At 29.2% G+C, this 232972-nt stretch overlaps 2 protein-coding genes and 1 long non-coding RNA gene across 4 annotated transcripts; 1 reads left to right on the top strand and 2 right to left on the bottom strand.

Moving 5' to 3' along the window:
- The first annotated feature begins 8987 nt into the window (after window positions 1-8987).
- LOC142220946 (uncharacterized) lies at window positions 8988-100266 on the top strand. The gene is made up of 2 exons (XR_012717932.1): window positions 8988-9159; window positions 99808-100266. It is a non-coding gene; the product is annotated as an uncharacterized LOC142220946 (long non-coding RNA).
- On the bottom strand, window positions 28605-170133 carry REPTOR (repressed by TOR). Of its 2 annotated transcripts, none has more exons than XM_075290375.1 (7): window positions 169969-170133; window positions 111288-111343; window positions 34375-36193; window positions 33480-34310; window positions 33138-33393; window positions 32945-33070; window positions 28605-29993 (listed from the first exon to the last, which is right to left on the bottom strand). In XM_075290375.1, exons 3-7 carry the CDS (start codon window positions 36028-36030, stop codon window positions 29887-29889), a joined length of 2976 nt encoding a protein of 991 aa, XP_075146490.1. In that variant the 5' UTR covers window positions 36031-36193; window positions 111288-111343; window positions 169969-170133; the 3' UTR covers window positions 28605-29886. The 2 variants fall into 2 exon arrangements, with proteins under 2 accessions (XP_075146490.1, XP_075146489.1); XM_075290374.1 differs by lacking the exons at window positions 111288-111343; window positions 169969-170133 and adding exons at window positions 92550-92804; window positions 96123-96485.
- Window positions 170134-175497: 5364 nt separating this feature from the next.
- LOC142220944 (uncharacterized) lies at window positions 175498-177808 on the bottom strand. Its single transcript, XM_075290373.1, has one exon. The coding sequence runs from the start codon at window positions 177742-177744 to the stop codon at window positions 175582-175584; it is 2163 nt and encodes a 720-aa protein (XP_075146488.1). The 5' UTR covers window positions 177745-177808; the 3' UTR covers window positions 175498-175581.
- Between the last annotated feature and the right edge of the window lie 55164 nt (window positions 177809-232972).

Here is a 232972-nt window from a genome sequence, read left to right as displayed (position 1 = left end):
AAAATTTCTATAGAAATAAAATTTTGACAAAATTTTCCATAGAAATAAAATTTTGGCAAAATCTTGTATAGAAATAAAAATGTGACAAAATTTAACTAAACCTAACATGTGGAAGAATTTACCCTGGTCTAATTAGAAATTTGACTTTTTTCCTTAGTTTTTCAGTCCAAAATAAACAAAGGGTATTCCTTCGCTTTTTTTGTATTATGGTGGCAGACAGCATTTTGTATTTCACTATAAAAAGTATGCAAACACTTTTCATTTCTTTTATAAAATCTCAGATAAAAATATTTATACTTACTATACTTAAATCCACATTAAATAAATAAATTGTAAAAAATCTTCGTATACCAGTTGTTAGCCTTTTTTCACAAATTTTTATTTCATATAAATTTCTATGGACTTTCTTACATATGAAATGGGCACTACTCTGCCATGCCATTGATTTGAACTTTTTTTATTATTGACATTTTTATAAACTTTTTGTGTGTTTGTGTGTGTTTTTTTTTTAATTTTAGTTTATAAAATTATTGAAGTGAATAATATTTATATGTATGTATGTACGTATGTATGGATGTGTGTATATATGAATAATGTTTTATATATATATAGTAAATTTCATATTTCATATATATATTTCTTAAAATTATTTAAATTTAAAATTTTGCAACACAGTTAATTATTTGTTTAGTTTTTTTTTTCATTATATATATTTTGTTCAATTCTATTGTATGAATTGTTTGTTAATTATTGGATTTTATTATTATAAAAAATAAATTTAATTATGTATGAAAAAATAAATTTTGTATAGCGCGCGATTTTCAATGGTATTTCTTGTTTTGATTTCAATTTACTCATTTGTATACCAAATTTGAATTTTTGTATTATTGATTTTGGTTTATTGTTATAAACAAAAAATCAACACAATTATCACATTTAGATTTTATTTAATAAAAAATAAGCATTTCTATTTAATTTCTTTTATTGTTTTTTTTTTGTTATTTTGTATATGCCCTTGTTTGGATGCATGCTCTATTATTTTTGTTGTTGTTTCTAAACTGTGTTGTTTTTGCTCTATATGTTGTCCTTGTTTTGAGGTAGTTTTATTTCCAAATTGTTTGTTATTCTTTGTATTAACTTCGATTTCTTGATTTTTTTTCTGAGTGAAAAAAAAATATTTTTTTATGAAATTAAAGAAATAAATTAAAATCTCTTGAGTGTATGGGTTAATATAGAGCTATAAAATCTGGAGGGGACCTCTAGAAAAATGTTAATTTTGTATGTCGGTATAACAGTTTGCTATGCGTTGCTTATGGAGCGAAAATATAATATAAATATAAAAAATATATAAAAAAAATATATTTTGGTAGTTGCTTGAATTTTAAATATAATCTTGATAGGTTATAATATTATTAGCTTCTTCTACTAATACTAATGAACAAAACCTCTTGTATAAAAATAGCACTTTAGTTCGTTTGAAATTAGAGGGTCCAAATAACCGGTTTTTTAACGGTTCTCGGTTTATCTGAAAAACATAATTAAAAAAATGGTTTCCGGTTTTTTAACGGCTCTCGGTTTATCTGAAAAACAAAATTTAAAAATTGGTTTCCGGGGGTTTCCCCAAAATACATGGTAAAATGCTAATAATTCATTGGAATAAACTAAAACTAAATTATGAGGTGATCAATATGTGGGTTTTGTTTCACAAAGTTGGATAGCAACATCATTGCACGTCACGAGGAATACCGATTTTTGTCGATAACCATGGCAAATTATATCCACCGAAGACAATATATAAAAGAAGACCACATATCGACGACAGATAGAAAAATAAAGACAAGGGCAACTCGAGAAATACGGGTAATTATATAAGTATCAATACTAGAGTGATCAATAGACCAGGTTTTTCGAAACTCGGATTTTGTCGAATTAAAAAAAAAATTAAAATTCCAATTTATTAAAATATCCAGATGTATTTGCTTATAATCTGCATTAAATTTTCCATTTTACATTGAAAATACAAAAATCGAAATCCGGTTGTTGAGGTCTTGAAAACACCAAAAAAATGGGACCACAAAAGGTGCAAACAATTTTTTTTCAATTGTGAAGAAATGCAATGAAGGAAATTCAATTATTTACTATTTCTATCCATAAAAACACACGGCAAACTGGTTTAAGGGAAAACTATTCATGCGTTATAGATACTTTAAGGAAAGGATGTTTAAAATTCCATTGACAATTGCTGTAAGTTACATTTCACGCTTATATGTCGATAATGCAGTTCGCCAATTTTTTTTAATTTAAACAATAGATAAAAACTTCTATTGGAATTTTTCATATATACGATTTCTTTTGGGTAGCAAAGATGTCACTGTAAATCCATACCTAGATTTAAAGAAAACCTACACTGAAAGAAATAATTTCTTATATGAGGAACAAAATTCTAGACAAAGCAAAGATTTTGTTGATGCAAAATGTTCTTTAAAAGCAAATTGTTGAATCGCTTATCTTATTTACGAGATTGATTATTTGCTCTTAAAGCAAATATTTTACAAGAAGGCAACATTTCGTTTGTCTAAAATTTCTTTGCGAAAGAAAGTATTTTTTCTTTGGGTGTACAGGTCTTATCGGCGATTTTTGTTATACTTTTCCTAAGACCTTTATATGAAAAAAGCAGTCCTTAAGACTATCAAGCACATTTAGTAGAAATTAAGTTTAAATGTCGTTAATGCCGTATTCTTATGGATTTCCTTTTTAACACATATAGAAATTTAGAAAATTTCCATTAGACATAATCGGTGATTTTTTGCATACTTTTCTTATGGAATTTATATAAAAAATAAGGCTAAAAAAAGGCTAATATATCAAACTGAAATTTACTTTAAGTGTCGTCAATGGAGCAAAATGGAAACAGTCGATAATACCGAATCGAAATTTTCATAAACAAAAACGAAATACATTTCAATGGGTACGAAATTTTTGATAGAGGGGCCCAACGTGCTTTTCAGATATATTTGATATATAATCTAAAAAAAAAAACAAACAAAAAAAAATAAGTAAAAAATATATTCCGGTTCTATTGCACACAATATATGATATGAAAATCAAGGGATACAAAATGGTTTAGGAGGTTATTTCCTTTTTTTGGATACATTTTTTTTAGTTGCTTGTTTTTATTATATGTTATTTTCTTTTCTGAAGCACATTTTTATAAAGCACATTGAAACACATTTATAAAAAAATATGATTTTTTTCATAATTGTTTGTTTTTTGTTGTTATTGTTTTCTTGTTTGTCATTTCTATTTTTTTTTTTTGTAATATATTTCAATAAAAATTGTAATTGTGTCCTCATTCAGCTTTTGTTTTCTTAGTTTGTATTTTTTTTAAATTGTAATCTTATAATTCTTGGTCAATATAATATAATATATTATGTAAATTGTACATGTAATGTTTTTTGTTTTTTTTTTTTTTTTTGTTTTTAATCAACACCAATGAAAACATGGTTCAAATATGCAACAAACATGCAGTTCTATTATTTATTTTTATTTTTGTTTCATATGATCCCACACCAATGACATTTACTGAAAAAAATCAATATACATGGAGGATAACTCTCTTACTTATTTCTATTATTTCTCTTATGTTTATATGTTAAATGGACATTCCTTATTAATATTTTAATTTAATTTTAAAATTGTATTTCCATCACACAAAAATTTTCTTAGTTTTTTTTTTAAACTTCATCATTCCTAAATTGATTTCTAAAATTTCATTGTACAATAATTTTCATCCAGGAACTTACGTGCTTTTTTTTTAAATTTATGCATATATATTTGAAAAATTAAAAATTCCAATTTATCATAACTTAAAGAAAAATGTTTTGCGAACTTTAGCTTTAAAGTCATGTATAAAAATAAAAATGTCTGGTAATAAAATGATATCATCGAATTTTAAATATTTTTCTTTACAGCCTCTAAATTATCTATAAATCAAATTAAAAAACAATAATAATTGAATTTAAATTAATTTAAATTTAATGAAACTGAATTGAATTGAAATAAATGCAGACGTACGTAAATTTAAATATTTTTTTAAATTAAATTAAGCAAAATTAAATTAAATTAAAGTAAAAATTAATTTAAATTTAATTAAACTGAATTGAATTGAGCGTATAAATATAATTTCTTTAAATTATATTACATAGAATCAAACTAAATTTAAAAAAAATAATAATTTATATAATAATTTTGGAAAAACAATTCTGGGAATTTAAAAATAATATATTTAACTTTAACATTTAAAATATTTAAACTCTAAAAAAATTTATATATATATAGGTTTAAAGTTTAAAATAATAATTAAATTTGAGGTTTAGTAAATTAAATAAAAAATTAAATTGAGAATGAAATAAATATAAACAAAATAATAATATACATGAATTAAGAATATATTGAATGGAAAAACGAATTGAAATAAATTAAAAACAGAAATTTTTAAGTTTAACATTTAAAATATTTAAACTTTAAAAAAAGTTTAATATATTTAGGTTTAAAGTTTAAAATAATAATTAAATTTGAGTTTTAGCAAATTAAATAAAAAATTAAATTGAGTATGAAATAAATATAAAAACATAATAATATACATGACTTAAAAATATATTTAATGGAAAAACGAATTGAAATAAATTAAAAACAGACAATTTTTTCATATTCAGTTGATTGATTAGAGAAAATGACAAAGAGATAATGACAATTAAATGTATGCGTTGATTTTCAAAAATGAGAATTTTTAAATTTTTGGCCAGAGTATACATTAAATTTTTAAAATTGTATTTCTTTGTTGCTTGAAAAAATTAACAGCAAAATATTTTAATATGTTTACTTTTAGCAATAAAATATCCAAAATTAATTTTATTTCCTTGAAAATAGGAATGGAAGCTTCCATACGAGGTTGTTACCCCATAGTATTTTATGTATCGAAAGGTGTTCGTATTAAATTCTCAATTTTAATTAAAATAAAATAAAATAGTTTAAATTTATTTGAAAAATAATTAAATAGTAAATTAAATTAAATTAAATTTGAGTAATTTAAATAAAATCAAGCTTATTTAAATGAAATTAGATTAAAGAGAGCAAAATTAATTAAATTAATTAACTTACGATAAATTAATTAAATTATATTACATTAAAGGTCAATACATGAAATTTATATATGAAAATAAATTAGATTGAGTTTATCGGATGAATAATTAAATATTAAATAAAATTGAATAAATTAATATGAAATAATTTAAATTATATAAAGTATAAATTTATTTTTACTTTAATATAATTTAAATTAAATTACATTAAAAGTCAATAAATGAAACTTATACATACACAGGAGTCCGTATTAAACTATTGACATCAATTAAAATAAACTAATTTTGAAATAAAATAAAATAAAATAAAATAAAATAAAATAAAATAAAATAAAATAAAATAAATTAAATTAATTAAAGTAAAGTAAACATTTAATTTAATTAAATTATTATAAATTACATAAAATTAAATGTTTATTTATTTCATTTTATTTTATTTTATAAAATAATTAAATACTTATTAAATTTAATTGAAAAAATAAATGGCTTTTAAATAAAATAATTTAAGTTAATTAAAGTAAAATTGAATAAATTAATATGCAATAATTTAAATTATATAAAGTAAAAATTTACTTTTACTTTACTATAATTTAAATTAAATTACATTAAAAGTCAATAAATGAAACTTATACATACACAAGAGTCCGTATTAAACTACTGACATCAATTAAAATAAACTAATTTTGAAATAAAATAAAATAAATTAAAATAATTAAAGTAAAGTAAACATTTAATTTAATTAAATTATTATAAATTACATAAAATTAAATTTTTATTTATTTCATTTTATTTTATTTTATAAAATAATTAAATACTTATTAAATTTAATTGAAAAAATATATGGCTTTTAAATAAAATAATTTAAGTTAATTAAAGTAAAATTGAATAAATTAATATGAAATAATTAGTTTAAATTATATAAAGTAAAAAATTATTTTTACTTTAATATAATTTAAATTAAATTACATTAAAAGTCAATAAATGAAACTTATACATACACAAGAGTCCGTATTAAACTATTGACATCAATTAAAATAAACTAATTTTGAAATAAAATAAAATAAATTAAAATAATTAAAGTAAAGTAAACATTGAATTTAATTAAATTATTATAAATTACATAAAATTAAATTTTTATTTATTTCATTTTATTTTATTTTATAAAATAATTAAATACTTATTAAATTTAATTGAAAAAATAAATGGCTTTTAAATAAAATAATTTAAGTTAATTAAAGTAAAATTGAATAAATTAATATGAAATAATTTAAATTATATAAAGTAAAAATTTATGTTTACTTTAATATAATTTCAATTAAATTACATTAAAAGTCAATAAATGAAACGTATACATACACAGGAGTCCGTATTAAACTATTGACATCAATTAAAATAAACTAATTTTGAAATAAAATATAATAAATTAAATTAATTAAAGTAAAGTAAACATTTAATTTAATTAAATTATTATAAATTACAAAAAATTAAATTTTTATTTATTTCATTTTATTTTATTTTATTTTATAAAATAATTAAATACTTATTAAATTTAATTGAAAATATAAATGGTTTTTAAATCAAATAATTTAAGTTAATTAAAGTAAAATTGAATAAATTAATATGCAATAATTTAAATTATATAAAGTAAAAATTTATTTTTACTTTAATATAATTTAAATAAAATTACATTAAAAGTCAATAAATGAAACTTATACATACACAGGAGTCCGTATTAAACTATTGACATCAATTAAAATAAAGTAATTTTGAAATAAAATAAATTAAATTAATTAAAGTAAAGTAAACATATAATTTAATTAAATTATTATAAATTACATAAAATTAAATTTTTATTTATTTCATTTTATTTTATTATATAAAATAATTAAATACTTATTAAATTTAATTGAAAAAATAAGTGGCTTTTAAATAAAATAATTTAAGTTAATTAAAGTAAAAATTAATTAAAATAAATATTGAAAATTAAATTAAACTTATTTTAATTAAATTAGATAAATGTGAACAAAATTAATTAAGCTACGGTAAATTAAATTAATTTAAAAGTCAATTAATAAAATGTATACATGGAAAGAAGTTCGAAGTCAATTCTTGATTTCAATTAAAATTAATTTATTTAAATTTATTGGATAAAATTATTATTATATATTAAATTGAATGGAATATCTAGTTTCAAAAAAAAAAGTTAAAGAACTAAATTACGGAAAATAAAAAATATATATAAAAGTTAATAAATAAAAATAAGATAATAATTACAAATCAAACCAAAGCCATAAATTTAATAAGTAGTTTTGATTTGATTTGCATTTTATCAAAGTGATATAAATTTAATTAACGAAATTGATTTAAAGTTAGTGATATGACAAATATTTAAAAATGATATGAGACCTTAATTTAGACTAATTAAAGAACTTATGTTAAGCTAAGCCTCAATAAAACAATAAATACATATTAATTTAAATTTAATAAATGCATTTATTGATTTAAAAAATTAAATAAAAAGGCAAATTAAATTAAATACCATAAAAAGTCAATAAATGAAAAAAAAAAATAATAGGCACAAATAAAATCAAGCAATATATATAATCTGTTGTTTTGAGTTAAATAAATTTATATAATATTAATTAAATGGAACTGATTTATAATAAGATTTATAAATTACTTAGGTTAGGTTAGGTTGTAATTGAATTGAAACAGAAGCTATAATGTAATTAATTCCATATTTTTATAAATTTAATTAAATATTAAATTAAATGAAATAAAACATTTTGCGAATTTAAATTAAAATTAATTACTTTATGGAAATTAAATTAAACTAAAATAATTTTAATCATACTAAATTACATTAAATTAAAATATTAATGCCCATATTCAAAACAATTTATTGGCAGTCTATCGAATGAATTTGTATGGCAAAAGTAGGCTTGAAGTTTTCTTTAACTTTTTTTCATATGGAGGTAAATATGAATTCGTGTAAAGTTCGTTTTTAAACAAACTTGTATTTCGTAAATTAAACTCCATAAAATAAAATTCCAATTAAATGAAGTATGAAATATGAAATATGAAATAAGCCTGGGGATGCGTTCCTATTACATTTTTTGGTTATGTTTTGTTTTTTAATTAATTTCAGTAAAATAAAATTGCTTAAACAAAAGTAATTGGAACAAATTTGTATATAATAAATAAAATAACAATAACATAAAATAAATAAAATTACAATAACATTAAGTATCGTTCCTTTATTAGGGCAACTAACGCAGCTGATTCCATTGCAGGAGTAGGTGTGTAAGTGCTAGGTGTTGCTGGAGATTTATGAATAATTCGAATTTTTGAAGATTGCTCACGAGAATTTTCAGATGAAGATCTGGGCATAAGGTACTCTTCGTGCAGGCGACCCTATTTTTGTTGTATTTGTTCAAATCAACAAATTCAATTAGCCTTGTAGCTTTGTAACTAAATATAAATAAAATAAGGAAATTTGAGCTCATTGAGATCTTCAATCGATCAATGACTGTAATTGCGGTGAAACTTCCAATAAAGAAGAATATTCAATATTTTCTAAAAGGTCATACTGGTTGTACCAAAAGCTCTACCATTTGTTGCAAGTCTGAAATTTTCATTCCATGTAAGGTACTCTTCGTGCAGGCGACCCTATTTTTGTTGTATTTGTTCAAATCAACAAATTCAATTAGCCTCCCTGTTGTTGAGCTACAATTTATTTTTTCCTTCTTGTGTCAACCTGTTGTTGTATTTCAATTTCCACTTATATGTATCACCCTGTTGTTATATTGCCAATCGTTCGATTTGTTCGATTTTTAAGTAATCGTGATCAGTGTCATCACGAGTCAAGCAAAATATATTTTGAATTTGTTTGTGTTGTACAAAATTAATTTACCTTTCCAGTGCTTTTTCTTTTGTGTTATTTGATGTGTAATTTTTTGATTGAGTTTTGTGCAAAAAAAGAAATTCGCTCACCTACCAACAATGATGATGTCTCCAAGTAAGTTGATCAAATTATTCTTTATCTGGCCGGCAATTTTTTGGAGCCCTAAGTGGGGGTTTATTTTTCCCGGACTTTTTCGATAGCCGGGAAATCGGGAATTTTTTTCGAATTTCCCGGGATCCCTATTATACTAAATTATACTAAAATACGAAATATTTTGTAATGCAAAAAAAAATTTACAACGGCTAAGACAGTCTCTTCCGGTAAGTTTTCGGAAGAACGCTATTGATATTGAGGGATTTTTTTTTTGCAAAATTAAAAAACCGTTTGGAAATGAAAGAAACTTATTTCGATTTAACCATCGTAAAACGAGGTCACTATATTTACATGTTCGGTCTATCCCCAAAAGGGAAGCACTATCATCTAATACCTCTTTCACATTGTACTTTAATTAGATTTCAAGTGTCATTTGCCTTATAAATAAGGGATTTAAAATCCACTTTTAACAGATTTCGAGCCTAATGTGTATGGTGTATAAATTTGAAATTAAAGTAAACACCTCAATAAAGGTTAGAATTCTCATATTTCTTAAAATCATCCTTGCAATAATTATGAAATTTTGAAATTATGCAATTGCAAATGTGGGCCAGTTTACCAGTCTATCGGAATGTCGGTTTACAGAAATATGTCAATCATAAATTAAGAAGTGCAATCTTCGTTTTAACAATTAGGAGCCCGTTAGAATCTGGGCTAGAACGGCTATATATATACCACAAGGCAATTACTACTACTTGGTACCAAATCAGGGCTGTGGAGTCGGAGTCTTAAGATTTTTCTGGAGTCGGAGTTGTAAAAATTTTGCTCGACTCCGACCAAACCCAAATTTTAAAACACTTAATTTTTTTTTTGTAACTAAATATATATTTAAGAAAATTTAAACTCATTGAGATCTTCAATCGATCAATGACTGTAATTGCGGTGAAACTTCCAATAAAGAAGAATATTCAATATTTTCTAAAAGGTTATACTGGTTGTACCAAAAGCTCTACCATTTGTTGCCAGTCTGAAATTTTCATTCCATTTACCAGAATTTGGGATCCCTTTTGACTAAAATGTGGATCGTAGGCTTACTTTGGGCCCAAAATCAAATTAGTACGTTAGACATGAGCTTTGTAAGGAGAAAGTCCATAACTTTGTAAAATATAATATCTCGCTGAAGATGATCACCGATGGTGTATCGAAATATCCGAGAACAGCAAAATTTCAATAAAAAAGTAATAAAAAAGAACAACACCAGCATTTTTCATTAGTCCATGACCTCAAGCCAAACGAATAATCCCAAAATTAGTACGTTTTTATAAATATCGGCTGTTTATACTCTGTGCCACAGGGTATTATAAGTTAGTGCATATGTTTTCAACATCCAGAAGGAGACAAGATCGTTATATGGTGTCTTTGGCAATAATGCTCAGGACCGGCATTTGAGCACGGTTGCCACTCGTGCCAAAAATCTACTAAATTAAAACAAAAGATATTATTTTGAAGATTTTTGATTTTTTCGTCGATTTTTTCTACGAAGTTTGATTCAGTACTTGCAATATTATATATTAATATCTCCTATTAGCGAAAATTTTTGGGTGTAACAGGTTGGCTGATAAGTCCCCGGTCTGACACATAGATGGCGTCGCTAGTATTAAATACATATTATTTTTTTTTTTTTTGTAACACCAACCTTCAAATGATTCGTGTCAAAATTTGAGTCGTTTAGTTTGTGAGATAGAGCGTCTTTTGTGAAGCAACTTTTGTTATTGTGAAAAAAATGGAAAAAAAAGGAATTTCGTATTTTGATAAAATACTGTTTTCTGAAGGGGAAAAATACGGTGGAAGCAAAAACTTGGCTTGATAATGAGTTTCCGGACTCTGTCCCAGGGAAATCAACAATAATTGATTGGTATGCAAAATTCAAGCGTGGTGAAATGAGCACGGAGGACGGTGAACGCAGTGGACGAAAGTGGTGGTTACCGACGAAAACATCAAAAAAATCCACAAAATGATTTTGAATGACCGTAAAATGAAGTTGATGGAGATAGCAGAGGCCTTGAAGATATCAAAGGAACGTGTTGGTCATATCATTCATCAATATTTAGATATGCGGAAGCTCTGTGCAAAATGGGTGCCGCGCGAGCTCACATTTTTCCAAAAACAACAACGTGTTGATGATTCTGAGCGGTGTTTGCAGCTGTTAACTCGTAATACACCCGAGTTTTTTCGTCGATATGAGACAATGGATGAAACATGGCTCCATCACTATACTCCACTGAGTCCAATCGACAGTCGGGTGGACTGCGACCGGTGAACCGTCTCCGAAGCGTGGAAAGACTCAAAAGTAATGGCCTCTGTTTTTTGGGATGCGCATGGAATAATTTTTATCGATTATCTTGAGAAGGGAAAACCCATCAACAGTGACTATTATATGGCGTTATTGGCGCGTTTGAAGGTCGAAATTGCGGCAAAACGGCCCCATATGAAGAAGAAAAAAGTGTTGTTCCACCAAGACAACGTACCGTGCCACACAAGTCATTGAGAACGATGGCAAAAATTCATGAATTGGGCTTCGAATTGCTTCCCCACCCACCGTATTCTCCAGATCTGGCCCCCAGCGACTTTTTCTTGTTCTCAGACCTCAAAAGGATGCTCGCAGGGAAAAAATTTGGCTGCAATGAAGATGTGATCGCCGAAACTGAGGCCTATTTTGAGGCAAAACCGAAGGAGTACTACCAAAATGGTATCAAAAAATTGGAAGGTCGTCATAATCGTTGTATCGCTCTTGAAGGGAACTATGTTGAATAATAAAAACGAATTTTGACAAAAAAATGTGTTTTTCTTTGTTAGACCGGGGACTTATCAGCCAACCTGTTATAGAGACCACATAAAAATATTTGTAGATAACAACAATCTCCAGCATATGAATTTATAAAAACACAAAATTTGAAAAAATAATTAGGCTTCCAGAATTTTAAGAAGCAAAATCGTGATATTGGTCTATATAGGCATTTTATAAAAATTAAATCTATATCTATATAAATCCATATCTATATAAAAAAGAAAAATACACAAAAATCAAAATGTCGGGCTAATCAGATAGAAAGTTTGGATGTTAAAAAATCTAAACTGTGTCGGATATATAAAACAAACATAAACTGCCATAAATTACTACGGGCGGAATTTTACATAACCACTACCATACAACAGATGACAGGAATAGCTGGAGAGTTACGAATATTGTTTCTATAGAAGTAAAATGATGGTCTACCAGTTATGGACATCAGAGGCCATTAATTTAATGTAAAGAATTTCGAGTGGCTTTGATGAAACAAACTTTCTCCCGAAAGACCGCCTCAGTTGGTACGTTGGCAGAAGTTTAATTTAAAATTCAAGGATATCGGGTGTATATGGAGATTTCTCAAGTAATTATCTCCATATACAAAATCTGGACCGACGAGAAATTTCCGCATTCATTTATGGATCTCAAATAACTCAAAATTTCTGACAAATCTTATGAAAATTTTAGACTGGGAAAAATTTCTCAAAACAAATCGGAGATGGGTTTATATGTAGGTGCTATATCACAAAATTGTCCGGCATGACCCATTTTCGTACTCGACATGCCTGCCAAAAATTCAGAACGTTAGAACTATATTGCCATAAAAATGTACATTTATCAAGAGTATATATAGGGTTAAAAATCTATAGTTTAATATGTTTAAAATGGACTATATAAGTGATCAATTCAGCCCATATTCTAGTAAAACCTACTTTTTATATCACCGTGAAATTTCACCCATATAAATACACTTTGAATGGCCTGAAATCCAGTAGTTCGTTTTTCGTTGTTCGATTAAAAACCCCAATCGAATCTAATTTGTTGAAATATTTCTTTAGTTACAAAGATATGAAATGTTTTTCAAATTTTGTTTCGCCGGAGTCGGAGTCGAGCAAAATTTATACGACTCCGACTCCAGCAAAATCTTCAGACTCCGACTCCACAGCCCTGACCCAGAGTCGACTCTGGAGTCGGAATCGAGACTGATGAAAAATGCTGGAGTCGGAGTCGAGCAAAATTGGCTCGACTCCACAACCCTGACCATAATCATTCACATTACTCTTCCAAAATCCACTTTAACTAGATTTCAACTGTCATTTGCCATATAAAACCCTCTATTATATATAAAATATTGTAAAGAAAAATTTCCGGGAATTTCCGCACTACATTCCCGGAAAAGCGGAAGCGAAAAAATAACAAATTCCCGAGAAAAAAACGTAGCGCTACGCAAACAAAATTAACACACAACAACTTCTATATACAGTTGAAGCTCGGTTTAACGAACGATATATTGTCAGGCTCTTTTGTTACTTAGAAAAATTCGTTAAATCGAACGGGAATATTAAATGTTAACTTTTATTCAAAATTGTAGTTTTTTTTTACCAGATAAGAAGAAAATCATAAGCATTTGGAAAATTAAACTATATATTTATTAAAATAAACTTGGTAAACTTGATAATAATATTTTTTCAGCGGTAGTTTATCCCTCTCAATAATGATACTGATATTACTGTGTATGACATAGTTTCTCTTCGGCTATAAGAAGGAGGTTCCTTGTCATGGAGCTAAATATAGAATCGGGTAGCAATCATTAAGAGAAAAATCCACCACCTGTGGTATCACAATAGATTGAATAGCTCCTTATACTATTTAGTCGAAATAGCGATCCTACGGAAAATTGCTGCATATTGCCACTAACGGATCTAGCACAGGACTAGTACCAGTGCTCCAGTTTGTCGCAGTTTTTAAATTGTCATTCATTGATTTCTATACTCTCTTGATTTTAGAATCTTATTAGATCCAGACATTTACCTTTGGGTCAACATATTCCAAAAGTTTTTCCTTTCTGGTGTGTTACCGACAAATTACAACACTGCAACTCAAATGTACTAAAATCTGGAAAGTAGACATATGATGTAAATGTCAAACTAAACATATGATTTGAATATGATCTTTTTTGAATTTTCTTTATACCTCTGTCTTGAAGATTTGATCACTCTAGTTTTGTTAACCTTATAGGATAGTCATTCGTTTTTATAATAAACTATTGAATTTAAACAACGTGTTCTTACTTGTCTTTGGTCCACGCTAATTCACATGCGTATTGAGGTTAACCCCCAACAAAAGGTTATGGGCCCAGAGAACCAAAGTACAAGTCTGGTTTAAATAAAGTTTAAATTCAATTGGAATTGATTCGGTTTTTGAAATTGTTTTACCCGGAGTTAAAAAACAAGGAAGAATGGCTAGCTCAATTGCAAGTATAGACAAGTTGAGCGGTGATAACTACATGACGTGGTGTATCCAAGTTAAGAGTCTGCTGGTCACGTTGGATCTTCGGAGCACTGTTGTTGATAAATGCCCAGAAACCGATCCAGAAAAAGCAGTTTGGTTAAACAACGATAAGAAAGCCTTGGCTACCATAACTTTAAGTGTGAAGCCCTGTCAATTAATCCATATTAAAAATTCACTTACCGCGAAGGGTGCATGGGATGCACTAAGCATGGTTTATAATGCAGCTTCAGCCTCAAGGAAAGTACAATTGTTCAAAAAATTGGTGAGATTTAAAATAAATTTCCACGAAAAGTTTGTCCCACAATTAAATGATTTTTCTTCGACCGTTGATGAGCTTAAAGAAATTGGAATTCACTTAAATAAAGATTTGCTCACTGTTTTGCTTTTATGTTGTCTTCCTGATGAATTAGAAAATTTTGTTGTAGCAATAGAATGTCGTGATAATTTGCCACCATATGACATACTGGTATCCAAAATTCTAGAAGAAGAAATGCGACGAGGAGACAAAAACAATGCACATGGTACAGAAACTGAATTTGCGGCGAATTCAAGGAATGACCATAAAGCCCGCAAAAAGTATACCAACAACTTTGACAGAAATAAATCACGCAAGTATCCACATAATGAAGCTACAGGTGGAGATGGTAATGTATGCTACAACAAAAACAATGTAAAATGTTTTCGCTGTGGGAGATGGGGGCATATACGATCTCAATACAAAGTCAATGGTAAACGGGATCATGATTTTGCCTCTTGTTTATTTGAAGGTGACACTAACATAAGAGAGTCGTGGGTGCTGGACAGCGGTGCTACATCACACATGTGTAGTCGTAAAGAGTGTTTCGAGAATTTAAGAGAGTCAAAGTAGAACATCGTATTAGCAGCTGGTGAGACTATTATTGCTCAAGGTATTGGAGACATTAAGCTGAGATTTAAAGAGTCGACACTTACTCTTCATAATGTTTGGTATGTACCCCAACTACATTCAAATTTTTTATCGATAACAAAAGTTGTAAAGGCTGGTCATCGAGTTATATTTGACAAAAATAAGGCGAAGATAATGAGTAAAAATAATCAAAAGATTTTGACAGCTGACTTAATGGGAGATATGTTTATAGTAAAGAATATAATAAAAACAAAAGGGACTGAAAAATTAAATGCTGTAAGAGACGAAATTGAAGGAAAAAAGTGGCATCAAAGGTTTGGTCATATTAACATGAAAGATTTGGAGAAATTGTCATCGCAACAAATGGTGAGAGGTTTGCCTTCAAAAATACCAAAAACTATTGATTGTATGACGTGTGCGATATGTAAAATTTCGGCAGCTCCATATAAAAGCTATGCCAGTGTACAAACCCATAATATTTTGGAATTGGTGCATACTGATTTATGCGGACCAATGGGTGTTTCGTCAGTGGGTGGATCTTATTATTTCATCACATTTATTGATGATTACACACGATACGTGAGCACATATTTTTTAAAAAGAAAGTCAGATGCATTTGAAGCATTCTGCAATTTTGCTGCGACTGCGGAGAAGCAGACAGGCCGCCAGATTAAGATAGTTAGGAGTGATAATGGAAAGGAATTTATTAATTCCAAATTTAAAGAATATTTCTCAAGGCGTGGTATTGTTCACCAGACCACAGTTGGTTATTCGCCACAACAAAACGATGTGTCTGAAAGGGCAAATAGGACCCTATGTGAAATGGCGAGATGTTTATTGGAATATTCTGGTCTGCCTCAAAGTCTTTGGGCAGAGGCGATAAATACATCGACATATTTGAGGATTAGGACTCCAACTAAGGTATTGGGAAATGTAACCCCATTTGAAAAATGGTTTGGACGGAAACCATCAGTTCATTATTTTAGAACGTTTGGCTGTGATGCCGTAATTTTGAAAAAAGGTCCAAACCCTAAAGGTGGAAAATTTTTACCCAAGGGTATGAAATTGAAATTCGTTGGTTACATGAATAACACCAAGGGATATAAACTATATAATCCGATTACCCGACAAATTATTATAGCTCGTGATGTTATCTTTTTTGAAGAATCTTTCGAAAAAGTGGTAGATTCTGCAGAGGGCGAATCTGATACATTTTATACGGATATTTTGAAGCCAATATTAAATGAACATCACAATGAAGGCGAAATGATGGAAATTTCTTGTGAAGAAAATCCGGAAAATTTTTCTGAAATTGAAGAAAATGTAGAAGGCGAGGTAGATGAAAATTTAGAAGGCGAAATCGAAGAAAACGTAGAAGGCAAATTTGAACTGGAAAATATCGACAATGAAACCGAAAGGGAAGATACAATTATTGTGGAAAATAAAAGAAAGCGTGGAAGGCCTAAAAAAGTAAAAAGTGGAGGTGTTGGTTGACCACGAAAAGTTTATTGTACCGAAGCAGGTCCTGAAATGTTAAATTCAATTATCGAAAATCCTACAACTGTGGCTCAAGCTCTAAAATCTGAAAATGCTGAAATGTGGAAAAAGGCTATGTCAGAAGAATATAAAAGTTTAATGAAAAACGGGACATGGGATTTAGTGGAAAGACCTAGTGGCAAAAATGTTATTGGCTGTAAATGGGTTTTTGCAATTAAACAAAAGCCGGATGGTTCAATCGAAAAATATAAGGCGCGTTTAGTGGCCCATGGATGTTCACAAAAATATAATATCGATTACCAAGAGACGTTTGCACCTGTCGTAAGACATTCGGTAATACGATTACTGTTGGCTTTAGCAGCGAAGTACAAACTATACGTGAACCACATAGATGTTGCTGCGGCGTATTTAAATGGTGTGATTGAGGACGAAGTCTACATGGTTCAGCCACCTATGTTTGAGGATGAAAAAAATCCAAATTTTGTATGTAAACTAAAAAAGGCTTTATATGGCTTAAAGCAAGCCGGACGTGAATGGAATAAACGCATTAATGATATTCTAATTGAAATGGGATTCCAGAGATGTAAATCTGATACATGCGTTTACACTCGAAGAAAAAACAATTGTTTGAGTTTTATTGCAATTTATGTGGACGATATGTTGCTTGCATCATCGAGTCAGGTGGAAATGAAAAATATTGTGAAATATCTCAACAATTATGTGGAAGCTGTTGATCGTGGACCCGTCTCATTTTATTTGGGAATGGAAATTGAAAGAAGTGGATTAACTGGTGACATAACCATTCATCAAAATAAGTATGCTAAGAAGATTTTGGAACGATGGGGAATGCAGAATTGCAAGCCGGCAGCTACTCCCTGGTTGAATGGAACAGTTTTGTCGAAGTGCGAGAAAAATTGTGAAGATTTGGATACAAGTGGATACCAAAGTCTTATTGGCGCACTGATGTACTTGGCAGTTGTAACGAGGCCGGACATAATGCATGTTGTATCTAAACTGTCACAGTACAACACACATCCACACAAGGAACATTTCCTGGCTGCAAAGCATGTTTTGAGATACCTCAAAAATAATTCGGAGGGTAAAATCATTTATTCTGCTAAATATGAAAGTTTTGATTGCTTTACAGATGCAGACTGGGGAAATGATCCGAGCGACCGTAAGTCCGTTTCAGGACATGTCGTGTTTTTGGCTGGTGGACCCATTGCCTGGGAATCCAGAAAGCAGTCCGTAGTGGCATTGAGTACAATGGAAGCCGAATATATTGCTCTATGTCAAGGCGCAAAAGATGTCGTATTTCATCGAGGCTTATTGAAGGAGATGGGTTTTGGAGACTATATTGATCATCCTACTCGTATACATTGTGATAACCAAGGAGCTCAATTTATGGTTAAAAACCCAACAGTGCAGAAGAAAAGTAAACATATAGATATACGTTTCCATTACATACGGGACAAGTATGAAAATAAGGACATCGATGTTATATATGTTGGCACCGATGATAACGCGGCAGATATTTTAACAAAGTCATTGAATAAGCAGAAGCATTTAAATGGATGCAAATTATTAAAGATTGAAATGTAATGTTTTGAGATTTGAATTTGAATTAAGTACATTTGACTTGAGAGGGCGATTGTTACCGACAAATTACAACACTGCAACTCAAATGTACTAAAATCTGGAAAGTAGACATATGATGTAAATGTCAAACTAAACATATGATTTGAATATGATCTTTTTTGAATTTTCTTTATACCTCTGTCTTGAAGATTTGATCACTCTAGTTTTGTTAACCTTATAGGATAGTCATTCGTTTTTATAATAAACTATTGAATTTAAACAACGTGTTCTTACTTGTCTTTGGTCCACGCTAATTCACATGCGTATTGAGGTTAACCCCCAACATGGTGCAATTGGGGATGCCCAAAATAATACCGGTTCCTAAGGAGTTGTCCCAGACTGGTTCATGAGGACCAGTCTAGTCCTATTAAGTTCTCCCAGGTCATGTAATTTGGAATGATTCCATGACGTGTCCTGAAGTGTAAATTTACCCCGTCAATGACAAACCCGTGTTAAAGTGGCCGGTCCCTTCCATACGCATCGACCAGAATTGGGACTGGTCCATTCACATCAGGGAGTAGTCCTGTACCGATTTTGGGAAAGTTCCATTTCCCGTAGCGGAGCTGCCACTCTATCTAACCTAACTTTGAGAATGCTGTGCTTTGTGGACGTTTCCGAAGGACTTAAACCATTCTCACAATCGTCAAATGTTGCTGATTTTTTGTTGTTTATTTTCTTAAGACTAAAAGCTTTTTCGTTAAGTCGAACATAAATTTTGCTCAACCATTCGTTATATAGAACGAATGGTTGATTTGCGCTAAACGGGCTATTCGTTAAACAGAGATTCGACTGTATTATACATTCGGCACCAAATAAGATTACAATAAACTAAAATTTATTAATTTAAATCAAATTGAAATAATAAACTTTGCGATGAATTCGTATTAAATCCGTGGTTTTGTTTTGTTTTGTTTTTTTTTTTTTTTATATGAATTAATCTATGTTAAGTGAAATAAAATGGTTAAAAATATTTGAAGCTAATGATAGGTCTGTATCTCATTCTCTAGGAGATATCATTGACGCCAATCTTTCTGCTTTTTCTGACTGGTTAGACAATAACGATCTTGTAGGTAATCCCAACAAGACCAAGGCGATCATGTTTCGTACGGGCCATAGATCGGTTTTGCATCCAGCGATTTATATGCGCGGTGTGGCCATTGATCATGTAGATACACCCAAAGAAATTTGTTAGTAGGGACAGCAGAAAAGTCTGCGAAAACAGCAGAAAGTCTGCTGAAAAAGGGACAGCAGTCACTGTTTGCTGAAATAGCAAACATTTCCTGCTATTTTTGAAGCTCGATTACTCTAAAACATGTTTTATTTTGGCTAAAACAAATAAAAATGTCAACATAGGAGCTATCCTAACATAAGTAAAACAATATTTTATGAATATCTATAGTATGTGACCAAAAATCTGAATATTTATCGAATTGAGGCATAGCAGCAAACAAAATGTTTGCTAGTCGTATTTAGGAGCTTGCAAGTATATTACAGTGCAAAATATATACCAAAAACTACTCTTGGTTCTTAAATATCCTTTGGGGAAAATTTATAACCAACAAATTTTATAAATTGTTGTTCATTTGGCCCTGAAGTACAAAAATATAACAGCAGACATCGACTGCTGTTTTTAGCAGACTTTTTTCTATGAGTGTAGTATTAAATGTCTGGGTGTGATTATTGATCCGTGCTTAGATTTTGGGTATCACATTGATTCTATCTCGAATAGGATTACACTTGGACTTAGGAAATTGTATAACTGTGGGTTATATTGGTCACTTCAGGCCAGGCGCATTATTGCTTTTGCACTTCTTATGATACAGGTGAACTACTGTTTGGAATTGGTATCGTGCACTCAGAATCTTAATAAATATAAAATTAGGCTCATTGTGAATAGGATAGTTCCGTATGTATTTGGGGTCAGATGGTACGAACATGTGAGTGGAAAGGTAAATCAGGTTGCAGTGTTGATGGTTATATTTCAATTCGGAAATTGCTGTTTTTTTACAGGGCAATAAAAAGGTCGATGCCTTTGTGGTATCCATAGCCAGGATATGGAATGCCTTGCCGATAGTGCTCAGGAATGAATTGTTGCTTAGTAATTGATAATGTTTATAGTAGCCAAGGGTCCCATTAATAGTTTAGTTTAAATTATATTAAAATTAACTGAATTAAATTAAATTACATAAAAACGTTATTTTAAACTGAAATTGTTTTAGTAAATTAATCTGCATTAAATAAAATTACAAGCAAAATAAAATATTATTAATTTAAATCAAATTAAAATAATCAGAATGGAGATAAGTTCGTAATAAATTCGTGGTTATGTTTTTCTTAATTAATTTGAGTGAAATAAAAATGTTTAAACAATATTAATTTAAAATTTATGAATCGAATTAAATTTAATTGTATTAAATTGAAATAAATTAAAGTTAATTTATATTTGATTAATTGAATAAAATTAAAATAAAATCAAATAATTTGAGGCAATTAATTTATTGACGTTCTTAGTTATGATGTCGTTCTTGAAGTATGTGGGCAATTAAATTATAAGAACATTATTATCTACCGTTATTTTAAACTGAAATTATTTTAGTAAATTAATCTGCATTAAATAAAATTACAAGCAAAATAAAATATTATTAATTTAAATCAAATTAAAATAATCAGAATGGAGATAAGTTCGTAATAAATTCGTGGTTATGTTGTTCTTAATTAAGTGAAATAAAAATGTTTAAACAAAATTAATTTGAAATTTATGAATCGAATTAAATTTAATTGTATTAGATTGAAATAAATTAAAGTTAATTTAAATTTATATAATTGAATAAAATTAAAATAATATAATTTGAGGCAATTAATTTATTGGCGTTCTTAGTTATGATATCGTTCTTGTAGTATGTGGGCAATATAATTATACGAAAATTATTATCTACCAGACACTGTTTGCAATACAAAAAAAAAATATATATATTAAAAATATATTAGCACTTAAAATTTTGTATATTTTTCTCTTAATGTGTATTCTTTGTTCCATTTTCAAAGCTCGTTTTCGTTTTCATTTCTCCAAAAAAGAAAATCCTAAATACCTACATATGTACGTATGATGATACAATTTATTATGAATGTCTAACCTACTAAACTTAAATTATTTCGTTATTAAGAAATGTCATTTATTGCACATTTCTTTACTTATTGAATTGAATTGATTTGAAAAATCAAAATGTTTTTCAAACACATGCCATCACATTAAGTTTACATATCAATGGGTATTTTTTTTCTCGTTTTCTTACATTCTTTACAAGTTTTTAACTTAGGCAAACATCACACTAAATGGTTATTTTTTTGTTTGTTTTGTATATCATAAATAAGGTTTTAAAGTTTGTACTTAAGACTATTTTGCGATAATTGAAATTATACCAAGTTCTTAACTTCATTGAAATATTTTAATCTTATTGTAAATTCTTGAACTAAAATCACATAGAGAAAAAAAGCCAAAAATTTATATATGTTCGACAAACAATATTAGCATTTTGGATTAAAATAAATGGTTTTTTAGTAAAAATAAATTTTCATATAATACAAAAAATGAACACAGTCAGTTGCATGCTAATTTTAAGTTGATATTAAAAGCAAATTATTTTGGATATTAATTAATTTTATAATTTGAAAAATTTGTGTTATTCATATATTTTTATTTATTATTATTTTTCATTTTTCTTGATAATCTTTCCCAATGGTCCATTATTTTTTTTTTTATTTTCTCAATGAGTTTTATACATATTTCAGTTGTGTATATATTTTAATTTTTAGAATTATTTTTGTAATTATTATAGAATTTTATTTTTAATTTAATCGAGTAATTCTAGGATATTTTGTATTTTTTTTTTGTTTTGAAACCTTGGCCTTCTCATATTTCTTTCATATAAAGAGCATGTAAAGTAAATCCTCAATGTATACAAAAAATAAAAATACACCAAACTATAAAAAAAAAAATCTAATATATAACAAGTATATACGGCCGTAAGTTCGGCCAGGCCGAATCTTATGTACCCTCCACCATGGATTGCGTAGAAACTTCTACTAAAGACTGTCATCCACAATCGAATTATTTGGGTTGCGGTAACACTTGCCGATGGCAAGGTATCTTAAAAAATCCTTAACACCGTCTTCTAAATTGAATGTTACTCCATACGGGGGATATATTAAACAACAAAAAGGCCTATTAAAGACGTATATAATTCAGTTCGACAAAATTTTCTATAGAAATAAAATATTGACATAATTTTCTATAGAAATAAAATGTTGACATAATTTTCTATAGAAATAAAATTTTGACAAAATTTTCTATTGAAATAAAATTTTAACAAATTTTTGTATAGAAATAAAATTTTGGCAAAATTTTCTATAGAAATAAAATTTTGACAAAATTATCTGTAGAAATAAAATTTTGATAAAATTTTCTATAGAAATAAAATTTTGATAAAATTTTACATAGAAATAAAATTTTGATACAATTTTCCATAGAAATAAAATTTTGACAAAATTTTCTACAGAAATAAAATTTTGACAAAACTTTCTATAGTAATAAAATTTTGACAAAATTTTATATAGAAATAAAATTTTGGTAGATTATTTTTGGCGATATGGACCAATTTTTCTGTGATTGGCCATTGGCTATATATAATTACAGACCGATATGGACCACTTTTTGCATGGCTGTTAGCGATCATATACTAGCGAAATTTACCAAATTTCAACCGAATCGGATGAATTTTCCTCCTCCAAGAGGTTCCGGAGTTCAAATCTGGGGATCGATTTATATGGGGGCTATATATATTTATGGACCAATTTTTGCATGGTTGTTAGAGACCATATACTAACACCACGTACAAAATTTCAACCGGATCGGATGAATTTTGCTCCTCCCAGAGCCTTCGGAGGTCAAATCTAGGGGTCGATGTATATGGGGGCTATATAATTATGGGCCTATATGGACCAATTTTTGCTTGGTTGTTAGAGACCATTTACTGACACGACGTACCAAATTTCAACTGGATCGGATCAATTTTGCTCCTCTAAGAGGCTCTGGAGGTCAAATCTGGGGATCGGTTTATATGGGGGCTATATATAATTATGGACCGATATAGACCAATTTTTGCATGGTTGTTACAGACCATATACTAACACCACATACCAAATTTCAACCGGATCGGATGAATTTTGCTCCTCCAAGAAGCTCCGTAGGTCAAATCTGGAGATCGGTTTATATGGGGGCTATATATATATATTTATGGACCAATTTTTGCATAGTTGTTATAGACCATATACTAACACCACATACCAAATTTCAAGCAGATCGGATGAGTTTTGCTCCTCCAAGAGGCTCTGCAAGCCAAATCTGGGGGGTCGGTTTATATGGGGGCTATACGTAAAAGTGGTCCGATATGGCCCATTTGCAATACCATCCGACCTACATCAATAACAACTACTTATGCCAAGTTTCAAGTCGATAGCTTGTTTCGTTCGGAAGTTGGCGTGATTTCAACAGACGGACGGACGGACATGCTCAAATCGACTCAGAATTTCACCACGACCAAGAATATATATACGTTATGGGGTCTTAGAGCAATATTTCGATGTGTTACAAACGGAATGACAAAGTTAAAATACCCCCATCCTATGGTGGAGGGCATAAAAATAAGTCGGGTCTTCCTTCCTGACGATTTAACTCCAGAACGCACGAACCGATTTCAACGGCTTTGCATTCGTTGGAAAGGTCTCTGTGAGGTTTATAGCAAAGAAAATTCGGGAAAATCTTTTTTTAAGCATACAGCGCACATTACAAAAATTTATAATTTGAATTCATCGCAGTTGCTTTTGTTCTAAAATAATTTTATTTTATCACATGAAAAATATTTGGTGAACGTACAGGGTAATCATGTGGTGAAAATAGGGTACCTCATTTTTTGATATCTGGTGGGGGAGGGGGCATCCTCCTTGCCCGACTTTTTCAAAATTGGGCCAAAGTTATCCGATTTGGGTGAAATTTCCAAGGAAGGTTAGGGTGATGTCTAGACAAAGACCCGCTACTTTTTTTTCGATATTTGGTCGCAGAGGTGGACCACCCCTTTATACGATTTTTATTTAAAGTACATTAAAAAAAAACAAAAATTCTCTGATTTACTTGAGATTTACAGAGAACATGCCGTGAGGTTATGAATTTATTATGGGGTACCTGATTTTTTAATATTTGGACGGGAAGGGTGACCTCCCCCTTGCCCGATTTTTTGAAAATTGGAACAAAATTATCCGATTTGCTTTAAATTTTCAGAGAAGGTTGAAGGAGGCGTCTTGGCAAAGAACAGCTACTTTATTTTTCGATATTTGGTCGAGGAGGGGGCCCTCCCCTTTGTCTGACTTTTTTTTTTTTAAGTCGACTTACTGAAATTTTACGGAGAACTTGGGGGAGATTATGAAATTTAGGTGAGGTATATGATTTTTTAATATTTGGTCGGGGAAAAATAAAAGGGCACAGGGAGACATCATTTCTCCTCAAGTACATACCGTGAAACTTTTAAACTTTTCCAATTTACTTGAAATTTACAGAGGATGTGGGGTAGGTTATATTATTATAATGGATATCCAGTTTTGTGATATTCGGAAGGGAAGAGGGGCCTTCCCCGCCGTTTAAAAATTGGACTTATAATTTGCTTGAGATTTTCTGGGACGTCTACACAATATAGTGTACACAATATATCATTTTTCGATATTGGGGCGGGGAGGGAGACCTCCTCTGAAACTGAACAAAAAAAAAACTAGAATTCTCAAGTTTACTTGAAATTTACAAAGGCCGTAGGGGAAGATTATGAAATCAATATGGTGTACTTGATTTTCGGGTATTTGGACGGGTACCATCTCCTTCCCCCACACTATGAAACTTGAAGGAAAGTTTATAGATTTCTTGAAATTTGCAGAGAAAGTGACGTCCCTTTACAAAAAAAAATAGAGCAAAATCTAACCATCTCCGATTTACTTTAAATTAGGAGAAGTTGATTAAATTTATACAGGGTACATGGTTCCCGTCCAAATTTTTGGGTATTTGGACGGGAACCATCTCCTTCCCCCACACTATGAAACTTGAAGGAAAGTGGAGGATTGTATGGACCGATATGGACCAATTTTTGCATGGTTTTTAGAGGCCATATACTAACACCACGTACTAAGTTTCAACCGGATCGGATGAATTTTGCTCCTTCAAGAGGCTCCGAAGGTCAAATCTGGGGATCGGTATGGACCGATATGGACCAATTTTTGCATGGTTGTTAGAGACCATATACTAACACAACGTAATAAGTTTCAACCGGATCGGATGAATTTTGCTCTTTTAAGAGGCTCCGGAGGTCAACTCTGGGGATCGGTTTATATAAGGGCTATATATAATTATGGACCGATATGGACCAATTCTGGCATGGTTGTTAGAGACCATGTACTAACACTACGCACTAAGTTTCAGCCGGATCGGATGAATTTTTCTCCTTCAAGAAACACCGGAGGTCAAATCTTGGGATCGGTTTATATAAGGGCTATATATAATTAGGGACCGATGTGGACCAATTATCGACCGATATGGACCAATTATCGACCGATATGGACCAATTCTGGCATGATTGTTAGAGACCATATACTAACACTATATACCAAATTTCACCCGGTTCGGATGAAATTTGCTTCTCTTTGAGGCACCGCAAGCCAAATCTGGGGATCGGTTTATATGGGGGCTATATATAATTATGAACCGATGTGGACCAATTTTTGCATGGTTTGGTACCACCACGTACCAAATTTCAACCGGATCGGATGAAATTTGGTTCTCTTAGAACAGAGTTTCCCAAATGGGGGGCGACCCCCTACGGGGGGCACCGCGAGGTTCCAGGGTGGGGGCGCAGCGTCATTTTTTGTTGAGCAATTGATCCAAGTAAAAAATTAATTGATATTATTAATTTTTGTGATTGATTTTTGTTTCAATTAAATGTTGAATCAATTAAATTATTAATTGAATATTTTTTAAAACTCAATTAAGACTTAATTGGAAAAATTTCCGTGAATTTTTTTTTCTGTGATTGCAATTTGATAAGTGAGATCTGTAACACAATTTTAATTTTATAGAGCCTAGAATTAAACCCAGATAGCTTTCTAATCAATATAATGGAAATTCGCTAAATGGAATTTATATCTCACAATTTGAATTTTATAGGGCCCAAATTTGATGTGAGATACCTTTCTAATAAATATATTTCTTACCCCCATTTTCATGAAGCTCCGTTAGTGTTCCGTTAACTAACGAACTTTTAAATCGTATTATGGACATAGCTGTCATCTTGTCTATATATTCCATAAGCCAGTTAGGAACTTAACTGCCAAAAATTTTTCAGTTAACGTTAACCGGAGAGATGATATTTGCAATTTACTTTCCGTTAACTGGAAGTTAAAGCTAAACGGAGCTACATGAAAATGGCCGTTATACTATATATTTCTCTACTCTTTGGCTCGAAATCAATATCAAAATCCTTAAAGCAAGGTACAAATCTTTGGATCCAATTAAACTTTTTTCTTCTGATAGCAATGAACATGAAAAAACGAATTTCCGATATTTCAAAAAAAATAAATAAATAAATAAAGTCGAAACTGTCGATTTTCCACGTTTTCAAATTTTTAAAGATAGACCTTTCGACTGGACTTTTTTATAAAAGTCGACTTTTTCAAATTTAGATATACAGTGAAACCTCTGAAAGGTGGATACCCACGGTCGCCTAAATTTTGTCCACATTTGGGAGCTGTCCACTTATGAGAGGTTAATTTTAATGAGGTGATATAGCAAACGTCCCCAGACAATTGTCCACATTTGAGAGGTGTCCGGTTTTCCGAGTGTGCAAGTTTGAGAGGTTTCACTGTACATGTATCAAATTTTCGGAATTTTTCAAAATTTGTTTTATGACTTTTACATGTCAAAATCGAATAATTTTACACTTTAATACTAATCGTGTATGTTTGTATCCTTTTAAAATTACTTTTACGCCCATTTTCATGAAGCTCCATTAGTGCTCCGTTAACTAACGATCTTTTAAACCGTATTATGGGCATAGCTGCCATCTTGCGTATATATTCCATATGACAGTTAGGAACTTAACTGCCGAAAATTCAGTTAAAGTTAACCGGAGAGAAGATATTTGGAATTTACTTTCTGTTAACTGGCAGTTAAAGCCTAATAGTGCTACATGAAAATGGCCGTTAAAATAAATTATATCATCTACAGCCTCTCTCATAATTACCATAAAAATATTTGCAGCAAATTCCACTATTATTACAATGTCGAATTTTTGATATTTTCGCTAAAAGTCGATTACTCGATTTTGGTTGACATCAAAAGTCTTTCAAACGATTTAAGTCGATTTTCAAAATTATCAACAGTCGCTTTGAGTCAATTTTCAAAATTATCAAAAGTCTATTTGAGTCAATTTTCAAAATTATCAAACGTTGGATTAATTGAATTTGAAAAATACAAAAAGTCGGCATCGAGTTTTTTTTTTTGGACAAAAACTCGATTAGTCGATTTTCAATCCCTATCATAGTGATGGAACTGGATATATGTAATTAGAGTGTAAAATCGCAAAACAGAATTTGTTAGATAAAATTTTAATTTAGAAAAGACACTAGGAAATTGTAGGTAAGAAATTTAAAAAAAAATATATATATATATCTATATATGTAAATAAATTAAAAAGAAAAATACATACATTCCAAATAAACTCAACTCAAAATAAGAAATAAAAAACAACTCAGATTATTTTATGGGGTTTTTTTCTTTTGTTTCTTTTGATTTTATTTAGAAAAAATAAATGGTTGTGTATGGTGTATCTTCCAAACAAAAAAATATTGTTTTTTTTTTACATAAGAATTGCTATAGACACAAAACTAATTTCCTTAGTTATTCTAAAGAAAATATCAAAGAAGTAAACTAATGTTTTACAAAGAATTAAATCAATAATAAAAATAAACTTAATGGAAAGAGAGAAAAAACGGGAAATTTTCGTTTAATAAAACATTGCCATAGAACTTAAGACAATAATTAATAAACATAATAATATTAAAAAAAATAAAATAAAATAAAATAAGAATTAAAAATATATCACCTTGTAAAAAATGTATTTATGTATGTTTTTTTTTTATATATATGTATATATTGTGGTTTACTTTTACACTCTCTTTTTGTTTTTGTATGAATCCTAATATTTTTTTTTATTAAATCATATAGACCCTAGGGTATATAACAAGAAGTATTGTATTTTGTTTTAGATATATAAATAAAATTATATATATAGAAATTCATATATGTATATATATATTTATAGGTATAAGTATTTTTCTCGTTTTTATGTATGTATGTATATATGCATTCGTATGTTTAATTTCTTTGATTTTTTGTTTTATAAATATGTATTTATGTTTTTCTTAATGTTTATGTTTATGTGTAAATATATGTATATGTATATATAAAGATTAGATATATGTATAAGGTATATAACATTTAGTGCGTAATTTTTTAGCATTTTTCTCATGTTTTTTTTTTTGTTGAAAATTTTCCCTTTTCATTGGGGAATTTTTCTTAGACAAAAATTTTAATTTTTTCGGCTCATTATTTTCTTAAAATAACTTACTGCTTATTTCATTAAAAAAAAAAGACGTTTTTAAAGTTTTAACTTTTTCTCACATTTCTGTTTTGTTTAGGGTTTTTGTTTTGTTTTTCAACTTTTAAAAGTAGTATTTTCATAAAAATAAAAATCAACTCGAATTATAAAACAAAACATAAAAGTAGAAAAACTTTAACAGAACATATTAGATCTCTTTTTATAACAGCATTTATATAAAAAAAATAAAAAATATATATTACAATTATTTAGGTTCTATTTTTTTTTTCAATTAAAATATATATATGACATCATTAAACTTAACTTTTTGTTTTCTTAAAAAAATTAACACAAGACAAACTTAAAAAACAAATGCACTTAAATTAAAAACAAACAAAAAACTATTATAATTAATATAGAGCAAAAAAAAACAGGTAAAACTGGTAGCATTTTACAAAATAAAATGTGTGGATTTTTCTTTTATGTTCTTACTTGTAGAGTAACCAAATTTATTTTTATTGTATGCCTCTTATCATGTTGCAATGGAGTAGTAGTTTCCTCATTCATCTGTATTATTTTTGATTTGAATTGGAGTAGAGATGGGGAAGGGAGGGGGCGTGTTTATCATCACCCATTACCGTTTAAAGTCTATGGCGAGATGACTTTTATGCTGCGAGTTCTTAGGTATTTCTAAGCTCTTCCAAACCACCGCTTGGTTGGCCATTTTTAACATTTACCAAAACTTTATTAACAAAGTCTGTGGTACTGCCAGCTATAGCTAAACCACCTGGAAGAGAACAAAATAAAGAAAAATTTATTAGTAATAAAATTATTTATAAGGAAAATGTGGGTATTTTGACCATTTTTGGCCAAATAGGAAAAAACATATATATGGAAGCTATATCTAAATCTGAACCGATTTCAATAAAATTTAGCACACTTAACTACACTACTAATTGTATTTCTAGTGCAGAATTTTAATCTAATTGGGGTAAAACTCTGGCTTCTGTGGCCATATAAATGTATATCGGGCGAAAGATATATATGTGGGATCTATATCTAAATCTGAATCGATTTCATACTTGACTATAGTACTAATTTTTCTCCTTGTGCAAAATTTCAACCAATTTGGGGTAAAACACTGGCTTCTGGGGCCATATAAGTCCATATCGGGCGAAAGATATATATGGGAGCTATATCTAAATCTGAACCGATTTCAATCAAATTTTGCACACTTGACTATACGACTAAGTGTTATGTTTGTACAAAATTTCAAGCAAATCGGTATAAAACTCTGGCTGCTGGGGCATATTAGTACATATCGGGCGAAAGATATATATAGGAGCTATATCTAAATCTGAACCGATTTCTTCCAAAATCAATAGGGTTCTATTCTGACCCAAATTAGGAACATGCGCCAAATTTGAAGGCGATTGGACTTAAATTGCGACCTAGACTTTGATCACAAAAATGTGTTCACAGACGGACATGGTTATATCGACTCAGGGACCCACCCTGAGCATTATTGCCAAAGACACCATGTGTCTATCTCGTCTCCTTCTAGGTGTTGCAAACATATGCACTAACTTATAATACCCTGTTCCACAGTGTGGCGCAGGGTATACAAATTGAAAAGCATAGCGATCCATTTTCGTCATCTTTACGTGGGAGTTTCTTAGATTCTAAAATGAACTGGATGGAAAATACCGCATACCACCTATGCGGCATAACACTCTTGCCAAAAAATTAGTCGGAGAACGATGGGAAATGGCTTTATACTGTTATAAGACCCGTGGCTACATATGCCAGAATTTTTGCAAAATTTTATTTCTATAGAAAATTTTGTCAAAATTTTATTTGTATAGAAAATTTTGTCAAAATTTTATTTCTCTACAACATTTGAAGAACATTTTATTTCTATAGAAAATTTTTGCAAAATTTTATTTCTATGGAAAGTTTTTTTTCGAAATTTTATTTCTATAGATTTTTTTCAATCTTTTATTTCTATAGACAATTTTGTTCAAATTTTATTTCCATAGAAAATTGTGTCAAAATTTCATTTCTGTAAAAAATTTTGTCGAAATTTTTATTTTATTTTATTTCTATAGAAAATTTTATTTCTATAGAAAATTTTTGCAAAATTTTATTTTTATAGAAAATTTTGTCAAAATTTTAGTTCTATAGAAAATTTTGTCAAAATTTTAGTTCTATAGAAAATTTTGTCAAAATTGTAAAATTTTGTGAAAATTTTATTTCTATAAAAATTTTTGCAAAATTTTATTTCTATAGAAAATTTTTGCAAAATTTTATTTTTTTAGAAAATTTTGTCAAAATTTTATTTTTATAGAAAATTTTTGCAAAATTTTATTTTTATAGAAAATTTTTGCAAAATTGTAAAATTTTGTGAAAATTTTATTTCTATAGAAAATTTTGTCAAAATTTTAGTTCTATAGAAAATTTTGTCACAATTGTAAAATTTTGCGAAAATTTTATTTCTATAGAAAATTTTGTCAAAATTTTAGTTCTATAGCAATTTTTGTGAAAATTTTATTTCTATGGAAAATTTTGTAAAAATTTTATTTTTTTTTTATTTTTGCAAAATTTTATTTCTATAGAAAATTTTGTGAAAATTTTAGTTCTATAGAAAATTTTGTCACAATTGTAAAATTTTGTGAAAATTTTATTTCTATAGAAAATTTTTGCAAATTTTTTTTTTTATAGAAAATTTTGTCAACATTTTATTTCCATAGAAAATTGTGTCAAAATTTCATTTCTATAGAAATTTCTTTCACAAAATTTTATTTCTATGGAAAATTTTGTCACAAAATTTTATTCAAATAGAAAATTTTGTCAAAATTTTATTTCTCTAAAACATTTGGAGAAAATTTTATTTCTATGGAAAATTTTGTAAAAATTTTATTTTTATAGAAAATTTTTGCAAAATTTTATTTCTATAAAAAATTTTTGCAAAATTTTATTTCTATAGAAAATTTTGTCAAAATTTTAGTTCTATAGAAAATTTTGTCACAATTGTAAAATTTTGTAAAAATTTTATTTCTATAGAAAATTTTTGCTAATTTTTTTTTTTTTTTTATAGAAAATTTTGTCAACATTTTATTTCCATAGAAAATTGTGTCAAAATTTCATTTCTATAGAAAATTCTTTCACAAAATTTTATTTCTATGGAAATTTTTGTCACAAAATTTTATTCAAATAGAAAATTTTGTCAAAATTTTATTTCTCTAAAACATTTGGAGAACATTTTATTTCTATAGAAAATTTTTGCATAATGTTATTTCTATAGAAAATTTTCGCAACATTTTATTTCCATAGAAAATTATGTATATTACTATAGAAAAATTTTGTCGACATTTTATTTCTAAAGACAATTTTTTCAAAATTTTATTTCCATAGAAAATTGTGTCAAAATTTTTTTCTATAGAAAATTTTGTCAAAATTTTATTTTTATAGAAAATTGTGTCTAAATTTAATTTCTAACAAAATTTTGTCAAAATTTTATTTCCATAGAAAATTTTTGCAAAATTTTATTTCTATTGAAAATTGTTTCAAAATTTTATTTCTATAGAAAATTGTTGCAAAATTTTATTTCTACAGAAAATTTTGTCAAAATTTTATTTCTACAGAAAATTTTGTCAAAATTTTATTTCTACAGAAAATTTTGTCAAAATTTTATTTCTATAGAAAATTCTGTAAAAACTCTGTATTTTGATTACTTACCTATGGCATGTTTATAGATTCTTTCGATTTGAAGATCTGTTTCTTCACAATTTTCACCCACATTTTGTTTGCTATATTTTATAGCTAAATTCTGTTTTATATCCGAAATTGCATTCAATAGACGTTCTGAAAAAATAAATAAAGTAAAATATTAATAAGCGATCAACGACCATAATCATACACATTAACTTACTGTGTTCAATTTCCAAGCCATATAATTTAATCTTATTAGCCTCATGCTGAGCCTTCTTTTTTAGACGACAGGCACGTGAAGCTAATTTATTTTTCTCTTTACGTGACTTGGGTCGTACATTAAATGGCAGTTCCGAAACAGGAGTCATATCATTGATGGTACGACTCAGACGATCCAATTCCTTGCCAATGTTATTTAATTTACGAGGATTTGGAGTAAGATCATTACCATCACCTTTACGGGCTTTGCCACTATGCTGTTGTAGGAAACAAAAACGAAAAAAATTTAAAAATGAGTAAATTTCGTGTTTTTCTTTTTTCGATGGTAATGAACGATAATCACCTTATATACCTTTATGCCTCTTACAGAACAATTTGGACTAAATACCGGATCTGTGACTTCATTTAATATATGGGGATCTTCCAATTTCGATTGAAATACCAAACGTTTGCCTTTGGGTCCCTTAGCCTGTACATTATATTGCCAAAAGAAACGCTCCTTGCCCTTGGACGATGAAAACTGGGTACTACTATTCGAATTCGAACGAGCCCGTATCGTTGTGGTGTCATCTTCATTGTCCGAACCATTATCACTAGATAGATCATCGTAATTATCACTGTTATAGTCGGTAGAATTATCATCATCATCGTCCTCTTGCGAGTAATCATGACCATCGGGTGACAACACACTGGCCGTACTCAATGACGAAAATGATTCAGCCTCAGCCAAAGAGCCCGTCGAAAGTAAATGCTGTCTGGGCTCACGTCTAGTCCATATATGTTCCATGCCCAAGTGGGTGGGAGCCGACGAGGAAAGCCTCGATATCGTTGAGCCATTGATATCATTGGCTTGCATTGCCTGATAGAATTGTTTGCGAGCACTATTCATACTTATCACAGCTGCACCAGATGACGAACCATTACCGCCACCGCCACCACTACCATAACCACTACTACCAGGACTCACAGCATTTTGGGTCATCAATAGGCCATGGGTAGCTGGCACTGAGTGGCCCAAGATACCGATTGAAGAATTATTACGATCGGGTGATATGGAGAAATCTTTTTTCATCATTTCATTCATTTTACGGGATTTGGCTTGTTGATACTGTGACCGATTGGCATGGGGTGGGGGTGGTGTTATGGAATTCATTTGCAAGGGTGAGTGAGAGGACTGTAAAATGAAGAAGAAAGATGATTAGTTTTTGACAAGAAATCTTAAATAGACCAAAACTTACTTGACTTCCTGGCGAAAAGGTATTCGCATTGTGCATTTGATGTTTATTTGGTGTACTGTGGTAAATTTCATATGGACTAGAGGAGGAACTTTGTAGATTTTGTTGTTGTTGTTGTTGTTGAGAAGACAGCTGCTGCTGTTGCTGCAACATGGAACTACCATTGGAGCCAGAGGATCCTGATCCATTGCCACTATCGATAGATGATGATGCCTGCATCGTATGCAAATGGGTAAATTGATGCATATTTTGTTGTTGTTGTTGCTGCTGTTGTTGTTGGCCTTGTTGCTGTTGTTGTTGTTGTTGCATTAATTCCATTGGTGGCCCCATACCCGGTGATGGTGTATGTGTTTGGGTCAATGTGGGCGATAATAAAAATCCATTTGTACCATCATGAGCACCAGACGGTAAAAATTCATCCAAATTTGTTATATCCTCCAAAAAATGACCTTCCAAATCCCCGAAACCAGCGGAGTTCACATCAACCTTATCAATGGAGAATATACAATCATCATCAAAATTGAATGGTTCATTTTTCGTTGGTGCTATGGCATTTCCAATATCACTCCACATGGTGTTGCCATTGGCCGCAACATTGACATCATACATCAGAGAGGAGCTAATATCTTCAGCTGTGGCCGAAGATGATAGAAATGTAACCACACCATTTATATCGGTATTGAGAGAGGATATATTAAGGGATCCACTACCGCCTGTACCAATACTACCGGCTAAACCATTAACACTACCATTACCCTGGCTTATATTCATAGGTGATGAAGGATCATGATTATAGAATGGTGAATTGATCGAAGCTCCGGAATTATGGCCTGGTGTTAGACTCTGAGTTGCTGCACTTAAACTAACATCCTGTAAAAGTGTGGGTGAGAGTGAAGCTGAGTCCAAAGCATCTAAGCCATAATCGGAATAATCATTCATGGAGACAGTGAGTAGACCACCACCGCCTCCAGATAATTGACCATTTTGTGCTGACTGCTGTTGTTGCAGATGATGTTGCTGCTGCTGCTGTTGTTGTTGTTGCTGCGAAGACATCATGGTGCTGGTGATGGTTATTGTTGTGCCGTTTATAAGGTTTCCTTGTTGTTGGCTATGGAGGTTTAGATTGTTCTGTTGTTGCTGTTGCTGTTGAGGTGATGAAGTCTGTTCTTGACTTAGTCCTAATTGTTGATGTTGCAAGAGATGACTTAAAAAAGGACTGGACGACGGATGATGCAATATATCGTCCGTATAGGGATTATGCAATTGATTGGGATTATTACTCCTTGGTATCGATATGGCATTTGTCAGCATAACATTACTACTACCTCCACCAGTGCCTCCACTCCGATTGATGCTGCTGCTGCTGTTATTCCTTTGGCTTCCAGCGCCAATTGTGGAGAATAATGGCAATGTTATTGTAGAGGAGGACGATGATGATGATGGTTGTGTGGTAAAACCAAATCCGGAATTATTGAGATTTAAATTGCTATTATTATTATTGTTGTTACTGTTGATGGGTGTTGTTGTATTACTGTTGTTCGATGCAAAAGTGGCAAACAATGCGCTTGGACCCAAAGAATATAAATTCAATGGATTGCTGCTATTGGAAGAGGAGTCGAATAATTCAGTCGACATGGAAAATATTTGATTTTCTGTCATTGTATGTGTTCAAACAAACAAAATTATTTTTGTGGTGGTGTATTCCCCTGGGACAGTAGGGAATGAAAGGGAAAAAAGTCTTAGCCCTAAGACCAGGGCAGGACCTCAATGGAGGTCTTTATAATTAAAAGAGTCCTCTTGTTGGCTGTTGATTTTTGAAAATCTGTAAAGAAAGAAAAAAAAAACAAAATGTTTAATAACGATTTCTAAAAAGCTAAAGGGAGAAAAATACTAAGCCTAAAAATATGCTTTAATTTTTAAAACATTTTAATACTAAACCGCATACCGGGCTTTAGCATGGAAAAATGAAACAAAAATCTATAAATCTTTATCCTAATTTTAAAAATAAAATTTTGACAACATTTTTTAAAGAAGCATAATTTTGACAAAATTTTCTATAGAAATAACATTCTTGAGAAAATTTTCTATAGAAATAAAATTTTGACAAAATTTTCTATAGAAATAAAATTTTTGAGAAAATTTTCCATAGAAATAAAATTTGGGCAAAATTTTGTATGGAAATAAAATTTTCCATAGAAATAAAATTTTCTTAAAACATTATAAATTCGACACATTTACAACTCCAGGGATATTCAAGCACCCAAAAAATTGTCGCCAATAGGAAAAATCATAATATATAATATTGAAAAATGTTCTTCAAATTTTCGTAGATTATTTTTGACACGATTGGCAACCGTAATTGACACACCAAAATTCGAAAAATCTTTATCCTAATTTTAATTTTAGAGACCCTAGTTTTAAACTATATACAGTGACAAACCTAAATATTGGCATCACGGTTGCCACAGTTGGTAGAATTCTACCAAGAGTGGTACTTTTTTTAATTTTTGGTAAATTAGTAGAATTATTGACGATTTGGTAGAAAAATTTCAATAGAAATAAAATATTTACAAAATTAGAAATAATATTTTGAGAAAATTATCTAAAGAAATAAACTAACAAAACGAATGAAGATAGAGGAAGCACGCTCAAAAACAAACCCAGCCAAATACATTCAAAATCGATGATTTGAGTTTGGCAAAGGAAAAGAGATATGCTGGCAAATTTGTTTAGGCAGTAGCCGACTATGAAACCCTTTTTCGGGAGGTTCAAGTGTAGTTCACTTTGGGTTGAGTGAATTACCCGAATTTATTCTGATAATTGGTTGATAGTTTTGCTGCAAATAGAGGATGCTGATGAGGAATGTGGTAATTCCGAAACAGCTGTACATCCAACCATCTTGCAGTCTATAGGGCTTTGCCCAAATAAATGTGACAAGCATACTTTTCCTCTGTTGGTTAAGCTACACTTGTAGTTTAGTCAATGCATGGCTTTAAGCTGAGATCAAAAACAACAATAACGATTGAAGAGAAGCCAACAATAACAAACAAAACGAATGAAGAAATAAAATTTTTAGAAAATTTTCCATAAAAATAAAATTTTGAAAAAATTTCTATAAAAATAAAATTTTGAAAAATTGTCTATAGAAAAATAATTCTTGCAAATTTTCTATAGAAATAAAAATTTGACAAAATTTTTTATAGAAATAAAATTTTGACAAAATTTTCTATAGAAATAAAATTTTTACAAAATATTCTATAGAAATAAAATTTTGAGAAAATTTTCTATAGAAATAAAATTTTGACAAAATTCTCTATAGAAATAAAATTTTGGGAAAATTTTCTATAGAAATGAAATTTTGACAAAATTTTCTAAAAAATAAAATTTTGATCAAATTTTCTAAAGAAATAAAATTTTGATAAAATTTATAAATTTTCTATAAAACTAAATGTTGACAAATTTTCTATAAATTTTCTATAGAAATAAAATTTTGATAAAATTTTCTATAGAAATAAAATTTTGATAAATTTTTCTGTAGAAATAAAATTTTGACAAAATTTTCTAAAGAAATAAAATTTTGACAAAATTTTCTATATAAATAAAACTTTGACAAAATTATCTATAGAAATAGAATTTTGACAAAATTTTCTATAGAAATAAAATGTGGACAATTTTTTTTAGAAATACAATTTTGACAAAATGTTCTTAAGAAATAAAATTTTGAGAATATTTTCTTTAAATTTTCTATATAAATATAATTCTGACAAATTTTCTATAGAAATAAAATTTTGACACAATTTTCTATAGAAATAAAATTTTAACAAAATCTTCTATTGAAATACAATTTTGACACAATTTTCTATAGAAATAAAATTTTGACAAAATTTTCTATAGAAATAAAACTTTGACAAAATTTTCTATAAAATTTTGACAAATTTTCTATAAATTGTGACAAATTTTCTATAAATTTTCTATAGAAATATAATTTTAACAAATTTTCTATAGAAATAAAATGTTGACAAAATTTTCTATAGAAGTAAAATGTTGACAAAAATTTCTATAGAAATAAAACTTTGACAAAATTTTCTATAAAATTTTGACAAATTTTCTATAAAATTTTGACAAATTTTCTATAAATTTTCTATAGAAATATAATTTTAACAAATTTTCTATAGAAATAAAATTTTGACAAAATTTTCTATAGAAGTAAAATGTTGACAAAATTTTCTATAGAAATAAAATTTTGATAAATTTTTCTATAGAAATAAAATTTTGACGAAATTTTCTATAGAAGTAAAATTTGGACAAAATTTTCTATAGAAATAAAATTTTGACAAAATTTTCTATAAAAATAAAATTTTGAAAAATTTTCTATAAATTTTCTCTAGAAATATAATTCTGACAAATTTTCTATAGAAATAAAGTTTGGACAAATTTTTGTATGGAAATAAAATTTTTAGTAAACTTTTGATTTTGAGAAAATTTTCGATAGAAATAAAATTTTGATAAATTTTTCTGTACAAATAAAATTTTGACAAAATTTTCTATAAAAATAAAATTTTGACAAAATTTTCTATAGAAATAAAATTTTGAAAAAAAATTTACAGAAATAAAATTTTAACAAAATTTTCTAAAGAAATAAAATTTTGACAAAATTTTCTATAGAAATAAAATGTGGACAAAATCTTCTACAGAAATAAAATTTTGACAAAATGTTCTATAGAAATAAAATGTGGACAAAATTTTCTACAGAAATAAAATGTGGACAACATTTTCTACAGAAATAACATTTTGACAAACTTTTTTATAAAAATAAAATGTTGGCAAATAGTAGGAACATTTTTTGCAGATATTATGTGGTTTAGGGTATAAGTCCTGTGCCAATATATTATTTCAAAGAAACAAGATCTTTGGCTCGGAATCAATACCAATTCCTTTAGGGTTTGTCAAAGTCAATATGTTTGGATCCAAGTACATATTTTGTTTAGATCTCCATTGATGTGGAATTATTTCACATCAACTTTCCACAGCAAAATTTTGTAAAATATATCGAAAGACAGAAAAACAAACAAATATTTGCAAATAAGACTCATAATAGTAGAGTAAACAAATGCCAATGAATGTAATTCTAAATTGCACAATAATCATTAAATGCAACTTTGTTTAAATGAGTATGTAGAAATAAAATTTTAACAACTAAATACTTGAATACAAAAACTAGAGAAAAGCTTTCTATCGATGTTATAACATATGATATAATGATAATTTTATTAAACTATACAATAAAAAAAATCATTATATCACAAAAATAAATTAAGTTCATGGGCATAGTTTTCCATTTTGTGGTAAGTTCATAAACCTTAATACACAGAGAAAAATTACTTTTGACTGAATATCGATATTAATTGATCCAATTAGTTTTGGAAATGAAATTGCTTCCGTCACAAAAATGATAGTGTCAACCATGGATTTATTTAGAATTCATATTCATACATAAACTATAGTTGATATTATTGAATTTTTTTTTCCCCACACTTAGTACAAGCTTAAAAAGAAGAAAAAATAAAATTTTTAACATAGGGAAAATTATTAAAATAATTCCAAATAATCCCAATTAATATTTGATCTTTAAAATATTTCCAAGATTTAATTTTCAGTGTAGCAGTCACTACACGCTTGTGGTTTTTCACAAAAAAAAGAAAACTACACACGTTGCAGACCCTTATGCCTTGTATAATAAGTTCCACTCACCACATTATAGAAAAAATAATGACTAGCAATTTCTTATTGTAAGTGAAATACATTTTAGCATTATTTGCGTACAATTAAAATACGCAAAAAAACCAAAGAATATCTAATGTAAGTGTCTCTTGATGTAAATTTCATTAGAATAGAATTTTTATTACAAAACAAAACCATTAAACTTTGAACTAATTGCAATTTCTGTAAATGGTTGCGGAAAATTAGTTTATGGCTACGTTTTAAGTTATTACATTATCATTTATTTGATTTAATTTAGAATTTTAAATGATAAAAAGTGCTATGAGGATAATGGATAATTGTAAGACCTGAAAAGTACTATGAAACTATTTTAAATTGTTAAATTTTTATTAAAATAAAAAATTTTCTTCAGAAATAAAATTTTCACAAAATTTTCTATAGAAATAAAAATGTTGACGAAATTTTCTATAAAAACCAAAACTTTGACAAAACTTTCTATAGAAACAAAAATTTTTACAACATATTCTATAGAAATAAATTTTTGACAAAATTTTCTATAGAAATAAAATATTGACAAAATTTTCTATAGAAATTAAATTTTGTAAAAATTATCTATAAAGAAAAAATTTAGACAAAATTTTATATGGAAATAAAATTTTGAGAAAATTGTGTATAGAAATAAAATTTTGACAAAATTTTCTATAGAAACAAAATTTTCTATAGAAATAAAATTTTGAAAAAAATTTCTGTAGAAATAATATTTTAACAAAATTTTCTATAAAAATAAAATTTTGACAAAATTTTCTATAGAAACAAAAATTTGTACAAAATTTTCTATTGACATTAAATTTTGTAAAAATTATCTATAGAAAAAAAAATTGATAAAATTTTCTATAGAAATAAAATTTTGTAAAAATTATCTATAGAAATAAAATGTTGACAAAATTTCCTAAAGAAACAAACATTTTGACAAAATTTTCTATAGAAATAAAATTTTGACAAAATTTTCTGTAGAAATAATATTTTAACAAAATTTTCTGTAAAAATAAAATTTTGACAAAATTTTCTATAGAAAAAATAATTTGTATGAATTTTTCTATAGACATTAAATTTTGTAAAAATTATCTATAGAAAAAAAATTTTTAATAAAATTTTCTATAGAAATAAAATTTTGTAAAAATTATCTATAGAAATAAAATGTTGACAAAATTTCCTAAAGAAACAAACATTTTGACAAAATTTTCTATAGAAATAAAATTTTGACAAAATTTTCTATAGAAATACGATTTTTACAAAATCTTCTATAGAATTATAATTTTGACAAAATTCTAAAAAAATAATATTTGGACAAAATTTTCTATATAAACAAAAATTTTAACAAAATTTTCTATAGAAACAAAAAATTTTACAAAATTTTCTTTAGAAATAAATTTTTGACAAAATTTTCTATAGAAACAAAAATTTTGCCAAATTTTCTATAGATATAAATTTCTGACAAAATTTTCTATAGAAATAAAATATTGACAAAATTTTCTATAGAATTATAATTTTGACAAAATTTCTTTAGAAATAATATTTGGACAACATTTTCTATAGAAATAAATTTTTGATAAAATTTTCTATAGAAATAAAATTTTGACAAAATTTTCTATAGAAATAAAATTTTGACAAAATTTTCTATAGAAACAAAAATTTTGACAAAATTTTCTATAGAAATAAAATCTTGACAAAACTTTCTATAAAAATAAAATTTTTACAAAATCTTCTATAGAATTATAATTTTGACAAAATTTCTATAGAAATAATATTTGGACAAAATTTTCTATAGAAACTAAAATTTTGACAAAATTTTCTATATAAATAAAATTTTGACAAAATTTTCTATATAAATAAAATGTTGACAACATTTTCTGTAGAAATAATATTTTAACAAAATTTTCTGTAAAAATAAAATTTTGACAAAATTTTCTATAGAAATTAAATTTTGACAAAAAATTCTATACATATTAAATTTTGAGATAATTTTCTATAGAAATAAAATTTTGACAAAATTTTCTATAGAAACAAAAATTTTGACAAAATTTTCTATAGAAATAAAATTTTGACAAAATTTTCTATATAAATAAAATGTTGACAACATTTTCTGTAGAAATAATATTTTAACAAAATTTTCTGTAAAAATAAAATTTTGACAAAATTTTCTATAGAAATTAAATTTTTACAAAAAATTCTATACATATTAAATTTTGAGATAATTTTCTATAGAAATAAAATTTTGACAAATATTTTTTTTGACAATATTTTCTATACAAATAAAATTTTGCCAAAATTTCTATAGAAATAAAATTTTGACAAAATTTTCTATAGAAATAAAATTTAGAGAACATTTTCTATAGAAATAAATTTTTTTGTACAAATAAAATTTTCGTTTTGTTTTGTTATTGTTGGTTTGTGCTTCAATCATATTTGATGTTGTGATCTCAGCGTTGACTAAACTACAAGAGTAGCTTAACCAACAGAGGAAAAGAATGTTTGTCAAATTTGTTCTGATGATTGGTTGATAGTTTTGCTGCAAGTAGAGGATGCTGATGAGGAATGTGGTAATTTCGAAACGTGCGTCTATCCGACCATCTTGCAGTCTATAGAGCTTTGCCCAAATAAATTTGACAAACATTCTTTGTTGGTTTAGTCAACGCACTGGTTTTGAAGCTGACATCAAACCAACAAATATGAAACAATATTTGGACAACATTTTCTATAAAAACAAATATTTTGACAAAATTTTCTATACACATCAAATTTTGACAAAATTTTCTATAGAAATACAATTTGGACAATATTTTCTATAGAAATAAATTTTTTCTAAAATTTCTACAGAAATAAAATTTTTATAAAATTTTCTATAGAAATAAAATTTTTACAAAATTTTCTATAGAAATAAAATTCTAACAAAATTTTCTATAGAAACCAAAATTTTAACGAAATATTCTATAGAAATAAAATTTTGACAAAATTGTCTATAGAAATAAAATTTTGACAAACTTTTCTATAGAAATAAAATTTTGACAAGATTTTCTATAGAAACCAAAATTTGGACAAAATTTTCTATAGAAATAAAATTTTGACAAAATATTCTATTGAAATAAAATTTTGACAAAATTTTCTATAGAAATAAAATTTTGACGAAATTTTCTATAGAAATAAAAATTTGACAAAATTTTCCATAAAAACAAAAATTTTGACAAAATTTTCTATAGAAATAAAATTTGGACAACATTTTCTGTAGAAATAAAATGTTGACAAAATTTTCTGTAGAAATAAAATTTTGCAAAATAAAATTGTTTTTTTTTTGTAAAATTTTGATATATTATTTTTGGCTAGAGTGACAACCGTGATTGAATATTATTAATGCGCCCAAACATATGCTTTTTTTTTTGCTAAAGATTTTATTTATATATTTATTAAAATAAATTCTTCTTAATTTTTCTTCATACATTTTTTAAGTTTTTGTTTTAACCAACAACGCATAAAAATATCCGGCTACAAACACCCAACTGGAGCTAGACTAAAATGACGTTTTAATATAAACTATAAAAATAATTACGATAATGAAAATTTTTGAAAAAAATGGAAAACTTATCATAACATAGAATATATAAGTGGAGTAGGTTGACGAGTCTGCAAATGAAACTAGTTTATTGTCCCATATTTTACTATATTCCATCGAGGGCATTTGTACTTAGGAAATATATTTGTTTTTCCACATCTTTTTTAGGTTAGATTATTTAATATGCAATTTATAAGATTGACATAAACAACAAAACTATTTTGTTTTGAATTTCATCATTATTATTGTTTACCACATTTTTTCGCAAACAAACCAATATAGCGAACAACAATAAAAATAATAATAATAGCAATTAATAATAATTAAACTGTGACTGTCTGATAAATTATACTCCTGAGTATGGACATAAATAAAAAAAAACAGAATCACACCCGGTAAGAATACGTAGATAGATCTACGTAAAAAGTATGCCACTTGTTGTTATTTTAAAACAAACAAACAAACACTTGAAATGGTATTAAAATAATAAAACTAACTGCAAATGTTAAACAAAAATAATGCAAAACAACTAAAAGGCAAGGAAAAAGGGCAAAACAAATAATAACAACTAATTATTTAAATTAAAGAAAAAAATAACAACATGAAGTTAGTTTAAAAAATATATATTTTATCACTTTTTCATATATTATCGTTTTATTTTTTCATTAATTGTATTTTGGCATAGTTAAGGTAGAGTAGGAGAACGATTTTTCTATAGAGGATAAAAATGTCATTAACATTACCAACACTGAAAAAAAAATTACGTGGTATTAAAGATTACGCAACATAAATTTTAGGATGCGCGATTTACAAAATATTATGACAAATTTATTTAAAATACTGACATTGTAATAAAAAGAAAGTTTAAAGATTACAACAAACTTAAAAAAATTAATAAATTTAAGACACAAATTTTTGAAATTTGCATCCCTCCGTTGAAGTCGCATGTCTTTGAACTAAGGCAAATATTTTTTTTTTTCAAAAAGAAATCGTCCTTAATTTAATTGAAATATTGCATATTTGGATTTAAGATAAAGACGCATCAATTATATGTTAGGCTAAGACTTTTATAAACTTTGGTTTATATATATATATATATATATATATATATATATATATATATATATATATATATATATATATATATATATATATATATATATATATATATATATATATATATATATATATAATATATATATATATATATATATATATATATATATATATATATATATATATATATATATATATATATATATATATATATATATATATATATATATATATATATATATATATATATATATATATATATATATATATATATATATATATATATATATATATATATATATATATATATATATATATATATATATATATATATATATATATATATATATATATATATATATATATATATATATATATATATATATTTTTTTTTTTTTTTTTTTTTTTTGGATTAACAAAACATTTTTTACTTCTAGTATCTGTTGCAAAAATGATTGCATTTGTCTATACATGATTAGCTTTATTAATATATCGCAAAAGGAAAATGAAAATTCCATAAATGAGATCTGTGTCCTAATATTAATATTTTGGATCCTAGATGCAAAGCTACATATGTCCCTAAAAAAAAACTTTTTATTTTAAAACCGCATCTTTGGCTTGGAATCAATAGCAAAATCCTAAAGGGAACGCCAAAAACTTTGTATCCAAATAAATGATTTTCTGAGTGTAAATTGCATGAACTAGTGGGTTTTTCTTGAAAGCTCTCACAATTGAGGTGTTTTAGGCATTGAAGGCAAATTCAATAACGTAAACTTCAATTCTATATTGAGGAAATTGTCAACTTAAAAATCTGATCATGAGACACCGGAACTAATAGGTGATCTTCTAACGAAGAGACGTATTCCAGCAACTCTAGCATAAATTATCAGTCGAAGCTGGAAAAATAAGGAGCCAATGAAAAAATTCGTTAATTTAAAAAAAATTTTTCGTTATTAACAGGTTGGCTGATAAGTCCCCGGTCTGACACATAGATGGCGTCGCTAGTATTAAATGCATATTATTTTTATATAAATAGTACCAACCTTCAAATGATTCGTGTCAAAATTTGACGTCTGTAAGTCAATTAGTTTGTGAGATAGAGCGTCTTTTGTGAAACAACTTTTGTTATTGTGAAAAAAATGGTAAAAAAGGAATTTCGTGTTTTGATAAAATACTGTTTTCTGAAGGGGAAAAATACGGTGGAAGCAAAAACTTGGCTTGATAATAAGTTTCTGGACTCTGTCCCAGGGAAATCAACAATAATTGATTGGTATGCAAAATTCAAGCGTGGTGAAATGAGCACGGAGGACGGTGAACGCAGTGGACGCCCGAAAGAGGTGGTTACCGACGAAAACATCAAAAAATCGACAAAATGATTTTGAATGACCGTAAAATGAAGTTGATCGAAATAGCAGAGGCCTTAAAGATATTAAAGGAACGTGTTGGTCATATCATTCCTCAATATTTGGATATGCGGAAACTCTGTACAAAATGGGTGCGCGCGAGCTCACATTTGACCAAAAACAACAACGTGTTGATGATTCTGAGCGGTGTTTGCAGCTGTTAACTCGTAATACACCCGAGTTTTTTCGTCGATATGAGACAATGGATGAAACATGGCTCCATCACTATACTCCACTGAGTCCAATCGACAGTCGGGTGGACTGCGACCGGTGAACCGTCTTCGAAGCGTGGAAAGACTCAAAAGTCCGCTGGCAAAGTAATGGCCTCTGTTTTTTGGGATGCGCATGGAATAATTTTTATCGATTATCTTGAGAAGGGAAAAACCATCAACAGTGACTATTATATGGCGTTATTGGACCGTTTGAAGGTCGAAATCGCGGCAAAACGGCTCCATATGAAGAAGAAAAAAGTATTGCTCCACCAAGACAACGCACCGTGCCACATGTCATTGAGAACGATGGCAAAAATTCATGAATTGGGCTTCGAATTGCTTACCCACCCACCGTATTCTCTAGATCTGGTCCCCAGCGACTTTTTCTTGTTCTCAGACCTCAAAAGGATGCTCGCAGGGAAAAAATTTGGCTGCAATGAAGAGGTGATCGCCGAAACTGAGGCCTATTTTGAGGCAAAACCGAAGGAGTACTACCAAACGGGTATCAACAAATTGGAAGGTCGTTATAATCGTTGTATCGCTCTTGAAGGGAACTATGTTGAATAATAAAAACGAATTTTGACAAAAAAAATGTGTTTTTCTTTGTTAGACCGGGGACTTATCAGCCAACCTGTTATAACAAATATGTTCATTGTCTAAAAGAAATTTTTCCTTATATCAATGAAACATTTTCGCTGCCTCAATTTTTTTGAATTTTTCTTTGTATGTAGTATAGCGGTAATTTCACAATAGAAACTGTACGAAAACTGTTATATTTATAGAGAGTTTGTTGCAACAAATATGGGAAATTAATTTGACTTATGTTTAGAAAGAAATTTACCACTAGATGTCATCCGCTCAAGATAATTTTATGTACAATGCATATATTATAGAAAATATAACCGATAACCAAATATTGAGCCAAAGAAATGTCTTTCTAAAGTTATAACAGTTTAATATTTTAAGAAAATGGTGATATTTATAATGTAAGGTGTGAGCCGTATATTCTATTAGACTAAGACAAGACTAATTTTTGGTTAAAAATATAACTTTTATTACATATTAAGTGACTCTGAGTTGGCATCCATTCGTCGAACTTATTGGATAGTTTGAATTATAACTCTTGAAGAAATGTATCTCTTTAAGGTACATTTCTGCAATTAGTTCGACGGACGGACACACATAATCCATCCAACTATGAGCCATGAAACGCATTCCATATAGAGATAATAAGAAAACAAAAGTGTAACAAAAAATACTGATAACAATAAAAAGAGAAATTGAATAAAAAAAAATTTTTTGTTTCTTCATTCAAATGAACTTCCAAGGCACAACTTCTAAAGCAATGCAAAGGATCCAAAAATGGAGTACTTCCGTCGTATGACAAGCCCATGTAAAATTCATTGGAGATGATCCAAGTTTGCACTACTTCCGGATCACAAATTGGGGATTCAAATTACTTTTTTGGAAGCTTTTTTTTTTTTTTGCTGGGTAATTGAGGTAGGTCCTCGAAATTTTCTTCTATAAGCTGTTAGTACAATTAAAAAAGAAGAACAATTATAGGTTTCAACATTAGGTTTATTCCGCTAGTGAAAGGTTTATTCCGCTTAACTGTACAATTTTTTTTTTATACTATACAAAGCATATTTTAGTCATATTTCCCATGGCATCACATTTTATCGATCTCGTAATATAAAAAAAATTAACCTCCAACAACAAAAACAATAAATTAAAGACGTGCCCAATACTGTTATACAAGCTCACTATTTTGTTATACAATTCTAACACATTCATATCTAACAATATCTATCAGACATCGGCTACACGTGTTCATAAATAAATAAAGGGTGATTCTTTTGAGGTTAGGATTTTCATGCATTAGTATTTGACAGATCACGTGGGATTTCAGACATGGTGTCAAAGAGAAAGATGCTCAGTATGCTTTGACATTTCATCATGAATAGACTTACGATCTGCCACAACGTCGAATTTTCAGTGAATGGGCCCTAGAAAAGTTGGCAGAAAATCCGCTTTTTTATCGACAAATTTTGTTCAGCGATGAGGCTCATTTCTGGTTGAATGGCTACGTAAATAAGCAAAATTGCCGCATTTGGAGTGAAGAGCAACCAGAAGCCGTTCAAGAACTGCCCATGCATCCCGAAAAATGCACTGTTTGGTGTGGTTTGTACGCTGGTGGAATCATTGGACCGTATTTTTTCAAAGATGCTGTTGGACGCAACGTTACGGTGAATGGCGATCGCTATCGTTCGATGCTAACAAACTTTTTGTTGCCAAAAATGGAAGAACTGAACTTGGTTGACATGTGGTTTCAACAAGATGGCGCTACATGCCACACAGCTCGCGATTCTATGGCCATTTTGAGGGAAAACTTCGGAGAACAATTCATCTCAAGAAATGGACCGGTAAGTTGGCCACCAAGATCATGCGATTTGACGCCTTTAGACTATTTTTTGTGGGGCTACGTCAAGTCTAAAGTCTACAGAAATAAGCCAGCAACTATTCCAGCTTTGGAAGACAACATTTCCGAAGAAATTCGGGCTATTCCGGCCGAAATGCTCGAAAAAGTTGCCCAAAATTGGACTTTCCGAATGGACCACCTAAGACGCAGCCGCGGTCAACATTTAAATGAAATTATCTTCAAAAAGTAAATGTCATGGACCAATCTAACGTTTCAAATAAAGAACCGATGAGATTTTGCAAATTTTATGCGTTTTTTAAAAAAAAAAAGTTATCAAGCTCTTAACAAATCACCCTTTAGAATGGTTAAAACGCGCGAAAAATTTTTACTTAATATCGTTACTCATACATACACATATATGTGTAGAATAGTAAATATAAACAACAATTGTTTCTACTTATTTATATTCATACTTTACAATCAAAAAAGCCAGCGAGGAGAATTTCTATGAAGTAAACACTTTGAGAACACGGACAATGATACAGACGAATGTAACTGACAAAACAAAAAATTATGGTTAGTCCAAAGCTTACTCGTATGCAATCTATAGACATTGTCTACCACTTAAATGTTTAGATACTTAAGTGTTTTCCATGTGTTTGACTTAAAGAGAAAAACAACAATAGAAAACAAACAAAAAAAATATATAGACTTCGCTAACAATAATTTTAGGTTTATAAATTTTTACTAAATGAACACACGTTTTCCGGAAGTTCCATTAGAGGTAAGGATAGGTAATGAATTTTTCAACCGTATCAAGAATAAAAGTGCCAGACAGCAATGACACATTGATTTGTTAGCTAGGTATTTAACCTCTAGAAAATTCGTAAATATATTGGCAATTATTTTCCTTTCACAAATATTTAAATATTAAAGGACGTGATATATTACAATTAGGATATATTGCTATATTTTATGTCGCCTTAAAGGTAGATAAAATATTTAATATATAAGCGCCTAATTATAGGCAAAAAAATAAATTGTAAGGCCCTATCTCGCAAATATTAGATATATTCGCACACATACACAATCTTTTTATGATACTTTATAAGTTCTATCCAGCAAAGCAAAAATCATGAAAATCGGTGCATAATTGCGCGTTTGCCAAGTAACACTAAATTTCATACATCCGAGGTGTCCAACTTCCAACGTCTATAGACCAGCCCGAGAATCCACTAGGTACCTACAAACCTCTAAATATAGAGAAAAACATTTCAGCTTTGACACAAAGAAAAAATTATGATGATATCTTAATCCATTAAAAAGTTACAGACTTATTTCCAAAAAAAGCGATTTGGAACTACTTTAGTTTCGAAAATTTGAAAACAAATAATTATTTTTGTCATGACATATCTACTACCTTTACTCGAAAAAAATTGTCGAGTAACTTGTAGTAAAAAAAATTTAAAAGAGACATGCATTTTGACATTGTTCTCTTAAAATTGTTTACTACTTTTACTATTTTTTGGGGTTGAGGAACGGTCTCTAGTAAAAACTAGTAAAAGTAGTAACTAGTAGTACGTAAAGGAACACAACTATTAAGTTATTAACAGCCAATTGCATAAAAATTTGAGAATAACAATTCGAAAGTTACCGAGAAGTATTTATTTTTGTCATTACAAGTTAGTCATTATAACTCACCGCAATGTAATGCAACATGTAATGACTGCTGTACACCTGGTAATGTCAATAGTAATGAGATGTGGTTACCTAGTTTTTGCTGGGTAGAAATAAAATTTTGACAAAATTTTCTATAGAAGTAAAATTTTGACAAAATTTTCTATAGAAATAAAATTTTGACAAAATTTTCTATAGAAATAAAATTTTGACAAAATTTTCTACAGAAATAAAATTTTCACAAAAGTTTCTAAAGAAATACAATTTTGACAAAATTTTCTATAGAAATTAAATTTTGACAAAATTTTCCATAGAAATATAGTTTTGACAAAATTTTCTATAGAAATAAAATTTTGACAAAATTTTATATATTTTTGTCATTACAAGTTAGTCATTATAACTCACCGCAATGTAATGCAACGTGTAATGACTGCTGTACTCCTGGTAATGCCAATTGTAATGAGATGTGGTTACCTAGTTTTTGCTGGGCGATGATTAATATTTGTTATTGTCCCTTAACACTCCTATTTATAAAGGGAAGTTAACTCACCATATATTTTCGTATTAAAAACGTGAGGGATTCAGAAAATAGGGTAATTAGGCGTGAAGGCTATTTAACCATCGGAGTAAATAAGCGTAGAATAAATATATATAGAAATATAATTGGATCAGCTTACAACAAACTGCGCGCACTTTGGAATACACAATATTATACACCACAAAAAACTCGAACCTTGATTGTGAAGTCTTATATAATGCCTACCATACTGTATGGATGCGAGCTTTTTTCAAACACTGACGCAAACAGCAAGCAAAAACTCAATCTTCTATTTAATAACATAACAAGGTATGTCTATGGCTTGAGGAAATATGATCACATATCTACTTTCAAAACTAAAATATATGGTGTATCCTTTGAAACTCTCTTAAAAAGTAAAGCCTTGTGTTGCTTGCACAAGATTATACATCACAATGAACCAGATTACCTATACGAAAGATTGATTTTCTGTAGGTCAAACAGAGGGAAGAAGCTGGTACCTTTTCGACACCAAAGTTTAACATCAGAGTGGAAGTTCTTTATTCACGCTGTGCGTCTCTGGAATGCTCTACCATAAACACTACAAACCATCAGCAACACCTATCAATTCAAAACAAAAATATATAACTACTTTTTAAATACTTAGAATTTTACTGTTACGTTTAATTTGTTTGTGATTATATAAATTGTATTAGTTTTACATATTATATACCTAATTTTGCTGAACCATATAACTTAATCAATATATATTCCTATGCTATAATTATAAGATTTATATCTTGTTGTATAGGAAGTTCGCATAAATAAAAATAAAATAAATAAATAAATAAATAAATTTAACCCCTAGAAAAGTTGTAAATATATTGGCAATTATTTTGCTTTCACAAATATTTAAATATTAAAGGACGTGATATATTACAATTAGGATATATTGCTATATTTTATGTCGCCTTAAAGGTAGATAAAATATTTAATATATAAGCGCCTAATTATAGGCAACATAATTTGTAAAAATATGGAGCCTCTTCTTAATCATCCCAGCAAAAAAAAAACTGGAAGTTGTTCCACAAACATTTCTTTTAAAGAGCATCCCGGTATCCCCCATCAAGTTTTTTTTCCACTTCAGATGCAGTCTTTTTGGACAAGTTCACAAACATTTCTTTGAAAGGGCATTCCGAGATCCCCTATCAATTTTTCCACTTCCGATGCAGTCCTTTTGGACAAGTCCACAATCACTTCGTTTAAAGCGCATCCCTATCGATTTTTTCCCTTCCGATGCAATTCCTTTAGACAAGTCTTAGAATGTACGGAATTAGGCCGTTTTAAGTGAAATTTTAAGTTTTGGACAATTAAATTTTGCAAAAAAAAAATATAGAAAATCAATAAAAAATTACAAAATAATAAAAAAATTCATCCTCGCTGGGATGTGAACCTGTGCCATTTCACTTTTTTACTTCCATGGAAGTCCTTTTGAGATGGTTTTGCAAATTAGGATAATTTTTAATTTTTTGTTGATTTTTAATAAAAAACAATATATATATACACAACAAAATATGCCGAAAAAATAAAACGATGTATAACAAAAAAAATATATTTTTTTTAGAAAAATATTTAATAAGAAAAATTTCCGCTGATGAGATTTGAACCAGCGTTCTTTATTTTTTCTTTCATAATAATAAAGAACATATCTGGAAGTAGTTAGAATGTCATGAAGTGGTAACATATTAGGTTCATGTCACAAACATTTGAATAGACATTTTGATGCATCGTGTTCAATTTTGACAAAATTTTCTATAGAAATAAAATTTTGACAAAATTTTCTATAGAAATAAAATGTTGACAAAATTTTCTATAGAAATAAAATTTTGACAAAATTTTCTATAGAAATAAAATTTTGACAAAATTTTCTATAGAAATAAAATTTTGACAAAATTTTCTATAGAAATAAAATTTTGACAAAATTTTCTATAGAAATAAAATTTTGACCAAAATTTTCTATAGAAATAAAATTTTGACAAAATTGTCTATAGAAATAAAATTTTGAAAAAATTTTCTATAGAAATAAACTTTTGACAAAATTTTCTATAGAAATAAAATTTTGAAAAAAAAAATTCTATAGAAATAAAATTTTGAAAAAATTTTCTATAGAAATAAAATTGTTAAAAATTTTTCTATAGAAAAAAAATCCAAAAATTTTTTATAGGAATAAAATGTTGACAAAATTTTCTATAGAAATAAAATTTTGACAAATTTTTTTATAGGATTAAAATTTTGAAAAAAAAATTCTATAGAAATAAAATGTTGACAAAATTTTCTATAGAAATAAAAATTTTGACAAAATTTTCTATAGAAATAAAATTTGACAAAATTTTCTATAGAAATAAAATTTTGAAAAAATTGTTTATAGAAAGAAATTTTTTTATAAAAATAAAGTTTTGACAAAATTTTCTATAGAAATAAAATTTTGACAAAATTTTCTATAAAAAAAATCCAAAAATTGTTTATAGGAATAAAATGTTGACAAAATTTTCTATAGAAATAAAATTTTGACAAAATTTTTTATAGAAATAAAATTTTTGACAAAATTTTCTATAGAAATAAAATTTTGACAAAATTTTCTATAGAAATACAATTTTGACAAAATTTTCTATAGAAATAAAAATTTTGACAAAATTTTCTATAGAAATAAAATTTGACAAAATTTTCTATAGGAATAAAATGTTGACATCATTTTCCCTAGGAATAAAATTTTTGTTTGAATTTTTGTACCACCTTTGTTTTGGGTGTGGGATTCAATTTAAATTAATTTAATTTAATTTAATTTAATTTAATTTAATTTAATTTAATTTAATTTAATTTAATTTAATTTAATTTAATTTAATTTAATTTAATTTAATTTAATTTAATTTAATTTAATTTAATTTAATTTAATTTAATTTAATTTAATTTAATTTAATTTAATTTAATTTAATTTAATTTAATTTAATTAAATTTAATTTAATTTAATTTAATTTAATTTAATTTAATTTAATTTAATTTAATTTAATTTAATTTAATATAATTTAATATAACTTAATTTAATTTAATTTACATTAATTTTATTTAATTTTAAATTAAAAAAAAGTAAAATTTAATGCAATTTAATTCACTTGGTTCATAATGGAGATTTTCTTACTATTCTATACCTTGAATATGCTAATATGCATTCCACCCTTACCGGTATTTCATTTTACACCTCCATACCATATCATTGAAGCAAATATTCCATAATATTATTTACAATTGCCATAACTGTTGAAAACAACAATCTTGTTATTTCAACATTTTATGCTAATTTTGTTTTTCTATTTAAAAGACAATGGACTGTTATTGAGTCTGGAAGCTTAAGAATAAATACTTAAAGAGTTCATACCGTTATTGCATATAGACAAACTATCAATAATGATTATTTTTTTTATTGATTCAAAACAAATGTGACCGAAAGTAGTTTTCCTTGATATTCTAAATAAAATAAAATGCAAAGGTAGTCTGCAGTGTGTTTTCTCCAATGTAGCGTTGTAATTGTCTGTCTGCAAGACTGTTTGCCCTTCATTCTATCGCTCTAAATGTCGTGGTCCATCTCAATAATCTGCAGCTGCAATATGTAATGCTGTTAGCTTGAGGTGATTCAGAGGTGTGGTGTATTTCATGGCCAAAGGAAATTGCCATATAAAGGCAATTATCTATGGAAAGCTTTTACCTGTTTCTTAGATTCATTAATTAAAGTAATAAATATTGCTTTGTAATAACAAAAAATAACGAATGAGGAAGAGCAGTTGAGGCAATTATATGAGGCGCTACTATAATTCCCCACAAGCAACATTAAAGTATCATAAAACATTTTGTTGCGATGAGATAAAATTGAGTAAAATTTTAAGATTTATTGCAATAGGTTTGTAAATTAGAGGACATGTCGATAAGACCTTATTTAAATCAATTTGCCCCCATTGGCATTTGTCTCCTTCTCAAACAAAAATCTAGTTTTATAGCTCACTTATAAATTCATACACTACAATACCATATCCAATCCACATTATTTCCACCCACAATCGCCGCCTTTCTCAATATTAAAATATCAGCAAAAAATCCAAAATAGTTGTTTTCGTTTTTATTTTGTTTTAAATAATTTTTGCTAACATATTATTTAGGTCATCTAAAACGAAATCAGAATATTTTAGGTCTTTGTTCATTTGTTGTGTTTCCACTGCTTATTCTAGAAAGTAGTGGTTGAAGATATAGGAATTGATAAGTTTATTTTTTTTTTTTTTAAGATTTTTTTTTCAGTTCTTTCTTGATACTCTATTCTGCAATATGTGACGAAGAAGTCATAAATTTCTCAAAAGCATTGCTATCAGTATGGGAAACCCATGCGATAGAGAAATTCGCGAAAAAGACAAGAATTTTATTATTCTTTTTGAAGGTGGCCAAATATTTCAAATTATTTATGTAGTCGCTCAAGGTAAAAGTTTTAAAGAATCTCTATTCAAAGTTTAAGTGGAGAGAAAAAGTGAAGGGTATTGATCTGGTTTTTGGAAATTTGAAATGTTTTTCTATTGTTGTGTTTTCTGTCAATTTATTTTTCGTTAAAATTATTTTAAAAAAATCTTTTGTCCAACACTACGAAATGTTTTTATTGGAAGACGGCTTGGGATCACGATGACCACAATAGGTAGAATTCTACCAAAATTGCTAGATTTTTTACTGCTTTGTACACTGAAAAAAGAGCATACTCGGTTCCAAAGATTTTGTCTTTACTTTAAAAAATTTGGTATTGATTCCGAGCCAAAGAAGCGGAGAATACAAGTAAAGATACTTTTAAGACACAATTCTCTTTTAAATTTAGGTTTTATGTACTTGCTTCTAGGAAGCAAATTTTAATTTTTCGCTTTCTCAGCTTTTTTTCTTCATATGCTATCAAAGTCCTTTAAAAACGAGTTAACGGCAACTTTATTTTCCAAATTAGGACTCGACTTCCAGTAGAAATTATGCTATGTTTGAAGTAAAAAACTTCTTTAAAATAAAGTTTTGAAAAACATGTTTTGAACATTTGAACAATTTTTTGCTTTGTAGTCAAGATGCAAAAAGACAACAAATTTAAAGACAATTTCATTAAATTTAAAGAATTTTTCTGAATTATTAAAGTCAAGTTGACCTTAGCCTATAAATTTTTTCTTTCATGTTAAGATACCCATTTTTAAGTCAAATCACTTAATTATAAGGACAATACGACTTCATTGAAAAGTTTATCGACTTGTGGACAAGGAAAATAACTTTATTTTAGAGAAATGCGTCTTCTATGCTAAGCAAAATTTGTATTCGTATTTTAAAGACATGAAATCTTTGACCTCACGACAATATTTTTTCAGTGTAGATTGGTAGAGTTCTTGATGTTTTGGTAGATTTTGCAAAATATTCCTCTCCACCTAAGAGGTGCATCACAAATTTTCAATAGGAATAAAATTTTGACAAAATTTTCTAGAAAAAAAATTCAAAAAATTTTCTATAGGAATAAAATTTTAACAAAATTTTCTATAGGAATAAAATTTTAACAAAATTTTTTTATAGAAATAAAATTTTGACAAAATTTTCTATTATTGTTGTTTTCGATCTCAGCTTAAAATCATGCATTGACTAAACTACAAGTGTAGCTTAACCAACAGAGGAAAAGTATGTTTGTCAAATTATTTTGGGCAAAGCCCTATAGACTGCAAGATGGTTGGATGTACAGCTGTTTCGGAATTACCACATTCCTGTAGGAATAAAATGTTGACAAAATTTTCTATAGAAATAAAATTTTGACAAAATTTTCTATAGAAATAAAATTTTGACAAAATTTTCTATAGAAATAAAATTTTGACAATATTTTCCATAGAACTAAAATTTTGATAAAATTTCCTCAAGGAAAATGTTGACAAACGTTTCTCTAGGAATGAAATAAAAAAAAAATCTCTAGGAAAAACGTGTTAACAAAATTTTCTTTAGAAGAAAATTTTTAAAAAAATTCTATAGAAGAAATTTTTGACAAAATTTTCTACAAAATCAAGTATTGACAAAATTTTGTATTGAAATAAAATTTTGGCAAAATTTTCTATAGAAATCAAATTTTGACAAAATTTTCTATAGAACTAAAATTTTGATAAAATCATCTATAGGAATAAAATTGTGACAAAATTTTCTAGATAAAAAAATTCAAAAAAATTTCTATAGAAATAAAATTTTGACAAAATTTTCTATAGAAATAAAATTTTCTATAGAAATAAAATTTTGACAAAATTTTCTATAGAAATAAAATTTTGATAAAATTTTCTATAGGAATAAAATTTTGACAAACGTTTCTAGATAAACAAAATCAAAAAAATTTCTATAGGAATAAAATTTTGACAATATTTTCTCTAGAAATAAAATTTTGACAATATTTTCTATAGAAAAAAAATTTGAAAAAATTTTCTATAGAAATAAAATTTTTACAAAATTTTCTATAGAAATAAAATTTTGAAAAAAAATTTCTATAGAAATAAAATTTTGACAAAATTTTCTATACAAATAAAATTTTGAAAAAAAAATCTATAGGAATAAAATTTTGACAAACTTTTCTATAGGAATAAAATTTTGATGAAATGTTGACAAATGTTTCTCTAGGAATGAAATTAAAAAGAAAAAATCTCTAGTAAAAACGTGTTAACAAAATTTTCTATAGAAGAAAATTTTTAAAAAAATTTCTGTAGAAGAAATTTTTGACAAAATTTTGTACAAAAATAGAATATTGACAAAATTTTCTATAGGAATAAAATTATGACAATATTTTTCTAAGAATAAAATTTATGTCTGCCTAAAATTAAAAAGAAAATAAAATTTTGACAATATTTTCTATAGAAATAAAATTTTGATAAAATTTTCTATAGAAATAAAATTTGTACAAAATTTTGTATAGAAATAAAATTTTGAAAAAAAAAATCTATAGAAATAACATTTTGACAAAATTTTCTATACAAATAAAATTTTGAAAAAATTTTCTATAGGAATAAAATTTTGACAAACTTTTCTATAGAAATCAAATTTTGACAAAATTTTCTATAGAAATAAAATTTTGAAAAAATTTTCTATAGAAATAAAATTTTGAGAAAATTTTCTATAGAAATAAAATTTTGACAAAATTTTCTATACAAAAAAAAATATACAAAAAAAAAATTGAAAAAAAATTCTGTAGGAATAAAATTTTGACAAACTTTTCTATAGGAATAAAATTTTGACGAAATTTCATCAAGGAAAATGTTGACAAATGTTTCTCTAGGAATGAAATTAAAAAAAAATCTCTAGGAAAAACGTGTTAACAAGATTTTGTATAGAAGAACATTTTTAAAAAATTTCTATAGAAGAAATTTTTGACAAAATTTTCTATAAAAATAAAATATTGACAAAATTTTCTATAGGAATAACATTTTGACAACATTTTTCTAGGAATAAAATTTATGTCTGCCTAAAATTACAATAGTGAAACTTCTCTAAAGCGACCACCCACGGTCGCTTACATGTTGTCTAAAAATGGTGTCCATGTGTCCACTTACGAGAGGTTAATTAGAATGTGCTAAGATATATCAAACATCTCACGAAAATTGTACAGTTTTGAGAGTTAAAAGTGTCAAATTTTACGAGGTTTCATTGTATGGTATTGTATCATAAGTAAACACATCTTAATAAAAAATATATAAAAATTATGGAAATATTTTTTATAATCTTTCGTTAAATATATGTTCAAAGTTCATGCATTAACTTTATTTACTACAAGACATACAGCATAATTTTAGGAGCTTATAAAAAAGTCATATTATTCCATATTTTTGGGAGCCTAAACATATTAATTCATTCCGTCAATAATAATACACTATACAATCAAAGTATCAATAAATTATATTATGCCCCACTCTATAGAAAACAGAAGCCAGACAGTTGTTTGCAAAAAAAGAAAACAACAAAGCCGTATACACACATATAAAAGGAAACAGACGCCGACGGCGGTGGCTTTAACCATAATAATAACAATAAGAATTTTATATTGTTATTTACATAGCAATGGGTATGCTCATATAAATTTAGTTCTTACTTGGATGTAGACAGTTATATAAATGAAAAAAAAAAAACAACAATCGTTCATAAATAGGTAGATAGACAAGTACTACTGTGGGTAATAAGGTGAATTTAAAAATTTAAAACAAAATCTTCAAGATTTTAGTTCTATAACAAAATGTTCTCAAAATTTTATTTCTATAAAAGATTCTTGCTAAATTTTATTTCTACAGAAAATGTTGTCAAAATTTCATTTCTAAAGAATTTTTTATCAAAATTCAATTTCTATAGAAAATTCACTCACAATTTTATTTCTATAGAAAATTTTGTCAAAATTTTATTTCTATAGAAAATTTTGTCAAAATTTTATTTCTATAGAAAATTTTGTCAAAATTTTATTTCTATAGAAAATTTTGTCAAAATTTTATTTCTATAGAAAATTTTGTCAAAATTTTATTTCTATAGAAAATATTATCAAAATTTTATTTCTATAGAAAATTTTGTCAAAATTTTATTTCTATAGAAAATTTTGTCAAAATTTTATTTCTATAGAAAATTTTGTCAAAATTTTATTTCTATAGAAAATGTGTCAAAATTTATTTCCATAGAATATTTTCCCAAAATTTTATTTCTATAGAAAATTTTGTCAAAATTTTATTTCTATAAAAAATTTTGCCAATATTTTATTTCCATAGAATATTTTCCCAAAATTTTATTTCTATAGAAAATATTGTCAAAATTTTATTTCTATAGAAAAATTTGTCAATATTTTATTTCTATAGAAAATTTTGTCAAAATGTTATTTCTATAGAAAATGTTGTTAAAATTTTATTTCTATAGAAAATGTTATCAAAATTTTATTTCTATAGAAAATTTTGTCAAAATTTTATTTCTATAGAAAATCTTGTCAAAATTCTATTTCTATAGAAATTTTTGTCAAAATTTTATTTCTATAGAAAATTTTGTCAAAATTCAATTTCTATAGAAAATTTGGTCAAAATTTTATTTCTTAGAAAATTTTGTCAAAATTTTATTTCTATAGAAAATGTTGTCAAAATTTATTTCCATAGAATATTTTCCCAAAATTTTATTTCTATAGAAAATTTTGTCAAAATTTTATTTCTATAGAAAATTTTGTCAAAATTTTATTTCTATAGAAAATGTCAAAATTTTATTTCCATAGAATATTTTTGTCAAAATTTTATTTCTATAGAAAATTTTGTCAAAATTTTATTTCTATAGAAAATGTTGTCAAAATTTTATTTCCATAGAATATTTTCCCAAAATTTCATTTCTATAAAAAATTTTGTCAAAATTTTATATCTATAGAAAATTTTGTCAAAATTTTATTTCTATAGAAAATTTTGTCAAAATTTTATTTCTATAGAAAATGTTGTCAAAATTTTATTTCCATAGAATATTTTCCCAAAATTTTATTTTTATAGAAAATTTTGTCAAAATTTTATTTCTACACCCAGAGAAGGAATGTGATCACCTCAAACATGTTTCAAGAGCACCATGTTACTTTTCACAGCGACCATGTAGCATTTTTGTCGCAAGAATATTCTTTTCTCGTCAAACATAACATGCTTTCCGAAATCAGGTACATAATTTCCGAGAAAAGAACATGGTTTCGACAAACATGCTACATGTTTTCCGTGAAAAAGTAACATTTTGCTCTTGGAACAATTTTTCAAAATTCGTTTTGTTTTGTTATTGTTTGTCAAATTTATTTCCTCTGTTGGTTAATGCATGGTTTTAAACTGAAATCAAAAACAACATTAATTATGTCAAGATTTTATTTCTATAGAATTTTATTTCTATTGTTATAATTTTATTTCTATAGAACATTTTCCAAAATTTTATTTCTATAGAACATTTTTCAAAATTTTTTTTGTATAGAAAAATTTTGCAGAATTTTATTTCTATAGAAAATTTTCACAAAGTTTTATTTCTGTCGAACATTTTCACAAAATTTTATTTCTATAGAAAATGTTCACAAAATTTTATTTCTGTAGAAAATATTGTCAAAATTTTATTTCTATAGAAAGTTTTGTCATAATCTTATTTCTATATAAAATTTTGCCAAAATCTTATTTCTATATACTATGTTTTTAAAATTTACTATAAAATTTTGTTTCAAATTTTATTACTATAAAAATTTTTTGAAATAAAAATTTCATAGAAATTTTTTGCAAAATTTTATTTCTATAAAATAGTTTTGCAAAATTTTAATTCTATAAAAATTTTTGTAAAATTTTATTTCTATAGAAAATTGTGAAAATTTTGAGTTCTATGGAAAATTTTTGTAAAATTTTATTTCTATAGAAAATGTTTGCAAATTTTTTTTCCTTTAGAAAATTTATGCAAAATTTTATTTCTACGTTTTTTTTTTGTAAATTTTAGTTTAGTGTATTTTTGCCACTGTTCTAGGTGTATATATTTATGCTAAGCATATAATACAAAGTAGAAAACTAATATAAACTCGAATACTCATATAAATACATTTTTATAATAATTATTTTACATTAAATCAAAACAAAGGCAATAAAAATTAATAGACTCCTCTCGAACCTCTCTGCGAAAAATCACGTTTTGATGCCGGTGCTTTCAAGTGGAATGGAAAGAAAAACAAAACAACAAGTACCTCCTATACATATACTATAACAAATACGTCAGAATGTAGGGAAATAGAAGGAGCAGTAGAAGAAGAAGAAAATTCCCGAATCAACGCCAATACCAATACTCACAACAATCATCAGACATTTTGAAGAGGATGATGGTGGTAGAGTAGTTTGGTGATAGAAACTCACATGTATTCAAACTCTCTCGCATTCTCTGTCTCTCTAGGCCCCCTCCCTACTCCTTCTCTAGCAATGTGATTAACTTTTGTTATTCGCGTTCGAGTGCAAACACAACAAATGGACAAGAAAAACAAAACAATTGTGTCGAAGTCTAAGAAAGATGTGGAATAAGAGCAGAAACAACAAAAACAAATAATAGGTATATACGAAAAAAATGAAAACAAATCGTCCAATTCATATATAATACACAGTTATTAACCATAGTCAAGGTCAAAACTGTTTATATTTTTTTTTTGTCGTTTTTGAGAGTTTGTTTTGAAATTGAATTTCATCATAGCCTTGCCTAAGTGCTCTTTGTGCTGGAAGGTGGAGGTGCTTGCATGTATGTGAGTGAATGACGGCAGTATATTGGGATTTTGAGTTCGTTTGTTTGGAATTTGAGGAGAGAGCAATTTATGATGCACAGTGGTAGATTTGATATTAAGACCCAGAATAGTTGTTTAAATACCTTATGAATCATCAAAATTTGTAAACAATGGTACAATTCCATAATCACAATCTCTAATCGCAAAAATTGGGTTTTCTTATAGCGTATAAATTATGATAATGTCGGATTTCAATTTAATTTTTATATAAGTTTCAAATTATTGAAAAAAAGCTATTAAACGTAATTAATAGCACTAATACAACTGGATGTACTATTGTAACTGAATTACTAATACCATCTAACGTACCTTCATAAATATTATAACGTTGCTAACACAAGCAGTACTAATCCTGCAATCGTTCAAACTACAAGTCCTTCAACAAAAGTCTAAAGCTTTCGTTATTACTATGAAAGCAAAAGTTCAGTTTTTTTAAGAAAATTATTTTTCACATATTTTAAGGGATTTTGTGTAACTCTGGAATGAAGACAATTGCACTTTCTGCCTTACAAGTAATCGTGGTGCATATAAACCGATCCCCAGATTTGACCTCCGGATCCTCTTAGAAGAGAAAAACTCATCCGATCCGGTTGAAATTTGGTACGTGGTGTTATTATATGGTCTCTAACAACCACGTCAAAATTGCTCAATATCGGTCCATAATTATATATAGCCCCCATATAAACCGATCCCTAGATTTGACCTCCGGAACTTCTTGGAGGAGCAAAATTCATCCGATCCGGTTGAAATTTGGTACGTGGTGTTAGTATATGGTTTCTAAGAACCATACAAAAATTGGTCAATATCGATCCATAATTATATATAGCCCTCACATAAACCGATCCCCAGATTTGACCTCCGTAACCTCTTGGAGGAGGAAAATACATCCCATTCAGTTGAAATTTGGTACGTGGTGTTAGTATATGGTCTCTAATAACCATGAAAAAATTGGTCCATATCGGTCCATAATTATATTGCCCTCATATGAATCGATCCCCAGATTTGATCTCCGGAGCCTCTTGGAGGAGCAAAATTCATCCGATCCGGTTGAAATTTGGTACGTGGTGTTAGTATATGGTCTTTAACAACCATGCAAAAATTTGTCTATATCGGTCCATAATTATATATATCCCCCATATAAACCGATCCCCAGATTTGACCTCCGTAACCTCTTGGAGGAGGAATATACATACCTTTCGGTTGAAATTTGGTACGTGGTGTTAGTATATGGTCTCTAACAACCATGTTAAAATTGGTCCATATCTGTCCATAATTATATATAGCCCCCATATAAACCGATCCCTAGATTTGACCTCCGGAGCATCTTGGATGAACAAAATTCATCCGATTCGGTTGAAATTTGGTACGTGGTGTTAGTATATGGTCTCTAAGAACCATGCAAAAATTGGTCCATATCGGTCCATAATTATATATAGCCCCCATATAAACCAATCCCTAGAATTGTTAGTATATGGTCTCTAACAACCATGCAAAAATTGGCCCATAATTATACTCGTATATAGCCCTCATATAAATCGATCCCCAGATTTGACCTTCGTAACCTCTTGGAGGAGGAAAATTCATCCCATTCGGTTGAAATTGCGCTAGTATATGGCCGCTAACAGCCATGCAAAAATTAGTCCATATCGGTATATAGTTATATATAGCCAATCACACAAGAATTGGTCCACATCGCCAAAAATAATCTACCAAAATTTTATATCTATAGAACATTTTTTAAAAATTTTATTACTATAGAAAATTTTGTCAAAATTTTATTACTATAGAAAATTTTGTCAACATTTTATATCTATAGAAAATTTTATTTCTATAGAAAATTTTGTCAAACTGAATTATATTCGTATTTAATCGGCCTTTTTTGTTTAATATATACCCCGTATGGACTAACTTACAATTTAGCAGACGGTGTTAAGAAGTTTTAAGATACCTTGCCATCGGCAAGTGTTACCGCAACCCAAGTAATTCGATTGTGGATGGCAGTCTTTAGTAGAAGTTCCTACGCAATCCATGGTGGAGGGTACATAAGATTCGGCCTGGCCGAACTTACGGCCGTATATATTTGTTTTAATTTCAATAGCAAAGCGTATAACGACCAATAATAATTGTAGTTTGTCTTTAAGTGCAAATAAGTGCTTCAAGATTTTTTTCTTTTAGAGGTATCAATACTATGGAATTATAGTCAACCTAATTTCAGTTGAAACTTTTTGGGTAATGCTAGTAAAATTAGCCTATTTCAATTGCACACATTGAAAAATTTGTGTTAGAAACAATGATTAAGTTAATTCAAATTGATTTCGGCTTCCCATTTCATTCAAAGAATTCATTTGATCAATATAAAACAGAACATTTGCAATACGTAGCAAAATTAATAACACTCATACCACCAGTGGTACCAATATGAATACATGTGCATTAGTCATACACTGAAAAAACAGTGAACCCACCAGGAAGAAAACATTTTGTGATTTTTAGAATTTTTTTTAATATTTTTAGAAAATTTTAACTAAACAGTATTACAAACGCTGACATCGCGCCGATATCACAAAAATAAGTAAATATTTTTCGACAAATTCAAGAAAATTTATTAGACATAATTCATTTTTTTACTTGTTAAAGAAAATTTTGTAGTTTGTAAGAAAAACTTGGAGTTCAAAATTGCAAGAATGTGTTTAGTGACATACGTGACATACATTTGTAATAAAATTTACAAATTTAAAGGAATAATAAACTATTTTGTGAGAAGTACGAATTTAGTAAAACTTTTTACTTCATTTGTGTATAATTTTTTCCCATTTTTTAGTCCATTTAACTAACGTACGCAAAAAATTATTAGAGTAAAGAATACTTTCTCCATATATAATAATTCCATGAACTAAAATAAAGTTAAATTGGCTTTAGTGAAATAGAGAGTTCACTTTTTTGTGAGTGTACCACACGGAGACTTAATACATATATAAACGTATACTACTTTTACATTTTTAATTTAATCAATTAAATTAAAGAATTTACAATTGATAAACCACTGTGCCTTGGCCAAATTGGCTGTTTTCGTTACGAGTTCATTCTAGACTATAGCTGAGAGAGTAATTTTGTCTAGTCTTGTATATGTATGTATACCATGTCTGTATCATCATGAATTGTTTTCCGCTTTGCAGAATATTTTAAATGATTTAATAAAAATGGAGAAAACAATGGAAATATACAAACAAAATAAGAGATAGATAAATAAACAACAAAACAGTATCAAACAAAGATAAGATATTTATTTATTTGAGGATGTTAGTCTTTTTCCCATAAATAATTTATAAGAAAAAATAAATGCCGCAACAAATACAAAAACATATGATGTGTGAATCCACAAAAACAAGAGATTCTCACAAATACCGAAAACAATCTTAATTGAGTATGATCACCACAAACTCATGTCTGTTATTGTTTTGTTTATCTCGTTTGTTTGTTTTTGTTGTTGTTGTTGTGAAAAAAGCTTTATACCCTACAAAACGGGGAGAAGTGGTGCAAGGTCGGGGTTCAATTTCAAATGTTTTTCTTGTCAAAGAAAGAGGAAAAGAAGTATGAGAATTAAGAAAAAGCTTTTGTTTGCAAAACAACAAAAAAAACGAACTAGAGCTTTAACACTTCAACACATTTTTCTTCAAATCACTTTTGATGGCGAGTCGTAACTGTCTTCACTAACCACTTGCCTCTCACTCTCCCACTCTCTGTCTCGTTGCGCACAATATAAAATAAGTGGTGTGAGATGTTATTGTTTTCGTAATTTTGTTTACATTTTTTCCAATCTCGCATGTACGTAGGTTCTTTTGGGGATTGTTTTCGTGAATTGAGTTGTTTTGTTTAATCAAGCTGTAGTAGTTTTACAGAGCAAAAGATACATTTGTATGTACATATATATAGTTTTTATTTTTGTTTACCAAAGGGTGATGCCTATTACTTCTGAGGTTTAATAAAAATTTATTAAAGAACAAGTAAAAACTAGCGAAGTGTTCGGTTGTTGTCCACTTGATAACATGCAATCAGGTGTTTTTCCATTGCACACATATGAAAACTTTTTGTATAACAGAAGAAGGATACAATTTGAAAAGTTTTCAGTATCTTTCTCTACAGGATCAACTCATGGCATCAAGTTACGAACAAACATTTGAATGATATAGAATAATTGTTAACACTTATACTCTTCTTTCTTTAATTTAAAAATGAAAGTAAATTTTAACATAGACTAGCCAATTTAATTGGGAATAAGGAGAATCGATTGAAATGTAGTACCAAATAATGCAGTAATATATGTTGATAATTAATTAGACACAACAAATAGTCTCTTCTGAAATGTTATGTTTTTAGTGTACCTTAGTTTACACACAGAATTTTTATTTTCTGATTAAATCGCAAAATTAATTGATCATAATTAATTTTTTAATTAAAATTTTTTAATTCACACAAAAATTATAGTATCAATCACAGTTTTAATAGGACATAAAAAAACAAGTATATACGGCCGTAAGTTCGGCCAGGCTGAATCTTATGTACCCTCCACCATGGATTGCGTAGAAACTTCTACTAAAGCCTGTCCCGATGACAAGGTATGTTAAAACTTCTTAACATCGTCTTCTAAATTGTAAGCTAGTCCATGCGGGGTATATATTAAACAAAAAAAGCCGATAAAATACGTATATAATTCAGTTTGAAAAAAATTTCTATAGAAATAAAATTTTGACAAAATTTTCTATAGAAATAACATTTTGACAAAATTTTCTATAGAAATAAAATTTTGACAAAATTTTCTATAGAAATAAAATTTTGACAAAATTTTCTATAGAAATAAAATTTTGACAAAATTTTCTATAGAAATAAAATTTTGACAAAATTTTCTATAGAAATAAAATTTTGACAAAATTTTCTATAGAAATAAAATTTTGACAAAATTTTCTATAGAAATAAAATTTTGACAAAATTTTGTATAGAAATAAAATGTTGACAACATTTTTTATAGAAATAAAATTTTGACAAAATTTTCTTTAGAAATAAAATTTTGATAAAATTTTCTATAGAAATAAAATTTTGATAAAATTTTCTATAGAAATAAAATTTTGACAAAATATTCTATAGAAATAAAATTTTCACAAAATTTTCTATAGAAATAAAATTTGGTAGATTATTTTTGGCGATTTGGACCAATTTTTGTATGATTGGCCATCGGCTATATGTAACTATAGATATGGACCAATTTTTGCATGGCTGTTAGCGGCCCTATACTAGCGCAATGTACCAAATTTCAACCGAATCGGATGAAATTTGCTTCTCGTTGAAGCTGCGCAGGCGAAATCTGGGGATCGGTTTATATGGGGCTATATATAATTATGAACCGATGTGGACCATTTTTTTCACGGATTTTAGAGATCATATACTAACACCATGTACCAAATTCCAGCCGGATCGGATGAATTTTGCTCCTCCAAGAGGCTCCGCAAGCCAAATCTGGGGTCCGGTTTATATTGGGGGCTATACGTAAAATTGGTCCGATATGGCCCATTTGCAATACCATCCGACCTACATCAATAACAACTACTTATGCCAAGTTTCAAGTCGATAGCTTGTTTTGTTCGGAGGTTAGCGTGATTTAAACAGACGGACAGCCGGATATGCTTAGATCGACTCAGAATTTTACCACGACCCAGAATATATATACTTTATGGGGGTTTTAGAGCAATATTGCGATGTGTTACAAACAGAATGACAAAGTTAATATACTCCCATCCTATGGTGGAGGGTATAAAAATATATGATTAAAAAATGTATTCCCCCAAGTTCCGATATTCGGAATCGAAAGAATTTATTTTTCTTGTAACGAAAAACTAGTAATACTCTTGGACTCCAATATGATTTTAGTTTTAAGTTCTTATTAAAGAGAGCTTTAATACCAAGATTTAAGTTTCTAGCTTTCAGGGTTAAGAAATTATCGATTCCGATTTTCGGAACAAATGTCAATTAATCTCTCTTTTTAATCACTATATTATATTTCAATCACTTCTTAGTTTCATTAAATTAAAATAATATTGTTTCAAATAAATTTTTAATTAAAAAACAAAAAATCCATACTATTTTAACTGGCTCCATTTTCATGTAGCTCCGTTAGACTTTAACTGCCAGTTAACAGAAAGTAAATTACAAATATATTCTCTCCGGTTAACTTTAACTGAAAAATGTTCGCCAATTAAGTGCCTAACTGTCATATGGAATATATAGGCAAAATGCCAGATATGTCCATAATACTGGTTAAAAGTTCGGTAGTTAACGGTACACTAATGCGGAGCTTGAAAATGGGGGTTAGTCTTCCGAGTTTTTAGTTTACACACAGAATTTTTTTCTGATGCTATCGTAAAATCAATTGATCCAATTATTTTTTCTTTTTAATTAAATTTTAATTAAAATGTCTTCAATCACAAAAATGACAATAGAAATCACAGTTTTAATTGGACATAAAAAATACTTAATTGAAATTGTATCATTTAATTTTTTATTGGAAAAAGTTTTCAACTTCTATCAACTTTTTAATTGGAAATATTTTTGTGTAGGAGATGCACACCCCAGAAGGATGTTCCTACCACAGAAAAAATATTCCATTGAAGTTGCTGCAAGTTTTCAATTCTTTGTATCAATTGATTAAATAAAAATACAAAATAAAATTAGAAAAATTTACTAAAATTTTTATTACTCATACAACCAGGTGTACCCAGATAAAATAATTCTTATAGATCTTACTAAATTTTAAATTTCAACAAAGAATTGCGGCATTCTGGACACTCTAGTTAAGAATCTATATGGAATTAATATTTTGTGGAGGTAACGAGATTTCTATATTTTTTTGATATTAAAGAAAATTTATTAAATCGATGCTACTAATATAACCAAATATTTAATTCAGTAAAAGCAAATCCTCCTCCTGGATAGCTCTCCTTTCTAGAAAGGAAATTCTAACAAAACAGAATCATTAAATTCAATCATATTTTTAAATTGTTTTCCAGCTAACCATTATGCTTTTTATCGAATCATTATCTGGGTATCTTTAGGCTCCTTATTTTTAATGTTAATATTAATTGGAAGCAAAATACATACCGGCAAATTGGCCTTGGAAAATATACATATTTTTCTTGATTTTTTTATTTTTGTTTACACTTTATTTTTGTACACCTCGCATTATTAAAATAAAATTCAAAGAATTTTCGCATTTCTCACATTTTGTGTAGAAATCATCATTATTATTAATTTGTTTGTTTTTTTTTTTTTTTTTTTTAATAATAAACCATATTGATATGATATTATGGTAGAACAAAGGCACACCTGTACTAGAAATATCTTTGCAAATAAAGCAACAATAACAAAATATAGTGATAGACATTTTTTTCAAAATAACACGTTTATAAGTTTTGCAGTTGGCATATTTATTAGAATAGCGTGGGGTGGTGGTCATAATGGAAATGTGCCAAAAATAAACTATTTTCAAATACTATTTAAAAAAACAGCAGTTGATAGTGGTCGCGCTAATCAGACTTCTCATACCTCATGGAAGAAAGATTATTATTGTATATTTTTTTGTTTTTGCCGTTGCTTTAAAACCACATAATATGTCGAAATTCCTTTTTCCATGGATTTGAAACTGACCTTAGAAAACAAAACAAAATAACCTTGGGAATTGCACAAAAATATATAAACGAGCAAAAATCTACATTTTTCAGTAATTTTATAATTACTAAATTTAAATACACTATAATATTACCCTAATACATTTGTGTACGACATGGAATTTTTTTGTACAAAAAAGAAAACAAATTTAAATATTGAAATGAAATGTAGAAATTATAGAAACTGTGGTTTTAATATCGAAATATTAGCTTATTATTGTGTATCGTTCAAGTATATATCTTTAATATAAAGATTTCCAAATTATTTTAAGATTTTCTCAATATTTTCCAATTCACACATAACAAATTTCTTCTTTTTAAAATAAATGAATACATTTTGAATTATCTTCGCCTTTATTTGGAATTAGATCAATTGTGTTGACTATAATAAATGAAATAGACTCTACAAAGTGATAAAAATTATTATCACTTATACGACTAGGAGCACCACTATAAAATAATTTTTATTACTCATACGATCCAAAGTACTAGAATAAATTCGAATACTAAATTTTGACCAAGTCGGATTGAATATGTGACTTCTATACTATCAGAAATTGAAGAGTATATCAAACGAAATATTGCTCTAAGAGCAATATTGGTCGTGCTGAAATTCTGAGTCGATCTGAGCATGTCCGTCCGTCTGTTTAAATCACGCTAACTTCCGAACGAAACAAGCTATCGACTTGAAACTTGGCACAAGTAGTTGTTATTGATGTAGGTCGGATGGTATTGCAAATGGGCCATATCGGTCCACTTTTACGTATAGCCCCCATATAAACGGACCCCAAATTTGGCTTGCGAGGCCTCTAAGAGAAGCAAATTTCATCCGATCCGGCTGAAATTTGGTACATGGTGTTAGTATATGGTCTCTAACATCCATGCAAAAATTGGTCCACATCGGTCCATAATTATATATAGCCCCCATATAAACCGATCCTCCGACTTGGCTTGCGAGGCCTCTATGAAAAGCAAATTTCATCCGATCCGGCTGAAATTTGGTACATGGTGTTGGTATATGTTCTCTAATGACCATGAAAAAATTGGTCCACATCGACCCATAATTATATATAGCCCCCATATAATCCGATCCCCAGATTTGACCTTCGGAGCCTCTTAGAGGAGCAAAATTCATCCGATCCGGTTTAAATTTGAAACGTGGTGTTAGAATGTGGTCTCTAACCAACACGCAAGAATTGCTCTATATCGGTCCATAATTACATATAGCCCCCATATAAACCGTTCCCCAGATTTGACCTCCGGAGCACCTTGGAAGAGCAAAATTCTTCCAATTCGGTTGAAATTTGGTACGTGGTGGTAGCATATGATATTTAACAACCATGTGAGTTGAAATTTGTGGATGACAGTCTTTCGTAGAAGTTTCTACGCAATCCATGGTGGAGGGTACATAAGATTCGGCCTGGCCGAACTTACGGCCGTATATACTTGTTTTTAAATTAACGTTTTTCTGCGAAATGCATTTTTACAAATTATAAGTCAAGTCTATACTGACTGCTAACATTTCAAAGTTTGATTTTATCCCTATCACTACCATAGACTCTTTAGTGACACTATAACAATCCCCAACTCTGATGCGAAATATACCCAAACCATGTCCATGGCGATATCAAAATTACCAGTATCGAAAGGCACTACAGCGATTGTCATCTCACAGCTTAAGTTTGTTTGCCAGAACTGAAAGTAATATGCAAGTAAAAATAAGTTTAGGTTTCCACTTTTAAAAAACAAATTTTCCCAAAAAAATTTTACTGTTTTCGTTGTCCCGATAAATACCGGAATGTACGGCGCAATGTCCCAGATTTCGGCAACCATCATCTGGCAACCCTAATGGTAAGAAGCTACACAGAAAAATATTCTGCTCATTCTATAAATTTGATTTATGATAATTGGGAAAAAATGCACGCATAAAAAATCTGATTAATTATAGAAAAATTATTCAATTCAAACTAAATGCAGCAATTTATAACAAAGCATCAATTAATTTGTCTAAACACCTAGAATATGATCTATAAATATAGCGAAATTTAATTACACATTACACAAGTTTAATATCATCTTATTAACAAAAATATAAATTTCTATACCAATTCATTGCCAAAAATAAATTAATAATACTCATACGCCCTGGACTACCATTAATTTATAATACTCATACGCTATGGAGTACCATTATAGGTAAAATCATCACTTTAGCATATAAAGTTGACAATGATGAAAATATCGATAACTTAGGAAAATTTCCCTGGTCAAAAGTTGACATATGAGCATGAGCAAATGTTGGTGTACCTATCATTAGAAGCTACACATAAAAATAGTCAGCTTATATTTTAAATTGTATCCCCCCAAAAAAATGCACACATTACATTATTTTATTTACTGTGGAAAAAGGATCCGATTCAAATGAAATGCAGTATTCCATAAAGAGAATCAATTAATTCGACCAAATAACAATATAGCGAAATTGAATTACATACTATCTCATTTTATTCAAGTAATAAAAAATAATCGTATAATTATTGTGTTGTAATTCGATCTCTAATTCGATTGTATAGTCACAAATAAATTTATAATACTCATACGCTATGGAGTACCGGTAATACCAACGCTGTAAGCATTGTGCGTCATCTATACGGTTGAAATTTGTTGTTTTTGTAGAAGAGACATTTTCGTCCTCTTGTGTTTTTATTCTCTCTGCAATATATAACCCTAGGCTATTATGAATCTAGTGACACCTTAGGTTCTTATCAATTTCTCTATACGTTATCATTTTGAAAATATGTGCTTTGTGAGTATACTATATCACAATTACTGACGCAATTATGGCTTGGAAATTTTACGTTTATTTTTTGCATGTCCCAAAACGAAAATGTAATTTCACAATATTTTTATAAACGTTTCTAGGAAAAAATACAAACCTACCTCTTAAATGCTCAGAATATAGATACTCTCGTTTTTATCTCTCTCTCACTCTCGCTCTATACAAATCAACACAATGGTCTAGAAAAATTATAAGAGTGTCATTTATTCTGCCAATGTCTATCGCCAGTCTTTATGTCACCCCTCCCCATACATTTACATACAAAGTCTAGTCGGCCATTTTTGGCCACTTATTTGACATTTCTTTGTTAACATCTCAAAAACCCTTGCCCCTCGAACCACAATTAAATAGGATTTTTATAAAATAGGCAAATTTTCTTTGTTTGTAATGTATGGGTGGATGGATAGTGGGTGTAATGATGATGATGATGATGATAATGTTATTACTCTGCCATTGTCTGCCACATTATTCTTGACATTCTGTAGATGTGAAAGATGTGGGTTTTTTCTCTTGTCCAAAGCTATTTGTTTTTGTGTTTTTTCCTTTTCGAAAATTCTGAAAATAGTTTTGTAATGCAAGCATTCATGTTTTGATTTATTGCACTACTTATATGTGCCTTAAGCCTAGTTAGTGTCGTCGTAACGTAATGTTATAACAATTGCAATTGCTTAGTCAGTGGGTCATTCTGACAACCGGTAATCGGGATGATGAATTGAGTTTAAAAAAAAAATAAATTTATTTATAAATTTATTTATATATATATATAGTTTACTATCTCAGTGTTTTGTTATTCCTCCTATAGTGTTTATATAATGTCTACAAAAGCGCCAGGGGGTTATTTTTATGTGCATTCGCCAGAGTTTTGCACTTGATTTTTATTCTTGTTATTGTGTTAATTATAAATAATTGAATGCAATAGCATCGTTGTGAAAAAGAGATTGGCGCCATTCGTCATCATGCCATCACCATCATCATCACCATAGCCACTACACCTCAAAATGCCGCAATGTATTATCGCTACTTTATTTTTGTTTTGTTTCCTATTAAATCGTGGGGTTTCTAGCTATTTGTATGCCAATGGATCGACCGAATATTTCTCATTTTCTAAATGCGAAAAGAGTATGTTTATATATAACATAGAGAAATACTATCCAATAATAGTCATCGCTTGCCGCCATCCGATAAGAGCTACATGTGCATAATACGATAATAATATGTGAGAAAATTTCTTAACCATATGGATTTATTTGTTTTTTGCAAGTCATTTGTGTTTTGATTGAGGTGGTTGTCAAGATATTAGAAAGGAATGTCAAGAATTTGAGATTCGTTTTTTTTTTATTAATATTTTTTTTATTGATCTATCATAGGAAATATTGGAAAATAATAATAATTAATATCATATTTTTTTGGAAGTACACACAAGCAAGCTAGGAAAATTGTAGAACCAAGGGCTACTGGAATAATGTGAAACATTCCGTTTTTTACAAAGTCAATTCTCTAAAATAAATAAATAAGCAATATTGTCTTAACTTTAACAAAATTTTATTTCTTTGCCAAAATTCTATTTCTATAGAAAATTTTATCAAAATTTTATTTCTATAGAAAATTTTGACAAAATTGTATGCCTATAGAAAATATTGACAAAATTTAATGTCTATAGAAAATTTTGTCAATTTTTTTTTCTATAGAAAATTTTATCAAAATTTTATTTCTATAGAAAATTTTGTCAAAATTTTTTTTCTATAGAAAATTTTGTCAAAGTTTTATTTCTTTAGAAAATTTTATCAACATTTTATTTCTATACAAAATTTTGTCAAAATTTTATTTCTATAGAATATTTTTACAAAATTTTATTACTATAGAAAATTTTTGCAAACTTTTATTTCCAAATAAAATTTTGTCAAAATTTTATTTCCAAAGAAAATTTTGTCAAAATTTTATTTCCAAAGAAAATTTTGTCAAAATTTTATTTCTTTTTATTTTGTTATTGTTGGTGTTGTTCTTTAATCATTGTTGTTGTTTTTTTGATTTCAGCTTAAGTTTTAAGCTGAAATCAAAAAAACAACAAAATTTTATTTCTATAAAAAATTTGGTCAAAAATTTACTTCTATAGAAAATTTTTGCGAATTTTCATTTCTATAGAAATTTTTGTCAAACTTTTATTTCTATAGAAAATTTTGTCAGAACTTTTATTTCTTCTGATTATTAATTTTTTTCGGCTTGAGGTCATAGAAACAATCGATTATTGATTTGTTTTAATATTTAAAGGGTGATTTGTTAAGAGCTTGATAACTTTTAAAAAAAAAAAAAAAACGCATAAAATTTGCAAAATCTCATCGGTTCTTTATTTGAAACGTTAGATTGGTCCATGACATTTACTTTTTGAAGATAATTTCATTTAAATGTTGACCGCGGCTGCGTCTTAGGTGGTCCAATCGGAAAGTCCAATTTTGGGCAACTTTTTCGAGCATTTCGGCCGGAATAGCCCGAATTTCTTCGGAAATGTTGTCTTCCAAAGCTGGAATAGTTGCTGGCTTATTTCTGTAGACTTTAGACTTGACGTAGCCCCACAAAAAATAGTCTAAAGGCGTCAAATCGCATGATCTTGGTGGCCAACTTACCGGTCCATTTCTTGAGATGAATTGTTCTCCGAAGTTTTCCCTCAAAATGGCCATAGAATCGCGAGCTGTGTGGCATGTAGCGCCATCTTGTTGAAACCACATGTCAACCAAGTTCAGTTCTTCCATTTTTGGCAACAAAAAGTTTGTTAGCATCGAACGATAGCGATCGCCATTCACCGTAACGTTGCGTCCAACAGCATCTTTGAAAAAATACGGTCCAATGATTCCACCAGCGTACAAACCACACCAAACAGTGCATTTTTCGGGATGCATGGGCAGTTCTTGAACGGCTTCTGGTTGCTCTTCACTCCAAATGCGGCAATTTTGCTTATTTACGTAGCCATTCAACCAGAAATGAGCCTCATCGCTGAACAAAATTTGTCGATAAAAAAGCGGATTTTCTGCCACTGATTTTGGTAATAAAATTCAATGATTTGCAAGCGTTGCTCGTTAGTAAGTCTATTCATGATGAAATGTCAAAGCATACTGAGCATCTTTCTCTTTGACACCATGTCTGAAATCCCACGTGATCTGTCAAATACTAATGCATGAAAATCCTAACCTCAAAAGAATCACCCTTTATTTCCAATATTTCGGTTAGTGCCACTAACTATCTTCTGGGATTTTGTATCTAACTTGAGTTTTAGAAATTTTTGTCAAACTTTTTGTTTCTATAGAAAATTTTGTCAAACTTTTTGTTTCTATAGAAAATTTTTATTTCTATAGAAAATTTTATAAAGAATTTCGTTTCTATAGAAAATTTAAAAAATATATATTTCTATAGAAAATTTTGTCAAAATTTGATATCTATAGACAATTTTGTCAAAATTTTAATTCTACACTGAAAAAAAGTGAACTGTTTTATACGAAGCATGAACTACCTCGCACGAAAATTGAACTAAATTTTGCTCCACATTTTGAGATTTCCACAAAGCGTTGTTAAAACCAGGAAATTCTAATGGCCTGTTGTACTTTTTAACTGTTGTTCTCGAAATTACTCCCTCTCATTGAAGAAAAAATTAACTAAAAGTAAATAAGGAAATCATTGGCGCCAAATCATGACCATTTTAACCATACAGTTCATAGTTCATTCTTACTATTTTTGGGAATCATTTAATCATTCATTTGCTTTAGTTCATATTGAACTTATGTGTACGATCATCGAACTTTTTTGAGCCATACTTAAAAAAGTAAGATTTCATTAAGCTGTGGAAAATTTCGATAAAAATAAATAAAATTTAACTACTAGCAAATAATTTTTTTCCAAAAAAATAAGTTAAATTTAGAGTTAGTTTAACTACGGAAATTTTTTTCTGTGTATAGAAAATTTTATTTTTATAGAAAATTTTATTTCTATAGAACATTTTGTCAAAATTTTATTTCTATGGAAAATTTTGTCAAAATTGTATTTCCATAGAAAATTTTATTTCTCTGGTAAATGTTGTCCCATAAAATTCTAATTCTCTATAAAATTTTTTGTCAAAATTTTATTTTTATAGAATATGTTGTCAAAATTTGTATTTCTATGGAAAATTTTGTTAAAATTTTATTTCTATAGAAAATTTTATAAAAATTTTATTTCTATAGAAAATTTTGGTTAATAAAAATGATAAAGTTGTCGGTGTGTGCATATGATAGTGATTTTTGAGGACTCTCTGAAAAACGTATTTTTAAGATATTTGCGCATAATCTTAGAAATACGTTTTTCAAAGGGGCCTCAAAAATCACTAACATATGCACACACCGACAAGTTTTGCATTTTTATAAACCATATTCGTATCTCATACTAATATGAGGTAGTTAGTTCCTCAATCAATTCCGCTAACCTCTCAGGAATTCCTTCTTGATAATCCGATTGATGTCTAAGGTTTAACCACAATTTTTAATAGTTCACTATTGAAAAAATCTCAAATAACCATAAGGAGCCACCGTGGTGCAATGGTTAGCATGCCCGCCTTGCATACACAAGGTCGTGGGTTCGATTTCTGCTACGACCGAACACCAAAAATTTTTTCAGCGGTGGATTATCCCACCTCAGTAATGCTGGTGACATTTCTGAGGGTTTCAAAGCTTCTCTAAGTGGTTTCACTGGAATGTGGAACGCCGTTCGGACTCGGCTATAAAAAGGAGGTCCCTTGTCATTGAGCTTAACATGGAATCGGGCAGCACTCAGTGATAAGAGAGAAGTTCACCACTGTGGTATCACAATGGACTGAATAGTCTAAGTGAGCCTCATACATCGGGCTGCCACATAACTAACCTAACCATAGAATTCTGTTTCCCTTCATCTTTTCGAAATATTTACATTTCTTGTAATCCTTCTTTATTTCTCTAAGAACTTGGCTTATCTATTCACTGATAATTTCTAGTTTAATTGATGTTTTGGGTGGCGTGGTGAATGAACATCTATTATATTGACCCATAAATATAATGATGCAATAGCATTTCCATTGATGATCATCTTTCTTTGCATAGCTCATGTAGAATAAAAATCAACAATAGAATTGTGACAAGTGCAAAATTGCCTTAAAACACAACAACAACAAACTAAAGGCACAACGGACAGACAGATAGATGGAAGGCAAAAAAAAAAAACAAATTGAATACAAAATAGAAAACAAATGAATAATATAATCAATTTTAATTTGTAGTCACATTTTGCATATTTTTTTTTTATAAACTATAAAGGCAAAGAAGAGAAGGACTGCCACTTGCAAATCAAGTAACACTGGTGTATATGAGAAAACGTCATATTTTAACATTTGCGTCAACACTATTCCAGATTATTTGTTGCTTTTTTTCTGTTTTGATTTCATTCGGTATTTTGCGTTTGAGTGCAAAGGGAAACAATAACAATGGACTTATCTCATTTGGTATTTATGAATGGACAGTCTCAAAGATCACATAATTGAGAAACGACAAATGTTTTTTTGTCGTTGAACTTTTTCTAGTTGTATTACATATAATGATAAAATATTGCGAAATGAAATTTACAATCGTAGTAAATGTTAGTTTGCTTAAAATGTAAAAAATTTTTAGATTTTGAAAAGAATAAAAAGATGATTCAGATTTACATGGAATTAAGCTTGACAAGAGGATAGGAACAATTTATTTAAAAAACAAACATTAGTCACACCTGAAAACAATTTATCAGTTTCTTAATACTAATAAAAAACTATTATTATTTTTTTTTTGTTTATCTATACTTATTATTATATTTAAAAATTAAGTATTTCATATATATTCCTTAAATATTATTTAGGCCACTCTAAATAATGAGTATGATTTATTTTAATTAGTATCACTCATACCTATGGGTACACCTGTCAATTGAAAATACTTATACGGCACCATGGATTTGAAAAATCAGAATATTATCGGATTGATTCAAAAATAAAGGATTTTGTTGAGGTTTTAGCTTTTCATTGATATAAACAAATTATAGATATTATCATTACTGATAAGATTTTGACGGTTTTGTGTGCAACTGCCATAGTAACACATATGCAGAATACCATACAAAACTCCAATCTAAAAAAGATTTTCCAAAAAAGGGTGTTAAATCAGTAACTTTATTTTGATTGTACTTCATACTTTTGCTTTTTTAAGTAACGAATGATTACACATAACATATTAGGTTTTACAATTTTCTATATCCCACTTTGTTTTATTTATTTATATTTGCTCCCACTAATATTATAATCTCTTGTAGATTCATCTTCATATCAATTATACCATGAAGTAGTCGAGTGCTCTCGATTTTAAACACCCGCTTATTTATTTATTTTATTTTTAATTTTTGATAAGCCTCCTCTACAAAAATGAACACGTGACTATGATTATGAGCAGATCTACTGGAATATAATTTACTCAGTGTGCAAAACTTAATTCGAAACTTTATAATGTTAATAATCATAATTGCTTGATACAAGAATTATCAATAAGTAATTGTGTGAATGGGTACATAAATTTGAATCTTTGAAAACACTCACAAACAAAACTACTAAGAATAATGTAGGAATTATTATTAAATTATTTTTGTGACGATTTTTAATAATAATATTTGAAGAAACCAATTAAATACACAAATTTTCAATGAAGATAATTATATCGCAAAATGTACTATGTCATATATTTAACATATTTTTTTTTTTTGCAAAAAAAAAAGTATTAAAGAATTTTTTTTATGAAATGTAATTTAAAAATTTTACGAAAATTTTTTACAATTTTTAAACATAAGATATTAATAAATCTAATATGTTAGTTTTGTTAAAAAACATAAACTTTTCATTTTGCATAAAAAGAACCATAAAAAGAAATTTATGAAAAATTCTACGTTATTTATTACAAAATTTACGATCATAATAAATTATGAAAAAAATATTTAAAAAACAAAAATTAGGTGCCAAAGGTTTCTGACATAAAAAAATCTACCTATATTTATATAAGGAAATACTTTATGAAATACATATAAGGAAAGATTGTAATTCTTAGTCATTTTTAAATTAATTTTAAAATTAAAAAAATCCCATGGAAACGAAGTCACAAAGTTAATTGTTCCGATTATTTTTTTAATTGAAATATCATCAATCACAAAATTAATTAAAATTAAAAAAAATATACTTGATTAAAAAATTACTTGATTAATTTCAAATAATTTTTAAATTGTACTTTAAAATAATTCTTATATTGGTTCAATTAAAAATGTAATTGATTTTAATCAAAAATTCAATTATTTTTTTAATTTATTTATTGTGTTATTGTTTATTTATTTATTTCATTTTTCCTTTAGGTTAAATGATTTTGTTTTTTGTAATTTTACCAATTGGTTCAATTAAAAATGTAAATGATTTTGATCGAAAAATTCAAAAATTTTTTTTAATTTATTTACTGCGTTAATGTTTATTTTATTTTTCCTTTAGAATAAATATATTTTTTTTTTGGTAATTTTACAAGAGTTTATATTTTCTTATGAGTTTACTGATTATAATTATAATTGGGGTTTTCTTTAGATTTGAGTGAAAATTTAATAAACCAATAAATAGAATGAAACTAATTGCTTCCGAAACAAATTTTCATTTATTTCTTATTTGGAAATAATTTTTTTAATTACAAATTTTTGGAATATAACTCAAATAAAAAAATATTAAAATTTTTTTACACAAATATTTAATTTTATTTTAAAATCCATTTTTCATAACCTATATTTGACCGCCACTGGTAGTACAGCGATACTCTGATAGTGCTTACATAAACATGAGGAAATGAAATGCCAACCACTATAGTTTTATTAATAGAAACATTTTTTCCAATCAACATTCTTATACCCACTTAAATAACAAAAAATTAATAAATAAAAATTACCACTAATTGAATGGCATAATATAAATCTATGCATAACGTTTCACCATCTTGATGAAATCTTAGATACTAATTAATAAATGGATATGTAATATGAAAAAAAAAAAACTCTAAACAGCATGAGTATATTTTCTCATAATGGTTGAACTTTAAATTTTCTAAATGTTTCGAGTTTTCGAAATGCTAATTAGAAAACTGTAACTGATAAAAAATAAATTCGAAATTTCTGCTTTTGAATAATAAATGAATTGTGCACACATGGATATATTATACAACGTCTGATAGTGGAAGAACTATAACATGATATGTACTAAAAATTATGACCATATCAATTATTATGTTGTGTAAAAATGTAAATTAAATTATTTGGTACAAATTTATATGAATCATACGACATATGGTACAGGAAGTTGAAAAATATTAAGAAATAATATCTATATCATATCGTTTTAAAATTAAATAGACTTTTATAGGATGTCATACGAATGAAATGGACACAAATAACATCAAATGTCAGATTTGTATTATGAAAATATTACAATTTTAATAATCTATATGAAATGTCCCCAAGCAATCGATTGATTTTCTTTTTTTCTAAGGCAAAAAAAATTTATATCAATACTTAAGAAATTTTGTCTAAAAGTGCGTAACTCAAAATTATGAATTGTGATTAATCTTTAATTATTTATAGAAATTTCTGCTTCTGAATAATAAAATTTTGTGCACACATGGATATATTATACATCTTCTGATAGTGGAAGAACTATTACATTATATGTTCTAAAAATTAATACCATATCAATTATTATGTTGTGTGTGAATGTAAATTAAATTATGTTTTCAAAAATTTATATGAATCATACGACACGGGGTACACGTTAACAATATTTTTTACTGGAAGTTTGAAAATGTTAAAAAATAATATGTATATCATATCGATTTAGAATTGAATGGATTTTTATAGGATGTTTTACGAGTGGAATGGACACAAATAACATCAAATGTCATATCTGCATCATGGAAAAATTAAAATTTATATGATGTCAATAAAACAGCCAATAGATTTCCTTTCTTTTCTAAGGCAAACAAATTATTTTCAATATCTGAATAGTAATTAACATTTTGTTTTGTTTTATAAAAATCTCGTATTCTTTATAATATAAATTTTGGTGCACACATGCATATTTTGTATAACGTCTGATAATGGGAGAAATTTTACATTTTATGTACTAAAAATTATAACCACATCAATTCTTTTGATGTGTGTGAATGAAAATTTAATTCTGTTTTAAAAATTTATATGAATCATACGACACGGGGTACACCTTAGCAACATTTTTTACAGGAAATGTACACGCGTGAAGGATTACAAGAATATCATATCACATCGTTTTAAAAATAAAATGGATTTTTTTGTAGGATAATGGATAGAAGTGAAGAGGACACAAAAACGTAAAATTTAATTTTTTTATCATAACTGTTTTAAAATGAAATGGAATTCCAATAATTTATATGATATAATTGATATGGTATGGCACCAAGCAACCGATTGAATTTCTTTCTTTATTTCTAAGCCGAGAGCAAATTTATATTAAAATAATGTATTTTTGACGAAATTAAAATTACCCTTATAAGGAGAAACCCATGTTAGTTTTCTCTACCACTACTATATACTCGGAGAGTACAGTTTTTATTATCCTTCACATCATGTTTTCTTTTTTTTTAAATATATATATTTTTTTATCATATCCTCTACTCTACTCTATTTTAAATCAATAATTGGAAATCAATTTATATTAATTTTAATCGGCCATTGTCTACTACAATTGGCCTTGAAAGAATTTTAAATTATGGTGAACATGTGAGTGTAAAAATTTTTTTTTTTTTTTTTTTGATGGACATTGAGTGTGTGTTTATATATAGAAATATTAAATTCAATTTGTTGACCAAAAATCATTGGTATAAAATGTATATAGCTATGGAACAATTGAAAGAAATGTTGATATAGAAAACCAGATGGTTTTATTTGGTGGCGCTTTGTGTTTTGCTCAATTTGCCAATGAGAATAGCAAATTGTTTCTTTTTCGAAAAAAAAAAAATCAGAACAATGGAAAAAAATATTTTTTGGGGGCTTTGTTCAATGAAAGCAATGAAAATCAATTTTAAGGAAATAAAAATAATAAATACAATACTTTTAAATTTACAGATTTCCTTCTACTATTTTTCCAAGTGTTATTGATTGGCTAAAATATTGAATAGACTTAAGAAATTTAGACTTGAACTTATTTAGTTTGTGAATACCTGCTTGCACTTCACATGTTTTATTATGGGCTTATAATATTTTATTTAAAATGCACTCAAAATAAATTCGTATACTCTCTTATCAATTGACCGATCATAAATTCATTTTACGTAAAATTTAATTTATATCAATTATTTTTTTTTACAAATTAATGTAGATTTTATAAAATATAACAAATAATTAATGTGAATCATACGCATTGTTGTACCAAAATTGATTTTAAACGTCTCATTAGTAACCTAGGTTAATTAGTTTTATTATGAGCTTATAATATTTTATTCAAAATGCACACTTAATAAATTCGTATACTCTCTTATCAAATGACCGATCATAATTTCATTTTACCTAAAATTAAATTTATATCAATTATTTTTTAAAAATTCATGTAGATTTTTTAAAATATACCAAATAATTAATGTGAATCATACGCATTGTTGTACCGAAATTGATTTTAAATGTTTCATGAAAACGTTTTATGAAATATACGATAATTTAGCTAGGCTACTAGCTAAATTATCGTATATTTCATACTTCTTTTAGAATTTTTAGTAATTATTCTTTCACACCAAAAAAACATTTCCAAATTTTGGATTAAAATTAATTGAATTCTAAAAAAAAATTAATTAAAAATTTAATTAGCAAATTTTTAAATTGAAACAAAAACCAATCTAAGAAATTGATAGCATCAATTGAAATTTTAATTGAATCAATTAATTATTTAATTGATGTTGGTGATTGATACTATAATTTTTGTCATTGAAGAAGTTCCAATCAAAAATGAATTGGATCAATTAATTTCGTGATTGAAGAAAAAAAAAATATTATCTTCTGTGTTTCCTATAACATAACAATGTATGGATTTTTTTTTATAATTTATTATAGTGGTTAGGAATTTGAAAATCGAACAAACATTTTTTTCTTTTTGAGAATCCTCGAACTAGAACATACGGAAGAATTACTTGTCTGGATACATTGGGTATATAATAATAAATAAGTTCACCGAGATGTAAAATACATGTAAAATTCACTTCAATTTTTAAAGTTTTGGTCTTAATAAGTTTTGATTTAATCACTAGAGTACATATTGCATCATTTGCTTATTTTTATGTTGTGTATTTTTCTTTGAAAATAAATTTAAATTGGGATATTGGGACTTTTTTTTTTGGAAGTTAAATTTGCTGCATCCAAATCTTAATATTTATTTATTTTAATATTTATTTATTTTATTATTTTTATTATTTTATTTTGGGCCTTAATTGTATATTTTATGTGCACACTTGATAGAGCATTTTATTTTCTAGATACGTTGGTGATTACAAATCTACTTCTAGTAGCAGTTAATCTACATTCCTATTTTTGTTTTAGAATAGATTTTTAAGGTTTTAAATACTATTAATATTACTTATACGTACAGCTGTACCAAATAGACATACAAGATGGAATGTTTTGGAAGTTAAAATTGCTTCTCCGGAATCTTCATAAATTTCTTATTTTGGGCCTTTAATTATATATTTTACGTGCACACTTGAAGGAGCATTTTATTTTCTAAATACATGAGTGATAACAAATCTACTTCTAGTAGCAGGCAGTTAATTCACATCAATTTTTATTTTTGTTTTAGAATAGTTTTTAAGGCTTTAAAGATTATTAATATTACTTATACGTACAGCTGTACCAAATAGACAAACAAAATGTAATTTAAACTTTTTTTAACAATTTTTTTTTTAATTTATTATTGAATAAAAAATACTCGACTCAGTTCACTATGAAGTAAACAAATAAATACATTTTACTCTCTCCAATATTTTTGATTGTATCTATCATTGGTGATTTATCAAAACAACAAACATGGCAGTGTTAGTATTTTAAATAGAGCATATCAATTACTTATATATCGATTATATACTTTTCTATTAACAGGAAAAATAATATTTTTCCAAAATGGCATATCCATAAGATAAAATCTTGTGACCATCTCAGCTGTAGAACTGTGGGCTATTTAATTTTATTTAATTATTATTATTTTTGTTTGTTTTTTGTTTTGAGTCCATCAAAATAATCATTAAAATAAATTCAGTACAAAATGCCAATGTCTTTTTAACTTAAATTTATCATTGTCTACTTAATGAAGGGGTTAATGACATCACACTGGCTATCGCTACCCCAGAGTTAATGTCCTAAAATGTTATGATACCAAATATGCCAATGGTATGGGTTGCCATACAATTTTTTTATAAATATAGCTTTGTTATTTGATCCAATTTTTCTGTGTGGAATTTAATTGCATTCGTTGACAAATATTTGAGGGAAAAACAGAAGTACACACCACAATAAAGAACTCCCGTTCTTTATTGTGGTGTGTAAATATCCCCCCCACACAAGTAAATATCCCCCCACACTACTGGTGCAACAATAATAAAAAAGGGGGAACCATAAAATTAACTGCAAAGCAAAAATTTTCCAAAACTGCTGATTCTTCTGCAATGAGGAAATACAATTTTCTTTTTTTTTATTCCAGATTAAAAGTGTGATAAGATTATCGTAATTTGATTGTGGCATTTTTCAGTGTCATTATCAGTGGGTCTTTTTGGTTTAGAGAGAATTGAATGACTTGCCAAGAGACCTAATGTAAGATGGTACTCATAGATATAGTTTGGGTGTAAATTACAAATAACATGCAATAATTTGTGTGAGCAAATCAAAAAGATTTGCTGACAACACAAATATCCATACATATATAAAAATTAAAGTATTTCCTGTTCGTGTATTTTTTTTTTTTTGTTTTGTCTTTGTCTAGACAGTTGAAAAAATTTTAATTGAAAAATTTTATAATATAGAACAAAAATAGTAGGGGATAATATTGCTAATTTTTATGTCTATAGAAAATTTTGTCAAAATTTTTACGTCTATAGAAAATTTTGTCAAAATTTTATTTCTATAGACAATTTTGTCGAAATTTTTGTTTAGAAAATTTTGTCAAAATTTAATTTCTATCGAAAATTTTATCAAACTTTTATTTCTATAGAAAATTTTGTCAAAATTTTATTTCTATAGAAAATTTTGTCAAAATTTTATTTCTATAGAAAATTTTGTCAAAATTTTCTTTCTATAGAAAATTTTGTCAAAATTTTATTTCTATAGAAAATTTTGTCAAAATTTTATTTCTATAGACAATTTTGTCAAAATTTTATTTCTATAGAAAATTTTGTCAAAATTTTATTTCTATAGAAAATTTTGTCAAAATTTTATTTCTATAGAAAATTTTGTCAAAATTTTATTTATATAAAAAAAATATTATCACCATTTTATTTCTTTAGAAAATTTTGTCAAAATTTTATTTATATGGAAAAAATTTTGTCAAAATTTTATTTCTATAGAATATTTTGTCAAAATTTTATTTCTATAGAAAGTTTTGTTAAACTTTTATTTCTATAGAAAATTTTGTCAAAATTTTATTTCTATACACAATTTTGTCAAAATTTTTGTTTCCATAGAAAATTTTGTCAACATTTTTATTTCCATAGAAAATTTTGCCAAAATTTTATTTCTATAGAAAAGTTTGTGCAAATTGTATTTCTATAGAAAATTTTTTGAAAATTTTATTTCTATAGATTTTTTTTTTTTGAAAATTTCATTTATATAGAAAATTTTGCCAAAATTTTATTTCTATAGAAAATTTTGCCAAAATTTTATTTCTATAGAAAATTTTGTCAATTTTTGATTTCTATAGCAAATTTTGTCAAAATTTTATTTCCATAGAAATTTTTTTCAAAATTTTATTTCTATAGAAAATGTTCACAAAATTTTATTTCTATTGAAAATGTTCACAAAATTTTCAGAAAATTATGTCAAAACTTTATTTCTATAGAAAATTTTGTCAAAATTTTATTGCTATAGAAAATTTGTTCAATATTTTATTTCTATAGAAAATTTGGTCAAAATTTTATTTCCATAGAAAATTTTGTCAAAATTTTTGTTTGTATAGAAAATTTTATCAAAATTTTTATTTCCATAGAAAATTTTGTCAAAATTGTATTTCCATAGAAAATTTTGTCAAAATTTTATTTCTATAAAAAAGTTTGTGAAAATTTTATTTCTATAAAAAAGTTTGTGAAAATTTTGTTTCTATAGAAAATTTTATGAAAATTTTATTTCTATAGAAAATTTTGTCAACATTTTATTTCTATAGAAAATTTTGTCATAATTTTATTTATACAAAATTTTGTAAAAAATTTTATTTCTTTAGAAAATTTTGTCAAAATTTTATTTCTATAGAAAATTTTGTCAACATTTTATTTCTATAGAAAATTTAGTCTAAATTTTATTACTATAGAAGATTTTGTCAAATTTTTATTTCTAAAGAAAATTTTGTCAAAATTTTATTTTCATAGGAAATTTTTGTCAAATTTTTTGTTTCATTAGAAAATTTTGTAAAAATCTTTATTTCTTTAGAAAATTTTATCAAAATTTTATTTCTATAGAAAATTTTGTCAAAATTTTATTTCTATAGAAAATTTTATCAAATTTTTATTTCTATAGAAAATTTTGTCACAATTTTATTTCTATAGAAAATTTTGTCAAAATTTTATTTCTATAGAAATTATTGTCATAATTTTATTTCCATGGAAATAAAATTATTTCTTTAGAAAATTTTGTCACAATTTTATTTCTATAGAAATTTTTATCAAAATGTTATTTCTATACAAATTATTGTCATAATTTTTTTTTCCGTAGAAAATGTTGTCAAAATTTTATTTCTATGGAAAAATTTTGTCAAAATTTTATTTTTATAGAAAATTTTGTCAAAATTTTATTTCCATGGAAATAAAATTATTTCTTAGAAAATTTTGTCAATATTTTATTTCTAAGAAAATTTGGTCAAAATTTTATTTCTATAGAAAATTTTGTCACAATGTTATTTCTATAGAAAATTTTGTCAAAATTTTATTTCTATAGAAAGTTTTGTAAAAATTTGATTTGTATAGAAAATTTTGTCAATATTTTATTTCTATAGAAAATTTTCTGAAAATTTTATTTCTATAGAAAATTTTGTCAAAATTGTATTTCTCTAGAAAATTTTGTCAAAATTTTATTTCTATAGAAAATTTAGTCAACATTTTATTTCTATAGAAAATTTTGTCAAAATTTTATTTCTATAGAAAATTTTGTCAAAATTTTATTTCCATAGAAAATTTTTGAAAAATTTTTGTTTCTATAGACAATTTTGTCAAAATTTTATTTCTATAGGAAATTTTGTCAAAATTTTATTTCCATGGAAATAAAATTATTTCTTAGAAAATTTTGTCAATATTTTATTTCTAAGAAAATTTGGTCAAAATTTTATTTCTATAGAAAATTTTGTCACAATGTTATTTCTATAGAAAATTTTGTCAAAATTTTATTTCTATAGAAAGTTTTGTAAAAATTTGATTTGTATAGAAAATTTTGTCAATATTTTATTTCTATAGAAAATTTTCTGAAAATTTTATTTCTATAGAAAATTTTGTCAAAATTGTATTTCTCTAGAAAATTTTGTCAAAATTTTATTTCTATAGAAAATTTAGTCAACATTTTATTTCTATAGAAAATTTTGTCAAAATTTTATTTCTATAGAAAATTTTGTCAAAATTTTATTTTCATAGAAAATTTTTGTCAAATTTTTTCATTAGAAAATTTGGTAAAAATTTTTATTTCTTTAGAAAATTTTATCCAAATTTTATTTCTATAGAAAATTTTGCCATAATTTTGTTTCTATAGAAAATTTTGTAAAAATTTTTATTTCTATAGAAAATTTTGTAAAAATTTTTATTTCTTTAGAAAATTTTATCAAAATTTTATTTCTATAGAAAATTTTGTCAAAATTTTCATTTCTTTAGAAAATTTTTTCAAAATTTTCATTTCTTTAGAAAATTTTGTCACCATCAAATTTTTCACACAAATCCAAATCTGTTCCAACTAAAATAATATTTCCAAAAAGTCGGATAAGAGATATCTTCACAGAGAAGAAATTATTGTATTTGTTACTTATTTAATATTAAACTGAATTATTTTCCACTTCTAAAAATAATTCCCATTTCCTGTGCAATCAAAGACCGCACGATGTAAACGTTTTTTTTTTATTGCTTATTTACTTTTCTTGATTATTTAAAAGATGATAACATCAAGTATAATCACCTTTAGTGCAGTATAATTTTCACAAGTCATTCATAGTTGACAAATAACATGTAATTCTATGTAATTTAGATTCGACGTTATCATACCAATATAAGATTATATAATAAATCAATTTCATAAAAAAAAATATATGTGTATATACACATCTATTATGCACACAAGAAAAAATTCTTCAATTTTTCAGAAACAAAAAAAATTGAAAGGAAAGAGTGTAAATTTTGTTTTAATCTTAAATTAGTAAACCTTATACTAATTTCCATGGGTAAAGAGGGACATGTGACTTTGTAATTTAATGATAGAATAAGACCTAAAGCGGATGCCTATGGCTATTATCCATTTGTTACGATTGAATTTTAGTATCCCCTATTGTCATTGACCTAGACTTTTAAACGATTTAAGGGAACCAAGTATATATTTCCAAGAAATGTATGTGCTTCTTTCGAAAATTTCAAATTGCCATCATAAAGCAAATACAAAACAAGTTTTTTTGCCAATAAATCGTGTGTGGTTTTTGAAATTTTGTTTACTTCAAAAACAAGCTACGTAAAACATGTTTTCTTTTCTTGTTTTGATTCTACACCCTCAAAAAAAAATCGCTTCTTTAACATATGTTCCAAACATATTTTGCAGGAAGCACATATATTATTGGATACTGCCGAAATATTAATATGTTTGTTTTATGTGAACATATTATATGTTTGGAAGCATTTTGAGCCCAAAAATATTATATGCTTGGAAGAATTTTCCCCAAAGAAGATTGTGATCATTCCCTCACATAATTTTCACTTCCACGAAATTTTTAGTTCTTGGCACCTTTTTCTGTAATACAAATAATGTTGAAGAAATTATTCAATTTTATAATTTTTTTTTTTAATTTTACCTTTCGCCTGGGCGGAGAATCGAACCGAGGCCCATACAGTTTGAAAGCCAACACACTAGCCACTGGGCTACGTAGTAGTTATAGTCACCAGTAGACAATTATCGTTACAAGTTACATTTATATAGCATACTTTGCAGCGCCCACGAGCCCATGCAAACATAACATTATTTAAAAGAAACATACATTTGTTGGCCACGTGGAGCAGTGGTTAGCATGTCTGCCTTGCATGCAAAGGGTCGTGGGTTCAATTCTTGCTCCGACCGAACCAATTTTTTTTTGCAATTTAGACATTTATACTATATTAAATTTTTATAATGAAACTTCGAAATGTGGGTTATTAAAAATTTACAGTCCCCACATACATAAAATTCTCCTCTCAAGGCGAAAACACATGCTGTTTTTTTTCAAATCTCTATGCTCTTGGTTCCGAATGTCTATTCTCTTTACTCCGAATACTCATTCTAATATTCAAATTAAATAATATTTAGACTTAAGCATATAAAATTGTTGGCCTTATCATAAAGCAGTTTTCCGAAACAACATACAACCGTTTCACAGAAATTGTAAACATATATATGTTTGCTCGAAATTTGTAAATTTATATATGTTTACATTCACACATATTATTTTTATGAAACATTCATACCCCAAACATAATATATTTTAACATATTAACATATGTGTCCCAAACATTTAGTGTTAGTTTAGGAACATTACATGTTGGCACTTAAATATATTGTGTTTAAAAATTGTGCCCGAAACACATTTTGTTTATATCGGAACATATGAAAAACATATTTTTCTAACAGTGTATGGATGGTAGAAGTAAACAAAAGTTACTTAATATTGATATGCTTAATTGCTTTAGGTCGAAAACAAAAAAGGCAAAAATAACACTGGGTTATAAAAATTAGTAATATAATTAAAGTAAATTATATTAATTAAAATTAAAATTTAATTTTAATTAAATTTAAAATTTTAAATAATTTAAATTATATTAATTAAAATTTAATTCAATTCAATTTAATTTAGCTTAGTTTATTAAATTAAATTAAATTAAATTAAATTAAATTAAATTAAATTGAATTAAATTAAATTAAATTAAATTAAATTAAATTAAATTAAATTAAAATAAATTAAATTAAATTAAATTAAATTAAATTAAATTAAATTAAATTAAATTAAATTAAATTAAATTAAATTAAATTAAATTAAATTAAACTAAATTAAATTAAATTAAATTAAATTAAATTAAATTAAATTAAATTAAATTAATTTAAATTAAATTAAATTAAATTAAATTAAATTAAATTAAATTAAATTAAATTAAATTAAATTAAATTAAATTAAATTAAATTAAATTAAATTAAATTAAATTAAATTAAATTAAATTAAATTAAATTAAATTAAATTAAATTAAATTAAATTAAATTAAATTAAATTAAATTAAATTAAATTAAATTAAATTAAATTAAATTAAATTAAATTAAATTAAATTAAATTAAATTAAATTAAATTAAATTAAATTAAATTAAATTAAATTAAATTAAATTAAATTAAATTAAATTAAATTAAATTAAATTAAATTAAATTAAATTAAATTAAATTAAATTAAATTAAATTAAATTAAATTAAATTAAATTAAATTAAATTAAATTAAATTAAATTAAATTAAATTAAATTAAATTAAATTAAATTAAATTAAATTAAATTAAATTAAATTAAATTAAATTAAATTAAATTAAATTAAATTAAATTAAATTAAATTAAATTAAATTAAATTAAATTAAATTAAATTAAATTAAATTAAATTAAATTAAATTAAATTAATTAATTAATTTAGTTTAAATTGAATTTTATTAATTGAATCTGTTAATTTCGTGTTTGTTTCTTATATTTTTTCATAAAACTAAATATAACTAATTTAATTAATTACCTCCTCTTGTCTATAGGATTAGCCAATTGATACGAGCTTACTCGTTTTTTAAAATATTTCTTATAAAGTCATATTTCAACTATTGGCTATGGTACAGTACTTTTGTCATTTTAGAAATGTTTCGATGGACAAAAAAAACTAACAAAATAGACAGATGGTTTTTAATGGTTGTTTTTTTTTTTTTTGCTTTTTTTATAAACGAATGAAAAAAAATTATCTTTCTGGGATATAGAATGATAATTTATCAAAACCATGAAAAAAAATGTGGTTAAAACTTTAGCATTGATAAAGCACATAAATAACTCAAAAACGTTTTTTGTGTATAAAACTTATAATAATAGAAAATGTAATTAAATAAACATTAAAAAATATAGAAATAACTAACCTGTGGGTCCAAAATTCAAAAAAATAGGAAAAGTAATCCCAAGATATAATGGTGTGAGGGCTGGAACAAAACTTTGTTCTATCAATGTTTCACTTTTGTCAATAATTTTTATTGAACAATTATTTTAAAAATATATAAATTTTTGTTAAAGTTTTAAGTTTATTTTCTTTAAAAGCACTTTTGATATTTAGGTTTTTTCATTGCCACAAATTATTTTGTTATATGATTATTAAAATGTTTTACTTTAAGGTAGAGCTATAAAACAAAATAAAATAATAAATACAATTTATTAAGTTAATTATTTAAAGTACGTTATTTCAATTACTATGTTTTTTAAGATAACACTTCATTTTAATTTTAATATTAATTTAATTTATTTATTTTGTTATGATTTGCTTCCATTTTTTCTTTATTCAAACACATTACTTTTTTTTGTAGATTTTAATTAACATTTTTAATTAATTTTTAATTATATAAACTATAGGAATTTAATATTCCTTGAGTTTTGCATATTAAATTCATGCAAAAACAAAATAACAAAAACTATTAAAGTTAAAAAGAAACGAAGAGTCTATTTGATTTAAATATGAAGAGAGAGAGAGAGAGCGAAAAAGGGAGAAGGAGCTAGTGAAAAAGGGGCATACTAGACTAGACATAAAAATACTAGTTGAAATGTATCTGCGGATGTATTTTTAATTTATTTCTTTGGTATTCAATCACCACACCACAATACAACAATTCAGGTATCACGAATTTCTTGCGTGTCAAAACGATTTATAATGATACAACAACTATCATAATAAGTCTCACATTCATTCTAACCTATACTCTTGATATAAATGAAACTCATCTCGCGCACGCACACACAAACATACATAGGTATATATACACACATCTAGTTGGGGGCAAAAACAGAACTCAGACGCCTGTTGTATTTTTTTGTTTTGTTAACAGACGAGCAAAAGAATTTGTCGAAATATACTAAAATGACAGACGCAGCAATGACACTTAAGCGCCCAACCATTAAACCACAAATATGAATAGCAGAGAAGCAACAACAACATCAACTAGTGGTGATGTGTTTTTGTAGGAGAACTAAACACATATATTTATAGTCGTAGACTCATATGTATATGTATGTATGCAAATATTTCAAGTGAGCTCAACAAAATCTACCGCCAACACCACCACCAACAACTAAAGTTTTGTTTGCTTTCATCTCCTCTCTCTCTCTTAGGCCCAACTAAATCTTTCTATACCGATATCAATATTAAACGACGAGATATTTTTAATAGTTTAAGCTTATTTGTTATTGTTTTATGAAGCTTGTTTAAATTTTACTAAGCTTATATTAATTAAATATGTAAATGCTGCGAAGTTTAAAACTCAGTCTTTAGCAAGAATGTATTTGTTTTGTTTTTTCGCATTTGGAAAGGTACTGTTAATGCTTATTAAAGAGATTAGTCAAACGTAACATTTTGCTATTCAAATAGTGAGCCAGCCATTAATGAGTGTAAACACTAAACTGAGATTGAAATATGAAGGTAATTAAATTAGAGATTTACTGTATATGTAATGTATATGTATATGTATGTTATATAGAAGACAATAGGAAAGAATTTTCGTAAATGCAGTAAAGTATAGTTTTATAACAACGTTATTGTTGTTTTTATAACAACCATAAAAACAATTGCCTTCTTGGAGTTTTATTGTATAAAGGTAAAAATCTTTAGAGAAATAAGGGACTTATATTGATTCAAAATTTCATTGGGGTGAAAAAAAAACTTTATTTGAGTGTAATATTCATATAATGACAGGGAAAACGCTCAAATTTTGAGAGATGTTTTAATATTATCAAATTAAAATTAATTTTTCATAAATAGACTCCTCCCAAAGAATTTGGAGGCCTGACCATTTTTTCAAATATTTTGGCTCAAATAATAAACATTTCCGTTAACAAACGAAATTTTATCTTTGAAATAGCATACACTTTCGCTTTTGAATAAAATCCCTACTAAACATAATAAATGTATCACCATAATAGTCTCTCTAACTTAGTAATTAATAATTTTTTTTTTAAATTACCTAGATATAAATTTAATTGTAGTTTTCCAGTTTATAAAAAATATGATTTACGTAATATTTAAATTCTTTTTAATTTTTTATTAATGTTAATTTAGTTTTTTTTTTAATTATCTCCACTTAAAGATTTCCATTAAGTGTCGTATAAAGTAAACAAAACGTCAAAGCTAAATACCAAAAAACAAAAATTCCATAATCTTCCATAATCGCATGTAAAATATCTCATCGTTGTTTTTATTACAAAAACGAAAACGAAAAAAATACCAATAACAAAATATCTTTACGTCAAACTCGTGTATATTATTTTCGAGCTTTATAATAATATATGGTGACACTATAATACGACGATGTAAACAATAACAGAGAATGCAGGCAGTAAACATATTCACATGTATGCATACACACGCACACACCTACACGCACATGGAGTAAATGCATTGGAATATTAGGGGGCACAGCTGTAAATTGTAAAAGCAACCGTTAAGTTGTTTAGTAGGCGAGAGATCAAGAGCAAAAGAGAGTAAGCAAATGAGGTATTTGCTGTTAGGTATGTAAATTTCTCAGAATAGGTTGGGAAAATTATACAGCATTTGTGCGGTTGGCAAGAGGTGGTGGTGAAAGGGAACCTATGATGACTGCGCTGCACTCACACTCTTGACACTTATTCACGGCTAAATATTATTGTGGTTTTTGTTTTTGTTGCTATTGTAGATTGTTAATTTGAATTCTCGATATATGTAAATTAATTATGTAAATTTATTTTTGTTGTTGTTGAAGACATTGTTATTGTTTTCATTTGTTGTGTTGTGTTTTTTATGGCAATAGTCTGTGGTGGGGGAAATGATGAGGGTATCCACATAAATGAATGAGTGAGAGTAGGAGTTGCGTTGGTGTGTGTGTGTATGTGAGTAAATCTTCTGCTAAATCCCCTTTTCTCCCAGGTTTATTTCATTTAAATTATACCATCGTATAGATGATAATTGCTATAGTTGTTGATTTAATATAGGTTTGAGTTATGTATTCGTTTCGTCTTTAACTTTTCTTTTTTGATTTTTTTATTATAGGTTTTTGTTTTGTTTTTGTTATTTTGTTACTTAACTATACACTAGTAGTATAAGTGAAATACATGTGTCTGTTTTTCTGACCGAACGTCTCTGCGTTCGTTTCTTTGAATGTCTGTCTGTCTGGCTTGTTTGCCTATCTACTATTTTAGGTATTTTTTTATTTTTCTTTCTATTTTTTATTTTATTATTATTATTATGAATATGTGTGAACTAAACTGGTTCATTTATTAACACAAAACTTGCTTGTTTAGAATATAGAAAAAAACCTGAATTTTTTTTATAACAATTTTTATTGAATGTTTTTTATTCGCTTTTGAACATATTTATAAAAAAAAAATTAATTTAAAGCACTTTTCCAGAAAACATATGTTTCGATATTTATTTTTCAATTTTTGTAGGTGGAATTTTAACCAATTTGTTTCCTTACATTTTTTTTTATTTTGTTTTAATTTTATTTGTTTTTGTTTGTAAACTTTTTATATTTAACGGTCGTTTAATTTAACTTTTCTATATGAAACTTTTTGTATATTACTTCTTTTGTCTTTTTGTCAAAAATATTCCGAATAATTTTTCCATTTAATTAAATTATTCTTCTTTTTTCCGTTTGTGGTATTTTTTGTTTTTTTTTTTTTTTTTAATTTTTAATATTCAAGTATGATGGGTAAGCTGTTTTATATTTTTTCTATAGTATATTCTTATATTTTTTTCTTGTGCTTCTTATTCGTTAAAGCTCTTTCCGTGTGTATGGTTTAGACGTTCTTGACCGTTTGATAAAAACTTTTACAATAATCATACGTACCATTAGGCTAAGGCTATAGAGTAATACTTGGGAAGAATACTTTGAAAGAAGCTTTCATTTTTACTCACTCTCTCTCTCTCTCTCCTCAATATTCTCTATTTAAAAAAAAAGCTTTTTTCTTCAATGTGAGGGTTCTTTGTTCGTCCAAAACAATTTATGATTGATGTATGGTGGTGTGTTCTCTCTGTTTATTTTCATTCTTCGAGTTTATTCAATTCTTCCATTCTCCTCTCCCATTCGTTTAAAGCTGAAATGTTTTTGTTTATTTATCTTCAAAAGCAAAGCAATGAAACTGCAAAGCTCAGCTGTTTTCAGACATGCGCACTGCTGGCATTTGAATAGTAAACAAAGTCCTCTCAATACATCTCTGAAATCCACCCTCTCAATTTTTTTTTTTATTAACCATGGCACAGTGGTATGGGATATAAAAATTCTATAAAAAAAACGTATTCACCCTTTTATAACACTGAATATAAGAAATGGTCACTTAAAAATATATTAACAAGAAATGTGATGTGAATCTGTTATTCTTCGTTATTTAAAAAAAAAAAAAAAAATTCAAATACATTTTTTGCATGACGACATGAGTAAACCATGTTGACACAATTTAAATTGCAGTCAAATAAACATAATGTGACATTACTTGACAAACTTTGTATTGAATTAATTAAATTAAATGTAATGTAAAAAAAACTTAATGGTAAGAGATTCAATTTGATTTAATTATGTTAATTGATTTTACTTTTACTTTATTTTTATTGTTTTGATTTCAGCTTTATTTCTAATGAAATGTAATTTAATCATATGTTTTTGAGCTTTAGATCTTTGTATTTTTATTGTTTTTTTATAATATTTTTACGATTCTCATGGAAACATTAAATTTCCAACACTGTGCAGCAACGCCACTCATTACTAAATTTTACATAGAATTTTACTATTTTGTTTTGTTAGCCAAATTCGTTGTAAATACTAATAAAGCACCCACCGTCATACAATATTCAACACATGTTCTGTTTATTGCTATTGTTTTTGGCTGCTGCTGTGTTTTGATTTTCTTCCTAGTTTTCCATGTCGTCATCATCAGCACCCACCACTAAGTGAATGAGAGAGAGAGAGAGAAAAAAAAAACACATCAGCATAGACACCCAAACAAAAACAAATTGACAACATTCTTTGTTGAATTATCTTTTTTGGCATATACATATGGTTGACGTTGACAGTATCCCCTCTCGCTCTCACTGCCTCTCTCTATCACTCAAACAAATCTCATGGAAAGAGGGCCCACTATAAAGTGTTGAGTACAAAGGAAAATAGCATTAGGTTTTTGCGAGAGTGTGTTCTCTTTATGTGTGTGAGTATGTACGTAGCATCTGTGTTAACTTTGGTGGGCGTCAAAAACTCCCCAAAAAAAGTAAGTCTATGGTGAAATGTAAACAAAATAAACAAGCCTAGCTATAGCAACCGTTGATTTTCCTTTTTTGTAGGCATAGCTGTTGTTGTTTTTTCTGCCCTTGTGCGCCCCTTATAAAAATCTGTCAGCGGTCGTTGAGGGTGGAAATTTCAACAAAAAAGGAAAATCGAAAACATAATAAAAACAATCTTTAAGTCGGCTTGTCGGTCTCGACATCATTATTATTTGTTGTTGTCGTAAATGCTATGAGAAAAAAATTCCTTTTTTCGGGTGATGCCGGAGGGTATAGAGTGGGTGCAGTACAGTTGAGTTGATAATGTTTTCATTTTGATACAAAACCAATTTTTGGCAGAGTACAAAGAACAAACACACCCATACCAAAGAAAATCAATGAAGCGCTTTTAGAAAGAAAGAATAAAAGCCTCAGTGGCAAGACATTGCGACAAGAGTTGAAGGCCTCTTCGAATTGATTTTTAAATCAATATTGAAAATATTGAGGTCATCTCTATAATATTCTTGAGTCCATGATAATTTATTCGGTTTCTATTGGACACCATTATTAGTATATTTACTTTGATTAGGGGTTGGGTGAGTATAATCTCTAAAAATAAAATTTTCCGTGATGTTGGAATTGTCATAAGTTCATTAGCAGACTCTTGCGAGTTTCGAAAACATTTTCAATGGGAACTACATTCCCTCTGAAGGCATTTCCAAGTTCTTTGTTTATAAATTAAAATAATATACTTATTTATTTATTTATTACAAAATTTACAATCATAATAAATTATGATAATAAATATAAAAAAAAAATTAGGTGCTAACAACAAAGATTTTTGACCAAAATAATATACTTATAAAACACAGAAGGCAGTTAAAAACTTAGATTTTAGAAATTTATCACCTATGGTATCACAAGTATTTCCAATACCCTAAAAGATGACTATACTGATAGTCAGTAAGAAACTATCACAAACTCTGCTGGAATGCAATATAATTATCAACCACTTTTTTTTTTAATATTAGCGTTAACAATTAAAATGCTTCAACTTTTTATCAGAAATTCATTTTTTTCTATGAAGATGCTATACAATGTAATTCTAATGTTTATCTGTTCATGAATGGATTTTTTAATGTGTCAAAAAGTTAATTGAAAATCCATATTATCCACCTTTGCAATACCGTCGTCTCTCCGTCCTCATCCATTTGGAAACTTCAAAATTATTTATTTTTTTCCCCATACAGAAGCAGACATAAAGATATTACATTTTTATTGATAATCTTGTCATTATTATAGGAAATTATTATTAGAACAACAAATGGCAAAACACTGCCTCAGAGATAGTCTAAGGCAAAATGCATTAAATTGTATATTAATTTTATGACATTTTCAATGACTGCATCTATCGCATCGTGAAGGCGGCAATGAAAAATTTGTTGAGCTGTCTCAGTCAGTTAGTCAGGAGGCAACAAGTCGACCATCCATCCAATTTGCCAGCAGTAACTGTAATACAATGCAAGTGTTTTTTTTTTATAGCTTACTCATGTAATGTTGTTGAAAAATAATAGACTGACAATAAACAAAAGTAGAAAAAATAGCTACATAACAATTTATTGGTTTTTCATTACCACTAGAAGAATTATGAAAACATATTAACGCCACAGCCACACAACCAGCCGCCATTCAAGGCGAAGAGGGTTTGTCACATACAAAAAATGAATGAAACAATGTAAACATGATCAATAAATCAAATGATTTATTTTAAAAAGGAAAATATGTAATTTAATAAAATAAATAAAATTTAGTAAAATTGAAATTAAATTCTAATAATATAAATAATAACTTAATTATTAATACTTAATTTATTTTAAATTAATTTAATTCCATTTCATTTCATTTTACAGAAACCTACACGATAATAACCACAACAAAATTTATAAATTTCTTCAAATATTAGATTATTGATGGAATATATAACTCTACCATAATAAACTAGTTCTACAACGATACCTCACTATTGAAGCCTATTAGTCATATGGTAAATACACGAAGTAGAGCTCATGGTCAATTTAGGTCAAAGTATGGAAAATGCAGCCTGGAAGTTTCGCTACCAACAATATTGAACAAGATGTCAAATACATTGATCTCAATAACAAATGAAAGAAGAAGGAAGAAGAAGATAAGCAAATATTTTCACACAAAAAGCTTTAAATGATAATGATATTGTTAAATTTGTTATGTGCAATTAAACTTAAAATCTAATTAACCAGCAGACAAGTCGTAAGGCTTCGTGGGATTATATAATTAAGGATGAATTATTAATGATTTATTTTGATCAATAAAGAAATTGAATTAAAAACAAATCATTTCTTTTCCATTCCATTTCATTTCATTTCATTTCATTTCATTTCATTTCATTTCATTTCATTTCATTTCATTTCATTTCATTTCATTTCATTTCATTTCATTTCATTTCATTTCATTTCATTTCATTTCATTTCATTTCATTTCATTTCATTTCATTTCATTTCATTTCATTTCATTTCATTTCATTTCATTTCATTTCATTTCATTTCATTTCATTTCATTTCATTTCATTTCATTTCATTTCATTTCATTTCATTTCATTTCATTTCATTTCATTTCATTTCATTTCATTTCATTTAATTTAATTTAATTTAATTTAATTTAATTTAATTTAATTTAATTTAATTTAATTTAATTTAATTTAATTTAATTTAATTTAATTTAATTTAATTTAATTTAATTTAATTTAATTTAATTTAATTTAATTTAATTTAATTTAATTTAATTTAATTTAATTTAATTTAATTTAATTTAATTTAATTTAATTTAATTTAATTTAATTTAATTTAATTTAATTTAATTTAATTTAATTTAATTTAATTTAATTTAATTTAATTTAATTTAATTTAATTTAATTTAATTTAATTTAATTTAATTTAATTTAATTTAATTTAATTTAATTTAATTTAATTTAATTTAATTTAATTTAATTTAATTTAATTTAATTTAATTTAATTTAATTTAATTTAATTTAATTTAATTTAATTTAATTTAATTTAATTTAATTTAATTTAATTTAATTTAATTTAATTTAATTTAATTTAATTTAATTTAATTTAATTTAATTTAATTTAATTTAATTTAATTTAATTTAATTTAATTTAATTTAATTTAATTTAATTTAATTTAATTTAATTTAATTTAATTTAATTTAATTTAATTTAATTTAATTTAATTTAATTTAATTTAATTTAATTTAATTTAATTTAATTTAATTTAATTTAATTTAATTTAATTTAATTTAATTTAATTTAATTTAATTTAATTTAATTTAATTTAATTTAATTTAATTTAATTTAATTTAATTTAATTTAATTTAATTTAATTTAATTTAATTTAATTTAATTTAATTTAATTTAATTTAATTTAATTTAATTTAATTTAATTTAATTTAATTTAATTTAATTTAATTTAATTTAATTTAATTTAATTTAATTTAATTTAATTTAATTTAATTTAATTTAATTTAATTTAATTTAATTTAATTTAATTTAATTTAATTTAATTTAATTTAATTTAATTTAATTTAATTTAATTTAATTTAATTTAATTTAATTTAATTTAATTTAATTTAATTTAATTTAATTTAATTTAATTTAATTTAATTTAATTTAATTTAATTTAATTTAATTTAATTTAATTTAATTTAATTTAATTTAATTTAATTTAATTTAATTTAATTTAATTTAATTTAATTTAATTTAATTTAATTTAATTTAATTTAATTTAATTTAATTTAATTTAATTTAATTTAATTTAATTTAATTTAATTTAATTTAATTTAATTTAGTTTAATTTAATTTAATTTAATTTAATTTAATTTAATTTAATTTAATTTAATTTAATTTAATTTAATTTAATTTAATTTAATATATTTTAGTTGTAAAACAAAAACATAACTAATAACACTTACAAAAAGGTGTCATAGAACATTTCACATTATACCAAAAATATCTTGGACTCTTCTTCAAAACATCGATGTTATGTAGAGATCCTGTTTCCCACGCAAAAAAAAATTGCGACGCAAAATAATTACCATCCGTTGTAAAGAAAAAGGCATCTTTCATCTGGAGGGCTTTCTAGGATACGCTTGTTCGGTTTGTTTGATTTTCTCATAATCCCCCATAACACCCACATTGGTATTTTCTACCAACAACGCAACCATTTTGTTTGGATCCCAATTGTGAGTATGTATGGGTGGGTGCAAGTAGATTTTATGTTTTTTTTTTGCAATTTCAATGCCGCTGAGTGGGAGACGGAGGTGTTGATATGGTATTTAAATGTTACCTAACCTCCTATACAATTTTACTCGTAGTATTTTCCAGTGATTTTCCTGTAATTACTCCTACAGGACTTTAAAGGTTTTTGAAATACGTCGCTCTTTTTTCACACTTTGTTTTTATAAGGATTTTGTTTATGTTCTATAATTTCACAACAAATGCCAAAGTAAATTCAAGGAATAAATGGTGAGCGTGAGTGTGAGAGAGAGGAAACTCCAAGAGAATTAGAAGGACGCCACCTACTGTGGTGTGTTATAGTATTTTCAAGTGTGCGGCCTTGGCGCCATATTAACTTACTGTTGAACATCCACCTCAGTGAAATCTTCCCCTACCTCTCTTTTTTTTGTGATTTTTCTCTCACTCTCGCTATTTCTCTCCACATCACCACAATCACCAGAGTATCCTCCATTGTTTGGTTGTTATTCATTGTACACATTGTTGTTTGTGAAATTTACCGGCTTTTCTGTCTGGCCATTTTGGTGAGTGTGTATGTGTGGGTGTCTATGTTGATGTTTTTACATGTGTATACTAAATAGTATTGGGGAAAATAGTAGTGAAAGTTTTTGTAATGCGAGAATAATACAAATAGGTTGGTATGTATATCTAAAATTATGATTTTAATAAAAATAAAAATATATATTTTTTGTTTACTTTATAAACTTTATTATTTCTTTATTTGAATATTTTATCAAATTTAACAAAATATTAATTGCAAAATTTATGGCAATGTTTTTTTTTTTTTTTGTCGGTGTAAAGTTATCACTGTGTTATACAGACTGTTTCCCCCACATTTATTATTATTTTGATTTTTGCCATGGTTATAAAATGTCACTGTTGGCATTCTTTCGGTGAACCATATAGATTTCATTGACGCACATTGGCATTTTTCTTCATGTGGGTGTGTGTGTTTAGGTTACACCCTAGTTCGTGTCCAATGAATGGAGGGAATTTGTTTACATTTCATTTCCGGTTCGGTAACGAAAAAAGATTCTTTTTTTCTCACACAATAGGTTACACTAACACAGATTCACAAAAAGACCATGCGACTTGCGATTAAGCTGTTGATTTAACATTTTTTTCAACTGCCAAGTAAAACAAAACAAAAAGAAATTCAAGGACTTTCATTGTTTTGATTATTTGTTATGAAATCCTTCAGTTGATGCACAGGAGAAAAAAAAACGTAAACTATGTTATGGGAAAAAATGAACTATCTCGTGCGAAAATTTAACAAAATTATATTCCAAATTTTGAGCTTAATTATTATTAAAGATAATTGTTTGACATTTTTGGATTTTTAATTACCATGCAAATGCATCCTTCTCGAAAAGTAAAAATTTACAAAAAAACAAGTTTATACGGACGTAAGTTCGGCCAGGCCGAAGCTTATGTACCCTCCATCATGGATTGCGTAGAAACTTCTTCTAAACACTGCCATCCACAATCGAAGTACTTAAGTTGCGGTAACGCTTGCCGATGGCAAGGTATCTTAAAACCTTCTAACACCATTTTCTAAATTGTATGTAAGTCCATACGTGGTATATATTAAATCAAAAAAGATCGATCCAATACGTATATAATTCAGTTTGACAAAGTAGACATAAAATTTTGACAAAATTTTCTACAGAAATAAAATTTTAACAAAATTTTCTATGGAAATAAAATTTTCACAAAATTTTCTATAGAAAAAACATTTTGACAAAATTTTCTATAGAAATAAAATCTTGGTAGATTATTTTTGGCTCGAGTGACAACCATGATTATGAACCGAAAAAAATTTGAACAAAATTTTCTATAGAAATAAAATTTTGACAATGATGAAAATTTTATTATGAACCGAATAAAATTTTAACAAAATTTTCTCTAGAAATAAAATTTTGCCACTAGAGCCAAAAATAGTCTACCAAAATTTTATGGTAGACTATTTTTGGCTCTAGTGGCAACCATGATTATGAACCGATATGGACCAATTTTTGTGTGTTTGGACCAATTTTGGTATGGTTGTTAGCGACCATATACTAACACCACGTTCCTAATTTGAACCGGATCGGATGAATTTTATTCCTCCAAGAGGCTCCGGAGGTCAAATCTGGAGAACGTTTTATATGGGGGCTATATATAATTATGGACCGATATGGACCAATTCTGGCACGCTTGTTAAAGATCATATACTAACACCATGTTCCAAATTACAACCGGATTGGATGAAATTTGCTTCTCTTGGAGACTTCGCAAGCCAAATCTGGGGATCGGTTTATATGGGGGCTATATATAATTATGAACCGACGTGGACCAATTTTTGCATGGTTGTTAGATACCATATACCAATATCATGTACCAAATTTCAGCCGGATCGGATGCAATTTGCTTCTCTTTGAGGCTTCGCAAGCCAAATCTGGAGATCGGTTTATATGGGGTCCATATATAATTATGGACCGATGTGGACCAATTTTTGCATGGTTGTTAGGGACCATATATCAACATCATGTACCGAATTTCAGCCGGATCAGATGAAATTTGCTTCTCTTTGAGGCTCCGCAAGCCAAATCTGGGGATCGGTTTATATGGGGGCTATATATAATTATGGACCGATGTGGACCAATTCTTGCATGATTGTTAGAGACCATATACCAACACCATGTACCAAATTTCAGCCGGATCGGATGAAATATGCTTCTCTTAGAGGCTCCACAAGCCATATCTGGGGATCGGTTTATATGGGGGTTATATATAATTAAGGACCGATATGGACCAATTTTTGCATGGTTGTTAGAGACCATATACCAACATCATGTACCAAATTTCAGCCGGATCGGTTGAAATTTTCTTCTCTTTGAGGCTCCGCAAGCCAAATCTGGGGATCGGTTTATATGGGGGCTATATATAATTATGGACCGATGTGGACCAATTTTTGCATGGTTGTTAGAGACTATATACCAACACCATGTACCAAATTTCAGCCGGATCGGATGAAATATGCTTCTGTTAGAGGCTCCACAAGCCAAATCTGAGGGTCCCTTTATATGGGGGGCTATACGTAAAAGTGGACCGATACGGCCTATTTTCAATACCATCCGACCTACATCGATAACAACTACTTGTGCCAAGTTTCAAGTCGATAGCTTGTTTCGTTCGGAAGTTAGCGTGATTTCAACAGACGGACGGACGGACATGCTTAGATCGACTCAGAATTTCACCACGACCCAGAATATATATATACTTTATGGGGTCTTAGAGCAATATTTCGATGTGTTACAAATGGAATGACAAAGTTAATATACCCCCATCCTATGATGGAGGGTATAATAAAGAAAACATCTTAGGCGCCAGAACATTGTCATTTTAACTAACATACGTCATTCTTACTATTTTTGAGAAGTGTACACAGAATAAAATTTTACGAAAATTTTTCCAATTGAGTTTTAAAAAATATTCAATTAAAAATTTAATTGATTCAACAATCTTTTTAATTGAAACAACAATCAATCACAAAAATTAATAGTAGCAATTAATTATTTAATTGGATCAATTAATTACGTGATTGCATCAGATTTTGTTTAGTGTACGAAAAACTTCTCCTGCTGTAGATGAAATTTTACTGGCATTTAGTTCATAAAATTTTTGAGACATACTTGGAATAAAGAATAATCCTTTGGACTGTGGATAATTAATTACAAATTTTTAAATATACTTTTTGCAAAAAATGTAAGTTACACTGAAAAAAACAGTGAACCCATCAGGAAGCAAAATTTTGGTTAATTTATTTTATTAGAGTAAAGGAAACTTTCTCCAAAGATAATTACATGAACCAAAATAACGTTAAATTGGCTTTAGTGAAATAGAGGATTCACTTTTTTCTTGAGTGTAATTTTAGAGCATGAGTTTTACAACTGATTTTCATTTTTTTCTGTGTGCCTTCAGAATAGAAAAGTAAGAAAACGCAGAAAAATCTCCACGAAAAATATGGCATTAAATTGATAATTCATTCAGGTTTCTTTAGTATTTGCATAGAATAAATACCAGGAGCTGCTGAACATTTATGCGCCATATATAAAAAGTTTATGTCTAGCCAAAGGATAAACAAAATGAGCAAAGTAAACCACCCTATCCCAGAATTCTTTTGCATTTATTGTCGTTCAAATGCCAAGGTGAAATCATGTCTATTCACAAGGACGATATACAAAGTGCTAGAATGTTGGTCTCTTGTTGATTTAATTGGCATTAAGATTTTTCACAATAGCTAGCACATTCTTTTGAAAGCGACGTAATTTATAAGATTATATTAAGAGAAAAAATGTTTCTGTTTTATATAAAATCTGTAAGAATTTAACCAATTTTCTTTCAGTTTTTTTTTGTTTTGCTCTGGGTTAGGTTTTTGAATCACTAAAAGGGGTTTCCAAGAAGATGTTTTATTATCAAAACGGAAATTCTACTTACAAGTATTCATCGAATGGCTTTTGGGGAATAATGTCAAACCCAAAAAAAAAAAATATCTCAAGTACCATGTTGTGTTTTATATTAAACTTCAAAAAAGGATTTCTAATGAAAGCTTTTGGGATTTCGTCTTTGCAAAATTGATTAAGGCATACCATGACTAATGAAATAACATAACAAAATATATGAGAGAATTAAGATGAATTTTAAGATAATGTAATAAAAAACAAAAACATTCCGTGCTTAGAAAACAATATGACCAAAATATTTCCAATTAAAAAGTTGATTGAATTTGAAAATTGTTTCAATTAAAAAATTAAATGATACAATTAATGTTTTAATCAAACTCGGTAGACTCAGTCAGTTAGAAAAAGTGATGGATATTTTTTTTAATTTTAAGTAAAAAAATTATTTCAAAAAATCAATTGTTAATCCAACTAAACACACTAACCCAATTCAGATTTTTAATTAAAAAATTAATTGAGGTTTGCAATCAAAATCAATTAAATTTTGAATTGTATCAATTAAAAAATTAATTGAAATTTGCTAATGAAATCAATTAAGTATTTTTTTATGTCCACTTAAACCGGTGATTGATTCCAACATTTTCCTGATTGAAGACAATTCAATTAAAAAATTAATTGAAATTTGCTAATGAAATCAATTAAGTATTTTTTTATGTCCAATTAAAACTGTGATTGATTCCAACATTTTCGTGATTGAAGACAATTCAATTAAAAAATTAATTTCATCAATTAATTTCGTGATTGATTCAATCAAAAAATTTTTTTTTTCTGTGTAGATATAACCATCGATTATTATTAACAATGTTATTCAGAAATGTTATGATAGACATAAAATAGCATACAAATTCTATAATATGTAATGTAAAGCATACTTTTAGGATCCAATAGCCAAACCAATTTTATTTTAAGCATAATCATTAGAAGGATTTTTTATTAATTTAAATAAAAAAGCATAGATATTCCGTAGATATAACAATCAATTAATTTTTCGATATTATTAATAATGGCATTCATAATTTTTATGATGGACTTAAAATATCAAACCAATATTGCAATAAGTATAGCCTACTTTTAAACGCCAATTAGCCAAACCAATTTTAGGTTGAAAAAATATTTTAGGCATAATCAGTAAAAGAAGTTCTTATTAATTTAAAGTTAAATATTCCTTAGATATAGCATTGATTATTATTATTTTGATGTTATTAAAATGGTATTCATAATTTTTTTTTATGGTGAACAAAAAATATCCTATCAATCCTGTAATAAGTGAAGCACGCTTTTAGGCGGCAAATAACCCAACCAATTCTAGGTTACAAAAAACACTTTTAGCATAATCAGTAAAATGATTTTTTTTATGAATAGAGAGTACAAACTGAAGGAACAAAATACCACAATACAAATTAGAGATGCATTTACAATTAATACCCAGCAAAAAAAATTGGAAGTTTGTTAAAAGCACTTCCAAAAATGTCCTCCCAAAGATGTTCTTTAGTTTAACTACACAGGAAGTTCTTTTAATTCAATTTTTTATAACTCGCTTTTTCATATTTTTAAAGGATAATTTTAAGTTTTTTTGTTTCAAATGGGTTAAAAACAGAGTAAGAATTAATAAAATGGTACAAATTATTAAAATTTTGTCGAAAAAAATGTTAAATCCAATCTGGAAAAATTGCGAATTTTTGAAAATATTTTTAGAGTCAAATGTTTCAGACAAGTGTTAGAATGCATTAAAAATCATAAAAAATATAAAATTTAATTATTTGGCAAAATATCATAAAATTTTTCAATACACATCCAAAACACTGAATTCGGATCACACCTTAAGAAGTGATGCAAATTCAGTGCAACGGCTATCGAAAAGGTAGACATCCGTCCTATGACAAGCCCGTGTTAAATTCATCGCTTCTGGGTCAATTTTGCACCACTTCCGGATCCAAAAAGAACATTTTCACTCCTTTTTTGGCGACGCTTTTTTTTGCTGGGTAGTAGAATGACTAAAATAGGTCTCATCCATTGAGGTCACCTATTAGCCTCGTATTCTATGATGAACCTTTAACATCTTAATTATTTAAACCCGGCTTCAGGCTGCTTAATGGATTTTCCAAAAAGGCCACAATCAGCAATGCTTTTAAAAAATTCTAAAAAGTAGCACAAAAAGTGTCACTTGCAATGGAAAGTGTCACACTAATTTTAAAATGTGACAAACCTTTTTTTACGTAGAAAACAACACGCAAATAAACCCAACATTCATTTAAATGGAGATAAAATGAATCCATGAAATTAACAATTCATTGAAGAACTCGATTTAATTATTACAAAAATTTTTCTTTGCATATTTTCAGGTGTCACAATTGTCCGCTGGATAACGCTATTGTTTGGGAAGACAAACGTGACAAACGTGTAGAATACAAAGTCTGTTGAGGTAAAACACGTTCGCAAAAAATTTCCGAATTGGTTATTTTGTCGTATACTGGTTATTCGAATTCGCAAAATTTTATCGAATGGAAATCGCTTGTATTTGAGCCAGTGCTTTCGAATTGCATGCACGCTACCAAACCAATAGATGGTAAAAATGGCTCGTAGCCCAATTTGAAGGAGTGGAGATGTGAGTCTGTCACGGAGGCAACTCATGCGAAGAACAAAATTTTAAGAAAATTTTACCAAAAATCTATCAAATAAAAAATTATTATGAAGTTTTCGTTCTAATTTTTGTCAAAATTTTATTTCTATAGAAAATTTTGTCAAACTTTTATTTCTATAGAAAATTTTGTCAAAATTATATTTCTATGGAAAATTTTTTCAAAATTGTATTTCCATAGAAAATTTTGTCAAAATTTGGTTTTCTATGGAAAATTTTGTCAAAATTTTATTTCTATAGAAAATTTTGTCAAAATTTTATTTCTATAGAAAATTTTGTCAAAATTTTATTTCTATAAAAAATGTTGTCAAAATTTTATTTATGTGATAAATTTGATAAAATTTTATTTTTATAGAAAATTTTATTTCTCTAGCAAATTTTGTAAAAATTTTATTTCGATAGAAAATTTTGTCAAAATTGTATTTCTATAGAAAATTTTGTCAAAATTTTATTTCTGTAGAAAATTTTGTCAAAATTTTATTTCTATAGAAAATTTTGTCAAAATTTTATTTCTATAACAAATTTTGTCAAAATTTTATTTCTGTAGAAAATGTTGTCAAAATTTTATTTCTGTAGAAAATTTTGTTAAAACTTTATTTGTATAAAAAAATTTTGTCAAAATTTTATTTTTATAGAAAATTTTGTCAAAATTTTATTTTTATAGAAAATTTTGTCAAAATTTTATTTCTATACAAAATTTTGTCAAAATTTTATTTCTATAGAAAATTTTGTCAAAAGTTTATTTCTATAGAAAATTTTGTCAAAATTTTATTTCTGTAGAAAATTTTGTCAAAATTTTATTTCTGTAGAAAATTTTGTCAAAATTTTATTTCTGTAGAAAATTTTGTCAAAATTTTATTTCAATAGAAAATTTTGTCAAAATTTTATTTCTACAGAAAATTTTGTCAAAATTTTATTTCTATAGAAAATTTTGTCAAAATGTTATTTCTATAGAAAATTTTGTTAAAATTTTATTTCTATAGAAAATTTTTTAAAAATTTTATTTCTATAGAAAATTTATAAAAATTTTATTTCCAAAGAAAATTTTATCAAAATTTTATTTCTATAGAAAATTTTTTTAAAATTTTATTTCTATAGAAAATTTTGTCCAAATTTTATTTCTATAGAAAATTTTGTCAAAATTTTATTTCTATAGAAAATGTTGTCAAAATTTTATTTATGTGATAAATTTGATAAAATTTTATTTCCATAGAAAATTTTGTCAAAATTTTATTTCTATAAAAAATTTTGTCAAAATTTTATTTATGTGATAAATTTGATAAAATTTTATTTCTATAGAAAATTTTGTCAATATTTTAGTTCTATAGAAAAATTTGTTAAAACTTTATTTGTATAAAAAAATTTTGTCAAAATTTTATTTTTATAGAAAATTTTGTCAAAATTTTATTTCTATACAAAATTTTGTCAAAATTTTATTTCTATACAAAATTTTGTCAACATTTTATTTTTATAAAAGATTTTGCCAAACTTATCTTTGTGCAATGATCTAATGGAATAATAAACTTTAGTATATTGAATTGTAATCCTTTGAAACCGGATAAAATAATAGAGAATCTGAAATGCATTACAGGATGTTTTGTAGACCCATAAAATATATCAAAAAAATTAATATAATTAATTTCCGCTGGAATATGATGATATTTTAAAGATGGTTTAAATCAGATGCAAGAATATCCCTATTGAAAATAGTAAATTATTAATGTGTAATTTCTTTGAGATCGTAAATCATACAACCATTTATTTTTTTTTTTTAAACATTTGATATACGAATTCCACGAATTAGAAAATAAAAAAAAAATAATATTGTTTTATTGTAAACTTTAAAAATTTTTTGAAATTTTATTTTTTCTTCCCCATATTAATTATTTTTATAAATATCATAGAAAATACACAAAACTTACCGCTAATTTATCGAAAAGAAATTTGATTTTCCACCATTAGAAAAATATTATGAAATCTGAAAAAAATAATAAATGAAATGTTACAAAACTGCATCATGAATTTTCATACATAATATATAAGAGAGCAACAAAAAAACACAACAATTGCAAAACCATCCATAAAATCCACAGAATGTCTATTAAAAAGTAACAAAAACAAAACACACCAAATTGCAAGCCAGTTCAAAGTCCACAATTGTTTCTTCTTCTTCAAAAAAAAAGATGCAAGTTCTTTGTTCTGTCACAGATAAACCATATGGTGAAGAGAAATAAATGCAGAACAATGTTCTTGAATCCAAAATATTTAACCAGAAACAAAACAGAGAATATGTAGAAATGCACGTAAATAGACTTCATAGGGCACCCTATTTACAGTGAAAAGGTAACAATATTAAAGCATATACAAAATATGATTTTTACAATCTTAGTCCATGAGTAAAATAATATAAATTTTCTCGTTGTAATTTCCTTTTCGCTTTTTTATCTTGTTGAATATATAGATTTGGCAAATATTCACGGTAAACGTTTGCTACATGTTATATTTGTCAACATTTTATTTCGATAGAAAATTTTGTCAAAATGTTATTTCTATAGAAAATTTTGTCAAAATTTTATTGCTATAATAAAATTTGTTTCTATAGAAAATTTTCCGAAATTTTATTTCTGTAGAAAATTTTGTTAAAATGTTATTTCTATAGAAAATTTTGTCAAAATTTTATTTCTATAGAAAATTTTGTTAACATTTTATTTCGATAGAGAATTTTGTCAAAATTTGAAAATTGTCAAAATGTTATTTCTATAGAAAATGTTCTCAAAATTTGATTGCTACAATAAATTTTGTAAAAATGTTATTTCGATAGAATTTTTTTTCAAAATTTTATTTCTGTAGAAAAATTTGTTCAAATTTTATTTCGATAGAAAATTTTGTCAAAATTTTATTTCGATAGAAAATTTTGTCAACATTTTATTTCGATAGAGGTTAGGGTAGGTTAGGTTAGATGGCAGCCCGATGTATCAGGCTCACTTAGACTATTCAGTCCATTGTGATACCACATTGGTGAACTTCTCTCTTATCACTGAGTGCTGCCCGATTCCATGTTAAGCTCAATGACAAGGGACCTCCTTTTTATAGCCGAGTCCGAACGGCGTTCCACATTGCAGTGAAACCACTTAGAGAAGCTTTGAAAACCCTCAGAAATGTCACCAGCATTACTGAGGTGGGATAATCCACCGCTGATAGAAAACTTTGTCAAAATTTTATTTCTATAGAAAATTTTGTAAAAAATTTATTTCTATTTTGATAGAAAACTTTGACATAATTTTATTTCGAAAGAAAATTTTGTCAAAATGTTATTTCTATAGAAAATTTTGTCAAAATTTTATATCTATAGAAAATTTTGTCAACATTTTTTTTCTATTGAAAATTTTGTCAAAATTGTATTTCTATTTTGATAGAAAACTTTGTCAAAATTTTATTTCGATAGAAGATGTTGTCAAAATTTTATTACTATAGAAAATTTTGTCTACATTTTATTTCTATGGAAAATTTTGTCAAAATTTTATTTCTATTTTGATAGAAAATTTTGTCAAAATTTTATTTCTATAGAAAATTTTGTCAAAATTTTATTTCTATAGAAAATTTTCCCAAATTTTATTTCTGTAGAAAATTTTGTTTAAATTTTACTTCGACAGAACATTTTGTCAACATTTTATTTCGATAGAAAATTTTGTCAAAATTTTATTTCTATTTTAATAGAAAATTTTGTCAAAATTTTATTTATATTTTGATAGAAAATTTTGTCAAAATTTTATTTCGATAGAAAATTTTGTCAAAATTCTTTTCCTCTGTTGGTTAAGCTACTCTTGTAGTTTAGTCAATGTATGGTTTTAAGCTGAAATAAAAAACAACAACAATGCTTAAAGAACAAAACCAACAATAACAAAACAAAACAAATGGAAAAAGAAGAGGAGGCACGCTCAAAATAAACCCAGCCATGTGAATTCAAATCGATGATTTGACAGTGGCATAGGAAAAGAGATATGTTTGTTTCGAATTTATTTCGGCAAAAGCCGGCTATCAATGTAAAACCTTTTTTCGGAGGGTTCAAGTGTGGTTTTTGTTGGGTTTAATAAACTGCCTGAATTTATTCTGATAATTGGTTGATAGTTTTGCTGCAAGTAGAGGATGCTGATGAGGAATGTGGTAATTCCGAAACGTCGTCCATCCAACCATCTTGCAGTCTATAGGGCTTTGCCCAAATAAATTTGACAAACATTCTTTTCCTCTGTTGGTTAAGCTACTCTTGTAGTTTAGTCAATGTATGGTTTTAAGCTGAAATAAAAAACAACAACAAAATTTTATTTCTATAGAAAATTTTTTAAAAATTTCATTTCTATTTTGATAGGAAACTTTGTCAAAATTTTATGTCGATAGAGAATTTTGTCGAAATGTTATTCAAATAGAAAATTTTGTCAAAATTTTATTGCTATAATAATTTTTGTTGCTATAGAAAATTTTGTCAAAATTGTATTTCTATAGAAAATTTTGTCAAAATTTTATTTCTATTTTGATAGAAAATTTTGTCAAAATTTTATTTCTATAGAAAATTTTGTAAAAATTTTATTTCTATAGAAAATTTTGTAAAAATTTTATTTCTATAGAAAACTTTGTCAACATTTTATTTCGGTAGAAAATTTTTTCAAAATGTTATTTCTATAGAAAATTTTGTCAAAATTTTATTGCTATAATAAATTTTGTTGCTATGGAAAATTTTGTAAAAATTTTATTTCTATAGAAAATTTTGTCAAAATTTTATTTCTATAGAAAACTTTGTTAAAATTTTATTTCGATAGAAAAGTTTTTCAAAATGTTATTTCTATCGAAAATTTTGTCAAAATTTTATTGCTATAATAAATTTTGTTGCTATAGAAAATTTTGTCTACATTTTATTTCGATAGAAAATTTTCTCAAAATGTTATTTCTATAGAAAATTTTGTCAAAATTTTATTGCTATAATAAATTTTGTTGCTATAGAAAATTTTGTTAAAATTTCATATCGATAGTAAATTTTGTCAAAATTTTAATTCTGTAGAAAATTTTGTCAAAATGTTATTTCTATAGAAAATGTTCTCAAAATTTTATTGCTACAATAAATTTTGTAAAAATTTTATTTCGATAGAAATTTTTTTCAAAATTGTATTTCTATAGAAATTTTTTTCAAAATTTTATTTCGATAGATTTTTTTTTTCAAAATTTTACCTCGATAGATTTTTTTTTCAAAATTTTATTTCTATAGAAATTTTTTTCAAAATTTTATTTCGATAGAATTTTTTTTTTTCAAAATTTTATTTTGATAGAATTTTTTTTTAACATTTTATTTCTATAGAATTTTATTTCAACATTTTGTCAAAATTTTATTTCGATAGAAGATGTTGTCAAAATTTTATTACTATAGAAAATTTTGTCAAAATTTTATTTCGATAGAAAATTTTGTAAAAATTTTATTTCTATAGAAAATTTTGTAAAAATTTTATTTCTATAGAAAATTTTGTCAAAATTTTATGTCTATAGAAAACTTTGTCAAAATTTTATTTCGGTAGAAAATTTTTTCAAAATGTTATTTCTATCGAAAATTTTGTCAAAATTTTATTGCTATAATAAATTTTGTTGCTATAGAAAATTTTGTTAAAATTTTATTTCGATAGAAAATTTTGTCAAAATGTTATTTCTATAGAAAATTTTGTCAAAATTTTATTTCTATAGAAAATTTTGTCAAAATTTTATTTCGATAGAAAATTTTGTCAAAATTGTATTTCTATTTTGATAGAAAACTTTGACAAAATTTTATTTCTACAGAAAATTTTTTCAAAATGTTATTTCTATAGAAAATTTTGTCAAAATTTTATTGCTATAATAAATTTTGTTGCTATAGAAAATTTTGTCAAAATTTTATTTCTATAGAAAATTGTGTTAAAATTTTATTTCGATAGAAAATTTTGTCAAAATTTTATTCCTGTAGAAACTTTTGTCGAAATTTTAATTCTGAAGAAAATTTTGTCAAAATGTTATTTCGATAGAAAATGTTCTCAAAATTTTATTGCTACAATAAATTTTGTAAAAATTTTATTTCGATAGAAATTTTTTTCAAAATTGTATTTCTATAGAAATTTTTTTCAAAATTTTATTTCGATAGAATTTTTTTTTTCAAAATTTTATCTCGATAGAATTTTTTTTTCAAAATTTTATTTCTATAGAATTTTTTTTCAAAATTTTATTTCGATAGAAATTTTTTTTCAAAATTTTATTTCGATAGAATTTTTTTTCAACATTTTATTTCTATAGAGATTTATTTCAACATTTTATGTCTATAGAAAATTTTTTCAAAATTTTATTTCGATAGAAATTTTTTTCAACATTTTATTTCTATAGAATTTTCTTTCAAAATTTTATTTCTATAGAAAATTTTGCCAAAAATTTATTTCGATAGAAATTTTTTTCAAAATTTCATTTCTATAGATTTTTTTTTCAAAATTTTATTTCTATAGAAAATTTTTTTAATTTTTTATTTCTATTGAAAATGTTCTGAAATTTTATTGCGATAGATTTTTTTTTTTAAATTTTATTTCTTTATTTTTATTTTTATCTATTTTTTTCAAAATTTTATTTCGATAGATTTTTTTTCAAAATTTTATTTCGATAAAAAAATTTTTTCAACATTTTAATTCTATAGAAAATTTTGTCAAAAATTTATTTCGATAGAATTTTTTTTTCAAAATTTTATTTCTATATATTTTGTTTTCAAACTTTTATTTCTATAGAAAATTTTGTCAAAATTGTATTTCTATTTCTGAATTACCTCTTAGTTGGAGAGGAATATTTTGAAAAATCTACTAAAATATTAAAAATTCTAGCAATCTACCAAACAATTAAAAATATACTTAAATACTTAAACTTAGTTGTATCGCCTAATTCCATTGAGTATATAAAAACTAAATCATGTTTTTGGGCAGTATCAAAAAAAAATCCAAAGTTCTACAGATCTCCAACCCATATTCTAATGGTATTGAACGTTCAATAACTCCTTCAAGAAAGCCACGAAAATGTATTAATACTGAGCGCAGATGTATTGCATACTTTAAGGAGTATACTAAATATAATAAATAAAGCATATTTTAGTGCAATATCAAAAAAAAATTCGCAATTATTTAACAACTCATATTTTTTTGTTATTAAACCTTCAATAAACCTTGGGAAAAATATTAACCATCCCCCTTTGGCGTCCATTAGAGTGGTATGGAAGAACGTGCAACTAACAATCCGTTCATTTCAACAAACATGGCAATGCAACACATACACTCCACCTCCTATCGCATGTTACTTTGTTGCATTCGAGACTTAAAATTGTCGTATGGAAAAACGTGTTCAATGGCAAAAATCAACCAGGGAGTAAGTAAACACACATGAGTTTAGATGTTTTTACAAGCCCATCATCAAGTCACGTGTCAATGGCGCTAAAGTCAATCGTTGTAGTGCGGTATGGCACTGTGGTAACGACATGGGCATGGTGGAGTACTGGTGTTCTCGCCATTGCCTAATGAAAGTGAATGAGACAAGTTGAGGCGGTAAATCATATTAAATTATTAATAATTATATTTATGACTTTTCCATGCTGTCGTTAATTAAAGCCGGGTATCCATAGAAATGATAGAAGAATTTGCACTTATGCATGCAATTGAAGGTGGGTGAAACATATTCTAATTTACAGTAAACAAGGAAATGGAAATTCAATGCCAGTTTTATATAACGAATAAGAAGCTATCCTTAGACTGGGTCATATATTTGGATAACACTAATTCTTCTGTAATGAAAGTGGATACAAATGAGGAACATAAAATACATTTTCACATCATTTAAAATTCGGGGAAACCGGATGTTAAATGTTTCTCATAGAATATACCCGTGGATGGTTCTTTTTATTAAAGAGGTTGAATAAATCGTAAGTGAATCATTTAATGAAGAGAGACAAATTTCATGACTCAGGAACGGATAAGAAAACGTAACAAGGCAATGACTTTGAGTTGCCCACTCCAATCAATCATAATTGATTTTTAACGTAAAATTCCTTCATTGCCCTAAATTAAATCTAGTTATTATATGTTTAAATCAAAATCAGTTGTAAGAAGTATATCACATAGGAAAAAGCTTAATTTTTTCGATAATGTAAACTAAAACTGAAATAGTAGTATGGTACTGTAGGAATCTCGCATTATATTCAAATACTTTGGTATTTTCACAAAAAAATGATTTGCAATATTAATTCTAACTGGGAAAATTTTATATTCTAAAATCTTTGTTATAAATATTGTTATAGCCACAAATGTAGGACAGTTTTTATAACTTAGATATACATATTGTATCCCTACATTGCCCTCAAATTAATTGTAGTTATTATATCTTTGAATCAGAATAGTGTAGGTCAATCTTCAAGTTTTCATTTTTCTTCCATGTAATTCTTAGATAGTTTTCTAAGAATTACATTAAAAAAAAAGAAAAAATAGAATTTGGCAAATATATGGAGTCGTAGATTGTTTTTGTATTTTAGAATAATGCAGTGTCAGAACTTACAACAGTAGGAGGGTACTGTAGAAATCTCGCTTAAGATACAGACGTATTGTTATCCGTATTTGATATCATTGGGAATCAACATATAGCTCAGATACTGACCCTTTCTACAATACGCAGTAAAAATATGTTTTATTTTCAATAACGAAATTAATAAAATTAATAATTGAACAAAATAATTTTTAATCGAATGTCTTTAATCAAAGAATCAAAACAAACATAGATACAATTAATTTTTAAAATCTATTTTTATTTTAATTAAAAAACACTAGAATCAATTAAATTTAATTGATTTTTTCTATTTGGAAAAAATTTAAATTGGAAAAATTTTGTTTATACTTTTTTCTGTGTATTCTTGGAAACAATAAAAATATAAATATATGTCATTATCATTTTATCCCACCCTATTAGTAGAAATTTTACGAAATATGAACGTTGTTCTTCTGCGTAATTCAAAAATATTTTAGTAGGTGCGTACTGTAGGAATCTCGCTTAAGATGCAGACGTATTGGTGTTGTCATTTTTATTTGATTCTTTTTAGGAGGATTTCATTTGTAATCAAAATGTTAGCTCAGAACTGACCCTTTCTACAATCCACAGAAAAGAAAATATTTTTGATTTTCAATCACGAAATTAACTGATCCATTTTATTTTTTAAATGAAATTTCTTCAATCACAGAAATGATAGCATCAATCACCTACGTCAATTACAAAAAATATTAATATTTTTTATGTTTTATGATAACAAACTTAGTGGAACCAATTACATTTTTAAGAGAATTTTTCTTAGAATTCAATTAAAAATTTAATTAGAAAACAGTTGGTTAATATTTTTTTCTGTGTACTCTTGAAAATAACAAAAGTACAAAATAACCGCATGCAAATTTCATTTTTTTCATCTGCATTTTTAATTTTTGAAAAAGATGAAAACCATTCTACTGTGTAATTCAGAATAATGTAGTAGATGGGTACAGTAGGAATCTCACTTTGGTAGTGTATTGAATTTTTTAATATTTAAAATTTTTGACATAATCTACTATAGAAAAACAAATTAGATACATTTTCCAATAGGAAGAAAATTTTGACCAAATTTCTTAACGCAAGAAAACTTTGACAAAATTTCCTAGCGAAAGAAAATTTCCTACAGAAAGAAAATTTAAAAAAAATTTATATAGTAAAGTTTTACAAAATTTCATATAGAAAAATATTTTTACAAAACTTCATATAGAGAGAAAATTTTGACAAAATTTAATATAGAAAGAAAATTTTGAGAAAATTTCCTATAGAAAGAAAATTTTCATAAAATTTCCTATAGAAAGAAAATTTTGACCAAATTTCCTATCGAAAAAAATATTGACTAAATTTCATATAGAACGAAATATTTGTCAAACTTCTTAAAGAAAGACAATTTTCATTTGTTTTGTTTTGTTATTGTTGGTTTTGTTCTTTAAGCATTGTTGTTGTTTTTTTATTTCAGCTTAAAACCATACATTGACTAAACCAAAGACAATAAATTCTAGGAAGATAGGAAATTGGCTACTGAGGAGATCAAACCATTTACCGTGTTAGTTTCATACTCGAACCAAACGCGTATACGACAAGTATTGACATAGCATTAAAATGCAAATAAAAATAAATTAAGAGCACGAAATAAATTTCCATAAAGGGGAAAATGTAATTTTTTTGTTGTAGCCTAAAATTTAACATTGTTTCATTAAGAAAATTAAGTTTTTCATTTAAAAAATAAAAACGAAAAATAAATAAAAAATTACAAACATGTATGGAACTAACATGGTAAATGCAACATTTGGTATGACGCAGGCCAATTTCTTATCTTCCTCAAGTTTATTGTCTTTGGACTAAACTACAAGAGTAGCTTAACCAACAGAGGAAAAGAATGTTTGTCAAATTTATTTGGGCAAAGCCCTATAGACTGCAAGATGGTTGGATGGACGCACGTTTCGGAATTACCACATTCCTCATCAGCATCCTCTACTTGCAGCAAAACTATCAACCAATTATCAGAATAAATTCAGGCAGTTTATTAAACCCAACAAAAACCACACTTGAACCCTCCGAAAAAAGGTTTTACATTGATAGCCGGCTTTTGCCGAAATAAATTCGAAACAAACATATCTCTTTTCCTTTTTCAAATCAATCATCGATTTGAATTCACATGGCTGGGTTTATTTTGAGCGTGCCTCCTCTTCTTTTTCCATTTGTTTTGTTTTGTTATTGTTGGTTTTGTTCTTTAAGCATTGTTGTTGTTTTTTTATTTCAGCTTAAAAAAAATTTCCTATAGAAACGAAATTTTGTCAATCTTTCTTAAACAATGAAAAATTTGACAAAATTTCCTATAGAAATAAAATTTTGACAAAATTTCCAATAGAAAGAAAATTATGACAAAATTTCCTATGAAACAAAAATTGATAAAATGATAATATAGAAAGAAAATTTTGACAAAATTTCCCATAGAAAGAAAATTTTGACAAAATGTCCTATGGAATGAAAATTTTTAAGAACTTTTCTATAGAAGGAAAATTCTGACAAAATTTCCTATAGAAAGAAAATTTTCATAAAATTTTCTATAGAAGGAAAAAATTTGGTATATAAAGAAAATTTTGACTACTTTCCTATAGAAAGAAAATTTTGCGAAATTTTCCTATGGGATGAAAATTTTGACAAAGTTTCCTACAGCAAGAAAATTTTGCTAAAATTTTCTATAGAAGGAAAATTTTGAGAAATTTTCCTATAGAAAGAAAATTTTGAGAATATTTCCTAAAGAAAGAAAATTTTGAGAATATTTGGCATAGGAAGAAAATTTGACAAAAAATTAGTATATAAAGACAATTTTTAAAAAATTTCCTATGGAAAGAAAATTTTGGCAAAATTTCCTATAGAAAGAACATTTTTAAGAACTTTTCTATAGAAAGAAAATCTTGACAAACTTTTCTATAGAAGGAAAATTTTGACAAAATTTCCTATAGAAATAAAATTTTGACAAAATTTCCTATAGAAAGAAAATTTTGACAAAATTTTCCATAGAAAGAAAATTGTGCAAAAATTTCCTATAGAAAGAAAATTATGACAAAATTTTCTAGAAAGAAAATTATGACAAAATTTCCTATAGACAGAACATTTTTAAGAACTTTTCTATAGAAAGAAAATCTTGACAACCTTTTCTATGGAAGGAAAATTTTGACAAAATTTCCTATAGAAAGAAAATTTTGACAAAATTTCCTATAGAAAGAAAATGTTGAGAACATTTTCTATAGAAAGAAAATTATGACAAAATTTCCTATAGAATGAAAATTATGAAAAAATTTCCTATAGAGAGAAAATTATGACATTTCCTATAGACAGAAAATTTTTAAGAGCTTTTCTATAGAAAGAAAATCTTGGCAAACTTTTCTATAGAAGGAAAATTTTGACAAAATTTCCTATAGAAAGAAAATTTTGATCAAATTTCCTATAAAAAGAAAATTTTGACAAACATTCCTGTAGAAAGAAAATTTTGACAAAATTTCCTATAGAAAGAAAATTTTGCGAAAAATTTCCTATAGAAAGAAAATTATGACAAAATTTCCTAGAAAGAAAATTTTGCAAAAATTTCCTATAGAAAGAAAATTATGACAAAATTTCCTAGAAAGAAAATTTTGCAAAAATTTCCTATAGAAAGAAAATTATGACAAAATTTCCTAGAAAGAAAATTTTGCAAAAATTTCCTATAGATAGAAAATTATGACAACATTTCCTATAGACAGAAAATTTTTAAGAACTTTTCTATAGAAAGAAAATCTTGGCAAACTTTTTTATAGAAGGAAAATTTTGACAAAATTTCCTATAGAAAGAAAATTTTGATCAAATTTCCTATAAAAAGAAAATTTTGACAAACATTCCTGTAGAAAGAAAATTTTCACAAAATTTCCTATAGAAAGAAAATTTTGACAAAATGTCCTATAGAAAGAAAATTTTGACATAATTTCCTATAGAAAGAAAATTTTGCAAAAATTTTCTGTAGAAAGAAAATTATGACAAAATTTCCTAGAAGGAAAATTTTGCAAAAATTTCCTATAGAAAGAAAATTTTGACAAAATTTTGTATAGGAAAAAATATTGACAATACTTCCTATAGAGAGAAAATTTTGCAAAAATTTCCTATAGAAAGAAAATTATGACCAAATTTCTTATAGAAAGAAAATTATGACCAAATTTCCTATAGAAAAAAAGTTTGATCAAATGTCCTATAAAAAGGAAATTTTGATAAAACTTTCTATAAAAAGAAATATTTGACAAACTTTCCTATAGAAACAACATTTTGACAAACTTTCCTATAGAAAAAACATTTTGACAAAATTTTCCTATAGAAAGAACACTTTGACACAATTTCTTATTAAAAGAAAATTTTGACAAAATTTCTAATAGAAAGAAAATTTGGACAAAGTTGTATATAGGACCAAAATTTTGACAAAATTTAATATAGAAAGAAATGTAGTAGGTGGATACAGTAGGAATCTCACTTTGGCAGTGTCATTTATATTCATTTTTTTTAATATACAATTCATTCGAAAACAAACTATTAAATAATGTCACATTTTTCAATGTCTATAATACTAATTATTTATAACCAAAGAACCACATTTTTGTTCTCACCCAACTATAAAATCAATATGGCACCACTAGAACAATTAAAAAAAAAATCGCCGCAAATTCATCATATTTAAAAATCATTCAAAAGTCATCATTAGATATTTATTTTACCTGAAAATCTCAATAGCAAAACAAATTTAACAATTTGGGTATTGTTTTATGCTTTAAAAGCAATCACACATCGGTTCAAGGTGAAATCATAAGTTAAATTAAATTCAGAAGGGTGTAGTCTCACTATCCAAGTAGCCAATATCCAGAATGGAGTTCGTAGTAGTAGAGGGTCCTTGAAAAATGTTTACAAAGCCAAGTGTTGATTCAATTCGAATGAATGATTAAATGCAGAATGCAAAATAAAAACAAAATCGACAAACAAAAACCGACAAAAACGTAATATCGTACGAACGAATAACAATGATTTTTTGTTACAAACAAAACGGAATAACATTCACAATACAAAGACCCGAAAACACGAAACGAGTAAACGAATAACGCGCGCGCGAGTTGTACAAAGGATAAAGACGACCGACTTCCCTGAAATGCACCAGAAAACTGTGTCAAAGAGTCGCTTTCGTGTAGATAATAAACCAAGTTGAAAGAACAAAACAACAAACGGGAATGCAAAATACACATAAAAAAAATCATCAATTCTTCCCTCATGCTTTGCCAGAGTATACAGGAGCATTAGGGATATGAAGAAAACAGGAAGAACATCAACTTTGTAATAAGGATAACAAGCAGTGCCAAAGACGACTAAACCACCACACAGCACAAGCGAAAGCAACCACCTTCAGAGTATGTGTGTGTGGTGTGTGGATCTTTTGTACAGGTTTACGCCAGAATCCCATGCATGAAGGGGAGTTTTTTTCCCGTTTCTATCATGGCAGGACATAAACACTCCTGGAGAGCTTGTATCATCCAAACGCGCTCTGAGAACGTGCTAATAAAAGAACCCCTTTTTGCAATAAAAATTCCGGTATAGGGAAAATCTCTTATTCAGGATAGATATACGATTGCTCCTTGTAAATGCTTTCATTTAAGGTGGTTCTCTCTCCTCTCTCTCTCTTTCGTCCTTAAGTTACTACACAATTAAAAATTCATCCCTTATTCATTCACATGTGGTAAGAGTAACTTCTTAGCTAAAGTTATTTCATTTATTTCAGCATTGTTGCTCTTTGCAATAGCCAGCAAAAAATTTGAAATGACTAAGCCTACACATTTGCCTTAAAAGTACAGCAGCAACAGGATAACAATGACATAAATCCTTGGGGTGTTTTGTACAAGTTCAGGCTCCACGTACTCAAAGGTATGATCTGGAATGAAATCTGATTGCGTACGTACGTACAGCTTCCCACATAAGAATGTGGAATATAATTTTTAATATCATCACCACAACCCCATTGGGGCTTTTTTAATAAAATGGGGAATATATTAAATGTGACTGAAATAGAAGCCAAAGAGGGGGGTGATAGGCAAACTTAATATGGGAGTGAGAAATGTTAAGGCATGGAAAGGATTAAATGTGGCGAACTTTTCAAATATTGGAAAATATTAAAGTTCACAAAATTTTAACAAATTTTGGCAAAAGTTCCTATAGAAAGAAAATTTCCCGAAGAAAAAAAAATTAAAAAAAAAAATTTATACAAAAAGAACATTTTGAAAAAATTTCTTTAGAAAGAACACTTTGACAAAATTTCATACAGAAAGAAAATTTTGAGAAAAATATTTATAGAAAGAAATTTTTGACAAAATATCCTATAAAAAGAAAATCTTGACAAAATTACGTAAAGAAAGAAAATTTTGACAAAAATTTCCTAGATAGAAGAAAATTTTGACAAAATTTCCAATAGAAAGAATTTTTTTTTACATAATTTCCTATAGCAAGAAAATTTTAACAAAATTTCCTATAGAAAGAACTTTTTGACAAAATATCCTATCGAAAGAAAATTTTGCCAAAAATTTTCTATAGAAAGAATATTTCCATTAAAGAAAGGATATTTTTACAAAATTTCCTATAGAAAAAAATTTTAGAAAATTTCCTATAGAAAAAGATTGACAAAACTTTCTATAGAAAGAAAATTTTGACAAATTTTCCTATAGAAAGAAAATTCTAACAAAATTTCCTATAGAAAGAAAAATTTTGACAATATTTCCTATAGAAAGAAATTTTGTTAAGATTTCGTATAGAAAGAAAGTTTTTACAAAATTTCCTATAGAGAGAAAATTTTGACAAAATTTCCTATAGAAAGAAAATTTTGACAAAATTTATTATAAAATGAAAATTTTAACAAAATTTCCTATAGAAAGACAATTTTGACAAAATTTAATATAGAGAGAATTTTGTTAAGATTTCGTATAGAAAGAAAATTTTTACAAAATTTCCTATAGAAAGAAAATTTTGACCAAATATCCTATGAAAAGAAAATTTCCCATAGAAGGAAAATTTTAAAGAAATGTACTATAGAAAGAAAATTTTGCAAAATTACTATAGAAAGAAAATTTTGACAAAATTTCCTTTTGACAAAATTTCCTATACACTGAAAAAACAGTGAACCCACCAGGAAAGATAACTTTTGATTAATTTTAGAAAATTTGGAACTTTTTTAGAAAATTTTAACTAAACGGTATTACAAGCGCTGGCATCACTCCGATATGGCAAAAATAAGTAAATATTTTTCGACAAATTCAAGAAAATTTATTAGACATAACTAAATTTTTTCAGTAGTTAAAGAAAATTTTGTAGTTTTAAGAGAAATCTTGGAGTTCAAAATTGCAAGAATGTCTTTAGTGACATACGAAGTTCATGATGGACACATTTTTGGTAAAATTTACAAATTTAAAGAAATAATGAACTATTTTGTAAGAAATACGAAATTAGGAAATCTTTATGCTTTATTTGTGTATAACTTTTTCCCGTTTTTTAGTTCATTTAACTAACATACGCAAAAAATTATTTGACTAGAATAAACTTTTTCCAAACATAATGATTCTATGAACTAATATAAAGTTAATATGGCTTTAGTGAAATAGAGAGTTCACTTTTTTTTGAGTGTAGAAAGAACATTTTGACAAAATTTATTATAGAATGAAAATTTTGACAAAATTTCCTATAGAAGGAAAATTTTGACTACATATCCTATAAAAAGAAAATTTTAAGAAAATTTCCGATAGAAGGAAAATTTTGAAGAAATTTAGTATAGAAAGAAATTTTGAGGAAATTTCCTATAGAAAGAAAATTTTGACAATATTTCCTATAGAAAGAAAATGTTGACAACATTTCCTATACATTGAAAATTTGGACAAAATTTCCTATATAAAGAAATTGTCGACAAAAAGTTCCTATAGAAAGAAAATTTTGAGAAAATGTTCTATAGAAAGAACATTTGACAAAATTTCCTATAGAAAGAAAATTTTGACCAAATATCCTATGAAAAGAAAATTTTAAGAAAATTTCCCATAGAAGAAAAATTTTAAAGAAATTTACTATAGAAAAAAATTTTGACTAAATTTCTATAGAAAGAAAATGTTGAAAAAATTTCCTATAGAAAGAAAATTTTGACAAATTTCCTATAGAAAGACAATTTTGACAAATTTCTATGGAAAGAAAATTTTGTTAAGATTTCGTATAGAAAGAACATTTTTATAAAATTTCCTATAGAGAAAAAATTTTGACAAAATTTCCTATAGAAAGAAAATTTGGACCAAATATCCGATGAAAAGAAAATTGTAAGAAAATTTCCCATAGAAGGAAAATTTTGAAAAAATTTACTATAGAAAGAAAATTTTGACAAAATTTCTATAGAAAGAAAATTTTGACAAAATTTCCTATAGAAAGAAAATTTTGACAACATTTACTATAGAATGAAAATTTTGCCAAAATTTCCTATAGAAAGAAAATTTTGACCAAATATCCTATAAAAAGAAAATTCCGATAGAAGGAAAATTTTGAAGAAATTTACTATAGAAAAAAATTTTTGAGAAAATTTCCTATAGAAAGAAAATTTTGACAAAATTTCCTATAGAAAGAAAATGTTGACAACATTTCCTATACATTGAAAATTTAGACAAAATTTCCTATATAAAGAAATTGTCGGCAAAATTTCCTATAGAAAGAAATTTGAGAAAATTTTCTATAGAAAGAAAATTTTGAGAAAATTTTTATAGAAAGAAAATTTTGATAAAATTTCCGATAGAAAGGTAATTTTACGATGAATAATAATAAATAAACTTTGACAAAATTTCCTATAGAAAGAAAATTTTGTCAAAATTTCCTATGGAAGGAAAATTTTTGGCAAAATTTTCTATAGAAAGAAAATTTTGACAAAATTTCCCATAGAAAGAAAATTTTGAAAAATTTCCTATAGAAAGAAAATTTTGTTAAAATTTCATATAGAAAGAAAATTTTGATAAAATTTTCTATAGAAAGAAAATTTTGACAAATTTAACTATAGAATGAAAATTTTGACAAAATTTCATATATAAAGAAAATTTCCCATAGAAGGAAATTTTGAAGAAATTTACTATAGGAGCCACCGTGGTGCAATGGTTAGCATGCCCGCCTTGCATACACAAGGTCGTGGGTTCGATTCCTGCTTCGACCGAACACCAAAAAGTTTTTCAGCGGTGGATTATCCCACCTCAGTAATGCTGGTGACATTTCTGAGGGTTTCAAAGCTTCTCTAAGTGGTTTCACTGCAATGTGGAACGCCGTTCGGACTCGGCTATAAAAAGGAGGTCCTTGTCATTGAGCTTAACATGGAATCGGGCAGCACTCAGTGATAAGAGAGAAGTTCACCAATGTGGTATCACAATGGACTGAATAGTCTAAGTGAGCCTGATACATTGGGTTGCCACCTAACCTAACCTAACCTACTATAGAAAGAAAGTTTTGAGGAAATTTCCTATAGAAAGAAACTTTTGACAAAATTTCCTATAGAAAACTTTGAGAAAATTTCCGATAGAAAGAAAATTTTGAAAAAAATTACTATAGAAAGTAAATTTTTACAAAATTTTCTATAGAAAGAAAAATATGACAAAATTTGTTATAGAAAGATTTTTTTTTTTTGTTTTGTTATAGAAAGAAATTTTTTTATAGAAAGAAATTCCTATAGAGAAAAAATTTTGACAACAGTTCTTATAGAAAGAAATTTTTGAAAAAAAATCATATAGAAAGAAAATGTTGAGAAAATTGCCTATAGAAAGAAAATTTTGAAAAAAAAATCCTTTAGAACATTTTTGACAAAAATTCCTATAGAAAGAAAATTTTGAGAAATTTTCCTATAGAAAGAACATTTTCTATAGAATTTTTTTTTAGAAAAAAAAATTTAACAAAATTTTCTATAGAAAGAAAATATTGATAAAATTTCTAATAGACAGAAAATGTTGATAAAATTTCTTATAGAAAGAAAATTTTGACAAAATTTCTTATAGAGTAAATGTTGTTAAAAACTGAGGAACTTTTTTTGACAAAAATTCCTACATGGACGAAAAAGACTGTTTTTCATATGTTTGGGTGTAAAAATTATATGTTTGGAACTCAAATTTTTTAACACAATATTTTTGAGTGCAAGCATATAATGTTCATCAACTAGCATAACACGTTTTGGGACATATATGTTAATATGTTAGAACATATTATGTTTGGGACATAAATGTTTGTAATATAATATGCTTAGATGCAATCATATATTAATTTGGAAATAGCCTATAACCATATATGTGTTTAGAAAGAGAGACATGGAGAGTATGCTGCAAGTAAAACAATGGAAGTAACCAATTGGGACCGTAAAAATATATCCAAACAAAGAAAATTGCATTAATATTTTTTACTACCAATGTATGCCCTAAGGTGAAACATAATATGTTTGAACTATACAAACAATATTTTGTTTGCACCAATCCCGAAAATATATATGCTTGAAGCAAAATGTGTTTGGGGTATATGTTACAGAAGCGATTTTTTTTTTGAGGGTGTATAGAAAGAAACTTTTGAGAAAATTTCCTAGAGAAAGAAAGTTTCCTATAGAAAGAAAATTTTGACAAAATTTCCTATCGAAAGAAAGTTTTAGACAAAATTTCCTATAGAAGGAAAATTTTTGACAAAATTTTCTATAGAAAGAAAATTTAGATGTGTACTAAATGGGGTATAGCTCTATACGCTTTTAAATTATCGGTCCATACGGAGACTATATCAATACCTCTAGAATTTTTTTTTCAAATTTTTAGGTTCAGCTCTTTATGAACCTAAAATTTCAAATGTCAAGCAAATCGGAAGAATATTGCAGCTTCCATGCTATGAAGAAGTCAAAACGGAACATCGGTCTATATGGGGGTGCTATATTAAAAGATGGATCAATATATGTACAATATTTAGCACATTTCTTTATGGAGCTAAATTACCTCTGGATTTCAGTATTTATTAACTCGGATGAAAATGGCTGCGGCTACCATAGGTTAGGATAGGTATAGTTATAGCCTGATATTTCAGGCTAACTTATACAATTCAGCCCATTGTGATACCACAGTGGTGAACTTCTCACTGAGTTCTGTCCGATGCTATGTTTGTCGCAATGACAAGGGACTTACTTTTTTTAACCGAATCCGAACGGCGTTCCACATTGTCCTAACACTACTTAGAGAAGCTTTGAAAAAACTCAGAAATGTCGCAAGTATTACTGAGAGTGGATAATCCACCGCTGGAAAACTTTTTGGTGTTTGGTCGAAACTGGGATTGAATCCATGACCCTTTGTATGTATGGCGGGCATGCTAATCATTGCACCACATAGCTAATCATAGCTTCATTATTGAAGACTGTAGCGTGATTACAACAGACAGACAGACATCCAGTCAACCAGACAGCTGAGTTGTGTTGAAAAGCCTCCAGCTGCAGAGGCAGAGCGTGCAGTTTTCATACATATAAATGAAAAAGCTTTGGCCACAATATGCCTAGCAGTGAAACCATTCCGGCTGAATTACATAAAGAATCGCAGATGCCTGGAAGATATCTAGAATATGTGTACATGCCACGATGACCCATATAAAAGGTCCTCACTCTATGAAAAGCAGTTAAATTCAAAAATGAACGACGATCCATCAGAAAGCGATATAAATGAATTCACCGAAAGCACTGAAAAATTGGCAGAAATTGGCATTGCAATGCAGTATGAACTGTTGTGCATCATTTGGTTATCCAGTTTGCCACAGCAATATGAGGATTTTGTGAGACGAGTTGCCAGTTCCCTTATGCTGAAACTTCTCGAAGAGGGTGGAAGGCGCGTAAATGGTGTAGACAATAATTGCCAACAAGCATTTAAGCACGAGCCAACAACGAAAGCAATACGACAATGCTAAGAAGAATGCAAAAACAAATGTCAAATGCTATGTATGTGGACTGTATGGTCACTATGCAAACACATACGAAAAGAGAAAAAACAAAAACACCAACAACAGTCATTAACAATGCGTTGATACGCTGCAACGCAAGACGTTGTACATCGACAGCGGAGTCACAGTTCATATGTGTAACGATCACGAAATATTCTCGAATTTTCAAGAAAGAAAAAATAGGTAATTTTTTTGGTGACAGGTGACAGCAAGATAACATCGATGTTAGATTTTCTTCTGGATAATTCGATGTTGTGGTGAGAAATGTTTTATATGCTCCAGAGTTGCAAGTTAACTCTTCATCTCTGTCAATAAGGGTGTTGAGCATAATTTTGTTGTTGCATTCAACAAGGCAGGCACTCTCATTAGAAACCAATATAACCACCAACCTGTGCTTAAAGCTCTATCAGCAGAACAATTTGACTAAGACTTATTTTAAGGATTTGCATCTTTGGGTTAAAGTTTTTTTTTCAAGCATTAAGAAAACTGTTTTTACTTTGAGGTACCTGGCATAATTTGCATTTTGAAATTGGAATTTGTTTGTACATAAATACCTTTATTAATATATCGCCAAAAAGGAGAATAAAAATTCGATGAATGAGAAATTTTGATTTTATTGGTCCTAGATTTAAAGCCAGGGAGGTCCGTAAAAAATGTCTTTATTTTAATGAAACCGAATCTTTGGCTCGGAATGAATACAAAAATCCTTAAGGGAAGGTCACAATCTTTAGGTTAGGTTAGGTTAGGTTAGGTGGCAGCCCGATGTATCAGGCTCACTTAGACTATTCACTCCATTGTGCTACCACATTGGTGAACTTTCTCTCTTATCACTGAGTGCTGCCCGATTCCATGTTAAGCTCAATGACAAGGGACCTCCTTTTTATAGCCGAATCCGAACGGCGTTCCACATTGCAGTGAAACCACTTAGAGAAGTTTTGAAACCCTCAGAAATGTCACCAGCATTACTGAGGTGGGATAATCCACCGCTGAAAAACTTTTTGGTGTTCGGTCGAAGCAGGAATCGAAGCCGCGACCTTGTGTATGCAAGGCGGGCATGCTTAACTTTGCACCACGGTGGCTCAAAATCTTTTTTTTTTTGAGTGTATAGAAAGAAGATTTTGACAAAATTTCGTAGAGAAAGAAAATTTCACAAAATTTCCTTTCTACAAAAATTTTCTCAAAATTTTCAGTGTGTACGGAATTTTGTCAAAATTTTCGTTCTATAGGAAATTTTCTCAAAATCTTCTTTCTATAGGAAAGGTTTTTAAAATTTTCTTTATAAAAATTATCTTTCTAATTTCTATAGAAAAGTTTTTTAAAAATTCTAAAAATTATCTTTCTAATTTTTATAAAGAAAATTTTTAAAAACTTTCCTACAGAAAGATTTTGAGAAAATTTCCTATAGAACGAAAATTTTGAAAAAATTCCATACAGATGGAAAATTTTGAGAAATTTTTGATTTTATAGAAAAGAAATTTTGGCAAAATTTTCTATAGAAAGAAAATTTGACGAAGTTTCTTATAGAAAGAAAATTGTGAGAAAATTTTTTATATAAACTAAATTTTGACAAAATTTCCTATAGATAGAAAATTTTGACAAAATTTCCTATATATTGAACATTTTAACAATATTTCTTATGGAAATACAATTTTGACCAAATATGGAAGGAACATGTTGACAAAATTTCTTATAGAAAGTAAAGTTTGACAAAATTTCCTATGAAAGAAAATTGTGACAAAATTTCATATAGAAAGAAAATTGTGACAAAATTTCATATAGAAAGAATATTTTGGAAAAATGTAGAAAGAAATTTTAAACAAAATTGTTTATAGAAAGAAAATTTTGAAAAAACTTCCTATAGAAAGAACATCTTGACAAAATATAGAAAGCACATTTTGACAAACTTTAGAAGGAAAATTTTGACAAAATTTCCTAGAGAAAGAAAATTTTGAAAAAAATTCTTATAGAAAGAAAATTCTGAAAAATTTTCCTATAGCAAGAAAATTATGTCAAAATTGCCTATAAAAAAACAATTTTGACAAACGTACCTATAAAAAAACAATTTTTCTATAAAAAGAAAATTTTAACAAAATGTTCTATAAAAAGAAAATTTTGATAAAATTTTCTATAGAAAGAAAATTATAACAAAATTTCCTATAGAAAGAAAATTATAACAAAATTGCCTATAAAAAACCAAATTTGACAAAATTGCCTATAAAAAAAATTTGACAAAATTGCCTATAAAAAAAAAATTTGACAAAATTTTCTATAAAAAGAAAATTTTGACAAAATGTTCTATAAAAGGAACATTTTAACAAAATTTTCTATAAAAAGAAAATGTTAACAAAATTTTCTGTAAAAAGAAAATTTTGACAAAATTTTCTATAAAAAGAAAATTTTGACAAAATTTCTTATAAAAAGAAAATTTTATCAAAATTTTCTATAAAAAGAAAATTTTGACAAAATTTCCTATAGAACGATAATTTTGACAAAATTTCCTAGAGAAAGAAATTTTTGACAAAATTTTCTATAAAAAGAAAATGTTGACCAAATTTTCTATAAAAAGAAAATTTTGACCAAATTTTTTATAAAAAGAAAATTTTGACAATATTTTCTATAAAAAGAAAATTTTGACAAAATTTTCTATAAAAAGAAAATTTTGACAAAATTTTCTATAAAAAGAAAATGTTGACAAAATTTTCTATAAAAAGAAAATTTTGACAAAATTTCCTATAGGAAGAAAATTTTGACAAAATTTCCTATAAAAAGAAAATTTTGACAAAATTTCCTACAGAAGGAAAATTTTGACAAAATTTCCTATAGAAAGAAAATTTTGACAAAATTTCCTAGAGAAAGAAAATTTTGACAAAAATTCTTAGAGAAAGAAAATTTCCTATAGAAAGAAATTTGTGACAAAATTGCCTATAAAAAGAAAATTTTGGCAAAATTTCTTATAAAAAGAAAATTTTGACAAAATTTTCTATAAAAAGAAAATTTTGACAAAATTTTCTATAAATAGAAAACTTTGACAAAATTTTTTGTTAAAAGAAAATTTTGACAAAACTTTCTATAAAAAGAAAATTTTGACAAAATTTTCTATAAAAAGAAAATTTTGACAAAATTTTCTATAAAAAGAAAATGTTGACCAAATTTTCTATAAAAAGAAATTTTTGACCAAATTTTTTATAAAAAGAAAATTTTGACAAAATTTTCTATAAAAAGAAAATTTTGACAAAATTTCCTATAGAAAGAAAATGTTGGCAAAATTTCCTATAAAAAGAAAAATATAACAAAATTTTCTATAAAAAGAAAATTTTGATAAATTTTTTTATAAAGGGAAAATTTTGACAAAATTTTCTATAAAAAAAAATTGACAAAATTTCCTACAGAAAGAAATTTTTGACAAAATTTCCTACAGAACGAAAATTTTGACAAAATTTCCTATAGAAAGAAAATTTTGAGAAAATTTCTTATAGAAAGAAAATTTTGAGAAAATTTCCTATAGAAAGAAAATTATAACAAAATTGCATATAAAAAGAAAATTTTGACAAAATTTTCTATAAAAAGAAAATTTTGACAAAATTTTCTATAAAAAGAAAATTTAGACAAAATTTTCTACAAAAAGAAAATTGTGACAAAATTTTCTATAAAAAGAAAATTTTGACAAAATTTGCTATAGAAAGAAAATTATAACAAAATTGCCTATAAAAAAAAAATTGACAAAATTACCTATATAAAGAAAATTTTGACAAAATTGCCTATAAAAAACAATTTTGACAAAATTACCTATAAAAAGAAAATTTTGACCAAATTTCCTATATAAAGACATTTTTCAAAACGAATATTTAATGTTTTTATTAGACCATAATATTGAAAAAAATAGAAAAAATCAATCTCATATTTCCATTTGATCAATTCTTCCTATTCCAAGAGCAATTATTGGAAAGCACTTAACTTTCTGTATGACTTCTTACGGAGTATGGAAATGGAGTATTTAAGAACTGTGGGATACAAAAGTTTACAATTTAAGAAATTGTGGTTCTCCATAACAAATGTTGGAAACACAAACACGGTGGGTTGTAAATTTTGCCAGAAATCACTTGAAACGCCTATATGGAAATTATTATCACTGCAGGAGTGCAAATTATAAAATTTAATTTTTTATTTACACACCGATTTGCATTTCTATCGATTTGGATTGTTTTCGCTCTGGGGGTAAGTATCTTAATAGTTTTTCCAGGCGTAACGATGACAATGAGTGGATGGAAATCTTGGAGTTACCCCTCTAAAGGAAAATGCAAAAATTTTCTAAGGACAATAGAGGCGAGGAAATATATTTGATTTTTCTTTTGCATTTGTGTATGTGTGTAGCAATTCATAAAAATTAAAAATGCATAAATTTTTATGATTGGTTTTATGAGGAACCCATTCCCACCATTGTATGCCATGATATTCCCTTTCATATCCCTCTCATCCCCCTTTTGGACTTGGGATTGCCTTTAGTATGTAAAGCATGAAGAATTTCTTTGTAATAGTTTTCAAAGGATTTTCCTCTTTAATATCCTTTACGCTTATCAACGTATGCCTAGCCAGGGTAGTAGCTAAAGAGAAAAAATCTTTTATTCACTTCTCTGCTTTATTGTTCCGAGTTGTCATAAATACTTAAGCAGTCTATAAATGCCAAAGTTCCTATATACTCGTGCAAGTATTTTCTACCATAGAAATACAGATTTTAATTACTTTTTTTCTGCCTATAGATTCCCCCATCTTAAGAGTCCATGTGGAGATACAATTCAAAGAATCTAAAGTTCCCGATAACTTCGTGTAGGACAGTGGCACTAATTTTTTTCTTACTCAGAATGTGTAATAAAACTTTAAAATGCTTACAACACCGCTTCTGCTTCCACCGATGATGAACATAATCATTCATTTATCCTGTTATCCTTTTGTGCTGTTCTTATGTCCTTGTACTAGTTTCATGGAATTTCAATACTACCACAACATTGTTCTTTGGCTAGAGGTTTCCCCCGTTTTTTTTTTCAGTTGTATAGCTTTATTGTTCCCATTGGCATAAATTCGAAATGGATTTTATGGGCCGGATTATATGCCTTTTGTCTTCTTATTCCTATGATTATTGCATTTCTTTGGAAGACAAAGCAAATAGTTTTGTTCCATGCCGTTTGTCTGGGTATATGCATGTCTATAGATTTCAATGAATATTCTTGCTTTTGCCAAGAAGTGAATTATTATAATAATGAATTGATTCTGCATACCTATTTCTAGTGATTTATGGATTTTTTATAGGCCAATTGATTTATTTCTATATAAAGAAAATAAAAAAAACTTGTTGTAGCAGTAAACGAATGTCTGAGAAGTCCATCTTTGTAATAAGTCTCGAGAATCATGTTGGAGATATCAAAGGTTTTACAAAGTCAATGAACTTTTAGGGATCGCATAGGGAAGTCTTCCATTCGTCTCAACGAACGGTGCAACGGTGCATCCAGTGTTACCGTTGTGCCACTTTAGTAGCAAATTTTCCACTTTTTTTTAAGCGGTGATACATTTGTGCCACCTTTTGATAGATGTGTTAAGTTCTACTTTTTTGTGTCACTTTTTTATCGTTTTTTTTAATCACACAGTTTTTTTACATTTTTAATTACACTTACACATTTCGATTCCAGATATGATTGGATTTCAAACAAAATAATCGATTCACGAGTCGAATATAATATGTGTACGCAATTCACCATAATATTAGCAGTGTATACCTGCATGTACCACCTAAAAGTATGCAAGGAAAATTTTCTATATTGGCTAATCTTCTGAATATTAATGTGCCACCTTTTATGGCGTGTAACAAATGCTGTGCCTCTGTTTGGAAATTCTGAATGTTAATACTGGGTGCACCCAATTCATTGCATTGGAATTGAACATCAATTTGGAAACTTTAAAATTACTACCCCATCTGCCGTATAGCCCAGACATAGCTTTTTCTGATCTGATCGCCACAGATAAACCAATAAACATTTTTTTAGCTCATATTGACGATAAAAGTATTTTCTTTCAATGTTTCTAGATTGATTAAAAAGTTAATTGTATCAATTAATTTTTTAATTGAAAACGTTTTCAGCTTCAATTAACGTTTTATATGGAAATATTTTGGTGATATTTTTTTTCTGTGTAGGAAGTCAAAAATTGGGTCAAAGTGGTTCTGTTGTTTTTTAACTCATTCCGCAGTTTGAGATATTCGATACTTTGGTATTATTTAGTACCAATCTTACTCTCCAAAATTGGCGCAAAACGCCCAACGGACTAAGTTTACGGTTGCCACTCGTACTAAAATTTAGTTTGAAGATTTTTATGAAATGTTTGTGGTTATTTCTCTTCGAAAGATATGCTTTATTATTTTATTTAAGAAGTTTATTTCAGTATACGCTACAATATTGCAATTATGATCTCTCATATTAGCAATCATTTTTTTGGGTGTATACATATCCCTTGAATTTTAAATGTGTCCAATTTTAAATGTTTAAACGATTTAGCTTGCAACAATAAGGGAATGTTACTAGTTCTTAAAAAAGGGAGAACTTACTCACAATGGACTTTGACGAAATGGACCAACACGAAAATTAAATTGTTTAAAGATATTGAATATCTAGAAACTTTTTTCAAGATTTTATTTCTATAGAAAATTATGTCAAAATTTTATTTCTATGGAAAATTTTGTCAAAATTTTATTTCAATAGAAAATTTTGTCAAAATTTTATTCCTATGGAAAATTTTGTCAAAATTTTATTTCTAAAGAAAATTTTGTCAAAACTTTACTACTATAAAAAATTTTGTCAAAATTTTATTTCTATAAAAAATTTTGTCAAAATTTTATTTCTACAAAAAATTTTGTCAAAATTTTATTTCTATAGAAGATATTGTCAAAATTTTATTTCTATAGAAAATTTTGTCAAATTTTTATTTCTTTAGAAAATTTTCTCAAAATTGTACTTCTATAGAAAATTTTCGCAAAATTGTACTTCTATAGAAAATTTTGTCAAAATTTCAATTATATAGAAAATTTTGTCAAAATTTTATTTCTATAGAAAAATTTGTCAAAATTTTATTTCTATAGAAAAATTTCTCAAAATTTTATTTCTATAGAAAATTTTCTCAAAATGTTGTTTCTATAGAAAATTTTGTCAAAATTTTATTTCTATAGAAAATTTTCTCAAAATTGTATTTCTATAGAAAATTTTGTCAAAATTTTATTTCTATAGAAAATTTTGTCAAAATTTTATTTCTACAGAATATTTTGTCAAAATTTTATTTCTATAGAAAATTTTGTCAAAATTTTATTTCTATAAAAAATTTTGTAAAAATTTTATTTCTATAGAAAATTTTGTCAAAATTTTATTTCTTTAGAAAATTTTGTCAAAATTTTATTTCTACAGAAAATTTTGTAAAAATTTTATTTCTACAGAAAATTTTGACAAAATTTTATTTCTAAAGAAAATTTTGTCAAAACTTTACTACTATAAAAAATGTTGTCAAAATTTTATTTTTATAAAAAATTTTGTCAAAATTTTATATCTATAAAAAATGTTGTCAAAATTTTATTTCTATAAAAAATTTTGTCAAAATTTTATTTCTATAAAAAATTTTGTCAAAATTTTATTTCTATAGAAAATTTTGTCAAATTGTTATTTCTATAGAAAATTTTCTCAAAATTGTACTTCTATAGAAAATTTTCGCAAAATTGTACTTCTATAGAAAATTTTGTCAAAATTTTATTTCTATAGAAAAATTTGTCAAAATTTTATTTCTATAGAAAAATTTCTCAAAATTTTATTTCTATAGAAAATTTTCTCAAAATGTTGTTTCTATAGAAAATTTTGTCAAAATTTTATTTCTATAGAAAATTTTCTCAAAATTGTATTTCTATAGAAAATTTTGTCAAAATTTTATTTCTATAGAAAATTTTGTCAAAATTTTATTTCTACAGAATATTTTGTCAAAATTTTATTTCTATAGAAAATTTTGTCAAAATTTTATTTCTATAAAAAATTTTGTAAAAATTTTATTTCTATAGAAAATTTTGTCAAAATTTTATTTCTTTAGAAAATTTTGTCAAAATTTTATTTCTACAGAAAATTTTGTCAAAATTTTATTTCTAAAGAAAATTTTGTCAAAACTTTACTACTATAAAAAATGTTGTCAAAATTTTATTTTTATAAAAAATTTTGTCAAAATTTTATATCTATAAAAAATGTTGTCAAAATTTTATTTCTATAAAAAATTTTGTCAAAATTTTATTTCTATAAAAAATTTTGTCAAAATTTTATTTCTATAAAAAATTTTGTCAAAATTTTATTTCTATAGAAAATTTTCTCAAAATTGTACTTCTATAGAAAATTTTCGCAAAATTGTACTTCTATAGAAAATATTGTCAAAATTTCATTTATATAGAAAATTTTGTCAAAATTTTATTTCTATAGAAAAATTTGTCAAAATTTTATTTCTATAGAAAAATTTCTCAAAATTTTATTTCTATAAAAAATTTTCTCAAAATTTTATTTCTATAGAAAATATTCTCAAAATGTTGTTTCTATAGAAAATTTTGTCAAAATTTTATTTCTATAGAAAAATTTCTCAAAATTTTATTTCTATAAAAAATTTTCTCAAAATTTTATTTCTATAGAAAATTTTCTCAAAATGTTGTTTCTATAGAAAATTTTGTCAACATTTTATTTTTATAGAAAATTTTGACAAAATTTTATTTCTATAGAAAATTTTGTCAAAATTTTATTTCTATAAAAAAAAATTTCTCAAAATTTTATTTCTATAAAAAATTTTCTCAAAATTTTATTTCTATAGAAAATTTTCTCAAAATGTTGTTTCTATAGAAAATTTTGTCAAAATTTTATTTCTATAGAAAATTTTCTCAAAATTGTATTTCTATAGAAAATTTTGTCAAAATTTTATTTCTATAGAAAATTTTGTCAAAATTTTATTTCTATGAAAAATTTTATCAAAATTTTACTTCTATAGAAAATTTTGTCAAAATTTTATTTATATATAGAAAATTTTGTCAAAATTTTATTTCTATAGAAAATTTTGTCAACATTTTTATTTCTATGGAAAATTTTGTCAACATTTTTATTTCTATGGAAAATTTTGTCAAAATTTTATTTATATAGAACATTTTGTCAAAATTTTATTTGTATAGAAAATTTTGTTAAAATTTTATTTCTATAGAAAATTTTGTTAACATTTTATTTTTATAGAAAATTTTGTCAAAATTTTATTTATATAGAAAATGTTGTTAAATTTTTATTTATATAGAAAATTTTGTTAAATTTTTATTTATATAGAAAATTTTGGCAAAATTTATTTATATAGAAAATTTTGTCAAAATTTTATTTGTATAGAAAATTTTGTCAAAATTTTATTTCTATAGAAAATTTTTGACTAAATTTTGTGTCTATAGAAAATTTTGTCAAAATTTTATTTCTATAGAAAATTTTGTCAAAATTTTATTTATACAGAAAATTTTGTCAAAATTTTATTTCTAAAGAAAATTTTGTCAAAACTTTACTACTATAGAAAATGTTGTCAAAACTTTATTTCCATTTGTTTTGTTTTGTTATTGTTGGATTTGTTCTTTAAGCATTGTTGTTGTTTTTTATTTCAGCTTAAAACCATACATTGACTAAACTACAAGAGTAGCTTAACCAACAGAGGAAAAATGTTTGTCAAATTTATTTGGGCAAAGCCCTATAGACTGCAAGATGGTTGGATGGACGCACGTTTCGGAATTACCACATTCCTCATCAGCATCCTCTACTTGCAGCAAAACTATCAACCAATTATCAGAATAAATTCAGGCAGTTTATTAAACCCAACAAAAACCACACTTGAACCCTCCGTGCGTCCATCCAACCATCTTGCAGTCTATAGGGCTTTGCCCAAATAAATTTGACAAACATTCTTTTCCTCTGTTGGTTAAGCTACTCTTGTAGTTTAGTCAATGCATGGTTTTAAGCTGAAAGGGAAAAACACAACAACAATGCTTAAAGAACAAAACCAACAATAACAAAACAAAACAAATGGAAAAAGAAGAGGAGGCACGCTCAAAATAAACCCAGCCATGTGAATTCAAATCGATGATTTGACAGTGGCATAGGAAAAGAGATATGTTTGTTTCGAATTTATTTCGGCAAAAGCCGGCTATCAATGTAAAACCTTTTTTCGGAGGGTTCAAGTGTGGTTTTTGTTGGGTTTAATAAACTGCCTGAATTTATTCTGATAATTGGTTGATAGTTTTGCTGCAAGTAGAGGATGCTGATGAGGAATGTGGTAATTCCGAAACGTGCGTCCATCCAACCATCTTGCAGTCTATAGGGCTTTGCCCAAATAAATTTGACAAACATTCTTTTCCTCTGTTGGTTAAGCTGAAATAAAAAAGCAACAACAATGATTAAAGAACAATACCAACAATAACAAAATTGTGGCAAAATTTTATTTCCATAGAAATTTTTTTCAAAATTTTATTTTTATAGAAAATTTTGTCAAAATTTTATTTGTGTAGAAAATTTTCTTAAAATTTTATTTCTGTAGAAAATTTTGTTAAAATTTAATTTCTATAGAAAATGTTGTCAAAATTTTATTTATATAGAAAATTTTGTCAAAATTTTATTTGTATAAAAAATTGTGGCAAAATTTTATTTCCATAGACAATTTTGTCAAAATTTTATTTATATAGAAAATTTTGTCAACATTTTATTTTTTTTAAAGAAAATTTTGTCAACATTTTATTTATATAGAAAATTAGTGTAACCCGGCCCGGATAGGTGGTGTTCCCCTTTTTAATTGTTTTTTTTTTGGTTTTTTAATTGTTCTGCACTGAAAAAAAAGCATACTCGGTTCCAAAGATTTTGTCTTTACTTTAAAAATTTGGTATTGATTCCGAGCCAAAGAAGCGGAGAATACAAGTAAGGATACTTTTAAGACACAATTCTCTGTTAAATTTAGGTTTTGTGTACTTGCTTCTAGGAAGCAAATTTTAATTGTTCGCTTTTTCAGCTTTTTTACTTCATATGCCTTCAAAGTCCTTTAAAACGAGTTAACGACAACTTTATTTTCCAAAGTAAGACTCGACTTCTAGTAGAAATTATGCTACTTTTCAAGTAAAAAACGTCTTTAAAATAAAGTGTTGAAAAACATGTCCTATATTTGAACGATTTTTTTCTTTGTAGTCAAGATGCAAAAAGACAACAAATTTAAAGACAATTTCATTATTTTTAATGAATTTTTCTGAATTATTAAAGTCAAGTTGACCTTAGCCCAAACATATTTTCTTTCATGTTATGATATCCATTTTTAAGTCAAATCACTTAATTATAAGGACAATACGACTTCACTGAAAAGCTTATCGGCTTTTGGACAAGGAAAAAAACTTTATATTAGAGAAATGCGTCTTCTATGGTAAGTAAAATTTGCATTCGTATTTTAAAGACATGAAATCTTTGACCTCACGACAATATTTTTTTCAGTGTGTATAAATTTAATCAACTTCTCCCAATTGCAAGTAAATCGAAGAAGGTTAGATTTTGCTCTATTTTTTGTAAAGGGACGTCACTTTCTCTGCAAATTCCAAGAAAATCTGAAAACTTTCCTTCAAGTTTCATAGTGTGAGAAGTTTCACAGTGTGGGGGAAGGAGAGGGTTCCCGTCCAAATAGCCAAAAATCAAGTACACCATATTGATTTCATAACCTTCCCCTATGGCCTTTGTAAATTTCAAATAAATATTTGTATAGAATTCTAGTTTTTTTTTCAGTTTTAGAGGAGGTCTCCCTCCCCGTCCCAATATCGAAAAATTATATAGCGTATATTGTATGGACGTCCCAGAAAATCTCAAGCAAATTAATTTAAATTTTTAAACAGCAGGGGATGGGGCATCTTCCCTTCCGAATATCACAAAATTGGATATCCATTATAATAATATAAATGTAATGTAAAGTGTAAATAATATGTAAATAAAAAAAATAATGTAAAATTTAAATTTCAAGTAAATTGGAAAAGTTTAATAGTTTCACGGTATGTACTTGAGGAGAAATGAGGTCTCCCTGTGCCCTCTTATTTTTCTCCGACCAAATATTAAAAAATCATATACCTCATATAAATTTCATAATCTCCCCCAAGTTCTCCATAAAATTTCAGTAAGTCGACTTTAAAAAAAAGTCAGACAAAGGGGAGGGCCCTCTCCTCGTAGCTGTTCTTTGCCTAGACGCTCCTTTCAACCTTCCCTAAAAATTTCAAGCAAATCTGAAAATTTTGTTCCAATTTTCAAAAAGTCTGGCATGGGGGTGGTCCCCCTTCCCGTCCAAATATTAAAAAATCAGGTACCCCATAATAAACTCATAACCTAACGGCGTGTTCTATGTAAATCCTAAGTAATTCAGAGAATTTTGTTTTTTTTTTTACAAAATTTTTTAAACAAAACTCGTATAAAGGGGTGGCCCACCTCCGCGACCAAATATCGAAAAAGTAGCGGGTCCTTGTCTAGGCATCACACCTAACCTTCCTTGGAAATTTCACCCAAATCGGACAACTTGGGCCCAATTTTGAAAATGTCGGGCAAGGAGGATGTCCCCTCCCTCACCAGATATTAAAAAATTAGGTACCCTATTTTCAACGTGGAAATCGGTTCGTGCGTTCTGGAGTTGCATCAGAGATGGCGCTGTATATAAAAAAGATTTTCTCGCTTTTCCGTTGACACTTTTCTTGAATTTTCTTTGCTAAAAACCTTACGGAGCCCGACCCCTTTTCAACGAATGCAAAAACGTTGAAATCGGTTAGTGCGTTCTGGAGTTAAAGCGTCAGGGATTAGATTTTGTCAAAATTTTATTTCCATAGAAAATTACTTTTTAGTTGGAGAGGAATATTTTTAAAATTCCCAGAAATATGAGAAAAAGTAGCGATGGACAGTACTTCAATTGATCAGTCTGTTAATTTTTTTTGTTCATATATATTCTCAAACATTTGAAAATCACCGCATTGAATTAATTTTTGTGGACTCTTTTCCGGGAGTTTCAGCGACAAATCAGATGACAAATGAGAACGCCCTAGATTTTTTTTTAATTTAGCCATAAGCCTATAAATGAAACATTCTCAATCATCTCAAAAATTTCTTGTAAAATTGTGGAAATTCTTTGAAATTGTTACAATTTCAAAATACATAGTTGCAGCAGATAAATGTATATGACAAAGCGTAAAACTTAATCTTCATGGAAATTTTTGAATAGAAAGAATTTCATATCGTTGACATTTAGCCCAGCATATAACTCATAGATCATAACCTTGTTAAAATGAAAACAAGCCAAAACAAAATAAAACATCTTTGGAAAATCTTATATTCCCTGAAAAAAAAAAACACGCCAAGTGTTTGGCATTTCAAACAAAAGACTATCGAATATGCCCCCTGGCAAAAATCACAACAAAGGCCAATTGCACAATGATTAATGGGAAATTACTATTTGACACAAGACTTCTTTTCACATCTTTACGAGAAGTATGACGAAATGTCATAAGCGAAAGAATCTTTCAAGGTAAAAAATTGACATTATTAAAATGAAAAACGATTCTTAAATTAGTGGTAATTGGCAGTAGGGCATAGGCATCATGTAGAGCTCTACAGAATACAACGGAAACCAGAAAATTATTTCCTAGGAAATAGGTAACAAGGAACTCGTTTTATTCTTTACTTTGGAAATAATTCCATTACTCCTGAGGGGTGTTTTTGTTTTTTAAGCTGTACCATGCATCCATTTGAATTCCTCCGCAATATCAAAACACTGGTCATCATCTTCATCATCATCATCGCCGTAGTCCTCTAAGGAATTACTTTGACAAGTATGAATCACAGAATAGTTTCGTGAAATTCCCTTGCATAGTGTGTGTGTGTGTGTGTTGAAGTATAAAGCACACGTGTAAGGATCTTCAGGACTCGCTCACTTAAATCAAACAAGTTTGCCCATAGCAACAACAGCAAAAATTCAAACTAGTTTTCCCGTATTGGCCCTTCATTGTGTAACGTGTCAGTTTACCATCTAACAACGAGGGTTACATTTTCCTATTATGGTACAAAATAAAAGAAGAACGTTGTTTTTTTTGGGGATTTGTTTTCTCTGTTTTTGGTAAAATTTTCATAGATTTTTTGCACTTTTTCTTACTTATATTTAATTTTTTTAATGACCCCAGGGTTCTTAATTGCACGCATTTACAATGGGCGTAAAGGTCTTCAACTTTTATAATAAGGAGCAATTGTATTCACAGATGTTGTGAATAAACTACACTGGAAAAATTAGTGCATTGCCGTTATCGAAATGAGGAACAGAGCCAAAGGAATTGATTTGGCGAGTCATCAACGTGGTATGTGACCTAGTGTTGTTTTGGTAGAAGACAAAGCCTTTTCTGTGGATTTGATCCATTTTTTGTCTCGATTTCATTTTGTCTTAGCACAAGAATCGCAGATGACAACTCGGTCCATTAAATAAAATTTTCACAGACTCTTCATGCGGTACCCAAACTGTTTAACGGTGTATCCAAATGTTTGCACACAGAGAAAGAATATTATCACCTCAAACATGCATGTTTATCATCAGCAACATTTTGTCAAAATTTTCTATAGATATAAAATTTTGACAAAATTTTCTATAGATATAAAATTTTGCCAAAATTTTTTATAGAAATAAAAATTTGACAAAATTTTCTATAGAAATAAAATTTTGACAAAATTTTCTATAGAAATAAAATTTTGACAAAATTTTCTATAGAAATAAAATTTTGACAAAATTTTCTATAGAAATAAAATTTTGACAAAATTTTCTATAGAAATAAAATTTTTGACAAAATTTTCTATAGAAATAAAATTTTGGTAAATTTTTTTATAGAAATAAAATTTTTACCCCTAATCGATGATAATGTTTTCAGGGGACAAGTGTACAGCCTAAAAGTATGCAAAGAATTTTTTTAAACAATAAACGGCGTTGAAAATTAAATTTCAAAGAGTGCCCCCAGAAAAAGAATATGATCACTTTCCTGTTCCCCTTCCACAAATAACATTTTGCTCTTCAAACATGTTTGAGGTGATCATATTCTTTTTTTTGCGAGTTGTGAAAAACATTTCTATAGCAAATTTTGTCAACATTTTATTTCTATAGAAAATTTTGTCAACATTTTACGCATTTACAATGGGCGTAAAGGTCTTCAACTTTTATAATAAGGAGCAATTGTATTCACAGATGTTGTGAATAAACTACACTGGAAAAATTAGTGCATTGCCGTTATCGAAATGAGGAACAGAGCCAAAGGAATTGATTTGGCGAGTCATCAACGTGGTATGTGACCTAGTGTTGTTTTGGTAGAAGACAAAGCCTTTTCTGTGGATTTGATCCATTTTTTGTCTCGATTTCATATTGTCTTAGCACAAGAATCGCAGATGACAACTCGGTCCATTAAATAAAATTTTCACAGACTCTTCATGCGGTACCCAAACTGTTTAACGGTGTATCCAAATGTTTGCACACAGAGAAAGAATATTATCACCTCAAACATGCATGTTTATCATCAGCAACATTTTGTCAAAATTTTCTATAGATATAAAATTTTGACAAAATTTTCTATAGATATAAAATTTTGCCAAAATTTTTTATAGAAATAAAAATTTGACAAAATTTTCTATAGAAATAAAATTTTGACAAAATTTTCTATAGAAATAAAATTTTGACAAAATTTTCTATAGAAATAAAATTTTGACAAAATTTTCTATAGAAATAAAATTTTGACAAAATTTTCTATAGAAATAAAATTTTGACAAAATTTTCTATAGAAATAAAATTTTGACAAAATTTTCTATAGAAATAAAATTTTTGACAAAATTTTCTATAGAAATAAAATTTTGGTAATTTTTTTTATAGAAATAAAATTTTCTATACAAATAAAATTTTGACAAAATTTTCTATAGGAATAAAATTTTGACAAAATTTTCTATAGAAATAAAATTTTGACAAAATTTTCTACAGAAATAAAATTTTGACAAAATTTTCTATAGAAATAAAATTTTGACAAAATTTTCTATAGAAATAAAATTTTTACAAAATTTTCTATAGAAATAAAATTTTGACAAAATTTTCTATAGAAATAAAATTTTGACAAAATTTTCTATAGAAATTAAATTTTGAAAAAAAATTTTGTATAGAAATAAAATTTTCACAGATTTTTCTATAGAAATAAAATTTTGACAAAATTTTCTATAGAAATAAAATTTTGACAAAATTTTCTTTAGAAATAAATTTTTGACAAAATTTTATATAGAATTAAAATTTTGACAAAATTTTCCATAGAAATAAAATTTTGACAAAATTTTATATAGAAATAAAATTTTGACAAAATTTTCTATAGAAATAAAATTTTGACACAATTTTTCTATAGAAATAAAATTTTGACAAAATTTTCTATAGAAATAAAATTTTGACAAAAAATTCTATAGAAATAAAATTTTGACAAAATTTTCTATAGAAATTAAGTTTTGACAAAATTTTCTATAGAAATAAAATTTTGTGTTTTGTTTTTATTGCTGGTTTGTACTTCAATCATATTTCTTGTTTTGATCTCAAATAAATGACAAACATTCTTTTCCTCTGTTGGTTAAGCTACTCTTGTAGTTTAGTCAACACAATGGTTTTAAAACTGAGATCAAAACAACAAATAAAATTTTGACAAAATTGTCTATAGGAATAAAATTTTGACAAAATTTTCTATAGAAATAAAAGTTTGACAAAATTTTCTATAGAAATAAAATTTTGACAAAATTTTCTATAGAAATAAAGTTTTGGCAAAATTTTCTATAGCAATAAAATTTTGACAAAATTTTCTATAGAAATAAAATTTTGACAAAATTTTCTATAGAAATAAAATTTTGACAAAATTTTCTATAGAAATAAAATTTTGACAAAAGTTTCTATAGAAATAAAATTTTGACAAAATTTTCTATAGAAATAAAATTTTGACAAAATTTTCTACAGAAATAAAATTTTGACAAAATTTTCTATAGAAATAAAATTTTGACAAAATTTTCTATAGAAATAAAATTTTGACAAATTTTCTATAGAAATAAAATTTTGACACAATTGTTTATAGAAATAAAATTTTGATAACATTTTTTATATAAATAAAATTTTGACAAAATTTTTTATAGAAGAAAAATTTTTTGTTTTGTTTTTTATTGTTGTTTTTTCGGCATAAGCCGGCTATCGTGTAAACCTTTTTTCGGAAGGTTCAAGTGTGGTTCACCTTGAGTTTAGTGAACTGCCTGAATGTATTCTGATAATTGGTTGATAGTTTTGCTGCAAGTAGAGGATGCTGATGATGAATGTGGTAATTCCGAAACGTGCGTCCATACAACCATCTTGCAGTCTATAGGGCTTTGCCCAAATAAATTTGACAAACATTCTTTTCCTCTGTTGGTTAAGCTACTCTTGTAGTTTAGTCAACACAATGGGTTTAAAGCTGAGATCAAAACAAGAAATAAAATTTTGACAAAATTGTCCATAGAAATAAAATGTTGACAAAATTTTCTATAGAAATAAAATGTTGACAAAATTTGCTATAGAAATGTTTTTCACAACTCGCAAAAAAAAGAATATGATCACCTCAAACATGTTTGAAGAGCAAAATGTTATTTGTGGAAGGGGAACAGGAAAGTGATCATATTCCTTTTCTGGGGGCACTCTTTGAAATTTAATTTTCAACGCCGTTTATTGTTTAAAAAAATTCTTTGCATACTTTTAGGCTGTACACTTGTCCCCTGAAAACATTGTCATCGATTAGGGGTAAAAATTTTATTTCTATAGAAAATTTTGTCAAAATTTTATTTCTATAGAAAATTTGGCAAAATTTTATTTCTATGGAAAATTTTGTCAAAAATTTTTTTTTATAGAAAATTTTGTCAAAATTTTACTTCTATAGAAAATTTGGCAAAATTTTATTTCTATGGAAAATTTTGTCAAAATTTTATTTTTATAGAAATTTTTGTCAAAATTTTATTTTTATAGAAATTTTTGTCAAAATTTTATTTTTATAGAAATTTTTGTCAACATTTTATTTTTACAGAAAATTTTGTCAAAATTTTATTTCTATAGAAAATTTGTCAACATTTTATTTCTATAGAAAATTTGTCAACATTTTATTTCTATAGAAAATTTTTTCAAAATTTTATTTCTATAGAAAATTTTGTCACAACTTTATTCCTATAGAAAATTTTGTCAAAATTTTATTTCTATAGAAAATTTTGTCAAAATTTTATTTCTATGGAAAACTTTGTCAAAATTTTATTTCTTTAGAAAATTTTTTCAACATTTTATTTTTATAGAAAATCTTGTCAAAATTTTAGTTTTATAGAAAATTTTATCAAAATTTTATTTCTATAGAAAATTTGTCAACATTTTATTTCTATAGAAAATTTTTTCAAAATTTTATTTCTATAGAAAATTTTGTCACAACTTTATTCCTATAGAAAATTTTGTCACAACTTTATTCCTATAGAAAATTTTGTCAAAATTTTAACTCTATAGAACATTTTGTCAAAATTTTATTTCTATGGAAAACTTTGTCAAAATTTTATTCTTTAGAAAATTTTTTCAACATTTTATTTTTATAGAAATTTTTGTCAAAATTTTATTTTTATAGAAAATTTTGTCAAAATTTTATTTCTATGAAAAATTTTGTCCAAATTTTATTTTTATAGAAATATTTTGTCAAAATTTTATTGTTATAGAAAATTTTGTCAAAATTTTATTTCTATAGAAAATGTGTCAAAATTTTATTTCTATAGAAAATTTTGTCAAAATTTTATTCCTATAGAAAATTTTGTCACAAAAAAATTCTTTGCATACTGTTAGGCTGTACACTTGACCCCTGAAAATATTATCATCGATTAGGGGTAAAAAATTTATTTCTAAAGAAAATTTTGTCAAAATTTTATTTCTATAGAAAATGTTGTCAAAATTTTATTTCTATGGAAAATTTTGTCAAAATTTTATTTCTATAGAAAATTTTGTCACAACTGTTTATTTTTATTTTTATACAAATTTTTGTCAAAATTTTATTTTTATAGAAAATTTTGTCAACATTTTATTTCTATAGAAAATTTGTCAACATTTTATTTCTATAGAAAATTTTGTCAAAATTTTATTTCTATAGAAAATTTTGTCAAAATTTTATTTCTCTAGAAAATTTTGTCACAACTTTATTCCTAAGGAAATTTTGTCAAAATTTTATTTCTACAGACAATTTTGTCAAAATTTTATTTCTATAGAAAATTTTGTCAAAATTTTCGTTCTATGGAAAACTTTGTCAAAATTTTATTTCTTTAGAAAATTTTGTCAACATTTTATTTTTATAGAAATTTTTGTCAAAATTTTATTTTTATAGAAGATTTTGTCAAAATTTTATTTCTATGGAAAATTTTGTCAAATTTCATTTTTATAAAAATTTTTGTCAAAATTTTATTTTTAAAGAAAATTTTGTCAAAATTTTATTTCTATAGAAAATGTGTCAAAATTTTATTTCCATAGAAAATTTTGTCAAAATTTTATTTCTATAGAAAATTTTGTCACAACTTTATTATTAGAAAATTTTGTCACAACTTTATTCCTATAGAAAATTTTGCCAAAATTTTATTTTTATAGAAAATTTTGTCAAAATTTTATTTCTTGGGAAAATTTTGTCAAAATTTTATTTCTATAGAAAATTTTGTCAAAATTTTAATTCTATAGAAAATTTTGTCAAAATTTTATTTCATGGAAAATTTTGTCAAAATGTTATTTCTATAGAAAATGTCGTCAAAATTTTATTTCTATAGCGAATTTTGTAAATAAATTTATTTCTATAAAAAATTTTGGTTTTTCGTAACAAGAAAACTGACATGGATTTGGCGATGTAATGAAAATGTACTGAAAGATGAACATGAACCATGACTGGGTCCACATCGAAGTAATGGGAAAGCGGTTGCGAAGTGGAAAATATACCCCGTGGTTAGCTAAAATACATCCTTTTAGCCGATACCGGATACATCGTGGTGCAATTAGCATGCCCGCCTTCATACAAAGGGACATGGGTTCAGTTCCAGTTTCGATCGGACACCAAAAAGTTTCAAAGGTTCTCTAAGTGGTTTCACCGCAAATGTGAAACGCCTTACGGACTCGGCTCTAAAAAGGAAGTCCCTTGTCATAAAGCATTTTCCCATTCTCACACACAAAATTTTTTTTTTTTTTGATTCAATCACGAAATTAATTGATCCAATTAATTTTTTAATTGAAATGTCTTCAATCACAGAAATGATAGTATCAATTAAAAAATTAATTGAAGGTCAATTAAACAATTAATTGATCCAATTAAAAAATTAATTTATACTATTATTTTGTGTGATTGATTTTTGTTTCAATTAAAAAAATTGTTGAACCAATTAAATTTTTAATTGAATATTTTTCAAAATTCAATTAAAATTTTAATTGGAACAATTTTCGTGAGATTTTTTTCTGTGCACCCACAAAAAAAACCTATTTGCCACTTTTTAGAAATTCCTCTCTCCTCTCCATTAGAAATTCCTCTCTCCTCTCCATGATATCTTTGGCGAGTCTTAGTCGAGAGTCTTTGCGGATCATCGCCGAGAGTTTTTGAAGGACCTCCGATGTTGTTTTAAAATCCGGAGTGGTGTCAGTGGATGCTAATAACGTTTTTTTACTTTGAAGACTCGGATGTTCTTATTTGATCACTTCTCAATTCTCGAAGAAGGAGATGTTTTATCATTGAACTTAAATGGGAATGAACAAGACCCATTTCCCATAGAGAAGTTTTCGGCCTGTAGTAAGGCCATGGAGTGGTAGTCTAATTGAGTTTTGCATTAAAAACTGAGTAAGGTATCTAATATGTTCGGTGCTCTAACAAAAGCTTCCAAAAACATAATTTCTTTAATTTTCAGCGTACACGAAAGAGAGAGAGAATATTACAACAAAACAATCGTATACCATCCTCCACTAAGTTCATTCGTAAAATCTCTAAAAATAACACCAAAATTCAAAGGTCCTTTTACACAACAAATCAAAGTTTTGAAAGATCCATTGTTTGATATTTCAGCTTGGACATAAGAAGAGAGAGAGAGAGAAAAACAAATTCTTACTTCTATAAACAAAACAAGGATAAAGTCTAAGAACAAACACCAACAACAGCTACAGCAAAAAGTGATTTAAATATCAAAGCTACTCGACAAAAAAAGAAGAGATCAGAACAATAGAGGGATTTATTTACATGGAAAATACACACACACGCATTGCTTGTAAGGACCGGGGGAACTTAATGTAAAGTTATTTCACAGGAGTTTCACAATTAAAATCTAACATGCACCTCATTCCCAAGGCAGCTCAAAGATAGTCTATAGAAACCAAAGGAATTTTCCTACTCTACTCTACATTTACCAGCAGTTATGGGATGTACCCAGAATGTGGGTTTTGCTTACCTTCAGGGGAACAATAGAACAGAAATCAGAATTTCTAAGTTATGTGTCATTGTGTATGGAATTAATGGAAGTAAAAAATGTTAGGAAATCAACCCTCTAGGATTTTTTTTTGTTTTTGAAAAATACACAAATCGAGCTAACATCTATTATTTCACCCTTGTAAGAAAACGAGTAGCCCAACAACAACAACGACAAAAAAGGGAATCATCCTGCAGATATACGAGTACAGGCAATACTTATGCTGATCTCAAAAATGTTCTTTAAACCAGCCTTGGTGTTAAGGATGAGCAAATCTTTTCCCCTTAACTGCATGGCTCGTTTGTCTTATTGAGCCCCTCTTACATTTGGATGGTTTGGTTCCAAGGATTGTCTTTTTCCTAACATAGGGGGAATATTAGATGTGTAAAGTTCTTGCTTAGAAGTTGTTTGGATAGATATGACAAAGAATGAATTCATTGCAATTGAATTCATAGCAGTTCGTACTCCAAAGACTATATTTCCGCCAAATGTGAGGAAAGTTGATTGGAATACATTCATACGTTCAATATGATGATACCGGAAATACCAGGAACAAATATATGCACTGTGTAGGGTATCGAACAAACGGTGCAGCAGATTTCAAAGATCTTAAATATCTCATTGATAACTGTATGCCATAGAGGAAAGTCAAGGGGGGGAAAATCGACCGCCATGGTGGTCTACGGAGTTAAATAATATGAGGAAATCCTGCAAGAAGCTCTTTAACAAAGAAAAGCTCCGGAGATTTGGGACGCTTACAAGAAGAATCCGAAAGGATACAAGCGAGAACTGAAAAGGGCTCAGCACAATTCTTGGAATGATTACTGTAGCAGTATTGAGAATACGAGGCTTTCCGACGAAGGAAAGTACTAGCAACCACTAACTCCGCTCCAGGTTTTGGACCATTCAAATCCCCCGGAATTGATGGAATTTCTCCGGCGGAGTTAGAAGATTATCCTTTGGTAACAGAATTATCCTTTGGTTATCGGCGATATATAAAGATTGTATCAACTTAGCATATATACCAGTCAAGTGGAGGGAAACAAAAGTTGTTTTCATACCTAAAGCGGAAAAAGCCTCTCACTCGAGGGCGAAGGATTTCCGACCAATCAGCGTATCCTAATTCCTTCTTAAGACGCTTGAGAGGATGATGGATATTTATCTTAGAACTAGCATAGATTCAAGATTGCTCTCGAAACGACAACATGCATACTCGAAGGGCAGGTCTACTGAGACCGCATTGCATGAACTAGTCAGTTTTATTGAAAGCTCCCCATCTGTCAATGAATACACAATTGTGGCTTTTCTAGACATAGAAGGGGCATTCAATAACTTCCATCCGAGCTCGGTATTAAATGCATTGACAACTCTGCATGTTGACCAAGGAATACTTAGGTTGTTAAATTAACTTCTAACGAAGAGACGTATTTCAGCCACACTAGGACAAGCAAACATACAAAGGTATGTGAGCAGAGGTTAGGTTAGGTTAGGTTAGGTTAAAGTGGCAGCCCGATTAAATTTCAGACTCACTTAGACTATTCAGTCCATTGTGATACCACATTTAACTAAAAGTAACTATTACATATGGGCACTTCTAGTCTTAACCACTGAACCTTCTCTATTATTTACTTTTGTGGAACCAACTTACTTTTGTGTGAACAGAGGCACTCCCCAAGGAGGAGCAACCTTGGGGAGTGCAACCTTCTGCTTTCTCTAGAAAAGGTAAGAATAAAAGTGGTGGCATATGAAGATTTATGTGGCTCTAGCAGTCAGGAGATAATCCCATCCACAATCAGAGATATTATACAGAGAGTCCTTGGGCTGACTGAGAAATCAGCGAAAGAGAATGGTCTTGGGGTAAATCCTGCAACGACAGAACTAGTCATGTACTGCAAAGAACGCAAAATTCCCACGGTCAAGCCCATCTTCTTAGGTGGTATTGAAAATACCTTTGGTGAGTGTGCAAAATACCTTGGAGTTATATTAAACAGTAAGCTGAACTTCGAGCTGAATATTGAAGAAAAAGCGAGAAAAGCTATGGTAGCCTTGTACTCGTGCAGAAAGATTGTATCAACTTAGCATATATACCAGTCAAGTGGAGGGAAACAAAAGTTGTTTTCATGCCTAAAGCGGAAAAAGCCTCTCACTCGAGGGCGAAGGATTTCCGACCAATCAGCTTATCCTAATTCCTTCTTAAGACGCTTGAGAGGATGAGAGATATTTATCTTAGAACTAGCATAGATTCAAGATTGCTCTCGAAACGACAACATGCTTACTCGAAGGGCAGGTGTACTGAGACCGCATTGCATGAACTAGTCAGTTTTATTGAAAGCTCCCCATCTGTCAATGAATACACAATTGTGGCTTTTCTAGACATCGAAGGGGCATTCAATAACTTCCATCCGAGCTCGATATTAAATGCATTGACAACTCTGCATGTTGATCAAGGAATACTTAGGTTGTTAAATTAACTTCTAACGAAGAGACGTATTTCAGCCACACTAGGACAAGCAAACATACAAAGGTATGTGAACAGAGGTTAGGTTAGGTTAGGTTAAAGTGGCAGCCCGATTAAATTTCAGACTCACTTAGACTATTCAGTTCATTGTGATACCACATTTAACTAAAAGTAACTATTACATATGGGCACTTCTAGTCTTAACCACTGAACCTTCTCTATTATTTACTTTTGTGGAACCAACTTACTTTTGTGTGAACAGAGGCACTCCCCAAGGAGGAGCAACCTTGGGGAGTGCAACCTTCTGCTTTCTCTAGAAAAGGTAAGAATAAAAGTGGTGGCATATGAAGATTTATGTGGCTCTAGCAGTCAGGAGATAATCCCATCCACAATCAGAGATATTATACAGAGAGTCCTTGGGCTGACTGAGAAATCAGCGAAAGAGAATGGTCTTGGGGTAAATCCTGCAACGACAGAACTAGTCATGGGAGCCACCGTGGTGCAATGGTTAGCATGCCCGCCTTGCATACACAAGGTCGTGGGTTCGATTCCTGCTACGACCGAACACCAAGACATTTTTCAGCGGTGGATTATCCCACCTCAGTAATGCTGGTGACATTTCTGAGGGTTTCAAAGCTTCTCTGAGTGGTTTCACTACAATGTGGAACGCCGTTCGGACTCGGCTATAAAAAGGAGGTCCCTTGTCATTGAGCTTAACATGGAATCGGGTAGCACTCAGTGATAAGAGAGAAGTTCACCACTGTGGTATCACAATGGACTGAATAGTATAAGTGAGCCTGATACATCGGGCTGCCACATAACCTAACCTAACCTAACTAGTCATGTACTGCAAAGAACGCAAAATTCCCACGGTCAAGCCCATCTTCTTAGGTGGTATTGAAAATACCTTTGGTGAGTGTGAAAAATACCTTGGAGTTATATTAAACAGTAAGCTGAACTTCGAGCTGAATATTGAAGAAAAAGCGAGAAAAGCTATGGTAGCCTTGTACTCGTGCAGAAAGGCAATAGGGAAAAAGTGGGGACTAAAACCGAAAATTGTGCATTGGCTGTACACTGCAGTGGTGGCCGGCACTTCAGCAACCGACGAGCTTAGATAAAGTTCAGCGTGTTTATGTATCTCATGCGCATTCAGTAAGACAGGAACAGATTCCCTTAATGTCATAGTACATCTAAAGGGTGGTTAAATTGTAAGGGCCGATGTTGAATGTGAACCAAACCTAAACGCCAAGTTTTTTTCCGAATTTTATTTGACATTTCTCTATTTCAGACTTACTCAATTTGAACCATGGAGAGATACACAATCCAACAACGTGTTAAATGGTTCCAAGAAATGGCAACAGTGGATGATCAATTTTCGAAGAAAATCATCTTCAGTGATGAGGCACATTTTCACCTCAGTGGATTCGTCAATAAACAGAATTGCCGCATTTGGGCGAATGAGAATCCAAGAGTGATTGTCGAAAAACCAATGCACCCACAAAGAGTGACTGTTTGGTGCGGTTTATGGGCTGGCGGTATCATCGGGCCGTATTTTTTCCAAAATGAGGCCGGTCAGGCAGTTACTGTAAATGGTGTTCGCTATCGTGAGATGATAACGAATTTTTTATGGCCCGAATTGGAAGATATGGATGTCGACGATATGTGGTTTCAGCAGGACGGTGCCACTTGCCACACAGCTAACGAAACAATGGCTCTTTTGCGCAACAAATTCAATTGCCGTGTTATCTCATGTAATGGCGATGTCAATTAGCCGCCAAGATCATGTGATTTGACACCGTTGGACTTTTTTCTTTGGGGTTATTTGAAAGAAAAGGTGTACGTCGATAAGCCAGCAAAAATTCAAGAGCTAAAGGATGAGATAATTCGGCACATTAACGGCATAGAACCTCCATTATGCCTCAGCGTCATCGAAAATCTGGACCATCGGATGAAGGTGTGCCACCGAGGTCGCGGCGCTCATTTGGCCGATATTTTGTTCCATACATAATTGAGTAATACCAGTATATCATAATAAAATAAAATTACAATAATTTCCTAAATAGTTTGTGTTTTATTCAAAATCAACACCGGCCCTTGAAATTTTAACCACCCTTTATTACCTTTAGACATATTAGTCAAACAATCAGCTGCAACAGCGGCTGTACGGTTGCGTGAACTATCGCTGTGGTCGGAAAAAACCCAGGTTCTCAAAATAATGCCAGATGTGCCAAACGTAGTGGATTACTCCCTGGCGAAACCGTTTTTCAACAAAGAGTTTGAAACTCTTATTCCCAACATTGAGGAGTGGTGCACGCAGACCCCAGGAAATAAACGTTATATAGATTTCTACACCGATGACTCCATATTGAATGGACAAGTGGATTTCGGAGTAAAGGGTGATACGGTCAAAATTTGGTCAAGGGAAAACGCGTGTAAATCGGTGAAATCGTTTATTTAAAAAATCAAATTAAATTTCTTTTTCAAGTTCAATTAGTATAAAATTCAGGAAAAATATTCAGTTAGGCTTTCGCTTTTCCAAATCCGAATTGCCGGGCCTCACGCTTGACACCTGCCATCAGATTTTGTACAGCCACCTTGTCCACCTTCTTCGCCGCAGAAAGCCAGTTTGCCTTGAACTGCTGCTCGTCCTTAGCAGTTTTTTGGTCTTCTTTAGGTTCCGCTTGACAATAGCACAGTATTTCTCAATTGGGCGGAGCTCTGGCGTGTTGGGAGGGTTCTTGTCCTTGGGAACCACCTGCACGTTGTTGGCGGCGTACCACTCCATGGCCTTTTTATCGTAATGGCAAGATGTCAAATCCGGCCAAAACAGTACGGAACAACCGTGTTTTTTCAGGAAAGGCAGCAGACGTTTATTCAAACACTCTTTCACGTAAATTTCTTGGTTGACAGTCCCGGAAGATATGAAAATGCTGCTTTTCAAGCCACAGGTACAGATGGCTTGCCAAACCAGATATTTCTTTGCGAACTTTGACAGTTTTATGTGCTTGAAATATCTGCTACCTTTCCCCTTCCTTTTGCCGTATAAAACTCCTGTCCCGGAAGCTGCTTGTAGACGGCTTTGACGTAGGTTTCGTCGTCCATTACCACGCAGTCAAACTTCGTCAGCATCGTCATACAAACACCTTCAAAATGAGGGGTGCTCAGGTTTTTTAAATGCAAAATTGAAAGAAATACGTCAAGTTTATATTGACCAAATTTTGACCGTATCACCCTTTATATTCTAAAGGCCTGAAACATAGAATAGCGAAATGATACCTAATCACTATTGTGGTTTTCAGGCAGAGGAGTAATTAATAAATATTCAGACAGTCAGCTTGCAATAAAATCCTTGGACTCTGTGTTCCTTAACTCGAAAACGGCAATCAAATGCCGCAAATCTCTCAATGAGATGGCTGAGCAGTGGAACTAGAATCTGTTGGTATACCTCTGGCTACCTGCAAGCTCATACTAAGTGAGATGGCTGTTATGATGGCGAATGTCCGATGGGAGGATTGTAAGGGTTGCAACGACACTAAGCAACTATGACCCCATCTAAACTTAAACTGTACACTAGATATGTTAGTGTTTTCAAGACATCAGATATCACTCCTAATATCTGCTATAACGAGTCGCTGTCTGATAGGCGACCATTGGTGTATTAGAGCCTAGCATTGTATGATAAACGGCCACAATATTTGGAAAGCCATGACATTTTGCAGCACGATAACTCTCGGCCATAAAGCACGTAAAAAATTATTTGGAACCACTCAAATGGGTTGTTTTTTCTTCGCGGTACCCCTAAGTTGCCAGAAGATTTGGAAAAATTAGTGGATAGCGATGGAAAATACTTCGATTGGCAAGATTCCTATTTTACTTTTTAAAAAATTAAAAAAAAAATAGAAATTCCACCTTTTGAAATTGCGCTTGCAATATGAAATGGTGCAATGGTTAACATGCCCATCTTATACACAAAGGGGCATGGGTTCAATCCCAGTTTCGGCCAAACACTAAAATGTTTTTCAGCGCTGGACTATCCCCTCTCAGTAATGCTGGTGACATATCTGAAGCTTCTCTAAGTGGTTTCACTGCAATGTGGAACGCCTTACAGACTCGGCTATATAAAGGAGGTCCCTTGCCATTGACCTAAACATAGAATCGGGCAGCACTCATTGATAAGAGAAAAGTTCACCACTGTGGTATATAGGGCTGCTACCATATCCCTTTACATTATGTCGATACCTTCAAAATGGACCTCGTTAACCTCGATGATCTCCTTATTCGGCTGACTTTAGGGCCTAGCGAGCGTTTTTTTATGCTTGAAAAAAAAAGTCATAAATAGCTACGTCAGGAGATTACCGGAATTTCGTAGCTCATTTGATCGCGGTGAGAATAAACATCAAAAAGTACTTTTGTAATCGTCAAAGTGGTCGGTTTACATTTACCGATTGCAGTACACTACTTCGACTGCCTGTGTTTGCCAGGCCAACAGCACACAAGTAACGCATATCTCGAAGCAGATCTATTTTTAGACCAGTATGTAATGTACACACGAAGCACATTTAAAGAAACTTCGTTCAAAGCAAACAAACAACTTTAGTTGCTAACTTCTCATAACACTATTCTAAAAAACCATACACTTTTTGAATAATTTAGGATGTATGACATTGCATAATATCCGAAACTAAACTTTGTGGTGAATCCAACCTTATTGCTAATGTTTCCATTCATTTACAACTCTGCCAATGTCTATTTCAAAGGGGTCCTTCATAGTTTTCTATTTCATTTCTATCATGCTTTGCAATTACTTCTGGGTGACACTGAGAAATACACAAGGATGAATTTGAGGCCAACTGGAAAAACAGGGGTTTCTTTCTTTCCTAATGTGGTCCCCCTTGTTCATTCTTAACAAAACAACAACAAAAAAGAAACTGAGTAGCAATAGCTAAATGATTCAATGATGTTCTTGTTGTTTTCTGGCTTTTTTCTCTTTTTAAAAGAACACAATTTACAATTCCTTTGGCATGCAGGGAGCTCTTTACCATGATGCTTGCATTGATGTCAAAACTCTGCCTTTTGCAATTCTACTTGTACAACTCACTCACATCCTTGCCAAGTCCTTCGTAGATCTATTTATGTTGGTTATACATTGGAAAGTGGTGGTGATTTTTTAGCCGCTGGTAATGATGTAGAACACGTGCTATAATATAAATATTTTATATGGATTTTTGCACAATGGCCTTTTACTATCATCGATGTATAGCCCAGCTCATAAGTGAAGCTAAACCCTTGGGTGATTTTTCATCTTAGTCAAGATTGAAATTGAAGTTGATTGTGAAAAAAATTCTCCGCTTAGCAACAACAAGATGTTCTTGATGGAATCATAGAAGAGATATTAATAAAATGATGCGATATTCTAATTAGGCCGGCGATATGTAAAGGAGTTGGCCATACACTTGAAAGTAAGTTATTCATTTTCAAATGAAATTTGGGGAAAATTTTACCAAAAGAAATACCAATCAAAAAAGTCTTATTTTGTCAAAATTATATTGCTTTAGAAAAATTTGTCAAAATTTTTTTTGTTATAGAAAATTTTGTCAAAATTTTATTTCTATAGAAAATTTTGTCAAAATTTTATTTCTATAGAAAATTTTGTCATTTTTTTTGCTATAGAAAATTTTGCCAAAATTTCATTTCTATAGAAAAATTTGTCAAAATTTTTTTGCTATAGAAAATTTTGTCAAAATTTTATTTCTATAGAAAATTTTGTTAAAATTTCATTTCTATGGAAAATTTTGTCAAAATTTTATTTCTATAGAAAATTTTGTCAAGATTTCATTTCTATAGAAAATTTTGTCAAAATTGCATTTCTATAGAAAATTTTGTCAAAATTGCATTTTATAGAAAATTTTGCCAAAATTGCATTTCTATAGAAAAAAATGTCAAAATTTTCTTGCTATAGAAAATTTTGTCAAACATTTTTTTGTTTAGGAAATTTTGTAAATTTTTTTTTTTTGCTTTAGAAAATTTCATCAAAATTTTATTGCTGTAGAAAATTTTGTCAAAATTTTTTTGCTACAGAAAATTTTATCAAAAATTTTATTTCTATAGAAAATTTTGTCAACATTTTATTTCTATAGAAAATCTTGTCAAATTTTTATTTTTGTAGAAAATTTTGTTAAAATTTCATTTCTATGGAAAATTTTGTCAAAATTTTATTTCTATAGAAAATTTTGTCAAGATTTCATTTCTATAGAAAATTTTGTCAAAATTTCATTTCTATAGAAAATTTTGTCAAAAGTGCATTTCTATAGAAAATTTTGCCAAAATTGCATTTCTATAGAAAAAATTGTCAAAATTTTCTTGCTATAGGAAATTTTGTCAAACATTTTTTCGCTTTAGGAAGGTTAGGTTAGGTTAGGTTAGGTGGCAGCCCGATGTATCAGGCTCACTTAGACTATTCAGTAGAGGTGTGCACGTGACACGAAATTGTCGTGACTCACGAAAATTTTCGTGATTCGTGCGTGAGTCGTGAGTCACGCTCATGAGAACAGCGTGAGTGTGCGTGAGCGTGATTAACAAACCAAAATGTCGTGCGTGAGCGTGAGTCACGAAAATAATATCTTTGTGAGTGTGCGTGAGTAACGAATTACACTCACGACAATATTCCTGCTCACCACCATAAAACGCTTAAGAGTTAAAATCAATTACAATTTTAGTGACACCTGAGATGTTAAGAGTTTAATAACACTCTCGATTTTAATAATGCTCATGTTTCGGTAAGGTAAATTAATCATAAAATTATTCGTGAGTCACGATAATTTTCGTGATTCACGGTATTTTTCGTGAGTCACGGTATTTTTTGTGAGTCACGACGTTTTCGTGCGTGAGTGTGCGTGAATACAAATTTTCTTTTCGTGAGTGTGCGTGAGCGTGAGTCCTACCAAAAAATATCGTGCGTGAGTGTGCGTGAGTATGATTTTTCTGTCGTGAGTGTGCGTGAGCGTGAGTAAACTATTACTCACGTGCACACCTCTACTATTCAGTCCATTGTGATACCACATTGGTGAACTTCTCTCTTATCACTGAGTGCTGCCCGATTCCATATTAAGCTCAATGAGAAGGGACCTCCTTTTTATAGCCGAGTCCGAACGGCGTTCCACATTGTAGTGAAACCACTTAGAGAAGCTTTGAAACCCTCAGAAATGTCACCAGCATTACTGAGGCGGGATAACCCACCGCTGAAAAACTTTTTGGTGTTCGGTCGAAGCAGGAATCGAACCCACGACCTTGTGTATGCAAGACGGGCATGCTAACCATTGCACCACGGTGGCTCCCTTTTGCTTTAGGAAATTTTGTCAAATCTTTTTTTTACTTTAGAAAATTTTATCAAAATTTTATTTCTATAGAAAATTTTGTCAAAATTTTATTTCTGTACAAAATTTTATCAAAATTTCTATGGAAAATTTTGTCAAAATGTTATTTCTATAGAAAATTTTATCAAAATTTCATTTCTACACAAAAATTTATCAAAATTTCTATGGAAAATTTTGCCAAAATTGTATTTCTATAGAAAATTTTGTCAAAATTTTATTTCTATAGAAAATGTTATCAAAATTTCTATGGAAAATTTCGTCAAAATTTCATTTCTATCGAAAATTTAGTCAACTTTTTTTTTTGCTTTAGAAAATTTTGTCAATTTTTTTTGCTACAGAAAATTTTGTCAAATTTTTATTTCTATAGAAAATTTTGTCAAATTTTTATTTCTATAGAAAATTTTGTTAAAATTTCATTTCTAAGGAAAATGTTATCAAAATTTCATATCTATAGAAAAGTTTGTCAAAATTTTATTTCTATAGAAAATTTTGTCAAAATTTTATTTCTATAGAAAATTTTACCAAAATTTCTATGGAAAATTTTGTGAAAATTTTATTTATACAGAAAATTTTGTTCAAAATTTTATTTCTATAAAAAATTTTGTTAAATTTTTTTTCTATAGAAAATCTTGTCAAAATGTTATTTCTATAGAAAATTTTGTCAAAATTTCATTTCTATAGAAAATTTTATCTAAGTTTCATATCTATAGAAAATTATGTCAAAATTTAATTTCTATAGAAAATTTTATCAAAATTTTTATGGAAAATTTCGTCAAAATTTTATTTCTACAGAAAATTTAGTCAATTTTTTTTGCTTTAGAAAATTTTGTCAAAATTTTTTTGCTACAGAAAATTTTGTCAAATTTTTATTTCTATAGAAAATTTTGTCAAATTTTTATTTCTATAGAAAATTTTGTTAAAATTTCATTTCTATGGAAAATTCTATCAAAATTTCATATCTATAGAAAATTTTGTCAAAATGTTATTTCTATATAAAATTTTATCAAAATTCATATCTATGGAAAATTTTGTCAAAATTTTATTTATACAGAAAATTTTGTCCAAAATTTTATTTCTATAAAAAATTTTGTTAAATTTCTTTTCTATAGAAAATCTTGTCAAAATGTTATTTCTATAGAAAATTTTGTTAAAATTTCATTTCTAAGGAAAATGTTATCAAAATTTCATATCTATAGAAAAGTTTGTCAAAATTTTATTTCTATAGAAAATTTTGCCAAAATGTTATTTCTATAGAAAATTTTATCAAAATTTCATATCTATAGAAAATTTTGTCAAAATTTTATTTCTATAGAAAATCTTGTCAAAATGTTATTTCTCTAGAAAATTTTGTCAAAATTTCATTTCTATAGAAAATTTTATCTAAATTTCATATCTATAGAAAATTTTGTCAAAATTTCATTTCTATAGAAAATTTTATCAAAATTTTTATGGAAAATTTCGTCAAAATTTTATTTCTACAGAAAATTTAGTCTTTTTTTTTTGCTTTAGAAAATTTTGTCAAAATTTTTTTGCTACAGATTTCAAATTTTTATTTCTATAGAAAATTTTGTCAAATTTTTATTTCTATAGAAAATTTTGTCAAAATTTCATTTCTATGGAAAATTTTATCAAAATTTCATATCCATAGAAAATTTTGCCAAAATTTTGTCAAAATGTTATTTCTATAGAAAATTTTATCAAAATTTCATATCTATAGAAAATTTTGTCAAAATTTTATTTCTATAGAAAATTTTACCAAAATTTCTATGGAAAATTTTGTGAAAATTTTATTTATACAGAAAATTTTGTTCAAAATTTTATTTCTATAAAAAATTTTGTTAAATTTTTTCTATAGAAAATCTTGTCAAAATGTTATTTCTATAGAAAATTTTGTCAAAATTTCATTTCTATAGAAAATTTTATCTAAATTTCATATCTATAGAAAATTATGTCAAAATTTAATTTCTATAGAAAATTTTATCAAAATTTTTATGGAAAATTTCGTCAAAATTTTATTTCTACTGAAAATGTAGTCAATTTTTTTTGCTTTAGAAAATTTTGTCAAAATTTTTTTGCTACAGAAAATTTTGTCAAATTTTTATTTCTATAGAAAATTTTGTCAAATTTTTATTTCTATAGAAAATTTTGTTAAAATTTCATTTCTATGGAAAATTTTATCAAAATTTCATATCTATAGAAATTTTGTCAAAATGTTATTTCTATAGAAAATTTTGTCAAAATGTCATTTCTATAGAAAATTTTATGAAAATTTCTATGGATAATTTTGTCAAAATGTTATCGCTATAGAAATTCGGTCAATTTTTTTCCTATAGAAAATTATACCAACTGTGGCAACCGTGGATGCAATATCATAGCTAATAGAGAGAATAATAGATCATGTAAGGGAATTGGAGGGTCATCTAAAAAAACCCTAGTATACCTCTAGATGTCCAATTCCTGACAAATCGCATAAAAACTACGGTTTCTAGCAGCCCAAGACCCCAGATCGGGGGGTCGGTTCATATGGAGCCTATTATAACAATACATGGACCGATACACACGATATTTGGCACACTTATTTGTGGTCCTAAAGTTCCTCTTTCCATTCCATTTTCAGGAAAATCGGATAAACAATGCGACGGATGAATCCAGTTGGGTTATCGATCTATACGGGGGCTATATCAAAACATGGACAGATACACATCATGTTCAGCATATCTATTTGTGGTCCTAAAATACCACTAGATTTTCAATTTCAACCAAATCGGATAAAAACGAAAGTTTCTAGAATCCCAAGACCCCAAATCCTATCCCCCGATTTTATTTGATCCGTTTAATTTTTAATTAAAATGTCTGCAATCACATACGAGGGCGTTTCGGAAACTTCTTAGCCTATCAATGAAAGAGAATAGTTAGTTTTTCAAAAATATTTTTATTTTTCAATATAATCTCCTGAAACTGCAATACAATTAGTCCAACGCTTTTCTAGCAATTCTATCCCTTGATTAAAATAGTTTTCCTTAACCCTTTTACTACCGATGTCCACTTAGAAGGACATTCGAAAAAGACACCAAATTCTATTTTCCACCTTAGTTTCGATTTATTTCTCGATGTTATTTTAAAGTAGAGGCTTTAATCTAAATAAGCTATAAATATTCTCCATAGTGGTGAGCACTAAAATACATTTTTATAAACTTCTTTAACAATAAACGAAAAATACGAAAATTTGAGGCAATTTTTCTACTGTATGTGTGTAGTAAATTTATTGTAATAATTTCTAAATTTACATTTATACAAAAACTATAGCTGATACTCCACCCTAGTGTATTAGCCAACTTAAATTTTGAGTCTATAGATTTTGTAAAAGTCTATCAAATTCTGTCCAGATCGAGTGATATTTAGATGTATGCATTTGGGACAAACCTTTATATATAGCCCCCAACACATTTGACGGATGTGATATGGTATCGAAAATTTAGATCTACAAAGTGGTGCAGGGTATAATATAGTCGGCCCCGCCCGACTTTAGACTTTCCTTACTTGTTTTTTACTAACATAGTGTGCCATCCCAGGGCATTAGCCGACTTAAATTTTAAGTCTATATATTATAAATTTTGTTCAGATGGAGTCAGATTTAAATGTTTGTATTTGAGAAAAAAACCTGTATATATAGCACCCAACACATTTGACGGATTGTATATAGTATCGAAAATGTGGATTTACAAAGTGGTTCAGGGTATAATATAGTCAGCCCCGCCCGACTTTAGACTTTCCTTACTTCTTTTTTACATTGAATTAAACGCGTAACGTATTTTTAGTTTTTCTTTGCAAAATGTACTCTTTTGTTCCTATAGATTTTTTATACATTTTCTTTCAACAAAATTAATTTTTAAAACTTGGGTCTTTTTTATGAATTTTTTAATGAATTTCTCACAGTGGCCAGCGTTGCCGCTGAGATATAAACCACCAGTAAAAAATCATTTTGGTGTTCAGTCGAAAAAGGGACTGAATCCAGAACCCGTTGTATGCGAAGCGGTGGCTCTTTATCCATCGCTAGCCAGAGTTCATGTGTAACGGCTTCTGACAGTAAGTCTTCTTGACTTCTCTAATTATTATTTTTTCTTCTTTTTACATTATTCACCTTACACTTCCAAAATCCATTTTAAATAGTTTTCAACTATCACTTGGCTTCTAATAAAAGAGATTTCAAATCCACTTTTAGTAGATTTCGAATGAATATAATATAAATATAAAATCTTTTCCAATCCACTATTTCTTGATGATTTGTGCAATAGTTTTTTTTGTTGTCTCCTAAAATCCTTTATTTAATTGGCAATTCTTCTAAAATATTGAAAATGCGCTTTTTTTCTTTTTTAATTCCCAATTCCAAGGTTGACATTGACATGCTCAATGTCATTTGAGAACCACGAATGTAATGCAACCTTGAAACATACATAAAAACTTATATTCTCTCAAATCCTTTTCAACCTCAAACTCTGAATATACTCAAATATCATAATCAACAAGTTCCCGCCAAAAATTGCAATTGAAAAGCTCGAATGGTGAATAAATGTGAGAACTCTTTCTCTCTCTCTCTCTCATGAATGCTTGTGGTATTAGTGTCCATTGAAAACAAAAACAGGTTTTGTGGTATTATTTTGTTCCCAACACTACCAAAAACAGATTTTAATCAAGTACATGCCACAGCGAAGTGCAACATGCATAAACAGATTGACCCAACTTTATGATATTGCATAAAATTGTGGTTGAGGGAGAAGGCAAAAATAAACAAGCCAAACTGGAACAAGCACGTTTTATATATAGCTGGAATAGTTACAAACGAACAAATGCTATGTATTTTTTCGTATGGTGGCACAACGTAGCTAGTGGGTTTCAATATGAAGACTTTGTTTTCCATGCCCCATTGTTTTATGCTTGCACATTTTGTTTTTTCTCGCTATTGCTACTCCTGCTTCCTCTGTTTAGTCTCATACTCTTCGAGACAAAAACAATAAGCCAGATGTTTTTTAATATGAAAAAATGCCCTTGCATCTGGTCGAAGGCAAAAACAACAAAAATACTAAAAATTCAAGTGCAAGTTCATTATAACAACAACTAAAACAATTGAGAAAATTTTACATTGGAAAATTTAACTTTTGAGAGTACTTCTTGATAGAAGTGATTCCGAATGTGAAATGCATACCTTGAGTCGAATGGAAATTTAATTTAAGCAAGGATCAAGAAATGGCTATGTCCCAAAATAAGTTATTTCTGCATGCAAAATCATGTCATACACGCCGCCACTATAAATGTATGCCGCCGATGAATTCCGCCAAAACTTTTCCTAAAGCCCAGTTTGCAGAAGTTTCTACTACCAAAAGTGAAATTTTCATCAGGAGGATCGATTATAATTTTCTTCCTTGGACTCATAGAAAAGTCTACTACTTTTGTGCTTTGTGGTCTATGGACAATTCGTAAAATTTGTAGGTTCTAAAATGTTACCCAAAATATTTTCAAGAGTCAAAAACCATTAGTCTTGTGCCGCCTGAAAATATGCAAAGAAAATGTTCACAACTGGGTAAACCGCTGAGGTAACAACATCAAAGAGTGTTTTTTTAATGTGAAGAATGTAAAACAATTGTTAAATTCATTAGGACATAGTTTAAAAAAATGATTTCAAAATTCTGTGTAAAATTAAACGAATATGAAGAGGTAATTCGTATTTTTATACCCTCCACACAGAAAAAATTTTTCACCTAAACGTTTCCAATTTAATTTTCAAACATATTCAATTAAAAATTTAATTGATTCAACAAATTTTTTAATTAAAATAAATATCAATCACAAGAATTAATAATATCAATTTTTTAAATGCATCAATTCATTTTTTAATTGAATTTGGTGATTGATCACAGAAATGATAAAATACATTTCAATTAAAAATTAATTGGATCAATTAATTTCGTGATTGAATTCAAAAATAATTTTTTTGTGTGCGCCATGGAATGGGGTCCCATAAAGTATATATATTCACGGTCGTGGGAATGTTCTGAGACGATCTAGAGATGTCCTTCCGCCTGTTTAAATCACGCCGAATTCCGAATGAAACAAGCTTTCATCCATTTGGCACAATTGGTTGTTATTCATGCAGGTCGGATGGTATTGCGATTGTCCATATAGAACCAGTTTTAGGTATAGCCCCCATATAAACCGCAACTCCTTGGAGGAGCAAATTTCATTCGATACATACGCAGAAAAAATGTTTTTCTGATCCAATCACGAAATTAGAGTATCCAATTAATTTTTTAATTGAAATATCTTCAATAACGAAATTGATAGCATTATTAAGAATTAATAGTAATTTATTTCTTCATTGTTGTAGACTGGGGAATCAAAGTTCATCATCATTTTCTTTATACTTTCATATGAGCTTCCCGATTATAATATAACTTTCTAAAAAAAATCCTACGTTAATTTTATTTTCTTGTACATTTTGCAAATATTGCTCTCTAACTAAGAGGAAATTCATAAATATAAATAAAATTTTGACAAAATTTTCTAAGAAAGAACTTTTTGGTAAAATTTTCTATAGAAATAAAATGTTGACAAAATTTTCTATAGGGGCTCTGAATGAATAAATAAATAAATAAAATAAAATTTTGACAAAATTTTCTATAGAAATAAAGTTTTGACAAAATTTTCTATAAAAAAAAAATGTTGACAAAATTTTCTATAGAAATAAAATGATGACAAAATTTTCTATAGGAATAAAATTTTGACAAAATTTTCTATAGAAATAAAATTTTGATAAAATTTTCTATAGAAATAAAATTTTGACAAAATTTTCAATAGGAATAAAATTTTGACAAAATTTTCTATAGAAATAAAATTTTACAAAATTTTCTATAGAAATAAAATTTTTAACAAATGTTCTATAGAAATAAAATTTTGACAACATTTTCTATAGAAATAAAATTTTGACACAATTTTCTATAGATATAAAATTTTGACAGGAATAAAATTTTGACAAAATTTTCAATAGAAATAAAATTTTGACAAAATTTTCAATAGAAATAAAATTTTGACAAAATTTTTTATAGAAATAAAATTTTGACGAAATTTTCTATAGAAATAAAATTTTGACAAAATTTTCTATAGAAATTAAATGTTGACAAAATTTTCTATAGAAATAAAATGTTGACAAAATTTTCTATAGAAATAAAATTTTAGCAGAATTTTCTATAGAAATAAAATTTTGACAAAATTTTCTATAGAAATAAAATTTTGACAAAATTTTCTATAGAAATAAAATTTTGACAAAATTTTCTATAGAAATAAAATTTTCAAAACATTTTCTATAGAAATAAAATTTTGATAACATTTTCTATAGAAATAAAATGTTGACAAAATTTTCTATAGAAACAAAATTTTCTATAGAAACAAAATTTTCTATAGAAATAAAATTTTGACAAAAATTTCTATAGAAATAAAATATTGACAAATTTTTCTATAGAAATAAAATATTGACAAATTTTGCTCTGGAAATAAAATTTTGCAAAATAAGATTTTTGGTTTGGTAGTTTGTTTTGGTAGATTATTTTTGGCTCGAGTTGCAAACATGTACGTGATGTCAATATGTGGCCTCTAACCACCATGGAAAAATTGGTCCATATCGGTCCAAAATCATATATAGCCTTTGCTCTTGGAGGGGCAAATTTCATTCGATCCTGTTAATTTTTGGTTAGTAGTAACAACTGTGAAACGATCCCCAGATTTTATTTCCTGGATGTGCAAATTTCTTCCGATCCGGTTAAAATTCGGAAAAATTGGTATCGGTCCATAATAATATATAGTTTCCATATAAACTGACCTCCAAAATTTGGCTTCTTCCTCATGCAGGATCAAAATTCATCCGATCTGATTGAAAGTTGACACTCTAACAGTGTGAAAATTGGTTTATAATTATCTACATCTATATAAACCGATCAAGAACTGAATTGGCTTATATAGGTATTTAACCTGCCTTTTTGGTCTAGGTTAGGTTAGGTTGCAGAATATTAGACGGCCGTATTTACTTGTTTTCTTTATGCAGAAATACGCCACTTTTTATTGCGAATGCCACATTTTAGAAATTTCCAACGGTAATGGTGATACCGGGAATACATCAATTCAATATTCTGGGGGTCACACTAGACAGTTGTTTCAAGTCATACGATATTCTTAACACATTCGTAATAGTAGATCTGTGGAATATTTATGACTAATTATTAGGCGATGGACCGATCTATGATTAACTATGCCGCATCAGACAGTGGAACAAGATATAGGCCTGTGGGAACTCTGTTCATAGCATACCAGACATGCATTACCCGTATTCATGAGAAAGCAGTGAAGAGAATATGATCTTCCACGACATCTCCCAGCAAATATGAAATCCCATGTATCCCATGATGGAACCAAGTGCCACTCTGAACACTTTTGTGCCACACAAAACATTACGAGCAAGGCCGCCACTAACAAATTAAGTTATTGACGCCGCCTTTAAAAAATGTTAAACTTTGGTTTTTCTACTTACCACCTTTGTTGGCATATTTATAGTGTCTTTTTATTTATTTCACACATTACTCAATCACTTTATTCTTTCTTTATTCGACAAATCCGAATGTTTATTTTAGTTTTGTACAAATATTTCCGGATTATTTTACAATTTAACCACTAGATTAATAACAATAAACCTAGTCCCAATAGGAGTATTTACGAAAGTGACGAAAGAATAACAAAAATATTTTCAAGGCACCAGGGCTGCCATCATTCATTTTGATCTGAAGAAAACTGAGAGAAAAGAAATGAAGAGAAATTTTAGTGATGCCGTATCTCCATAAAAATGCAAAGATAGTGAGCGGTTCTACGTTACATCGTGCTATAACGAAAATTTGATTTATTGATTCATTTCCGTTAAAATACATCGACGAAAGTATATTAAAAAAAAAGCTTTATATCAAATTTACTTATTTTGGGTCTGTTTGAAAACTGGTAAAATGTTGGTGCAAATCGTGGTGTATATAATTTCACTAACACGTGGGGATTTTAATACCTCATACACATTACTCTTACAAAAAGTGTATATGGGGAAACAAAACAGAAGGGTATATAGGAAGTAAAATTTATTATAATTTTTTCAGAGCAAATATGAACAGTCCAAACACAAAAGATGGCATTTCAACTTCATAGTGCCGCTACAAAATCAGTGTTCATAATCTGTGTAGGCATAGTATCTGAATATTCGGCTATGCTAGAAGCAACAGCCAACGCCTTTTAGTCGAAGAGCCTAGATTTAATACACTGCGAAAAATATGTGGAGAGAATTATTGACACAATGCCTAATCATCGTAAAAATATAGGCTCAAAAATAAAACAAAAATGTTTTCAATGAGGCTTATGAACTAGCCAGTGATATTGAAGTTGAAATAAATCAAGAATTGTTGCAAAACTTAGCATAGAGCAAATTCACCAATACTCGATTCTTCTGCGGCTGGTTATCACTAAGACCATGTTGATCCATTGTGTTTCCTCATAGTTGTTTTCTCTCCTCTTCATCAATCGTATACGAGTTTCCAGGCGAGTTCCAAGATGAGCTTTCTAGGTCTTCAATCCCGAAGCCAGTATATCGTTCAGTTTGTAGTTCCGTACATCGGTAATATCCTGAAGGAAAAAGGAGCCCTCTATCTTATTTCTTCTTAAATTTAATGCTGGTCACTCGCACAGAAAATGGTAAGAGTCTTCTGTTGTATCTAGGACCAGATACCATCTACAAATATCATCAACCATTAAGCCAATCCTTACCATGTGTTTTCGAAATGTGTTGTGTCCAGTCATTTGCCTTACATCCCAATCACATTAGGCTCGGAATCTACTAAAAGTGGGTTTGAAATCCTTTTTATATAAGGCAAATGACAGTTGAAATCTAGTTAAAGTGCATTTTGGAAGTGTAATGTAAATGAGGTTATAATTTAAAATCTATGTTAGAAGCAAAGGCAAACACATGTAGAAAGAATTATTGTCACTGTATATAGGCTCAAACATAAAAAAGGGTTTAAATGGGGCTTATGAACTAGCCAGTGAAATTGAAGTTGAAATAAAACAAGAATCGTTGCCAAACTTAGCATAGAGCAAATTCAAAGTTGTTTTCTCTCAATCGTATACGAGTTTCCAGGCGAGTTCCAAAATGAACTTTATAGGTCTTTCATCCCGAAGCCTTAATGAATGCAAGTTCAGTTTACAGTTCCGTACATCGGTAATCTGCTGAAAGAAAAGAACCTGAAAGAAAAGAACCTAGTATCCTAGTATTTGACATTGATCCTGTCAGTATATAAAAATAGCGGGGGGAAACATCTGTAACGATGTTATTCGTTCCGCGTGTGACTTCTTTAGCCGCCTCCTCTTTACCCATTATTTCATAATGTCCAGGTAACCAACACAGAGTGATATTATTCTGTTCAGTGAGAGCTCTAAGCTCTCTACGACAATGGCTGACTACCTTCGACGTTATGTTCAGTGAGAGCTCTAAGCTCTCTACGACAATGGCTGACTACCTTCGACGTTATGTTCGAATTTCCTAAGACCTTTTTTGCTGCTTGAGTGTCGATGAAGAAGCTGATATGGCTTCTATGCATCCGTCATCCATTTTATATGAATCTCTAATCCCTAACTCTTTGCAGTAAATAACACTAGGTTAGGTTAGGTTAGGTTACGTGGCGGCCCGAAGTATCAGACTCACTTAGACTATTCAGTCCATTGTGATACCACAGTGGTGAACTTCTCTCTTATCACTGAGTGCTGCCCGATTCCATGTTAAGTTCAATGACAAGGGACCTCCTTTTTTATAGCCGAGTCTGAACGGCGTTCCACATTTCAGTGAAACCACTTAGAGAAGCTTTGAAACCCTCAGAAATGTCACCAGCATTACTGAGGTGGGATAATCCACCGCTGAAAAACTTTCAGGAATCGAACCCACGACCTTGTGTATGCAAGGCGGGCATGCTAACCATTGCACCACGGTGGCTCCCAAAATACCACTAAAGATGGTTTTATATATGAAAGTTACATCACAAAATTGATCGGTGTGACATCTTAAAAGTCTACAGATAGATAGATAGGGGGTTGGTAAATCGCCCTAAAATAAAATGAAGAAGATAAAAATAAATAAATAGAATTTTGTGGTGGTGGGCCGTCTAGTCTAAACTTCCAGAATAATTTCTATTATTGGAAGTTGCAGCACAGTTACATTCATACCGTTCATTGATTGATTGAAGAAATCCGTGGAATCTAATTTGCTTAAATACTTGTTTAGTTACAAAAACATACGAATATACGAATAGGAAATTTTTCGGATTCGAGCAACATGTTTACGAGTCCGACTCCAGCAAAATCTTCAGGTTCCGACTCCACAGCAGGGCTGCCAATTTTGCCGTTTTATCGGCATTTTACTCCAAAGATAGCAAATGTCGATTTTTTGATTTTTGCCCCAAAAATGACCATATTAGCTGCGTTCAAAAATTTTGACTAGAAGCAGTTCGTTTACACGTTTAGAGCCAGCAAAAGAGAGAATATACAGTAATCCCTCGATTTACGTCGTCTCGGTTTACGTTGTTTCGATTTACGTCGTAAAATTGTTTGTTCCAACAAATTTCGATTTCCGTCGCCATTCGATTTACGTCCTCGATTTTTTTAGCCCACTTTATCAGAAACGCCTTCCATAAGTAAAATAAGTATCAACGATGATGACATCGAAACATTTTTTTTCTAATGGCGATTTCGATTGGGAAAAAAGGTGCAACATTCTCGAAATTGATTGCTAAATATAAAGGATACTGACATAGATTTTGGATCCTGCATTCCTCATATTATTATGAATTAACAATAACTTTGGAATGACACTATCATTTGGTCGAAAATGCAATGAGGGAAAATGTAGTGTAAAACCAAGGCAACATATTTTTTGCGAAACGAAAACGCCCTAAAATTTTTACCGAAATTACTGAATTACCTTTACTTTAATTCGGTTTACGTCGTTTCGATTAACGTCGTCAAATTGCGGAACCAATCACGACGTAAATCGAGGGATTACTGTATTTGACTGTTGTCAGATAGAGAAATTGCGAGCTTTTGCTATAGATTTCATACATGTTGGAGCTATACCTGATTTTACACCTACAGTATTAGTACCGCGGTTGGCCCTCGTGCCAAAAATACTCCACCAAAATTTGAAGAAAATTTTACCAAAAATCTACCAAATAAAAAAAATTTAAGTTGTTGATCAATATTTTGTGGTTAGTATATAAAAAAATTATTTTATTCGAAAGAAATGTTTTATATTGAATTGATAGAAAATTTTATTTCTATAGAAAATTTTATTGCTACAGAAAAAATGCAAAAAAAAAAATCTATAGAAAATTTCGTCAAAATTTTATTTCTATAGAAAATTTTGTCAAAATTTTAAATCTTTAGAAAATGTTGTCAACATTTTAAATCTGTAGAAAATTTTTTCAAAATTTCATTTTTATAGGAAATTTTTTCAAAATTTTATTTCTATAGAAAATTTTGTCAATTTTTTTTCTATAGAAAATTTTGTCCAAATTTTAGTTCTATAGAAAATTTTGTCAAAATTTTAGTTTTATAGAACATGTTGTCAAAATTTTAGTTGTATAATTTTGTCAAAAATGTTATTTCTATAGACAACTTTCTCAATACTTTATATATGTAGAAAATTTTTGCATATTTTTTATAGAACGTTCCTGAAAAATTTATTTCTATAGGCAATTTTTTGTCTATAGTAAATTCTTGCAAAATTTTATTTCTAAGAAAATTTCATCCAAATTTTATTTCTATAGAAGATTTTGTTAAAATTTTATTTCAATAGAAAATTGTACCTCTTAATTGGAGAGACCATAAGTATTTTATGGTCAAATTGTGGAAAATGTTTAAATAAAAATCTTGCTTAGTTGAATATGTTAATTTTCTGTTCCTTATATGAAATAAATACTTTTGTTTTTAACCAAAAAAAATTAGTTTGTATTGAATATGATTTACATTGCAGATTTTTTGACGATTTCTAAAATGGAAGTGACGATTATAACGATTTTTTTTTGGAAAAAAGTGACGATTTTTCTTCAAATTTTATTGGCAGCCCAGTCTTGATAAGAACCACCAAGAGAGAAAGCTAAAGTCAGATGAAGCCCGGAATAGACTCTAATGGTTTTATTTAGTATAAGGTAAAATTTCCCAAATTCAATAACATTCGTTCATGTATAAAAAAAATATATTTTCTGGCCTTATTTTAACCTAATTTTAGCCCACCATTATTTATACTGTGGATTCTACGATAAATATTTAATTTCATACATAACAAAGTAATAAAAAAAATACTTTAATTTTGAGATGCTCAACTCAAAATTTTTTCAAAATACAAATAGCTTATGCTGATTTGAAATAATACCATTACGAGGATACACATTTTTATAATAAACCTCCCAGCAAAAAAATTGGAAGTTGTTTTACAAACATTTCTTTTTAAGAGCACCCGGGATCCTCCATCACTGTTTTTTCACATCCAATGAAGTTCTTTTGAACCAGTCATTTCCTAAGACACATTTTGGCGGTTTAAAGTGAAAATTTAAATTATGGACAATTAAATTTCGCAAAAAAGTAAAATGTGAAACCCTGTGCCTATTGGTTTTTTCACTTCCATAGAAGTTCTTTTGAGAAGGTTTGTCAAATTACTAAAATTTGTCAATTTTTTTTTTTTTTGAGAAAAATTTATTTCTACAAAAATATACCCCGGAAATAACAAAATAAAAACCATAGGAAAAAAATTGATAAAAAATAATAAAATAAAAATAATTGGACATCAAATTTCTGGTTGTTAACGGCATTAAAAGTCGACCAGAGGATTTTCGTTTATAGCAAATTGGACTTTCAACTAGTTTTCATAGTTGATCAAAGAATAGCTCTCAAGAATAAACCATAAATTTTTGGATAAAAATACACTGTACTCATTTAACTGTTACAATCTTCCATATAAATAAAAAGTTTTCTAGACCAAAAATACAAATAGTATTATTGTTTTTATTTCATATAAACATACTCCTGCATGAGTAAATAAAATATAAAAATATACAAAACAATTTGTTTACATATCTTCTACGCTATATTGATAGGCTTCATCTTGTCTGGCTCTTCGTTCATTTTGTTTATCAAACCATTTCTTTTCATAACCATTCGAACGATCAACACCATCCCAACGATAGCCTGGTCTGATACCAAAACGATTTTCGGGGTAGGGTCCTTCATAGATAGGCTTTTTTGGTTCATTCGAATTTTTCTCTTTTTCCTTACGTTTTTGGCGCATATACTCCAACATGGGATCCTCAGCACGTTCTTGTTCTTTCAGATAACGCTCCAGATCTTCATCGTTGGCAAGACGAGCCAAGGGTTTGCTTGCTTCATATTCCATTTCTGCTTTGCGATTCTTGTAATCTTCCAATTGTTTAAGGCCCTTGCCCAAACGTTCGTAATGCTCTTTACGTTTCTTTTCATTTTCTTCTTTGCGTCTCCGTTCTTCTGGATCCTCTTCACGTGCCTCGCGTGCCTTACGACCTTGTCTTCCAGTGTTACGAACTCGAACTTCTGCATCACGTCCCGATACATCAGAAGACATTTTCTCGAATAGGGCATCTTCTTGCCGGCGACGAGCATTGCTTTCCACTTTCAAGGCTTGAGCATCTTGTAGCCCAGCTTTCTTACCATCTAAGGTTTTGGTCACTTTAGGCTTATGAGTTGGTGGTGGAGAATCACTGGAATTTTTTTCCCATCTTGATTTCCTTTCTGGTGGTGGCGGGGATAATTCTGGTGAAATCTTTTCTCTTTTTATTGCTCGCTGCGTTGTTGGCGAATCCCTGCGAGTTTTGTCTTTTCTTCGTGGAGGTGAGCGACTTGTACCTAGTTTTCTGCTCGAAGGTGAATTTACAGGTGACCTTTTTCCTCTTCTTGGTGGTGATTGATCAGAATTTCGTCTCCTCCGCGGTGGGGAATTTGGAGGTGACCTTCTACTTTTTCTTGCTGGTGATTGATCAGTATTGTTTCTCCTACGTTGCGGTGAATTATCGGGCGATTTTCTACTCTTCCTAGGTGGAGATTGGTCAGAATCTCTTCGTCTTCTGGGGGGAGATTGATCAGAATCTCTTCGTCTTCTGGGGAGAGATTGGTCAGAATCTCTTCGTCTTCTGGGAGGAGATTGGTTAGAATATCTTCGCCTGCGTGGAGGAGATTGATCTGCATCTCCCCTTCGCCGCGGTGGAGATTGATCAGAATCTCTCCGTCGCCTAGGTGGAGATTGGTCAGAGTCTATTGTACGTGGTGGCGATTGATCCGAATCTTTTCGGTGCCTGGAAGGTGATTTATGAATTGCTTTTGTTTCTTTGCGTGGAGGGGACTGGTTTCGTCTATATCGTGGTGGTGAATTTCTACTATTTCTTGGAGGGGATTCACGCCTACCTTTTCTGGGTGGTGTCTGATCAGAATCCCTTCGTCGTCTTTGCGGTGATTTATCAGAAGACCGGCGAACTCTTCTTCCAGGAGATTGGTCTGGAGATATGCTTATATCTTTTCTCCTTCTTGGTGGAGAGTGATCTTGAGACTTTTTGCGCTCGTTTTTAGTATTTCTACCATATCTTGGTGGGCTATTGTCATTGGATATAGATCTGTTGCGATGCCTTCCATCCGGGGAGTTTTTCTTACGCCGCGGAGGAGATTCATCAGAACATCTTTTCCTTCTAGTGGGAGATGGCGTCCTGTTTCGTTTTCGTGGTGGTGAGCTGCTTGGACTTCTCTTTGAACGTTTTTTCTTTTCTTTCCTGCGAGGCGGAGAATTATCAGGTGATTTCCTTTCCTGTTTTATTGTGAGCTCTTGTTTAATTTTTATATCAGATGCCTTACGACCCCATAGATCATCCTCTTTTAAGGTGGATGAACTCCGTGCAGTGCTGTCATCTTCTGGTTCGTCTTTAATAACAATACTTTTCCACTTCGGAACATTTTTCACCGCACTATGGATTTCTTCAGTATATTCGCCTACAATTTGTGGAGCGTCTTCGCCAGTCAATAGCAATTCCTCGTCAATTTTAATTCCACTTTCAGTATCAATTAAGTCATCGTCAATAATTTTTACAGTGGCTGACGAGTCCTTTGATTTTTTGCTCTTCTTCTCTTTTTTCTTTTTCTTAACTTTATCACCGGATAAATATTTCTTGAGATACTCTTTTTGGTCAATTTTTGTTACCGCATGTGAAGACATGATATTTATTGTTTACTTTTTGTTTTAATTCGTGTGTTTTGTCGCCTTATTAATACTAATCGATAACCATTATCGGAGATGCATGCACTACCAGAGTTGCCTTCATGTTCATCATTGTTTTTGTTGTAGCAATTATCAGGGTACACTTATAAGGTAGAATCAATAGCCCAAAAGCAATTTCCCCTTGTTAGTATGTGCTCTTGGGACACATCGGACTTTGAAATGCTGATACTTTTATTTTTGGAAAACAGCAAAGCAATTAAACTTCTATTTGAACATAGATTAGTATTTTTAATGTAAAACAGTTATCACAGAACTATTTTCTATAGATATTAAAATTCTGACAAAAATTTCTATAAAAATAAAATTTTGACAAAATCTTCTATAGAAATAAAATTTTGGTAAAATGTTCTACAGAAATAAAATTTTGAAAAATTTTCTTTAGAAATGAAATTTATGACAAAATTTTCTATAGAAATAATATTTTGACAAAACTTTCTATAGAAATCAAATTTTGACAAAATTTTCTATAGAAATAAAAGTTTGACAAAAATTTTCTGAAGAAATAAAATTTTGACAAAATCTGTAGAAATAACATTCGACAAAATTTTCGATTGAAATAAAATTGTGACAAAAATTTCTATAAAAATAAAATTTTGACATAATCTTCTATAGAAATAAAATGTTAGCAAAATTTTCTAAAGAAATAAAATGTTGACAAAAAATTGTGACAAATTTTTCCATAGCAATAAAATTTTTACAAAATTTTCTATAGAAATAAAATTTTGACAAAATTTTCTACAGAAATAAAATTTTGACATTTTCTTTAGAAATAAATTTTGACAAAATTTTCTATAGAAATAAAATTTTGACCAAATTTTCGATCGAAATAAAATTTTGACAAACTTTTCGATAGAAATAACATTTTGACAAAATTTTCTATAAGAATAAAATTTTCACAAAATTTTCTAGAGAAATACAATTTTGACAACATTTTCGATAGAAATAAAATTTTGACAAAATTTTCTATAGAAATAAAATTTTGACAAAGTTTTCCATATAATTCAATTTTTGACAAAATTGTCTATGGATATAAAATTTTGACAAAATTTTCTATAAATAATACAAAATTTTGTACAAAAATAAAATTTTGACAAAATTTTCTATAGAAATAACATTTTGACAAACTTTTCTATAGAAATAACATTTTCCATAGAAAAAAAAATTTCTATAGAAATAAAATTTAGACAAAATTTTCTGTAGCAATAACATTTTGACAAAATTTTCTATAGAAACATTATTTTGACAAAATTTTCTCAGAAATAAAATTTTCTATGAAAATAAAATTTGGCAAAAATTTCTATAGAAATAACATTTTGACAAAATCTAGAAATAAAATTTTTATAGAAATATTATTTTGTAAAATTTTCTATAGAAATAAAATGTCAACATTTCTACAGAAATAAAATTTTCTATGAAAATAAAATTTGGCAAAAATTGCTATAGAAATAAAATTTTGACAAAATCTAGAAATAAAATTTTTTATAAAAAAATAAAATTGTGACAAATTTTTCTATAGATAACATTTTGACAAAATTTTCTTTAGAAATAAAATTTTGATAAAATTTTCGATAGAAATAAAATATTGACAAAATTTTCTATAGATATAAAATATTGACAAAATTTTTTACAGAAATAAAATTGTGACAAAATTTTCTATAGATATAAAATTTTGACAAAATTTTCATTATTGTTGTGTTTGATTTCAGCTTAAAACCATACATTGATTTAAAATACAAGTGTAGCTTAACCAATAGAGGAAAAATATGCTCGTCAAACGTATTTGGGCAAAGTCCTATAGACTGCAAGACGGTTGGATGGACAGCTGTTTCGGAATTACCACATTCATCATCAGTATCCTCTACTTGCAGCAAAGCTATCAACCAATTATCAGAATAAATTCGGATAATTCACTAAACCCAAAGTGGACTACACTTGAACCGCCCGAAAAAAGGTTTTTGATAGTTGGCTATTGCCTAAACAAATTTTCTATAAAAATAAAATTTTGATAAAATTTTCTATAGAAATAAAATTTTGTCAAAATTTTCTATAGAAACAAAATAAATACTGATACTTTTATTTTTGGAAACCAGTAAAGCAATTAAACTTCTATAGATTACTATATTTTATTCTAACACAGTGTTAAACAGTGAACTATGATTCCAGCATTTTTATCTGTTCTAGAAATGCTTCGTCATATATATGACCACAAGTAATATAATCGGTAGCTTTATTTCTCTGGGAGTTGGTATCCTAAAACCAGGGTTGGCAAAATATGTGTTTTTTTCAAATTTTTTACAAATATCATTTGACACTTTTTTCGTAATGTGCTGTGGCAATAATTATGTTAATCGTTCGATAGTACATTAAGTTTGTTATCGTTAAACAAATTATATTAATCGATTAGTCCTCGTAGGGTTGGTAACTTCAATAATAATCCGAGACAAGAACATGTAGATGTTGTTTGGAACTAACAATAGATGTCGCTATGGCATATTGGTCAAATACATCATTGATTGGAAAAAATCATTTCTGATTATACAGCATTTCGATAAGCGTAGCTATTTTTGGTGGCAACAGCAAATACAAGAACCGATATTCTTATAAATTCATTATTTAAGTATTTGCGGGACGAACCATAATGAATATAAAGGTTCAGAACCAAACCCTGGACTTTTTCAATCAACTTCCATCAACATCTTGAATAAAGTTAACGCGACAATAAAAACGACATCTTTACGTTCAAATGTATTTCTATGGTAAAATTTGTGTCATCTTTAGAATGAATATATTTGTCGTAGATGTACTAAATGCTACTAGAGGCTATGTTCAGTATGCTTTTGAATTAGAACGGCTGTAACGTTATTTCAAATAATAAGAGGACATGTTAATGTTATTACTCAGGTCCTGGTATATGAGCATTATAATAAAATTTTAGCAAAATTTTCTATAGAAATAAAATTTTACAAAATTTTCTATAGAAATAAATTTTTATTATTTTCTTTGATTTTCTTCGACCTTTTTATGTTATAATAATAAATTAATGATTTTTTTTTGATAAAATTTGTCTATAGAAATAAAATTTTGACAAACTTTTCTATAGAAATAAAATGTTGACAAAATTATTTATAGAAATAAAATTTTGACAAAATTTTCTATATAAATGCAATTTTGACAACATTTTGAAAAACATTTTTCTATAGAAATAACAATTTGACAAAATTTTAAAGTTTTGACAAAATTTTCGATAGAAATAAAATTTTGACAAACTTTTCGACAGAAATAAAATTTTGACAAAATTTTCTATAATAAAATTGACAAAATTTTCTATAATAAAATTTTGACAAAATTTTCTATAATATAATTTTGACAAAATTTTCTATAGAATAAAATTTTGGCAAAATTTTCTATGAAAATAAAATTTTGACATAGAAATAAAATTTTAACAAACTTTTCGATAGAAATAAAAGTTTGACAAAATTTTCTATAAGAATAAAATTTTGACAAACTTTTCTATGAGAATAAAATTTTGACAAAATTTTCTATAAAAATAAAATTTTGACAAAATTTTCAATAGAAATAAATTTTTGCCAAAATTTTCAATAGAAATTAAATTTTGACAAAATTTTCTTTAGAAATAAAATTTTGACAAAATTTTCTAGAGGCATACAATTTTGACAAAATTTTCTATAGAAATACAATTTTGACAAATTTTTCTACAGAAATAAAATTTTGACAAAATTTTCTATAGAAATAAAATTTTGACAAAATTTTCTTTAGAAATAAAATGTTGACAAAATTTTCCATAAAATTAAATTTTTGACAAAATTTTCTATGAATATAAAATTTTGACAAAATTTTCTATAAAAAAAGTACAAAATTTTCTATAGAAATGACATTTCGACAAAATTTTCTATAGAAATAAAATTTTCTATAGCAGTAAAATTTTGATAAAATTTTCTATATACAAAATATTTTGACAAAATTTTCTCAGAAATAAGATTTTCTATGAAAATAAATTTTGACAAACTTTTCTATAGAAATAAAATTTAGACAAAATTTTCTATGGAAATAAAATTTTAACAAAATCTAGAAATAAAATTTTTTATAGAATTATAATTTTGTAAAATTTTCTATAGAAATAAAATGTTCTACAGAAATAAAATTTTCTATGAAAATAAAGTTTGGCAAAAATTTCTATAGAAATAAAATTTTGACATAATATAGAAATAAAATTTTTTATAGAAATAACATGTTGACAATATTTTCTACAGAAATAAAATTTTCTATGAAAATAAAATTTGGCAAAAATTTCTATAGAAATAAAATTTTGACAAAATCTAGAAATAAAATTTTTTATAGAAATATAATTTTGTAAACTTTTCTATAGAAATAAAATGTTGACAATATTTTCTACATAAATAAAATTGTGACAAAATTTTCTTTAAAAATAAAACTTTGACAAAATTTTTAATAGAAATAACAATTTGACAAAATTTTCTATAGAAATAATATTTTGACAAAGTTTTCTCAGAAATAAAATTTTCTATGAAAATAAATTTTGACAAAATTTTCTATAGAAATAAAATATTATAAAAAAACATTTTTTACAGAAATAAAATTTTGAAAAAAATCTCAGAAATAAAATTTTGACTTTTTTTAGAAATAAAATTTTGACAAAATTTTCGATAAAAATAAAATTTTGACAACATTTTCTATAGAAATAAAATTTTGACAAAATTTTCTATTGTAACGTTATTTCAAATAATAACAGGACATGTTAATGTTATTACTCAGGACCTGGTATATGAGCTTAAATGAAATTTTGACAAAATTTTCGATAGAAATAAAATTTTGACAAAATTTTCCATAAAATTCAATTTTTGACAAAATTTTCCATAAAATTCGAATTTTGAAAAAATTTTCTATGGATATAAAATTTTGACAAAATTTTCTATAAAAAAATTACAAAATTTTGTACAAAAATAAAATTTTGACAAAATTTCCTATAGAAATATCATTTTGGCAAAATCTTCTTGACAAAATTTTCCATAAAATTCAAATTTTGACAAAATTTCCTATGGATATAAAATTTTGACAAAATTTTCTATAGAAATAACATTTGGACAAAATCTTCTACAGCAATAAAATTTTCTATAGAAATTAAATTTTGATACAATTTTCCATAAAATTCAAATTTTGACAAAATTTTCTATGGATATAAAATTTTGACCAAATTTTCCCAAAAAAAAAAATTTAGCAAAATTTTCTATAGAAAAAAAATGTTGACAAAAGTTTCGATAGCAATAAAATTTTGACAAACTTTTCTATAGCAATAACATTTTGACAAAATTTTCTATAGCAATAAAATTTTGTCAAAATTTTCTATTGAAATAATATTTTGACAAAATTTTCTCAGAAATAAAATTTTGACAAAATTTTCTCAGAAATAAAATTTTGACAAAATCTAGAAATAATTTTTTTTTATAGAAATATAATTTTGTAAAATTTTCTATAGAAATAAAATTTTGACAAAATTTTCTATAGCAATAAAATTTTGACAAAATTGTCTATAGAAATAAAATTTTCTATGAAAATAAAATTAGGCAAAAATTTCTATAGAAATAAAATGTTGATAACATCTAGAAATAAAATTTTTTATAGAAATAAAATTTTGCTAAAATCTTCTATAGAAATAAAATGTTGACAATATTTTCTACAGAAATAAAATTTTTAATAGATATAAAATTTTTACAAAATTTTCTATAGAAATAACATTTTGACAAAAATTTCTATAGAAATAAAACTTTGACAAAATTTTCGACAGAAATAAAATTTTGACAAACTTTTCTTCAGAAATAAAATTTTGACAAAATTTTCTATAGAAATAAGTAATCAAACCACCGCGAGTAGTTGTAGGAATTTGATGCCAAACTCGCCGACAAAAAAGGGTCGGCCACAGTCTCTGAAATAATATCATTCAATCGACAGACAATTTGGTTGTTGCATGATGTCCGTGATTTCATGTTAATCTTATATCCACCGCTAATTGTTGGTGCAGCTCATTGAACGAGAAAAAAAAAACTTGCGTGAAAACAGTTAATTTCTGCGCGAAATCAAACTAAAATAATGCCAATCATGTATCGTTATCTTTCTTTGATATGTCTGTAATCCATGTCGAAAGCTAAACAAGTCAATGAAATTAAACAGGTTCAACCGACAAACTCCTCATCCAATGATGAAGTCTGTTGGAGAACAAAAAAATAAAACAAACAGAAATAAAGTTTAAACAAACAAAATAACTTTAATTGATCTGTATGGATGGAATATCGAAGAAACTCATAGACATGATGGAATATTTAATACAATGGAAATCGAGTTGAGATTGTTATCTGTCAGAATATTTCCGGAATCCACAGTGCGCTTTAAGTATTAGGAGCGCAAATTAATAATGTGAGAATACAACAGATGGCGTAGTTCGTAGGACATACAATACTCGATTAGGCTTCGTGTTAAACGCGAGAGCTTTCCAGATCGTCCGAAGTTACACGCCATCACATTTCCTATCGAGAATGATTCTATTGTGAATGATTCAAATGCCAGGATACTGGAATATCATATAAGGTATCATAATCATCTATGCATCAAACTATCAATCTGCCAGCAGATCTGTAGAATCTGCCCTGCACTCAATGGTGCATTACGTACAAAAATCTAAGACATATGGTGACTATACATTGGCGGCGTTTCTGGACATTAGGTTAGGTTAGGTGGCAGTCCGATGTATCAGGCTCACTTAGACTATTCAGTCCATTGTGATACCACATTGGTTAACTTCTCTCTTATCACTAAGTGATAACGGCGTTCCACATTGCAGGGAAACCACTTAGAGAAGCTTTGAAACCCTCAGAAATGTCACCAGCATTACTGAGGTGGGATAATCCACCGCTGAAAAACTTTTTGGTGTTCGGTCGAAGCAGGAAACGAACCCACGACCTTGTGTATGCAAGGCGGGCATGCTAACCATTGCACCAAGGTGGCTCCCTGGACATTGAAGGTGCCTTGAATTATACGAGAATTGATAAAGTAGTAGTGGCGTTAGAGAAGAATGGTGTCGAGGAATAAAGTGGATCGAGTTGATATACTGGTATCGGGAAAATTCCTGGATTCTATTTCGTATGTGCTGAGCGAATCTTTGCAGTATCTTTCGTAGTGGACTCGGGGATGTGGATTAGAGGTGAACCCTGGAAAGACAGAGCTAGTACTTTTCATCACGAGGATAAAGGTTATTGGATACCAGGCTCCTGAATTCCAAGGGACGAAGGTGAGCATCTCGAAATCAGCAAGGTACTTTGGAGTACTCTTGGATTCCAAACTGAGCTGGATGGAGAATACTGCGGATCGCTTTATACCGCGGTTGTTAAACCTGTCGCCACATATGGTTGTCATGTTTGGTGGGCATGTTTGGTGGGGAGCCACCGTGGTGCAATGGTTAGCATGCCCGCGTTGCATACACAAGGTCGTGGATTCGATTCCTGCTTCGACCGAACACCAAAAAGTTTTTCAGTGGTGGATTATCCCATTTCTGAGGGTTTCAAAGCTTCTCTAAGTGGTTTCACTGGAATGTGGAACGCCGTTCGGACTCGGCTATAAAAAGGAGGTCCCTTGTCATTGAGCTTAACATGGAATCGGGCAGAACTCAGTGATAAGAGAGAAGTTCGCCAATGTGGTATCACAATGGGCTGAATAGTCTAAGTGAGCCTGATACATCGGGCTGCCACCTAACCTAACCTAACCTTGGTGGACAATCGTGAGACACCTAAATCATATGTCGAGAATAAATAGGATAAATAGGACTACACTTATTTATATTACAGGCGCTATGAGGACAACAGCCACTGCTGCTTTGGAGGTACTGATGGGATTTATCCTACTCGATTTACAAGTAAGGAAGACTACAGAGCTGACATTTTTGAGATTTAAGAGCTTGGACACGCTGGAGAGGACTGCAGGCATACTTAAATTTTTGCCGGGCATTATGGAGAGACGGACCATATGGCCACAGAGTATGTTTTTAGATTTAAGAGCTTGGACACGCTGGAGAGGACTGCCTGCAGGCATACTGAAATTCTTGCCGGGCATTATAGAGAGACGGACCATATGGCAACAGAGTATGTTTTCATCACAAACCGGCACACATTATACCAAGTATGGATAAGTGAGAAGACAAGGGGATACCCTTCGGAATCTTGAACATGTATACGGACGGATCAAAGGTGGGAGAAGGAACTGGCAGCTGTATTTATTGCAGTGAACTGGGTATAAGGGATTCTTACACGCTGGGGAGTGATTTCAGTAGTTTTCAGGCGGAGATTTCTGCGATCACAAAGGCTGTTGAGTCGCTGTTGATGAGGCCGTTATTCAGAAGCGATATCAGCTCCATCATCGACAGTCAAGCACCTATAAAGGCATTGTGCTGTGCTGACATAAGGTCCGCTGTCGCAGAGAACTCAAGGTTCTCCCTGAATAATATAACTCTGTGCTGGGTACCTGGGCACTGTGGGATAATAAGAAATCAGGAAGCGGATGTGCTGGCTAAGGAGGGGCTCGTGGAACGAATAATGTCCTAGCGGACATTTTTCTACACAATCTTCTTATCATTACAGAATAGAAGTGAAATACGATGAACTATGGCGAAGACGCTGAGTCTCTTCGGATGGTTGCGAGCAAACAAAGTTGATATTGGACGAACAGAGCCGAAGGAAATGCGAAATTTTTATGTCGTTGAACAGAGATGAATTGCGGCCTTTGATTGACATAATAACAGGACATAACAAACTTGTAAAACACATGGTAAGAATAGGCCTTTAAGATGGAGATATCTATAGATGGTGTCTGGACCTGGAAGTTAGGGAAGACTCGTACCACTTTCTGTGTCAGTGTCCAGCATTATCCTTTAGATGAAACAAGATGTTGGGCTCCTTTTTCTTTCAGGCTCTCACTGACCTGCGGGAGTGCAGCTTAAGGAACATACTTACCAGGGCCTCTGGTTGGTTGTTCTAAGATTTCTTTAAAAGAAAACAGACAGGTGGAAGTTCTGGGACTATTCAAAAGGAGATCGCATCTGAAAGAAGAAGATGAAAAGATCACATCGAGGAATCATAATTGACCTATATTGGTTAAAGTGAATATCAATTCAACATAAAATTGTTGTCATCCTCTACCTAACCTAAGGATAATGCTCGACCCCATGTTGCATAACCCATAAAAATTTATTTAGAAACACTAAAATGAGAAATCCTACTGCATCCGCCATATAGCCCTGACATTGCTCCTTCCGATTGCCACTTGTTCGATCGATAACGCATGGTCTGGATGATAAGCATCGTTCGTTCCTATGAGAAAGCCATAAATTATGTCGATTCGCGGATTGAGTCAAAAGAGTATTGGTTTTTCGTAACAGCATCCGCATGTTGCCAGAAAGATAGGAAAAGGTAATGCCTTTTGAAGGACAATACTTCGATTGATCAGGCTGCTAAAATTTTTAAGAATAAATTCTCCAAAATTTGCAAAAATCCAGCATTTTGTAATTGGTGCTACCAATCAATTCTAAACGTTTTGTTTTTAACAAGGACAATCTTAACCAAGAGTCAGTAGTAAACTATGCAGCGCCAGTGTGGACACCTCAAACGAGCGATACGCAGTGGAATAACATACAAACCTGTCAGAACGCTGCCCTTAGAACCGCAACAGGATGTCTCCGCAGTACACCCCTGGATCACCTTTATGCGGAGACCAAGATCATCCCAGTGCGTCGACACAACTACATGTTGTCAAAGCAGTACCTCTTGGGTTGCCATCGAAGTTGTCATCCGAATCACCATCTTGTGGAGACAACCTCCACCCAGGAATGTAAGGGTTGATCTTCACCTTCTAGAGCCAGAGATCCAGGGTTACAAAAGAGAGCCTCTAGATCAGGCAGCATACCAGACAGGTTTGAACAGGATTCATGAGGATATTGTCCCTGAAGCGGTGAGAAGCTACAAGGTTAATCCTGCTCCCGGAGTCCGACCGCCGCCCATTGCACCGGAGGAGAGAGACCTCCCACGGCAGACAAGGGTAGTTTTGGCCCAACTACGATCAAGCAAGTGCAGCCGCCTCAATTCATACTTATCAGTGATTGATAGCAGCGTAGCTGACGTGTGTCCCATATGTATTCAAGGGCCACATGACACTCGTCACCTTTTTGCTTGCCCAGCTAAGCCTACCCGTCTCACTACCAGATCACTCTGGACACACCCCATCCTTGTCGCAGAGTTCCTCGATCTGGCTACTAGCTGAACTACACAAGCATAGAACAAAATGGATGAAACTACATTAAAAACTGTTACAACAACAACAACAAAGAGTTGCCACATCGGCGATCTGAAACAGCCAAACGGGTTGACATAATGTTTTACTCTTTTGGATTGGCTTTGCTAATGTGTTGTCAATTAATTTGTATTTTGTATGACAAGTTCAAAAATTGATTTTGTACGTGAGATTTCGGTCAGTAGCCTCAGTAGCCTCATGAGGTTGTTAATTTCTCCGTCGCTTCCCTTCATTTTTCATGAACCCGGTACTTTCTACTCTGTTTATATCACATTGCCTGTAGCAACTGGCTTTTCGCAAGGATCTTATTCAACCCTTGTCTCTTTGCTTTAGAGTTATACCTTATGTTTTGATCAAACTTTACGTGATGCATTGCTAACATAACACGACTTCTCTCCATTATGTCCCTGCACTATCCAGTGTCCATTTTCCTCTTTCACGAATAAGGTTAGATTATATATGGTTACCATTTCTAGGCGAAAGATTCATTGACTTCATTCTCTGTATTTGGATTGACCTCCGGGCTTTTTGGTGCGCTTAACGAACAATCGTTTCATTTCTGGTAATTTAATGTATCAAATCTTAAGACAGGCTATATTTATCCCTACTAATTGAAAAATTTGCATTACCGATTTTTCTCATGATACCACCAATATCCGAACCTTAAGTTGATAGTATGCTAATTCAACTTAAAATGGATTCAACTCAAATTTTCAATACAAAAATAAGGAGGCATGGGAGTTTAATTCACTGGCTATTCAATTGGAAATTAGAACTCCAAAGGTCAACAACAAAAATGTTTACTATAATCCTTTCGGCTTTATATGCAAAATTTGTATGAAATGTTTAAAAAATACCTTGGAGTTAGCCCTGTATGGAATAAATGTTTGGATATACTTTTTTTGTTAAATCCCAAAACTTGAACGTTTTAATTGAATTAAATTGGAAATCATCTACATATTTGAAAGGTTGATTAGTGAAATGGTGCCTATTTTTCCTTTCATATCGTTTTAAGAGATATGCGTTTTTGAAATCGTGAGTCGGTAAAAGGCTAAGGGGAATATTAAATGAGAAGCCTAAATAGGAAAGAAATTTGCGTGTTTTGATAAAACAAAAATAAAAATGACGTCTTGGAAGACATTTGAATGTGGTATTGTCCATGTGCCGTTGATAGTACGAAAGGATTAACAATACAAGACCTGAAAGATTTCACCACCAGAACCATAAATAATTTTGCCTAAGTAGAAGTAGTATTTCCCAAATACTTCCCAAAAATAGGTTGGGGTCTATCATAGGCTTTTCACCTTTATATGTCGTCTGCACACACATTTGCAATTTGTTATAAGCGCCGCGGTAGAAACAAGGTCCTAAGGTCGTTGGCCGATGTGGACATCTCAGACAAGTGATACCTGTCGGAACGCGGAAAACTGCAAAAAGGATGTCTAGCAGTATTTCTCGGGATCTTCTTTAGGTGGAGATTAGGATCTTCTCCATATGTAGACATAAGTACGTGTTGCCAAAACGGTAGGTTAGGATAGACATATTGGCTGATAAAGGGTGATACTGTCAAAATTTGCTCAAGGGAAAACGCGTGTAAATCGGTGAAATCGTTTATTTAAAAAATCAAATTAAATTTCTTTTTCAAGTTCAATTAGTATAAAATTCAGGAAAAATATTCAGTTAAGCTTTTGCTTTTCCAAATCCGAATTGCCGGGCCTCACGCTTGACACCTGCCATCAGATTTTGTACAGCCACCTTGTCCACCTTCTTCGCCGCAGAAAGCCAGTTTGCCTTGAACTGCTGCTCGTCCTTAGCAGTTTTTTGGTCTTCTTTAGGTTCCGCTTGACAACAGCCCAGTATTTCTCGATTGGGCGGAGCTCTGGCGTGTTGAGAGGGTTCTTGTCCTTGGGAACCACCTGCACGTTGTTGGCGGCGTACCACTCCATGGCCTTTTTACCGTAATGGCAAGATGCCAAATCCGGCCAAAACAGTACGGAACAATCGTGTTTCTTCAGGAAAGGCAGCAGACGTTTATTCAAACACTCTTTCACGTAAATTTCTTAGTTGAAAGCCCCGGAAGCTATGAAAATGCTGCATTTCAAGCCACAAGTACAGATGGCTTGCCAAACCAGATATTTCTTTGCGAACTTTGACAGTTTTATGTGCTTGAAAATATCTGCTATCTTTCCCCTTCCTTTTGCCGTATAAAACTCCTGTCCCGGAAGCTACTTGTAGTCGGCATTGACGTAGGTTTCGTCGTCCATTACCACGCAGTCAAACTTCGTCAGCATCGTTGTGTACAGCCTCCAGGATCGCGCTTTGGCCGTCTTATTTTGTTTATCATCGCGATTTGGAGTCACTACCTTTTTGTAAGTCGATAGTCCGGCTCGTTTTTGGCTCGATGCACGGTTGTAGACGATACACCCAGCTTATTTGCGGCATCTCGGAGAGAGAGGTTAGGGTTTCGCTTGAAACTACCGGCAACTCTCTTTGTCGTCTCAGCGGCTTCCGGTTTTCGATTTCCCCCCGATCCAGACTTCCTGGCTGTCGACAAACGTTCCCCAAACACTTTAATTACATTTGTAACGGTTGATTTGGCAACTTTTAGCGATTTTGCCACATTTGCGTGCGAGTAGCTCGGATTTTCGCGATGCGCGAGCAAAATATTGATACGCTGCTCTTGCTTGGACGGCATTTTGACAACTGAAGAGTGAATTCCAAAATCAAAATAGGAGCAACATTCTACACACACACACCTTCAAAATGAGGGATGTTCAGGTTTTTTAAATGCAAAATTGAAAGAAATACGTCAAGCTTATATTGACCACATTTTGACCGTATCACCCTTTAAGGTCTGACACATAGATGGCGTCGCTAGTATTAAATGCATATTATTTTTATATAGTACCAACCTTCAAATGATTAGTGTCAAAATTTGACGTCCGTAAGTCAATTAGTTTGTGAGATAGAGCGTTTTTGTGGAAGCAAGAACTTGGCTTGATAATGAGTTTCCGGACTCTGCCCCAGGGAAATCAACAATAATTGATTGGTATGCAAAATTCAAGCGTGGTGAAATGAGCGCGGAGGACGGTGAACGCAGTGCACGCCCGAAAGAGGTGGTTACCGACGAAAACATCAAAAAAATCCACAAAATGATTTTGAATGACCGTAAAATGAAGTTGATCGAGATAGCAGAGGCCTTAAAGATATCAAAGGAACGTGTTGGTTATATCATTCATCAATATTTGGACATGCGGAAGTTCTGTGCAAAGTGGGTGCCGCGCGAGCTCACATTTGACCAAAAACAACAACGCGGTGTTTGCAGCTGTTAACTCGTAATACAGCCGAGTTTTAGCGTCGATAAGTGACAATGGATGAAACACGGCTCCATCACTACACTCCTGAGTCCAATCGACAGTCGGCTGAGTGGACAGCGACCGGTGAACTGTCTCCGAAGCGTGGAAAGACTCAAAAGTCCGCTGGCAAAGTAATGGCCTCTGTTTTTTGGGATGCGCATGGAATAATTTTTATCGATTATGTTGAGAAGGGAAAAACCATCAACAGTGGCTATTATATGGCGTTCGTGGAGCGTTTGAAGGTCGAAATCGCGGCAAAACGACCCCATATGAAGAAGAAAATAGTGTGGTTCCACCAAGACAACGCACCGTGCCACAAGTCATTGAGAACGATGGCAAAAATTCATGAATTGGGCTTCGAATTGCTTCCTCACCCACCGTATTCTCCAGATCTGGCCCCCAGCGACTTTTTCTTGTTCTCAGACCTCAAAAGGATGCTCGCAGGGAAAAAATTGGCTGCAATGAAGAGGTGATCGCCGAAACTGAGGCCTATTTTGAGGCAAAACCGAAGGAGTACTACCAAAATGGTATCAAAAAATTTGAAGGTCGTTATAATCGTTGTATCGCTCTTGAAGGGAACTATGTTGAATAATAAAAACGAATTTTGACAAAAAATTTTTTTTTCTTTGTTATACCGGGGACTTATAAGCCAACCTGTTAGACTATTCAGTGTATTGTGATGCCACATTGGTGATTTGCTCTCTTATCTCAATGACAAAGGACCTCCTTTTTATAGCCGAGTCCGAATGGCGTTCCACTTTGCGGTGAAATAACTTTGAGGAGCTTTGAAACACCTCTGAGATGCTTCTTGGTGTTTGGTCGAATATGAGGTTGAACCCACAACCCTATGTATGCAAAGCGGGCATGTTAACCATTGCACCACGGTGGCTCCCATATCCTGGGTAGTTATTGCAGTAACCATCCAAATCAAAATCTTGTTTATAATCAACCACCACTCAGGTATGTAAGGGTTGATTTTCACCCTTATACAGCGCGAGACCCAACGTTATGTTACAATAGAAAGCCTCTAGATCAGTTAGTATACCAAGAAGGTCAGAACAGGATTCATGGGTCCTGCACTCAGAGTCCATCAACCACCCATAACAGAGGAGAAAAGGGATCTACCACGCGGTATTTTTGGCCCCACTAAGGTCAGGCAAATGCAGTTGCTTTAATTATTACTTATTGTTAGCTCCCGACGTAGCTGACGATAGCAGCGACGAGTTGTGATGTCTGTAATCAAGGGTCCATGACATGCGTCACATTTTCGTTGACCCAGTCCAACCTACACGACTCACCACCAGATCACTCGGGATCTGGATACAAGCTGAACAAAACCCAAAAATAGATTTAGCACGACGCACTCTTAAAACAAAACATCATCCAGAGTTCTTATGGTTTGTACCATATCGATCAATCAGATTCCTCAAAAGACCCACAATTTCTCAGATTTTATAAAAGACATAATAAAGAAATTGAGACTCTTCTATGGGGAATAATTTCTAATAAAATTTCTCAGGTGAAACCTCACTTCTTACGGGAGATCGCAAAAGATTCGTTGGATTAATTCCATAATCCTTGAACTGCATTTTATGAGAAACGAGAAAGTTTGCCGAACGCAAAATGAATCGGTGTTACAAACTCCTAAGCCAATGTAAGCCAGGCTCGGTAGGAGGAATGTCAGGTCTCCAGTCACCGTTCCCAACAAGATGGTGACTGTATGACTAGGTGTGCATAGATTATAGACTGGCAATTAATCGTGCATCACGATGGAGCTATAAGGAGAGCCATTGGTGGTCTACAAACCAACCACATGCCATAATTTAGCAAGATGAACAACGTCAATGTCCCGATTGAACCTCTTCTGAATGTTGAAGACTCGAGCAGAGAGGAATCGTACAGAAGGGTCTCCCTGTCATAAAGTCATTGGGGACACAACTCCACCTTAAAATCTGCCAATTTGTCATCAAGATCGCAAAGTCGGGACTCCTTTTGCATGGTGAAGACTCAAGCGGAGATGAAACGTACCGAGTAGTCAAGACACTGGGGCCACTACTGCGCCCTAAACGTCCAACGACTTGCCATAATTTACTTAAGCTGAGTATAGTGATGGTATCAACAGTGTCCAAGTTCCCAAAACTATGGGACTCCTTTTGAATGATGAAGACTCGAGAAGAGATTAATCATACAGGTGAATCTCCCGCTAAAGCACTTGAGGCATAACTCATCCAGGGGCGATTTCCCTTGTCACACAGAATAAAATATCACCAAAATTGTGAAAAAGCTATTGTCCAAACCAATGGTCAAGGATATCGAAAACACATTTCTTCCGTTGTGGTCTTATCGCAAAGAGGATACCCCTGTTATCTACTGGCGCGACTCATGATTGGCCAATTATGGCATCTTACATATCTTATATATCTTACTTACATATTGATGGCACTTGTGATAGATTAAATAACTATCGTGTCGATATTTTCAATTTTAAAGCTGCGAGAAATTTTGAACCATGGAAATGGGATGTATGCTGGGAGCTAAATGCCAGAAACATCAATCGAATCCCCGGGGAGTTTAATAGCCGATAGCTATTAAACTCCCCAGAAATTTGTGATAAGCTAACTTGTCGGCAGCACTCGGTTTGAAAAGAAGGAAACATTGAAGACTACTCCTACTAAAGCGGCGAAACAGCAGTCAGCAATGATGCAACACCAGTTTTGATTCAACTGACAAGCGTCATGCAGGGTAATAGTAGACAGACTGAGTAACTACACTCCGAACTGGTTTGCACAGTATTGCCCTGAATCATCTTCAAGTGGAGACCAACGTACAGAGACATAATTAAAAGTTGCCAACATTCATATCCCCTTGGTTGTTCTCCCAGGGAAATCGGGAGTTAAATCTAGCAACTTCGATGTGAAGCCCTACCTTACAAAAGAGAGTGTCAGTGTGGATCAAACTGGGAAGCGATGTTCAGTAAACTCACAAAAAGGCCTGTTAGAATGCTGCTCTCAGAATTTTGACAGGATATTTCCGTCGTACTTCCCTGGATCACATTTATGCTGAGATCAAGACCATCTCTGTGCGAAAAGCTAATTATAAGTTGTCAAAGCAATATCTCACCAAATTGTGTGATAGACCCATAGGTAGGTTGTGGTCTATCCATAGGTTTTTCACCTTGTTTTCCCACAATCCTACATGGGCCCATTCTCTTAATTCAGGGCAAACTCTATTGACTTTGAGTTCTCTACATTCACCTCCAGAAATTTGAGGATATCCGCCAACAAAACTATTCACAACACGGAGAGCAGAGTAACGATAACAAACTATTGTATTCGACAGATAAGCTCCGCGGTAGAAACAAGGTTCTCAAGTCGCTCGTCGCCAGCATTTGGGGTGGAGACAAAGAATCCTTGTGACTTTCAATAAGGCAATTTGCCGGTCAGTGCTAAACTTTGCAGCATCAGTGTGGATCTACTGGCCTCCTACTAAACTCTTCGGATATACAGATCGCTTAATGGCAACCTCGGCTTACGGTTCTCACTCTGAGATTTTCGTATCTTCTGTTGTCCATGTGAACTCTTCAGGTCTAAAGGAGTTTCCTCGTCTTTGAAATAGACATGTAGGTTAGGTTAGACGGCAGCCCGATGTATCAGGCTCACTTAGACTATTCAGTCCATTGTGATACCACATTGGTGAACTTCTCTCTTATCACTGAGTGCTGCCCGATTTCATGTTAAGCTTAATGACAAGGGACCTCCTTTTGATAGCCGAGTCCGAACGGCGTTCCACATTGCAGTGAAACCACTTAGAGAAGCTTTGAAACCCTCAGAATGTCACCAGCATTACTGAGGTGGGATAATCCACCGCTGGAAAACTTTTTCATGTTCGGTCAAAGCAGGAATCGAACCCCACGACGGGCATGCTAACCATTGCACTACTATGGCTCCCAAAAAAACATGTAATCGAGAAGCTTTCATTGACAAGTGGGAAGCTCACTATCACTATGGATTGAATATCCAAAGTGAATCAAAAAAACCAACGGGGTACCACTATACCTAACCTAACAGTTCCCCTACAGAGACCTTCAGACATACAGTTATTCTACTGATATCTTCCGATCTACGGATCTCCTATAAGTACTTCGGATCTACAGATCCCCTAATGGGACCCTAGGCTTACGGTTGTCTCTCTGAGACCTTCGCCATCGCCAGTGTGGACTCTTCAGACAAGGGATATTCAGGGGAATAACATAGAGACCGGTCAGGACGCTGCCTTTGCAACTGTGACAGAGTGTCTCGTCAGTACTTTCCTGGATCATATTTAACAACTCACGAGGACCACACTATTTTTGGCCTCATTGATGTCAGGCAAGTGCAGCTGCCTCAATTCCTACTTATCGGTGGTTGATAGCTGCGTAGATGACGTGTGTCCTATCTCTAATAAAGGCCCACACGATATGCATTAATTTTTCGTTTGCCCTTGATGCGCTTTACAGACTATCAGTTATTCCGGACGACAGTGCTCGTGTCGAACATATCCCATATATTGTGCACATTATAAGTTAAGTCCGAAGGCATAATCGATACTGCTGCATGTTTATGGGATCGATAACACATTTACCGATTATTTAGTCATCGCCGACAAGTCGTATCGATCCGACACACTGTAAGATGCTTAACAAACACCGATATTCCGTCCGGAATAACTGATAGTCTGTAAAGCGCATGACAGAGAAGCGACACGCAGTGAAATCATAGAGGTCTATTAGAATGCTGCTCTCAGAATTTCGACAGGAAGTTTCCGTCGTACTTCCTTCACAAACTTGTGTGATAGACCCCAAGCGTTATAAGACTCCAGAATTGTCGTGAGTCCAGACAATTTCGTGTTGCTGATAAATTTCTTAACATAAAGAATATTTTCATCCACGTGTGTTGTTCAGTCCTATTTCTGGTCATCTTAGTTTGCAACGTGAAACCATTGCACTTCCGTTAACACTAAATTAATATTTACGGAAGGTATTTTAATGGTTTCTCAATGTAAAAAATTGTATGCGTCTCCACATCATCAGATAGAAACGCAAGGACAATGCTACAATACCACTAGCAGAGAGAACCAATGATGAACTACACGTCCTATTCAAAAACCCCAATGAGAGAATGTAGGTCGCTTTCCAATCTCCAGGGTATTCACATCATGAACAATTGCTTTCTTTTGCCGCTGTCCTTTTGTCTCATTCAACACAACACGAATTTGCATGAAAAGCATAAAAATATCGAAGGCAAAATGCCAAAGAACAAAGACAGTAATTCCTTAGAGATCTGACGAAGCGATGAGATGTCGTGCTATTCTAGCGGTGTGATTGTTTCTTTTAGATAAGGATTAGAGGACGGGAAGAGAAGAGAATATGATTGTAATGGAGGGGTAGGAGTAGGGCGGAAAGTATGTATTTGCATTGATTATTATTGTCATGACAAATATCCTTCGCAGTATTTGTCATAGCAAAGGACAGCTCATATCATCACAATATTCTAGCTAAGAGTGTGTGTGTGTGTGTGTGTGTGTGTGTGGGTTATGCCTTTCGGCTATGGTAAAAAGGACACAAAAGCTCATGTACTCAAAAAACCAAAAGGAACACCTCTGTGTGATGAAATGAAATGGATGAATAAGAATGGAAGTCCTATCTTTGATGGAATGTGCAACGTCAAGTGCCATTATGGGACAGGAATATACCGTCATAGACGTCAGAAAATAAATGGTAAGCCTTGACATATTCATGGGCACAAAGACTATCATTGAATTTTTTATAAGTATCTCTATTAAGTGTATATGCAGAGAATTGAATATGGAATGAAGTTACGATTTGTAAATTATATTTGCACACAATTTAACTATGTGTAATGAGCAATTGTTACAGGTATTAAGGTTGACTAGCTAGAAAAACGCGAGAGAAATTTCAAAACATATTATGCCTTTAGTCAAAATCAAACGACGACGAAAAACAACGCATTGTCGTGCCCATCTCCCTACTAAGTCACTCGGGCCTGCACTTTCCGTACTGAGACTATCGGATCCACTGTTCCACTACTGAGACGTTCTGGCCTCTGGTTTCTCTTCTGAGACTTTAGAACCTTCAGATCCCCTAATGAGACCTTCGCCTTACGCTTGTCCCTCTAATATCTTCGTGTCTTCAATTGCCCTACTGAACTCTTAAGGTCTAAAGGGGTCCCTCGTCTTTGAGTTAAACATGGAATCCAGCAGGTTTCATTGACAAGAGGGAAGCTCGATAAGGCATCACTATGGAATGAATAGACAAAGTGAGCCGAATTAAAATACGGGCTTCCAATATACCTACCTACAGTTTTATACCGAGCCTACAGTTTCCCTACTGAGACGTTCGGACATACAGTTCTCCTACTGAGATAATCGGATCTACAGATATCCTACTATCCCTCGGCTTATGGTTCTCTCTCTAAGATTTTCTTGCTTTAACTTGCCTAACGTCGGCTAACGGTTCTCCCTCTGCGATCTTCGTGTCTTCAGTTGCTCAACTGTAATTTTCAAGTCTAAAGGAGATAACCCGTCTTTGCGATAAACATGGAATCGTGCAGCTTTCATTGACAAGGGAGAAGCTCTTGAATGTATCACTATGGAATTAATAGTCAAAGTGACCCAAAACAAAGAACGCCAAACTACTATTGCTAACCAAACCTAACATAGATCTTTGGACACACAGCTCCACTGCTGATATCTTAAGGTCTACAGCTTCCCAATAGGGACCTTCAGAATTACAGTTATCCTACTGAGATCTTCGGATCTACAGTTGTCCTACTAAATTCTTCGGAGCTACAGTTCCCCTTATGATACTCTCGGTTTACGGTTGTATCTCTGAGATCTTCGTGTCTTCAGTTGACCAACTGAAATTTTCAAGTCTAAGGGAGGTCCCTGGAGTTATATATGAAATTAACACATATGGTATTACACTGGAAAAAAGGGAAAGGAAAAAAAGGGAACCAAAAACGGACTACCACTATATCATCTAACCTTCGGGCATACAGTTGTCCTGCTGTCACCTTTCGATCTACAGTTTCCTTACAAACTTTCGGACTTATAGTTATCCTACTGAGATCTTCGAATCTAAAGACCTCTTACAAAAATCTTCGGATCTACAGATCCCCTAATGGGTCCCTTGGCATACGGTTATCCCTCTGAGATCTTCGTTTCTTCTGTTAAACATGGTATCGTCTTTGAGTTGAAAATGGAATCGAGCAGCTTTCACGGTAATCAAAGTGAGCCAACATACAGTTCTCCTACTAAGACCATCAAATCTGCATATCTCCTACTAATGGGTTCCTCGGCGTACGGTTCACCCTCTGTGAACTTCGTTCCTTTCGATGCCCAACTTAAGTTTTCAGGTCTAAAGGATTCCCATCATCTATGAGATTCTGTGTCAAGATAGAAGCTTACTATCACAATGGAATGAATTTAAAGTGAATCAAAACAAAAAACGGGTTACCCCTATACCTAACCTAACCTAACAGAGACCTTCGGGCATACAGTTCCCTCTGGTGACACCTTCGGGTATACAGCTCCGCTACTAAGATCGTCAGATCTCCTACTAAAACCTTCGGTCCTACAAATCCCCTAATGGAATCCGCGGCATACGGTTCTCCCTCTGCGATCTTCAGATGCCCAACTTAACTTTTCAGGTCTGAAGGTACCTCACCTTTGAGTTAAACATAGAATCACAATTGAATTATTAGCTGAAGTGAGTCAAAGCAAAAAAAGGGCGATCACTATACCTATTCCATCCTAATGGGTTCCTCGGCGTACGGTTCACCCTCTGTGAACTTCGTTCCTTTCGATGCCCAACTTAAGTCTTCAGGTCTAAAGGATTCCCATCATCTTTGAGATTCTGTGACAAGATAGAAGCTTACTATCACAATGGAATGAATTTAAAGTGAATCAAAACAAAAAACGGGTTACCCCTATACCTAACCTAACCTAACCTAACAGAGACCTTCGGGCATACAGTTCCCTCTGGTGACACCATCGGGTATACAGCTCCCCCACTAAGATCGTCAGATCTCCTACTAAAACCCTCGGTCCTACAAATCCCCTAATGGGATCCGCGGCATACGGTTCTCCCTCTGCGATCTTCAGATGCCCGACTTAACTTTTCAGGTCTGAAGGTACCTCACCTTTGAGTTAAACATCGAATCACAATTGAATTATTAGCTGAATTGAGTCAAAGCAAAAAAAGGGCGATCACTATACCTATTCCATCCTTAGACTTTAACGCATACAGTTCCCTATGCTGACACATTCAGACTTGCTGTTCTTAGGCGTATGGGTCTCCTTCTGTGAATTTCGGGTCTTTAGATGTCCAACTTAAGTCTTCAGGTCTAAAGGAGTTCCCTCACCTTTGAGTTTTTGTGACAAGAGAGAAGGTCACTATCACTATGAAATGAATAGCCAAGTGAATCAAACCAAAAAACGGGTTACCCTTATGCCTAACCTAACCTAACAGAGACCTTCGGACATACAGTTCCCTCTGGTGATATCTTCGGGCATACAGTTCCCCTACTAAGATCATTAGAGCTCCTACTAAAACCTTCGGTCCCACAAATTCCCTAATGGGATCCTTGGCATATGGTTCTCCCTCTGTGATCTTCAGATGCCCAACTTAATTTTTCAGGTCTGAAGGTACCTCACCTTTGAGTTAAACATCGAATCATAATTGAATTATTAGCTGAAGTGAGTCAAAGCAAAAAAAAAAAAAAGGGCGACCACTATACCTATTCCATCCTTAGACCTTAAGGCATACAGTTCCCTCTGCTGACACTTTCAGACTTGCAGTTCTTCCACACAGATCGTTGGATCTACAGATCTCTTACTAAATCTTTGGTCCTACAAATCTTCTAATGAGATCACCGGCTTACGGTTCTAACTCGGTGATCTTCGTGTCTTCAATTACCCAACTGAAATCTTCAGGTCTAAAGGATATCCCTCGTCACTGAATCACAGTTCCCCTGCTGACACCTTCGGATCTACAGTTCTCCCAAACAGATGTTCGGATCTACAGATCTATTCGAGCTTCGAGCCTACTGACACCCTGGCGTTACGTTTCTTCCTCCGAGATCTCCATGCCTTCAGTTGCCCAAATGACAAAGTCCTTCGCCTCAGAGTTAACCATGGAATCGAGCAGTTTTCATTGATAAGAGAGAAGCTCGTGGCATCACGATGGAATGAATTTCAAAGTGAGCCAATAAAAACGGTAGTCCGTACCAAACCTAACCTAACAGATAACTACAGTTCCCAAACTGACATTTTCGATTCTATATTTCCCAATCTCCCGTTCTGTGGATCAAACGTAGAATAACCAAAAAAGTAGTTTACAGAAAATTTTTGGCCGAACCTGAAGCCTCAACCAAAACCAATGCTATTAATTAACCTGAGACGATTACCATATATAAGCCTAGTTTCGGTCGATACCGTCGATGAAACCACGCCACTTCTACAGGTCATGCATAGCCACACGAAGCCGCTTGGTAGGTTAGGTGGCAGCCTGATGTATCAGGCTCACTTAGACTATTGCGATACCACATTGGTGAACTTCTCTCTTATCACTGAGTGCTGCCCGATTCCATGTTAAGCTCAACGACAAGGGACCTCCTTTTTATAGCCGAGTCCGAACGGCGTTCCACATTGCGGTGAAACCACTTAGAGAAGCTTTGAAACCCTTAGAAATGTCACCAGCATTACTGAGGTGGGATAATCCCCCGCTGAAAATTTTTTTTGGTGTTCGGTCGAAGCAGGAATCGAACCCACGACCTTGTGTATGCAAGGCGGGCATGCTAACCATTGCACCACGGTGGCTCCCGCCTGGTAACCAACGAACACCAAACCGAAGGGCTCCTTAATTTCCGATCACCTATATTCACATATCGAAGCATTAAAAAATTCAGATAATACCATAACACGCTACACGAAATTGGTTCTGTGGTATCTTGTCGCATTCCCGGTGATGAAATGATCGATATTTCGGTTTTTTTAATGCCAACCAAAATGCCCCAGGCGCAAAAGTCCAACAGATTGGGATCGGAGATTTTGGTGGCCAATGTGCGGTGGAAAAGCGAGGAACCTCATTTTTAAGCCATTCATGGTTGACACGTGCTGAGTGCGAATGTGCTGTGAGTCCTGTTGGGATGTTCAAGGTCTTCATAATGGGTTACAAATGGAGGGAATTTATCGCTATCCTAAATAAAGAATGGACTAACCAAATGTAAAATCACAATGGATCTTACCTATAGGGCCTGGTTACTTGCAATATAACCGAATTTGAATTACGGATATTTTGTTCCTTTTAATCATGATTAAGACTTTAGTAATCCAAACTGTGACTACTCATTCCCAACTGGTGGCTGAAAATATCTGCCGATTCAAAATGAATGCCAGTCTTACAACATCCATCGATGTTGGAGTAGTCCATTGCTTCTAGCCAGCATCAAGATAGTGAATAAAATCAAAATATTTGCTGCTGTGTATATAAACATGCAACAAATATTCATGGAGTAGTGAGGAGGAACGCGCGACATCAATTCCAGCTTAAATAAACAATCAAATTAAATATAAACATAACAAAACGAAAGAAAAAAGAAAAGAAAAACAGACAGACAGAGAAACAACAACAAATGTAAACAAAATCCAAAGAAATTATAGTCATTTCAAAGAAGAGGAGAGAATCTCAAGTGGACAGCGACAGCGGTCATTCATTATAATTGGAATGACTGGCTGTGGCGACGTTAACGGCAACTATGGTACCATATTTGCATACTTATTCAAGTGTGCATCCGTCCATCGAACAGTCCAAAACGTTGACCATCGCTTCAATCTATGGCATACATACGTAAACACATACGCATACAAGACCACATACCGTATTGGGTCCAGAAAATAATTTCACCGTGATGCGTTGCTATTATCATGGCATGATGCGAACGTTTACCTGCACGCAATATGATCCCTGTCCATCAACCAACAGCGACAGCATCAACAGCGAGAAAAAGGACGCGATCAAACGGCCACCATCATCATCATCCGCACATCGTCGCCGGTTTCTTTTCCATGGCCATCTGTAATAAAAGCCAAATACGTAAACAGTAAGTGAAGTAATATAAGTACCATAATTCAACATGCTGACTTTGAGCCGGGTGAGGTGTAAGAGGAACAGTTAATTTCGTACTTTATTCTCGTAGATGATATATGTTTGTTCGTTACAACATCTGAGAAATATTAAAATTCAATATTGATTTTGGGCTGCTACCTTAGGTTAGGTTAGGTTGGCTATATTGGTAGCCTAATATTTCAGGCTCACTTAGACTATTCAGTCCATTGTGGTGAATTCTTCTATAAAAGTGTTGAATTTCTCTCTGATCTGCTGTCCAATTCTATTTTTAGCTCTATGACAAGGGTTCCCCTTTATAGCCGAGTCCGGCGTTCTACATTGCGGTGAAACCACTTAGAGGAGCTTGGAAATACTCAGAAATGTCACCAGCATTACTGAGAAGGGATAATCCACCGTTGAAAAAACGCTTTGGTGTTTGGTCGAAACTGGGATTGAACCCACCACCATATGAATACAAGGCGGATATGCTAACCATTGCACCACGTTGGCTCTCTTGGGCTCCTACTTTGTTTTCGTCGACGAGAAAATGACAAAGGACTATCACCGGCAGTCACCGTGGCAGAATGATTAGCATGCCCCCCTTGGAAACAGAGATTAATTGGTTCAATCCTAGTTTCCATATGAATGCGAAAAAGTTTTCCAACAAAACGATAAACATCTCTCACATACTACGCTTAAACAGCGTCTAACATTGCTATGGGTCTTGGTATCAGGTTGGTCAAAAGTCAAGTACGCTTCTATAGTTTCCGAATAGTTAGGAGTCGAAGCAGTGCTATATTACTCTGATTTGCGGTGGGATATCTGTTTCCTCCAGTGGTTTGGTTGGTTTCCACATAAAAATTATGTAGAGAAGTGCTGCGTAGCTTTTTAAAAAGTCAGTATGATGTTCCACTTCGTATCGCTTGTCTATGGAGACCCCTCTGTCCATCCATAGTTTACCACTTACCGGTGTCTTTGACATTCAACTGCCTTGGTACTTTTTCTATTAAGAGTTAAAGCAACTATGATCCTCTGATCTGCGGTGGGAGCTGTATTTCCTCTGCCACTACTTACTGTCGTCCCTGACAATCAACTGCTTTGTTTCTTCTTCTTCCACTAGGAGTTGAAGCGGCTGTACTACACTGATCTTCTTTGGGAACTTTGTTTCCTCTGGTGCTATGAGAGGTGGTTGGATTGTACGGACAACGAGGAAGTTCGGAGAGATAGAATCTTGGTCTCCACCTAAAGGTGATTTAGAGAAGTGTTGTGAAACCTTGTGGACACTTGTGTCAGTATGTTCTTCCACTTCGAGTAGCTTGTCTACTACAGACTACACTGGCCACCCATAGTTGACCACTTACTGCGTCCGGAAATTCAACTGTCTTGGTACTTCTTCTATTAGGACTTGAAGCGGCTGTACTAGCCTGATCTGTCCGAACGGCGTTCCACATTGCAGTGAAACCACATAGAGAAGCTTTGAAACACTCAGAAATGTCACCAGCATTACTGAGGTGGGATAATCCACCGCTGAAAAACTTTTTGGTGTTCGGTCGAAGCAGGACGTTGTGTATGCAAGGCGGGCATGCTAACCATCGCACCACGGTGGCTCCCTGGCACCACTTAGAGGAGCTTGGAAACACTCAGAAATGTCACCAGCATTACTGAGAAGGGATAATCCACCGTTGAAAAATGCTTTGGTGTTTGGTCGAAACTGGGATTGAACCCACCACCATATGAATACAAGGCGGATATGCTAACCATTGCCCCACGTTGGCTCTCTTGGGCTCCTACTTTTTTTTCGTCGACGAGAAAATGACAAAGGATTATCACCGGCAGTCACCGTGGCGGAAAGGTTAGCATGTCCCCCTGGGATACAAAGTTTCATTGGTTCAATCTTATTTTCTACCGAATGCCAAAACGTTTTTCAACGGTGGTTTATCCCCACAAAACTATGCTAAATCGCGTTCTGGAATAATTTCTCTTCGCATTTATTTCCGGAGTAAATTATCGGAGCACACATTACGCCTCCACTTTTTTCATATCCAAAATTTCGTACAGGATAAACCGATGTGATCTTTTAAAATGCCTGCTATTTTAGCTATCTGACACATATTCGATCGGCGGCATCACTTTATCGTCATTGGAAGACTATTTTTGAATACCCCGAAATTCGATAAGCTATTCCTAAAGGTAGCCATCGAATGAGAAGAGTCACGAGCGCTTTTTGGAATCTCCGATCGATATTACTCTTTTTTATTTTCTAGAATCTGCGGATACCACACTTCCCAACTCGGTTAAATACTACGAGTCCATAGCATGTGAAATTTTGATTTCCGTTTACAAGGATGTACTACGCGATAGTAAAATATTTTTGTTGTAAAGGGTGATACGGTCAAAATTTGGTGAAGGGAAAACCCGTGTAAATCGGTGAAATCGTTTATTTAAAAAATCAAATTAAATTTCTTTTTCAAGTTCAATTAGTATAAAATTCAGAAAAAATATTCAGTTAGGCTTTCGCTTTTCCAAATCCGAATTGCCGGGCCTCACGCTTGACACCTGCCATCAGATGTTGTACAGCCACCTTGTCCACCTTCTTCGCCGCAGAAAGCCAGTTTGCTTTGCACTGCTGCTCGTCCTTAGCAGTTTTTTGGTCTTCTTTAGGTTCCGCTTGACAATAGCCCAGTATTTCTTAATTGGGCGGAGCTCTGGCGTGTTGGTAGGGTTCTTGTCCTTGGGAACCACCTGCACGTTGTTGGCGGCGTACCACTCCATGGCCTTTTTACCGTAATGGCAAGATGCCAAATCCGGCCAAAACAGTACGGAACAACCGTGTTTCTTCAGGAAAGGCAGCAGACGTTTATTCAAACACTCTTTCACGTAAATTTCTTGTTTGACAGTCCAGGAAGCTATGAAACTGCTGCTTTTCAAGCCACAGGTACAGATGGCTTGCCAAACCAGATATTTCTTTGCGAACTTTGACAGTTTTATGTGCTTGAAAATATCTGCTACCTTTCCCTTTCCTTTTGCCGTATAAAACTCCTGTCCCGGAAGCTGCTTGTAGTCGGCTTTGACGTAGGTTTCGTCGTCCATTACCACGCAGTCAAACTTCGTCAGCATCGTCGTGTACAGCCTCCGGGATCGCGCTTTGGCCGTCGTATTCTGTTTATCATCGCGATTTGGAGTCACTACTTTCTTGTAAGTTGATAGTCCGGCTCGTTTTTTGGCTCGATGCACGGTTGTAGACGATACACCCATCTTATTTGCGGCATCTCGGAGAGAGAGGTTAGGGTTTCGCTTGAAACTACCGGCAACTCTCTTTGTCGTCTCAGCGGCTTCCGGTTTTCGATTTCCCCCTGATCCAGACTTCCTGGCTGTCGACAAACATTCCCCAAACACTTTAATTACATTTGTAACGGTTGATTTGGCAACTTTTAGCGATTTTCCAGCTTTGCGTGCGAGTAGCTCGGATTTTCGCGATGCGCGAGCAAAATTTTGATACGCTGCTCTTCTTGCTTGGACGGCATTTTGACAACTGAAGAGTGAATTCCAAAATCAAAATAGGAGCAACACACACACACTACACACACACCTTCACAATGAGGTTTTTTAAATGCAAAATTGAAAGAAATACGTCAAGTTTATATTGACCAAATTTTGACCGTATCACCCTTTATGAGTTGTGGATGGATTGTAAGGACAACGAGGAAGTTCGCAGAGATAGAATCTTGGTCTCCACATAAAGGTGATTTAGAGAAGTGCTGTGAAACCTTGTGGACACCTTTGTAAGGAGTCAGTATGTTCTTCCACTTCGAGTAGCTTGTCTACGGAGACTACACTGGCCACCCATAGGTGACCACTTACTGCGTCCGGAAATTCAACTGTCATGGTACTTCTTCTATTAGGACTTGAAGCAGCTGTACTATCCTGATCTGCGGTGGTAGGTTAGGTTAGGTTAGGTTACGTGGCAGCCCGATGTATCAGGCTCACTTAGACTATTCAGTCCATTGTGATACCACAGTGGTGAACTTCTCTCTTATCACTGAGTGCTGCCCGATTCCATGTTAACCTCAATGACAAGGGACCTCCTTTTTATAGCCGAGTCCGAACGGCGTTCCACATTCCAGTGAAACCACTTAGATAAGTTTTGAAACCCTCAGAAATGTCACCAGCATTACTGAGGTGGGATAATCCACCGCTGAAAAACTTTTTGGTGTTCGGTCGTAGCAGGAATCGAACCCACGACCTTTTATATGCAAGGCGGGCATGCTAACCATTGAACCACGGTGGTAGCTCTGTTTCCTCCGGTGCTATGAGCGGTGGTAGGGCTGTATGGAATACCTGGAACTTTGTAGAGGTAGAATTGTGGTCTCCACATAAAGATAATCTAGAGAAGAGCTGCGTAGAAACCATGTGGGAAGCTTTTTAAGGAGTCACATCGTGTTCCTTGTCTGTAGAGACAACTTTGACTGTCCATCGACATCGACTTGGGAAACTGATTATTGCACTCTAAGTGGCTTTGAGTTCTCATTGAACTGATTGGCACCCGCATATATAATTAAGGACCCATACCGTCACTTATAATTGAGGACCCATATTCATTACTTCTCTGAAACCTCGAAGAAGAAGGCAAGGCTGACATGTCAAGGACTACTAGGACCATCGTGGGGTATGGATTGAGGGAGCAAAACTGTTATTTGGCTACGTAGTTTGCTGGATTCATGTGTATGACTGACAACTGGAAAATTCTTCATGGGGCTCGGGAGGAGCAATGTCTTGGCTAGTTGTGAGGGATTTCATATCGGCCCGTACAATTCAACCTTACTTGGGTCTTTTTCTGGCTTCAATTCTGCAATTGAGGCCGGACAAAAACCCAAGATCAGAATTTTTTTCAAATTTATTATGCTGATAAAATTATTCAAGCATCACACCAAAATCCTTTCAAGCTCGACATTGACAGCATGCAGAAAGTTAACGTTTTCAATTCCGACAACTGCCAACTGCAAATCATTAGCTTACAGAAAGGGTTTCACAAAGCGTATTATATCCAAAATATCCCTCCATGTTCCGATATTCGGAATCACAAATCGCAAGAATTTATTTTTCTTGTAACGAAAAAAAAATAGAGATACTCTTGGACTACAATACAATTTTAGTTTGAACTTCTCATTAAAGGGAGCCACCGTAGTGCAATGGTTAGCATGCCCGCCTTGCATACACAAGGTCGTGGGTTCGATTCCTGCTTCGACCGAACACCAAAAAGTTTTTCAGCGGTGGATTATACCACCTCAGTAATGCTGGTGACATTTCTGAGGGTTTCAAAGCTTCTCTAAGTGGTTTCACTGCAATGTGGAACGCAGTGAAACCACTTGTCATTGATCTTAAAATGGAATCGGGCAGCACTCAGTGATAAGAGAGAAGTTCACCAATGTGGTATCACAATGGATTGAATAGTCTAAGTGAGCTTGATATATCGGGCTGCCACCTAACCTAACCTATCTTCTCATTAAAGAGAACTTTATTACCAAGATTAAAGTTTCTAAGTTTTCCGATTAAGGAATTATGACTAAACAAAAATTTTGCGATTCCGAATTTCGGAACATAGGGAATCATTCATGTAGTTGGAGAACAAAAGTGGACCTACCATTGGTCTTTGAGAAACATCACGGTATGCGTTGTGGACATCGGAAGTAAACCCCCATTAATTTCACATACTGAGTTCTGCTTAGCCTGAATAATAAAATTACAAAACACAAAAGACAATTCGTACATCTCATAAGTATTCCTAATATCCTTGTCCCTATTGACGTAGGCTCTCATCTAGCCAAAAATCAAGACCACACGACTTTTGATACAATTGAAATTGCAACACAAGTCTCTCTTAAGTCTTTTGAAACCACCGAAAATCTGCCGTCATAACCTAAAATATTCATATTTTCTATAAGCAATTGTTATGTTCTCCAATCTCCACTGATTGTTTTAATTCCCATCAATTTTCACTAATTTTACAGAGAAAGTTGCAGCAACTGTTTGCTGTGTGTTCTATTTGCCAAAAAAAAAAAAAAACAAAAAACCAACTTGGATATCATCATAAACCCACCCATCGAATTGATTCACCCTATGGCAATCATACAAATGCAATTATCTTCTCATAACCACCATCCAATCCAAATCATTCATTGCCGTTCAACCCAAACGACCGACCGACCAAGCGACCGATCGACCGTCTGCACTTTCGATGGCCCTCTTAATTTTGTCTATTTGAGTGAATTAGTTTGCAAAGAATACCACTTGATTTTGGCCAACAACTCTCAACTCTCAGCGGACCGTCGTTCATCGCTTCGTCGGTAGCAAATGTAATGAAAAGCAATCAAAATACATAATAAATAATAACAGCAGCAGCACAGTCTTATTCTGCAGCGCTCGGTACACCGAGTGGCACAGCAACAACAACAATAACGAGAGGCCACTTAGGTGAACAATTAAATAAAAATGAAAAAGACCATCGGCAAAAGAGTAAGCGAAATATCATCATCAAAATACAAAAACAACTACAACGGCAACAATTATAACAACTTCCCATGGGCCGGCCGGCAATGAGAAAGTGGCAGTGTGATGCGGTGCAGTGCGTCGCTGGAAAGGAAAACATGAAAAGGACAATTGAAATGAAATGAATAATAAATACAAACTCAACGCGAAGAGAGCTCTGGCAGCGGCAACATGTGGAACAAGAACTAAACTTCAAATACGCCCAAAGCACTTTATCTTTTTCTCGCCGCACTGCAATGCTCTCTGCCCCCTATCAGATGCCTGCCTACCTTTCCAACTAAATGCCTGACTATCCATTTGTGTCGATGACTCTTGTTGTGATTGTGATTCTTGTTGACTTTTGGGGAGTTGATATTTTGAATGTTGTTTAAAGATGCATCGTTTAGTGGCTGGAGGTTTTTTTTGGTCGGAGGTAGAGTTGCCAGACTTGCTAGACTATAAGTCAAAAAATTTTGTCAAAATTTTATTTCTATAGCAAATATTGTCAATTTTTTTTTCTATAGAAAATTTTGTCAAAATTTTATTTCTATAGATAATTTTGCAAAATTTTATTTCTATAGAAAATTTTGTCAAAATTTTATTTCTATAGAAAATTTTGTCAAAATTTTATTTCTATAAAAACTTATGGCAAAATTTTTCTTCTATAATAAATTTTGTCAAAATTTTATTTCTATAAAAAATTTTGTCAAAATTTTATTTCTATAGAAAATTTTATAAAAATTAAATTTCTATAGAAAATGTTGTCCAAATTTTATGTCTATAAAAAATTTTGTCAAAATTTTATGTCTATAGAAAATTTTGTTAACATTTTATTTCTATAATAACTTTTGCCAACGTTTTATTTCTATAATAAATTTTGTCAAAATTTTATTTCTATAATATTTGTTGGTTAAAATTTTATTTCTATAAAAACTTATGTCAAAATTTTATTTCTATAAAAATTCGTCAACATTTTATTTCTATAGAAAATTTTGTCAAAATTTTTATTTCTACAAAAACTTATGCCAACATTTTCTTCTATATAAAATGTTGCCAAATTTTATTCCTATAGAAAATTTTATCAAAGTTTTCTTTCTATAGAAAATTTTGTCAAAATTTTATTTCTATAGAAAATTTTGTCAAAATTTTATTTCTTTGGAAAATTTTGTTAAAATTTTTTTCTATGGAAAATTTTGTAAAAATTTAATTTCTATAAAAAATTGTGTCAAAATTTTATTTCTATAGCAAAATTTTGTCAAAATTTTATTTCTACAGAAAATTTTATAAAAAAACTTATTTCTATAATAAATTTTGTCAACATTTTATTTCTATAGAAAATGTTATAAAAATTAAATTTCTATAGAAAATTTTGTCCAAATGTTGTCTATAGAAAATTTTGTCAAAATTTTATTTCTCTAGAAAATTATGTTAACATTTTATTTCTATAAAGAATTTTGTCAACATTTTATTTCTATAAAAAATTTTGTCAACATTTTATTTCTATAGAAAAATTTGTCAAAATTTTATTTCTATAGAAACCAAAAATTTTTCTTCTACAGAAAATTTTGTCAAAAATTTATTTCTATAGAAAATTTTATAAAAATTATATTTCCATAGAAAATTTTGTCCAAATTTTATGTCTATAATAAATTTTGTCCAAATTTTATTTCTATAATATTTTTTGTTAAAATTGTATATCTATAAAAACTTATGTCAAAATTTTATTTCTATAAAAAATTTGTCCAAATTTTATTTCTATAGAAAATTTTGTCAAAATTTTATTTCTATAAAAACTTATGCCAAAATTTTTCTTCTAAAGAAAATTTTGTCAAATTTATTCTTATAGAAAATTTTATCAAAGTTTTCTTTCTATAGAAAATGTTGTCAACATTTTATTTCTATAGAAAATTTTGCCAAATTTTATTTCTATGGAAAATTTTGTTAAAATTTTATTTCTATAGCAAAATTTTGCCAAAAGTTTATTTCTATAGAAAATTTTGTAAAAATTTTATTTCTATAATAAATTTTGTCAAAATTTTATTTCTATAGAAAATTTTGTTAACATTTTATTTCTATAATAAATTTTGCCAACATTTTATTTCAATAACAAATTTTGTCAAAATTTTATTTCTATAATAATTTTTGTTAAAATTGCATTTCTATAAAAACTTATGTCAAAATTTTATTTCTATAAAAAATTTTGTCAAGATTTTATTTCTATAATAATTTTTGTTAAAATTGCATTTCTACAAAAACTTATGTCAAAATTTTATTTCTATAAAAAATTTGTCCAAATTTTATTTCTATAGAAAATTTTGTCAAAATTTTATTTCTATAAAAACTTATGCCAAAATTTTTCTTCTATAGAAAATTTTGTCAAATTTATTCTTATAGAAAATTTTATCAAAGTTTTCTTTCTATAGAAAAAGTTGTCAACATTTTATTTCTATAGAAAATTTTGCCAAATTTTATTTCTATGGAAAATTTTTTTAAAATTTTATTTCTATAATAAATTTTGTCAAAATTTTATTTCTATAGAAAATTTTGTTAACATTTTATTTCTATAATAAATTTTGCCAACATTTTATTTCTATAACAAATTTTGTCAAAATTTTATTTCTATAATAATTTTTGTTAAAATTGCATTTCTACAAAAACTTATGTCAAAATTTTATTTCTATAAAAAATTTTGTCAACATTTTATTTCTATAATAATTTTTGTTAAAATTGCATTTCTACAAAAACTTATGTCAAAATTTTATTTCTATAAAAAATTTTGTCAACATTTTATTTCTATAGAAACATTTGTCACCATTTTCTTTCTATAAAAACTTATGCCAAAATTCTTCTTCTATAGAAAATTTTGTCAAATTTTATTGCTATTGAAAATTTTATCAACGTTTTATTTCTATAGAAAATTTTGTCACAAATTTATTTCCATAGAAAATTTTGAAAAATTTTATTTCTATAGAAAATTTTGTCAAAATTTTATTTCTATAGAAAATTTTGTCACAAATTTATTTCTATAGAAAATGTTGTCACAAATTTATTTCTATAGAAAATTTTGTCAAAATTTTATTTTTATGGAAAATTTCGTCAAAATTTTATATTTCTATAGAAAATTCCGTCAAAATTTTGTTTCTATAGAAAATTTTGTCAAAATTTTATTTCTGTACAATATGAGGTTATATTCCGAACAATTGTCTGTTATGTCATTACTAATTTGCGTTCCCAATATTTATGACAGGTTTCATTGCATTAATAACAACGATTTAGTTTTTTACTTATAGAAAATAGAAAATTTTGTCACAAATTTATTTCTATAGAAAATTTTGTCGAAATTTTATTACTATAATAAATTTGTTGTTTTTTTGATCTCAGCTTAAAGCCATGCATTGACTAAACTACAAGTGTAGCTTAACCAACAGAGGAAAAGTATGCTTGTCAAATTTATTTGAGCAAAGCCCTATAGACTGCAAGATGGTTGGATGTACAGCTGTTTCGGAATTACCACATTCCTCATCAGCATCCTCTACTTGTAGCAAAACTATCAACCAATTATCAGAATAAATTCGGGTAATTCACTCAACCCAACGTGAACTACCCTTGAACCTTCCGAAAAAGGGTTTGATAGTCGGCTACTGCCTAAACAAATTTGCCAGCATAACTCTTTTCCTTTGCCAAAGTCAAATCATCGATTTGAATGTATTTGGCTGGGTTTGTTTTTGAGCGTGCTTCCTCTATCTTCATTCGTTTTGTTTGTTATTGTTGGCTTCTCTTCAATCGTTATTGTTGTTTTTTTGATCTCAGCTTAAAGCCATGCATTGACTAAACTACAAGTGTAGCTTAACCAACAGAGGAAAAGTATGCTTGTAAATTTTGTCAAACTTTTATTTCTATAATAATTTTTGTTAAACTTGTATTTCTATAAAAACGTATCAAAATTTTATTTCTATAAAAAATTTTGTCAAAATTTTATTTCTATAGAAAATTTTGTCAAAATTTTATTTCTATAAAAATTTATGCCAAAATGTTTCTTCTATACAAAATTGTGTCAAATTTTATTCATATAGAAAATTATGTCAAAATTTTATTTCTATAGAAAATTTTTGAAAAATTTTATTTCTATAGAAAATGTTGTCAAAATTTTATTTCTATAGAAAATTTTGTCAAAATTGTATTTGTAAAGAAATTTTTCTCAAAATTTTATTTCTATAGAAAATTTTGCCACAAATTTATTTCTATAGAAAATGTTGTCAAAATTTTATTTTTATGGAAAATTTCGTCTAAATTTTATATTTCTTTAGAAAATTCCGTCACAATTTTATTTCTATAGAAAATTTTGTTAAAATTTTATTCCTATAATTACTTTTGTCAAAATTTTATTTCTATAGAAAATTTTGTCAAAATTTTATTTCTATAGAAAATTTTGTCAAAATTTTATTTCTATAGAAAATTTTGGCAAAATTTTATTTCTATAGAAAATTTTGGCAAAATTGTATTTGTAAAGAAATTTTTCTCAAAATTTTATTTCTATAGAAAATTTTGTCACAAATTTATTTCTATAGAAAATTTTGTCACAAATTTATTTCTATAGAAAATTTTGTCAAAATTTTATTTTTATGGAAAATTTCGTCAAAATTTTATATTTCTATAGAAAATTCCGTCAAAATTTTATTTCTATACTAAAATTTTCGTAAATGTTTATTTCTATAGAAAATTTTGTCAAAATTTTATTTCTATAAAAAATTTTGTCAATTTTGTCGGAGGTAGAGTTTCAGGACTATAAGTCAAAAAATGTTGTCAAAAATTTTATTTCTATAGTAAATTTTGTCAATTTTTTTTTGTCAAAAATGTTTCCAAAACTTTATTTCTATCGAAAATGTTGTCAATATTTTATTTCTATAAGTTTTTTTTTCAAAAAATTGTATTTCTATATTTTGTCAAAATTTTATTTTTATAGAAAATTTTGTCAAAATTTTATTTCTATAGAAAATTTTGGCAAAATTGTATTTGTAAAGAAATTTTTCTCAAAATTTTATTTCTATAGAAAATTTTGTCACAAATTTATTTCTATAGAAAATTTTGTCAAAATTTTATTTCTATAAAAAATTTTGTCAATTTTGTCGGAGGTAGAGTTTCAGGACTATAAGTCAAAAAATTTTGTCAAAAATTTTATTTCTATAGAAAATTTTGTCAATTTTTTTTGTCAAAAATGTTTCCAAAACTTTATTTCTATCGAAAATGTTGTCAATATTTTATTTCTATAAGTTTTTTTTTCAAAAAATTGTATTTCTATATTTTGTCAAAATTTTATTTTTATAGAAAATTTTGTCAAAATTTTATTTCTATAGAAAATTTTCGCAAAATTTTATTTCTATAGAAAATTCCGTCAAAATTTTATTTCTATAGAAAATTTTGTCAAAATTTTATTTCTATAGAAAATTTTATCATAATTTTATTTCTATACAAATGGAGGTTATATCCCGAACAATTGTCTGTTCTGTCATTATTAATTTGCGTTCCCAATATTTATGACAGTTTTCATTGCATTAATGACAATGTTTCGTTATTTCAATTACTGGCTTCTATCTGGCAGTTTTAAAAAAATATTCCCTGCTTTTGCCATTTTTAACTACAAATAATTTTATTCTGGCAACTCTTTACATATTTTCAGGCAAATTTTCTCATTTGATTGTGGATACTAAAAGCTCAAAACTGTTAAACAATGCTCCCGACAATGACGATGATGCCTATGCCACTACTCTCAATTTTCTTTTTTTGTGTCTGTCGGTTAGGGTTTTAATCTTCCTTTTTTCATCATTTGCAACGATCAGTTTGCAAGTTGGGTGTTGGTTGTTTTCACTTTGATTTGAAGCGGTTCCCCCATTTTATGATTTCCCGAACAGGGATAGACAGCATGGCAGCTATACTCCATGGATGATACATCATCATGCTATAGTTTGAATGTTGTGTTACTGGTTTACTCCAAAGCAAAACATATTTGTTCGCCCATTTGTTCATGATAATGACGTCGATATTGATGTGCCCATGGATGAGTGCTGAAGTAAGTACAAGAAAATGTATCGATGAAATAATTTCAGATGCTAGTATTACTGATATTTTCTGCAAACACTCATTTATCGAAATGCATGGAAATCAGCAGTGCAGAATTGGATAATATGCGAACTGAGAATGTTATGCCATGAGCAAATTTCCAATTTGACATGGAAGACTATGAACAGTGATCTGATAAACTATATTGGGTATTGGAATGTGGCTGGTGATGATGATAGTATGAGGAGAAAATATATGATTTAAATGGAGTGATTTGTTGAAGAGGACAATATAGATCATCAACATTGTAGATCCGCCAAAATGGAGATGATTAACGTTAGGTTAGTTGGGTTAGGTGGCAGCCCGATGTATCAGGCTCAATTAGACTATTCAGTCCATTGTGATGCCACATTGGTGAACTTCTCTATTATCACTGAGTGCTGCCCGATTCCATGTTAAGCTCAATGACAAGGACCTCATTTTTATAGCCGAGTCCGAACGGCGTTCCACATTGCAGTGAAACCATGATTAACGCTACTCGAAAGAAGACTTCTTAGGTTAGATTAGGTGAAGTGACAGTCCCTTATTTCAGGCTCCCTTAGACACACGTCAGCTACGCTGCTTTCAATCACTGATATATAGCAAATGAGGCAGCTGCTATTGCCTGATCTTAATTGGGCCAAAACTGCCTACCGTGGGAGGTCTCTTTCTTCCGGTGCTATGGGCGCCGGTCGGACTCCGAGAACAGGATTAACCTTGGAGCTTCCCACCTGCACTGCATGGTATGCTGCTTCATCTAGAGGCTCCCTTTTACTGCGATAACAACCCAGCAGATACTGTTTTGGCAACATGTAGTTGTCATCCCTACGCATAGGGATGATCTTTGTCTCCGCATAAAGGTGAACCAGGGGCGTGCTGCGTAGACATGCAGTCGCAGTTCTGAGGCCAGCGTCCTGGCAGGTCTGTATGTTACTCTACTGCGTATCACTTGTCTGAGGTGTCCACACTGAAGCTGCATAGTTTGCCACTCACCGGCCAATTACCTTATAGGTAGTTAACAAGGTTTCATTGTTCGCACCCCAAGTGGTACCGGCAAGTGACTTGAGGACCTTCTTTCTACCGCGGATGTTATTACAAATTGCAGTGGCATGGGCAGACGACCTGAAAAGGCTGTCGAATGTGACCCCGAGAATCTTGGGGTAATTTGTGCTCGGAATCGTTTCGCCATCGACACTAATATTAAACTCCTGCCTGCGTACTTCTGTCGTCCATGTAGTGAATAGTGTGGCTGAGGATTTGGTGGGGGATATCCTCAAATTGCAGTGAAATAGCTGGTAAGATGAGTGAGGTAGACTTTTAATCGATCGCAGATGTCATCAACATTTGGGCCCGGATGTCATGATTGTACAGTCGTCTGTGTATGATACAATCTTGACGCCGTCAGAGGGGAGTGGAATAGAGAATAGGTAGAGGATAAACCGTGCCGGAGATATCACCCCACCCAGTGGAACTCCCTGTTTCAATCTACGAGGTTTTGACTTCCTATCCCTAAATTCCACGTACAATTAGTAACCCAACGCTTAGTTCCTATAGGGACGTGTTCTCGATGTCTTCGAAAAGTCTAGCATGGTTGACTTTATCGAATGCCTTCGACAGGTCAAACGTCACGGTGACACGTCTGTGACACGGCGTGGTCGTACTGTGTACTTTATGGAATCCATGTTGATGATTAGCAGCTGGAAAGTTCTCCACCAGGCTGGGTAGGAGTAGTGCTTCAATTGTCTTGGCTACTGGTGAGAGAAGGGAAATCGCTCTGTACGACTCACCCTTGCTCGAGTCTTTGCCTGGTTTCAGTAGTGGAATCACCCTTCCCATTTTCTAGACATCGGGTGTGAGTGATTCCAAGGACAAATTGAGGTGTCTGGTTAAGTACTCAACTCCCAGTTTTCCCAGTTGTTTCAGTGTTAGCATAGAGATTCCGTCGGGGCCCAGCGCTTTGGATGGTTTGCGGAATCCATGTTGATGATTAGCAGCTGGAAAGTTCTCCACCAGGCTGGGTAGGAGTGTCTTGGCTACTGGTGAGAGAAGGGATATCGCTCTGTAAGACTCACCCCAGCTCGAGTCTTTGCCTGATTTCAGTAGTGGAATCACTCTTCCCATTTTCTAGACATCGGGTGTGAGTGATTCCAAGGACAAATTGAGGTGTCTGGTTAAGTACTCAACTCCCAGTTTTCCCAGTTGTTTCAGTGTTAGCATAGAGATTCCGTCGGGGCCCAGCGCTTTGGATGGTTTGCGGAATCCATGTTGATGATTAGCAGCTGGAAAGTTCTCCACCAGGCTGGGTAGGAGTGTCTTGGCTACTGGTGAGAGAAGGGATATCGCTCTGTAAGACTCACCCCAGCTCGAGTCTTTGCCTGATTTCAGTAGTGGAATCACTCTTCCCATTTTCTAGACATCGGGTGTGAGTGATTCCAAGGACAAATTGAGGTGTCTGGTTAAGTACTCAACTCCCAGTATTCCCAGGGGGCCCATCGCTTTGGATGGTTTAACACTGTTGATGACATCGGTAACTTCGGCTGTGGTAAATTGTGGTGTGTAGTCAGCTTGGAGTCCACAGATGCGACGAATGACTGCCTTTTTTGCTCTATCACTCTCGGAATGTTCGACAAATTGTCAGTTAAAGAATAAAGCGTACCTCTTCGGATCAGTCAATGTCACGTTGCCAAAGTTGACTGAACCCCACTACTAGGGATAATGGTACCCTAGTAGTGGGGTTCAAGATGGCTCTCACTGTTGACCACAACTTACCTGTTCCTGTGCCTAGGTTACATTGCTTCAGGTGGCCTAACCATGTTTTTTGATTGTGCTCGTCGACTTTCCTACTAATCTCTAGATTCAGTTCTTTGATTCTAGGATCGGCAGGATTAGCGCGACGGCGTTCATAAAGCTCATCAGCGAGTGCCGCTGCCTCTGCTGGGAAGGTTGGCCTCATTTGGGCAATTCGACCAGCTGGTATAAAGCGAGCGGCTGCTGCGTTGATGATGCCCCGGAGCACCCTCTGGCAACATAAACATGGAAGGGGACGGAAGCTCACTGAAGCGGCGATCTATGTATTCTCTGCACCCTTAATTTCTTTTGGTTGATAAACGTCCGGCGTTCAGAGGTTATGAAAACGGAGGGTCGGTTAATGGTGAGAATTATGGGGAGGTGATCTGATGCCAGTGAAATGATGGGTTGCCAGGATACATCATTTATCAAATCAGGAGACACTAAACAAATATCTGGCGAAATGCTGCATTCCCCATTATTCTGTGGGGCCCTCTTCGTTCACCGTGCACAATGTGGAATCATTTATCTGCTCTGCGAAAGCTATGCCTCTCTGGTCATTACCAAGGAGAGACTGCCAAAGTTCATGGTGGTCATTAAAGTCTCCTAGCACCAATCGGTTATGCCCACATAACAGCCACTCAATGTTTGGGCAATAACCTGGAGCACAGTTGCCAACCGGCGGTATATACACGTTGTATAGCTCTATATCGGCAGCTCCAGACTTGACTGCTAACCCCATACATTCCCCTAGTTTCTGGTACAAGCGGGATTGGTCTATACTGCACGGAACGGTGTAATATGAGAGCCAGGCCACCTCCTCCACTTCTCCGTCACAATGGCGCAGGCTGTAGGTGTTATTGAGCTTCGTTTCTTGGATCGCCGTGACCTTGATTCCTTCCGATTCAAGAAGTCCAGAATCTTACTAATCTTACCTCGGAGTCCGTTGCAATTAAATTGCAAAAATGATGCAGAACTGCTATAGCAATATTGGGTGTCAGATGCTGCGGGGGAAAATATTGTTATGTGTGATAAGTCGGGGTGTCGCATAGTCTGATGATCCACTGCTGCTGTCATTGTCACATCATCCTGCCACGCAGTCAGTATGACTATACTCCCGCAACGATGTTAACCCGGAGCAGTTCCGGAAGTGCACCCATTCCAAGCAACGGTTACATCTTACCGAAACCGATGAATTTAATTTCGGCGGACTGCACAGTACCATGATCCGGGTTTCTCTCGACCACGGCTCGGACCAAAAGCAAGCGGAGAGGCCAAGGTGACGTTTAAAATATCTTGCCTGTCACGAAGGTTGGTGCATCTCCCTTATGGCAAACTATCAGGTTAGTACGAAAAATAATCTTCTCCACTTGTATTAATATCACTGCTTCCCCACTGCTGTAACTGTTTTATTAAATGTGTTTGAGTTAACCAAGGACGTTTTTCTTTGCCTTTTGTTTAATTTTTGCCTATATTTAAAATTCTTGCATAAGACCATTGCGATTTACCTCACATTTTTGAAATTACAGTCATGCTTTCTCCCCAATGTATCACCAAGGTGATTAATTCTATACCATAGTCTATCATCATCTATTTATATTGTAATATTACTTTTTTTTTAATATGAACACCATCCCCACGTAAGGCTAACACTGTAACCTATTCGCAAGTGGCACATCTTGTATTATTGTATTACAGCTTCAATGTTTATTTTGGACTTTAATCCTCTGGTGAAACTAATGTGGCTATTATAACAATTCAACAAGTAAGAGGATTACATGATATGGAAGATTATAAAATGGATGATGATATACGTGCAGAACAGGTTTGAAAATTCCAAGGTTTTAGTTTCAGTAGGCCTATGTTAAACATTTTTTGTTTTTGAATTGCAAAGCATGTGAGTTAAGGACGTGTGAATGCCTAGCAAAAACTAGGTAAACTATCAACTATGTAGTTGAGGTGAAAATCTGCATTCGAGAAGCATTTGAGCCATACCCCAACAAATAATGTAGGCATTTGAATAAAGGCTTACCATCATCGGACGTTTGTAACGTGATTTTCTAGTCGGCTGAGGTAAGCTCTTTCGCCTCCAGGACATGGTTGCCACAGTTGGTAGAATTTTACCAAAAATGGTAGATTTTTTAGAAATATAACTTTGACAAAATTTTCTATAGAAATAAAATTTTGACAAATTTTTCTATATAAATAAAATGTTGACAAAATTTTCTATAGAAATAAAATTTTGACAAATTTTTCTATAGAAATAAAATTTTGACAAAATTTTCTATAGAAATAAAATTGTGACAAAATTTTCTATAGGAATAAAATTGTGACAAAAGTTTTCTCTAGAAATAACATTTTGACAAAGTTTTCTCTAGAAATAACATTTTGACAAAATTTTCTATAGAAATAAAATTTGTACAAAATTTTCTATAGAAATAAAATAAAATTTGGATAAAATTTTCTATAGAAATAAAATTAAATTTGGACAAAATTTTCTATAGAAATAAAATTTTGACAAAATTTTCTATAGAAATAAAATGTTGACAAAATGTTCTATAGAAATAAAATTTTGAGAAAATTTTCTATAGAAATAAAATTGAGACACAATTTTCTATATAAATAAAATTTTGACAAAATTTTCCTATGGAAATAAAATTTTGACAAAATTTTCCTATAGAAATAAAATTTTGACAAAATTTTCTATAGAAATAAAATTTTGACAAAGTTTTCTATAGAAATAAAATTTTGACAAAATTTTCTACAGAAATAAAATTTTGACAAAATTTTCTATAGAAATAAAAATTTGACAAAATTTTCTATAGAAATAAAATTTTGACAAAATTTTCTATAGAAATAAAATTTTGACAAAATTTTCTATAGAAATAAAGTTGTGATAAAATTTTGAATAGAAATAAAACGTTTACAAAATTTTCTTTAGGAATAAAATTGTTCTATAGAAATAAAATTTTGACAAAATTTTCTAGAGGAATAAAATTGTGACAAAATTTTTCTCTACAAATAAAATTTTGACAAAATTTTCTATAGAAATAAAATTTTGACAAAATTTTCTATAGAAATAAAATTTTGACAAAATTTTCTATGGAATTAAAATTTTGACAAATTTTTATATAGAAATAAAATTTTGACAAAATTTCCTATAGAAATAAAATTTTGACAAAATGTTCTGTAGAAATAAAATTTTGACAAAATTTTCTATAGAAATAAAATTTTGACAAAATTTCTATAGAAATAAAATTGTGACAAAATTTTCTATAGGAATAAAATTTTGACAAAATTTTCTATAGAAATAAAATTTTGACAAAATTTCCTATAGAAATAAAATTTGGACAAAATGTTCTATAGAAATAAAATTTTGACAAAATTTCTATAGAAATAAAATTGTGACAAAATTTTCTATAGGAATAAAATTGTGACAAAATTTTCTATAGAAATACAATTTTGACAAAATTTTCTATAGAAATAAAATTATGGCAAAACTTTTCTATAGATTTTCTATGGAATTAAAATGTTGACAAAATTTTTTATAGAAATAAAATTTGGACAAAATTTTCTTTAGAAATAAAATTTTTGAAAATAAATTCTATAGAATTAAAATTTTGATAAAATTTTCTAAAAAGATGAAATTGTGACAAAATTTTCTATAGAAACAAAAATATTGACAAAATTTTCTATAGAAATAAAATTTGGACAAAATTTCCTATAAAAATGAAATTGTGACAAAATTTTCTATAAAAATGAAATTGTGAAAAAATTTCCATAGAAATAAAATTTTGACAAAAATTTTCTATAGAAATAAAACTTTGACAAACTTTTCTACAGAAAAAAATTGTGACAAAATTTTCTATAGGAATAAAATTGTGACAAAATTTTCTACATAAATAAAATTTTGGCAAAATTTTTTATAGAAATAAAATTTTGACAAAATTTTCTATAGAAATAAAATTTTGACAATTTTGACAAAATTTTCTATAGAAATAAAATTTTGACAAAATTTTGTATAGAAATAAAACTTTGACAAACCTTTCTATAGAAATAAAATTGTTACAAAATTTTCTATAGGAATAAAATTGTGACAAAATTTTCTATATAAATAAAATTTTGACAAAATTTTCTATATAAATAAAATTTTGACAAAATTTTTCTATAGAAATACAATTTTGACAAAATTTTCTATGGAATTAAAATTTTGTCAAATTTTTTATAGAAATAAAATTTGGACAAAATTTTCTTTAGAAATAAAATTTTGAAAAAAATTTCTATATAATTAAAATTTTGACAAAATTTTCTATAAAAATGAAATTGTGACAAAATTTTTTATAGAAACAAAAATATGGACAACATTTTCTATAGAAATAAAATTTTGACAACATTTTCTATAGAAATAAAATTTTGACAAAATTTTCTATAGAAATAAAATTTGGACAAAATTTTATTTAGAAATAAAATTTTTGAAAAAAAATTTCTATAGAATTAAAATTTTGATAAAATTTTCTATAAAAATGAAATTGTGAAAAATTTTCTATAGAAATAAAAATATTGACAAAATTTTCTATAGAAATAAAATTTGGACAGAATTTTCTATAGAAATAAAATTTTGACGAAATTGTCTATAGAATTAAAATTTGGACAAAAACTTCTATAGAAATAAAATAAAATTTGGACAACATTTTCTATAGAAATAAAATTTGGACAAAATTTTCTATAGAAATAAAATTTTCAAAAACTTTTCTATAGAAATAAAATTTGGACAAAATTTTATATAGAAATAAAACTTTAGAAAAATTTTCTGTAGAAATAAAATTTTGACACAATTTTCTATAGAAATAAAATTTTGACAAAATATTCCAATAGAAATAAAATTTTGACAAAATTTTCTACGGAAATAAAATTTTTGTTTGTTATTGTTGGTTTCTCTTCAATCATTATTGTTGTTTTTGATCTCAGCTTAAAACCATGCATTGACTAAACTACAAGTGTAGGTTAACCAACAGAGGAAAAATATGCTTGTCAAATTTATTTGGGCAAAGCCCTATAGACTGCAAGATAGTTGGATGTACATAGAAATAAAATTTTGACAAAATTTTCTATAGAAATAAAATTTTGACAAATTCTCGATAGAAATAAAATTATGCAAAAATTTTCTAAAGAAATAAATTTTGAAAACATTTTCTATAGAAATAAAATTATGCAAAAATTTTCTAAAGAAATAAATTTTGAAAACATTTTCTATAGAAATAAAATTGTGACAAAATTTTCTATAGAAATAAAAATTTGACAAAATTTTCTATAGGAATTACAATGTGACAAAATTTTCTATAGAAATAAAATTCTGAAAAAATTGTATCGGAATAAAATTTTGGCAAAATTTTCTATAGAAATAAAATTTTGACAAAATTTTCTATAAAAATAAAATGTTGACAAAATATTCTGTAGAAATAAAATGTTGCAAAAATTTTCTATAGAAATAAAATTTTGCAAAAATTTTCTATAGAAATACGATTTTGAAAAAATTTTCTGTAGAAATACAATTTTGAAAAAATTTTCTATAGAAATAAGATTTTGAAAAAATTTTCTGTAGAAATACAATTTTGAAAAAATTTTCTATAGAAATAAAATTACCACATTCCTCGTCAGCATCCTCTACACGCAGAGGAGGAATATGATCACCTCAAACATGTTTCAAGAGCAAAATGTTATTTTTGCATGGTGACAATGTAACATGTTTGTCACTAAAATGTTATTTTCTCGTCAAATATAACCTGCTTGCCGAAATCAGATACATGATTTCCGAGAAAATAACATGGTTGCGAAAACCATGTTACATGGTCACCACCCAAAAATAACATTTTGCTCTTAAAACATGTTTGAGGTGATCATATTCCTTCTCTGGGTGTACTTGCAACAAAACTATCAACCAATTATCAGAATAAATTCGGGCAGTTCGATAAACCCAAAGTGAACCACACTTGTACCATCCGAAAAAAGGTTTATGATAGTCGGCTTTTGCCGAAATAAATCTTTGTACAAACATCTCTCTTTTACTTTGCCACTGTCAAATCATCGATTTTAGTGCAGTTGGTTAAGCTACACTTGTAGTTTAGTCAAATCATGGTTTTAAGCTGAAATCAAAAACAACAATAAACCGACAATAACAAAACAAAACGAATGAAATAAAATTTTGCAAACATTTTCGATAGAAATAAAATTGTGACAAAATTTTCTATAGAAATAAAATTTTGACAAAATTTTCCTACAAGAATAAAATTTTGACAAAATTTTCCTACAAGAATAAAATTTTGACAAAATTTTTCTATAGATATAAAATTTTGACAAAATTTTCTATGGAATTAAAATGTTGACAAAATTTTTAAATTAATTTTTTTTATTTGGGTAATTTTTGGCTCGAGAGGCTTCAGGACGACACTGGACAAGGACCCACAAAACCTTTCGGAATAAAAACTCAAGGGCTAATCTCTATCGAGTAAAATATTAATTAATCCGGTTTTATTTATTGAAACTATTTTATAATGTATTTGTTTGATATATGAAAATCTCTCCATATGATCAGGATCTAATGGGAGCAGACATTCGCGATATCTTCGTTTTGTAGATAATAGGGAATGGTATATTTGCAGAAAAAAAGAGTCCGCACGGCGTTCAAAATTGCAGTGAAACCACTTAGAGAAAGTTTGAAATCCTCAGAATTGTCACCAGCATTACTGAGGTGGGATAATCCACCGCTGAAAAACTTTTTGGTGTTCGGTCGAAGCAGGAATCGAACCCACGACCTTGTGTACGCAAGGCGGGCATACTAACCTTTGCACCACGGTGGCTCCCATCTGTAGGTTGGAAGTATCTCGACTTTTCGGTTGATGACCAGATCAGTAGGGTATACTGCGCGGGCAAATGTACACATCCTCCTCTCGACACAGACAATTCACAATTCCGAAGGAATAGTAGATGCTAGCACGGCGCGGTCCGTCCGTCCACATATTTATGTTTGCACAGAATGGAAAACAACATAGAAGCAGACGGACGGACCGCGCGGTGCAGAATTGTATGTGTCTGCACGGCGCGGCCCGTCGACATGAGACAGGGTAACCTGGATCCTCTTGCCAACCTATCCTACCAATAGGAGATTCCTGACAGCCAAGGGTATGAGTACAATTGGAACTCAAGTCGGCCGCGCTTGCACTTGCTTGCTTCCGCACTAGTTGCTATGGTATCTTACTTGGAATTTAGCGTGTTTTCGAGTAACGTTGGTGGACAGTAAAGGATATACTGCGCGGGAAAAAGTACACATCCTCCCCTCGGCACAGACAATTCCAAGGAAGGAATTGCTTCCGTATTATTTTAGTCTTCCCATAAAAAATTCACGTATGGAAGTGTTCGCCTATCGCTATGGTTATGTTTACACACAAAGAATCTGCTCGGTCAAACTATCGGCCGCATTGAGTTATGGTTTCGGAGCATTACCATACCAAATCATAAATAAGACACACTTCTCCGACTCAATTTTCGGGAATGGGCAACATACTTTTTTCGAAAACAAAAAAAAAACATTCATATATATGCCTTTAATGTAATTCAGCTTCATTGCCGCTTTTATATCACGTCTCTCATTCAAAAAATTTTTGAGGTCTCAAAAAAAAAAAAAAATGGTGGAGAGGGAACAATTGTTTTACTAGAGAACAATCATAGATCACGTGACCAATTTATTATTTTAAACAAAAAAACAAAACCATTGAATTCAAATAAATTCAGCAAATAAGAAAACATTATACAGGGTTTCCCTTCCCAAAAAATATAAAATAAAAATCAAAACAGAATTTTATTATTTTCATGGGCTTGGCTAACCCTTAAAAAACCACGGGATATCGTAGAAAACATATGATAATAATGGGATTTAATAATAAACCCTGTTGGCAAAAAGGATATTCTATGTAAATAACTAAGGTTGGTTAATGTCGTCCAAGGACAATGACACATGGCCAAGCAAGCGGCTGCCACTCTAAGGACATGTGTGTGTTTCTTAGTTTCATATTCATACAAGTTTTGGGGTGTTAGCGAAGAGAGATATGGAGGGGATTTTTTGGGAGTGTGATTGTATGCAAGTTATAAATGTCGCATTTGACACCTCTCACAATGAATTATAAAATTTCACCATATTCACAAAAAGGAAGAAGGTTCACTGTTATAAACTTCCTTGCCAATGACTTCAGAGTCTGTTATGTCCTTATCACCTTCCCGTTATTTTATAATCGCCCGTGTGTTTCTGTTTTTGACAAATCCTTCAATTCAGTGTGGACGAAGATCCTTTTGCTTGTGGTCCTTTATTTTCCGCTTCATTTCATGACTTCACTCAGAGGCTGGAATGAATGATAGTCTGCCCATTCGTTTCTGAGTTCCCTGGTCTTCAGTAACCGTAGCAAAAGGTCAAAATAACAGATAACAAATGTCCACTAAGGACTAAACAAAGTTACTTGAAACTCGAATGGCCATACAATCAAACACGACAAGGACCCTTTTAGCTATAAAAACGATTCATACAGTATTTTTGGAAATTGTCCATATCCTGAGTGGTCTGCGAATTGGATAATCATGAAATCGAACATTGGTTTTCTTGCCACAAATTTTAGAAAATTTTGTTAAAGTTGTATTTCTATAGAAAAATTTGTCAAAATTTTATTTCTATAGAAAATTTTGTCAAAATTTTATTTCTATAGAAAATTTTGTCAAAATTTTATTTCTATGGAAAATTTATCAACATTTTATTTCTATAGAAAATTTTGTCAAAATTTTATTTCTATAGAAAATTTTGTCATGATTTTATTTCTATAGAAAATTTTCTCAAAATTATATTTATATAGAAAATTTTCTCAAAATTTTATTTCTATAGAAAATTTTGTCAAGATTTTATTTCTATAGAAAATTTTGTCAAAATTTTATTTCTATAGAAAATTTTGTCATGATTTTATTTCTATAGAAAATTTTCTCAATATTATATTTCTATAGAAATTTTTGTAAAAATTTTATTTCTATAGAAAATATTGTTAAAATTTTATTTCTATAGAAAATTTTGTCAAAATTTTATTTCTATAGAAATTTTGTCAAATTTTATTTCTATAGAAAATTTTCTCAAAATTTTATTTCTCTAGAGAGTTTTGTCAAAATTTTATTTCTTTAGAAAATTTTGTCAAAATTTTATTTCTATAGAAAATTTTGTCAAAATTGTATTTCTATAGAAAATTTTGTCATGATTTTATTTCTATAGAAAATTTTCTCAAAATTTTATTTCTATAGAAAATTTTTTCAAAATTTTATTTCTATAGAAAATTTTGTCAAAATTTTATTTCTATAGAAAATTTTCTCAAAAATTTTATTTCTGTAGAAAATTTTATCATATTTTTATTTCTATAGAAAATTTTTTAAACTTTTTTTCTATAGAAAATTTTATCATAATTTTATTTCTCTAGAAAAATTTGTCAAAATTTTATTTCTATAGAAAATTTTGGTAAAATTTTATTTCTATAGAAAATTTTGCCAAAATTGTATTTCTATAGAAAATTTTGTCAAAATTGTATTTCTATAGAAAATTTTGTCAAAATTTTATTTCTATAGAAAATTTTGTCAAAATTTTATTTCTATAGAAAATTTTGTCAAAATTTTATTTCTATAGAAAATTTTGTCAAAATTTTATTTCTATAGAAAATTTTGTCAAAATTTTATTTCTATAGAAAATTTTGTCAACATTTTATTTCTATAGAAAATTTTGTCAAAATTTTATTTCTATAGAAAATTTTGTCAAAATTTTATTTCTATAGAAAATTTTGTCAAAAGTTTTATTTCTATAGAAAATTTTGTTAAAATTTTATTTCTATAGAAAATTTTGTCAAAATTGTATTTCTATAGAACATTTTGTCATGATTTTATTTCTATAGAAAATTTTGTCAAAATTTTATTTCTATAGAAAATTTTTTCAAAATTTTATTTCTATAGAAAATTTTGTCAAAATTTTATTTCTATAGAAAATTTTCTCAAAAATTTTATTTCTGTAGAAAATTTTATCATATTTTTATTTCTATAGAAAATTTTATCATATTTTTATTTCTATAGAAAAATTTTTAAACTTTTATTTCTATAGAAAATTTTATCATAATTTTATTTCTATAGAAAAATTTGTCAAAAATTTATTTCTATAGAAAATTTTGGTAAAATTTTATTTCTATAGAAAATTTTGTCAAAATTTTATTTCTATAGAAAATTTTGTAAAAGTTTTATTTCTATAGAAAATTTTGTCAAAATATAGTTTTTGTGAAATAAAAAAAAAAACATTTTTTGCTTTGAATTTGGATTTTTAAAGTGACATTTGCACATTGAAAATTTTAGCCTCACGACAATTCGTTTTTCAGTTTGATAATCTACAGATCGATTTTAAGTTCATATTTCGTATCACTGTTATTTCGAGTAACTGCGTAAATGCGGTCATCATTTGTCGCATTATTGAGATTATAAGGGGTGCATGATATATTAAAAGACCTATTCATCATTCGCACATATTGCCTTTGATGTTGGCATTTTCTTCAATATTTTTTGTGTTAGCTCACACCAAATATTTTTCTTTGACTTTTATTTGATAGGCTCATACTTTGGAGATGTATATTATGATGAAAGTACCACAAGGATGGGAGCATACACAGTTCGTTCCATATTCATTTCGTGTTGACCAACATATGCTTACTTTATTCTGTTTATCCTTTGTCATGTTGCCATTTATTGTTTGTTTTTCTTTTTTTTAGGGAAATGGGTTATCTTTTTACCACTTTTCCCTTAAATATTTATGAATGTGAATATGGCTATAACTTGACTAGAACCAAAGTGTACAAATTTATAAACACTGATCACATCCGTAATTTTTAAAGGGATTCCGGACACGGATGCCACTCGTGCAAAAAATTATCTACAAAAATTCGAAGAAAATCTGGAAAATTGTGTCAAAATTGTATTTTGTCAATATTGTATTTTTTAGACAATTTTACTTCTACATTAAATAGGGCAAAACTATATTTTTTATAGAAAATTAACCAATATTATTATTTTTATAAAAAATGTTATCATAATTTTATTTCTATAGAAAATTTTGTCAAAATTTTATTTCTATAGAAAATTTTGTCAAAATTTTATTTCTATAGAAAATTTTGTAAAAATTGCATTTCTATAGAAAATTTTGTCAAAATTTCATTTGTATAGGAAATTTTGTCAAATTTTATTTTTATAGAAAATTTTGTCAAAATTTTATATTTATAGAAAATTTTGACAAAATTTCATTTCTATAGAAAATTTTGACAAAAAGTTCTACTGAAATACAATTTTGTATAGAAAATTTTGTCAGAATTTTATTTCTATGGAAAACATTGTCAAAATTTTATTTCTTTAGAAAATTTTGTCAAAATTTTATTTCTATAGATATTTTTGTTAAAATTTTATATCTATAGAAAATTGTGTTAAAATTTTATTCCTATAGAAAATTTTGTAAAAATTCCACTTCTATAGAAAATTTTCAAAATTTCATTTCTAAAGAATATTTTATTAAAATTGTAATTCTGTGGAACATTTTCCCAAAATTTTATTTCTATGGAAAATTTTGTCAAAATTAAATTTTTATAGGAATTTTTATTTCATAAGAAAAATTTGTCAAAACTTTATTTCCATATAAAATTGTGTCAAAATTTTATTTCTACAGAAAATTTTGTCAAAATTTTAATTCTATAGAAAATATTGTCAAAATTTGTATGGAAAATTTTCTTAAAATTTTATTTGTATCTATAGAAAATTTTGTCAAAATTTCATTTCTATAGAAAATTTTTGCAACATTTCATTTCTAGGAAAGTTTTATAAAAATTTTATTTGTATGGAAAATTTTGTCAAAATTCTATTTCTATGGATTTTTTTATACAGAAAATTTTCTCAAAATTTTATTCCAATAGAAAATTTTGTCAAAATTTTATTCCTATAGAAAATTTTGTCAAAATTTTACTTCTATAGAAAAATTTTCAAAATGTCATTTCTATTGAATATTTTATTAAAATTGTATTTCTGTAGAACATTTTCTCAAAATTTCATTTCTATGGAAAATTTTGTCAAAATTAAATTTTTATAGGAATTTTTATTTCTATAGGAAATTTTGTCAAAACTTTATTTCCACATAAAATTGTGTCAAAATTTTATTTCTATAGAAAGTTTTTTCAAAATTTTATTTCTATAGAAAATGTTGTCAAAATTTGTATGCAAAATTTTCTTAAAATTTTATTTGTATCTATAGACAATTTTGTCAAAATTTCATTTCTGTAGAAAATTTTAACAACATTTCATTTCTATAGTAAATTTTAACAAAATTTCATTTCTATGGAAAGTTTTGATTTTTTTTCTACAGAAAATTTTCTCAAAATTTTATTCCTATGAAAAATTTTGTCAAAATTTTATTCCTTGAAAAATTTTGTCAAAATTTTATTACTATAGAACATTTTCTCAAAATTTTATTTCTATGGAAAATTTTGTTAAAATTAATTTTTTATAGGAATTTTTTATTTCATAAGAAAATTTTGTCAAAATTGTATTTCTATATAAAATTTTATCAAAGTTTTATTTCGTTAGAAAATTTTGTCAAAACTTTATTTCCATATAAAATTGTGTCAAAATTTTATTGCTATAGAAAATTTTGTCAAAATTTTATTTCTATAGAAAATGTCGTCAACATTTCTATGCAAAATTTTCTTAAAATTATTTGTATCTATAGAAAATTTTAACAAAATTTATTTCTATAGAAAATTTTGTCAAAATTTGTATACAAAATTCTCTTAAATTTTTTTTTGTATTTATAGAAAATTTTAACAACATTTCATTTCTATAGAAAATTTTAACAAAATCTCATTCCTATGGTAAATTTTATAAAAATTTTATTTGTATGGAAAATTTTGTTAAAAATTTATTTCTTTCGAAAATTTAATTATATAGAAAATTTTTTAAATTGTGTTTGTTTTGTTATTGTTAGGTTAGGTGGAAGCCCGAGGTATCAGGCTCACTTAGACTGACATATTCACTCCCTTGTGATACCACATTGGTGAACTTCTCTCTTATCACTAAATGCTGCCCGATTTCATGTGAAGCTCAATGACAAGGGACCTCCTTTTTATAGCCGAGTCCGAACGGCGTTCCACATTGCAGTGAAACCACTTAGAGAAGCTTTGAAACCCTCAGAAGTGTCACAAGCATTACAGAAGTGGGATAATCCACTGCTGAAAAACTTTTTGGTGTTGGTCGAAGCAAGAATCGAACCCACGACCTTGTGTATGCAAGGCGGGCATGCTAACCATTGCACCACGGTGGTTTGTACTTCAATCATGTTTGCTGTTTTGATCTCAGCTTAAAAACCATTGCGTTGACTAAACTACAAAAGTAGCTTAAACAACAGAAATGTTTGTACAAAGATTTATTTTGGCAAACGCCGACTATCATAAACCTTTTTTCGGAAGGTTCAAGTGTGGTTCACTTTGGGTTTGGTGAACTACTAGAATTTGTTCTGATAATTGGTTGATAGTTTTGTTGCAAGTATAGGATGCTGATGAGGAATGTAGTAATTCCGAAACGTGCGTCCATTCAACCATCTTGCAGTCTATATGGCTTTGTCCAAATAAATTTGACAAACATTCTTTTCCCCTGTTGGTTAAGCTACTCTTGTAGTTTAGTCAACGCAATGGTTTTAAGCTGAGATCAAAACAACAAATAAAATTTTTTTCCTACAGAAAATTTTCTCAAAATTTTATTCCTATAGAAGACTTTGTCAAAATTTTATTTCTATAGAAAATTTTGTCAAAATTTAATTTTTATAGGAAATTTTGTCAAAATTTTATTTCTACAGAAAATGTTCTCAAAATTTTATTCCTATAGAAGACTTTGTCAAAATTTTATTTCTATAGAAAATTTTGTCAAAATTTAATTTTTATAGGAAATTTTGTCCAAATATTAATACTATAGAAAGTTTTGTCAACATTGCTCTAAAAAGAAATTAATTAAAAAGTTGCACAAAATGGCATTTTAGCACAAAAGAGTCAAGAGTATTCAATAATCTCTTAAGATTTTTCAATACTCAGGCTCTAACAAGAATGTGACAAAAGTCTGTGATATATAGAAGTGACAAATTTTCTAACGTAACCTTGAAATAATGGAAGCCTTCAAACTACTCAAATATTCTTCATGGAATATGAGTTCACCTCTATTGTCTCCCCATTGTGTAAGATACAAAGCAAATAAAATTCAATATAGCACCATTCTATGTAACTGATCCCAAATGTAGATGTAAATTTTGACTCGACTACAAAGGGGATGGATAGGGGTATGAAAGGATACGTGTCGTCATGAATAGGTTTTGTGTTGGTTTATCACAAGAGTAAAAAATGTAATGTTTTTTAAGATATTTGACCAAATGCTACTACACAGGAACGTACTTTGGTGGGAGTCCCAAGCGAAAATTTATTCTTGACTCTAGTTGATAAGGACATTTTTCTATGGGTTCGAAAAAATTTCCAGGGGAGGGGGCTAGGCTCACCACCCTCCCTTACGCTTGCGTATGTCCCTGGAACTACTCAACAAAGAGGAAACAAAAGCCATGGCAGGACAAACAACACAGTAACCATAACAGAAAGAGGAATTTTCCCCTTTTAGGAAAGAGTAAATAAAATATTGATGGTTTTATTTTTCTCTTTTTTTATTATATACAGTCAATGACAAAAGTCATCGAATATCATTAATAAAAATTTTGTCAAAAGTTTTATTTCTATAGAAAATT

Source organism: Haematobia irritans, chromosome 1 (genome assembly GCF_050003625.1).
Source record: "Haematobia irritans isolate KBUSLIRL chromosome 1, ASM5000362v1, whole genome shotgun sequence".
NCBI lineage: Eukaryota > Metazoa > Arthropoda > Insecta > Diptera > Muscidae > Haematobia > Haematobia irritans.
The sequence above is the reverse complement of the archived record's forward strand: the minus strand, read 5'-3'. Positions and strand labels throughout refer to the sequence as shown.

Bases quoted from the DNA above. Each gene is read 5' to 3' on its own strand.
- REPTOR (XM_075290375.1), bottom strand. From the start codon at position 36,030: ATGACAGAAAATCAAATATTTTCCATGTCGACTGAATTATTCGACTCC. The intron at 33,394-33,479 runs GTGATTATCGTT...TTCCTACAACAG, and splicing joins GAGGCATAAAGGTATATAAG to CATAGTGGCAAAGCCCGTAA. The intron at 33,071-33,137 runs GTAAGTTAATGT...TTATTTTTTCAG, and splicing joins TGGCTTGGAAATTGAACACA to AACGTCTATTGAATGCAATT.
- LOC142220944 (XM_075290373.1), bottom strand. From the start codon at position 177,744: ATGTCTTCACATGCGGTAACAAAAATTGACCAAAAAGAGTATCTCAAG.